General features: G+C 32.3%; 4 protein-coding genes and 2 long non-coding RNA genes across 10 annotated transcripts; all 6 read right to left on the bottom strand.

Annotated features, from left to right (window-relative positions):
- Positions 1-27,496: 27,496 nt before the first annotated feature.
- On the bottom strand, positions 27,497-58,462 carry LOC127716197 (uncharacterized). The gene is made up of 8 exons (XM_052222322.1): positions 58,419-58,462; positions 57,845-57,909; positions 50,727-50,907; positions 48,870-48,973; positions 46,929-47,093; positions 45,229-45,342; positions 29,981-30,086; positions 27,497-27,675 (listed from the first exon to the last, which is right to left on the bottom strand). Coding segments are annotated over exons 1-8 (807 nt in total). The 5' UTR covers positions 58,421-58,462; the 3' UTR covers positions 27,497-27,605.
- A 3,830-nt stretch (positions 58,463-62,292) lies between these two features.
- On the bottom strand, positions 62,293-174,591 carry LOC127716162 (sushi, von Willebrand factor type A, EGF and pentraxin domain-containing protein 1-like). 4 transcript variants are annotated; one of them, XM_052222277.1, is made up of 27 exons: positions 174,389-174,591; positions 163,984-164,093; positions 160,250-160,369; positions 157,749-157,814; positions 132,529-132,745; positions 131,105-131,214; positions 129,748-129,885; positions 128,625-128,690; positions 126,445-126,555; positions 123,905-124,078; positions 122,755-122,934; positions 95,176-95,392; positions 93,935-94,044; positions 92,579-92,713; positions 91,460-91,525; positions 87,991-88,164; positions 86,783-86,962; positions 82,719-82,935; positions 81,480-81,589; positions 80,150-80,284; positions 79,031-79,096; positions 74,433-74,612; positions 73,184-73,360; positions 70,349-70,528; positions 68,827-69,006; positions 66,288-66,461; positions 62,293-63,901 (listed from the first exon to the last, which is right to left on the bottom strand). In XM_052222277.1, exons 2-27 carry the CDS (start codon positions 164,063-164,065, stop codon positions 63,768-63,770), a joined length of 3,699 nt encoding a protein of 1,232 aa, XP_052078237.1. In that variant the 5' UTR covers positions 164,066-164,093; positions 174,389-174,591; the 3' UTR covers positions 62,293-63,767. The 4 variants fall into 4 exon arrangements, with proteins under 4 accessions (XP_052078237.1, XP_052078238.1, XP_052078239.1 ...); XM_052222278.1 differs by lacking the exons at positions 157,749-157,814; positions 160,250-160,369; positions 163,984-164,093; positions 174,389-174,591 and adding exons at positions 75,579-75,752; positions 137,417-137,690 and having other exon boundaries at positions 63,252-63,901; XM_052222279.1 differs by lacking the exons at positions 132,529-132,745; positions 157,749-157,814; positions 160,250-160,369; positions 163,984-164,093; positions 174,389-174,591 and adding exons at positions 75,579-75,752; positions 131,423-132,510 and having other exon boundaries at positions 63,252-63,901.
- Positions 174,592-176,334: 1,743 nt separating this feature from the next.
- On the bottom strand, positions 176,335-199,944 carry LOC127716163 (uncharacterized). The gene is made up of 8 exons (XM_052222281.1): positions 199,755-199,944; positions 195,457-195,676; positions 192,682-192,791; positions 189,418-189,555; positions 185,742-185,807; positions 182,005-182,484; positions 181,125-181,254; positions 176,335-176,899 (listed from the first exon to the last, which is right to left on the bottom strand). Exons 1-8 carry the CDS (start codon positions 199,828-199,830, stop codon positions 176,785-176,787), a joined length of 1,335 nt encoding a protein of 444 aa, XP_052078241.1. The 5' UTR covers positions 199,831-199,944; the 3' UTR covers positions 176,335-176,784.
- Positions 199,945-203,122: 3,178 nt separating this feature from the next.
- Positions 203,123-227,137, bottom strand: LOC127714532 (uncharacterized). Of its 2 annotated transcripts, XR_007987771.1 has the most exons (8): positions 226,892-227,137; positions 221,052-221,271; positions 213,635-213,744; positions 212,461-212,598; positions 207,619-208,828; positions 206,760-207,329; positions 205,903-206,034; positions 203,123-204,618 (listed from the first exon to the last, which is right to left on the bottom strand). It is a non-coding gene; the product is annotated as an uncharacterized LOC127714532 (long non-coding RNA). The 2 variants fall into 2 exon arrangements; XR_007987770.1 differs by having other exon boundaries at positions 206,760-208,828.
- A 759-nt stretch (positions 227,138-227,896) lies between these two features.
- LOC127714527 (hepatitis A virus cellular receptor 1-like) lies at positions 227,897-233,967 on the bottom strand. Its single transcript, XM_052220614.1, has 3 exons — positions 233,157-233,967; positions 230,186-230,315; positions 227,897-229,202 (listed from the first exon to the last, which is right to left on the bottom strand). The coding sequence occupies exons 1-3, from the start codon at positions 233,617-233,619 to the stop codon at positions 229,091-229,093; spliced, it is 705 nt and encodes a 234-aa protein (XP_052076574.1). The 5' UTR covers positions 233,620-233,967; the 3' UTR covers positions 227,897-229,090.
- Positions 233,968-234,565: 598 nt separating this feature from the next.
- Positions 234,566-238,420, bottom strand: LOC127714536 (uncharacterized). Its single transcript, XR_007987774.1, has 3 exons — positions 238,302-238,420; positions 236,598-236,735; positions 234,566-234,625 (listed from the first exon to the last, which is right to left on the bottom strand). It is a non-coding gene; the product is annotated as an uncharacterized LOC127714536 (long non-coding RNA).
- Positions 238,421-240,012: the final 1,592 nt, after the last annotated feature.

The following is a 240,012-nucleotide window of genomic DNA, read 5'->3' on the forward strand; positions in this document are numbered from 1 at the left end:
GTCCACACAAAAACACCCAAGATTACAACCAATAACAGGGTTTGAACTCAAGTGCTCACGAATGATAAGAAGTGTCTACATCATTTGAGTTACCCGTTGTGCAATCGATAAATCCTATTAGGTATTGCAATTAGCGAGTAATGAGGGGGTGATATTGTCAACGACAAGTGGAAGACAACGTGGTCATCTGTTATACTGATATTTTACTACAGTCAACCTATGCTTAATCCAATAGCTTCCTTACATGGAAATAATAATAACGATGTCAAAAAGTCATTTACACCAATTTCCTTCCATGGTCTGATTTCAAGACATTATTTAAAGAAGGTTATACTTTTATATCGGGAAACATTCCTATTTTCCACAACAACACTTTAAAAGGCCTAACGTCTCGACAGCTCCATCTTGTTTATTTTGAAAGTTACTTTTATTTTTACGCACATGCTCTTTTGAGATATTTCGTATAAAAATATCCAATTTTACCTGGCTCACCCAGCTGGCGTCATTATGAATATTTAAATGAGCAAAGTACCTGTGATTTAAGGCTACGGTTTAGAAAAGACCCTGTTCGGTAAATAGCCAAAATCCATACTCGGCTTATATTGCCTACTCAACAAGCATGCAATTCTTCCACAACAACTTCATTCCGGTAAAGGTGATTAATACTATTTTTAAGACAACGTGTATCAGTTTTTGGAGCAATATATTGGATTGCGCTGCAGACCTTGTACGACTTAGAATTTAAAAGGTGTATATGCAAGTTTCAACTATTGAAGTGTTTGAATGTCAATTATTTCAACCAGAGATCCTGAAAGCTGTGTAATAGATGGATATGAGGACGTTTCTTCGGAAAATGGCGGTGCCAAGTCGGGAATGTGGCAGTTGATATTCACTTGCTACGTTGATTGATAACGTTTGATTTTGTCGGTTTTTATGGACTTCCCCCTATTTGAATTTGTCCTGGAGTTCAGTATATTTGTTATACGTTTTTATATTGTACCAATATAATGCAAAAACTAAAGAAAACTTTGAATAAATCACTGTTATGATATATGTTAAATCAATTGTTCCTCAAAATTATATTTTACACTAAATATCAACATAGAACAATGTAGTATACTACAAATATCTGATGAAAAGTCATAAAAAGTCATGAAATTGAAACTGCATTTTTTAAAGTTTGTGTTCATAACTTCGTTTTATTTAACATTTCGTATTATATGAGATACAATCCGTAATATACAACAACCACGTGTACACTACTTGTAGAGACAGTATCGTTCTTCACATTGATAGAAATCTTTTGATGTCTGACAGGTATTACATAACTCTTTGTGTAGACGTTGTATATAGTCGCACTTCGTATCATGTGGTCGCGTTAAAAACGGGAGGGTATCATGGCATTGTAACATTACTCGCATCATTGCCCAATAGGAAAATGCTGAAAGATATGAAAGTCCTGAATATGTGCATCATATTTTAGCAAAAATACATATAACTATATACATTACTGAAACAAGAAACTTAAAGAGACATATATATGTCATGTTATTGAATGTTCGTAAACGAGGCTCTTATCAATATTACTTAATATATATAAATTATTAAGTTACTTTCGTAAATTTCATTTAAATATGTGTCTATTAATGCAAATTTAATTAGCTTAAGCGAATTTCTCTCAGACATCTGGATATTTTTCATATGAAATCCCCCTGAAACAAATATTACTATCAGACGCAATTACATGTAATATTGATGTTTCTGGATTACAGATTGGTCCTTTGGGACAATCAATATATATCAGCTTCATCGAAAATCTTGAAATTCACTGATAGAAATAGGTGAAAACTTGTGATTTAATTAAGACCTTGAGTTTACATATTATTTGTATTCCAAGATCGTTACATATGTTCCTTATAAACTTGTTATTACTAATTCTTTCAAAGATGTATGCAACAATCTGATACAAGTAATTTTTGTCATTATTTTTTAAAGTAACCATTTACAATACTTGCAACCTTAGATGTTACTAATTTATCGATCAGTCAGCGGTCATCGATCAGTCACCGATCAGTCAAGTCCGCCTCAAAGTCATGCCACCAATCCGCCACCCTGTAGTGAGAATTGTGACTGACTCTACTACATCACATATTGAACTCTTGAAAATTACGAAATCTTAGTTTCGTTTCATTCAATCAAAATGGTGCCACGGAATAATACAAAAAGTGAATGTACAGAAGCACGACAATTAACTTAAATCATTCAGCAAAGTTTTAACAGTTGAAAATTTTACGTTTAGTAGCAGAGAAGTGAAGTATGCAGATAAAAAAAAAAATCTTATACATGTTATTTGAGAATTACGATTGTCGTAAATATATAGGCATTTTTATTTATCAAACCTGATGAGTGCTATCAACGGCGTTTATCGCAATTGCTAAAATCAACTTAAATTGCCGAAAATGCTCTCAAAAATCAAAATCAATCAAATATTGTCAATTTTTGGTGAATAATTTTCAATACAATAGAGAAATATGGACATTGAAAAAGTTGTAAACAATTTAAAAGTATATTTTCTCTTAAATTTATCATATTATATGGAGAAAAACCCAGCCCGATCTACCAAAATAACAATATCTAATAATGGTAAATGATTTTCAGTTTAATTTGATGATTCAGAATTTTAATGAAATGAAGAAATAGTTGCAGTCTTTTGCAGCACAAAAAAGTTGAAGTATCTTTATCCTTCAGTTATATTGTTCACATTCTATGAAAAATAATTTAGCAAGAGGCATTTAAAATGTCTGATTGAAAAAAAACACCAGATCATTATTTTTTATGAAAAGAAGAAACATTGGTATATTCTGGGACTATCATACTAACTGTTAGTAAAATTGTCCCAGGTATTTTACACAATGCGAACAAAATTTAAGTATCTTTTCTTTGATATTCAGCATATCTCACAAAGAACAACTCATCCTAATTGTTAAAAAAAAAGTGCAAAACTGCAATGACGGTGTATGATTTCCATTTAAATGAAGAAATAATTTCATCAAACATTCTTTAGATTCCTTTCTCTTATTTTCGTCATATTTTATGAAAATACCCCATACTGATATTACAAAAGTACTAAAAACCAATGACGGTATTTGATATCCATTAAAGAGAAGAAGTTATTACACTCGTTATCAACACACACAAAGCTATAAGTATCGTTAGTGTTAAATTATTTACATTTTATGAAAACTAACTCAATTAGGGCATTAAAATACATGATTGCTAAACATAATACTGATTTCAAATGATAACATTTTGTCGCTTTTAAGTGATGCAGAAACATTATGAGCATGTCATTATTAAGCAGAAAAATAAAAGAATCTATAATGATATAACCACATTATGCGTTGAAAATAATTTATATATTTTTTTCATGTCATTGCAAACAAATTGAATACACAATTTCGGGTCAAGGTATCTTCGTCGATGTCTGCGTTTATCGCATGATTTTATTGGTATTTAAAGCAATTTTGAAAACTATTGTGCTATTTTGTGGCGGTCAGTTTTCATTGGTGGAGGGAAGCCGGGGGTGCCCGGAGAAAAAAAGTAAAGCAAATATACTGAACTCCAAAGGAAATTCAAAACGGAAAATCTTTTACAATATGGCAAAATCAAAAGCTCAAACACATCTAACGAACCATCGTCCTTTGGCAGGAAAATGATAATTCTAGTCAATTAAGATTGAAGTTGAGCGCACCTGCCACGACTCGAATTCACAACTTCAGTGTTGACAGACTAGTGATACAGTAATAGTAGTTGGACTACTTATACCACTCAGTCACCGAGGCCCCCGTAATGATCGAAGAACAACATGGATATACATTATCCTCTAAAATGATAGAATCTGCTCAAACTCTACATAAAATATATTGTTAAAGACGATGTTATAAGGAAATAAATAAAGGCAATGCTTTTTTAGAAGGTATATGACAGTGCACTATACTCTCCATAAGGCTAGTTAAACGAGTAAGATGAAATCAGATCTTCTCTGAAATTAAAATGCAAAGTGTTTTGTAACACTAAGGGTGACTTGGGAATAGAAATATGGTCACTCTTGGTCTTCTTTCGATCGGCAGTAAAACCCTTGTTAAAATTGGGCGTCCATTTGGTTGTATGAGATGTACAAGTAGGCAGCCAAGTCCTGTCAAAAGGGGGACTATAAATCCGTTCATCGTGTAAAGAGAGTGCCACACTCTTTTGCATGTTAAAAACCCTTGCAACAACTCTTTGGGGGGTGGCATGTTGCAAGGCAATATTTCTGCCCTTATCCAATATACCTTCATTTTCCAGTGGCAGTAAAAATTTCCCGACCTTTATCCCGAGTGGCCGCCTTACAGGACCTACGTATTGTAAATATTGTTAATTTGTTCTCGACCTGAACATGCATGAAATATTTGCCACTGGATGTTAAGCAACTAACAAATAAACAATCAATCAATGGATCAATGACAGGCCTGGACGGACAAGGGAGTTGCAGAAAGGAAATAGAACCAGAAGGAGAAAAAGGAAGCAGAGAGTCGACAATAAGAGACCCTAACTCCCTGCACATCCTTATGAGATAAAGCTACAAGTATATACACTTGGTATTTTGAATTTTTGGGTTTTCATAATCAATAGTGACGGACCTGTTAACTTAAAGAGAAATTATCGCAAGGTTAGATTTTTTCGAAGAGTTTCACACAATGTAGAAGCGTCTTATTATATACTCTGATGAAAGGCAGACTTACGGGCGCACAGTGGGCGGATGAGCTAGTAAGCTAGTGAGAAAAGAGGGTACCCATTTTGTGAAATAAGCTGCTCCCACAGTTATTAAGATAAGAGATTAAAAACTTTGCTCAATATAAGAATATACATAGTTTATATGCAACTCTTTTTATGATATCCATTAAAATGAATAAGTAATTCAACTCTTTATCAACACACACAAAGCTTTAAGTGTCTTTTTTTTATATGCAACACACTATTTCTGATATATTTGTCAGATTATGCGAAGATTGAACATTTGTTATTTTTAACAATATATTTTATGTAGAGTTTGAGCAGATTCTATCATTTTAGAGGATAATGTATATCCACGTTGTTCTTCGATCATTACGGGGGCCTCGGTGACTGAGTGGTATAAGTAGTCCAACTACTATTACTGTATCACTAGTCTGTCAACACTGGAGTTGTGAATTCGAATCGTGGCAGGTGCGCTCAACTTCAATCTTAATAGACTAGGATTATCATTTTTCCTACTGAAGGACGGTTGTTAGTTAGATGTGTTTGAGCTTTTGATTTTGCCATTTTATAAATGACTTTCCGTTTTGAATTTCCCGATGAAGTTTTCAGGCAACTAGTTTGCGTTAAGTATTGAATCTTTTACATTTGTTTTTGTACAGCAGTGGTTGAGGACTCAACACTAATTCTCAGCAAATTGAGACCATTTGCCAAAATTATACTTGGAAAATAAATTTGTGTAAACAAACTTTTATTCATGCCACAAAAGTGGTTGATCTTAGCTCTTACTGTGAAAATAATATCGATGGTCTAGACTATGGGTCACTTTTTCCCACATAACAGATACGTTACCGTCATGTTTTATTACCTTAGCAAACGAGCATTGGTTAAATGTTTTTCCTTCAAAACTATTATAGAGGTACCCGAGATTCTATTTATAGTCATAAATCTTGATGAAAGACTGAAAAGTTTATTATTTGTTCTTGAATTAATATCTTGATCCAATACAACTGTGAAGACAAAAAAAAAACATAACAATTAGTTGTTCTTAATAGAAAAAGTATCAAGATATTAATTCAAATATGTTAAAATATCAATTATCAACAACTGCTCTTATTAATTTCAAATCTGTTTTCAACTGTTTACATATCTCATCTTATTTTCAACTTGGAAATGAACAGATCACGTATCTGTTGAGGAAACGACTTTGCATATCCAACTAAGTAAGACATCACGTGACTTTAGTGACGTATGATGAGCGGCCATTTTGAATTAATTTGTCCCATTAAATTGCATAGGTGCTTCAATAAAGTTCAATTTTCTCATAAACTTGACCCGTTTTTTAACTTTTGCAAATCAATCCTTGGTATTCGAACATAATTCTATCTTATAATGTTGGTTCTGACAGTTTAATTTTTGATTAAATTAGGTCTCTGGAGATTCGTAAAAATCGTACTTTTTCTCGTTATTTCTCCGTTGACTTAATGTTAAAATCTAGTGACCCTATGTCTACTTGTACTTCAAATTCACAAATTCGGTAAATAAAAGTAACACTTTGCAAATTCGATTCAGAATATTAAAACATATATCGTGCGAAATATTCTACTTAAAACAGTTTAATTTTAGAGCAAATTCGATCTTTCATCGATTTAAAAAAAGGAATTTTCGGGATTTTTCAAAATGGCGGATGATGGAAATGTTGCATCAAATCAAGGATTTGTATAGTAAGACTTTCCTTGATTAAATTAAATTTTTCATGCAGAATCTCTGATGTTTCTGTTATTTTCTTTGGTGATATTTCGATATGATTGATTTCAAAATTTCTTGATAAAAAAATATTTCAAGTGTGACACGGGAACATTTACTTTGACAGATATCCAGGATAAACTGTTCCCAGTAATAGTTAACAATAAAATTTATAATAGATTTTTTCGCCTCTTTTTTTTTAAGGTGTTTTTCCTGTTTTCTGTATAATTTATCTTTATTTAGAAATATATTTATACATTCCTTTTAGAACAAAAAAATGTTTCGTCCCAAGAGAAAAAAAAACCAATGCCCAACAATTATTATAGATAAATATTCTATACCTTTAAAATCTCATGTCCCTTGACGAACAGGTGAACTCTGACTTGGGTTATAATGTTACATAACAATATATTGTCAGGTAGACGTGCAAACCAAAAGCAACCAGGTGACATTAACATCCTGTGTATACATGTATTACCAGAGTTTAAATTTTGTGATATACAAAAGTTTTCATAAATGTACAAATAAATATCTTCTCTTCCCCGTGTCAAATCAGAAGAAGTATGTATCATAATAAACTTTAACAAAAATATGAATATTATGAAAATTTCTTTAAAAAAATTATTTTTGCTTAAAAAGATAATAAAATATTTATGTTTCCATAATTATTTTAAAGAAATATTCTGATTCAAATTTTAATTTAAATGGATTTTTTTTTATTTCATAGAAAATTAAACGAGATTTCATTGCATATGATTTTATTATTTATTTTTTTAATTCAATATTGTAAGCAAAATCCAGGCATTCAATGAATCGATATTGAAAGTTTAACTTGTGTAAAAAAAAAATGTTATTGTATACATTTCAACAGAGACATATAATACATTTGCTCTGATTTCAACAACATTGTATACCCGACAATATTTATCGACAGAGTTATCGGTCCTGAATAGGACTGATATAGTTGGGTATGATATTAAAAACTCTGTTATATCGGTTCTGGAACTATTAACTATAAATAAACTTTAAATATAAAATATTTGGAAAAAAAGTAAGCGTATTGCTTAAAACTTGAACGAAACCAATAAAATATAAGATGTAACGTATCTGTTCAAGGCATGCAACAAATACGTTACCATAGGAAACACATACATGAACGTTACTCAATCTTTGCAACATAAATTACAATATTTTAACATTATTTTTATCCTGTATAGGTACCAAATTTAAATGTCTAATTCCTACAATGTATCTACGTGTTAAAATATCTAATTTGATATATTAGCACATAATATATTAGAATATCCAGTTAAAAGCAGTACAATCACCTAATTTGAAGTTGTCCTTTATATGTCTTCGAAAATTGGAGCTCATAACTTGTTGTATTGATGATATTATTAATTTTACAAAACAAAAACATATTCAAACAGATAGCTCATATGTCTGAATTCGGAAATGGTACCGGTATTTCATCGTTAATTGAAACATGGTAACGTATCTCTTGGTACCGTATCTGTTAATCAAAATATTCTTAGTCTTTTATTTCAAATATTTTTCTAATAACAGGACATTTTGTACTGTTGAGAAGGAAGATCAAATATGTAAAAACATATTAATGCAGTTAAATGGATCCCATGCAAATGGTTAATTTTTTATTCAAACGATTCCGTAGTAACGTTTATTTTCAAAATTAAGTAAAAAATCCATTTCCTAGATTAGTAGCTTATCAATTTTCTTATCGTTATAAATACATACAATAATTTGATTTTGGTAATAACTATGGACCTACATTTCAAAAGCAACATATTAACTATTCTTTCAATTGACCTTTAAATAAATGTAGAGTCTAATTAAAAGTTGGTAACGTATCTGGTCACAAAAATAGTGACATATCTCAAAACTGTGTTTTTTATGACACACTACTTAAAAGGACATAAATATGTAACGGCTGAATGATGATGGATCGGAAAAGGCAACATTAGTACATTTTTCAAGCTTCTTAAGTAGAACACTCAACAGAAATAATATCTACATCATCAGGGACATTCGTTTTATTCAAAATAATACGTTTTTGTGTAAGGCTAGAGTAATTTTGACATTCTTCTACGTAGCCATTATGTTTTTATTTCGGTAACATATCTCCCTGGAGTTACAAAAACTTTTTTGTTTAGACATTATAAAGCAGATAAGGATTAAAATATCTACAGGGACAATGAATCAAGTATTGGACCTGATTTCCTGAGAATGAGTGTCAAATCAGTATTCTATATCACAGCTTTGTGATTCATTGTGTCTTAAACTTCTATAAAGTACTGTTTGATATCAAATCGCCTCTTACTGACAGGATTATCTCCTGTGAAAACCTTTTTTTTTATGAATCTAACACAATATTTCCACAGAGTATGGTAAAGCATACTAATGATTTCGGGAGCAATATTACTTATTATTAGCTGTGCCGTGCATTTTAGGAGATTACTATTTAAATTTGTGGTCATTTCTTACAGAATTTTTTGAAAAAGATACAAAATCCCCAAAAATATCATGATTTTTTTTTATCGAAGTTGAAATAGATTGTTTCTTACGTGCTTGCTATGGTAATGTTGAAAACACCTTTGTTGAAATGAAGGAACAGGCATATGTCAAGACAAAAATGGCAGACTACGGTATGATATCCTCATATTTTTGCTTAAAATGATGGAACTGGCAACAATATTTTATCTCAACACTTAATTTCTAAACGAACACAGGCTGGATTTTTTTTTTCTCTCTCTCTTCGTTGATGGTAGAGTTAACAACTAAAATTTCATCAATTTGACCAAATATATCGGTGCTGCAATGGAAAGCTAATCAAACCAACGGCAGGAAGATTGCGTCTTCGAATCTCATAGCCGGATGTGAAAAAAATGATATTAAAAATTATTTAATGTAACTTAACTAAACTTTACTTTCAATTTCAAATAGAGTCCTCAATATAAGCAAAAGTCAGATAAAGCACGATTTAAGTTTGTTTTAAACTAAATTTGTGTACCTAAATGCAACCCCCCCCCCCTCCCCCCTCATTTTTTCATTGCTACAGTCCAGTACGGACCATAACACCAAGTTATCATTGGTAATTTATTGAATCTTAACTTGTAAGGGCTGAATTTTGTTTTCTGCTTGAATGAAAGCGATTAAGGCAGAAATGTGTGTCTGAAGTCCGTTATTTTTTATGTTAAGGGCATCAAGAATTTTGTATTTTTTCACATTTTTCCCGCAATCACGTGACTTTTGGAAAATCACCACGTGACTTAAAAAGATTATTTTTCATATGGATCCAAAAAGACCTTCATATAAACTTTGGTTTATTCTATTAAATTTGGATGGTGTCTTTTCCATAAGTTTAGATCCAATTTGGCGGAAAGTAAAAGGGTTAAACCTGTAGTTCTTAAAAGTTTCTTAATTTATGAGCAAACAATTTAAGAAAGGTTTGATGTAACGTATGTGAGGACAGAAACATTGACTACTGAGAGGATGACACCCTCGGGGTCTTCTTGTCCATTAGCATTGGTATCTACCCAATACTATTCATAATGAAAATGACACTTTATAAATATTAGGCGTCCAAAGCGCATGTCTGGATTTACCTTCACCTGGTACGCTCAAAGCAAAATATGTGGAACCAAGAATTTATAAGAACGGAAACACACGAAGAACTACATGACCAAAAGGGATCTAAAATAGTAGCCAAATCAATCTAATGTCAAATTTGTCTGAGGGCGTTAATTGTTATAGATAAAAGTAAACTGCATAAACATTTTAATTATTATATATTTTAGATTGATTGATTTATTGGTGTCTAACGCCACTTTCAACACTATTATGCTATTTCGTGGCGGTCAGTTTTTATTGGTTTGGGAAGCCGGAGTGCCCGGAGAGAACCACCAACCTTCGGTAGGAAAACTAACAATCCTAGTCAATTAAGATTGGAGTCGAGTGCACCTGCCCCGTGCGGGACTCGAACTAACAACCTGGCTAGTGATACAGTTAGTAGTTCGAGTCCTTAGACCACTCGGCCACCGAAATCAGTACACAAAGAAATTAGGAAATTACTGACGCCATAACAGCTAGTTCATATATTTATATAATTATATACTGTGCACAGGATATCCTTTTTCTGTACGTATGAGATGTAGTCTTTTCATATATGAGTGGCGTTAGTCACGAAGATATGAGACGACCACATCTGATTTACATAGAAGTAATAAATAATTATTTTATTTTTTATCTCGTTCTAAAAAGAACAATTAACTTTGATACAGGTTTTGAAAAGGAATAGTGTCATCTCAGATTTTACAGATGCAGCATCCTTTCAAAAGATGTTTTATTGTAATGGACTTGGATGAAATCTTTATTGCGTCTATTTTTCTGACATCAAATTGATACTGTATCACTGTTTTTGTATGGCAATACGAATTGCTGTACATGCTTGTCTTTTTCTTGTTTAATTGCAGAAACCTGAACTTTTGGCTGATAAATGATAAAACTTCTATGAAAGGTTGTGTATAGACTGATAATAATATAGTATAATTATATTTGCATAGTAAATCTATAGATTCTGTCATAGCATATAGTATGATACGATATTTCTCCACTAGAGACAGTTAAGCACCGAAAACTGTGAAGAGTGGATACATATCGTATTGCACGAGATTCAGTTATGGAATCTGTTTCTCTAACGATTTTTAGACGATTTGTGTAGGCAAACTTTGACTTTTTTCAATGATCTGCAAAGTATGTGTTCTTTCTATGTGACGTTGTGACGTCTTCGATATAAAAAATAAGTCGTGGTATAAATGCCAATGAGACAACTCTCAACCAGAGACCAAATGACGTAGATATTAACAACTTTAGGTCACCGTACGGCCTTCAACAATGAAAAGTAAATATTATATACACTGATACAGCAACACACGACATCTACTAAACTACAGGCTCCCAAATTGGGACATGCACATACAGAATGTGGTGAGGTTAAAATAGTTTGCTGGCCCAAAACCCTCCACTTTATCTGGGACATTGGTGTAACAGTTCACACAAGAACAAATTATAATAAAAATCAGTCAGTGAAAACTCATCACATCGATAAAAAGGACAAAATAACCTTAATAAAACACAAAAGACACAAAGTACAGATCTGAGACTACTCGTAGTTACTGTAAACTAGTTCAAAGACAATAACAACTAATAAAAAATCATGTATCTAAGATTTACACATCCAACATTTAATGGATTCAGTGTAGAGACGTCATTAACAGTCAGAGAAAACATGAACTTATGGACAACGTCAAAAGATCGATGTAGGATTAAAAAAACTTAATTCACAAATTTTGAGGTTGTTTTTTGTAGTTTTTTTTAGGGGAGGGGGGTCAAACTTGCTGCAAGTTTTGTTATCCTAGATTGATTTTTCGGGTTAAAGAAATACATGTGAAAGTTCGATTCTAAATGTAAAATTGAGAATGGAAATGGTAAATGTGCTTGGACCTTTCATGCAAATGAAAAGAAATAACTCGTAGAGGATAGTATTTTGGGGGCGAAATCCTAGTCAAAGATCCTAGGCTTATAATAAGATACCCAAGATGCGTGTTTGGTCTACATAAGACCAGTGACGTTCTAATCAAAACAGTTTGAAAGACAACTCAAAGATGAAATTATGAAAATGAAATTTAAACATTTAAAACGGAAAATTTTAAAAAGTGAACTAGCTGCAATTCCCCCACACCTGGTACAAAAAAGGCAGGTTCCACACTGACTGTAATGTATGTAAAAAAATAATTACTAGTATTAATGTTGATGCATCGGCATTTTCACATCAATATTTTTCCATTAAGGTATGCCTAACGCTAATACAAAAAGTATTCTAGACACCGGTCATTGTTGAAGAATCCTTAGGGTGACTGGGGAATAGAAATATGATCCCTCTAGGCCTTCTTCCGATCGTAAGTAAAACCCTTGCCAGATTTGCAGTCCAAACCTCTATCGACACTATTACAGGACCTACCTATTGTATGTATTGTTAATTTGTTTTCATCTTGAAAATGCGTTAAATATTTGCCACTGGACTTTGAGCAACTACCAACCAATACATAAATCATTGTTGAGGAAATAACGCTCATGATATTGCATGCTAACATGCATTTAAAAACATTCTTTATGGGCATATGTCTATACCAGTTACTCCAGATTAAGTTACAAAGGGTGGTGGGGGTCTTGGAAAAATATATGTGGATAAAGTTTCTTATCCTATATTTAACTTTTGATGTGGTCCCTTGTAATTTCAAACTAAAGGTATCGACAAGTTGTAGGACCATGAATGTACATATGTATATAACAATAATATTTAGTTTGGTGTCAATTTACTGATAACAAAATCTAAAGACATATCGATAAAAACTGTATTCAAAGATCTAATTATAGTGTTGAATTGGTAACCTTTTAGAATACGTTTATCTAAAGGATAGATGAGTATATCCGGATCGTAGCTAAATGTATGAGATCTGTAAAAAACATCACCGTAAAAATTAGGATAATTTTTTATGCTATCCTGCTTGTAATAATTTTTCTACAGGTTTAGCCAAACTTACAAACCAAATATTTGTATCTATTGGAGAATTAAGTAATGATTTTAAGTAATTTGTGGCAACAAAATTCTTGACTTACATGTAATAATTTACCAGTAATACATAGATAACATTTGTTGAAAGTCAAAAATTTACTACAGACTCGTGCAAAGCGAACGAGTTAGTCAGCTTTTTTTCCGAAATAATAGAAAAAAAAAATGATGATATAGCGTAAAACAATAATTTAACAAGATAAAAACCAGAAATGCAACAAAAAAATCTAAATTAAAAATGAAAGAAAAAATACATAAACGAAAAGAAAAATGAAAACAAAATTAAAGAAAACCCTACATGCAAATAATACATACCATAGCTTTCTACAGTCAGCATACAAAAAATGAACACCAGTAAAAATTGCATTGTAACTGCTTACTTTCAATTGAATGCATATAAGTATTCCATCCCCGTTTCATAATGTGTATTTATATAAAACATTTCTTTTGTTTCACGCTTCGTACAGTAGGCGGAGATAATGAAGGTTTGGCATTTTTCATTCATAAAATCATTATTTGAAATTTTACATGAATATAATTATGTTATTACTTATTTAAGGAAGCATACATTTGATATTTTATTGGAGTAGTGGGACATATCTGTCAAACGACGACCTCGTAATTTTATTAACAGTGCGTCCGTTAAGCATAGAACTTTACTGTTAATTTAAGTACATCTACAACAACGTGATATGAATATCTAATAATTGATAATAGATATATGACAGATCCCCCGGGAATCAGTTTGATATTCACTATTTAAATAAGATCATTCGATAAGTTGACTTTTCAATCATAAAATCTGCAATTAATAATTGAACAGATTTTAATTCAGCGATTTTACGTCAACGATATAACGTACTAGTATAGGATCGTATAGGCGCTTCGGATTTCAAATGTTAAAAAAGAAAAATGAACAGCCCGCCCAGGTTTTCCAGAAGTTTTTAGTGATATATGAGATGGTACCACGGACGATAAGTTAACTTTTCATTCATAAAATCTGTTATCAATAAGACTGAGACTTTCATTTAGCGATTTGACGTAAAGTAAAACGATACAGCGTACTACTAAATAGGAGGGTCTGCATATAGGCGTCGGAATTCAAATGTTAATAAAGAAAAATGAACAGCCTGCCCAAGTTTCCCAGAAGTTTTTAGTGATATATGAGACGGCATCAGGAATGAAACCAAATAGAAGAAGGGGCGTATTTTCCATTTTTCTCTTTGACGAAGTTAAGCAAAAAATAATTTAATGACGTTTTTCTGATCAGAAGGGGCAAATTAAGCCCTCTACACTCCATTGAATCCGCCACTAGTTATATTAAAATACGGGACCATCAGAAAAATACCACTAATGCTGGTTTAATTTTCTGTTGATCGCGGATACACGTTGACCTACCTGTGTTTTCTTAATTTACAGCTGGTAGCCTGCATATGAAACACATTTACGTGTAATACTGATTTCTGATTGCAAACGCAATATTGGTTTTTATTATCGTTTGATGTAAAATGCTCTTAATCATCCAATCAATCTTACTTAATTGCTTCTAGGAATAGACTATTTTCATAATACCAACATTTGTCTCCGGGTTTTACAATTTTTCGACAGCTTACCTATTCTGTGATAGGACATTCCGGTACCCGGTCAGGTAGGAGCAACCAAAAGAAGTAAAATAAAACATGTAATTTGCATTTTGGGGGGAAAGTAAATTGTTTTCCAATGACTTTGCCGTGTATAGAAAACATAAAACAGTTAATTATCCCCGTTAATTGTACCGATAGTAAGCTTGATTTACTTCTTTAGGTTGCTCTTACTTGACCGAGTACCAGGATGTCCTACCACAGTGAAGATAACGTGTCGAAAAAAATTAAACTCCGGTGTCAAAAGTCGGTAACATGAAAATAGTCTATTCTAGCTAATTTTCCTAAAAAACATTGTCTATGTTATATACACTTTGTACCAACATTAACGTCTTTCTATGAAATGTTAGTGACTAAATATTATTTATACTGCAAAAGAAAGGCAAAACATACCGAAGGGACATTCAAACTCATTAGTCGAAAATAAACTAACAACGCCATGTGCTCTGAAAAGGTAAGCAGATCCTGCTCCACATTTGGAATCCGCTGTGTTGCTCATGTAAGTACAAACCCGATGAGAAGTCTAATTCGGTAGGACACATTCGGGAAAAAAGAGGTCGAGATTGTGGTTACGATGATAGGAACATATCCGTCGTCATCTCTGAAACAGATATTCCATATGTATATATATACATGCATACCAAATATATTTTTAATACTTTCGATTTGTTATGATAAACGAAAAAACATGGGAGAAAACATATATACATACATAGATACATAAAACATGTGCACCTCCTTTTATAGATTTATTATGAATATATTGTGCAGATTTTCCAGAGGTTGAAACTTTGTGAGCCCTCATTAGACCTTGCAGGCGATCTAAAGTATATGTTTATACAGGAATGTATCTGCAATGTTTGTTTCTTTTCACTACACCTCATATGGTAAACATCCAACCAGGACTATATATATATGTATGTGCATCCAGTCTCAACTTGAAACATATTGGTTTGTAGTTTCAGAGAATCTGAGAATATCTGCTCCATTTTTTACAAAGACCGTTGATGTTTCTCATTGGTCATTAGCTTCAGGGTGGAGTTGTCCATTCTTTGTTTTTTTCTTTTCTGGTTTTATCTTAGTCTCTTAATTTTCCTTCTACTTGACTGATTCTTCGTTTTGTTTTTCTATCTTTTTCTCTGATCCATTTGACCCGGTGAGACCATCCCGAGACCTTACGGGAGCGTTCGAAAAGTACAAGAAACTATACCCTTTCATTTTAATGTTTTGTTTGCCTATAACCTCAAGTAAAATTTGAAGGCAAACGCAATTTCTTTTTTTTTATGTGAAATTAATAACATAGCGCTGAATCACAAGCAGATATAAGAAAATGTAAAAATAAAACTCAACTTGAGATTATCGGAGTGTCACTATTAGCTTAAGGTACTATAAAACTATCAAAGTATTCGGAAGCCAATGGAGTCATCCGTTAGAGAAAAAAATAACCAGACTGAAGAGCTTTGTGTGGGTTTAGTGTAGTGACATATTTCTTTTCGTTGTAACATGAATGGCAATTTTTCCTTTGATCTTCGAGTGAGTTAACTTCTGCTCTTTTTAGAGAAGTGCATTAACTGAATGATTTTTTTAGTTATTTCACTTTTCAATACCGCCGTTGACCGCTTCTCATGGAAATGCAAAGAATGAGAGGAGCTTAAACCAGTGCTCAAACTTCCATCTCAGAAGTTGTTATTGCACAGTCTGGCTCCGCCTCCTTGACCTAGTTAACAATGAAATCAATGACCTTAAAACTTCCAAATAAATTTGAATAAAATGCATACACAACAAAACATGAATTCGAGAAGGGGGAGTGGGTTTACCTTAACACTAGTCAAACTTGTAAACCTAGAACTAAATTTAAAATTGTTTCATAAACTTACTGTAAGTGAATGCCGAATGAGAACTACAAAAAGGAATAACGTGGTCTACAAGGCCGTAGCGCATGTCCAAATTAACTGAGGCAAATCGCCGAGCGAAGCGAGGCAAACATTTTTTTAGGGGGGTTCGGGTGCCTGAAACGGGAGAAGCTTATTTCAGCATTACTGAAGAGGTCAATGTATTTATAATAAAAAAACAAAAAAAATATAACAGAAATGCGGTTTTTTTTAAATTAGCTAGCCTAGTAAGTAACAAAACAAGTTTCAATATTAAAGTTAATCTCTGTTGGTCAACCAAAACTTTCCGATTCTCCTGTGACCTGTACTATCGAAAAGCTTCAACACACGTTCTTTGTCAACTGTATCATTCCTATGCACATGGAGCATGGCAAGCCCACAAAGCCTGTCACCACCCATTGTAGCCCGTTCCCATGTTTTCAAACGCCTTAAACTTGAAAACGATCTCTCACAACAGACTGATGTGACAGGCAGAGTTAAAAGTACTTGTAATATTATGAAAACATTTGGGTATAAGTCTTTGTTAGCTAGCTTAATTGCTGTCTGGAGGCTTCCTTCATCTAGCATTGCTACTGTCTTTCTTATCCACCTTTCAAGTTCACATGTTAACTCTTCCATGTTAGTTACGTCCGGAAATGCTTGGAAAAGGGGTTCAATTAATTCCAGTGTTAACTTGCCTACATTTTTTGGAATAAGGTAATATCCTAACATTTGATTTTGTACCTCATCAGGAAACCGGCGTTGCATTTCACTAATGACATGATCCAAAAATGGGAAAAATAAATTAATTCGCCAATGCTGCTCTGCAGTAGAGGCAGTTGCTGCGTTCTCCCTATGAACTTGACGCCCAACTCGCCTACGTGGCATTAAGTCTATTTCAATAGCATCTGCTATGACAGTACCTCGCCTGAAAAGTTCTGAAAAAATTTCCTCTGTTCTCTTTTCCTGCAATAATTCCAGAAGAATTTTTGATTCCTCAAAAGCATCCACCATGTTGCAGTCAGTCTTTTGAAGGAACAATGTTAGTGGCTTAAGAATGCTCAAGACAAATTGGGCCACTAACACGGTAACAATGCATTCGGGGTCTTCCAGGTAGCGCCGATAAACACTTGCATTTGTCCTAGCATAACTTGTGCTTACATTTTCAATTTTAGTCAGAGCAGCATGAACAGATTTGTAGTTTGCAAGAAGTGACGAAACCGTGTCTACTCTTGCTGTCCACCTTGTTTCGCATACACGCTTCACCGAAACATCTGTTCCCTTTTTCAAAAGTTTTATGTCGACATCTTCTTCCTCATTTTGTAAACCTTCAAGCATATCATCTACTAATTTTGTATTGCCTGTAAATGAGTTTAGAATGGTTTTACGCTTATGGGATGCACACAAGAACCATGTCATTTGGCCGACTGATGACATCAAATTCCGTATCTGGCGCACATCCTTGCACTTTGCGTCACCACAAGGTTAAGGTTGTGCGACTTGCAGTGAACGAAAGGTGCATCTGGACATTGTTCACGTATGCGCTGTTGTACACCTGATACATGTCCACTCATGACAGAGGCTCCATCGTACCCTTGTCCACGCAGTTTCTGCAATGGTAGTCCCCATTTTTCTAGGTTATTAACAATTGCATTAGCAATATGTTCAGCGTCAACTTCCTTAGGTTCAACAAATCCTAAAAAATCCTCTCGTGCCTCACAAGTGTCACTATCAACATATCTGATACAAAGCGATAGTTGCTCTGTCACGGAAACATCCGTAGTTTTATCGGCCATTATGGAATAAAAGCCTGATGCTTTACATTTTTGCACAATTCGTTCTCTTATTTCAAGTTCACAGCATTGTATCAATTCGTTCTGAATCTGTGGTGATAGATAGGTCATAGACTTGTGTGCTGTTTCGAGATGATCTTTTAAAACCGTATCAAAGTTAGATTTCCAATTGATGAAAAATTGAAAGTTTCCGTCTTCCTGGTAAGCTATTTTATCCCAATTTCCCCTTAATGCGATGTTCCTCTGCCCTAACACGATTATCACATCAATTATGGAAAGAAGTATATCATGATTTCTCTTGACCTTGTCTTCATATGCTTTGCTTAATGATAGAAATATACTAGGTTTCTTGCCTTCGCATACAGAGATAAAGTTTTTAGCCTTCTCAACTGCATTCTTATGATCAACTGAGTCGTCATGTGATTTTAAAGTTGATCTTTTATTACCCACTGCATTTTTCCAGTCCGTGAAACCTTTACTGCTAAAAAGTCCACCTTCATCCCGAAAAACAACACAATACTTGCAATATGCAGAATCTTCCTTACAGGAATACCTTAACCATGGAAACTGGGATTCCCAAGATGGCAGATATCGTCTCCCCCCTTTTTTAGGATAAACTTTAGATATTTCGTCAGCATCTTTTAGCATTGCCAATTTTTGAACATCTGTACTATGTTGGTTTTCAATAAGAAATATAGCTGGATCAAGCCCCTTTTGGCTACTAACTGACATTGGAGTGGACCTTTTACTAGTACTCGGCTCTTGTGTTTCACTTATTTCTAGATCTGGTTCACTTTTAATGGGTGAAGATATGTCTAGAGTTGTTTTTTCTGTATCAGAATGGTCATCTGCAAAGAAATTGAACAAATAACCAGATGCTAGCATTATGATAATGATAATGATGATGGATGCCTTTTTTTTTATAGATATAGGAAGATGTGGTATGAGTTCCAATGAGACAACTCTCCATTCAAGTTACAATTTATAAAAGTAAACCATTATAGGTCAAGGTACGGCCTTCAACACGGAGCATTGGCTCACACCGAACAGCAAGCTATAAAGGGCCCCAAAAAATTACTAGTGTAAAACCATTCAAACGGAAAAACCAACGGTCTAATCTATATAAAAACGAGAAACGAGAAACACGTATGAACTACATAAGCAGACGACAACTACTGTAAACAGATTCCTGACATAGGACAGGTGCAAACATTTGCAGCGGGATTAAACGTTTTAATGGTACCAAACCTTCTCCCTTTTCTGAAACAATAGTATAACATCACAACATAGAAAAACACACTATAAAATATCAATTGGAAGGCTTAACTCAATCAAAAAACGTAAATTAACACACAATGAACGAATAAATTTGACCTGTGACACCTGAATGCAAATACACAGTTAATAAAAAATTACAAGGGATAAATAATTAAAGTCAAAAGTAAATAAACAGGTTTAAACAAAGTTAAAGTATGATATCACTGTGATGTCCAGTAGCAAGTTATAAGCATATAAAGGATGAGAACATGTTAATGTGAATATGAATACGAACACAGTCACTGCTTTATTATATGTATATATATATATTTAGTATGTCCAACAGCAAGTTGTAAGCTGATAAAAGACGAGAACATGTTATAAGCATCAATTAGGATATATTTATTTTTAATACATAATCATTAACCATAAGAATAGGTACAGAGAAGACTAGACCAACATTGTTACTTAACCAGATTTTTGACGTGCTAATGTCACAAGTGATCACAAGTTACCTGTAAACATTCCGCTGGAAGACATGTCAACCTACCTGGACACATTATTCTACCAATTTTCAAGTCATTGGTTTGACCTACCGGGATTCGAACCCACGACCTACCGCACCAGAATCAATGGAACACGCTAGCATACAACCAGACAATGCTGATCATAATCAGAAAAAGAAACACGAAAAAAATATTTTCAAACAATACCAAAAATATATTTCATACTTTTATTAAAGATAAATAAAAATCATGAATTGCCTTATACATTAAAGACTTCCATAGAAAAGGTGCTTCATGATTTTGTTTAAATTAATTATAAATAATTATTATATTTTTGGTCAATGAATTATTTTATCGATTAGCATTTGTTGTTCAGTGAGTTGATAGTGTAAACATTGGTAACTATAGCGTTATCGATTCAAAAATAAACCAAGGAAAGTAATAAGCCAGCATACTTATAGGGGGTGTTTATACTCATGAGTTACCTTTTTCATCTTTTTTTCTCTTTAAAGAACCGTCTTCAACCAGTTTTGTAACGACATTAAGATTTGTTTCAATTTTTTTATTTTGATTTTTATTCGGAACACTTATTTTTTTACCGTCACCGATATGGTAAAAGCTGCAATCGCTGCTGCAGACTGGACACACTGTATGTAGTGTGCCGGTAGATAATTTGAAACTCGAAACTCGCATATTGATAATGTAAAATACATAATTGAAAAAAAAAATGACACTTCTGAAGTTTGGTCGTCGTTTCAAAAGTGAGGCATTTGCCTCAGTTGCCTCCATTACGCTACGGCCCTGGTCTATAAACGAAGAGGCGACATTGATAAATTGGTGGATACTACATGTAGCTTGTTTTTATCGTGTCAAAATAAATATTCGGCCAAGAATATGTCAAATAATGTTCAGCCGTTTCATTTCCATTTCATTTTTAAAGGTATATCTCCGTGAATTGAGCATGCTTACAATATTTGTCCCTGGAACTCACGAAATCATCAACCCATCAATTAATCGATCTTTTTTTTTATGTTTGGAAAGGAAGAATACTTTCGCAAAAAGTTAAAAAAAACGTATCCTTCTTATCACAACTTTTAACTCTTACAAAACTACACGTCCTATTGGTTTTAAAGGCAGGCAACATGGTATACACCGAACAAGATTTTGCATCTATCCCCTCAAGATTTTTTGTGGGAAACACTCCAATAACACTTAAATCGCTCCCTTTTCTTTAAACCTTGATGCCTAGATCCTATCGTGACAACAATTCACTTACATGTACATGTATCATAAAATCAAATCCTACTAAACAATCTGATCCATGAGTTCATTTTCTGAAAATAAGAGACGTTTTGACATAGAAAGCGCCCTATTTGATTGACATATTTTATTCATGAAAAGTACAGTTAAGTTTAACCTTTGGCATGTGTCATCGCCCATTAATGTTACAAATCATATAAAGCCACGCCTTACTCATTAACATATTTAATCCACTCAAAGCTATGCTTTTCGAGAATTAAATACGTTGATTCGTAAAAGGCGTGCTATATATATAACTTGGAATTTAGGGATTTCCCCTGTGTTTAATATAGTTATAATATTTATATGTTCAAAACTAATTAGTGCAGTTGTAAAACGGGTTCTTGTTTTTTTCAATTTAGATAAATAGGTAATATATGCACCTGATACATGTATCCTTTGGCGGTTTTAGGGGTAGGGTTCCGTTACCTATATAAAGAAATTATTGAGCTGCATGTCAGTTAATCGAATGTGCTCACAGTAACTACAACGTACAGGTAGCCGTTTATTTTCATATTATTAGTTACATGTTGTGTTAGTGACCTAATACGATATATATGGGGTCAATATATTTCATAAGGGGATTCGAGCGAATATGGGGTCAGTAAATTCCATATGGGGTGAGAGCGAAGCTCGAATCCCCATATGGAATTTACTGACCCCATATATATCATATTAGGTCACTAACACACCGTGTAACGAATTTATCTTACCGACTATCTTCACATGTGGTATTTAGACTAGCGGCCTATCAAAGTGATTAAGTCTTCAATACTTAGTATTAAGAACCTGCTTCCATTTGTCTATACAAAAAAACAAATGCCAACAATAACAACTTGTTAGCTTTAAATTTGTTTTATGAATTTATTTCAATCGTTCATTATCAATTTCTTCGTCTGTTGAAACCTTTCAGATTTCTTTTTTGTTTTGAAAGGGAAGTAACTCCTTACTAACCCTATATGGTAACTAACCTCATATTTTTTTAGGACACCCTATATCAAATATATGTAGTCACCACGTGTAGTCCTTTAACCAATCATATCTCCAGATATCTATAGGAGGTAAGATAAGTATGAATACAGACCATATAGTAAGAGTTTAAGTTCATTTACTTATAATGATGGTGCAAATGTCAGTTTGAATATGGTTACTAAATTAAATTAGATTATTATGTTATTAAACATTGTTTGCAAGAGAAAAGAAAAGTAACTGCGAGCAACCAAATCTACATTAGAGTTTTGTCGAATTTATTAATATACTGAATAATTTAGTAAAAAAATACTTTATGTTTGGAGTATGGCGAGGGGGAATTAAATGAACTTTTCCAAGAAATGTAATAAAAAAAATCAAACTGACTTTAGTCTGGGAAAACATGATTTATTGATTAGTTGTAATTGGCTTTGAACTAGCTTTCAATAACTGCGAGTACTCTTATTTCGTTGCTTTGTGTCAATTGTTTTTATGCTAGTTGTTTTTGTGCCTCGTACCAGTAGTTTGAGTTAAGCCATTTGATATTGATTTTTATAGTTTTTAACTGATGTTGTACTGTTACACCACTGTCACAGGTTAGGGGATGGTTGATCGCTCACCCAGTGGTTGTCGTTGGTTCATGTCTGTCATATTTGTTTTTCGTGAATTGTTTTGTCATAAATTAGGCCGTTAGTTTTCATATTTGAATTCATCAATTGTTTCACATGTTTTATGTCAGGGCATTCTAAAGTCGACTATACGGTATGGGTTTTTCTCATTGCTGAAGGCCGTACGTTTGCCTATAATTGAATACATCCACTTTATTTGAACTCTGGTGGATATATGTGTCTCATTGAAAATCGTTTCGAATCTCCTTATTCTTATATTGCTATATAAATTTAATCAATCTAGAAGTGCATACTTGCATTACCATCAATCCCCATTCCCCACCCCTGTTCACCCGCACAAACTTCCTATAATCACAATCTATATGGTATCAGAAAATGATTGAATTGTTTGGTGTTAGATCGTGTATAGGATAGCAAATCATCATCGCGCATGTGATTTTAACTTTACCGGTTTGAATAGATTATCAATGTTTTGACACAGTCCCCGCATTTAAAGTATAATTCTTAAACCTCAGCGTCATATACTGTAAACGCGGATATTTTTCTTCGCGTTAAGCCATTTGTAGTCCACTTTGCGGCGATTTAATTTCGCGATTTTCTAATTTACTTCAGTGAGGTTGTTATATCGAGGAGCGTTTAGTACTGTGATTTTGTCATAAATTAGTTAAGTTGGACATGATTGTGTTAAGTGTTTTTAATAGACAAAGAATGACAAAATATAAACATTCGGATGTTTTGCTAAAGGAACCTCTGAACATAAATTCAAGCTAGTAGGTATCTTTGTTTATGGCTAATATGCTAGTACATTAAAATTTTATCATATAGTTATAATTTGACACAGAATAATTCTTGCGTATGTCAAAATTTAAAAGTTGTTGTTCGTTTCTTACGCATAAAGAAAAGTGTTTTCTTTACCGTCCGTTACATCACATATTTCGTTATGATATAAACCTACCGTCACTTATTCCGAAAAAAAAAGCTACATTTGCACAAAATTTAAGATTACTGAAAATTCGGTGTCATGGTTTGGTTCAGTAGTGTCATGGTTTAGTTCATGTTCGACATGGTTCAGTTCTGTGATTCCTGGAGTGTATGATGGAAGTGTAACGATCAAAATAAACAGACATTATGTACAACTACTCGCAAAAATACATCGCTCGGGAAAATAAGTCGTCTACAGTAAATTTAAGATATTATCATTATAGCTATCATAGTTATAGAACACGCATGTATAAAGAGATCACGAGGGTAATATATTAATGCATTTCAATAGCAATTTTTCTTTAAAAGTAGTTTTATTCGGAATACAAAAGGACCTAAGAAAGCACATAGTAATGTACAATTAGTAAATGCAGTATGATTTCCAATGAGACAACTATCCACCTGAGACCAAATGACGTAAATGTTAGGTTGCCGTACAGCCTACAACAATTAACAAAACTTATACCTCTTAGAAAGCAATTAAAGGCTCCGACAAAATTAAAGGTAAAGCAATTCAAATGAGAAAACCAACGGCCCGATTTATGTTCAAAACAATAAGTGAAAAACAAATATGATATACAGTAACAAACGACAGCCACTGCATTACAGACTCTGAACTTAAGACAGGCACATACAGAATATGGCGTGGTTTAAATGTTTGCGGGCTACCAACCACCCCTTGTCTTTACCTGGGCAGTAATGTAACAGCACAACAAACCATAAAAATTAGTTGCAAAGGACTTGACTCATCAGATTGAAACACAACAAAATAATCAAGTCACAAAAACACCAAAGACACAAAGAACCGATCCGTGAGTATTTTCTTAGCCAATAACAACTAATAAAAAAATCATGAATCCAAGACAAAAGATTTTTTTTTTTTTTTCAGAATGGAATTATGCTGCCAATATTCATCTTATTCTCTGTGATTTCTCGTCTAGTCGGGTCTAAAATAAAATCCGCACACAGTACTACTTGTACTAAACACAATAAACGTGTATTTTGGAATTTTTCAATTATTTTTTTCGATCACATATAATAATGTACATTTTCTCATACTAAATACTAGACCGACAGAGCCTTTTCTGATATTATCGGAACTTTATTGTTTAAAAGAAAAAAATGCTTAAACGGGTTAAGTGATACTACACAATACACTTATACAATATGACAAAAACATAATCATTTTTATTCATTCGTAAAAATGGACATTATGGACCTATTTCTATTTCGAAATTGTGATCTTTCATATATTTAAATTCGACACTTTGAAAGTAATTTTCGTATTAATTTCACTTATAGTTGATTAAACAATAAGTTTAAACTGTTGTCCGTCTTAACATTTTGTTCCGTGGAGTCGGGGTTGAAGACTGTATGGTGCCCTCTCGATATTGTTTGGTTAGTTTTGTAGTTGGGTTACTGTATCATGGGCGTATACCCCCCAATCTCCTTTTATTCATCATAGACATAGTCTGGTTCAAATTAAAACAATAGATGTATAGTTTGCTAGAAAAAAATGTAAAACAAAGATTATTTTTTTACTAGCTGGTACGTTTTGCAACTCTAAGTAGACGTCTTTAATCGTTTGACTAGTGACGCCTCTCACGATAATTATCCCCGGCAGAGTCCATCATGGACATATGGAAAAAAGAGTCTAGGTGAAATAGAAGCAACGGTTTCTGTTTTTGTAATTTATTATATCGAATGCCAGTTGAAAAGAGCAGTGTTTATATAACAAATTATATCTTAGGAACACACCAAAAAAAATAAAAGAACAGAGTTCCAATGTCCCCCGCGTTGCACATATTTTATCTATCCAAGGTACAAGGGTAATAACTAAAAAAGCACTGTTTTTTTTTTGTTCTTAAAACAATGAATAATATCTTCAGAGAAATGAAAGCTTCAGAGCAAATGCAATGTGATTTCCATTATAATTTATATTTCCAAGGGGGACAAAAATATATAAATGTACAGTTTGCCGTTTACACCCACCAAATTTGGTCAAAAAGGCTTTTTTTCCCTCCTTAGTCAATAGTCAAATTTTATTACTTTGTTTTTTCACAAGCACCTTCAAACAAACTATCAATATTAAGGTGAACAAATATGCATGAATTTGGATATAAACCATGACAAATTTGTTCAAAACCATGACGAATTTCTTAACTCTTAACTAAACCATGTCAATCGCTTAACCAAACCATACCAATTCCGATATTTTGGACATCCTGCGTTAATTTCTTAAAATCAACAATTTCAATTTAGATCGTTTGACTTACAATATAGATTCAAACATGTAATTTGCTTTTTATTTGCTCATTTAAAAGAACTGAGGCAATCGTTCTGGGAAGTAACCTAACTAATCCATGAGCAACTTAACCAAACTATGACACAATCACTGTTCTAAACGCTCATCGATATGACGACCTTACTATCCATGATGCAGTTTTATAAGGAAAGATCCAAGTTTTACACAATTGCGACGATTTATATTAGCGTTATTTATACTACTCGCCAAAGTCGCGAAAATAAATCGCTCGCGAAAATTTATTGGTTTACAGTATATACCTTTTTGTAAAATGTATATTAAAAAATCATCCCAGTAAAATGAGAACAACAGGAAATAGAAACATTACTATTGTCGGCAATGGTAAAATATTCATTGGCTTTTTTTTTGCATTCTATATTGGGGTGGAATTTACTTCCACTTTGATTCTGGAAAAGTAAGTTGCTGAAACAAAAAGAGTACACAGACTGGCATATATGATTAAGTAAAGAATAAGCCACAATTATGCAAATATAAAAGTAAGAAGATATGGTATGATTGCCAATGAGACAACTCTCCACAATAGACCAAATGACACAGAAATTAACAACTATAGATCACCGTACGGCCTTCAACAATGAGCAAATCCGATACCACATAGTCAGTATAAAAGGCCCCGAAATGAAGACTTGATGAAAACAGCAATCGCAAAGAATGCAGTCACTTATGGCATAAGAAGACTTGTGTCACTACAGAGCATAGTATACTTGAGTCCCATGCTACTAACCAGGAACGTATTCATTGTTAAGAGCAACATTTATGAGTCAAATATCATGAACCACATTGTATTATATGGAAGTATGCTTTTAATTACAAATCAACACCTTTTTGTCACTACATTTCGTCGTTCTTTTGCATACGGATGGTCCTCGGCTTGAGTTGTCGTACGTGTTACTAGCTGCAAAAGCTTGTTCTCGGACGCACGCGCAGAGACCAAAAATGATAAAACTTCCCTACAACCATAGGCGGGGTGTAAATACGCAAAGTTTTTCGCCAGAAAAAAAATCTTCCACCAACAATTAATTTTGTTAAACTTAATTATCCCAGAAAAAAAAGAAGATTTTTCGATTTTCTTTTATTGTCATATCACTTTGCCTCCATCGAAAAATGATAATAAAAAGATTTAATATACAATTTTTATACAAGTTAATATTCGGTTTTAATGTACTTTAAGTAGCCCATCTTCCGTTAGCACCAGTCGTCGATGAAACTCCTTTTGCTGCAGCAACTTTTGCTCCACTGTAAATCAAACAAATTCATTAAATGAAAAGAAATGAAAATGTCAAGCAGAAATCATACACGTAACAGATAAGAATGTATAAAAATACCAAAAAAGAGGTAAAAGGTACTTGTATAACAGCCATTTGATAATAATAAATTTGCAAAAGTAGTAAAATTCCTAAATCCTTTCAATATCTAAATAATTTAAAAGATGCTAAATAAATGGTATTACGGAGACTAGTAATTTTAGTGTTACATGTAGCATCGAAATATGTGGTTCAAACAAGATCAATTCTGACCTGCGACCTTTGGGGAGTTAGCAGGCGACCTTACGACCTGCCGTTTTTTTTTTCATGTGACCTTTAAAAATGTTCAAAACCGAGAATCAGATCAGTTTTTATATTATAAATAATGTAGGATTCGGGAAAACTACCAACAGATGAAAATGAATATTCAATCCACATAAAAACTAATTTTTACAGTGATGCTGTTTATCGAGCTCGGAAATTTAGATACGATCTAGGTAAACTGATCCATCCTTTAAATAAACTTATTTTAAAAGATTACCAATCCAACACTGTAGTTACATCTTTAAATATTGTTTTTATTGGTATAGATGTTGATTTTATTATTAGTTGATTAAAGCCATACTTAATATCATTGTTATACACATATGCACTTTCACGGTCCTACAACCTTTCGGTACCTATATTTTGGCATTGCGTAAGTTCATGTTTTTCTCTGACTATTAATGACGTCTTTACACTAAATTCTTTGGATGTTGGATGTGTACTGATTGATATTTTTGTCTTAGATACATGATTTTTTTATAAGTAGTTATTGGCTCTGAACTAGCTATCAGTAACTGCGAATACTCTCAGATCTGTATTTTGTGTCTTCTTTTGTTATTAAGGATGTATAAAGACACTGCCATGTCTGGTCTGTATATTTGTTAGATGTTTTTCTGCTTTGTATCGATCTGACGAGTTAATCCCTTTTTCAACTGATTTTTATAGTTTGTTCTTATATTGTGTTGTAATACATGTAACTCTGTCCCATGTTAGGGGAGGGTTGAGCGCTCACAAACATGTTTAACCCCGCCACATTCTTTGTGTGCCTGTCCCAAGTCATGAGCCTGTAGTATAGTGGTGTTGTCGTTGGTTCATGTCTGGCATGTCTATTTTTCGTAAACTGTTGATAGTTTTTATAAATAAGTCCGTTAGTTTTATCAATTGAATTGTTTAATTTTTTCATGTCGGGACATTTTAAAGCCGACTTTACGGTATTTTTTCTCATTGTTGAAGGCCGTACGGTTTCCCATAATTGATTACAGCCACTTCATTTGAACTTTGGTGGATAGTTGTCTTATTGGCAATCATACTACATCTCCTTATTTTTGAAAGAGCAAATCTGAATAGTAGAGTTGCATAGTATATTTGCATGATCAAGGTTGTGTATCATTAGATGTTTCGTGACCACACCTATATCACAGAAGTGTAACATCATGTTCCGTGATCACGCCCATATCAATGACGCGTCACATCAGTTGTTCCGTGACCACACCCATATCAATGACGCGTCACATCAGTTGTTCTGGGTTGCGTTCAATAGTGTAGCTGCTACGTAGTGCTACGTAGATTTTTGTCTATTGAACGAGTAGCTAGCCTAGCTGCTTTCAATATCTATGTAGCAGCTAGGCTAGCTACACGTTCAATAGTCATAAATCTATGTAGCCCTATGTTGCTGCTACGATATTGAACGCAACCCCGTTACTACTTCCATATCAATGACGCGTCACATCAGTTGTTCCGTGACCACACCCATATCAATGACGCGTCACATCAGTTGTCCCGTTACTACTACCATATCAATGACGCGTCACATCAGTTGTTCCGTGACCACACCCATATCAATGACGCGTCACATCAGTTGTCCCGTTACTACTACCATATCAATGACGCGTCACATCAGTTGTTCCGTGACCATTCCAATATCAATGACGCGTCACATCAGTTGTTCCGTGACTACACCCATATCAATGACGCGTCACATCAGTTGTTCCGTGACCAAACCCATATCAATGACGCGTCACATCAGTTGTTCCGTTACTACTACCATATCAATGCCGTGTAACATTTAATTTAGATGTTCTGTGACCACACAACATTAATCGAATTACTGACATAATGACGAATCGGTTGATATTAATTTGCATGTAGCTATATGCGAAATTGATCCATTTACCGAGTACTATGTTAATGTATAGAGCTTTTTTTTCTATCTCCTCTTCTGATTCTTCCCTGAAGTGTTTTTTTATACTTACTTTAAAATAAGTGTTTTATACATAACTACAGCAATAATAGCCGAAACTCCAATGACAGCAACTACTCCAGTAGGTACGGCTACTCCAACAATCAAAGGAACATTAGCTGTAATAAAAATGTCATCAATTTTATTCAACGAAGCTGGGGCCTTTTTTCGAAGCAGTATCGTGTCCGTAGACCATCTCAGACCATCTTAGGACATATCTTTGTTCTAAGTGGGTTTATCAAACGTGTATCAAATTAGGATTATTCAATGTTAAGGACACCAATTTAGGTGTCTTAAGATGATCCTAACTTAAGGATATATTTTAGTACACGTAATTTTTATCTCAAACCCTCGATTAAGCACTACTGAATGTAAACTTTGCTTTCAAAACAGTCTGTTGTTCGGCATCTGTAAAGTTAAGATTCCTCCTTTTGTTCATATTCACTCGTATTTTTGGATGTACTGATATAGTTTCCCGCTCTGTATGCATATGAAATCTGCACGAGATTTCACTCTGAAGTATTTTCTGTATGAAACTGAGACTTTAAATTCAACTCACTCATAATAGTTCATTATTTTAACCGTTGTGGATATTTCACTTAAATTGGTCAATTTCTATAGAAATCGTATTTACTTTTGTTTTGTTTTGTGTTGTTTCGTAAAAGGTTAAATTTACAACACTATATAAGTTTTTATGGTCATTATGTTAAACCTGTTAATAAATTTTATCATTTTATCCTTATTTAGATATTATTATGAAATTCACTGATTAATTGTTATGAATTTTTATCTTAATATATAGTTTTCTTTTTTACTCCAACACTCAGGATAGCGGTTAGGATAGTGAAGATAATCCTAAGAGAGCTTCGATGCGCATGCTCACACATGTCCTACGTGAAGAACAGTCCTAAGTCCATCCTAAATCATGTATGTGTCTTAGGACAGATCATAGAATACCTTCGATTACCATGCCCTTGCAGTACAAGTCGTTCGATAATTTATTGACATTCCCCTTCAGCTAGGGTCTCAAATTCACAGAATGATGTGGTAAACTCTGGATGGGAATTACAAAATACAAAATGATGGGCAAAAGTACAGAATAAAAGGCATAAAAAAGAAAAGAGAAAAAAAAGGAAGAAAAAATAAAGAATAGAGAATAATGGGGTAGTAAATTATAAAGAAAAGAGAATGAAGGGCAAAATCAATTAAAGAATAGAGAAAATGACCTAGAAAAATAAAGAAATGACGTCCCCCCTCTCCTCTTGGCCATCCAGACCTTCATGTAGTATTGTCCACATCTAGCAAAAAATCCCACTTAGACTGGTGGTAGGGACCGTCTCGAACATGCCATGAGGTGAGACTCTTTGATCCATATCGAAATCCTTACTTGTACTAAAGACGAAGAGCAGCAATAAAAACACTTTTCTTTTGCATTTGTTAATTTTGTGCGTGTATTGATTTTTGTCAAGAATTGCTTCAACAAATTCTTCAATTCTTTCGTTTACAAGACGTACAACAATGGGCTGAGTTTTTCATAATTTCGATGGAAAACAACCTTCATATTTGAATGCTCTTAACTCGATCCTATCATGGAAGAAATTAAGGTATCATGAAATCAAACCAAATGAAGAAAGTCACCAAGATTTAATTAATGGGGAAGTATCGATCAAGCCGGTATGGAATCCGAAATCCGCGGAGTTATCCGAATCCCCGAGGAACAATTGCGCAAGACCGCAAACGGTTGGAAAGTAAAATCTGGATCCGATTCCCACGAAACATAATACTCAATTTTACTGCACCAGATACGCATTTTTACAATTAATGTTTAGTCAGTGATGCTCGAGGTAAATCATTTAAAAATCCGAAACCTAATATAATTAAACATTGAAGAGGGGATAATACTGAAAAGGACAAACAATATAGCAAAACCCCAGACAGGAAATTAGAGTTTAGCGTAATGGAAAAATACGTACATTCTTTATTTCAAATGATTTGCATCGTTTAAGGACTGCATAATTTATAAACACAACTTTCGTATAGTTATTCCAGTACTGAAGAATAAATGTAATTTTAATAAAAAAAAGTTAATTGTACGTTTCATTCTTAAATCATGTTTCAAATGAAAATCCGTTCTGGCTTGTCCTAGTATCCTTTTCTAACAACTTTTTGAAAATTTTATAAGTCTTATCGTTCTTAAACGACCGGACTGAAGTACGTTCACTATTCACTTTTCACTATTTAAAATTCACGAATAGTGAACTGTGTTTTTTTTGAACTATTTACTATTCAAGTTTATTCAAACTGAATATCTTTAATATCTACTTGTATATATAAAAAAGAAGATGTGGTATGATTGCCAATGAGACAACTCTCCACAAGAGACCAAATGACACAGAAATTAACGTACGGCTTTCAACAATGAGCAAAGCCCATACCGTATAGTCAGCGAAAAAAGGCTCCAAAATCACAAATGTAAAAACAATTCAAACTAGAAAACTAACGACCGTACTATTGTACAAAAAAATGAACGAAAAAAAAATATGTAACACAGCAAAAAACGACAACGACTTAATTTCAGGCTCTTGACTTGGGACAGGCATCTATCAAAAATGATGCATCTAAGACTAAATTATCAGTCAGTACACATCCAGCATGGATTTAGTGTAAAGACGTCATAAACAGTCAGAGAAAAACATGACCTTGTGCAATGCCAATACTAGTATACAGGAATCAACAGATTGTAGATCAATGGGAGTGTGTATTTATTTGACAATAATATTTAGTTTGCTTCTAATTTACTGATAACAAAATCAATATTAATACCAATAAAAACAATATTCAAAGATCTAATGACAGTGTTGAATTGGTAACCTTTTTGAATAAGCTTATTTGAAGGATCGATAAGTTTGTCTGTTTTGTGTAATAATTGTTATAATTCGTTTAAAATTCTTTCAGCGCAAAACGTTGAGGCCTAGTATTATAGTGTATAAAGTTATAAAGAGATAGGATATTTGTTAGCCCTGCCCCTTTTATCTAGATTTATTCTTTTTTTTTAAGTAATATTGCACTTGATCCCTATCAATTGCATCTTAAATCAACTTCGGTCAATGATATATATAATACATTTTATGCATATCTAGAAGCTTACGGTACAATTGTCGCACTTAATTTGTTACATATATTTCAAGGGGGTGGGGTCCAACTTTTATTCATAAAACATTAAAGTGAACATTCGTTTCCGCGCATCCTCTATCGGGATGTCCACACTAAATGAAATCCGCCGGCTAAACGGTACACCTTGTGTCAGGGGAGGGCATAAGAATTATTATGTCTCAAAGTGCCAATAATTCTTTTCAAAATCTCACATATTTAAACATTTATACATAAAGAAAAAATAAAAAAATATGAAAAGGCTATAAGAAGTAATATACACAAATAATGAAAGTTTCCTATAAAATACTAGGGGTGGTTTCCTTAAAAAAATACAACACCAATCACGTTATACGATCGAGTTTTGAACCCCTGAATCCCCTAATTACAGGTATATCCTACATATCATAAGAAAGCTTATAAAATGAGGAACAAAAGCTATATTATTTTTCCCATTTTATAAGCTTTTTTATGATATACATGATATACCTGTAATAAGGGGATTCAAGGGTTCAAAACTCGATCGTAACGTGCGTTGTGGTGTATCTTTTCTTAGGTTCGGCCGTTTTCGGTATTCGGGCTCTCCATTGCCCCTAGACCGGATCTGTGGACTATATTCACTATATAGCTTTTGTTTTCCCATTTTATAAGCTTTCTTATGATATATATTCTATATACCTGTAATTAGGGGATTCAAGGGTTCAAAACTCGACCGTAACGTGCGTTGTGGTGTATTTTTTCTTAGGTTCGGGCGTTTTCGGTTTTCGGGCGCTCCATAACACAGATCTCCTATTTGTTAGTTCTTTTATTAGATTTTTCTTGAGGAAAACACCCCTAGTAATTTATGCGAGACTTTCACTACTTGTGTATATTATTTCTTATAGCCATTGCATATTAATCTATGTTTTTGTTTTAATATGTTTACATGTGTAAATATATGATAAAAATGAGAATGGAAATGGGGAATACCGGTATGTTAAAGAGACAACAACCCGACCAAAGAGCAGAAGGCTACCAATGGGTCTTCAACACAGCGAGAAAACCCGCACCCGAAGTCGGGCTTTAGCTGACCCCTAAATAAAAATGTGTAATAGTCCAGTAAAATGGACGTTATACTAAACTTTAATCATATAAATGAACTATAATTAAAAAAACCATACAAGACTAACAAATTTAAGGCCAGAGGCTCCTGACTTGGGACAGGCGCAAAAATGTGGCGTATATTTAATTGGAATATGAGAGTTAGAAAAGAATTATTGGCACTTTTGGACATACTAATTCTTTTTGCCCTCCACTGACACAAGGTGTGCCGTTTAGCCGGCGGATTTCATTTAGTGTGGACATCCCGATAGAGGACCGGATTGCCGGCGGAAACAAATGCTCAGTTTAATGCCTTATGAATAATAGTTGGACCCCTCCCCTCCACCAAATTGAAATATATGCAACAAATTAAGTGTGACAATTATACGCTAAGCTTCTAGATATGCATAAAATGTATTATATGTATCATTGACTGAAGTTGATTTTAGATGCAATTGATAATGATCAAGTGCAATTTTAAGTCAAAAATAAATAATTCTAGATAAAAGGGACAGGGCTAACACATATCCTATCTCTTTATACCTTAATACACTATAATACTAGGCATCAACATTTTTAGCTGATGGAATTTGAATCGAATTAAAACAAGTTTACACAAAACAGACAAGGCAGATAATAAAGTTATTCAGTTTGAATAAACTTGAATAGTGAATAGTGCAAAAAAACACAGTTCACTATTTATGAATTTTGAATAGTGAAAAGTGAATAGTGAACGTACTACAGCCCGGTTCTTAAACGTTGTATAAACATTGCATTTCGTTGAAATGTAAGAAAATCGTCATGACTTGGGTTTTTTCCTACCTAGGTTTCTTTGAGATATTATTTTTTACCATGAACCTAAACTGGATTTTTTTATGCCTGAATTGCACATTGAGTTTTAAAATATATTTTAAAATAATTTGTAACTTACACTTATCGATCATATAATCAATAAGCTTCTTTCCCTTCCCTATATCTTGCATTTGGTATAAGTTATATATCCGACTTAGCAAGAGAAATTCAAGGAATTTGTTTCGGATCCAGGGAAAGACAGACAGACGGACAGACAGACAGAATTTTATAGGGAAGACATAGAGATGCCAGTTTCCTCATGTGAATCATATGAACTAATGATAAATAAGTCAGTGATCAAAATACAATTATAATATCAATATTGAATATTAGATATAATGACAATGTCGTGCAGTTTTACATCCTACATGTAACATGAACATTGGAAGATAAAAATTTGACAGCGTTATGACAAAATGAAAAAGGAAATTGCTTTTAAAAATTATAATGAATATTTCATCAAATTTTTAACCATGTTTTCCCCTTTGAAGTTATTATTCTTTCTAATTTCATGAATTGAATATACGAACCATATGTTGATCAAAGAAAAGTATTGATTAAAAGTTGCATATTTTCAGTGCATGCTATTAAATCATTAAAAAGCCTTTCATGTGTTTTTGTATTTTACACCTTTTTCAATACATACTGTACGTCTATCATTAATGTTAATGAGGGTCTGGACTGTGTTGACAGAAAAGAGAAAAATGGAGAAAAAAAATTTAGAATAAAGAAAAATCGGCAAAATAAAAACAAGAGCCCACCTCTTTTCCAAGAGCCTAAATCGCTCACCTGGTTAAAAAAATGCTACTTTGTTATTTGTTATTTTCCTTTATTGCAATTAGCTATGTTGGTTTATTTGTAGATCTTATATGTTGGCATTGTGTATGTCTTATAGCGATTTTTCTTTTACTGTTTACAGTTTATACCTATTTATTGAGGTTTTTAAAAAAGATACAAACAAACGTCATTTAAGGTGGTACATAACACTACAGGGAGATAACTCTGTAAAAATCAGCTGAACGTTTTAATCATGTTCTATTGTTCAGGAAATATTAAGCTTCTCAATGATCAACATTAGTGTTTGTCAAACTGCTATATAATCCAATAAATTTTTTCCGATAAAGTGTGTGGTTAAAGTTTTTTGAAATTTTTATATTTTTGTCAGAGGGTCAAAGTAAATATTTTTTTCAAAATTTTATGAAAATCAAACGAGCCAAATTAATTTTAGTCAAGGTGTTTGGTATCATCTTAATGACAATAAATCCTATAAATAGTGTGACACGTATCAACCGTGCAAGACCCTCATGGGTAGTCAAGGTCGTTAAAAACCCCCCTCGTCGTCGACATCGGCCATGTTGACCTCCTTGTAGTTCTTATTGTGCTGTGCAGTTTTGCTTATTAAAGATTCTCGCTATATCTTAGAGTTTGTTCAAAAACTGCAAAAATGAGAAAAAAAAATCATCTTTCAAGGGCAATAACTTCCAAAAGGAGTCACTCGATAATATACTGGTACTTAAAAATCTTAACACACTATTATACTTAAACTATGAATAAAGATTGCAGGTTAAAGTAACGGACTCACATGAACCCTTCAATTGGTAAGTTTTAATTTGACAAAAAAATTATTTTGTTATCATAAAATATTTCATATTTATCAATAAGTTTTCAATCATTTTGTCAATTTGAACATTATTATTAATTTAAGATAACTTTTAAAAAAACTAATATCTATGTTCATAAGGTGTAAACTTAGTTTGCTTTGCAATTTACAAACAATACTACGTCTCACAAATTACAAATCATCGCTTGCGCGCGCAACGGTCAAAGAAAGAAAGTAATGTACAGAAAAAACATGTTTTTGCTTTGAACGTTGGGACTAATTACATATTTTAGATTTTCATTTAGAATTCAAAGGAAAACACAAAATATGGTTACTCCTATTTAAAAGTTCGGTAATAATTACATACCAAAATATACATGGAACTTTAATTTAAATATGATATTTGCCAAATGAGAAATACATGTATGAATGAAATCATCGTAGGAATTTTAATAAAGCAAAAATTCAAAAGTGAATGCATGATGTAAACACTTTAAAAGGAGGTTTAAACCCTATAATTAAGAGCGAGACAAATAGGCTTAGCTTAGTATTTTATCCACTTGGAACCTCAATTAACATATTAATAGAGTATTATCATTTATGATAACAGTAAAAATATTGAGACATTTCATCAAATATGATAAATCAAGTTAAATCAGATAAGAAAAAAGATTCGCGATATATTTAGGAAAGACATTACCCGAAACATTCTGTGGTTATATTCTACTGCTCTACGATGTTCTCCATAAGGCGAGTTGGAGAGTCAATCACGGGGATGGACTGAATTATTCGGGATAGGGTAAATAGAAAATGATGGCAGCAGGTGATAAGGGAATGTGTTTCGGGTTTTGGCAAAATTTAGGAAGTGCTTTTTATTAGTAAACTAGAGCGAAGCAACATCAGGGGTCCAGTTTAGTGCTTTAGGTATTAAATTGCATTTTTTTTTTATAGTATCACAATTGGACATATTTTGGCAAATCTAATCTTTTGAATTTTTTGTAAACGGTTTCAGAGTAAAACATTTTTTATTTCTTTCTTATCTAATTGACTACCTTTTTCAACCTTCCTGATTATGTATGACATAATTGCCACTGGACGATGAATAATCAACAAATTAATTAAACCACTATATGTGCTTTGCCATATAAAACAAACGATTAGATTAAGTTACATAGAACATGTTTCCATAATGTGAACTTTTATTAGTTTGCCTTGAAATTTACAAACAGTAAGTATTACGTAGTACTCACAAAATGACAGATCATCGCATGCGCGCGCAACGGTCAAAGAAAGTAATGTACAGAAAATATCATGTTTTTACTTTGAACGTTGGCACTAATTACATATTTCAAATTCTCATTTAGAATTGAAAGGAAAACACAAAAATATGATTACTCCTATTTAAAAGTGTGGCAATAATTACATACCAAAATATACATGGAATTTTAATTTAAATATGATATTTGCCAAATGAGAAATACATGTATGAATGAAATCATCATAAGAATTTTAAAAAAGCAAATATTCAAAAATGAATTGATGGATGTTAACTTCAAAACGATGTTTAAACCCTATAATTAAGAGCGAGGCAAATAGGCTAGTATTTAATACAATTGGAACTTCGTCACAACAGAATATATATCATTTAAAAATAATTGAGACATTTCATCAAAAATGAAGAGTCAAGACAGATAAGGTTAATACTGTTCGCCAATCAATTCAATGTAGTGAAGATTCGCAATTTATTTAGGAAAGATATCAAACGACTAATTCAGTGGTTATATTCTGCTGCTGTACGATGTGCTCCATAACTCGAGTTGGAGAGTGAATCACGGGAATGGACTAAATTATTTGGGAAAGGGTCAATAAAAAATGATGGGAACAGTTGATAAGGGGCTAAGTGCCAGGTTTTGGCATTTATGAAGTGCGTTAGTTATATAGAGTTATTAAGCTTGCAACTGTTATAGGCTTACGATTAAAACGTTTTTGGCAAATTTAATTCATTGAATATTAACGGTTTTAAGAGAAATGTTTCTGCTTTTTGATTCCTTTCTCATCTATGTCATTACATTTCCATCAATTGTTTGTCCTGATTATGTATGAAATATTTGCTACTGGACGAGCAGAAAGTCAACAAGTGAAACAAACCACTACATGTACTTTTCAATTACATTACAATTAATTCAAATGTACATCTTTTATCCCTGATTTTACACACAAAAATAAAAAAAAACAAAAGAATTAATTAAAATTTGATACATTTTTATCAAATAAAAACATCATGTTCTCAGAGATGTTTTGCTAAGAATAATATAATATACATATAGAAAACTATGAATTGAAATGCACTATCAATAAAATTCACGACGAGTTAGTGAAACAATTGCATAATAATACAGTTTGAGGTTTAAATAGACATGCAGTAATTTATCTTTACAAAAAGAAGAAAAATAGAGAAAAGTTAAAAAAAAACACCCTAAAAAAGTCAATAAATCATACAATTTTAACATGAATAACATCTTATAAAAAATTAATGTTGAAGTTAATAAAACATGTATCAAATGAAGCCTATAAACGAAGAATATAAGATTTAAACATGTTTAAGGCTATTATCAAAATGCAATCGAAATGAAAATTAAAATGTACAACGTAATGAAATATGATATTTTGTATAATCGCAACATTACAGTTTCATATTTCTTCACGTACGTCCGCAAATAAAAGGAAACACCTATATTCAGCAGAGAGATAAACAATCTAGTATTTCATACATAAGGACACTCCATATAAAGAAGAAAAATGTTTACCAAATAAAAAAAGATAACAAATCTATCCAATACTAAAATACCAAACAATACACAAAACTAAACAAAACAAAACAAACACGACAACAATTATTGGGCTTCTGGTTTCCAGCATCTGGTTTCCAGCATCAGAATCCCTCAGGCAAAGTTGACCTTCGATAGAATTGGCTTTGATTTTGAGGTCATTTTGTTCGGCATACTGTAAAACATGGTATGGTATGATGGTATGGTATGTGTTGTGGTATGGTGGTATGGTACGAATACCACCATACCATGGTATGCATGAATGGTACCATGGTATGGTATGATGGTATGGTACAAATTACTATACCATGGTATAATTTGATGGTATGAAGCATGGTATGGTTTCTTGAAGTAGGAAGTTTTGAAAAGTTAATTAAGATAATTTGAAACATGATTTTTTTTAATTTGCAGACATTATGTATCTGATTTTTTTTTTAAAAGAAAATATTACTAACAAAAGAAAATGGATGTAGACAAACAGATCTCTTACATAAAGTTGTGAACAGAGAACAAGAGAAAACTCAATTTAAACATCTCATATAACCATAAAGTTAAGTATTATGTCCCGGTCTGACACATTGAAAATTTCTGACAATTAATCTTTGAAATTTTGGTAAGTGCTGCATATCTTATGATTATAATCTAGATAATGTAGTTAAAAGTTTTATTGCTTAGCCTTCTGTCAATGACCAACTTTTATTTTGTTTTGAAATATGACACTAAGTCTTTCAACAGTTGCATATTCTGTCTACATGTATGCCCAATAAATCACATTTAAAAAATGTGAATAAAAAGTGAATGCATCTCTGCATCAATTAGAAAACACCATACTTTCTTATTAAACTGTCACTCATATAATACTATGTAAGTTGATAGATACCACATGTTTTTATATGTGAAAATTGTTGCATGAAGGAATAGTTAATACACAATATCAATCAAGGAATGTGTCTTCTTTTATTATGTGCTAATTTTTTTTAACACTTTATTTCATTTTTTTTTTAATTAATCGCAAAACTGGAATATTTTGTATACCATATGTAACAATAGTAATAGATATCCAATTATATATTGAAACTCAGGATAAACAACAACAAAGAATATCGTCCAAAAAAAAATCAAACACAAAACATAAAAGGATGTCCATTACACATAAGTCTGTGAATTTTCTACAACTCTTAAAGTTTTTTAGTTTTAGTAATCTGTTTGATAAGCAATAATATCTGTCATCTTATCAGCATGGTAAGCTCTTCTTAAACATTTTATAATTGAGAGAAGATATGTAATTTCCATTCTAAATGTGGTTTCTTGGGCAAAGATGTAGGACTGTAGAAATGATTGTTTGCTTATGGAACTATAACATCAAATATACTATAGCGGAGGTATGCTGTTTTATAAAAAGGAAATTCATTTTTGTCTTGCCATGTAACATTAGTCATAGTGATCCTAATATTGTTGTGGCTAGAGCATTCTCTATTACTACATGTCAGGGCTATATTGCATTCAAATTGTCTGTATGTCAGTCTATTTGTCCATGTTTCCCCCCAAACGTTTCTCATATTGTCTGTGAACCAGAAAAATAATTGTTTTTGTTGGTCCCTTGTATGCCCCTTTACAATGATAACCCGCAACCTTCCTATTGTGGTATGGAACCTTGTGCTAAAATTTAATAGAGATTCATACACTTATACTCAAGTTATTGCCTGCAAACCAGAAAAATAGTTGTTTTTGGCCCCTTTTCGACCCCTAATTATTAAACGGTTTGGGCCATGACCCCCAAAAATCAATACGAACTTAACCTTTGAAGTATGTAACCTTGTAGTAAAATTTCATAGAAATCTATACTCTTATACACAAATTATTGTCCTGAAACATGAAAAATAATTGTTTTGTGCCCTTTTTGGTCCCTTATTACTAAACAGCTACGACAATAACCCCCAAAATAAATCCCAACCTTCCTATTGTGGTATGGAACTTTGTGCTAAAATTTAATAGAGATCCATACACTTATACTCAAGTCATTGTCTGTAAACCAATTTATTTTCTACGAACCAGTAAAACTGACCTTTTTTGCCCCTAATTACAAAAACGGCTAGGACAATACCCCCAAAAATAATCCCAACCATCCTTTAGTGGTATGGAATCTTGTGCTAAAATTTCATAGTGATCCAAAAAAAAGTATATACACTTATACTAAAGTTATTGTCTGCGAACCAAAATGTCTTCAGACGCAGACAAAGACATCGCCATAACATAATACGAACGGAAACAGTTTTGCGGTCGTATAAAAACATCTCTTCTCAATATTGTCTGAAATTTTGATTGTAAGTTCTTGTAGGTTACCATCTCATTACACAATTATCAAAATTAATAGAACCAATAAATGAAGCATGTAGCGCTTCTCTCTTAACTGAAATTCTGGATCTGCCTCTGACATACAAAAGAAAATGACTAAAATTATAAAAACTTTAGTTATGCACTTCTGGCTTCACAATTATTTTATGCATTGGACATATCATTGGTTGTCTGTTTTTCAGTTCAACAGACCCAAAGGGTTAAGTGAGCTTTTCTAATCATTTGGCTACCGTTGTAAGTCGTACTTTGCCGTCCGTTAACTTAAACTTCTCTGAAACTACTAGGCCAATGATTGGAACCAATTTGGCCACAATTACATTGGTTTATTTTTTTTTTTAAATGTAACCTTTGATCCTGCCAGTCAACCAACATAGCTGACATGGCTAAAATAAATGGATGTATGGATGGTTGTTTAACGTTCAGTGTCAAGTTAAATGCATATTCAGGACGAGCATAGATAAAGAGATATGAATGTTGACCCTGTTTTGTACTAAAGCTGGAAAATTTTAAGTGCTAAGTTATAGGAGTTAAAGCCCTTTATTGATGAGTTTTATCAATTTTTGACATTTTTGATCATTATCTTCAAAACTATAATATATATAGATAAAGTGAAACTTTTAATAGCAATAATGATCACAGGACAGGGTCTACAAATTTGTCACAATGACCAAAATTATTGGTTTCTTTCCTTTTCAGTTTGCCTATTAGCATGAACACTTTAATAGATTGACAAGTTGCTCACCAAATATAAGTTATTCAGTTTAGAAGCATATGAGAAACGTTTGGGGGAAACATGGACGAATAGACTGACATACAGAGAAGTTGAATGCAATATAGCCTCGACATGTAGTAACAGAGAATGCTCTAGCCACTACAATATTAGGATCAAAATGACCAAAGTTACCCGGCAAGACAAAAATGAATTTCGTTTTTATAAAACAGCATACCTCCGCTATATATATTTGCAAACAATCATTTCTACAGTCCTACATCTTTGCCCAAGACACCACATTTAAAGTGGAAATTACATATCTTCTCTCAATTATAAAATGTTTAAGAAGAGCTTACCATGCTGATAAGATGACAGATATTATAACTTATCAAACAGATTACTAAAACAAAAAAATGTTAAACTTTAAGAGTCGTAGAAAAATCACAGACACATGTGTAATGGACACCCTTTTATTTTTTGTGTTTGATTTTTTTTTTTTGACAATATTCTTTGTTGTTGTTTATCCTGAGTTTCAAGATATAATTTGATATCTAATTATTATTACACCAATTTATTAAATATGGACCACAACAAGGGTTGGTCAAGGGCCGACAGACTTGCTCGGGAAAGCTTTTGGATAAGAAAGTTAAAACAGTTTCCCCAGAGGGCATTAATGAAAAAACATAAAATGAGTTCCTACCATCACTTGTTTTCTGTAACTCAGGCTTCAGTACAGAACTCTCACAGTTTTAAGGAATGTTTTCCTCCTCTCAAACATCAATATTGAAAAATTTTTACCAGCGTATTTATTCGTGGTAATTTGTATAACGTTCAAGATTATTATTTCAGTTCGACTACCACATGTCAAAATAAGAATCATTTGACATCTTACTGATGAAGGATATTAGTTTATTTATTTAATATTTGTTCATGATTTTATTATTTTTTTGGTGATGTTGTACCCTTTGGACTTGCTTATTATATATTATATTTTGTAGTGTAGTGTATCATATTTATATGGTCCATCGCCTCGTAAGATTTATTGTTGGCTATTATTCTGCATTTAATTATTATTACATATAGTATAAAAAATATTCCAGTTTTGCAATTAATTAAAAAAATTGAAATAAAGTGTTTAAAAAAAAATAGCACATGATAAAAGAAGACACATTCCTTGATTGATATTGTGTATTAACTATTCCTTCATGCAACAATTTTCACATATAAAAACATGTGGTATCTATCAACTAAGTAAACATAGTATTATATAAGTGACAGTTTAATATGAAAGTATGGTGTTTTCCAATTGATGCAGAGATGCATTCACTTTTTATTCACATTTTTTAAATGTGATTTATTGGGCATACATGTAGACAGAATATGCAACTGTTGAAAGTGTCATTTTCAAAACAATATAAAAGTTGGTCATTAACAGAAGGTTGAGCAATAAAACTTTTTAACTACATTATCTAGATTATAATCATAATATATGCAGTACTTACCAAAATTTCAAAGAATAATTGACAGAAATTTTCAATGTGTCAGACCGGGACATAATATTTATCTTAATAATCTTAACTGTATGGTTAATATCTGAGATGTATAAATTGAGTTTTCTCTTGTTTTCTGTTCACAACTTTATGTAAGTGATCTGTTTTGTCTACATCCACTTTGTTAGTTTAGTAATATTTCCTTTTCAAAAATAAACCAGATACATAATGTCACCAAATTAAAATTTTCAAAATTTCCTACTTTAAAAAACCATACCATGCTTCATACCATCAAATTATACCATGGTATAGTAATTTGTACCATACCATCATACCATACCATGGTACCATTCATGCATACCATGGTATGGTGGTATTCGTACCATACCACCATACCATAACACATACCATACCATCGTACCGTACCATGTTTTACAGTATGCCATTTTGTTCATAGCGAGCTCTTCACATGTTTCGATTATTATACATCCTACCAGACTTTCGAATATTTGGCCTTAAGCGTTCCTGATGAAGGTAAATCTAGAAAAGCTCTTCGGATCTAAATTTATAGAGTGTTGTTTTCATTTTTAGACAGGCATAATTAAATGCTGTGCGAGTAACCCCAAAAGAACAATATAGGTAGATCGTAGTTAAGTATACGATGTTGTGTTGCTTAGTTACTCATTTTCAATTTACCTTAAAGTTAAGAAAAGGGACATTATAGGAGGAGCTATACAACCAAAACGGAATCGAAACATAATAACTTAGCCGTCTTATTTCAACTTCGCTCTAGTGAGCTGACACCTTTTTTTTTAAGTTTAAAAACGTATTCGGATGCGATCACATGACCTTTTGTGTAAAATGTTGACTGCGATTGATAAACACAAGCTGTTTAAATAAACCATTGAAAGTTTATCTTATTAAACTCAATAAATATCGCAAAGTGCATTGTGTACACTTAGTGTACTGTTTTAAAATTCATTCTAAAACTGATGATAAAATTTAATGAGGTTCTAATGCTGTTCAGCTCTTCTACCTGTTGTCACTAACGAGTAACGCGATTAATAAAAAATGATGGACAATAGAGACTCGTAGCAAACAGTGTTTTATACTCGGCAGATTAACAATGGTATACAAATACTGGTTGTATTATGTTGAAAAAATCTGAAGTACAAATTATCAAAATAGACTTACAATTAGAAGAATCTGTCTTAGAGGAGTTTTGCTGTGATGATGATGATTCTGAACAATCGGCCTCGCACGGTAGGCACAACGTCGCTTCACTTTGAGTGATGTTCTCTGCTGTCCCTAGAGATAAAACATAATGTTTTAGCTAGTAAGTATATTTTTGTAATAAGCTCACATCTAAGCGCATGACCATTTGATTTTCGGGAAGAGGGGTTTTGGGATGGAATATTTAATTTTCACATGTTACCAGATTTAGGAAAAGTATTTGACAGATGTTCAAACTTCATAAACTTATTAAGAAGACAAAGCAAACATTAAGAGAATAGGCTAAACAACTTAAGGAGCTCGACAGAGAAAACGTAGCCTACTTTGCATACATCACCCTCCCACTCAGTCAAAAGAACACAACGGGAAATGGGACACAGTTGAAAAAATTACAGATTAGATGACGATTGACTGTTTTCTGCTCTTTGGTCGAGTTGTTGTCTCTTTGACACATTCTCCGTTTCCATTCTCAATTTTATTAGTATCTAAAGATGTAAGACTGCAAACACACGTCGTTAATGTGTTGAGACACAGACGTATATCGTATCGATCAACCAATTCGTGATGGTGACCGTAAAACTTAGGTTGTGTATTATAAATGTCAGTCGTTCTTCAACATAAATCTGTTGGAGCATTTTTTGTGTAAGGAACACACCCCTCCTAATGGAGTCCGTATAGTGTGAACATGCACGAGCATAGCTTATCAACTGAGATACGCAAACGCCTAGGGTACACAAACAATAAATGCTGTCAAAAGTTGTCATCATCACGTTTGTCATAGATTTTAGTTTGAAGTCGTCCATCTGAAAATTGATTCTATCCAATAAAATGCAGACATAAATTAAATAAGCCGTATACTTACGACACAGATGTCTTTGCCAACGTTATTTTTCCGGTTGTTAACAGGCCAGACTATTCTTTTTCAAAAGATAATTTTTACAAGCTGGGTCGTTTGTTTAATGACATCCCCAGTCACAATATCAAAACAAAAGGAATGCCAAAATAAGTTGCTAAATAGATATTTACTAGGGGAATCTTAAAGCTATATATACAATAGCGATTAGAAAGTAAAAAATACATTACGAAATATATTGCTAAAATCTTGTCTCAAAAACCAACGTTTAATGACATATTATTTAAAGTGAAACAGATGGGTTTGTAGATAGAAATCGGTAGCTTAATTTTCAAGTTCAGAGCTCCAAAGTTCAACTTTAAGTTTGGAGATCTCATAAGATCAAGTAGTACTAATGTACTACATACATGTCAAATTGGCATACTAGCAAATAATTAATTTTGTTATTTAAGCGTTGAATGTGGATCAAGTATCTTTTTTTTATTTTTTCCAAAGAGAAACGACGACTCCTTTGGAATACAACATGTGCTCTTTGTCAACCAAAGTGACACGAACATGGTTTATTGTATGATATCGGAAAACAACTTGTACTTCGAAAATGTACAACATGATATCTTATAAAAAGGAGTAAACACATGACACCAATTAAAAAAAATCAAAGCAGCTTAATTCACCAACACTTGTTCCTTCTATAAGGTTTGCATTGCCAGGGAACCGTCCTACCTACATGTAAGATTTGTCTCCCTTGACCAAAATATTTCTAGAATTGGAAACAAAGCCGGTTGCTTAAAAATAGACATTTAATTACCTTGTCTTTGTATCGGCCGAAAGTCACTGTCGGAATGTGGTGTTGTAAATGAACAATAGTCACATGTAGGCGTAATTGCTGGGTCTGGACCAGTATCTCCGAATGAAGCAGCGGAAAAGTATATACGAAAATTGGGTGGAGTTGTGGTTCCGGTTCCATCTGGTTCTGAAAAAAAGTTGCAGGATAATATGCAGAAAGAGAATTAACACATATTTATAAGAACTAAGATTTTCCAATCTATTGCGGAAAAACCCTGAATATATTTTGGACTATCAATATATATATAAGAACATCAGTTGTTCGACCTGCTAGTCAAATGCGTTTTGTTACAATATACTTTTTCACTCATTTGGTCTTTTGGAAAATGTTGTTTGTGCTGTATTTAGACCCCTCTACCAAGAAATTTGTTGTGCATGCACACGTATAAAAATTGCGGTTTTTATCCAACGCAATCATAGGTTTGAACGTTGTTTTCAATTTAGACTTCAAGTTGTTTATATATATATATATATCTAATAAGCAAGTCACCAAAAAAAAAAAAAAAAAAATCATGAACAGTTGTTAAATATTTCGGATAACTAATATCCTTCATCAGTAAGATGTCAAATGGTTCTTATCTTGACATGTGGTAGTCACACTGTAATAGTAATCTTGATCGTTATACAAATTATCACGAATCAATACGCTGGTAAATTTTTTCAATATTGATGTTTGGGAGGAGGAAATTCTCTTCATTTTGGTGTACGCTAGTGTACGTAGAATAGCATTACCCAGTACCGTTTACATTTGACAACGGCCAATGTGTTTGCTTGTTAAACATAAGTCATATACTGTTCTCTTCTATAAAATAACATACTTGTTTATGCAATATTTGCAATATATGAATGGAATGGCCTATTTTTTTTTATTGATGACGTTGTTCATGATGCATGTGTTTGGGGCCTGACAATACTTACAAGACTACATACTTATATTAGTCATATATGGTAATTACGATTAAAAAATAGGGTGTTACATTGAAAATTCAGAACATCCTATATACACTAAAACACGCTTGTATAGGCAGCGGTACAGTTTGATCTACCAACTAGTAGGTGAAATTTTTCTATGCAAACGAGGTAAAATAAATAACTTAGCCAGAGTCGAGAAGATCAAAATAGAGGCACCTCATGGGGGTGTCCAAGTAATCACATAATCACAATTTTTTTGCCAATACATACATAGTCATTAATTATTTTTTTAACCAAGGTAATCAAATAATCAAAAATACAGTCCTAGATTATCAAATAATCAAATAATCATGAGATATTTGGTCTGGTAATCAAATAATCACTATAAAAACCGCCAAGTAATCACATAATCATAAACCCCATGAGGAAGCTCAAAATACTGTAATTTGTACTTACCATGAGTAACACGACGGTTGCCACCTATGGAACAGGACCTATTTACTCTTCCGTAGCAGCTTAGTTGGTGGGTAAATTGTCGCTCCGTTTTTAGTTTCTTATGTTGTGTTTTATAGACGGTTGTTTGTCTTTTCGTCGTTTTTGTCATGATTTTGTCGGTACCCTTCGACCTATGAATTTCGGTTCTCCCTTATAATATCTACCGCCTCTTGTTTACTGATTTATCAAAAATGTTTATGATGCCATTCATACTATACGCAGGGGCGGATCTAGCCACTTTTAAGGGGGGATCCAACCCAGGATAAAGGGGAGGGGGGGGGGTTCACCCATATGTCCCAATTCAAAAGCATTGATCTTCAAAAAAGGGGGGTTCCAACTCCCGGACCCCCCACCCCCACCCACCCCCGGATCCGCCGCTGATACGCATTCTATCTTTTACATTATTAAAATATTTTTCATAGATAATATGATATAGAGTTACTGTACGGAAGATATTTGTACTCACCAGTAACATGTATGCCAAGAAATGTCTTACCTGATAAGAGATGATAATAAAACAAATTATCAGACACTTTGACCATCTTCATGCAAAGAAATGAAGGCTGATTTGTAAAAATATTTAAAAACGTGGAATTACATCTAAAAAGACAAATATTAATTTGAAAATATTAATAATATACATATCTATATAAAATATATACAATATCATCTTATTATGAAAACTATCACAGATTTATTAACTTATAGAAAAAATAAAAATTCCTACAATGAACGTATCCCTTTTATTACTACCTGATATCATTGGTCAGCGACTGTATGGGAGTTCCTATTTATGTGCTTTTTCGAGCACACTTGTCTTTAAAACTCAATGTATGCTTCCGTGTCAGTACACAACTTTTTATGGCTAATTTCAAATTGTATGCATATTCGATAATTGTCTAATGGCTCATTACAAATATGTGTGCTTTGTGTCCATATACTCGTGTCTTAATAGCTGCTAGATACACTGTGCAAATCTATTGCATACATCTTTTTTTTTTAGTTATTGAAATTAGTCAAAATTTTGACACATCGTTTCTGAAGTCTTAAACATCAAATTCTGTGTAAATTATAATTTTCGTTATCTTTATTTTTGATGTCTCAAAATAACACATTTTTAAACAAATAAATATTGCAAAATTTGTAAAAACTAAAGTTGTGTGTTTCTTTTCAGCTGAAAACAACGAACATGACTTTAATATTGAGTTTCTTAATCAATTTCTTGTCTAATAACCAATTTGAAATTGACTTATCTCAGACTTTTTATTTTAGACTTTTGTGGTCGAAATTTCCATTCACGGTTACCACTAAAATGATTTTTTTTTGTAAAATCTGTATTAATTTCAAGGTACATGCATTGTTAAATTATAATTGACTTCCACAGATTTAAATCAACAACAAAAAATTGTGAAACTACTAGATATGGTAAGATGTGGTGCGCTATTTATGTTGTTAAGTATATTTTGTTGCAAATTAATCGCTTTGTTGTCATTTATACATGTATTTAACTTAACTAAAGGTTTATTGTTGGCAGCTCTACCATGTATATATAATATGTATGTCCCTTTTTGTCATATATAAAAATAAGAAGATGTGGTATGATTGCCAATGAGACAACTCTCCACAAGAGACCAAATGACACAGAAATTAACAACTATAGGTTACCGTACGGCCTTCAACAATGAGCAAAGCCTATACCGCATAGTCAGCTATAAACAGCCCCGAAATGACTAATGTATAACAATTCCAACGAGAAAACTAACGGCCTAATTTATGTACAAAATAATGAACGAAAAACAAATAAGTTACACAACAACAAACGACAACCACTAAATTACAGGCTCCTGACTTGGGACAGGCACATACAGAATGTGGCGGGGTTAAACTAGTTTGAAGGCGCCAACCCTCCCCCTAACATAGGACAGTGGTGTAACAATACAACATAAGAACAATCTTTAAACATCATTTGGAAAAGGCTTAACTCATCAGATGGATACAAATAGAAATACATCTATCAAAAACACATAGTGGATGTGGCAGGGTACTTATACATCCTTCTCTTTCAAATATTTGGCTTTGAGTGTTCAAATGAAGGTAAATCCATAAAAGAGCTTCTGACACATAACACTTTTTTTTTATCAACAGTAGTATTAAAAATTTCTTGCATCGTTTGATCGTTAAGCCTTGTTGCAATTTGTAAATTAGTGACCGACCATAGAATTTGAAAAATTGCAAAAATTAATGTCATTATTTTTTTTAACTCGCTATTCTGGTAATATTATTAGCTACACTTTCTTTCAACATGCTTAGATGTAAATATAATTTTCAACAAACAGTTTCATTTTACACATACTTAAATACATATACATTTCCTGTGTTTGAAATACAAGTAAACGCGTCAAATGTCTCTCCCGCCAGTGTGATTTCATATCCTGTCATTGTATTTGCTGTAAAGGTGAGAGTCCGTTGTAAAGCAATATCATTCCACGTGTCAGCGCTGTTATGCAATTCTGCTGGTAAGGTACATGTGCAACCTGCAAAAGTAAGAGAGAGGAAAAGCTGATGGTAAATTGAACGTGCAACCTGTATAACTATTATAGAGGAAAATAACAAATAATAGTTCGTTGTCGTTGTAAAGACAAACAACCATACACTTTGGATGTAAATATCTGTGTAAACAATTGTCTGATTCATCACGTAAAATATCGAGAACCAAATACACGTATATCATTGTAAACGCAGAGGGATTACCCGTGGAAGGAAACTCTTCCAGCAAACATTTCCCGACAAATGTAAAAAAAAAGTGATATCCAACAAAGAATCATTTTGATATCAAATAAGTGTAAAGACATGGATCTGCTGTCTAACAGTGAACCATGACACCGGGTTCGATAAAACTTTTGTCGATAGAAAATCGATCTGTGTCATTGCTGTGAAAAGTGACGAAGAGAACAACTAATCGAGCTGATCTGTTATCAGACAATGATCTTTAGACAGTATTTTTAAACATGGCGTAAGATCAACAAACATAATTGAATTAATAAGTCATTTCAGTTTCTTGTATTATCCTCAATTAATTGTGGGGCACTACGCTAGGGTGTTGTGTTGAAGAATATGTGCACCTGTTAAACATAAAAGTAACAATAAAAAAACCATACCAAATAAAATTGAGAATGGAAATGGGGAATATGTCAAAGAGACAACAACCCGACCAAAGAGCAGATTACAGCCGAAGGCCACCAATGGGTGTTCAACGCAGCGAGAAAATCCCACACCCGGAGGTGGTCCTCACCTGGCCCCTAAATAAAATTGTGTACTGGTTCAGTGAAAATGGACGTCACACTAAACTCCAAAACATATAAAGGAACTAAAATTAAAAAAACATACAAGACTAGCAGAGGCCAGAGGCTCCTGACTTAGGACAGGCGCAAAAATGCGGCGGGGTTAAACATGTTTTGTGAGATCTCAACCCTCCCCCTATACCTCTAGCCAATGTAGAATAAAGAAACACATAGCAATACGCACAGTAAAACTCAGTTTAAAATAAGTCCGAGTCCGATGTCAGAATAGGTAACAAAAGAAACTAAGCAAAATGACAATGATACATAAATTAACAAAGGACTACTAGCAATTACTGACATGCCAGTTCCAGACCTCAATTAAACTGATAGAAAGATTATGTCTTCATCATATGAAAATCAGGTACAATTCCTCCCGTTACGGGTTTAGTATCGTACCATCATAAAATATATGAGAAGAACATAACCCGTATCATGCCAACAACTGGTTTTAGAATAAATGTGTTTCTTTCCGATGCAAAGACCCTATGAGTGAATCAATATTAATACCTAAATATGCAATCCTTAATGATCTGACAACAGTATCGTAACTATATCCCTTCCGAATAAGTCTGTTTAATGGTTTGGTTAGCTCTTGAGGTGAATGCCGATATCTTTTGTGCTTTGTTAAGAATATTACCATAAAATATTGTATGTGAAATACCTGAACGTATAAGATGTCTGCATGTTGATTTGTTTTTACGAATGATGTCCTTGTACCGATGATAAAATTTAGTAAATGTTTTGACTAGCTTGTGATATCGAAAACCCTGGTGTAATAATTTTTCAGTAATGCAGAGACTTCTTTCGTTGAAATCAAATACGTTGTTACATACACGAGCGAATCGAACAAGTTGAGATATATTAACACCATAAGATAAACACCAAAATATACTTTAAAGTTCAGAATGTGTCTTATGTTACATAAATTTATATATTTAATCATTATGTGACTAAGACCTTTCTTTTCTGATGTTATAGATTGGTGAGCCTGGGTCGATGAACTCACAAACTGAATATAAGTCATCAAGTTTGTGAGTCAGCGGCCAACTTTACACATCAATAACCTTTAGAAAAAAATAGTTCATTGTATATCATAGTCCTTATATTTTCTTCCAAAACATAATTTATTTTTTCAACCTCAACTTTATTGAATCCCCGGGATTCAAGGCATGTGTATTGCACATTCAAATACATGTACATGTATCACAGTCAGTGCAATCGATCTAATGTTTTACATGTTTTACAACGAAAAAAAGTTTGGCTTCATGGTCTGTCGAAATGTAAACCAAAGAAAAAACGGACCAATCACAATCAAGTATTCATAGATATGCAAATCATATAAATAATATTACACAATGTTTATTTTAGATAATTAATTACTAGTTTGAAGCTAGCCGTCGATAACAACCGGCGTTAATAGTCATGAGGCCATCCTTCAATGATATTCATGAGTCGTCAGTAATATTCATGAGATGACTTGCGTTCGATGAAGTGTTGTAAGAAACTATGATCAATTATTATGATTAAATGACGTTTTTTGTTTATATTTGATATTGTTTCAAACAGGCAAGTCAATATGTGTCTTCTTTGAGGTCCGCGTAATAATCAATTATGGAAAGGAACTATTGGTCTTCTGCAAGGTCTGTGTCTTTTAACAACATTTAAAATGAAAGTAAGAAAAGGTTAATGCTTCCATAAACATAGAACCAAGAACCGATCTATTAAAAATTCTGTGATTAGTGAAATAATGTAAACTGAAACAACAATAAATAAAAGGATGATTAAATAAAGAAATTTAACGATTACTTTCAATAAAGAAATTGAACGAAAGAGATAAAATATGCTTATTTATAAATCTTGAAAACGGGACATTCCATCGGACAAATTAAATAGAACAGTTCTTATAAATATTTCTGACTTCTCGAAGTATTTAAATATTTACCAACTATACATTACAGGTGAACTGAAAGAAATGAAAAAGGAATTAATCGCATATGGGCATTCCATAATCTGTTCGTTGTCTACAAATTAGATCTCACCTCAATAGTACTACATACCGTAAATGCGATCGTTTATCTTCAATTTTAAACAGACCAGACAAACAAAAAGTTTTACAATCAAAGAAATAAAAACTGACTGTTACTTTATCAATGACCTTTCATTATTCAAAACTACGGAGACCAATCAGAGTCTTAACATAATCAGGTTATTGCAATTCAGATGTAGGCATTGTCTCTAAAATGGCCCAGAGCACTTATACCCTAGACCCGTACGAGTTAGTCAGCAAAGGGTAAGGGGAGTACCCTGGTATATCATAAAGTCAAAATTAACTATTGCCGGCTGGCCAAACTAATAGATTCTCCACGTGGGCCATGATACCAGAGGTAGAGGTATGTATTGTCTTTAAAATGGCCCATAGAGTTTATGCCCTAAACCCGTACGAGCTTGTCAGCAAAGAGTCATAGGAGGCAATAGAAGTCGAAATAAACTATTGCCTCCTGGCCAACTTAAGAAATTCTCCACGTGGGCCATTATACCTGAGGTTGAGTTAAGCATTGCCTCTAAAATGGCCTATAACACTTATTCCCTAGACCTGTACGTGTTTAACAGCAAAGAGTTTAAAGGGGGAGGGGGTACACCTGTATATCACGAAGTCGAAATAAACTATTGCCGACTGGCCAAACTAAGATGTGTATAATTTTTTTCATTATGTGTCATATATTGATTCCCTTTAATTCCTTAATTATATTTGTTAAATCACTAATGTCAAATATTTAAATACTTCGAGAAGTCAAAGATGAATTGATTATTGATAAGAACCGTATTTATATGGATTGTTTGAGTGTATGTCCCATTTTGAAGAAGCATATGCATATGTCATCGCTTTTGTTCAATTTCTTTGTTTACAGTAATCTCTAAATATCTATATTTAATCATCTTTTTATTCATTGTAGTTTCAGTTTACATTATTTCACTAATCACAGATTTTAATGTATCGTTTCTTGGTTTTATGTGTATTGAGGCATTAACCTTTTTATTTACTTTCATTTTAAATGGTGTTAAAAGACGCGGACCTTGCAGAAGACACCTAATGATTTAAGATTTTATATTGTTATAAACAGCAGAACCATATTGCCAATGGATATTTACAGCAAAAAGTAGTTCTATTGTCACAATCTATTAATTACCACACCTCTTCATCGAACGGTCTCATCTCATGAATATTATTACCGTCAATAACAGTCGACTATAAAAGGCCCCGACATGAAAAATGTGAAACAATTCAATTGAGAAAACTAACAGCCTAATATAGATCTATTATAAAACCATTTACTAAAAACAACATGCCATGACAAGCAGACATGAACCAACGACAATAATCGAACAGCAGACCCCTGACTTGAGACAGACACATAAAGCGGGGATAATAATGTTTGAGAGCAATGTATGCTTATCTTGACTGTGAAATATCTCGTGTTTCATTTGTAATCCCCGATTGAGTGAAACTATAATGACCTCAGAAGATGACTGAGGTAAAAATACTTCTATCGCCCGGCAGTAAAACCCATTTCAATGGGGCGTCTATTTTGGCATGCGAAATGAATAATTACATGGAGGAATCAACATCCTCTGCCTCGTATAGGGAGAGTTAACATCATAGCAAACAAACTTGAATCAGCCCTCGAAGGAGTCGGTACTATGTGACATGTTGCAGTATATTTTTCTTCCCTTCCTGCATGCATATTCAATGTAAACTACTTCCAAGTTACAGAAAAATATTTCTCACCTCGACTTCCATCCTGTTCGACCAATTTTAAAGAACCTTAATCTGCTTATTGCTTTTATTGTAAATTTTTTATCGTCCTGAATATGCATTTTATATTTGCTGCTGTACGATCAGCTAATAACAAGTAATTGTCCAATGCAGCCAAAACTTCAAATAGATATAAGAACATGTGGTATGAGTCCCAATGAGACAACTCTCAATCCAAGTCAAATTTATAAAAGAAAACCATTATAGGTCAAAGTACGGTCTTCAACACGGAGCCTTGGCTCACACCGAACTACAAGCTATAAAGGGACCCAAAATTACTAGTGTAAAACCATTCAAACGGGAAAACCAACGGTCTAATCTATATAAAAAACGAGAAACGAAAAAACACTTATGAACCACACATCAACAAACGACAACTACTGAACATCAGATTCCTGACTTAGGACAGGTGCAAACAATTGCAGCGGGTTTAAACGTAAAAGTTGGTATTTGCCGTTTTCTTGCTGCTTAGCATGCAGCATTTATGAATATTGGTAAAAGCAGCAGCTGGTCGGTTCGGTGTGCAAGGTATTATGTCTTCCTACATGTAGTATGTTAAACATCTGGGTTAATATGCATAATACTACTCAAGTTAAGATTTGTTCCGAACGGACGGATTTTTCTACATGTCCTACGATAAATTAGTACTACGATTGTATATCTTAACTTAAGTGGTTTTATGCATATCAGCCCAGATACAAAGTGTCGATATAAATCCGCCTCTAAATGCATGTAGTATTTGCCACTAGACGCTAAATATCTATATCTTATTAAATTATTTTTTTGTGTATAGTTCTCTAATTGTTTATTTAAAGCCATATATCATTGTCTTTTATCCTTGGTGAATAGTTGACGCATTGACAGTTATACCAAATCTCATTATTGTTATATAATTATAAAATATAATTATTACAATTATCGCACTGTCCAAAGTGACGGAACCAATTGTTTTGCTAAGAAACAATGTTTTGATTAATCATATATGGTCTTGTCCATAATTACAGTAATTGAAAACAATTTTTTACTCTGAACATTCTATGGTTATTACAAAGATTGAATATCATTTTTAAATTATTAAATATTTTTTGCTGGTAAAAATATATTTATGTTTTAAGGTTGGTTCCAATAATTTTTCGTTTTGGTAGATAGAATGGTAAAAAAAACAGTAATGAAAAAAAATGAATAATAATGAAACGTCTTTTTTGTATTAGTTTAGGTAGGATTTTTTTTTTGTAGCTATAGATAATCGGATTTTTGGCGGACGAAAAATAATCCCAACGGATTAAAAGATTGATTGTTGGTTGCTTAACGTCCAGTGGCAAATATTTCATGCATATTTAGGAACAGTATACTGTAAAAATTCCACACTTTTCTGTTATTATATAATATATAATTCAGGGGCGATTTGATAAAAAAATAGCATTGACTCTTAATGAGGTATTTGATTTTGGGGTAATTTGAAAAAAAACAAAAACAAAAAACATACCAACCCAATACATGTTAAATTATCATGATTATGAGAGTTTCCATTGAAAAAAAAAATAATTAAAATAAAACCAACTAGCGAAAGAGTCCAAATGTTGCCCAGTCTTTAATTTTATATGAGGGGCCTTGGTGGCCGAGTGGTCTAAGTAGCTACTACTGTATTCACTAGCCAGTCAACACTGACGTTGTGAGTTCGAACCCCGCTCGTGTGGGTGCACTCGACTCCAATCTTAATTGACTAGGATTGTCAGTTTTCCTATCGAAGGTCGTAGTTTTCTCCGGGCACTCCGGCTTCCTCCACCAATAAAAACTGGCCGCCACGAAATAGGCTAAAAGCGGTGCTTAAAAGTGGCGTTAAAACACCAAAATAATTTTCTATGTTGTGTTTTGTATATTGTTGTTCGTCTTTACACATTTGGTTGTTTTTTTCTTTTTTTTCCATGGCATTGTCAGTTAATTCGTTTTCGAATTATGAGTTTGGCTATCTCTTTGGTATTTTCCACCTCTCTTTTATGTCACAACGTTTTAACTTATCATAAATACACAGATGTAATAACTTCTTGAGGAAATTCCAATTCGAAAGTGAGCTATATAAGGCCTCGCCACGATAAATGTGAACCTATTCAAAAGAGAAAAACAACGCCCTGATTTATGTTCAGAAATTTAGCGAAAGTTGGTGCAACTTCCAAGTAAACTTACGAAGCTGCGATAATGTAAAATTTTAGAAGACATGAATAAAACTCTTCAAAAATGATGTATATGTGAAATAAATGGCCATCAATTCCTTTTAATATTATAATATGTTTAGCTACTAATAATTAATACACATACCTGATTTTTTGAAAATCATCCATGTTAATAGTACCACACGTTGAAAAGCCCAAAATATGTCCATCCTACATGTTTAGAATATATACATATTATACACAAGAAGTACGTTTTTGTCACGGATGATTCAAAATATGCAAAATATATTTTCGATACAATATATCATTAAGTATGTTTCACGAACCTAATCTAATGCAGGCGTGTGGATGTATCAAATTGCTTCCTTTTCATATACTTTACGTCGCACGTTGAATCTTAACATTGAACAATTATCAAACACCACTGATTTTATTTTACTTATTTCAAGTACTCCTACTGTGCTGGTATTTTGATGTATTCACAACATAAACTCGTGCAATAAATGCCGAAGTACTTTTTTAAATAGTTGCCAGCTTTTATACATCAAATAATAATTTGAAGATTAAATATACAAATCACTCAAGATGTTTATTGAAATTTCTAATGAATTAAATTTTCAGTTTTTAAATTATTCTATATCATGTTGTTACGCCAACTTTTAAATCTTATTTCTTAAAATGATAGACTGGATATATTAATGTATGTAAATAAAGCTTACATAACGTGAAGATCAAATGTCGATGAGGAAACCCTGTCATGAAAAGAATTTAGTAGGGTCTATTTTATTGAATTATGAATATATGACATCATCAATATTTACAATAAGTATACTTAACAGCGTAAGAAACGCACAAGTTCCATTAATCACTTTGAAGTAAAAATTTCTAATGCATATTACTTTTTAAAAATTTTTGAAATGAGTCAACAATTCTGTGAAAAAAGTGTCTTCAGTTTAATGTTTAGACTTGACATATAAAAAAACATTTTTTCAACCCCAAAAACGAAAACTGTAGCCACATTTTTGAAAACAATGAATACGGCATATATTTTCACCTGAACACAGAGGAAACTGATTTGATGCTTAGTGTCTTAAACGATTTTTTTTCTTTAGAGACCAATTTGAAATTGACTCATATGAGACTTTTGATTTTTGACTTTTCTGAGTGACATCAAACTCAAATTTCTGTGTAAGACGTGGATTATTTTTACTAGAGGTCTACATAATTTTTTTTAAAGAATTTGTAGAGGTGGTGCATTATCTAAGCTGTTGAGTATAAAAGCGTCCTGTTACCGGGACATTTTCAATGCTATTGTAATATTGAATTTACTTGTGTTATTGACGGGGCAAGAATGATGGTAGCACATAGTTAATGTATATTCACGACGAGGACATCATTATTAGAAATAAATCCAATCTGGAGGTTATGCGGAGGTGGATAAGAAAATACCATTTATACCGCTACAATGAAAGAAAAACAAATGAGGCAGGGGCCAACTAAGGACAACCACTGCATTAATTACATGTTCCTGGCCTAGGACAGGCACATGAAGAATGTGCCGGGTTTAAAGTATTTGTAAGTGTTCCTTTCTCATTTTAACTTGGGACAGTTATGTTACAGCAAGGAAAAGGAACACACTGCAATAAGTTGAAAAATGATTGACCCATTAGATCAGTATTTAAAAAATAAATACAAAAACCAAAAAGACGAAAGGCACATAGTACTCTCGGTTTCTGTAACTTAACGCAAAACCCAATTTCGACCAAAAAAATGCACCATGTTCTCTCATAAAGCAAACTTTCTAACCAATACAAAAATAGGAAGATGTGGTATAATGTCTGGTAGGTTAGATACTCAAGTAATTAAATTATACACTAAAAATAAATATAAGATGTGGTATGATTGCCAATGAGACAACTCTCCACAAGAGACCAAATGACACAAAAATTAACAACTATAGGCCACCGTACGTCCTGCAATAATGAGCAAATCCCATACCACATAGTCAGCTATAAAAGGCCCCGAAATGACAAATGTAAAACAATTCAAACGAGAAAACCAGCGGTCTGATTTATGTAAAAAACAAAGAACGAAATAGAATATGATGTACAGCAACAAACGACAACCACTGAATTACAGGCTCCTGACATTGGACCGGCACATACAGAATGTGGAACTTTATACAAAACACCTCGCGAAGAACATGCAAAGCATTAAATATGGTTCATTTGTTTTTGCATAAGGAACCATTATAACTTTTTGACTGAACTCGTTCAAGAGAAATCCCTGCTTTTTTTTAATTTATTATAATTTATTTGTTAGTTCATGGATCACATTTGTATTTGCGTAAAAACCAATACACTGTGTTCATACTACCCAGTCAAAAAATGTTTTGACTCGTAATTATCTAATTTCAGTACGAAAACACCAGCAAAAATTTAAGATCTCTGAGAAATTATTTGTTATTTGTATGATTCAGAAACTATAGAACTTAAATGCATGTTTAACTATTGTTGGCTGTGAGTGTAACATTTTCATCAATAGTTCAGAATTAATTGAGGAATAAATGACCATCCACTGCAAAACAATGACCAGAGTGACCCCTTTCCAAGTTTGGCCATTTTTTTTGTACATCTTACGTCTCTATTGTATGGAATGAACTAGATTGGTCACTTTTTGCACTGATATATTGATATCCATTTGCTGAAGGAAAGACATTGGAATTGTCAGAAATGAAAGACCCGGCTAAGTAAATGTTGTTTACAACATCGGTGCCCGGTATTGTAATTATACGGGACCCGGTTTTAGTTTCTCTTTAGAAATTCAAATATTCATTAGCATCGTCAAATCTGTTGTAATTTTAAAATGCCAGTAGGTTTTTACTGGATGATTGATTGTAATGAATGTTGTTTATTAAAAGTCTAGGAACAAATATGTCATGCGTATTCTGGACAAGAAATAGATAGTAGTCTATGCAATAGGTCAGTTCTGCAAAGGAGATCGACCGGAAAAAGGGCTAGAAAACGAGGGTCTGTTGGAAAGGGGAGATAAATCTTGCCTTGCAACAGGACACATAAGGACTCCTCAAAGAATTATTGTAATGGGTTCTTTAACACACACCCCTCTCTCTCTCTCTCTCTCTCTCTCTCTCTCTCTCTCTCTCTCTCTCTCTCTCTCTCTCTCTCTCTCTCTCTCTCTCTCTCTCTCTCTCTCTCTCTCTCTCTCTCTCTCTCCACGAGGCATCGGAAACAACGTTTTCGTTCCGCCCGGACGTTACATTCATCACAGCTAATCAGACACCTTTACTTAGCTGGACGGAAGAAGTCCAAGGGATGACCATATTTTCTTAGTCCACTTAACTCTTGGGGTTTGACTGTTTGTACAATATCATTGGGGAAGATCGAATAAACGGACTCAGGCCAAAATAAAATGTTTATGCGTTTACTGTCCCTGTACCTACTCTAGTAATACGTGCCATTAGTCAAATAGTCTCCACCCCCTTTTACCCCGAAAAAAATATGAAAATAAAAAAATACACGTAGCTACTAACCGTATTTGATTTTATCACGTGGCAGTGCATGAACACATGCATATTTTGCTTTGTATCATGACGAAAATATGATCAATGAAATTGTAGCAACATTGCAAAGTACATTTGTACTTGTTACATCATGTCAATACTTATATTTTGGCATTACACTGGGTTATGCTTTTCTCTGACTGCTTGGCCGTTATTATATTGAATCTGTTAGAGGTGTATTAATTGATAATAATTGTTTAATACTTGCTAACATATGATTTGTTTATTAGTTGAAATGGACTTTGAACTACCTTTCGGTAACTGCAAGTATTCTTAGATCGGTACTTAGTGTCTTTTGTTTCTCCTTTTCAATATATATAAGTTGCATTGGACACATACAATCTTGTGTTACCGTCAACAAAGTTATTGTCCATACAAATAAACGGTTACCACGCATAACAGTCGATTTGAATAAGTTAAGGAGGTTCTTGACCTAATGTTATTTGTGAAGACTCTGAGATTTTACACGCTATATAATTATTGACAAAGAAAATTGCTCTTCTTAATGAAAACATCTTTGTAAAGTTTTTAAAACCAAATATTGCTTTAAAAAAATATGTCGTACATGTATACTTCAAAGTACTCCCCTGTGCACTGAAACGTTGACGCTCCAAACTAAATATGAAAAACAAAAATTGTGAATTTTCAAACGATGTAAAAATTCCACGAATCTGTATATCAGCGTACTGTCATATATGAAACTATCTAATGGGGATAGTATTTCCCAGTTCAAATGCAACACCTATAACTGCACGTAATATCCATAACTACGACGCAACAATGCACATAAAGCAACTTTTATTCATCTCGAAATTTAGTTGTTATATCACACGGACTTGAAGGTTTATTTTTGAAATTTTATAAAGTGGTTAACTCCTTGATCTTTTTAAGGAAGATTTATAGCCGACTGTACGGTATTAGTTTTGCTCATTGTTGAAGCCGTACAGTGACCTATAAGTTGCTGAAATCCGTGATACTTAGTCTCTACAGGATATTTATATTTGCAATTGGCAATCATACCACATATTTTTATTTTATATTAATTGAAACATATTGTTCACGTTTATGCAGTGAATTATTACTGTATATCACATACGTTTTTACAATCAATACAATTACAGAGACTGCATAAATTGGGTTGTTGCAGTATAAATAAATTGCTTCGCCGAGCGCAGCTTGATACGACCGCAGAGGTCCAACCCTGAACATTTGGGGCAAAAATGGACACAATATTCGCGCTTGATACAGGTCTGAATTTGGATTGTAATACTATTTGACACATAATAGGTTTCTGACACAGAATAACTGTAGTCAAAGAACTTAGAATTGGTTATATGATTTGAATTTATATTCAATTTTTTGCTTTGTGCAATACACTATACTGTTGCGAATTGACCCCCTCCCCCTTTTTTAAAAAATGAATTGACAGTTATCACCTCAAGACAATACAAAAATTCTTTATACATAATTTAAAAGCAGTGTAAGGGAGATAATTCAAAGTTGTGTTTGAATTACCTCCCTTACACTGTAATGTGTACTTAAGTAATTGTCCATTAACCAGGACACCCTTGTTTTTTCTCACTTTTTTGCCTCTAATTCCTAAACGGTTTGAGCCATAACCCCCCAAAGCCAATCCTAACCATCCTTTTGTGGTATGGAAACTTGTGGTATAATTTCAGAGAGATCCATAAACTGTTTTACAAGTTATTGTCATGAAACTAGAAAAATAGATATAGGAAGATGCTTATTTGGGCCCCTTTTTGGCCCCTAATTCCTAAACTGTTGGGATCATAACCCCCAAAATCAATCCCAACCTTCCTCTTGTGGTTTTAAACCTTATGTTTAAATTTCATAGATTTCTATTTACTAATACTTAAGTTATTGTCCGTAAACCAAATGTCTTCGGACGACGACGACGACGACGTGAAACCAATATACGACCGCAAAGTATAAAAATTGAGTAATTGCAGTATAAACTTGAATTGAATTCTATTTGAGAATTAATCTGCTAGAAAATAATTTTAAACTGATTGTTTTACGATAAATTTAGTAAATATGTATTTCTTTATGAAACATTTGAAATGATAATGATAATAAACAACTATGAGAATAGGAAAAGCTATAAAAAGCACAATAATGCAGCAGCACTAAATTCAAGCACTATATGATAAGAGAAATGGCATTGGATGTACAATCTTCAACATAAGTATCATATTCCTTTACGTCTTTCACTTCTTTTCTTTCTCTTATCATTTATCCTGATATCTTTAATTTGTGGCGGATGAATAATCGTTCCATTTCATTTTTTTCCGCTCAACTTATTTTTTCGAACACAATTTTTTTCCCGAGTATCCTATTACCCTGGCTGCCCCTTGAATAAAGTTAAAGCAAATAGTAAACTTGTTTGTAGCGTTGATGATATATAGTGTATTGTCTCGAAAAGCTGTGCATCTCTTTCGGTAATTAATTCTTTCTGTTTTTCATTGTTTTACTTTTTCTGTTTTCGCACTATACAGCAACAATATAAGCAAATTACAATTATTGCAAGTATGAGAAATACTCCACTGATAGTTCCCGCAATAATAGAATTACTCTGTTCATTTGACATTGCTGGGTATGCTTCTGAAATAGATGAGAAATAGAAATTGTCAAACTACTAGCAAGTCACAGACACAAAAACAATGCGTTGAAGTATTACATTCTGGAAAGTGTAAAAGATCTTGTGATCACCAATTCCATTTAACGTTTTACAGTCCATAACTATATATTTATGTATACATGTAGTATGCAATACTATATATTTATTGTAACCAAGACTAGTATATAATTAGGCTTAAACTACTGCGAATCCGACTGTGCCGGTTCTAGCATTGTATGGAGTCACCCTGTGTTTTTGAGAATTTCAAATTATTAGACTTAGTGTTACTGTATTAAAACTGAATGTAACAACTCCTTCAGCAAAAGTTAAGCTTCGACGTTTTTAATCTGGTTATTCTAGAACCACGAGTCTTGTGCACTGAAAACTGTCTCTAGCGTATAATATGATAAAAAAACGTTCAGAGAGGCGGCGTTAGTAATATTACTTAAGTATCTAACCTACTTAAGTACTCATAATTTATGTGAGAGGAAATTTTATTTCTACAGTATGGACCTCGGTGACCGAGTAGTAGAAAGTCTACTGTATCACTGGCCTGTCAAAATTTAGGTTTTTAGTTCGAACCCCTGCACGTGGCAATTATGTTCGACTCAAATCTTAATTGGTCCGAGTACACAGTTATTTCGTAGTGCATTTCTTTTAGACAATGAATGAAAATTAAAAAAATCCCACCTGCGCTTTCTCAATAATATTTTTACAGTGTGTTGTACTACTTTTGGGACAAATTATATCAAAATTATAGAAAACTTCATCGGCTCTAACTCAAAATATGGGCAATTTCATGTTAAGGGGGTCTTCAAATCTTTTGACAGCTTCCGAAGTGCTAATTTTGAACATTTTTCAGCTGGACCAAATCACTACTTTACTTTAAAATTCATGACCCAAATTTTTTTTACAGTGTCATTTTCACCCCCCTACTTACTATTTGAGTCATAAAACATGGAGAAATAAATTTGGAAGGGGTATAAAAAAATCGACAAGTAACAGACTGTCCACACTAGGGACTATAATCAATCAATCAATCAATCAATCAATCAATCAATTACAATCAATTAATCACTTGTGAAAGGAAAATTGCTTGATTTTTCTTGTAAGCGGGCGATACCTCTATTTGAAAAATATTTAATGCAATGTTGTGTTTACGGACGTAGTAAGTTACAGCTACATATGTAAACAATAAGGAGATATATGATTAGTGAACACTGAGCCATCAAGCATTTTTTTTTAATTTTGTTTCGGGTCTTCCATCATGACAAGACCCCTACGTATTGTTCGAAATCCATTAAAACTTCAATGGTCGTTAAAGCATTACAAGAGATGGGGGTAGGTCAAATAAGTTTCATTGATTTGAGATATGCCGATAGTATGGTATTGCAACTGCCTACCAAATATTATTGGCTAACCATTAGTAGATCTCCTTCAATTGAAAATGTTAACGTCGCAGACGCTGGGAAAAATATATCTTTGTCGAAGCGAAAATTAGGTAGGTTGTAAAAAATGGGTTGACAAATATAAAAAAGGTTGATGGAACAAAATAATTTGCTTGCAATATGTCACCTAGATACCCGTTCCAAGTGTTATTGCAATGATGCTTTTATGAGGGTCTTGATGGGGGAACTCCAATTCTGTATTCTTTGATGTTTTAGGTCAATTTTCTCTTTTCTTTTTATCTTTTGCCCATTATTCTCTATTTTTTATACTTTAGCACTCCATTATTTTCTATTCTCATTTTTTTGGGGTCGATTTTTCTTTATTCTTTATATTTTTTGGCCTTCTTCCGCACTTTTTATCCATTATTCTCTGTTCTGTAAATCCCATCCAGACCCTATTTTATATATCCTGTCCCAAAAACAAGATATTCGGTTTATGGTTTCTAACTGAAATAAAATGTACCGCCAAGGTTGTCTCTTGGTAGCATGCATGCATGCCTCACGTGTGGTATGTTGTGGCTTCTATCAACGAAACTATTCCATCAATGTATTTAAAATTGGTATTTGCTGTTTCTCCGCTAAGCACGCAACATTTAGGGGTAAGAGCACAGACTGGTCGGCTCGGTGTAAGAATAACGTGTCCGGATAGGGAAACATTTCATCCTGCGTTAACAAGCACGTTAAAAATCTGATTCAGGGTGTCGGTCTAGTACATGTTACAAAAATTATTTATTGTCATATCACATTAACTTATTATAGTCCTGCATATGCAGTTAATTTGCAACTGGACGTTAAACAACAATGCATCATCACCTTCGCCATCATCAAAATAAACTGGAAAAACCCGTGAAATAATAATTTAATAATTAAGGAAACGCTCTGAAAGATGACTCTTCTTTTTAAATTCTTTTGGAACACTTACTGCATACTAGCTTTCCGCCAGACCATTGACCATTGTTCCCACATACTCTTGTTTCATCGCCAGAGAAATAATCGTATCCGGAATCACAGTTATACACTACGGTTTCAGTAGGATTATTTCCCTTCAATTGCCTTGTAACATGATCACTCACGCCAGGATCTGGGCATGTAATTGCTAAAAGTATTAATAACGAATCAGTGTTTGTATAAAATTACAAAAGAGAGGACTCAGAGGAAGATACAAAAGGGATATTCAAAATCATAAGTCGATTACAAACTGACAACGACATGGCAAAAAACGTAAAACGACCAAAACACAACATAGAAAACTATGACTGAGCAACACGTTCCATTATAACTTATCTTTTTAATAAATGTTTATTGATAGCATTTAAATTTTAGAAAAATTAACTGCACGGATGGACGACAAAAATTGAGATATGTAGTGAAATTAAAACAGAACTGATAAGGCGGAAATAGCTTAGATAGAATTTTCATTGATTTTAATGACAAATTTTACGAGGACACGTTGAATACTACCGTTAGGTGTTTTGAATTTCTTTTATTATCATGCATTTCTTATTGATGAAGATTCACCATAGACACAATGTACGAGGCTTATACATGTGGATTTCAAACGCGTGTTTCGTAGACATACATGTAAGACTCATCAATATTGCTCGAAGCAATTCAATATTCGCTCTTGATCAAAGGTTATTAGTTCAATATTGATGATAACTATGTATTTTATAATCGATCCATAATAGAAAGAGGTTCATGTATACACTTGTATTTTATGATTAAATTGTCAGACTCACTTACAGTACCATTTATTCAAATACAAAAAATAAACTCTTTTATTTGTTTTATGATATACTGTGAAGAATTGTATCAAGAAATGCGCTCCAAACAAAAATAAGGAGATGTGGTGTGATTGCCATTGAGACAACTATCCAACAAAGTTCAAATGAAGTGGATGTAAGCAACTATAGGCAACCGTACCGTATGGTCGGCTATAAAAGGCCCCGACACGAAAAATATGAAACTATTGAAATGAAAAAAAACTAACAACCTTATATATAGCAAAATAATGTACAAAATAAAACAAATATGACAGACATGCACTAACGACAACTACGTAACTACAATCTCCTGACTTGGGACAGGCACATAAATAATTTTGTGGGGTTAAACATGTTTAAAGGCGCCAACCCGACCTTAACCTGGGACAATGATGTAACACTACAACATGAGAACAAACCATAAAAATCAGTTTAAAAGGACTTAATTCCTCAGATCGATACAAAGCAGAAAAACATCTAACAAAAACCCAGACCGGACGTGGCAAGGTATTTATACTTCTATCATAACACAAAAGACACAAAGTATAGACCTGAGAGTACTCACAGCTATTTCAAAAACAACAACAACTAATAAAAAAATCATGCATTTAAGACTAAAACATCAACCAGTACTCGTCCAACATCCAATGGATTCAGTGAAAACACGTCATTAACAGATTGTACACTGTAGATTGAATGTGCATATGTGTATAACAATAGTTGTTTTTAAGGTCAGTTAATTTACTCGGATTATTTGTTCCCGAGAGAATAAAGGGTATAGCAGATATCATAGCATTGTTTATAGCAATGTTTCCAGAGAAAATTCTGTTAGAAGGAACAAATACTGTAAATCAGAAATTATTGCGAGGTGTTTAGTATTGCGAATAATGTGACTGGGTGAGAATCGCAATAATAAGAACTCGCATTCTGACATCTGATGCATACACCTGTATGCAGCTTTTCATGAATTCGCAATAAGTAATTCACATTTATGTCCATTCTTCAAAAATAAATGCACGCAATATTTTCTGAATCTACAGGATACGTTAACAAACATTTCATAAAGTGTAAAGAGATTGAAAAGTGCATTTATTTATCCAAAGGAATACTCCGAAATAAACAATATAATAAGTAATTTATTATTTTTGATAATTAATTGTGAAGATTTACTATATACGCTACACATTAATTACCGTTAAATACATTCAAAGCTTTAATTGAAAAAGAAGTTGGACGGATATCGTTGTGTACATGTATGATATGTCTCAAAGTTGACTATGCAGTGACCAATCTGCCGAATATAAATTCATCTTCATAAATCATTTATTACTTCAGAAGAAAGTAAATGCTTGTTTATCCTTATCGCTGCCATGGTCCTATTTTGGCAGCTTTGTCTGATCTGCTTTTAGATTAACCAACCTAAGAAATATTCAGTTCAATTAGAAGGTAAGTTACTCGGGAGTATAGAAATACATAGGTAATATAATAACGGCAACAGCGGAAAACTAAACCCGTATTATAGCAATTTGTGACATTTTGTTGTTTGCAATAAAATTGAATTGTTTGGTAATGTCAAGGGGGAAAAGTTATCAAAAAGAAATTTGAGACCAACATTCCAATGTAAATTCATACTGTAAATACTAATATTTTCTTGTTGCATGAAGTTGATTTTAATTGTAACCCACATTTTATACTTACTGCAAACTGGGGGCTTTCCACTCCAATTTTTATTTTCCTTACACGTGCGAACCAAATTACCAGATGTTAGTTCAAAGCCAGTGTTACATGTATATGTTAATGTATCCAGATACTTCGCACCAGTTTGTGAATATATCGTCGTAAAGACCACCGGTGCAAGACTTGGACAGGTAACTTTTGCTATATAAAATAAAAACAATTCCCCCATTAAGATTTTTAGAATGCATTATTCTATGTAATAAAATAATCCGGGCAGATAACTCCTAATTTTTCAAATAAAAACGTATAACATTGGATTTACCGCATGTGTATTTCATAGATATAAGAAGAGGTGGTATGAGTGCCAATGAGACAACTCTCCATCCAAGTCAAAATTTATAAAAGTAAACCATTATAGGTCAAAGTACGGTCTTCAACACGGAGCCTTGGCTCACACCGAACAGCAAGCTATAAAGGGCCTAAAAAATTACTAGTGTAAAACCATTCAAACGGGAAAACCAAAGGCCTTATCTATATAAAAAATGAGAAACGAGAAACACTTATGAACCACATCAACAAACGACAACTACTGAACATCAGATTCATGTTTTATATAAAGAAAATAAGTTCATAACCTTTATATATAATAGAACACACCCGCGACATCGCGGTTCCATGACTGAATCAAATTACCTCTACGTTTTGTTTTCAGACGGGATTTTTAGTATTCGTATTGTCATTTGATAAAGTCATGCTGATTATAAGGTGCACAGTTTTCTCTTCTTTTAAAGTCTTTCTGTTTTGTCATTTGATAAAGTCATGCTGATTATAAGGTGCACAGTTTTCTCTGCTTTCAAAATCTAAATCCGTCCGAGTTTTCTTACTACAACTGGAAACTACTTGTAGATATATTTTTTTGGTCAATGATTGAATTTAGCAGTGTCAATCCCTGTATAATGACGAAGTTCAACTCTGACTATGACCCGTGTATATAGCAAATCCAAAATACACCATTTGGTGGTGCGCCTGACAGAGGCGAAACATACAGATTACGTAACAGGTAACAGGTACTATTGGTATCGGTATCGGATTTGACCCGGAATTTGTTAATATCAATTATGTGGAAAACAAAAGGGCCTGCAATGGTGTAATTTTTGTTCAACACCATTGTCCTATATAAGTTAAATATAAAGTTGAATTCTTTGATTCGTCGTTTTACGTCATATGTCGGCTAACAAATTGGACCTCATTATTTTAGTAGTATAGATAAAGTTTATAATTGGTGTTCAGAGACCTCAATCGTGATGTGCCTAATTTTGTGTTAACAAGTGTTATACAGTGATAGATACGAGAATGGATTCATCATTATTTTTGAAACAATTTGGACTTCTAAATTGTTATTGACCAAACATTGTCATGCACAATAAAGCTAGTTGTTATAAATATGTTAATTATCCAAATCACCGAGGTTATAAAATTACCTGTTCAGATCATTAGAGATTCAGTATTGATTATTTAACTTAAAGATATATTGCATACTCACTACAAAGTGGAGGGCTTCCATCCCAATTTTTACCCTCCTTGCACTTCCGAACCAAATTACCAGATGCGAGTTCATAACCTGTGTTACATGTGTATGTTATCGTATCAAGATACTTTGAACCCGTCTGTACTGATACTGAGGCAAATGAAGCAGCAGAAGGATTTGGACAAGTAACTTTTGCTGCAATGATAAGAATGGTTATTTAATAACAATGATGTGTGTCTTTGTTAGACTGATCAAATCATGCCTAATGTCCAGTGGCAAATATTTCATTCGGGTTCAGGTCGCGAAAAACTTCACAACCAATACAACAGGTAGGTTCTGCAAAGTAAAGTCGACCGTATTGAAGGGCGGGAAATTTGGACATCCACTCGGAAATGATGATATGTTGGATAAGGGAAGACATTTTGACTTGCAAAAGGTAACAGGCAGCCTAGCGCTATGGAACCATAACAAATCTTTTGCAAAAGTTTTTTTCGTGGACAGTGTATTGCACTCAATTTACACAGGATATCGGATTTTACGTCCTAATTCTGAAAGGACTCTTATTTGTACATTTTTCATAGAGAAACGGGCATGTTTCTATTTAAGAAATTGTTTTACCGCAGTAAAAGAGAAGTCCAGGGAGGAACAAAATGCTATACTACCATTGGGTTCCATTTGAAGTATTTATATTAAGGAAATAAAATAAATAAGCGTCAAACTGATCATAAAAAATAATTAAAAGATATGTAACAAAATTAATTGATTGGCGTTTGGTAAGCATCACGTGACACATATCACATGCATATTCCGAAGGAACATGTGACAAGAAAAAAACATTGTATAGAGATTGTGAACAATCATTGGATATCATTTTTCACACTCCCTTCCTCTCAGAAAAATAGAACAATTTTCGATTTTGCCTGTAATTATACCTTTTTGATAAGAATTAACCTTATTTCAATGAGAAATGACAAAAATAACGGAGTTGCTAATGGAGCACAAATATTAACGTTGTATTTGTAGAAGTCCTTCCCCTAAGCAGTTTTTGTTGTCGAATGACACCAAACTTAACCAGGAAAAATCTATGTGAATTCAGTTTTTCATCCTACATTGAACTTTTGATGTGGTCCCTTACATCCAGGTAAATTGATCTCTAGTGGACATTGGATAGTTTGTTGTATCTTGTGCAATCACGCCACATCTCCTTATTATCAAATAAAACATATGTTTTCCTTCAATTTATACTAAAATTTAGAATGGAAATGGGGAATGTGTCAAAGACACAACAACCCAACCAAAGAGCAGAAAACAGCCCAAGGCCACCAATGGGTCTTCAAAACAGCGAGAAAATCACGCAACCGGAGGAGGGCTTCAGCTGGCCCCTAAAGAAAAATGTGTACTAGTTCAGCGAAAATGGACCTCACACTAAATTCAGAAACATATGAATGAACTAAAATTAAAAAAAAAACATACAAGACTAAAAAAGGCCAGAGGCTCCTGACTTGGGACAGGCGCAAAAATGCGGCGGGGTTAAACATGTTTTGTTAGATCTCAACCCTCCCCTATTCATCTAGCCAATGTAGAATAAGCAAACACACAGCAAAACGCACAGTAAAACTCAGTTAAAAAGAAGTACGAGTCCGATGTCAGAATAGGTAACAGAAGAAACTAAGCAAAATAACAATGATACATAAATTAACAAAGGACTACTAGCAGTTACTGACATGCCAGCTCCAGACCTGAATTAAACTAATTGAAAGATTATGTCTTCACCATATTAAATCAAGCACAATCCCTCCCGTTAGGGGTTTAGTATCATACCATCATAGAATATGAGAACATAACCCGTATCATGCCAACAACTGGTTTAATAAATGTGTTTATTTCCGATGCAAAAACCCTATGAGTGAATCAATATTAATTCCAAAATATGCCATCTTTAATGACCTGACAACAGTATCGTAACTATATCCCTTCTAAATAAGTCTGTTTAAAGTTTGGTTAGCTTTTGAGGTGAATGACGACATTTTTGTGATTTGTATAGAATATTACCATAAAAGATTGGAAGTGAAATACCTGAACGTATAAGATGCCCGCATGTTGATTTATATTTACGAATCATGTCCTTGTACCGATGATAAAATTTAGTAAATGTTTTGACTAGTTTGTGATATCAAAAACCCTGGTGAAATAATGTTAAGTAATACAGAGATTTCTTTCGTTAAAATCAAATACGTTGTTACATACACGAGCGAATCGAACAAGTTGAGATGTATAAACACCACAAGATGGTGACAAGGGAACGTCACCATCTAAAAATGGATAATTAACAATAGGAAATGAAAAATCATCTCTTTTATCGTAAATTTTGGTATTAAGCTTCCCGTTTTAGATATAGATATCAAGACCCAGGAAAAGGCAATGTTCATTGTTAGTATTAGCTTTATTTAAAGTCAGTTCAGCATGATAAATCTCTTTAGTGTACATACTGAAGTCGTCATTATTGAGAGCCAATACATCATTCAAATATTTAAAAGTGTTATCAAATTTTTGTATCAGATGTTGTTTGCAAAAAAGTAACTCCCGTGACATAGTGGAAACATCATGGCAAATTGGAATGTATTTAGTTAAAGGTAAGGATTTTAAGAGTGTTTGATAAATTAACAGTAAAAGGTCGGAACATGATTCCCAGGGACCCAAACTTTGGTATGCAGTCAAGGTCTGACATGTTCAAATAAATAAGATTCCACTTAATCCCATGCAGGTGTGTATATTTATGCTTCAAACTACGCGTAGGAGACGTTCTACATTCCCCGAGAACAAGCACTACAGTTCTATACAAATACTTACAGCAAACGGGACTATCATTCCAAATTTTATCTGCTTTACAGATTCGAACCAAATTACCAGATGCAAGTTCATAACCTGTGTTACATGTGTAGGTTATCGTATCCAGATACTTTGAACCTGTCTGTACAGATATTGTAGCAAAGGCAACTGCAGAAGGACTTGAACACGTGACTTTTGCTACAATGGGAACACTGAGTATTTTACAAAAACGATTAATATTTTTATTTTCGAATTTTTCCAGATTATCATATTAATTAAAGCGAATTTTCTATTATAGTACATTTGGTCCTTGTGTCTTTTTAGGTCATAAAGGTCCTAACGGTTCTACGTATTTATACATCGCTGGCTTTCAAATGTAAAAGTTTAGGAGTTGTTGATCAATGAAAATCCACAAAAGCGATGTGGACGCACGAATTTTATTTGCACTAATACCGTAGAATAAACACATCATAACTTTTTATAAGGGTAAACTGTCATTTTGAGAACATATAACTTATTGTTTAGATAAAAGTAAATGTTTTTTTTCATGCCTGATTTCTTTTTTAATTATCGAATTCTAAAAAAAATGTGGATAAGAAAAAAGCTAGATGATTTGACAAAATATGAAATCGAGTGAAATTAATATCATGTTAACAAACAGGTTTGACAGACGGATGGCCGTACGTTAGCTAACACGTTACACGTTTGATACATGTGATGTCCTCAGATATTTGTTTTGCTTTATAAGGTATAAAACCATACAATAAATGGTCGTCTTTTTGTGGTAATGCTCTTAACTGAAGTACTAGTATACATTGCAATATATACTCTGCAAACATTTCCTCAAATCAATATATATTAATAAAATGTTACACTTATTTAAGTTTAGAACGTTCCTTGACATTCAAAAGATATTCTATAAACAAACCAGATATGTCGAACTTAACCATAAATAGTAATAACATATAAAGGGTATCAATTGTATTGCACCAGATGCGCATTTCAAAAATAACTGTCTCTTCAGTGATGCTTGAGACCAAACTATTCTTTAGCCCAAAATCAAGTACAAACATTGAAGAGGGACTGATAAAACCAAAAACGAACCAAAGTAAAGCCAAACACAGACAAGAATTACAGCTCAAATATCTTATTTAAGATGCTGATTTACAAAAAAGTCCTAATTTAAAGAGACAAATGAATAAAGTGTGGTCTTATATAGAATATCAATGTCTTATATCACCAAAAAGAGTTCTAATATAAGAGAACTTACTACACACAGGAGGGTTTCCATCCCAGGTTTTACCCTCCTTACACGTCCGTACCAAATTACCAGAAGATAGTTCATAGCCAGTGTTGCACTTGTATGTTATTGTGTCAAGATAATTTGAACCAGTCTGTACCAATATTGTGGCAGAGACAACTGCAGAAGGATTCGGACATGTCACTGGCACTACAATAATTATTGTACTTATCTAATATCAAATAAATACATTTATTCTAACTATTAAGATCGATTTGATAAAAAGCATTCTCCACCAAGTTCCAAGAATATTTTCATCTTTTCTTTGCTTGGTTGAAAAGTTTGCTCTCAATTTCGATAAACTCCCAGTAATAGCTAGTTCAAGAATTTATGTCATGCGAACATTGAAACAACATGAATTTAACTTACTTAACTAACAAATTATAACGAAATTGATAAAAATTTTGTCTAACGTTTGCTTCTGGTGAAGAAGAAGTTTGAAAATATAATTTGGCTTTAATTTTGGATTACTTTACGTCAACAACATCTTTACACTTAAGTAGTAATAGTTTTTAAAGGATTTATTTTCATGGTAAACTTGTATCTACTCTTATATACACAATGCTAAACATTATTAACGACAGTATATCCGAATATTCTGCTTTTCTACGCGTAAAAAAATGATCACGTATGTTTTGCTGCGTACTAACCCCCCCCCCCCTCACCCCCCCCCCCCCCCCGAAAAAAAAAAATAAAAAAATAAAACTCATCAAAGGTCCATTTGTACCACATATAATTACAAAAAAGCTCATAAATCATTGAATGTCTCTTCTAGAAAATTCCCATTCCCTGCAGACTACAATTTACGTTTCTAATGTCATATTACAAAATAAACAATCATTTACTGCTATTGTACAATGTTGCTGATATTACAGGTTTTTACCAGCACATTTGGCCCAGGGGAGTACATGAGAAAGATAAATCTTCTTATATATAGGTAAATGTGTTGTAATCGTCAAAAAAGATTCACATAATCGATTAGAAACAGTCTTGTGTTTAAATGACCGTAAGAATAATTCTTGCAACATCAATGCGACGACCTTTGTATTTGCTCTAAAAACTTTTAAAACCACACAGACAAATGTACTATGTTCATTGGATTAATATGACACTCACAACAGATAATTGGAGATCCTTCCCAATTACCATCAGATTTACAAGTAAGCACTGCATCTCCAGAATTTTTGTTATATCCTACAGAACAAGACAACGTTATGGTATCATCTAGTCCGTTCCCGCTTGTTACATTCGTTGTATGGGGCACTGTGTCCGGGTAGTCACATGTCACCGCTAAAATAGAAGAGAGGCGAAAGATACCAGAGGGACATTGAAACTGGCATAAAAAACTAAAGACTGAGCAACACGAACCACACCAAAAACTGGGGTGATCTCAGGTGCTCCGGAAGGGTAAGCATATCCTTCTCCACATGTGGCACCCGTCGTGTTGCTCATGTTAGTACAAACTCGGTAATAAGTCTAATTCGATAGGTCACATTCGGGAAAAGGGGACGGGATTGTAGTTACAACATTAGGAACATAGCTGCTATCATCTGTGAAACAGGTATTCAATAACGGCCAACCCACTCTCTATGGCGTCCGTAAGACTTACGAAGGGATGATTTCAACTTCACCAATTGGAACTCTCGGTTTAATAGCTTCCTTGTAAGCAGCAACCATCTATCAAGGAAATCATGATAGGAAATACAAGCCCTGGAATATCGTATCAACTGGGAGATATATACTCCGTATGTAGGCGCTGCTGGAATGTAGCTACATATAAATGGAAAGTTCACAATTGGGAAGCTGAAATCATATTTTTTGTCGTAAAGTTTTATTTTCAACCGGCCCTCCTCATTGTTAATTTCTAGATGTAAGTCAAGATATGAGGCAGACGTAACTGTATCTGTTGTATCCTTTATATTAAATTCGATGGGATAGATGCGTTCATAGTCACCAAATTTTGAATTATTTAGTGAGAGAACATCGTCTACATAGCGGAAAGTAAAGTTAAAGAATACTGCTCACTTCTTTTCTTTCTTTCTAAGAAGTTCCTGTATGAAGTCAGCCTCATATGAATAAAGGAACAAGTCGGCAAAAAGAGGAGCACAGTTTGTTCCTATGGTAATGCCGATTGTTTGTTTAAAAACACGTCCTCCAAACGTAACAAATATGTTGTCAATCAAGAAAGCAAGCATCTTGATAATGTCAGTTTCAGAGAATTTTTCTTTGAATCAGAACGATGTTTTACAAAGTAGGATTTATCCCTCCCTAAGACAAGATACTTGTTTCTACGTTGACCTTTTTTTTTATAACCACGCAGGACCAACTCTTTCAATTTGTCTTTTAGTTTGGAAAGGGGAATACTTGTGTAAAGTGTAGAAAAGTCAAATGTTTAAATACTATTGCAAGATGAAAGAGTCTTAGATTGTGTATACTCTAAAAGATCTTTGGAATTTTTTAGTATTCATATCTGATTCACGCCACCTCTAGAATAGGTAGTTTCACAATTATCCCTCAGCCATCCAAGAGCACATGTGCAGTTAAAGCTGTCCGTCAAATCATTACAAGTGCCATTGTTCTGGCAAGGGTTTGGGTTGCATTTATCATTTAGTATTAACAAGACATAGCTTAGAGAAAATTTACGTGTTTTCTTTAACATACATGCACATATAAATTAAATACATCCAAAGAATAATCGATTGAGTTAATAACTCATAGCGTCTATTAATTTACTAAAAAGAAAATACAGTACTGTAATAGTTTACAGGATAGCCTTCTGGAGAAATCAGTGTGTTAAAAAAACAAAAAAAAAAAACACCGAAAATAACGCATGATTATCAAATAAACAAAGACTTCAACTCTTAAGCCTTTGGTTTGATAAGGCTAAGGATATAATGAACGACCTCCATCATTCGAGACTTGAACATTTATAAGAGACCACCAATGCGTTCTCACTAGAATTAGTCAAACAGACCATTAAAACCATTTTAATAAAAAACCATTCTTAATATACAAGCTATTGATCAATGTGATCAGTTAAAACGTTTTGCTGCTTTAAAGCATATTGCCGAAAGCTAATTCAACAAAGGCAATCAATTTCAACACAAGTTTTTATTTAAACATAGCTGCCCAGTATAAAGAAATAGTATGATTAGCAGACAATTTCAACCATGATTCAAAAATTTGTCGGAACAAACAATATAAACCAAACAATTTAAAGCATCAAAAATGTCTTTTAGGGCAATTTTCTTTTGTCTTAAAATTTAAAAATCTCTCGGACTACTGTTGCATAGTGTATGTTTATGAGAAAAATTAGTAAGGGTTTCGCGGAATCTAGTGTCTCGCCTACTTTTGCTGTTATTTATGTTTTCAGTGTTATAGGGGAATGCACATAATAGATTTACAGTTAATGAAATAAAACGTTTGAAATGTATGAAAAATAGTTATGCTTGTAAAAATGAATACAGTATGGAATCAAATCTATAGATTTATAAAAAAAAGGTGAAACATAAATTGATTGAATGAACAAATGATAAAGAAGATAATTTTTACATTGTTTGATGATTTATCCCTTAATTCAGACGACAACGGAATGTAGGATCGCTATGTCAACAAAAATGGGGAAAAAATTATTAAAACTTTTCCTCTAGATACTATACTGATTGTAAGAAGCTTCTGTCCAAGTTTGGTAAAAATCCAGGATGGTTTATGAATCTAATAAATGTTTTAAAAACTTTAACTGCAGACTGTATGCAACGTTAACTGGAAGAAAAACTAAGTCCATTTATAAGTAATATACGGAAAAACAGGAAATCAATGTTTACAAAATGTCCTTCTAGATACTAGCTTTTGATCATAAACAAGCTTCTGTTTAAGTTTTGTAAAATTCCTGGATAGTGTAAGAAAGTTATTTAAATTTTAAAAACTTTAACCACAGAGTGAATGTAATGTTAACTAGCAGAAAAACTAAGTCCATTTATAAGTAAAATACGGAAAAACAGGATTTTTGTTTTACAAAATTTACTTCTGGATACTATCTTATGATCATAAACAAGCTTCTGTCCAAGTTTGGTACAAATCCAGGATAGTTTAAGAAAGTTATTAAAATTTTAAAAACTTTAATCACAGAGTGAATGTAATGTTAACTGGCAGAAAAACTATGTCCATTTATAAGTAAAATACGGAAAAACTGGAATTTGCTTTTTACAAAATTTACTTCTGGATACTATCTTATGATCATAAACAAGCCTCTGTCCAAGTTTGGTAGAAATCCAGGATAGTTTAAGAAAGTTATTAAAATTTCAAAAACTTTAACCTCAGAGTGAATATTTGTGGACGCCGCCGACGACGACGACGACGCCGACGGAATGTAGTATCGCTATGTCTCGCTTTTTCGACAAAAGTCGAAGGCTCGACAAAAAGACGCTAAAATCTATAACTAAATATGCAGACAACGGACAAGTATAATTCATTATTATAGGGCATACGAAACCTAATTTTGAACGGCCCTTTTTATGGATTTTTAGACAACAATCACTACAAAAGGATTAGATAAATAAACAACATACCCACGTCACAGGCACTGCCACATGGTTCACACAAGGAAGCATCATTTGGCAATGCGTCATTGGTGCCTGAATAAAGATAAAAGATACATAACAATTATTTATGTTGTATTTGAAAAGGGAGTCCGAAACTCGTGTAGCGTTGCATGACAGTTAGATGTTTTATAATAGAAAATAAAAGTACTAAAAAATGACATTACAGTCATGTAATCTGCTATTTTGGTCGCCGTCTCTTCCTTCAAAGATTTTGTCTCAACATTCTCTGTTTTATTTGTTTACCGTTTGAAGTTTTCAGCTTAAACCAGGCTGTTTGTGTTCTATTTTAACACATATGTTAGAATTGTTTTGCATCATGTTATGCAAATCCATGTTATGACTTTCTATACGGTATTGAAATGGCCATTGATGAATGCTGTGACAAATAGTTATTTACATTCTGATCCGTTTGTCCTTGATGGATAAATGTCTCGTTGGCATTGATACCACGTGCACGCTTCTTCATTTTCATACTGCTCATTGATATGAATGTTTAATAATCAATCAACTGATTCTGTTCTTATACATTCTTGGCTTTTTGGGATGCAACAGCTAAACTGCCAGTATCGAATATGATGTGCATTTTTTTTTTGGTGGTCAATTTAGGAAAACGCTTTTAAATATTCGGCTCTAAGCGTTCCTGATGAAGGTTAATTCAGAAAAGCGCCTCGGAAGCATGAAATTTATAAAGTACAGATTTTAAAATCATAACAATTATTACAATATATTAAATGAAAACCGACATATTTAAAAAAAAAAGACGGATCGACGATGATTAAATCTTGTAATCGATTTTTAAAATCCAAAAATACAATTTACACGTTTCATTTTACAAATTTATCTATTTGCTTTTAACAACTTTTGACATTGATAACTTCGGATTGAATTCTATTTCTATATATATTTAAAACATTATTTCAAATTATTAGTAAAAAGTGTAAAGCTGATCTGACCACAACTTCATGATAAATTACCTTAGATCATAACGTTTAGACATACGGAAGGACGTACTGACTAGGAACATAATTTCCCTACTTTTAAAAGCAGGAAAAGAATTCGCAAAACAACCATTAGAAAATATATTACCTTGTCTTCTCAATGTGCGTATTTTCGGGGAGCCTGTGTATTGACAGAAATTGCTACACGTTGGTTCGTTATCATTTGGAGCACTATATTCTGGCGCAAACACTCTTTCGTTCGGATCAACACCAATGGAAACATCTTGAATTGAAAAACGTTAGTACAATAAAACAAGAACACATTCATATAATCGAGCAGTTTTTACTCGTTTTGCACTTTTTCTACATGTCTCCTTCTCTCTTTCTCTTTCTAATTTAGTGTTCCTATTCTACTGTGCATGATGTTTTTTTTTATTGTTTATTGTTATGTTTATACTAATTATGCTCTCTGTTGAATAGTATACAATCGTTTTTATCTAAATTGCTGTGCCATGAACAAATGGTCTTTAATCTGCACCAGTGAAGTACAACCAGATTGTTACAACATCAAATGATGAATTTGTATTGATGGCTTCATTTTAAATATTCCAACGCATTGTGTACATGCAACGTTCTCATGGTAGGTATGTTCACTGATATATGTTGCGTTTTATTGCTACACATAACATCACATGAAAGCACCATGTTGCTGTTGTATACAGATAGAATTTACGGAATCTTTTTTTTATATTATCGTTTTCTATAATAAATTATATTTGTGTACATACTGATTTCTAGAAATTTGCTCATTATAAAATGTATAATTATTTTGTTCTCTTTCCATATCCAGTTCTGTGTAATTGTATTTATCTAATTGATTGACTGACGTTTGCGAAACACCCAGGAACAAAGTCTGTCCTGGATTCTCAGATCTAATACTTTAAATGTGTATGCATGAATAATTTTTAAAGGAATTTACATAAAACGCCGACACACTGAAACAGATGACAACGAATATTCAGAATACTCAAGCACAAACAATAACTCATTGAACATGTTGAAAAGTGAAAAACAGTTTTTAATTTGAGTAAAACAAATATATAATACTAATTATTTATAACATGTTTTCTTGCCAGTATTATGTATGGCCGAATATTATTTTCAAATACAAGTTTTATGAAAAAAAAATTCTTAAAATACATTAAAAAGATCTAATAATTAATGCATAAAATACATGTAATTGATAACTGTCGCATTTGCATATAGGTAATTCTATACGTGTACCATGTATTTTTGCTGTCGATACCACTTGATTCCGGTGGCACCTGTGTGTATGGGTGTCATCAAATAACATTGTCTTGGATTGTGTGCACTTTACATCTAACAAGTTGTCTGCACTCGACTTCATTTTCTTTTGTTTGTCGAATTTGTTTCAATTTTTTCTTTTAATTGATATATATATTTAGAAATGCACATACCTGACAAAAGATAAAAGTAAAATAAATCGGCGGATACTTTTGTTAATTTCATACAAAGGTAAAGCCAGCTGATTCCTCCGTAAAGTTCACTAGTAAAACTTTTGTCACTTCTGAAATATACCATACAAACTAAACATGTAGGAATTGCCTTCATATAGATATATAACAACTGGTCTTTATAGTAATTGCTTACGAGAAGAGTTTCCATTTTAATCAAAAACTTTGCAAAAAGAAATTACGAATGATCTTAATATCTATAAAATGAAGTTTTTATGTATAGTTTTATATTTTAGATAATATGTTTTATTCCTTGTCTTTGGGTCCATTTTTACTCAGTAATACTATCTTCTTCTTTCTTTAAGTCGATTTGTCTCCATTATTTAATTGGGCCTATTTGACTATTTACAAGATGCGTTTAAGTTGATAAATATCTTATAATGTGAAGATGTTTATTTTCGCAGTGTTTAATTTCGCAAAATCCAGGACAAAACATGCTCATTTTCTATTTTCGTGATAACCTTGACATTCAATCTAATTTTGCATGAGTTGAACGATGGCACATTTTCGTGATGCATTTTAATCGTGCAGTAAGAGGAATAAACCAATCGAATAGTAATTATTCACTGTGGGCTGATGCGAGTAATTTGGCAAATATCTAAGCGATGTTTTTTTTTTTATTATTTTGTCAAACGTTCCTTCGTTATAACAATTTGAATTTGGTTACAATGTTCCATGACCTTTGACACAAGTGTTTAAATAAGAATATTCATAAGATAATAGAACAGAGGGGAAGACATTTTACTTCGTTTTTTTCCCACGTCTTTAACATATTAATCCGCTTACGAAACTTACTTTGTGTTGAAACCAACTGCATTTTATTCTCCAAAAATTGATAACTGGATCGTGTCATTGATAACTATTTGAATACGTTTATTTCTAAAGCATTCATTTTTTTTTATTATTATCTTTTTTCAAATTATATTAAAATAGGACTACTTTTCCGGATCCGGAACTATTACAATAAAAGCGCTCAAATCGATAAAAATTTTGGACATACACAACGCATTCTATTTATATACATTTATATAGTCATTGACGTGTATGTTGTCCTTTGGTTGTACATTGTTTGTTTTTGTCGTTGGGTTGCTTCTCATTGACGTATATCCCACAACCCAATTTTTTCATACATTCTTGTAGAAAAAGGTTATTCACTAAAATTAATCCTAAATTATTTGTTACTTGAAAACCACAACATCCTGCGCGTTAGAGATGTTTAAACTATTGATGCAAGTCCAACGGTCTATTTTTGTCCCATAAATGTCTAAACTGATGGAAGTTTGCATCGTTGTAGTTGCGATGTTGAGAGTTGTTGATTGTTCTGATTTGTCTGAAACTTTTGTATAATTATATTCCCACAATGTTCCCTGCAGTTCTTCAGGCAAAGAACAAGCGGCATCTGAAAATACAGAAGGTAGAGATTGGACCATATAAAATTTAAACACTTTGGACAATAGTAGATCACGTGATCGCTGAAAAGGACCAGACTTGATGTCAACTACAATTAAAGGCTGTATGTTGTATTTTTTTGTTATATGCATATATGTAATAGGGAGGCGAAAGATATCAAAGGGAAATTCAAACTCATAAGTCTAATATAAAATTAAAACGCCATGTCAAAGAGAGGCGAGAGATACCAAAGGGACATTCAAACTCATAAGTCGAAAATTAACTAAAATTATAAAGACCAAATACAAACAACAGTATACAAAACACAACAAACATGACATAGAAAACTAAAGACTGAGCAACACGAACTTCCCAACAATCAAGGTGATCACAGGTGTTTCAGAATGGTAAGCAGATCCTGCTCCATACTCAGCACCCGTCATAATGTAAGTGACTGTCTCGTCGATATCTAACTCACTCCTTTTATTTATATTGCCTGAATATGTATCATAATACGGGAAAAGACGGGATGAACTTTAACTTCTATAAGGTTCTCTAGACAATTGAGACTTACAAATTGTCTTATATTTATGTCACGTTTTCTATACCAAATAATTAATAAACATTACGACATCAAGCACGGGTGCAAGAATTTCAACACACTCAATTTATCTAGAACATGCACAGGATGCGGAAAGTAAAAATGAACGAATACTTTATGAGAAACACGAAGACAAACGACGACAATAACCTCTTTTTCCCGAAACTGACTTATAAAAATCTGTATAAACTAAAAATAATATGTTACGCATTAGAAAAAAATGAATTAGGAAAATGGAGAGGGAGAATATACGCCAAATCTAAATCAATCCAATGCAAAATAAAAAAAAAGGAAAATCAAAATAAAGCTTGATGAAAATACATGAAATATACGGGTTTACAATGAACAGGTTTGAATGCTTTTGCCGAGCTGTTTTTCGCCCCGAGGTAAAAAAAAGTAGATAACTCAATCAGTACGCATGATTATACTTTTCTTCGCGTGCTGAAATGATTAGAGAGCGGAACCTTCTAGTGCCAATACCTGTTTACAGGTGTTCTATTGGATAGTGTACTTCATGAATAAAAGTTTAGCTTGTTGTTATGTTAAAGGTAAACCTTCATCTTTTTATAAATAATATAAACACAGTAACAAACTGGCCAAGCTGGTTTTTTAAGTCACTAATTTGGTACCTGTTTCCCGGGTTTGATTGGCTGGAAATAACGACCAATCAATACTACATAGTAAACCTAAGAGATGACTTTGGTTTGAAATATTGTCAAATCCTGACTTTTTCTCGTGCGAAAAACTAGACGTCCTTTTGGCTTTGCTGAATGTACAATGTTTTGGATTTTCAAACTTTTTGGCCAATTTAATATTTTTTCAGCAAAATTGATTTAAAAAAAATAACCACCCCGATACAATGGAAATTACGAATTGTTCCTTTATATACAAAATGCATATAGAAACACATTTTGCTTTACTGCTTTACAGAAAGTTGTCAGCCGCGAGTTTAAGATGAATATTACTATACAGTTTGGAAGAAAATCTGTAGATACGTGTATCCGTACTATTCTCCCTTTTCATATTTTTCCTATTGATTTTATTTCCGTTAATCCTATTTCCTTTGTTATTTTGTTATTTTTGGAATGGAAATGGAACCTTCTTTTTGTTTTATTTGTTTTTCATATTTCTTTTATTTTGTTGTTGGATTTCACTATCGGAATTTCATTTGCATTAATATATTATCTTTTCATATGCATATTCGTATGTTGCCATATGTGTAATCGGAGGTGTGGCTTAAACCATGTGTCTTTTTTGAAATTGATAACATATTTATCTAATAATACTTGATAATTTGATGAATTTGTAAGAATATGCCTTATGTTATTACTTATAAATAAATTTCTGAATCATAATTATTTAGCGATTTCGCGGGTGTGTTCTTGTGATATTGAAAGTTTTACAAACACGATTATGACTGGTGTGATAAACGTAAATTTCTTTCACACATGACTGATGATATTTTCCATTGTTCGGAACGTATAACCCCATTCCGGCCTCTCAGGGTCATGTTGCTCTTAATGTTTGTGGACTGTAAAGTATGTTTAGACATATCAACTAGATTTTCTCACTTTCAAAACTAAATTGCAAATTTGTTTTTAATTAATTCCCATCTGCAATAAACATACAAAATGTCTATTCAAATTGTATTATACCCTTTGTTTACGGTTGCTTTAAATATCATAAATGCATCCACTTTCTCATTTTTGTTTCATTTTTTTATCTGGTTGCCTGTGCTCGGTCAAAGAGCACAACAACCAAAGTAGTAAAAATCACAAAGCCTGTTAAGAACTGAGTTATGCCGCTTTGTCCAAAGATTGTGACTTTTAACAACTTAAAATAATTGTTGATTTATGTATCATTGTCATTTTGCATAGTTTCTTTTGTTATCTATTCTGACATCGGAATCGGACTTTTTTTAAACTGAGTTTTACTGTGCGTATTGCTGTGTGTGTGTTTTTTTTAAATTGGCTAGAGGTATAGGGGGAGGGTTGAGATATCACAAAACATGTTTAACACCGCCGCATTTTTGCGCCTGTCCCAAGCCAGGAGCCTCTGGCCTTTGTTAGTCTTGTATAATTTATAATTTTAGTTCATCTATATGTTTTGGAGTTTAGTATTACGTCCGTTTTCACTGAACTAGTACATATTTCTGTTTAGGGGCCAGGTGAAGCCCGCCTCCGGGTGCAAGATTTTCTCGCTGTGTTGAAGACCCATTGGTGGCCTTCGGCTATTTTTTTTTTGCTCTTTGGTCGGATTGTTGTCTCTTTGACACATTCCCCATTTCCATTCTCCATTTCAATTAAAAATGAAATATCAAGCAGTGTTAACGTCGCGTCAAACCGTCTTAACGTATGTGTACAAATTATAAAACACTCATATTACACGCTACAACAGTTACATGCTTGGTTTTGCGGGCAACATGGGAAAACTATCAAATTCAACATCAAACTCACACATTTTATTCAATTTTTCTATATGAATACTTAAACTGTTGGCCAGTCTTTTATTTTATACCTATAGCAGCGCATATACATGACTAGGATGAAATTTGAAAAACGGCAGGTCAGGAGTTTTGAGTAAAAAAAAAAAAGGCAGGATGAGCAACTTGGCAAAATGGCAGGATGACAATTTATGTAAAAAATGTCAGGATAAACTAATGAAACAAAAAAGGCAGGACCAAATACATGTTTGATACATGTGATGTCCTCAGATATTTGTTTTGCTTTATAAGGTATAAAACCATACAATAAATGGTCGTCTTTTTGTGGTAATGCTCTTAACTGAAGTACTAGTATACATTGCAATATATACTCTGCAAACATTTCCTCAAATCAATATATATTAATAAAATGTTACACTTATTTAAGTTTAGAACGTTCCTTGACATTCTAAAGATATTCTATAAACAAACCAGATATGTCTAACTTAACCATAAATAGTAATAACATATAAAGGGTATCAATTGTATTGCACCAGATGCGCATTTCAAAAATAACTGTCTCTTCAGTGATGCTTGGGACCAAACTATTCTTTAGCCCAAAATCAAGTACAAACATTGAAGAGGGACTGATAAAACCAAAAACGAACCAAAGTAAAGCCAAACACAGACAAGAATTACAGCTCAAATATCTTATTTTAGATGCTGATTTACAAAAAAGTCTTAATTTAACGAGACAAATGAATAAAGTGTGGTCTTATATAGAATATCAATGTCTTATATCACAAAAAAAATTTCTAATATAAGAGAACTTACTACACACAGGAGGGTTTCCATCCCAGGTTTTATCCTCCTTACACGTCCGTACCAAATTACCAGAAGATATTTCATAGCCAGTGTTGCACTTGTATGTTATTGTGTCAAGATAATTTGAACCAGTCTGTACCAATATTGTGGCAGAGACAACTGCAGAAGGATTCGGACATGTCACTGGCACTACAATGATTATTGTACTTATTTAATATCAAATAAATACATTTATTCTAACTATTAAGATCGATTTGATAAAAAGCATTCTTCACCAAGTTCCAAGAATATTTTCATCTTTTCTTTGCTTGGTTGAAAAGTTTGCTCTCAATTTCGATAAACTCCCAGTAATAGCTAGTTCAAGAATTTATGTCATGCGAACATTGAAACAACATGAATTTAACTTACTTAACTAACAAATTAGAACGAAATTGATAAAAATTTTGTCTAACGTTTGCTTCTGGTGAAGAAGAAGTTTGAAAGTATAATTTGGCTTTAATTTTGGATTACTTTACGTCAACAACATCTTTACACTTCAGTAGTAATAGTTTTTAAAGGATTTATTTTCATGGTAAACTTGTATCTACTCTTATATACACAATGCTAAACATTATTAACGACAGTATATCCGAATATTCTGCCTTTCTACGGGTAAAAAAATGATCACATATGTTTTGCTGCGTACTTACCCCCCCCCCCTCACCCCCCCCCCCCCCCCCCCAAACCCCAAAAAAAAAAAAATAAAAAAAAATAAAACTCATCAAAGGTCCATTTGTACCACATATAATTACACAAAAGCTCATAAATCATTGAATGTCTCTTCTAGAAAATTCCCATTCCCTGCAGACTACAATTTACGTTTCTAATGTCATATTACAAAATAAACAATCATTTACTGCTTATTGTACAATGTTGCTGATATTACAGGTTTTTACCAGCACATTTGGCCCAGGCGAGTACATGAGAAAGATAAATCTTCTTATATATAGGTAAATGTGTTGTAATCGTCAAAAAGATTCACATAATCGATTAGAAACCTTTGTGTGTTTAACTGTATACATTTGACTAAGGAATCGACACCGACACCAGTCTTGTGTTTAAATGACTGTAAGAATAATTCTTGCAACATCAATGCGACGACCTTTGTATTTGCTCTAAAAACTTTTAAAACCACACAGACAAATGTACTATGTTCATTGGATTTATATGACACTCACAACAGATAATTGGAGATCCTTCCCAATTACCATCAGATTTACAAGTAAGCACTGCATCTCCAGAATTTTTGTTATATCCTACAGAACAAGACAACGTTATGGTATCATCTAGTTCGTTCCCGCTTGTTACATTCGTTGTATGAGGCACTGTGTCCGGGTAGTCACATGTCACCGCTAAAATAGAAGAAAGGCGAAAGATACCAGAGGGACATTGAAACTGGCATAAAAAACTAAAGACTGAGCAACACGAACCATACCAAAAACTGGGGTGATCTCAGGTGCAGATCTCAGATCTCCGGAAGGGTAAGCATATCCTTCTCCACATGTGGCACCCGTCGTGTTGCTCATGTTAGTACAAACTCGGTAATAAGTCTAATTCGATAGGTCACATTCGGGAAAAGGGGACGGGATTGTAGTTACAATATTAGGAACATAGCCGCTATCATCTGTGAAACGGGTATTCAATAACAGCCAACCCACTCTTTATGGCGTCCGTAAGACTTACGAAGGGATGATTTCAACTTCACCCAATGGAACTCTCGGTTTAATAGCTTCCTTGTAAGCAGCAACCATCTATCAAGGAAATCATGATAGGAAATACAAGCCCTGGAATATCGTATCAACTGGGAGATATATACTCCGTATGTAGACGCTGCTGGAATGTAGCTACATAGAAATGGAAAGTTCACAATTGGGAAGCTGAAATCATATTTTTTGTCGTAAAGTTTTATTTTCAACCGGCCCTCCTCATTGTTAATTTCTAGATGTAAGTCAAGATATGAGGCAGACTTAACTGTATCTGTTGTATCCTGTATATTAAATTCGATGGGATAAATGCGTTCACCATAGTCACCAAATTTTGAATTATTTAGTGAGAGAGCATCGTCTACATAGCGGAAAGTAAAGTTAAAGGATACTGCTCACTTCTTTTCTTTCTTTCTAAGAAGTTCCTGTATGAAGTCAGCCTCATATGAATAAAGGAACAAGTCGGCAAAAAGAGGGGCACAGTTTGTTTTTATGGTAATGCCGATTGTTTGTTTAAAAACACGTCCTCCAAACGTAACAAATATGTTGTCAATCAAGAAAGCAAGCATCTTGATAATGTCAGTTTCAGAGAATTTTTTCTTTGAATCAGAACGATGTTTTACAAAGTAGGATTTATCCCTTCCTAAGACAAGATACTTGTTTCTACGTTGACATTGTTTTTTATAACCACGCAGGACCAACTCTTTCAATTTGTCTTTTAGTTTGGAAAGGGGAATACTTGTGTAAAGTGTAGAAAAGTCAAATGTTTAAATACTATTGCAAGATGAAAGAGTCTTAGATTGTATATACTCTACAAGATCTTTGGAATTTTTTAGTATCCATATCTGATTCACGACACCTCTCGAATAGGTAGTTTCACAATTATCCCTCAGCCATCCAAGAGCACATGTGCAGTTAAAGCTGTCCTTCAAATCATTACAAGTGCCATTATTCTGGCAAGGGTTTGGGTTGCATTTATCATTTAGTATTAACAAGACATAGCTTAGAAAAAATTTACGTGTTTTCTTTAACATACATGCACATATAAATTAAATACATACAAAGAATAATCGATTGATTTAATAACTCATAGCGTCTATTAATTTACTAAAAAGAAAATACAGTACTGTAATAGTTTACAGGATAGCCTTCTGGAGAAACAAGTGTGTTAAAAAAAAAAACAAAAAAAAAACACCGAAAATAACGCATGATTATCGAATAAGCAAAGACTTCAACTCTTAAGCCTTTGTTTTGATAAGGCTAAGGATATAATGAACGACCTCCATCATTCGAGACTTGAACATTTATAAGAGACCACCAATGCGTTCTCACTAGAATTAGTCAAACAGACCATTACAACCATTTTAATAAAAAACCATTCTTAATATACAAGCTATTGATCAATGTGATCAGTTAAAACGTTTTGCTGCTTTAAAGCATATTGCCGAAATCTAATTCAACAAAAGCAATCAATTTCAACACAAGTTTTTATTTAAACATAGCTGCCCAGTATATAGAAATAGTATGATTAGCAGACAATTTCAACCATGATTCAAAAATTTGTCGGAACAAAAAATATAAACAAAACAATTTAAAGCATCAAAAATATCTTTTAGGGCAATTTTCTTTTGTCTTAAAATTTAAAAATCTCTCGGACTACTGTTGCATAGTGTATGTATATGAGAAAAATTCGTAAGGGTTCCGCGGAATCTAGTGTCTCGCCTACTTTTGCTGTTATCTATGTTTTCAGTGTGATAGGGGAATGCACATAATAGATTTACAGTTAATGAAATAAAACGTTTGAAATGTATGAAAAAATTTATGCTTGTAAAAATGAATACAGTATGGAATCAAATCTATAGATTTATAAAAAAAAGTTGAAACATAAATTGATTGAATGAACAAATGATAAAGAAGATAATTTTTACATTGTTTGATGATTTATCCCTTAATTCAGACGACAACGGAATGTAGGATCGCTATGTCAACAAAAATGGGGAAAAAATTATTAAACCTTTTCCTCTAGATACTATACTGATTGCAAGAAGCTTCTGTCCAAGTTTGGTAAAAATCCAGGATGGTTTATGAATCTAATAAATGTTTTAAAAACTTTAACTGCAAACTGAATGTAACGTTAACTGGAAGAAAAACTAAGTCCATTTATAAGTACTATACAGAAAAACAGGAAATCATTTTTTACAAAATTTCCTTCTAGATATTAGGTTTTGATCATAAATAAGCTTCTGTTTAAGTTTTGTAAAATTCCTGGATAGTTTAAGAAAGTTATTTAAATTTTAAAAACTTTAACCACACAGTGAATGTAATGTTAACTGGCAGAAAAACTAAGTCCATTTATAAGTAAAATACGGAAAAACAGGATTTTTGTTTTACAAAATTTACTTCTGGATACTATCTTATGATCATAAACAAGCTTCTGTCCAAGTTTGGTACAAATCCAGGATAGTTTAAGAAAGTTATTAAAATTTTAAAAACTTTAATCACAGAGTGAATGTATTGTTAACTGGCAGAAAAACTATGTCCATTTATAAGTAAAATACGGAAAAACTGGAATTTGCTTTTTACAAAATTTACTTCTGGATACTATCTTATGATCATAAACAAGCCTCTGTCCAAGTTTGGTAGAAATCCAGGATAGTTTAAGAAAGTTATTAAAATTTCAAAAACTTTAACCACAGAGTGAATATTTGTGGACGCCGCCGACGACGACGACGACGCCGACGGAATGTAGGATCGCTATGTCTCGCTTTTTCGACAAAAGTCGAAGGCTCGACAAAAAGATGCTAAAATCTAGAATTAAATATGCAGACAACGGACAAGTATAATTCATTATTATAGGGCATACGAAACCTAATTTTGAACGGCTCTTTTTATGGATCTTTAGACAACAATCACTACAAAAGGATTAAATAAATAAACAACATACCCACGTCACAGGCACTGCCACATGGTTCACACAAGGAAGCATCATTTGGCAATGCGTCATTGGTACCTGAATAAAGATAAAAGATACATAACAATTATTTGAGTTGTATTTGAAAAGGGAGTCCGAAACTCGTGTAGCGTTGCATGACAGTTAGATGTTTTATAATAGAAAATAAAAGTACTAAAAAATGACATTAAAGTCATGTAATCTGTTATTTTGGTCGTCGTCTCTTCCTTCAAAGATTTTGTCTCAACATTCTCTGTTTGATTTGTTTACCGTTTGAGGTTTTCAGCTTAAACCAGGCTGTTTGTGTTCTATTTTAACACATATGTTAGAATTGTTTTGCATCATGTTATGCAAATCCATGTTATGACTTTCTATACGGTATTGAATTTGGCCATTGATGAATGCTGTGACAAATAGTTATTAACATCCTGATCCGTTTGTCCTTGATGGATAAATGTCTCGTTGGCATTGATACCACGTGCACGCTTCTTCATTTTCATACTGCTCATTGATATGAATGTTTAATAATCAATGAACTGATTCTGTTCTTATACATTCTTGGCTTTTTGGGATGCAACAGGTAAACTGCCAGTATCGAATATGATGTGCATTTTTTTTTTGGTGGTCAATTTAGGAAAACGCTTTTAAATATTCGGCTCTAAGCGTTCCTGATGAAAGTTAATTCAGAAAAGCGCCTCGGAAGCATGAAATTTATAAAGTACAGATTTTAAAATCATAACAATTATTACAATATATTAAATGAAAACCGACATATTTAAAAAAAAAGACGGATCGACGATGATTAAATCTTGTAATCGATTTTTAAAATCCAAAAATACAATTTACACGTTTCATTTTACAAATTTATCTATTTGCTTTTAACAACTTTTGACATTGATAACTTCGGATTGAATTCTATTTCTATATATATTTAAAACATTATTTCAAATTATTAGTAAAAAGTGTAAAGTTGATCTGACCACAACTTCATGATAAATTACCTTAGATCATACCGTTTAGACATACGGAAGGACGTACTGACTAGGAACATAATTTCCCTACTTTCAAAAGCAGGAAAAGAATTCGCAAAACAACCATTAGAAAATATATTACCTTGTCTTCTCAATGTGCGTATTTTCGGGGAGCCTGTGTATTGACAGAAGGTGCTACACGTTGGTTCGTTATCATTTGGAGTACCATATTCTGGCGCAAACACTCTTTCGTTCGGATCAACACCAATGAAAACATCTTGAATTGAAAAACGTTAGTACAATAAAACAAGAACACATTCATATAATCGAGCAGTTTTTAGAGCTCAGGAAAGGAGACATTTTACTCGTTTTGCACTTTTTCTACATGTCTCCTTTTCTCTTTCTCTTTCTAAGTTAGTGTTCCTATTCTACTGTGCATGATGTTTTTTTTTATTGTTTATTGTTATGTTTATACTGATTATGCTCTCTGTTGAATAGTATACAATCGTTTTTATTTAAATTGCTGTGCCATGAACAAATGGTCTTTAATCTGCACCAGTGAAGTACAATCAGATTGTTACAACAGCAAATGATGAATTTGTATTGAAGGCTTCATTTTGAATATTCCTACGCATTGTGTACATGTAACGTTCTCATGGTAGGTATGTTCACTGATATATGTTGCGTTTTATTGCTACACATAACATCACCTGAAAGCACCATGTGGCTGTTGTATACAGATAGAATTTACGGAATCTTTTTTTTTATATTATCGTTTTCTATAATAAATTATATTTGTGTACATACTGATTTCTAGAAATTTGCTCATTATAAAATGTATAATTATTTTGTTCTCTTTCCATATCCAGTTCTGTGTAATTGTATTTATCTAATTGATTGACTGACGTTTGCGAAACACCCAGGAACAAAGTCTGTCCTGGATTCTCAGATCTAATACTTTAAATGTGTATGCATGAATAATTTTTAAAGGAATTTACATAAAACGCCGACACACTGAAATAGATGACAACGAATATTCAGAATACTTAAGCACAAACAATAACTCATTGAACATGTTGAAAAGTGAAAAACAGTTTTTAATTTGAGTAAAACAAATATATAATACTAATTATTTATAACATGTTTTCTTGCCAGTATTATGTATGGCCGAATATTATTTTCAAATACAAGTTTTATGAAAAAAAATATTCTTAAAATACATTAAAAAGATCTAATAATTAATGCATACAATACATGTAATTGATAACTGTCGCATTTGCATATAGGTAATTCTATACGTGTACCATGTATTTTTGCTGTCGATACCACTTGATTCCGGTGGCACCTGTGTGTATGGGTGTCATCAAATAACATTGTCTTGGATTGTGTGCACTTTACATATAACAAGTTGTCTGCACTCGACTTTATTTCCTTTTGTTTGTCGAATTTGTTTCAATGTTTTCTTTTAATTGATATATATATTTAGAAATGCACATACCTGACAAAAGATAAAAGTAAAATAAATCAGCGGATACTTTTGTTAATTTCATACAAAGGTAAAGCCATCTGATTGCTCCGAAAATTTCACTAATAAAACTTTTGTCACTTCTGAAATATACCATACAAACTAAACATGTAGGAATTGCCTTCATATAGATATGTAACAACTGGTCTTTATAGTAATTGCTTACGAGAAGAGTTTCCATTTTAATCAAAAACTTTGCAAAAAGAAATTACGAATGATCTTAATATCTATAAAATGAAGTTTTTATGTATAGTTTTATATTTTAGATAATATGTTTTATTCCTTGTCTTTGGGTCCATTTTTACTCAGTAATACTATCTTCTTCTTTCTTTAAGTCGATTTGTCTCCATTATTTAATTGGGCCTATTTGACTATTTACAAGATGCGTTTAAGTTGATAAATATCTTATAATGTGAAGATGTTTATTTTCGCAGTGCTTAATTTCGCAAAATCCAGGACAAAACATGCTCATTTTCTATTTTCGTGATAACCTTGACATTCAATCTAATTTTGCATGAGTTGAACGATGGCACATTTTCGTGATGATGCATTTTAATCGTGCAGTAAGTGGAATAAACCAATCGAATAGTAATTATTCACTGTGGGCTGATGCGAGTAATTTGGCAAATATCTAAGCGATGTTTTTTTTTATTATTTTGTCAAACGTTCCTTCGTTATAACAATTTAAATTAGCTTACAATGTTCCATGACCTTTGACACAAGTGTTTAAATAAGAATATTCATAAGATAATAGAACAGAGGGGAAGACATTTTACTTCGTTTTTTTCCCACGTCTTTAACATATTAATCCGCTTACGAAACTTACTTTGTGTTGAAACCAACTGCATTTTATTCTCCAAAAATTGATAACTGGATCGTGTCATTGATAACTATTTGAATACGTTTATTTCTAAAGCATTCATTTTTTTTTATTATTATCTTTTTTCAAATTATATTAAAATAGTACTACTTTTCCGGATCCGGAACTATTACAATAAAAGCGCTCAAATCGATAAAAATTTTGGACATACACAACGCATTCTATTTATATACATTTATATAGTCATTGACGTGTATGTTGTCATTTGGTTGTACATTGTTTGTTTTTGTCGTTGGGTTGCTGTCTCATTGACGTATATACCACAACCCAATTTTTTTATACATTCTTGTAGAAAAAGGTTATTCACTAAAATTAATCCTAAATTATTTGTTACTTGAAAACCACAACATCATGCGCGTTAGAGATGTTTAAACTATTGATGCAAGTCCAACGGTCTATTTTTGTCCCATAAATGTCTAAACTGATGGAAGTTTGCATCGTTGTAGTTGCGATGTTGAGAGTTGTTGATTGTTCTGATTTGTCTGAAACTTTTGTGTAATTATATTCCCACAATGTTCCCTGCAGTTCTTCAGGCAAAGAACAAGCGGCATCTGAAAATACAGAATGTAGAGATTGGACCATATAAAATTTAAACACTTTGGACAATAGTAGATCACGTGATCGCTGAAAGGGACCAGACTTGATGTCAACTACAATTAAAGGCTGTATGTTGTTTTTTTTTGTTATATGCATATATGTAATAGGGAGGCGAAAGATATTAAAGGGAAATTCAAACTCATAAGTCTAATATAAAATTAAAACGCCATGTCAAAGAGAGGCGAGAGATACCAAAGGGACATTCAAACTCATAAGTCGAAAATTAACTAAAACTATAAAGACCAAATACAAACAACAGTATACAAAACACAACAAACATGACATAGAAAACTAAAGACTGAGCAACACGAACCTCCCAGCAATCAATGTGATCACAGGTGTTTCAGAATGGTAAGCAGATCCTGCTCCATACTCAGCACCCGTCACAATGTAAGTTACTGTCTCGTCGATATCTAACTCACTCCTTTTATTTATATTGCCTGTATATGTATCATAATACGGGAAAAGAAGGGATGAACTTTAACTTCTATAAGGTTCTCTAGACAATTGAGACTTACAAATTGTCTTATATTTATGTCACGTTTTCTATACCAAATAATTAATAAACATTACGACATCAAGCACGGGTATAAAAAAAAAGTAGATAAATCAATCAGTACGCATGATTATACTTTTCTTCGCGTGCTGAAATGATTAGAGAGCGGAACCTTCTAGTGCCAATACCTGATTACAGGTGTTCTATTGGATAGTGTACTTCATGAATAAAAGTTTAGCTTGTTGCTATGTTAAAGGTAAACCTTCATCTTTTTATAAATAATATAAACACAGTAACAAACTGGCCTAGCTGGTTTTTAAGTCACTAATTTGGTACCTGTTTCCCGGGTTTGATTGGCTAGAAATAACGACCAATCAATACTACATAGTAAACCTAAGAGATGACTTTGGTTTGAAATATTGTCAAATCTTGACTTTTTCTCGTGCGAAAAACTAGACGTCCTTTTGGCTTTGCTGAATGTAAAATGTTTTGGATTTTCAAACTTTTTGGCCAATTTAATATTCTTTCAGCAAAATTGATTTTAAAAAAATAACCAACCCGATACAATGGAAATATACGAATTGTTCCTTTATATACAAAATGCATATAGAAACACATTTTGCTCTACTGCTTTACAGAAAGTTGTCAGCCATGAGTTTAAGATGAATATTACTATACAGTTTGGAAGAAAATCTGTAGATACGTGTATCCGTACTATTCTCCCTTTTCATATTTTTCCTATTGATTTTATTTCCGTTAATCCTATTTCGTGTGTTATTTTGTTATTTTGGGAATGGAAATGGAACCTTATTTTTTGTTTATTTGTTTTTCATATTTCTTTTATTTTGTTGTTGGATTTCACTATCGGAATTTTATTTGCATTAATATATTTTCTTTTCTTATGCATATTCGTATGTTGCCATATATGTAATCGGAGGTGTGGCTTAAACCATGTGTCTTTTTTGAAATTGATAACATATTTATCTAATAATACTTGATAATTTGATGAATTTGTAAGAATATGCCTTATGTTATTACTTATAAATAAATTTCTGAATCATAATTATTTAGCGATTTCGCGGGTGTGTTTTAGTGATATTGAAAGTTTTACAAACACGATTATGACTGGTGTGATAAACGTAAATTTCTTTCACAGATGACTGATGATATTTTCCATTGTTCGGAACGTATAACCTCATTCCGGCGTCTCAGGGTCATTTTGCTCTTAATGTTTGTGGACTGTAAAATATGTTTAGACATATCAACTAGATTTTCTCACTTTCAAAACTAAATTGCAAATGTGTTTTGATTAATTCCCATCTGCAATAAACATACAAAATGACTATTCAAATTGTATTATACCCTTTGTTTACGGTTGCTTTAAATATAATAAATGCATCCACTTTCTCATTTTTGTTTCATTTTTTTATCTGGTTACCTGTGCTCGGTCAAAGAGCACAACAACCAAAGTAGTAAAAATCACAAAGCCTGTTAAGAACTGAGTTATGCCGCTTTGTCCAAAGATTGTGACTTTTAACAACTTAAAATAATTGTTGATTTATGTATCATTGTCATTTTGCTTAGTTTCTTTTGTTATCTATTCTGACATCGGAATCGGACTTTTTTTAAACTGAGTTTTACTGTGCGTATTGCTGTGTGTTTTTTTTTTACATTGGCTAGAGGTATAGTGGGGAGGGTTGAGATATCACAAAACATGTTTAACACCGCCGCATTTTTGCGCCTGTCCCAATTTTTAATTTGAGTTCATCTATATGTTTTGGGGTTTAGTATTACATCCGTTTTCACTGAACTAGTACATATTTCTGTGTAGGGGCCAGCTTAAGCCCGCCTCCGGGTGCAAGATTTTCTCGCTGTGTTGAAGACCCATTGGTGGCCTTCGGCTGTTTTTTTTTTTGCTCTTTGGTCGGGTTGTTGTCTCTTTGACACATTCCCCATTTCCATTCTCCATTTTAATAGAAAAATGAAATATCAAGCAGTGTTAACGTCGCGTCAAACCGTCTTAACGTATGTGTACAAATTATAAAACACTCATATTACACGCTACAACAGTTAAATGGTTGGTTTTGCGGGCAACATGGGAAAACTCTCAAATTCAACATCAAACTCACACATTTTATTCAATTTGTCTATATGAATACTTAAACTGTTGGCCAGTCTTTTATTTTATACCTATAGCAGCGCATATACATGACTTTTTGTGTGCTTCTTCCACATATGATCAGATGAACAAAATTTAATTATCTGATGGAGGGGGAGTACAATTTTATAAATTAATATCCTGATCTAGCAAGAACTGAAAGAAAAATAAAAATGCTTAAGGGAGCTACCAGTTGATTTTTATGGGGGGGGGGGGGGGGGGGGGGGAATTGAAAATAATATAAATTTGAAAAAAGGCAGAACAGGAGTTTTGAGTAAAAAAAAAGGCAGGATGAGCAACTTGGCAAAATGGCAGGATGACAATTTATGTAAAAAATGTCAGGATAAACTAATAAAAAATAGGCAGGACCAAATAGAGTGAAAAATAAAAAGGCATGACAGAGATTACAACTAAAAAAAATAAAAATGCAGGACAAAATTTTTCATCTTAGCCCCCATAAAAATCAAATGGTAGCTCCCTAAGATAGGATGAAAATGAATATTCGACCACATAAAATGCAGAAAATATATTTTTATAAAATCATGAAAACGGTAAAGAACTTTATGTGCGAAAGGAATACGATGACATTAAATTTCTTTTTCGAAATACTAAGGATTTTCTTCCCCAGGAATAGATTACTTAGCTATAATTGGCAAAACCTTTCGGAATTTTGGGTCCTCAATGGTCTTCAACTTCGAACTTTATTCAGGCCTTGGTAACTTTTTGGATTCGAGCGTCACTGGTTAGTCTTTTGTTGACGAAACGCGTGTCAAGCGTATACAATTGTTCTACTGGTATCTATGATGAGTTTATAGCAATTTCCGGTGAAAATGAATTTTTATTTTGAGAAAAATGACTATAGTTCTGCCCCCCTTCCCCCCTTAAATTTGATCAAATTAATGTGAAAGTCGAAAGTTTGATTGCAATCAGTGTTAACTATACAAGATGAAATTCGAAAATCTTATGTAATATTACCTGACGTTGATGAATACATTAAACATATAATCACTGAAAGAAGGGCGGTGTAAAAATTCTCATTTAGTGTCTCCATTTTCACTTTACACATTTATAAAGAATAATTTCTCACTATTTTTCAAATATCATTGCATTGTCCTGAATTATTCTCCAAACAGTATATCACAAATTGGAAACAGCGCACAACACAAACACTTATTTTTATCTATAAAATTACATGACACACGTTTTTAAAGTTGTTTATGACAGTTCAATGGTTAACATGTATAAAAAATGAATTCAAGATAAATATAAATATCAAATATTTTAATAAGCAATTTATTTACTACAGAGATTTAATAAATCATACCTTATGTTAAATTATGCATGCATGTAAATGTTTTGAAGTATGACAATATAAAACTTATTCTGTTCAAGATGAGATGTTTATATTCAATTATCTAAACTGTCAATGACCATCTAGCTGAATACGATTGCTATTAAGTGAGGTCAAAGAAATTTACACAAGAGTGACTTTTAAATCAGTGGCCTGATCACACTCGATGTAGATTATTAGGCATACTTGATTAACAAAATGTAAAGGCTGATGAAAAATTGGGTCAAACTACAGTTATAAATTGGAAATAAAGACATGCAGAACTTGTCTGTCAGTATTGTACACCAATTAAACAATACAAAAAGAACGGAAAGGTTTGAGACCTGACAAAAAACCTTATCTCGTAACCTTCTATGTGGCTATCCGAAATCAAGCCAGGAACCACTTCAGCAAGAGCTATATTATCATATGTTTATTTCCCATCTTAACTAAATATGGTCACTTGCAAGCGAGTTCTTCTATTTGTCTTAAAAAAATCTAAATCAATGTTGAAAAAGACCGTTTTATTGCCTTTGTTTAAATGTTTTACTGCACAGTAACGTCGAAGTGGCGTTAAATCCTAATGGTATCTCCCTTATCGTACATTATTTGTTTTATTTGACGGTAAAAATCAAACAGTTGGTGAACAGAATATATTTGTTCTTTATTCAAAATAACATCATCGAATGTAAATTATCAATAAGTTTTGACTTGTCATCAGCAACAGGACAGGTAACATGAGTGATGCAGCAATATTTCCAATTCGGAACACCCGATTTTAAGCCCTGTTTTTATTTGAGTTCGTAGTGCTCAGTGTTTAGTTTTCTGTGTTTTACCTTGTGCAAGCAAAATAATTACTTGGAAAATTGCCATTATAGCCTATCTTTTTTAAACTTGCCTTTATTCACACAGAACTAAACACACAAACAGCCCCCAAATATGGTTTATATTTGATCTAAAAAGAAAATTGTTTTACTATTTTTGTAGTAAAGACGAAAGAAAAATTTCTATTTTATGTTAAATTGTTTAATATAAATTGTCACATGTTATGAAAGGCAAAGTTTTTCTCAAGATGAAAATATGTGTGACACAGCGATTCATTGAAACAAATCGTCTAGACCATGACAATAATGATGTTTTGAATAATACTTAAAAAGAAATAAATTCATAAAAACTTATTTTTAATATTTGAATATATAACATGAAAATGTGAGATTTAAATCTGATGAAATACTTTTGCAAAATCGAAATATTAATAGAGTTTATGGTATATATGCACATATGTTTGAAATATTGAAAATTAGCTGTTGATCCATATTTCATACACATGTTAATTTTAAACCTTATTTGTTTGAAGCAAGAATGTCACTTTATATCTCAAAAGGAATATATATATTCTTGGTTGCGTGATTTAAGAATACTGTGTCCTTGTGACAGTGCGTATAGTTTGCAAAACTAGGATTCCTTCATAGTCACATATCTTATGTATTTAACATCAAATAATCCAGCACATGAAAGTAATATGTGCGCCGGAAATTTAGCAGTCAGCTATCAATCAATTAGTTAATAAATAGATAAATTCAGGTCTTAGGTAATTAACATGTTTTTCTCTGACTGTTAATGACGTCTTTATACTAAATCAATTGAATGTTGGATGTGTACTGATTGATATTTTAGTCTTAGATACATGATTTTTTTTCATCAGTTGTTATTGGCTTCGAACTAGCTGTCAGTAACTGCGAGTACTTGCAGATCTGTACTTAGTGTCCTTTTGGTTTTGTAATGTATAAGTACCCGTGCACGTCCACTCTGTGTTTCTGTTAGATGTATTTCTATTTGTATCCATCTGATGAGTTAAGCTTTTTTCAACTGATTTTTAAAGTTTGTTCTTAAGTTGTACTGTTACACAACTCTCCCAGGTTAGGGGGAGGGTTGAGCGCTCACAAAAATGTTTAACCCCGCCACATCCTTTATGTGCCTGTCCCAAGCCAGGAGCCTGTAGTTCAGTGGTTGTCGCTGTTTCATGCCTGTCATGTTTGTTTTTCGTAAATTGTTTTGGTATAGATTAGGCCGTTAGTTTTCTCAATTGAATTGTTTCATATTTCTCATGTCGGGGCCTTTTAAAGCCGACCATACGGTATGGGTTTTTCTCATTGTTGAAGGCCGTACGGTTGTCTATAATTGTTTACATCCACTTCATTTGAACTTTGGTGGATAGGTGTCTCATTGGCAATCAAACTACATCTCCATATTTTTATATGTTATAGTCCAGCATATGCATGCGATATTTGCGCAGTACGTTTAGCAGTCAGCAGTCAATTGATAAGTGAATTAATTGATAAAGACTTTGACTTTTATTCTGGTTGACTGTAATGGTATAGTAGTATAGACACGTACAGTGAACCATCTTATAGATCCAGATACCTCGTCGAATTATTTTGAATTCGTGATATTTTAAGCTTAAACTATTTTGGTTTTTAATTTTAAATTAATTTTCTACTCAAATAATTTGCGCGCGAATACCAACCAAATAATATTTCGTTTGCCTTAAGTCAATATAAACTTTTTTAAAGTCCGATTTATTTTGCATCTTTGTAAATGCAAAAACACACAAAACACGAGAAACTAGGACCAGCTTCAGCACCAGAGTAAGCGTTCCCTGATATTTATTTATCATCAAGATCATACGAATTCAGACAAGAGTTTGTTCAATATGGTTTTTTTTGGTGTATTTATTTCTCAAACATGTCAAATCAAGACATTATTTTATTGATAGTATTAGCAGTCCGTATGTACTGCTACACCTGATTATTCTATATTCTTGATTCCAGTTTGTTCATTTTTCTATATTTTGTATTTTGGTCCATTATTCTTTATTCTGCAAAATCTATCGAAACACTCTGTTATATATAATAAATCAATATTCTTTTCAACCTCTTTGATCAGTTTTTGACTGTATGTGTTAAGATCGAGAAATACACTTATAAAAAAAAAGTGAAATAACAACAGTAACGAACTCCAAGGAAAATTCAAAACGTAAAGTCCCTTATCAAATGGCAATATCAAAAGTTCAAACACATCAGACAAATGAAAAACAACTTTCATATTCCTGACTTGGTACAGGCATGTCTTATGTAGAAAATGGTGGATTTAACCTGTTTTATAGCTAGCTTAACTATCTATAGAGAATAGATATCCTACTTTTAAATCATATTCTACAAATTACGCGTAAAGATAATTAACGCTATTTATATTCTCGATCAAGGTTTGAATTATTCAGAATGATAGTATTTGTTTTGAAAAATATGAAAAATCGAACGTATAATTCCTATTCACAGAAGGGCGTTGTGACAATTTATCTTATGTGTCTCCATTTGCATTTTACACCTTTATGAAGTATAATGTCACACTATTTTTCTTCAATAATCATTAAATAGTCCAGAATTAATGTCCACAAAAAAAAAAGTCAATGGTTTATACATGTAATAAAATATGAATACAACATAAATCTAAACAAAATTCAAAAAGACAATTTTAATAGTACAGAAATTTACAAATATCCACCTTATGTTAAATCATGTACTTATTTAACTATTTTGAAGTATGACAAAATAAAACTTAATCTGTTTAAAGTGAAATGTTAATATTCAATTATTTAAACCATCAATGACCATTTAGCTGAATACGATTGCTTAAAGTGGGGTCAATGAAATTAACACAAGAGTGACTTTTAAATCAGTGGCCTGATCACAATCGATGTAGATTATAAGGTATGCTTGATTGACGAGGCCCCTCATGGGGCTGTCCAAGTAATCACATAATAACAAATTGTTTGCCAATATAATCACATAGTCATTAATTATTTGGTTTAAACAATATAATCAAAGAATTAAAAATATAGTCCTAGAATATCAAATAATGAAATAATCATGAAATATTTGGTCTGGTAATCAAATAATCACTATAAAAACGGTCAAGTAATCACATAATGAAAAACCCCACGAGGAGGCTCATTGACAAAAGGTAAAGGTCGATGAAAAAATTGGCTCACACTACAGTATAAATGGGATATAAATACATTTAGAGCTATAAGTATTGTACGTCAAGTAACCAATAAAAAACGAACATAATGGTTTGCAATCTGAATAAAAACAATCACGCCAACGTCCATATGACTATCACCAGGTAATTCAGGAACAACGTCAGCAAAACCTAATTTTTCATGTATATTTCTGATCTTAATATGTTTTTTTCTTTCTTATTGATTGCAGATCAAGGAAATGTAGAGTTTAACATATTCATAGCCATCCTTCTATTGTTAAAGACTGTATGTTTCCCTCTAAATGGTTTCGGTTAATATACGTATAGGTTTGCTTTCTTTTTTACCTTTACTCTTCATTTTTACTCATTTATATTTTTTAGATGACAATAAGTATTTAAAAGCCATTTGAATCTAATTGAAACTGAAACACTTCTTATATGATAACCGTTTCATTATGGCTGATACATATTTTAGAAGAAATAACAACACATTACTTCAAAGCTATGTGTATCGACATTGACAAAAATTGGCATTAGAGTAAAATTTTAATATGCTTATATCATACATACTTGTTCTATGGATCACGTCAATATTTTAAAGAACAGCGTGAATTAAACGCATTAACTTTGTAAAATCAAGTGAGAATTCGCCGTTTCGTAATCTAAAGGATTGCATTTTTTCATAAATTGACGAATTAATTCGAATCCTGTTCTTCATTAGTTTGCGTTACAACAAATGTAGCAGATACGGAAACAAAATAGTTGGTCTTCGACTTGTTTTAAAAACCCATTCTGAAAAGGAGCGTTCGTTTTGCTTTTTGAAATTGTATTAATACACATCTTAACGGTGATATTCAAGGGAAAATATCTGTCAATATCCAATGTACCATTTTCTATAACGGCTGTTTAAATTAACTGTTCTTCATTACAGTCGACACACTCTGCTGAACTTAGGCATTGCATATACATGACAATCAGGGACCAACTGATTTGCATGTACAATGTACATGTATATCATTTATAATTTTCTCTAATGTTTTTCCCTAAGGGTTGACCGAGATTTGGAAATGTGGTAAATTAAAGATGATTTCTTCCATTTGTTTTTAAAACATATTCTTAAGAGAAGTGTTCTTTTGTTCTTTTTGAAATTGTATTAATATAAATTCTTACGCTGATATCCAAAGCCTTCGATAAGAAGAATGTCACTATCTTTTTACGCTGAAGAACCATTGCATCTAATCTGTCACGGGCTCGTATGGGGTATGTTACAAGGGAAAATATCTGACAATATCCAATGTACATTTTTCTCTAACGGCTGTCTAAATTAACTGTCCTTCATTACAGTCGACACACTCTGCTGAACTTACGCATTACATCTATTGATAATGTTTGCCCGTCCTGAATTCATATGCATGAATTATAAAACACTGGACGTTATGCAAATCAACAATCAATCAACTCATCTTTAGTAAATGTTTGTTATAGATACAAAGATAAAACATTTTCTTTTTCATATCCGATCGTTTGAACAGTGTGTGTTTCTTTTTTGGAAACATAATAGCCCTCTTTCATTTTGTTTTCGATTGTGTCCTCATTGCCTTTTAAATCTTTTATATTACTTAATAGGTAACTGATTTAATACGTTGTATTGTACTACAGAAATTTATTGATACAGTCTAATAAAGAATAGAAGCATTCAAAATAAGAAAACAAGTTTCTAATTCTGACATTGTACTAGAGAAAGACATTGACATGTTAACTCTTGTTTTTGATACCTTTCTTTATAACCCAGGACCAAGTACCTATAAGTTCATAAATATACTTCTTTTTTATTTATTAAAATGTTACTTATGAATCTATTTCTACAGGGAAGATGAAGGAAAACAAAAATTGTTAAGCCCTCTTGTTTAATTTGAACTGTCACAGGTCACAAAATGTCAAGTTAATCCACAGATGAATAGTAACATAGTGACTCCTATATGCTCTGTAAATGCAGTGAAAAATAATCTAGACCATGACATTAATATTGTACCGTTCCGGGGTTTTCTTGTCAGGATATACCTGTCGTAACTTATGTGGGCCTCTGGTGAAGGAAGTAATAATAAAGATCACATTGGAAGTTCATGAATTGTATTAATACTGTTATGTCTGTTTAAGCAATACAACAAATTCAGTTAAACAAAACCAAATACGTTAATACTATATACAATAAGTAATTCGGCAAGGTGCATTACTTGCACCAAGTTAATAAAATAATTCTTCTAGCGCTCGGTGCAAGAAAATCTACTTGGGAACGGCATTCTAATACTCTGCATACTTGGTACAGGAAAATCTACTTGGGACATTGCATTCTAAAACTCTGCAAACTTGGTGCAAGAAAATCTACTTGGTGCACTGCTTTCTAATACTCAGCATACTCGGTGCATGGTTAGCGATTTACCCGAGCAAACAGTACGTCAGCATTTTTATATGAAGACTTGGTTAATTATCAAGTCTGTTAAATATTATCACCAAGCACTTTTACTTGGTGCAGCAAGTTATAGTTTTAGATATACTGTTAACCGCATGGAGGTTCTTGGAGAGAAGCTCTCAGTAGGAACATGCGTTCCGTATTTTATACAAAATCGTCGTTACGTGTGACGTAATACACAAGTTATTCATAAACAAGAACAGGAACACCTAACGTTACATTTGGCGCGTTCTACTGAAACTAAGTAAAAACAAATACAAAATGAACAATTACACACATAAATAAAGTCGATATATAGATTTAAAGATGTCAGTATATAATGTAAGGTCCAGGTAGGCTGTTTCTTCTGTAAAATACGAATCAGAACACAACAACGGACATCTGCATGTATCAAGTGTAGAACGGAGACCACAGTGATAATATAAACACATCTATCTTATCTACACAAGTTAAACCACAGTAAAATTATCAGCTTTCAAATCACCGGGGCGTAACAATATTACAAAAAAATGAATTCATAAACAAATTTATTTATATTAATCACATATATAATGATTGACATTTGATACTGATGTATAATCAAAATAATAGATCTTATGCTATATTCACATAATTATACTTAAGAATTGTAAAGTTATATGAAACGAGTTTTATGTAATTGTAATGTTCAGATAATAATTGAACGTTTGCATGCATATATAATAAACTAAGTTCTCTATGCATTTTTTAACATTTATTACGAATTCATAACGTACTACGTCAAATAGCTTAATATTCTATTTAATGATTGTTGATTGCAAGCTAAACAACTTTTCTGTTTTTAGCCAAGGTTAACCAGGTGGTGCCATTGGTAAACAATCAACACAGAATCATGAAGCACATGAAAAAAAGAGGGAATCGATTGAGCGATGTATTTATTTGTTGGATATTTTTCATGCATGCCCATTCGTCATAACCATTGTTCAATGTATTGGTGTATCTTAATTGTTTTTTTAGGAATCAGTTATTACTTTTAACACGCCAGTGTTCGTTTATTAACCTTCTTTAATCACGAGTTTCCTCCGAACTTGCGCTGTGCAGTGGCCAAAGTTTTAACGCGAGGTATCGTTGTTACAGTCACTGAGTACAGGTAAGACAATAATTCAAAAGCAGTATTTTTCTGAAGATTTTGATCTGAAAAAGGATTTCCCTTTACAAGAAAGACCACTTTCACTTCTTTTATAGTACAACTTAGCCATTCAAGTATATGTATATAAAACATATTCAACTTTTTTTTTCAATTTGAAGTATCATATGGCTTTAAACAGTAGTTGATCTAGGTAGATCAGGACCATATACACCTGTTGAGTTTAATCCTAATTTGTTTGAACACCAGCAGGTTGCGAAATTTCAAAACGTATTGGGTCATTTGAGAAATGCTTCCAGTGTTCGAAACTAAGATTCCTTCATAAGTCATAGATCATAGCCAATTCACATCAACACCAGATTCAACGTTCCCTAATATTCATAGATCATTCAGATCATACAAATTCAGATGAGTTTGTTAAGCTCGGGTTTCGTTTAGTGTATTTACATCTCAATCGGGCCTACGTAAACTGTTTGATTGATACCATCAAACGAAACAATGCTTGAAATCATTTGGATATATGACTATGAAGGATCTAAATGGTGGATCATGCATTTATTTGTTTTATTCCCTGAATGCATTTACTCCTTAGTCTGTCGACAAATTCTATGTACATGTTTGTAGACATTCATAGAATATTGTTTCATCGTTTAAAGTCATATATGTCCTCGCGTAATCAAATATTTATTTACTCCTTGCTTTCAAATTTTTAGGATTTAGAGGTCAATATGAAGGTGTTATACAAGTGACGAATACATTCGTCATTGGAGTTTGTTGTCATTATATATTTTATGTGGTCGATAAAACGTTCAACGTACTACGGCAAGTGTACAGTTTAACTCAGAAGAATATGAAAACTATAAAATTAAATTCAATGTATTATACATATCATAAACATTTTTACTATATAAAATAATATGTAAGACAAAGCTATAATGTGTAAAATCTGATTGTTGATGAGATAGATTGAGGATACGATGCTGATGATTTGTCATCCTGGCACCTAAATGGCCAGTTTTTGAGAATAAAATGGCATGAAAGGTATAGCGAATTTCAACAAATGGTAAACGTTATTAAACCATTAAAAATAATCTGAATGTTTTATTAAACATTTAGATGGATGGGAGTATACGTATTTACGTCTTCTTTTATCGTTTGGTTGCTGTTTGGTGAACATCTAACAGATTCCAGGTCTTGTGTTGTAATCTTTTAGCATAGAAATAAGTTGATCGCATTTCAATGCAAGTCTCCTTACTGCTTAAACAAGAGTTGCAGATTATATATAATAATAGGAGATATTTGTTTAATTACAATGAACATTTACAAACAGAAAGATAATGTTATTTTCTACTGAATAAATATTTGCTTTCATTTTGATTATATGAAAATATTATTCATGATTGGTTCTTATTCCAATTTCATTGCTGAATTGTTGTCTCTTCATATCCATATTGCTTGCCTCTGTATATTTGATATGTTTCTGGAGGCTTGCTATATACATGATAATCTTCCTTCTCTTTACTGTTTCTGAAATGGAAAATCTTATAGGGCTTAGTGTACTTTAATCAAATATGTTTTAACCCTGGAGGCACGTTCGATCTTGTATAAATTCAATACAACAGTTGTATTCTGATCAGCTATCATTGATAAAACGAACCCGTTATAAATGTATCTGTGATTGACACTAAAGATATTGCTTGCAAGCATTTTTATTCAGATCTAATATCCTTGAAGCCACCCATTGTGTACTGTCAAATCCTACTGGTGGTATAACCACAATCTGGATCAGTTTTATAATCCCGAATACAATACTGTTATTGAACACTTCTACGTTTGGACTGCTCACGTTCTTTTGAGTGCAGAAAGCCTTGTATAAAACCAGCAAATATTATGGTAGTTATTACCCATAAGGTTATGCACTTACATTAACATATACTGTCATGCATGTTTCAACCATTATGCATTGTCAATGAAATATAGAGAAGCAATTATATATCTTCATTACACGACTGCTTACAAAGTCAGACTACGGATTAAAGTCACATGGGATAAATTCTTTTAAAAAGAGTAAATACGATTTAAGAATTTGAGACATCTAAACAACAGAACAATCAAAATACCAATATATAATAATAATAGGTATTATACAGAATCAATAATACATGTATTCTTATTGGAAGACGTCAATGTAGAAATTATGTGCCCGCTTTACCTTAGCTAAATAGTATGGATTGGATTGTCAGAAAAAAAATTTCTAAATAGTACAGTGAATAGATTTTCTAATAAAAATGACAGCCGTACTGCATGCCTAATGATTACCAATTGATCAAGTATCCATCCGAGATAAAAGGCCACGGATAAAGCAATTATAAGGCAACATACGGCTTTCAAAAACGAGAAAAAATTATATCGTCAAATAAATAAGTTTTAAAAAATCCTTGCATGCCAAAATGAAGAAACCGTTAAAAACAATAAGTACGCTTCTTCCCTCTTTGCAGAAAAGTATAGGTAGGGAAAAAGAAACACTTTTTTTTTAATAAACTACTTACATAACGTCAATTGTTGATGTATCTATATATGTATCCTTAGATCGTCCTTTTAGTAGGTAACACAATGCAATAGGAACCAGCAAAAATCCAGAACTTATTAATCCTCCTGCTATAATTGGTCCACTGTTTTGTTTCAGTATTTTTGTAATTGTATTTTTTACACCTAATAATATTGAAGTCTTATACTTTGACTATAAACATTGAATGGTATTAAACTGTGCAAATCTTAAATAAAAATATTGAAAAACATCATGTGTGACATCTATTTTCCTGTAAATTCTTTTTTTAATTATCATATTTGACCAGGTTTAAAATAATTACAAGGTATGTAGTATGTAAAATTAAAGCATACCATTTGGCCATTAGAACTCAATTTATCAGAAGATGCCGTTCGACACAATACATGTAATAACAGGCCTTTGGTTATAGAATGATTAAAAACCGAGAAAACTTATATCGTTTAAAAGACGAAGTCTCACATGCGCACTGTCTTAAATCTTTTTCTGTGACTAAAAAAATATGAATACCTTCAAAGAACCTAGACATAGTTATAATTTGAGGCAAAATTTAGCCATGCTAAATCAAAAATAGATACCTTTCACATACTGATAGAAGATCGAATGAATTGTTTATCTTAGGACAACCGTCGTATTCAAAGTAAACAAAACACAAAAATCAATTCAACAGTATAGGGAATAAGAAATTCGTATGAAAAAATGCTTATATGTTATATGCAGGTCATTCACCAGATTCTTTTATATCAAGAGAGTATTTTTATTTTCATTTTAGAAAGATAGGACCGTAAATGATACTTTAATCTGTATAACCTATTGACTGATTATGAGGGTAATAGCAAGTTTGTTGTGTCCGGTATTGTAATTATACGGGACCTGGTTTTAGTTTCTCTTTAGAAATTCAAATATTCATTAGCATCGTCAAATCTGTTATAATTTTAAAATGCCAGTAGGTTTTTACTGTGTGATTGATTGTAACGAATGTTGTTTATTAAAAGTCTAGGAACAAATACCGGTATGTCATGCGTATTCTGGACGAGAAATAGATAGTAGTAAATGGGGAATGTGTCAAAGAGACAACAACCCGACCATAGAGCAGACAACAGCCGATGGAACAGGTCAGTTCTGCAAAGGAGATCGACCGGAAAAAAGGCTAGAAAACTAGGATCTGTTGGAAAGGGGAGAGAAATATTGCCTTGCAACAGGACACCTACGGACTCTTCAAAGAATTATTGTAATGGGTTCTTTAACACACACACTCTCTCTCTCTCCACGAGGCATCGGAAACAACGATTTCGTTCCAACCGGACGTTACATTCATCACAGCTAAACAAACACCTTTACTTAGCTGGACGGAAGACGTCCAAGGGATGACCATATTTTCTTAGTCCACTTAACTCTTGGGGTTTGACTGTTTGATATTTGTACAATATCATTGGGGAAGATCGAATAAACGGACTCAGGCCAAAATAAAATGGTTATGCGTTTACTGTCCCCGTACCTACTCTAGTAACATAGTCTCCACACCCTTTTAACCCGAAAAAAATATGAAAATAAAAAATACCCGTAGCTACTAACCGTATTTGATTTCATCACGTGGCAGTGCATGAACACATGCATATTTTTCTTTGAATCATGGCGAAAATATGATCAATGAAATTGTAGCAACATTGCAAAGTACATTTGTACTTGTTACATCATGTCGATACTTATATTTTGGCATTGCACTGGGTTATGCTTTTCTCTGACTGCTTGGCCGTTATTACATTGAATCTGTTAGAGGTGTATTAATTGTTATTAATTGTTTAATATTTGCTGACATTTGATTTGTTTATTAGTTGAAATGGACTTTGAACTACCATTCGGTAACTGAAAGTATTCTTAGATCGGTACTTGGTGTCTTTTGTTTCTCCTTTTCAATATTTATAAGTTGCATTGGACACATACAATCTGGTATTACCGTCAAGAAAGTTATTGTCCATACAAATAAACGGTTACCACGCATAACAGCGATTTGAATAAGTTAAGGAGGTTCTTGACCTAATGTTATTTGTGAAGACTCTGAGATTTTGCACCCTATATAATTATTGACAAAGATAATTGCGCTTCTTAATGAAAACATCTTTGTAAAGTTTTTTAAACCAAATATTGCTTTAAATAAAATATATCGTATACTTCAAAGTACTCCCCTGTGCACTGAAACGTTGACGCTCCAAACTAAATATGAAAGACAAAATTTTAGAATTTTCAAATGATGTAAAAATTCCACGAATCTGTATACCAGCGTACTGTCATACATGAAACCATCTAATGGGGATAGTATTTCCCAGTTAAAATGCAACACCTTTGACTGCGCGTACTCTCCATGACTACGTCGCAACAATGCACAGAAAGCAACTTTTATTCATCTCGAAATTTCATTGTTATATCATACGCATTTGAAAGTTTATTTTTGAAATTTTATAAAGTGGTTAACTCCTTGATCTTTTTAAGGAAGATTTATAGCCGACTGTACGGTATTAGTTTTGCTCATTGTTGAAGCCGTACAGTGACCTAAAAGTAGCTAAAATCTACGATATTTGGTCTCTACAGGATATTTCTATTTGTAATTGGCAATCATACCACATCTTTTTATTTTATATCAATTGAAACATATTGTTCACTTTTATGCCGTGAATTATTACTGTATATCACATACGTTTTTACAATCAATACGGTCAGAGTGACTGCATACATTGGGTTGTTGCAGTATAAATAAATGAGTAATTGCAGTATAAACTTGAATTGAATTCTATTTGAGAATTAATCTGCTAGAAAATAATTTTAAACTAATTGTTTTACGATAAATTTAGTAAATATGTATTTCTTTATGAAACATTTGAAATGATAATGATAATAAACAACTATGAGAATAGGAAAAGCTATAAAAAGCACAATAATGCAGCAGCACTAAATTCAAGCACTATATGATAAGAGAAATGGCATTGGATGTACAATCTCCAACATAAGTATCATATTCCTTTACGTCTTTCACTTCTTTTCTTTCTCTTATCATTTATCCTGATATCTTCAATTTGTGGCGGATGAATAATCGTTCTTTTTCCTTTTTTTCCGCTCACTTTATTTTTTTTCGAACACAATTTTTTTCCGAGTATCCTATTACCCTGGCTGCCCCTTGAATAAAGTTAAAGCAAATAGTAAACTTGTTTGTAGCGTTGATGATATATATTGTATTATCTCGAAAAGCTGAGCATTTCTTTCGGTAATTAATTCTTTCTGTTTTTCATTGTTTTACTTTTTCTGTTTTCGCACTATACAGCAACAATATAAGCAAATTACAATTATTGCAAGTATGAGAAATACTCCACTGATAGTTCCCGCAATAATAGAATTACTCTGTTCATTTGACACTGCTGGGTATGCTTCTGAAATAGACGAGAAATAGAAATTGTCAAACTACTAGCAAGTCACAGACACAAAAACAATGCGTTGAAGTATTACATTCTGGAAAGTGTAAAAGATCTTGTGATCACCCATTCCATTTAAAGTTTTACAGCCAATATCTATATATTAATGTATACATGTATACATGTAGTATGCAATACTATATATTTATTGTAACTAAGACTAGTATCTAATTAGGCTTAAACTACTGCGAATCCGACTGTGCCGGTTCTAGCATTGTATTGATGTCACCATGTGTCTTTGAGAATTACAAATTATTAGACTTACTAATAGTGTTACTGTACTAAAACTCTGTTATCTGCTCTTTGGCCGGGTTGTTGTCTCTTTGACATAATCCCCATTTCCATTCTCAATTTTATTAAAACTGAATATAATAACTCCTTCAGCAAAAGTTAAGCTTCGGCGTTTTTAATCAGGTTATTCTAGAATCACGAGTCTTGTGCACTGAAAACTGTCTCTAGTGTATAATATGATAAAAAACGTCCAGAGAGGCAGCGTTAGTAATATTACTTAAGTATTTAACCTACTTTAGTACTCATAATTTAATGCGTTTTTAAATGTGAGAGAATATTTTTATTTTTAAAGTGTAGTCCTCGGTAGCCGAGTAGTAGAACGTCGACTGTATCACTGGCCTGTCAAAATTTAGGTTTCGAGTTCGAACACCGCACGTGGTTAGTGTGTTCGATTCAAATCTTAATTGCCAGTTTTGGTACCGAAGGATGAGTGATTTTCTCTGGGTTTCCTCCGCCCCGTAATATTCAATAATATTGAAAGTGGCATTAAACACGAACAATCAATCAATCAATCAATCAATCAATCAATCAATCAATCAATCAATCAATCAAGCAATCAATCAATCAATCAATCAATCAATCAATCAATTACAATCAATTAATCACTTGTGATAGGAAAATTGCTAGATTTTTCTGGTGAGCGGGCGATAACTCTATTTGATAAATATTTTATGCAATGTTGCGTTTACGGACGTAGTAAGTTACAGCTACATGTGAACAATAAGGAGATACATGATTAGTAAACACTGTGCCACCAAACATTTTGATTCTGGTCTTCAATCATGACAAGACCCCTACGTATTTTTCGAGATCCATTAAAACTTCAATGGTTGTTAAAGCATTACAAGATATGGGGGCGAGGTCAAACAAGTTTCATTGATTTGAGATATGCCAATAGTATGGTATTGCAATTGCCTACCAAATATTATTGGCTAACCATTAGTGGATCTCATTTAACTGAAAATGTTGACGTCGCCGACGCTGGGAAAAATTTATCTTTGTCCTAGCGAAAATTAGGTAGGTTGTAAAAAATGGGTTGACCAATATAAAAAAAGGTTGATGGAACCAGATAATTTGCTTGCAATATGTCACCTAGGTACCCATTTCAAGTGTAATTGCAATGATGCATTTATGAGGGTCTGGATGGTGGTACTTCAATTCTGTGTTCTTTGATGTTTTAGGTCAATTTTCTATTTTCTTTATATCTTTTGCCCATTATTCTCTATTCTTTATACTTTAGCACTCCATTATTTTCTATTCTCATTTTTTTGGGTCGATTTTTCTTTATTCTTTATATTTTTATGCCTTCTTCCGCACTTTTTATCCATTATTCTCTATTCTGTAAACCCCATCCAGACCCTCTTTTTTATATCCTGTCCCAAAAACAAGATAATCGGTTTATGGTTTCTAACTGAAATAAAATGTACCGCCAAGGTTGTCTCGTTGTAGCATGCATGCATGCCTCACGTGTGGTAGGTTGTGGCTTCTATCAACGAAACTGTTCCATCAATGTCTTTAAGATTGGTATTTGCTGTTTCTCCGCTAAGCACACAACATTTAGGGATAAGAGCACAGACTGGTCGGCGTGGAGTAAGAATAACGTGTCCGGACAGGGTAACATTTCGTCCTGCGTCAACTAGCGCGTTTTAAAATCCACCTCTGGGTGTCAGTGTTGTACATTTTACAAAAATTGTTTATTGTCATGTCACATTAACTTATTCTAGTCCTGCATATGCAGTTAATTTGCAACTGGACGTAAAACAACAATGCATCATCACCTTCACCATCATCTAATAAAACAAGAAAAACCCTTCGAATAATAATTATGAAACCCTTTGAAAGATGGCTCTTCCTTATTTATTCTTTTAAAAATACTTACTACAAACTAGCTTTTCACCAGACCATTGACCATTGTTCCCACATACTCTTGTTTCATCACCAGAGAAATAATCGTATCCGGAATCACACTTATACACTACGGTTTCAGTGGGATTATTTCCCTTTAATTGCCTTGTAACATGATCACTTTCGCCAGGATCTGGGCATGTTATTGCTAAAAGTATGAATTATAAATCAGTGTTTGTATAAAATTACAAAAGAGAGGACTCAGAGGAAGATACAAAAGGGATATTCAAACTTATAAGTCGATTACAAACTGACAACGCCATGGCAAAAAACGTAAAACGACCAAAACACAACATAGAAAACTATGACTGAGCAACACGTTCAATTATAACTGATCTTTTAAACAAATGTTTATTGATTTCTTTTAAATTTTAGAAAATTACTTGCTCGGGTTAACAAAAACTGAGACATATAGTGGAATTAAACCAGAACTGATAAAGACGGAAATATATTTGATGGAATTTCCTTTGATTCAATGACAAAATTTACGAGGAAACGTTGATTACTTTTGACTTTCTTTTATTATTATGCATTTGATATTGGTGAAAATTCACCCTAGATACAAGGTTTCTAAATTTGGATTTAAGACGCGTGTTTCTTCGACGTACATGTAAGACTCATCAGTATCGCTCGATCGCTCGAATCAATTTAATATTCACTCTTGTTCTAAGACAATTCATTCAATATTGATAATAAATCAGTATCTTATAATCAATTCATAATAGAAAGAGGTTCAGGTTTACACTTGCATTTTATGATTCAATTGTAACTAACAGTACCATTTATTGAAATAAAAAAAAAAATAAACTCCTCTTTTATTTGTTTTTAAATAAACTGTAAAATAACGGTATTATGAACTGCGATCCATATAAAAATAAGGAGATGTGGTGTGATTGCCAATGAGACAACTATCCACCAAGTATTAGATACAATACAATAGAGGCCGGTAACAAAACAACCATGACAAGTAAAAGATGAAGGTCGTACACATTTGAGACTTTTTAAAATGCAATTTCGCAAGCAAGTAATGTATGAAAAACATTTCAGAGGTAAGCAAGCTAACATTTGATTTTTATTTTGGGGAAAACGGAAAAGGGGGTGGGGGTTGAAATAAATTTAAAATAAACAGGCTTGATCCTTTCTTTGTTGAAAAAATGCAGGATGTGCCATTCCATTCCCTCTTAAAAAATAATAAAAATAGTACGTTTGCTCCAAAATATATGAATTCATTATATATGAATTCAATAACAATATAAATGTATAAAAAGAATGGATTTCCTTTTTCATTAGTGCATGAAATGTTATTCAAAAATGGATTTTGTCTTGTTATTAGATATATATTATAATATAAGCATATATTTCGGATTTTTAAAATTTGTTTCATGCTTATAGGTTTTTATATGTCTTTAATAGTGTTGATCAGAATTAGACACGTGTCACAATATGATCCAATCGCAGCTTACCGTCCCTCAATTGGTGAAATAAGTTGAATGATTTTCTTCAAGATTCGCTACCTATTTGAACATGTATTACACGGACACTTTTTATTTATAGGATCAATCGTGCATTGGTGAGTTGATAGGGATTTTATATTTTGATTCGATTAGATTTTTTTATATATATTTCCTGTCTTTTTTATTGAAATATAAACGTCGGTACCAGCAGCTCTTTACGTTCGGCATTGTCCAGAATAGTATTCATGTTCATATATTGAAAAAAAAAACATTTATGGACCGACCATTTAGCTTCAAAAGGGGGTATGCTTTTTTCTGAGTAAGAAAATTATTTAGTTTTTCAACGCTATAACCCAAATATTTGTTTTCGAAATTAGCACTATTATATAAGTTATTCGGAAAATCAGAAATCAGAACATTATTTTGTCATCTGCTTGACCACAATATATTTTTCTCATAAAATTGGGGATCAGAATATTTTTTTAGGAAAAAACCATAACACCCCTTTTGAAGTTAAATTGTCAATCCCTTAGTGTACTGATATGAATAGTAATATACTGGAATTGTTTGAAAAAAAATATTATAGTTATTGATGCCAACGTAAATATTTTAATAAAAAAGACAGGAAATATGTCGGTGAAACAAAAAGTTCAAATCTAATTGAAATTTAAAGTGCCCATGAACTCACTGATCATGCACGAGTGATTCTATTCCTAAAAAGTGTCCGTGTAACAACTTTAAAGTGTCCGTGTAACACCCGTTAATGTACTGTTTTTCTATAGCTCTGCTGGGGGCAAAATCGTACAAAGTTCAAATGAAGTGGATGTAAACACATTTTATACTTACTGCAAACTGGGGGGTTTCCATTCCAATTTTTATTTTCCTTACACGTGCGAACCAAATTACCAGATGTTAGTTCATAGTCAGTGTTACATGTGTATGTTAATGTGTCCAGATACATCGTACCCGTTTGTGAAGATATAGTTGTAAAGGCCACCGGTGATAGATTTGGACAGGTAACTTTTGCTGCATAAAATAAAAACAATAACCCCTTAATGATTTTAAGAATGCATTATGAATAAAAGAATCTGGGCAGACAGCTTATGATTTTTCATATAAAAAAGTAGAACATAGGGTTTATCGCATTTGTATTTCATGTTTTATAATATAACATAGTATATAAATATATATATATAAAAGTTTATTATGGCTGTTCAGAGATTTCAATCGGGATGTGCCGAATTTTGTGTTAACCAAGTGTCATAGAGTGATAAATACGAGAACGGTTTGCATTCTTTAAGGTCAGGATGTGCCACTATAGCGGCTAATTCAGGTGTTAATGATAGGTGTTTGAAAAGACACGAAGGGTGGAAGAGTGATTCCAGTAAAGATGGTTATATAGCAGATTCTGTTGCTAACCGATTACAAGTTTCAGAGAATTTGGGTTTATAAACTTCATTTTGTTCAAGTTTTTGTCCGCTGTTTAGCTGTCATTTACTTGTAGTTTGTTTCATACATTACTGTGATTAAACAATTTGTCAGATTTTTCTTTATACTCTATCTTTGTTGTTCTACATGTATATAAGCAGCGAACTAGTCAAAAAACTTGAGTTTGTAGTTGAGTTATTTTTTCTTAGATGCTAAGGTACATAAGTAAAGAGAAGACTAGATAATTCCCGCGGTACGCAGTAAAACGGGAATTTATTGTCTTCTCGGTAAGGTATTTTCGAGGCGTATGAACTTTTGGCGCCAAAAATTGTCGTGGTAAATAGATAGTTATATGAGTATTACTTCTAGCCTTGCTTTCGTACTGTGTACATCAAATTTTTCATAAGCATAAAGAATGCTAAATTTGACAATTTTTTTAAGGTCTTTTATATATATTTTTTATATATATGGTATGACTATATAACCGTAATTTGATTTGGATTATATAATTTGTCTTCAAAATTTTTTATAGCCGTAGTTTTCAGATTAAAACTCCCTTTATTTAGTAAGATTGAGCATTTTTTGTACATGCACATTTTTGTTTTAAAAGTGCAGTCCTACAATTGAGTTTCGCATGGCATTGACACAAGGACGCAGGTTTCCAAATTTGGTTTTTCCTGATCGGCCACAAAATAGTATTTTGTGTGTTTTGAGTATTGTTTAATTTGAAAGATGATGGCAAATAGTATTTTGTATATATGTTATGTTGTTATAATATTGCTGTGTTGTAATAAAAGAGGCAGCTCAGAAAAGATATAAGCAGCGAGCTAGTCAACAAACTCGTTATTTTTGAAACAATTTGAACTTTTAAATTATAATTGACCGTATATGATAAACAGTATCATGCGCAATAAAGCTAGTTGTTATATGTTAATTATTCAAATCACCGAGCGTTATAAATTACCTGTTCAGATCTTTAGAGAATCTATTGATTGTTTAAGATATATTGCATACTCACTACAAACTGGAGGGCTCCCATCCCAATTTTTACCTTCCTTGCACTTCCGAACCAAATTACCAGATGAGAGTTCATAACCTGTGTTACATGTGTATCTTATGGTATCCAGATACTTTGAACCAGTCTGTGCTACTAATGAGGCAAATGAAGCTGCAGATGGATTTGGACAAGTAACTTTTGCTATAATGATAAGAATAGTTATTTAATAACAGTTTGTCTTTGTTTGGTTAATTAAAGCGTGTTTTACGTCCAGTGGCAAATATTTCAGTCGTGTTCAGGTCGCGAACAACTTAACAATCAATACAACGGGTCGGTTCTGCAAAATACTGTCGACTGTAATAAAGGGCGGGAAATTTGAAAATCCATTCGGAAATGATGCTATGTAGGATAAGAGTAGACATTTTGATTGCAACAGGCAGCAATACGAGTTCTTTTGCAAATGTTCTTTTTCGTGGACAGTGCATGGTACACAAATTACATGGGCTATTAGATTTTACGTCCAAAATCTGAAAGGACACGTATTTATACATTTTTTTCAAAGAGAAACGGACATGTTTCTATTTTAGAAATTAATTATTTTACCGCAGTAAAAGAGAAGTCCAGGGAGGAACAACATGCTATACTACCATTGAGTTCCATTTGAAGTAATTATATTAAGTAGATACAATGGATAAGCGTCAAACTGATCATAAAAAAACAATTTAAAGATATGTAACACAATTAATTGATTGGTGTTTGGTTAGCATCACGAAGCACATATCACATGCACATTCCGAAGGAACATGTGACAAGAAAATACATTATATAGAGAATGTGAACAACCATGGGATATCATTTTCACACTCCCTTCCTCTCAGAAAAATAGAACAATTTTTTATTTTGCCTGTCATTATACCTTTTTGATAAGAATTAACCTTATTTGCATGAGAAATGACAAAAATATCGGAGTTGCTAATGGAGCACAAATATTTATGTTGTATTTGTAGAAGTCCCTTCCCCTAAGCAGTTTTTGCTGTCGAATGACACCAAATTTAACCAGAAAAAATCTGTGTGATTTAAGTTTTTCATCCTACATTGAACTTTTGATGTGGTCTCTTACATACAGGTAAATTGGTCTCTAGTGGATAGTGGATAGTTTGTTGTCTCTTTTGCAATCACACCACATCTCTTTATTATGATATAAAACATATGTTTTCCTTCAATCTATACTAGTATGCATAAAAGTAACTCCCGTGAAATAGTGGATACATCATGGCAAATTGGAATGTATTTCGTTAAAGATAAGGATTTTAAGAGTGTTTGATAAGTTAACAGTTAAAGGTCGGAAAATGATTCCCAGGGACTCGAACTTTGGTATGCAGTCAAGGTCTGACATGTTCAAATAAATTAGATTCCACTTATTTCCATGCAGGTGTGTATATTTAGGCTTCAAACTACGCGTGGGGGAGACGTATTAAATTCCCCTTGTACATGCAAGCACTACAGTTCCATACAAATACTTACAGCAAACGGGACTATCATCCCAACTTTTATCCGCTTTACAGATTCGAACCAAATTACCAGATGCGAGTTCATAACCTGTGTTACATGTGTATGTTATCGTATCCAGATATTTTGAACCTGTCTGTACAGATATTGTAGCAAAGGCAACTGCAGAAGGACTTGAACACGTGACTTTTGCTACAATGGGAAGACTGAGTATTTTACAAAAACGATTAATAATTTTTTTTCGAATTTTTCCAGATTATCATATTAATTAAAGCGAATTTTCTGTTTCAGTGCATATGGTCCTTATGTTTTTTTTGGTCATAAAGGTCCTAACGGTTCTACATATTTATACATCGCTGGCTTTCAAATGTAAAAGTTTAAGAGTTATTGATCAATGAAAATCTACAAAAGCGATGTGGACGCACGAACTTTATTTGCACTAATGCCGTAGAATTAACACATTATAACTTTTTATAAGCCTTCATTTTGAGAACATATAACTTATTGTTGAGATAAAAGTAAATGTTTTTTTTCATGCCTGATTTCTTTTTTAATTATCGAATTCTAAAAAAAATGTGGATAAGAAAAAAACTAGATGATTTGACAAAATATGAAGTCGAGTGAAATTAATATCATGTTAACAAACAGGTCTGACAGACGGACGGCCGTACGTAAGCTAACACGTTACAAGTTTGATACATGTATGTCCTCAGATATTTGTTTTGCTTTATAAGGTATAAAACCATACAATAAATGGTCGTCTTTTTGTGGTAATGCTCTTAACTGAAGTACTAGTATGCATTGCAATATATACTCTGCAAACATTTCCTCGAATCAATATATTAATAAAATGTTACACTTATTTAAGTTTAGAACGTTCCTTGGCATTCAACAGATATTCTATAAACAAATCAGATATGTCGAACTAAACCAAAAACAGTAATAACATAAAGGGTATCAATTGTATTGCACCAGATGCGCATTTCAAAAATAACTGTCTTTTCAGTGATGCTTGAGACCAAACTATTCTTTAGCCCAAAATCAAGTACAAACATCGAAGAGGGACTGATAAAACAAAAAACGAACAAAAGTAAGGCCAAACCCATACAAGGAATTACAGCTCAAATATCTTATTTAATATGCTGATTTACAATAAAGTCGCCCCTTTTTTAGCGTTGATCTCTTTGGCTAACTCGGCTGTGAATTTTTACGTGCTGGTTTATGTTGTTTTATGTATCCGTTTTTATTCTGTAGATAGTCACCACTTCGGTTAACATATAATACGTTGTTCGTCTGTGCCTCTTTTATGTGCTGATTTAGGTTGTTTTACGTATTCGTTTTTATCGGTGTTAACATGTATATCTATTATATAGTCATTTTTATAAATTTACTGTTTGCAAAAGTATGAATTATTCTAAATACTAAGGATTTTCTTATCCCAGACAAATAACCTTAGCCGTATTTGGCACAACGTTTTGGAACTTTTGGTCCTCAACGCTCTTCAACTTTGTACTTGTTTTGGCTTTCGTACTTTTTTGATCCGATCGTCACTGGTTAGTCTTGTGTGGACGAATCGCGCGTCTTGCGTATTAAATTCTAAACTTGGTACCTTTTGTTAGCTACTTTTCGTATGTTTCTCTGTCCTATATGTTCTCCCATTTATTTGTATTGTAGTCCTGTCATGTAATGTTGTCATTTTAATGTTATGTTTAACATTGCCATAAAAGCGGGAGGTTTGGCTAGCCAAAAAACCAGGTTCAACCCACCATTTTTTTTCTTAAAATGTCCTGTACAAAGTCAGGAAAATGGCTATTGTTATATTATAGTTCGTTTCTGTGTGTGTTACATTTTAATGTTGTGTTTCTGTTGTGTCGTAGTTCTCCTCTTATATTTGATGTGTTTCCCTCAGTTTTAGTTTGTAACCCGGATTTGTTTTTTTCTCAATCGATTTATGAATTTCGAACAGCGGTTTACTACTGTTGCCTTTATTTAATTTAACGAGACAAATGAATACAGTGTGGTCTTATGTAGAATATCAATGTCTTATATCACCAAAAGAGTTCTAATATAAGAGAACTTACTACACACAGGAGGTTTTCCATCCCAGTGTTTACCCTCCTTACACGTCCGTACCAAATTACCAGAAGATAGTTCATAGCCAGTGTTGCACTTGTATTCTATTGTGTCAAGATAATTTGAACCAGTCTGTACCAATATTGTGGCAGAGACAACTGCTGAAGGATTCGGACATGTCACTGGCACTACAATGATTATAGGACTTATTTAATATCAAATAAATACATTAATTCTAACTATAAAGATTGATTTGATAAAAAGCATTCTTCACCAAGTTCCAAGAATATTTTCATCTTTTCTTTGCTTTGTTGAAAAGTTTTCTCTCAATTCTCGATAAACTCCCAGTAAAAGCTAGTTCAAGAATTTATGACATGCTCACATTGAAACGATATGAATTTAACTTACTTAACTAACAAATTATAACGAAATTGATAACAATTTTGTCTAACGTTTGCTTCTGGTGAAGAAGTTTGAAAGTATACTTTGGCTTTAATTTTGGATTACGTTACGTGAACACCACCTTTACCCTTAAGGAGTAATAGTTTTTAAAGCATTTTTTCCATGGTAAACTTGTATCTACTCTTATATACACAAGCTAAACATTAATAACGACAGTATATCCGAATATTCGGCCTTTCTACGCGAAAAAATGATCACATATGTTTTGCTGCGTACTTACCAAAAAAAAAAAAAACATTTGTACCACATATAATTACAAAAAAGCTCATAGAATCATTGAATGTCTCTTCCAGAAAATTCCCATTCCCTGCAGACTACAATTCACGTTTCTAATATCATATTACAAAATAAACAATTATTTATTGCTTATTGTACAATGTTGCTGATATTACAGGTTTTTACCAGCACATTTGGCCCAGGCGAGTACACGAGAAAGACAAATCTTCTTATACACATGTAAATGTGTTGTAATCTTCAAACAGATTCCCATAATTGATTAGAAACCTTTGTGTGTTTAACTGTAAACATTTGACTTAGGAATCGACACAGACACCAGTCTTGTGTTTAAATGACTGTAAGAATAATTCTTGGAACATCAATGCGACGACCTTTGTATTTGCTCTAAAAACTTTTAAAACCGCACAGACAATTGTACTATGTTCATTGGATTTATATAGATAATAATTTGACACTCACAACAGATAATTGGAGATCCTTCCCAATTACTATCAGATTTACAAGTAAGCACTGCATCTCCAGAATTTTTGTTATATCCTACAGAACAAGACAACGTTATGGTATCATCTAGTCCGTTCCCGCTTGTTACATTCGTGGTATGAGGCACTGTGTCCGGGTAGTCGCATGTCACCGCTAAAATAGAAGAGAGGCGAAAGATACCAGAGAGACATTGAAACTCATAAGTCGAAAATAAACTGACAACGCCATGGCTAAAAAAGAAAAAAAAACCAAACAATAGTACACAAAACACAACATAGAAAACTAAAGACTGAGCAACACGAACACCACCAAAAACTGGGAGTGTTCTCAGGTGCTCCCGAATGGTAAGCATATCCTTCTCTACATGTGGCAACCGTCGTGTTGCTCATGTTAGTACCAACCCGGTAGTAAGTCTAATTCGATAGGTCACATTTGGTAAAATGGGACGGGATTGTAGTTACGACATAAGGATCATAGCCGCTATCATCTGTGAAACGAATATTCCATAACGGTCAACCAACTCTTTGTGGCGTCCGTAAGACTTACGAAGGAATGATTTCAACGTCACCACTTGGAACTCTTGGTTCAATAGCTTCCTTGTGAGCAGCAACCCTCTATCAAGGAAATCATGATAGGAAATACAAGCCCTTGAATATCGTAGCAACTGGGAGATATATACTCCGTATGCAGGCGCTGCTGGAATGTTGCTACATAGAAATGGAAAGTTCACAATTGGGAAGCTGAAATCATCTTTTTTGTCGTAAAGTTTTATTTATCAACCGGCCCTCCTCATTGTTAATTTCTAGATGTAAGTCAAGTTATGAGGCATACTTAACGGTATCTATTGTATCCTTTATATCAAGTTCGATGGGATAGATGCATTCAACATAGTCACCAAATTTTGAATTATTTAGTGAGAGAACATCATCTATAAAGCGGAAAGTAAAGTTAAAGGATACTGCTTACTTCTTTTCTTTCTTCCTAAGAATTTTCTGTATGAAGACAGCTCATATGAATAAAGGAACAAGTCGACAAGAAGAGGGGCACAGTTTGTTCCTATGGTAATGCCGATTGTTTGTTGAAAAACAAGTCCTCCAAACGTAACAAATATGTTGTCAATCAAGAAATCAGGCATATTGATAACGCAGTTTCAGAGAATTTTTTGTTTGAATCAGAACGATGTTTTACAAAGTAGGATTTATCCCTCCCTAAGACAAGATACTTGTATCTACGTTGGCCATTCTTTTTTATGAAACAACGCAGGACCAACTCTTTCAATTTGTCTTTTAGTCTGGAATAGGGAATACTTGTGTAAAGTGTAGAAAAGTCAAATGTTTTAATACTATTGCAAGATGAAAGAGTCTTAGATTGTATGTACTCTGAAAGATCTTTGGAATTTTTTTAGTATCCACATCTGATTCACGCCACCTCTAGAAAAGGTAGTTTCACAACAACTTTGAAGCACGGCTTTGATTCCTGATAAACTTGATGTTAATAATTTAAAAAGAGGTTTCGTGGAGCACTTGGAAGACCCAGCAATATACCGTTGTTTGTAAGGACACTTATGTAGTTTAGGTATCCAATGCAGTGATGGAAGATGTAGTTCGTCATCTTTGAAATTCTAAAGGAACATAGAACAGACCTATGAGTGTCCAGGATTTCCTCTTTAATAAGTGTCGTGGGGTTATATATTGAGGTTTAAAGTAAACTGTCAGTACCTAATTCATTTATCAAGCAGTTTATGTAATGTGATTTACACACAAAAACGATCATGTTGTTGGGGATTTTATCTGCGGGGACAACAACATATTTGTCGTGGAGGTAGGACAAGTGTTTTGCATCATTAGGGTCTTTAAAGATTGATGTAGCATGGGTATTAATAGACCCATTCAGTTTCTCTTAATTCTGACTTGTATCAACGACCTCACATTCTTAATCCATTCGCAAAGAGTATATACGTCTTCTTTCTCGCGTTAAACCCATTGCCTGGCATAATCCTCGACTGAATCCATCAGTACTTTGAGGTTGTGTTTCAACAGATGCAAGTTATATTGCTTTTCATGAAATGTGTTTCGACTATGAGTTTGAATGTTCCATTGGTATCTTTTGCCTCTCTTTCAATATACAATCTAAAATTCAAAGTTTAAATATGAATACAATTTTTCAAAAGTATCTTGTCTAATTCCAATTGCAAATACATTAGTCTCTTTTGAAGACAATTATTCTTTTTCGAAATGAATTATTTGTATACCAAACAGATAGAAAAAAGTAAACACATGAATATGATTCAGCCCAGTGGTTGTCTGGGGTTGCAGCCTTTCTTACATGTCATTTGATTTCGTTTAGTGTTAAAGTTTAAAACAGGAATATGTTTTTTTTGTAGGGATATATTATTAACTTACACACATAATACTTGGATGAATCATATCTCCTTTAAAATAAAAAAGATAACTAAAATGCCCTTTATCTACGTGTATATTAAATATCGTACTTCGAGGACATTTTGTTATTATTCTTACCTGTCGTACAATTATCCCCCAACCATCCAAGAGCACATGTGCAGTTAAAGCTGTCCGTCAAATCATTACAAGTGCCATTGTTCTGGCAAGGGTTTGGGTTGCATTTATCAGCTAGTATTAACAAGACATAGCTTAGAGAAAACCTATGTGTTTTCTTTAACATACATGCACATATAAATTAAATCCATACAAAGAATAATCGATTGAGTTAATAACTCATAGCGTCTATTAATTTACTAAAAAGAAAATACAGTACTGTAATAGTTTACAGGGTAGCCTTATAAAAAAACAGGTGTCTTAAAAACTAATACGACATCGAAAATAACGCATGATTATCGAATATGCAAAAACTTCAACTCACTAGCCTTTGGTTTGATAAGGCTAAGGATATAATGAACGACCTCCATCATTCGATACTTGAACATTTACAAGAGACCACCAATGCGTTCTCACTAGAATTAGTCAAACACACCATTAAATAAAGGCAACAGTAGTATACCACATTCGTAATTCATAAATCGATTGAGGAAAAAACAAATCCGGGTTGCAAACTAAAACTGAGGGAAACACATCAAATATAAGAGGAGAACAACGACATAACAGAAACTCAACACTAAAATGCAACACACAGAAAGGAACTATAATATAACAATGGCCATTTTCCTGACTTGGTACAGGACATTTTAAGAAAAAATGGTGGGTTGAACCTAGTTTTGTGGCTAGCCAAACCTCGCACTTTTATGGCAATGTTAAATATAACGCTAAAATGATACCATTACATGACAGGAATGCAGTACAAATAAATGCAAGAACATTCGGGACAGAGAATTACGCAAATATACAATACAATATTATAGTACATTTCGACAACTTAACAGAAACACGAAGTGAACAAAACACAAACGACAATGCAACAGACACAGAAACTAACTATACGATAACAATTGCCATTTTCTTGACTTGGTACAGGACATTGTTTAGAAAAACATGGTGGGTTGAACCTGGTTTTGTGGCTAGCCAAACCTCCCGCTTTTATGGCAATGTTCAGTATAACATTAAAATGACAATATTACATGACAGGACTACAATACAAATAAATGGGAGAACATACAGGACAGAGACACACACTAAATTTAGCTATCATAAGGTACCAGGCTTATAATTTACTACACCAGACGCGCGCCTCGTCCACATAAGATCCATCAGTGACGCTCAGATAAAAAAAGTTCGAAAGCCAAAACAAGTACAAAGTTGAAGAGCATTGAGGACCAAAAGTTCCAAAAAGTTGTGCCAAATACGGCTAAGGTTATATGCCTGGGATAGAAAAATCCTTAGTATTTAGAATAATTCATACTTTTGCAAACAGTAAATTTAAAAAAAATGACTATATAATAGATATACATGTTAACACCGATAAAAACGAATACGTAAAACAACCTAAATCAGCACATAAAAAAGGCACAGCCGAACAACGTATTATATGTTAGCCGAAGAAATCGACGCACAATGTGACGTCATATTTAAATTTCTATAAATTTCCAAAAAATAGGATAGAGCTCAAGATTAGATTTGTAATACTGATATAACATGTATTATAACAATGAAAATTACAATACTTATTAATATAAAATTGTAGTAGTAATTAGATAATTAATTGTATTATCAAGCTATGTCGGTATTTCTTCTAAAACCATTTTAAGAATAAACCATTCTTAATATACAAGCTATTGATCAATGTGATCAGTTTAAACGTTTTGTTGCTTTAAAGCATATTGCCGAAAGCATATTAAACAAAAACAATCAATTTTAACACAAGTTTTTTTAAACATAGCTGTCCAGTATAAAGAAATAGTATGACTAGCAGACAATTTCAACCATGATGCAGACATTTTTCGGAACAAAAAATATAAACAAAACAATTTAAAGCATCAGAAATGTCTTTAAGAGCAATTTTTTTTCTGTCTTAAAATTTAAAAATCTCTCGAACTACTGTTGCATAGTGTATGCTTACTAGAAAAAGACACTAAAATCATTCTTCTTAGTACTATAACTAAATATGCAAACAACGGGCAAGTATAATTCATTATTATAGGGCATACGAAACCTAATTTTGAACGGCCCTTTTAATGAATCTTTAGACAACAATCACTGCAAAAGGATTAAACAAATAAACAACATACCCACGTCACAGGCACTGCCACATGGTTCACACAAGGAAGCATCATTTGGCAATGCGTCATTGGTGCCTGAATAAAGATAAAAGATACATAACAATTATTTGAGTTGTATTTGAAAAGGGAGTCCAAAACTATTGTAGCCTTGCATGACAGTTAGATGCTTTATAATAGAAAATAAAAGTACTAAAAAATGACATTACAGTCATGTAATATGCTAGTTTGGTCGTCGTCTCTTCCTTCAAAGATTTTGTCTCAACATTCTCTGTTTTATTTGTTTACCGCTTGAAGTTTTCAGCATAAACCAGGCATTTTGCATTCTATTTTAACACCTATTTTAGAATTGTTTTGCATCATGTTATGCCAATCCATGTTATGACTTTCTATACGGTATTGAATTTGGTCATTGATGAATGCTGTACCGTGACAAATAGTTATGAACATCCTGATCCGTATGTCATTGATGGATAAATGTCTCGTTGACATTGATACCACGTGCACGCTTCTTCATTTTTATACTGTTCATTGATATGAATGTGTAATATTCAATCAACTGATTCTGTTCTTATACACTCTTGGCTTTTTGGGATGCAACAGGTAGACTGCCAGTATCGAATATGATGTGCACTTTTTTTGGTGGTCAATTTAAGAAAGCGCTTTCATATATTCTGCTTTAAGCGTTCTTGATGAAGGTTAATCCACAAAAGCGCCTCGGAAGCATGAAATTTATAAAGTATAGATTTTAAAATCATAACAATTATTACAATATATTAAATGAAAACCGACATATTTTTAAAAAAAAAGACGGATCGACGATGATTAAATCTTATAATCGATTTTTAAAATCCAAAAATACAATTAACACGTTTCATTTTACAAATTTATCTATTTGCTTTTAACAACTTTTGACATTGATAACTTCGGATTGAATTCTAGTTCTATATATATTTAAAACATTATTTCAAATTATTAGTAAAAAGTGTAAAGTTGATCTGACCACAACTTCATGATAAATTACCTTAGATCATACCGTTTAGACATACGGAAGGACGTACTGACTAGGAACATAATTTCCCTACTTTCAAAAGCAGGAAAAAATTCGCAAAACAACCATTAGAAAATATATTACCTTGTCTTCTCAATGTGCGTATTTTCGGGGAGCCTGTGTATTGACAGAAGGTGCTACACGTTGGTTCGTTATCATTTGGAGCACTACTATCTTCTGGCGCAAACACTCTTTCGTCCGGATCAACATCAGTGAAAACATCTTGAATTGAAAATGTTAGTATAATAAAACAAGAACACATTCATATAATCGAGCAGTTTTTAGAGCTCAGGAAAGGAGACATTTTACTCGTTTTGCAGTTTTTCTACATGTCTCCTTTTCTCTTTCTCTTTCTAAGTTAGTGTTCCTATTCTACTGTGGATGATGTTTTTTTTTATTGTTTATTGTTATGTTTATACTGATTATGCTCTCTGTTGAATAGTATACAATCGTTTTTATTTAAATTGCGGTGCCATGAACAAATGGTCTTTAATCTGCACCAGTGAAGTACAATCAGATTGTTACAACAGCAAAGGATGAATTTGTATTGATGGCTTCATTTTAAATATTCCTACGCATTTTGTACATGTAACGTTCTCATGGTAGGTATGTTCACTGATATATATTGCGTTTTATTGCTACACATAACATCACCTGAAAGCACCATGTGGCTGTTGTATACAAATAGAATTTACGGAATCTTTTTTTTATATTATCGTTTTCTATAATAAATTATATTTGTGTACATACTGATTTGGAGAAAATTGCTCATTATGAAATGTATGACTTTTTTTGTTTTCTTTCCATATGCAGTGCTGTGTAATTGTATTTATCTAATTGATTAACTGACGTTTGCGAAACACACAGGAACAAAGTCTGTCCTGGATTCTCAGATCTAATACTTTAAATGTGTATACATGAATAATTTTTAAAGGAATTTACATAAAACGCCGACACACTGAAATAGATGACAAAGAATATTCAGAATACTTAAGCACAAACAATAACTCATTGAACATGTTGAAAAGTGAAAAACAGTTTTTAATTGGAGTAAAACAAATATATAATACTAATTATTTATAACATGTTTTCTTGCCAGTATTATGTATGGCCGAATATTATTTTCAAATACAAGTTTTATGAAAAAAAAATTCTTAAAATACATTTAAAAGATCTAATAATTAATGCATACAATACATGTAATTGATAACGGTCGCATTTGCATATAGGTAATTTTATACGTGTACCATGTATTTTTGCTGTCGATACCACTTGATTCCGGTGGCACCTGTGTGTATGGGTGTCATCAAATAACATTGTCTTGGATTGTGTGCACTTTACATATAACAAGTTGTCTGCACTCGACTGTATTTCCTTTTGTTTGTCAAATTTGATTCAATGTTTTCTTTTAGTTGATATATATATTTAGAAATGCACATACCTGACAAAAGATAAAAGTAAAATAAATCGGCAGTTACTTTTGTTAATTTCATACAAAGATATAGCCGTCTGCTTCCTCCGAAAGGATTACTAGTAAAGCTTGTGTCACTTCTGAAATATATCATAAAAACTATACATGTAGGAATTACATTCATACAGATATGTTACAACCGTTCTTTATAGTAATTGCTTACGAGAAGTTCATAAGATTTTCAATTTTATTTTATTAATTTTGCAAAAAGGAAATTACAAATGATTTAAATATTTTTAAGTTGAATTTGTTAATGTTTACTTTTATGTTTTAAGTATTTTTTTATACCTTGTTTTTGTGTCTATCCTTATCTCAGTAATGCTCTCTTCCTCGTTGTTTCAGCCGACATTTCTCTATTATTTTGTTTTGGTCCATATGACTAGTAACAACATCCAGACCCTTGCAATATAACAGTTGAGTGCTCGCAAAAAACATACAATCAGCCTTGCCACTGCCCGAGCCAGGATACGAATGACGACGTCATTTGTTGTTAAATGATGCATTATCATTGCTTATTATGAAATGTTTTAGAGTGTATGATGTAAAATGCAGACTCAACAATGTAGTCACACTTGCCGCATACGAATAAGTTGTTTCATATCTTATAATTTGAAGATGTTTATTTTCGCAGTGCTAACTTTCGCAATATCCAGGACAAAACATCTTCAGATTCTTTTTTCGTGAATTTCATTCTGATTTTTTATAAGTTACACGACGGGATTTTCGTGATTTATCCTTATCGTGCAGTAATCGAAATAAACCCTATGGTAAGTAGTAATTTAGTTGGAGCTGATGCAAGTCATTTGTCAAATATCTTAAGGATATTTTTATTTTGTCAAACTTTAGGTTCATACGTTCTCTATAACAATTAACATTTGGATAAAATTTACCATTACCTTTGACACAAATGTTTGTCTAATAAATACTCATAAGATATTTGCACAGATGGGAAGACATTTCATTTGTTTTTGCTTCATTAAAATACCAGTCTGCTTATGAAACTTTCTTTGTTTTAAAACCAAATGCATTTTTGTCTTGAAATAAATTACAAAAGTGTATTGGATTGTGTCATGGATGACTATTTGAATACTTAATTTATTTTTATAACAATAATTTCTTTTATTATTAACATTTTAAAACAATATTACAATAGGACTACTGTTCCAGATCCGGAACTATTACGAAAAAAACGCTCAATCGATAAAAAGTTTTGACATACACAACGCATGTATTTACACACATATAACCATAATCGTGTATGTTGACTGGTTGTTTACTGTTTTTTTCTGTCATTTGGTTGCTGTCTCATTGACGTATATCCTACAACCCAATTTATTCGTACATTCTTGCAAAATAAGGTTCTTTACTAAAATGAGTCCTAAATTATTGTTTACTTGAAAACCAAAACAGTCTGTGCGTTAGAGATGTTTAAACTATTGATGCAAGTCCAATCGTCCAATGTTGTCCCAAAAGCATTTAAACTGATGGAATCTTGTATCGTTGTAGTTACAATGTTGAGAGTTGTTGATTGTTCTGAATTGTCTGATATTTTTGTGTAATTATATTCCCACAATGTTCCCTGCAGTTCTTCAGGCAAAGAACAAGCGGCATCTGAAAATACAGAATGTAGAAATTAGACCATATGAAATTCAAAGACTTTGGACAATAGTAGATTACGTGGTCCCTGATAAGGACCAGGCCTGATGTCAAAAAGAATAAATCAACTACAATTTAAGGCGGTATAATGATCTCTATTTTGTTTTTTGATATATGCTTACACGTAAAAGAGACGCGAAAGATACCAAAGGGACATTCAAGTTCATAAGTCTAATATAAAATGAAAACGCCATGACAAAGACAGGCAAAAGATACCAAAGGGACATTCAAACTCATAGGTCGGAATTAACTAAAAAAAAAAAACCAAAGACAAACAACAGTATACAAAACACAACAAACTTGACATAGAAAACTAAAGACTGAGCAACACGAACCTCCCAACAATCGGGTGATCACAGGTGTTTCAGAATGGTAAGCAGATCCTCACAATATAAGTGACTGTCTTGTTGATATCTAACTCACGCCTTTTATTTATATTGCCTGAATATGTATCATAATACGGGATAAGAAGGGATGTACTTTAACTTCTATAAAGTTTTCTTGACAATTGAGACTTACAGATTGTCTTATATTTGTTTCACATTTTCTATAACAAATAGTTAATGAACATTACGACATCGAGCACGGGTTCAAGAATTTCAGCAAACTCAATTTATCTAGAACATGCAGATGACGCGGAAAGTAAAAATGAACGAATACTTTATGAGTAACACGAAGGCAATCGACGATTATAACCTTTTTTCCCGAAACTGACTAATGAAAATCTGAACTAAACTAAAAATAATATGTTACGTTAGAAAAAAATAAATTAGGAAATAGAGAGGGTGGATATACGCCAATTTTAAATCAATCCAATGGAAAAAAAAAAAAAAAAAAATTCAAAATAAAGCTTGATGCCAATATACGGGTTTACAATGAAAAGGTTTGAATGCTTTTGCCGAGCTGTTTTTCGCCCCTAGATAAAAAAAAGTAGATAAATCAATCATTACGCATGATTATATTTTTCATCGCGTGCTGAAATGATTAGATAGCAGAACCTTCTAGTGCCAATACCTGATTACAGGTGTTCTATTGGATATTGTACTTCAGGAATAAAAGTTTAGCTTGTTGCTATGTTAAAGGTAAACCTTCATTTTTTTATAAATAGTATAAACACAGTAACAAACTGGCCTAGCTGGTTTTTTAAGTCACTATTTTGGTACCTGATTTCCGGGTTTGATTGGCTGGAAATAACGATCAATCAATACGTACGTAGTAAACCTAAGAGATGACTTTAGTTAGAAATATTGTCAAATCTTGACTTTTTCTCGTGCGAAAAACTTGACGTCCTTTTGGCTTTGCTGAATGTAAAATGTTTTGGATTTTCAAACTTCTTGGCCAATTTAATATTTTTTCAGCAAAAATGATTTTAAAAAAATAACCACCCCGATACAATGGAAATATACGAATTGTTCCTTTATATACAAAATGCATAAAAAAAACAAAATGTGCTTTACTGCTTTACTGAAAGTTGTTAGCAGCGAGTTTAAGATGAATATGACTATACAGTTTGGAAGAAAATCTGTAGATTTATGTATCCGTACTATTCTTCCTTTCCATATTTTTCCTATTGATTTTATTTCCGTTAATCCTATTTGGTGTGTTATTTTGTTATATTTGGAATGGAAATGGAACCTTCTCTTTTGTTTATTTGTTTTTCATATTTTTTTTTTTGCTATTTAACGTTTTTCAAAACCGTTGTTGGATTTCACTATCGGAATTTCATTTGCATTCAGGCCTGGGGTAATGGTAATTTGTATTTGTAACGCATTGTAATATTACATTTTTTTGATGTAATGCAAAGTAATTTGTTATGCACATTTTCTGCATTACAATTACATGTAATGAAATGATCACTTTAGTTAAAAATCAATGTAATGCCTCCATTACTGTACATTACTTTCCATTACAAATTGGTAAAATACATAAAATTGAAAAATATAGTAAAATAAAAATAAACTATTAACAAAAACAAAAGAAAGTATTGAATAAAATTATTGTCACAGTTAATTACTGTATTAAATCATTACAATTGTTTGCCCTACAAAAATCTTCTAAAAATAATTATTAAACAAAACTATATAGATGAATGGAAAAAATATGAAGATGAAATTTTCATAATTCTGTACACACCTTACATGTATTTCAATGAAATATTGAATATGTCAATCAACATTTTTACACCAAACTGTGTTCATGGTGGTTGTTATTTCACCTAATTAATATCAAAATGTTTTTATTGCAATCAAATCTTCTCAACTTATGTTTGTCCTCACAGAGCCCTTAGGCATTTAACAAGATAATCCTTTAATGGCACATTTATTATATCCCTTTGAAATCCCTTTATGATGTCTTAATGAGTAAGTGATCAATGTTAGAAACAAAATTATATGAAAATTTATTTATTTTTCAAGTATTTGAAGTCTATGTCACTAACACTGTATATATATGTACATATACCCTGGTAATATTTATATATTTCTTATAAAAATCTGTTTTTTAAATGTTTTTAGTTTTTATATTGAAAAAGTAATGTGTGATGTAATGCATTACACAGGCAAAGTAATTGTAATGTAATGCATTACATGTGAGAAAAATGTAATTGTAATTGTAATTGTAATGGAAGAATCACAATTACATTGTAATGTAATGCATTACATTGCAATGTAATGGCCCCAGGCCTGTTTGCATTAATATATTATCTTTTCATATGCAAATTCGTATGTTGCCAAATGTGTAATCGGACGTGTGGCTTAAACCATGTGTCTTTTTTGAAATTGATAACATATTTGATGAATTTGTAAGAATATGCCTTCTGTTATTACTTATAAATAAATTTCTGAATCATAATTATTAAGCGATTTCGCGGGTGTGTTCTTGTGATATTGAAAGTTTTACAAACACGATTATGACTGGTGTAATAAACGTAGATTTCTTTCACAGATGACCGATGATATTTTCCATTATTCGTAACGTATAACTCCAATCGGTCTCAGGGCCATGTTGCTCTAAATGTTTGTAAACTGTAAAGTATGTTTAGACATATCAACTAAATTTTCTGACTTTCAAAACTGAATTGCAAATTTGTTTTGATTAATTCCCATCTGCAATAAACATACAAAATGACTATTCAAATTGTATTATACCCTTTGTTTACGGTTGCTTTAAATATCATAAATGCATCCACTTCCTCATTTCTGTTTCATTTTTTATTTGGTTACCTGTATCAAAGAGCACAACAACCAAAGTAGTAAAAATCACAAAGCCTGTTAGGATCTGAGTTATGCCGCTTTGACCAAAGAATGTGACTTTTAACAACTTAAACTAATTGTTAATTTATATATCATTGTCATTTTGCTAAGTTTCTTTTGTTATCTATTCTGATTTCGGACTTGGACTTTTTTTAAACTGAGTTTTACTATGCGTATTGCTGTGTGTTTGGTTTTTTTACATTGGCTAGAGGTATAGGGGGAGGGTTGAGATCTCACAAAACATGTTTAACCCCGCCGCATTTTTGCGCCTGTCCCAAGTCAGGAGCCTCTGGCATTTGTTAGTCTTGTATGATTTTTAATTTTAGTTCATTTGTATGTTTTGGAGTTTAGTATGACGTCCATTTTCACTAAACTAGTACATATTTCTGTTTAGGGGCCAGCTGAAGCCCGCCTCCGGATGTGGGATTTTCTCGCTGTGTTGAAGACCCATTGGTGGTCTTGGGCTGTTTCTGCTCTTTGGTCGTGTTGTTGTCTCTTTGACACATTTCCAATTTCCATTCTCAATTCAAATTAAAAATGAAATATCAAGCAGTGTTAACACTTTCGTCGCGTCAAACCGTCTTAACGTATGTGTACAAATTATAAAACATTCATATTACACGCTACAACCTTTCAATGCTTGGTTTGCGGGCAACATTGGAAAACTCTCAAGTTAGACAGCAAACTCACTTACACATTTTATTCAATTTTTCTATATTAAAACTTAAACTGTTGGCCAGTCTTTTATACCTATAGCAGCGCATATACATTTGTGCTTTTTCTACATATGATCAGATGAACAAAATTTAATTATCAGTTGGAGGGGGAGTACAATTTTATAAATTAATATCCTCATCTAGCAAGAACTGAAAGAAAAATAAAAATGCTTGAGATAGGATGAAAATGATTATTCGACCACATAAAATGCAGAAAATATATTTTTATAAAATCATTAAAATGGTAAAGAGCTTTTTGCGCGAAATGAATAAGATGACAACGATTTTTTTCGAAATACTAAGGATTTTCTTCCTCAGGAATAGATTGCTTAGCTATATTTGGCAAAACCTTTCGGAATTTTAGGTCCTCAATGCTCTTCAACTTCGTACTTTATTCGCCCTTTGTAACTTTTTGGATTCGAGCGTCACTGGTTAGTCTTTTGTTGACGAAATTCGTGTAAGGCGTATACAATTGCTATTCTGGTATTTATGATGAGTTGATAGCAATTTCCGGTGAAAAATGAATATTCATTTTGAGAAAAATGGCTATAGTTCTTCCCCCTTCCCCCTTAAGTTTAAACAAATGTGAAAGTCGAAAGTTTGATTGCAATCAGTGTTAACTATACAAGATGAAATTTGAAAATTTTATTAAATATTACCTGACGTCGATGAATACATTAAACATATAATCACTGAAAGAAGGGCGTTGTAAAATTTCTCCTTTAGTGTCTCCATTTTCTCTTTACACATTGAAAAAGAATATTTTTCTCACTTTTTTCCTCAAATGATCATTGCATTGTCCTAATTTAAACAAACAAAATATCACAAATTGGAAAAACAGCTCACTACACAACACTTTTTTGTATCTATAAAATTACATGACACACGTTTTTAAAAGTTGTTTATGACAGTTCAATGGTTTACATGTATAACAAATGAATTCAAAATGAATACAAATAACAAATATTTTAAAAGGCAATTTATTGTACTACAAAGATTTAAAAATACACACCTTATGTTAAATTATGCATGCATTTAGCTGTTTTGAATTATGACAATATACAACTAAATCGGTTTAAAATGAAATGTTTATTTTCAAGTATCTAAACTGTCAATAACCATCTAGCTGAATAAGATTGCTTTAAAGTGGGGTCAATGAAATTAACACTAGAGTGATTTGAAAATCAGTGGCTTCATCACACTCGATGTAGACTTTTTGCTATGCTTGAGTGACAAAATGTAAAGGTTGATGAAAAATGGGATGATAACAAAATTGCAAGTTGTACAGAATAAGGTGGTGAGATCCATCCTTGGTCCCGGTGCAAGGAGTAGAATTACATTTGATATTTTAGACAAAGTCAATATGCTATGTGTAAAAGATAGAGTTAGTCAACTTAGATTAAACCATGTATTCAATATATATCATGGACATGCTCCAGAGTATTTGTGTGAAAATTTTGATTTGAATAATCATAATACCAGAAGTGCTGCACATAATAATTTTTTTGTACCAAATATTTAAAACTGTAATACAAACAGCTTTGTCTATAATGCTATTAAAGACTGGATCAATCTACAGTTTAATAAAAAAATAATATATTAAATAGATTTGTTTTTCAGACGCTAAAGAACAATTAAAAATAACAGCAAGAAATATAGAAACTGGAAATTTTTTTTATGTTTTTTAAGAAAGATTTGTTTTCAAATTTTTGTTGTTGATGAAATCAAATTTAAACAATAAATTGAAATATTATTGTCATATATTTTCAAACAAAGGACCCCATTGGAAATAAGCTATACTTTGTAAGCTTTAATGGGATATCCTAGGCTTTTTCTAAATAGATATAGGAAGATGTGGTATGAGTGCCAATGAGACAACTCTCTATCCAAGTAACAATTTATAAAAGTAAACCAGTATAGGTCAAGGTACGGCCTTCAACATGGAGCATTGGCTCACACCGAACAGAAAGCTATAAAGGGCCCCAAAAATTACTAGTGTAAAACCATTCAAACGGGAAAACCAACGGTCTAATCTATATAAAAACGAGAAAAGCACTGTTTTTAAAATATATTATGATACCATTTTAAAAGTATATTTATATATATATATATTATTGTCTTGTCTTGTTAATTTTTGTATATGTGCTTGAATTTGCCTGAAAAAACTATACTATACTACACTACAATTATAAGTGGAATATAAATACATCTAGAACTTGTCTATCAGTTTTGTACACCGATTAGACAATACAAAAGGGACGAAAGGATTTGAGATTTGACGAAAAAACCTATTCTCGCCACCTTCTATAATGCAATCCCAAGTTAAGCAAGGAACCACGTCCGTAAGAGCTATATTAGCATACGTTTATTTCCTATCTTAACTTAATATTGTCACTTGGAGGTGAGTTCTCCTATTTGCCTTGAAAAGACCAATGTCGAAGAAGAGCGTTCTTTTGTCTTTGTTTAATTGTACTACTACACAGTAACATCGTACTTGTGGCGTTAAATCCAATACCTTGAGTAAGAAGAATGAAAAGATCTCTTGACGTTGAGACAAAAACTGAATCTACTCTTTAAGGGGTCCATTATGGGCATGATAAATATATTTCTGCTCATATTCAATGTACCATTTTCCAAGTGGCTGTCTAAATAAACCGTCTTTGGTCGACACAACTTGCAGAACGTACATATTGTAAATCCCTCTTTTGAGTAAATGTTCGTTCTTTTTGACGAATAATCAAATTCATTATTTTAAGTAGGATTTAGCTGTTTTAATTCTTAAAAAGGTCATCAAGGATTCCTCTCGCTGTGTTGAGGCCCATTGGTGGCCTTGGGCTGTTTTCTGCTCTTTGGTCGGGTTGTTGTCTCTTTGACACATTCCCCATTTCCATACTCAATTTTACCATAATTTTAAATTGGATTTGTTTTCCCGTTTTAGCGTAAACATTAATGTTATTAACATCTCGTTTAACCCTTGTATAAGGTAATGGAATTATCAAAAAAAGAAGTAGGAACTTACCCTACAGTGTCACTACTGAGTATGTATTTTGTGTTCTCGTTTTGTGCGTGTGTCATTTACTTGCTGTATTTGAGTATATCTCACCCCTCAGTTTGCCAATAGGATCAACTAGTTCCATTTTTGATTGTGTGACCAATTTGATTAAATTCTCAAATATGTCCTCAAGTTGCAAATGTGGGGAATTAGATTGATGGTAATAATATATAATTTGTTTTATTTGACGATCAAAATCAAACAGTTGGTGAACAGAATAGATTTGTGTTTTATGGATAATAAAATTGAGAATGGAAATGGGGAATATGTCAAAGAGACAAAAACCCGACCAAAGAGCAGACAACAGCCGAAGGCCACCAATGGGTCTTCAACTCAGCGAGAAAATCCCGCACCCGGAGGTGGTCCTCAGCTGGCCCCTAAATAAAATTGTGTACTAGTTCAGTGAAAATGGACGTCACACTAAACTCCAAAACATATAAATGAACTGAAATTAAAAATGATACAAGACTAACAAAGGCCAGAGGCTCCTGACTTGGGACAGGCGCAAAAAATGCGGCGGGGTTAAACATGTTTTGGGAGATCTCAACCCTCCCCCTATACCTCTAGCCAATGTAGAATAACATCACCGAATGTAAACTATCAACGAGTTTTGACTTGTCATCAGCAACAGGATAGGTATCATGATTGATGTAGAAATACTTACTATTCGGAACACCTGAATTTAAGCCCTGGTTTTAGTTGAGTTCGTAGTGCTCAGTGTTTAGTCTTCTGTGTTATACACTGTGCAAGCAAAAAAATTACTCGAAAAATTGCCATTATTGCCTCTCTTCTTTAAACTTGTCTTTATTTACACAGGACTTAATATATAAAAAGTCTCAAAATATGGCTTATGTTTGATCTAAAAAAAAGAAGAAAATTGTTTTACTATTTTTATTATAAAGATAAAAGAAAAATTTCTATTTTGTGTTAAATTGTTTAATTTAAACTGTCACAGGTTATGAAAGGTTAAGTTTTTCTAAAGATGAAAATATGTGTGACACAGCGGCTCATAGAAACAAATCATCTAGACCATGACAGTAACGATGTTTTGAATAATATTTAAAAAGAAATAAATTCATAAAAACTTTATTTTTAATATTTAAATATATCACATGGAAATGTGAGACTTAAATCTGATGAAATACTTTTGTAAAATCAAAATATTAATAGAGTTTATGGTATATATGCACATATGTTTGAACAAAATGAAAATTAGCTGTTGATCCATATTTCATACACAGGTTAATTTTAAACCTTATTTGTTTGATGCAAGAATATCACTTTATACCTCAAAAGGAATATTTATATTCCAGGTTGCGTGATTTAAAAATATTGTGTCCTTGTGACAGTGCATATAGTTTGCAAAACTAGGATTCCTTCATAGTCACATATCTTACATACTTAACATCAAATAATCCAGCATATGAAATTAATATTTGCGTCGGAAATTTAGCAGTCAGCTATCAATCAATTAGTTAATCAATATATAAACTCAGGTCTTAGGTAATTAACATGTTTTTCTCTGACTGTTAATGACGTCTTTATACTAAATCCATTGAATGTTGGACGTGTACTGATTCATATTTTAGTCTTAGATACATGATTGTTTTCATTAGTTGTTATTGGCTTTGAACTAGCTGTCAGTAACTTCGAGTACTCTCAGATTTGTTCTTGGAGTCTTTTTGTTTTTGGGATGTATAAGTACCCGTCCACGTCTTCTCTGTGTGTCTGTTAGATGTATTTCTATCTGTATCCATCTGATGAGTTAAGCCTTTATTAACTGATTTTTATAGTTTGTTCTTATGTTGTACTGTTACACAACTGTCCCAGGTTAGGGGAGGGTTGACCGCTCACAAACATGTTTAACACCGCCACATCCGTTATGTGCCTGTCCCAAGTCAGGAGCCTGTAGTTCAGTGGTTGTGACTGGTTCCAGTCTTTCATTTTGTTTTTCGTAAACTGTTTTGTAATAGATAAGGCCGTTAGTTTTCTCAATTGAATTGTTTCTCATGTCGGGGCCATTTATAGCCGACCATACGGTATGGGTTTTTCTCATTGTTGAAGGCCGTACGGTTGCCTATAATTGCTTACATCCACTTCATTTGAACTTTTGTGGATAGTTGTCTCATTGGCAATCATACCACATCTCCTTATTTTTATATGTTATAGTCAAGCATATGCATGCAATATTTGCCCAGCACGTTTAGCAGTCAGCAGTTGACTGTAATGGTATAGTAGTTTTTGATAAGACACTTCCAGTGAACCATCTTATTGTTCCAGATACCTCGTCGAATTATTTTGAATTCGTGATATTTTTATTAGCTTACACTATTTTGGTTTTTAATTTGAAATTAATTTTCTACTCGAATTATTTGAGCGCGAATACCAACCAAACAATATTTCGTTGACCTTAAGTCAATATAAACTGTTTTAAGGTCCGATTTATTTTGCATCTTTGTAAATGTAAATGTAAAAACACACAAAACACGAGAAACTAGGACCAGCTGCAGCACCAGAGTAAGCGTTCCCTGATATTTATTTATCATCAAGATCATACGAATTCAGCCAAGTGTTTGTTCAATATGTTTTTGTTTGTTTGTGTATTTATTTCTCAAACGTGTCAAATCAAGACATTACTTTATTCATAGTTTTAGCAGTCCGTATGTACTGCTACACCTGATTATTCTATATACTCTTGATTTAAGTTTGTCCATTTTTCTATATTTTGTATTTTGGTCCATTTTTCTTTATTCTGTAAAATCTATCGAGACACTCTGTTATATATAATAAATCAATATTCTTTTCAACCGCTTTGATCTTTGATCTTTTTTTTTACTGTATGTTTTAAGATACAAAAAAGACACTAAATGTCTTATAAAAATAATTGAAATAACAACAGTACCGAACTCCAAGGAAAATTCAAAACGGAAAGTCCCTTATCAAATGGCAATATCAAAAGTTCAAACACATCACACAAATGAAAAACAACTTTCATATTCATGACTTGGGACAGGCATGTCTTATGTAGAAAATGGTGGATTAAACCTGGTATTATAGCTAGCTTAACTATCTATATAAAATAGATATCCTACTGTAAAATCATATTCTACAAATTACGCGTAAAGATAATTAACGCTATTTATATTCTCGATCAAGGTTTAAATTATTCAGAATGATAGTATTTGTTTTGAAAAATATACAAAATCGAACGTATAATTCCTATTCACAGAAGGGCGTTGTAACAATTTATCTTATGTGTCTCCATTTACATTTTACACCTTTATGAAGTATAATGTCAAACTATTTTTCTGAAATAATCATTGAATAGTCCAGAATTAATGTCCACAAAAAAGTCAATGGTTTATACATGTTATGAAATATGAATACAACATAAATCTAAACAAAATTCAAAAGGACAATTTTAATTGTACAGAAATTTACAAATATCCACCTTATGTTAAATCATGTACACATTTAACTATTTTGAAGTATGACAAAATAAAACTAAATCTGTTTAAAGTGAAATGTTTATATTCAATTATTTAAGCTGTCAATGACCATTTAGCTGAATACGATTGCTTAAAGTGGGGTCAATGATATTCACACAAGAGTGACTTTTAAATCAGTGGCCTGATCACAATCGATGTAGATAATAAGGTATGCTTGATTGACTAGGCCCCTCATGGGGTTGTCCAAGTAATCACATAATCACAAATTTTTTGCCAATATAATCACATAGTCATAAATTATTTGTTTAAACAATATACTCAAATAATCAAAAATATAGTCCTAGATTTTCAATTAATCAAATAATCATGAAATATTTTGTCTGGTAATCAAATAATAACTATAAAAACGGCCAAGTAATCACATAATCAAACACCCCATGAGGAGGCTAATTGACCAAAGGTTAAGGTCGATGAAAAATATGGCTCACACTACAGTATAAATGGGATATAAATACATTTAGAGCTATCAGTATTGTACGTCAAGTAACAAACAAAAAACGAACATAATGGTTTGCGATCTGAATAAAAATAATCACGCCAACGTCCATATGACTATCACCAGGTAATTCAGGAACAATGTCAGCAAGACCTATTTTATCATGTATATTTCTGATCTTAATATGTTTTTTTTCTTTCTTATTGATTGCAGATATATGAAAGCAATTTATTATAAATACGAATTGAATTTGATCAAGGAAATGTAGAGTTTAAAATATTCATAGCCATCCTTCTATTGTTAAATATTGTAAGGTTCTCTCTAAATGGTTTCGGTTAATATATGTATAGGATTGCTCTCTTTTTTACCTTTACTCTTCATTTTTACTCAGTTATATTTTTAGATGACAATAAGTATTTTAAAGCCATTTGATACTAAATGAAACTGAAACACTTCTTATATTATAACCGTTTCATTATGGCTGATACATATTTTAGAAGAAATAACAACACATTACTTCAAAGCTATGTGTATCGACATTGACAAAAATTGGCATTTGAGTAAAATTATAATATGCTTATATCATACATATTTGTTCTATGGATCACGTCAATCTTTTAAAGAACAGCGTGAATTAGATGCATTAACTTTGTAAAATCAAGTGGGAATTTGCCGTTTCGTAATCTAAAGGAGTATTTGTAATTAATTGTTTGTATCCCAAACTAAAAAAAATAAGGTCAATTTATTGTTTGAATTTCCATCGTTTAGGCTGTTTTACAACAATCATCCATTAAGTGTATACTTTTAATTTTTTTATTACCCAAAAGCATTTATCATAAATCGACGAATTAATTCGCAACCTGTTCTTGATCCGTTTGCGTTACAACAAATGTAGCAGATACAGAAACAAAATAGTCGGTCTTCGATTTGTTTTTAAAACCCATTCTGAATAGGAGCGTTCTTTTTGCTTTTTGAAATTGTACGGTGATATTCAATACCTTAGATAAGAAGAATGTCACTATCGTTTAAATTTGAAGAACTATTGCATCTGGTCTGTCATGGGTTCGTACGGGGTATGTTACAAGAGAAAATATCTGTCAATATCAAATAACCATTTTCTATAATGGTTGTCTAAATAAACTGTCCTTTATTACAGTCGACACAATCTGCTGAACTTACGCTTTGCATATACATGAAAATCAGGGACCAACTGATTTGCATATACAATGTACATGTATATCATTTATAATTTTTCTAAATTTTTTCCCTAAGGGTTGACCGAGATAGGGAAAAGTGGTAAATTAAAGATGAGTTCTTCCATTTGTTTTTAAAACCATTTCTTAAGAGAGGCGTTCTTTTTTACTTTTTGAAATTGTATTAATATAAATCTTAACGCTGATATCCAAAACCTTCGATAAGAAGAATGTCACTATCTTTTTACGTTGAAGAACCATTGCATCTAATCTGTCACGGGTTCGTATGGGGTATGTTACAAGGGAAAATATCTGACAATATCAAATATACCTTTTTCTCTAACGGCTGTCTAAACTAACTGTCCTTCATTACAGTAGACACACTCTGCTGAACTTACGCATTGCATCTATTGATAATGTTTGCCCGTTCTGAATTCATATGCATGAATTATAAAACACTGGACGTTATGCAAATCAACAATCAATCAACTCATTTTTAGTAAATGTTCGTTATAGGTACAAAGATAAAACATTTTCTTTTTCATATCCGATCGTTTGAACAGTGTGTGTTTCTTTTTTTGAAACAGAATAGCCCTTTTGTATTTGGTTTTCGATTGTGTCCTCATTGTCTTTTGAATCTTTTATATTACTTAATAGATATCTGATTTGATACGTTGTATTATACTACTGAAATTTATTTATACAGTCTGATAAGTATAGAAGCATTCAAAATAAGAAAACAAGTTTCTAATTCTGACATTGTACAAGAAAAAGACATTGGCATGTTAACCCTTGTTTTTGATACCTTTCTTTATAACCCAGGACCAAGTACTTATAAGTTCATAAATATACTTCTTTTAAAAAAAAAAAATGTTACTTATGAATCTATTTCTACAGGGAAGATGAGGGAAAACACAAATTGTTAAGCCCTCTTGTTTAATTTGAGCTGTCACAGGTCACAAAATGTCAAGTTAATCCACAGATGAATAGTGACATAGTGACTCCTATATGCTCTGTAAGTCAGTGAAAAATCATCTAGATCATGACATTAATATTACCCCCAAAAAAATGAACTCATAAACAAACTTTATTGATATTATTCACATATATAATGATTGACATTTGATACTGTTGTATAATCAGAATAATAGATCTTCCGCTATATGCACATAATTATACTTAATAATTGTAAAGTTATATGAAACGAGTTTTATGTAATTTTAATGTTCAGAAAATAATTGAACCATTGCATGCATATATAATAAACTAAGTTCTCTATGCACTTTTTAACATTTATTACAAATTTATAACGTACTACGTCAAATAATTTAATATTCTATTCAATGATTGTTTATCGCAAGCTAAACAACTTTTCGGTTTGTTGCCGAAGTTTACCGGGTCGTGCCATTGATAAACAATCAACACAGAATCATGAAGCACATAAAAAGAGGGAATTTAGCGATGTATTTATATTTTAATATTTTTCATGCATGCCTATTTGTCATAACAGTTGATAAATGTATTGGTGTGTATTAATTGATTTTTAAGAGTGAGTTATTACTTTTACTTGCCAGTGTACGTTTATTCACCTTCTTTCATCACGAGTTCATCCGAACTTGCGCTGTGCAGTGGCCGAAGTTTTAACGCGAGGTATCGTAGTTACAGTCACTGAGGACGGGGAAGACAATAATTCAAAAGCAGTATATTTCTGATCTGAAAAAGGATTTTCCTTTACAAGAAAGACCACTTTCACTTCTTTTATAGTACAACTTAGCCATTCAAGTAAATGTATATAAAACAAATTCAACTTTTTTTCAATTTGAAGTATCATATGGCTTTAAAACAGTAGTTGATCTAGGTAGGTCAGGACCATATACACCTGTTGAGTGTAATCCTAATTTGTATGAAACACCAGCAGGTTGCGAAATTTCAAAACATACTAGGTCCTTTGAGAAATGCTTCAAGTGTTCGAAACTAAGATTCCTTCATAAGTCATAAATAATAGCCAATTAGCATCAGCACCAGATTCAACGTTCCCTGATATTCATAGATCATTCAGATCATACAAATTTATATGAGTTTGTTTGTTAAGCTCGGGTTTCGTTTAGTGAATTTACATCTCAATTGGGCCTACGTAAACTGTTTGATTGGTACCATCAAACGGAACAATGCTTGAAATCATTTGGATATATGACTATGAAGGATCTAAATGGTGGAACATGCATTAATTTGTTTTATTCCCTGAATGCCTTTACTCCTTAATCTGTCGACAAATTCCAGGTACATGTTTGTTGGCATTCATAGAATATTGTTTTATAATTTTTGGTCATATATGTCCTCGCGTAATCAAGTATTTCTTTACTCATGGCTTTCACATTTTTAGGATATAGAGGTCAATATAAAGGTGTTATACAAGTGACGAATACATTCGTCATTGGAGTTTTTTGTCAATATATTTATTGTAGTCGATAACACGTTCAGCGTACTACGGCATGTGTATGGTTTAACTCAGAAGAATATGAAAAGTATAAAATTAAATTCAATTTATTATACATCATTGTACATGTTATAAAAATATTTACTATATAAAATAATAGGTAAGACCAATACTGTAATGTGTAAAATCTAATTGTTGATGAGATAGATTGAGGATACGATGCTGATGATTTGTCATCCTGGTACCGAAATGGCTAGTTTTTGAGAACAAAATGGCATGAAAGGTTTAGCGAATTTCAACAAATGGTAAACGTTATTAAACCATTAAAGTTTATCTGATTTTTTTATTAAACTTTTAGATGGATGGGAGTATACGTATTTACGTCTTCTTTTTTCATTTAGTTGCTGTATGGTGAACATCTAACAGATTCCAGGTCTTGTGTTGTAATCTTTTAGCGTAGAAATAAGTTGATCGAATTTTAATGTAAGTCTCCTTACTACTTAAACAAGAGTTGCAGATATATATATATATATATATATAATAGGAGATATTTGTTTAATTAAAATGAACATTTACAAACAGAAAGATAATGTTATTTTCTACTGAATAAACATTTGTTTTCATTTTGATTATATGAAAATATTATTCATGATTGGTTCTTATTCTAATTTCATTGCTGAATTGTTTTCTCTTCATATCCATATTTACTGCCTCTGTATATTTGATATGTTTCTGAAGGTTTGCTATATATATGATAATCTTCTTCCCCTTTACTGTTTCTGAAATGGAAAATCTTATAAGACTTAGTGTACTTTTATCAAACATGTCTTAACCCTGGAGGTACGTTCGATCTTGTATAAATACAATACAAGAGTTTTATTCTGATCAGCTATCATTGATAAAACGAACCCGTTATAAATGTATCTGTGATTGACACTAAGGATATTGCTTGCAAGCATTTTTATTTAAATCTAATATCTTTGAAGCCAACCATTGTGTACTGTCAAATCCTACTGGTGGTATAGTTTGGTCAACCACAATCTGGATCAGTTTTATAATCCCCAACACAATACATTTATTGACAGTTCTATGTTGGAACTGCTCGCGTCCTTTTGAGTGCAGAAAGCCTTGTATAAAACCAGCAAATATTATGGTATTAATTACCCATAAGGTTATGCACTTACATTTAAACATATACTGTCATGCATGTTTCAATCATTATGCATTTTCAATGAAATGTCAAGAAGCAATTATATATCTTCCTTACACGACTGCTTACCAAGTCAGACTACGAATTAAAGTCACATAGGATAAATACTGAGTACAAAGAGTAAATACGAGTTTAAGAATTTGAGACATCCAAACAACAGAACAATCAGAATACCAATATATAATAATAATAGGCATTATACAGAATGAATAATACAAGTATTCTTATTGGAAGACGTTGTAGAAATTATGTGCCCGCTTTACCTTAGCTAAATAGTATGGATTGGATTGTCCGAAAATTGTTTTCTAAATAGTACAGTGCATAGATTTACTAATAAAAATGACAGCCGTACTGCATGCCTAATGATTACCAATTTATCAACTATCCATCCGAGATAAATGGACGCGGATAAAGCAATTATAAGTCAACACACGGCTTTCAAAAACGAGAAAAAATTATATCGTCAAATAAATAAGTTTAAAAAAATCCTTGCATGCCATAATGAAGAAACCGTTAAAAAACAACAAGTACGCTTCTTCCCTTTTTGCAGAAAAGTATAGGTAGGGAAAAAGAAACACTTTTTTTTTAATAAACTACTTACATAACGTCAATTTTTGATGTATCTATATATGTATCCTTAGATCGTCCTTTTAGTAGGCAACAAAATGCAATAGGAACCAGCAAAAATCCAAAACTTATTAATCCTCCTGCTATAATTGGTCCACTGTTTTGTTTCAGTATTTTTGTAATTTTTACACCTAGTAATATTGAAGTCTTATACTTTAATTATAGACATTGAATAATTTTAAATTATGCAAATATTAGATCAAAATATTAAAAAAACATCATTTGTAACAGCCATTGTCATGTAAATTCATTTTTGAATTAACATATTTGAGCAGGTTTAAAATAATTATAATGTATTTGAAATGTATAATTTAAGCATGCCATTAGGCCGTTAGAATCCAATATATCAGAAGAGGCCGTTCGACAAAAATACATGTAATTACCAGCCTTTGATTAAAGAATAAATTTAAAACCAAGAAAACATATATCTTTTAAAAGACGAAGTCTCAAATGCATATTGTCTTAAATCTTTTTCTGTGATTAAACAAAGCATGAAAACCTTAAAAAAACCTACTTTGTTATAATTTGAGGCAAAATGTAGCCATGACAAGTCAAATATAGATAACTTTCGCATTCACTGATAGGAGATATAATGAACTGTTTCTCTTAAGACAACCGTCTTATTCAGAGTAAAAAAAACTAACAATATAGGGGATAAGAAATTTGCCCATCGTATGCAGGTCATTTAACAGATCCTTTTATTTCAAGAGTTTTTTGCTCGTGTTTTAAAAATATAGGACCATAAATGATACTACAATGTGTAATAGTAACATTATATTTATGAAATATTCTCTATGGGTATCAATTAACTATGAAATAGGGAACTTTCGCCCAATGCTCTTAGGTAAGTACACATCATATTTTGAATTAAAGATTATCTATTTTTGATAAAAAAATTATCAGAGAATATATGATATCATAATACAGAGAGTGAATTTTCATTGCTGCGACGTTAGCACAATGGAAGACATAGGGATTACTATCCGGCAGCTGTGGCAGAGGTTGTGGAGAAGTGAACCATTGGTATAAAACTATATAGTTCAGGGAGTAGAAACCCTAAATGCGTCATACATGTAACTTGTATACAGATTCGTTATGTCATTTATCCCCATCTTTCCATTGTCCTTGCCCTCGTTCAGCGACTGTTTAAAAAACTGTATAGCTTTTGTCATGCGATGTTTTTACTTATTATCAGTAGTAGGATAACTTATTTGTATATGGGATCTCTGCAAGGACTGCATATCTGTCACAAAAAGTTCATTTAAACTATTTTCATGAATCAGTTATCAAGTTAAAGTTTTCGAGGTCATATTTGTTAGGTACTATTAACAGTGGGTCAGTTGTATTTAGTGTATGGAATGATTTTGAGGCCGACATGTTAATCCATGACGGAGAAATGTGAAAGTAAGCCGGCAAATGTTGAATACCAATACTGTAGAGCTTTTATACGAATGGCTACACTGTAAACAAATACTTACTACACAGAGGAGGGATTCCATTCCAATTTTTATCCTCCTTACACGTCCGAACCAGATTACCACCTGTGCTTTCATAACTAGTACTGCAAGTGTATCTTATCGTATCATTATATTTGGAACCAGTTTGTGATGATATTGTTGCAAATGACACAACTGGAGGATTCGGACACGAAACTATTGCTTAAATAAAAACATTTGTAACACTATATACACATAAACACACTTGTTAAACATATATATGTGCTTACAAATTTAATTTACATAAGTGTTACCGCTTTTTTTTTTGCTATTCACCTTAAGCAAAAGGGTTTATGTTTCTAACTGATAGGTACAAAATTACACGACTTTTCTATCTTCGATGTGATTTCTCACAAAAAGGAGTGTCTTTTTAATAGAAATTCGAAATTAACGATTTTAAGATTTATGTAGCATTAGTTTACGAATGTTAAAATCTCATCTATCGATTAGAAAGATACACATTAAAGAAGCAAACACACTTTGAGGAAATCGCATCATCTTCAAAATGAGCGAGATCGGATACGTTAACCGATGCGATGCAATGCGAATCTACACTCATTCAAAAGGTCACATTGGGAAATAAGTCACAATGAAATATCAGATGAGTTTTTGGTATATAGAGATGTAAAACCCCGAAATGTGTCGCTAGTAAGTTGAGACACGCGGGCACATACAATTGATATAAGTGTTCAAATTAGGGCTGGTGAACGTAAAACGTATGAAGTATTAAAAACTGAAAAGTATCTTGCTTCAAAATGGGAATTTTCGAAAAAATTCAGACAAAGAAAGGACCGGTTGACAATAATTAATTATCAATTTCAGATATCTTTAAAATTCTGCAGGAAGAGTAAAGGACAATTTCTTACTGCAAACAGGAGGAATTCCATCCCAAAGTTTGTCCTCCTTACACGTCCGATCCAAATTACCAACTGTATTCTCGTATCCAATATTGCATGTGTATGTTATGGTATCACTATAATTTGATCCTGTCTGTGCAGATATTGTGGCAAAGGACACAACTGGAGGATTTGGACATGAAACTATTGCTACAACGTTAAAGGTTATCTTTGAACAAGAACAGAAATCAAAATAATTTTTAACAATATTACAAGTACAAGCATTTGTGAAAAACACGCGTTTGCATTGCAATAGACAGTCACCTCTTTAGGTGCAGCTCAGCAACAATTGTAATTTTTGATAAAATTTGTATTTAAGCATTAACAAAATATTCTTTTTTAAAACAAAGACAAGTAATGAGATATTATTTCCTCGATAACTTTACGTTTAGAAAAGGAAGGGATATTCATTTATTAGTTGTGCTTGTGATTCAACAAATACGTGTACAATGGTGTATTAGAATAATGTTTTATTTTCAGAGAATATGACAATAAAGTAAAACGGTGTTAAGAGATGTTTATTCATCCTCTATTACTTTGTTTTCGAATGTTAGAAAGGTTCTGATATGAGTGAACCTTTATTATTTCCTGGAGGTGAACATACACATGGTGAATTGTAAAGGGCACACATTTTTTACATTCAAACGAAGAAAACAAAATAAAAAGCAAAAGTAGAACGCCCTTATTAATGTTTTTTGTCTGAAAGTCACAGAGACATCTCCAAATTTGGACTACTAATTCTCACCGCCATGCAATTTCATACAGACTACAAAATTAATGACAGACGGACATGACAAAATAATTTGTCTCAAAAAGAATATTTTATTTTTTTTTTCTAGGATTTAAGGACATCATAAAATTTATGTTCGCCTCTATTCATGATAAAACTATTAGTATGCATTCATGTACCAAAGTCTTTTTTAAATCAGTTTTAAACTGTATCTGAATCAATAGAGAAGAAAACAATTTTACATTATCTTAAACCCACATACAAAACATTACGTAGCATTCAAAACACGTTTATACAGTTAACTGTGTCTGTCACAAAACTGTTGGAGTTTAATTTTTTTTTGACGGCATTCAAATATATCAATCAATTAATTTGAGAATGCATTATTTCATCTGCACTTTTTTAATTACCGAGAAAAGAGAATAAACTACCGAAAAGTCTTTAGCCTTGAATACAATTGCCGTAGATTTTTCGTACGAATGATTATACTGTAAACGAGTACTTACTGCAAACAGGAGGAGTTCCGTTCCATTGTTTATCCTCCTTACACGTCCGAACCAAATTACCCCTTATTCTTTCATATCCCGTGTCACACTTGTACGTTGTCTTTTCAAGATAATTTGAACCAGCCTGTGAAGATATTACGGCAAAAGAAACAAAAGACGGATTTGGACATTTCACTGGTGCTAAAATGATAAGAGTGCTTATTTTATCGTCAACATTAAGAATGTGTTTAAAAAAAATCCTTGACATGATTTGCATGATTAAACAATAAAAGTTGCTGACAAGGACGACGTTTTTCATTAATAGTTGGTTCTAACTCTTCATATACTTAACGGTTAAACATCAATAATTCACGTTTTATTCACATTAAGACAATATGTTAGCACAATTCTCAAAAGATGGGAATGTTGTTCCGTGTAAACCCATTCGAAAGTGCCAAATGAAACATTTATCATATACAAATTGATACGCCCACATTATAATAAGAAGAAACAACTTTTTATTATGGGATATAATATGATATTAAATTTTTCACCCCTGAATCAATGTTACCTACACTTCATATAAAACAAATGACGAATGACCAGTCAGTTAATGTAAAATAGTAATAGCCAATGTTTCAGGTTTTTCTGGACATGTACTGATATAAACAATCGTATAAAAAAGTTAAAGTTATATAAATTCTGATCTGATCAAATCAGAGTTCCATAATGTTTATAAAAAAAAGTTAATGTACTTTGCAAAAGAACAAAGAATGTTTTCGATTCGTTATCATGAGAAATAATATGATATATAATAATTAAATATTTAAAAAATTATTTAGCAAAGCTAAATTTTAGATGCAGTTACCGTGTAGAAAAACTGTTCGTGTATGTTATATGAGACGTGTGGTTAAATCACCAATGAAACCATCGAGTATAAAACTTGGGTTTCAAATAGGCGATTGTCACTGTTTCTATGTACTGTTTCGACTCTGCTAAACGGCACAATATAATCGACCGTCTAAAGGCTGGATAAACCCAAAACTTATGTCGCCCGACAGTTTAACGTTTCACCAGAGCACAATGTCCAGCCTTGATCAACTATATGCAATGCTATTGACCTAAAGAGCTTTTTTTCTTGTTCAGCAGAGAAATGCCAGGCTCCATATAGCAAGGGTAATCATTTATTTCCTAACTCAATAAAACATTAAATTATTGACATGATCCTCAAAGTCGCTGGACTTGAACCCCATATAACTTATTGGGACGAGTGTCGTAGAAGCGGCGTCAACCTTTAACCATTGGACCAGAATTTGCAACATGAATGGCAAAGGATATTGCGGATCCAAATACAAAGTTTTGTTTGATCAATGCCCTACAGATGAAATGCATGATTATTTTGTTCGTCCTTTTTGCATTTCGTTTTATATATTTCTTTTTTGTTTTGGAATAGTTTATTTTACTTGTTGTAACTTCAGTAAAATGTGTTTGGAAATCCGTACCAAAACTAGTTATCTGATTGCTGAAAAATTAAAAGTAAGAATAAACTTGATAGCAAGACAATGCATTTATTCTTGGTATTTCTTTGGCAAACTGCAAGATATGCATTTGACACTCACCACATTTAATAGGAAATCCTTCCCAATAACCATCAGATCGACAAGTTAACAATGTATCCCCAGAAATAATTTCATATCCTACAGCACAAGAAAACGTTATGGTATCATCTAGTTCATTCCCTGTTGCAATGATTGTTGTATGAGGCACTATGTTCGGGAAGTCACATGTCATCACTTTTGAATAGAAGATGTAGTAATAGTTCTTTACTTGATTCAAATATACTAAACAACAGAAGAAAAACACCACCTCCATTCATTTCTTTGGAGTAAACATTTCGATTGATTATAACATAAAAAAAATGATTGAAATGAGTCAAAATTCTGACACAATGTTTATAAAGCCATAAACATTAAATTCTATGAAAATGAGATTTGTTTTAATCTTAAATTTTGACATCTCAAAAAACATATTTTCAACCAAAAACCAAAAAAATAATGCCAAGTGTGTGAAAAATTAAGTCATGTGTACTTTTTCAACCGAAAACAACGAAATTAATTTGATTTTCAGTTTCTTAATCAAATTCTTGTCTTTTGACAAATTTTAAATGTAATTATCTCAAAATTTTTTTGATATTTGACTTTTGAACTTGAAATCTTCATTATCGCCACTAAAATAAAATTGTCTATGTAAAGTCTGCATTAATTTCAAGATTATGATTAAAATGTAATAGATTTCTACAATTTGAAGCAAAAAAAAAGAAATTTTGAAACTGCTATATATGGTTATATGTGGTGCGTTATTTGTGTCGTTAAGTATAATCATTTGTTTCATATAACAGATAACTAACAACACATATTATAGATATTTCAAGTAAATTCTCCTAATTCCAATTTCCAAAAAACAAATGAATTAGTCCTATTGAAAGTATATCAGTTTGAATACAAAGGCATTATGTCTACAACCAAAGTCATTGGATAAAAGATGTAACAAGTGCTGAAACATGTGAAATATGATTTGGTTCTTCTGTTCTATTAGTTTTGTCCAATCTTTTAGCTTAAATGGGGAATAATCCATTTTGATTTTATCAACTTATTGCTGATATTTCAAAAAAGAAGAATTAGCCTTACCCGTCGTGCAATTGTCATCCTCCCATCCAGGAGCACACGTGCAGTTAAAGCTGTCTGTCAAATCAACACACGTGCCGTTGTTCTGACACGGGTTTGGATTGCACATGTCATCTAAAGATAAATTACAGAGTAAATTCAATTCTTCACTTTAACATATATATATATATATATATATATAAGAAAATCTGTCATAAATTTGTCACATGTTTAGACGTGTATAATAAAATAATTTGAGGTGGCGGCATGGTAATTAACATCTTCCTTTACGACAGACAAAATAACTGATGTGAAAGGTACACCATCTACTTACCACTATACAACATGTACTGTGTTACCATCCTAGATGAAGCCGACGAGGAAAGGCATTACATCAACCACCAAAAGCTATATTTTTGTATGGCCTAGGTGGTCGAGTGGTCAAGGGCGCTTGACACGGCGCAGGAGGTGTTGCTACGATGTCACAGAAGCAAGGGTTCATATCCAGCTAAGGGAAAAACAACAATTTGCTAACGAAAATTTGAAGATCTAACATTGTTGGGCTACATTTGAGACGAATTATATATATATATATAAAATATACTTTTTCACTTTTTTGGTCTTTTGGAAAATGTTGTTGGTGCTGTATTTAGACCCCTTTACCAAGAACTTTGTTTTGCATGCACACGTATACAAATTGCGGTTTTTATCCAACGCAATCATAGGTTTGAACGTTGTTTTTAATTTAGACTTGTATATTTTTTCGTTTGGGCTTGTATTATATTTGCCTTCGGGTTTATATGATCCGTTCATCCTATTTTGACTCCTCCAAATTCAAGAGTCTATCCTAAAATGAGGTGATTTTTTAAATACCGTTTCGATTCCTAACATCACTGAAGAGACATTAATTGTCGGAATCCGGATATGGTGTACGAAAACCTTTGCACCTTTTGTTTGCGGTACACCATTTTTTCCGCAAGTTTATTGTTTTCTGTTTAGTATTAAATTTATAATTAAGATCCATTTATTACATCGGTGATCCGTTTATTTGGCAATCGCCAATAGCAGTCAGCAGGGTTTGAAAATATATATATAAACAAGTCTTAATTGAAAACAACGTTCAAACTTATGATTGCGTTGGATAAAAACCGCAATTTTTATACGTGTGCATGCAAAACAAATGTTTTGGTAGAGGGGTCTAAATACAGCACAAACAACATTTTTCAAAAGACCAAAAAGTGAAAAAGTATATTTTAACAAAGCACATTATATATATATATAGATTCAACAGGAAAAACGTTATCTCGAATTTACCACCAGAACCGTTTAGAATTCTACTAACATGATGGCCCGAAGTACTTTTAACTAAAAAAAAAGGTAGTAAAATTGTGTTTACCAAGGTTTACTGCTTTATATTACACATTAAAAGATACCACAGACAATTGTTATTTAATTGACAAAAAAAAAGGAGCAAATTACAAAGATCAAACATAATAGTCTAGCAAAGGATAGGAAACACCGTCACAGCACCGTCACCAGACGAGGAAGAGCAGTTTACAAAGAACATAGAACACTAATGATTAATATATACTAAATTGATATTGTAGATAATTGTGGATTAAACATGATTTTATAGATAAATAAGCCTCTCTGTTGTATGACAGTTGCATAGAAGCTATGGCAAACACGAAAAGCAACGAAAAAAGGGACAACTACACAAGGAATTGCATAGAAAATTAAACAATACTAGCTAAGATATGTTTCTTTGAAGAAAGTTAGAGTTGAAAATCGTTTAGTTAAAGTCGTTTGGACTGGACTTGTATAATTTATTATAATATGAGTTAAGACACGTCACTGTACCCAACCACTGGGTCAATGGCACTACTGGTGGAGGTTATCTCCCGGATGGTTTTACCAGCCCAGCACTTGTGTGTTGAAATAAAGAATCATTGATAAATATAAATGAACTGTTTACAAAACTTTAATTTTTTTGAAATATATAGGATTTCCATCCCCTGGAAGATATTACCGAAGCTTTTTTTTGGAAAAACCTATCGGAATTTTGGGTCCTCAATGCTCTACAACTTCGTTCTTTATTTGAAATTAGAAATTGTTTGATCCAAGCGTCATTGATGAGTCTGCTCTACAAAATTTTAATCCTGGTATGTATGTTGAGTTTATATACCGTCCTTATCACAACGTTTGAAAAAAATTATAGTTAACTCATTGTGAAAAGGAATGAAAAATCATAACATACCCACGTCACAGGCACTGTCCCATGGTTCACACAAGGATGCATCATTTGGCAAAACGTCACTGGTGCCTGACATGAAAGTATAAGACACATAACAATTATTGACGTTTCATTTAACCTGTGAGTTTTAAGTTGACATTTTGAGGTTTTTGCGTAAAAACGAATGTACAAATAATTACATTACAGATTATGTGCCATTATGACCAACTAATAATTTTTCTTAGAAGTTGTCACTTTCCATGGACATGGAATTTAAGTATTACATAGATATTGTTATCTTTCATTTGTCTTTTTTCTTTGCACCAGAATTGCATTTTTTTGAAGATGTTCTGCATAGAAGTAACACAGGTTAGATACATTATTCTTTATACAATCACAGAGACAAAGCAAAAAACTCAACCTTTATTCAATACAAGATTCACAGTTGTATTCCTGACGCTCTTGAGTTTATACTTATAAGATTTATATAGTTATACAGCCTAGAAAGTATCGCAACTGTTTAATGTAATTGCTTAATGCATATTAGAAAAGCAATTTTTCATGTCTATAAAGTTAGACCTTAATTATAGTGTGTTAAATTGACTACCAACTACGATGTCGATCAAATATCGTACGCAGTTGAGTTTTGAAAGTCGAAATAAATGACAAAGCCATAGCAATACACAAAAAAAGTCGAACAGGCATGCAAGGCAAAACACACTGCAAAGAAAACTCAAGACTGAGCAACAATGACTCTACCAACAACCGGGGGAGATCTTTGACGCTCTGAAATGGTAAAATTGATAAGAAAATAACATATAACTCTATAATTTGCTATATCAAAAACTCATTGTATGGACGTTTTAATATTTAAATTGTATTCTGAGGTCGTTTGACTTTTTTAGGTAGTTTAAATTTGCAGGATTCATTTATGCTGAACTACCTATTGTAAATTAAATGTTGGATTAATCCCGACTTGAACGTGCATGAAATTATTTCCGCTTTAGCTTAACCAAGCAACAATCTACAATTCAATCATTTAGTTCATAAATAAAAAATTGGATTGTCTGTAAAGCATATGCAAATGTCTGAAAATACTGAGTTTAATTGGCTATTGATTTTTAAAATGTCATCTCTCATGGTACATGTTCAGATTGCGAATTAATATACTTCCTTAATCAATGAGGTTAAACATCGGCATACGTCTTTTTTAATCTTCTTTCCATATTCAGTTCGTTTAATGGTATGCTTTGAGAGGTATACGAAAATACATATTTTTTTTCAATTAGCAATATTAATTATTAAAAAAGAAAGGCGAAATATATCAAAGAGATACATAAACTTTTAAGTCGAAAACAAACTGACAATGCCATGGCAAGAAATGAAAAACTATCAAAAGAGGAACAGTAAACGAAACACAAGATAGAAAACTAAAGACTGAGCAATAGTAACCCTTACAAAATACAAGTCAAAATACTAGCAATCAATCTTTCTTTTGAAAATTCTCCCTCCTTTGTTATTTAAATAACACACAATACACTAGATAGCAACTCAATTTATAATGGAAACAGCCAGGTTGATCTTAACACCTCATTCAAGCTGAACAATAATAAGTACGGAATATTTAGTTTTAGTTTAGAAATTGCAGAATTATCCAGTGCAGTATAATTAGTTCTGTTCAGACAATCCGCTTGCAGTCAATGAAATCCGCAAATTCTAGATTCATACTGTTCAGTACATGCTAGATACCTGTTCAAAACAACAACCATCTGATAAGTCTGAACAGTTTCTTAACGCTACTGGATTGAATGCAAGCAAAACTTATGAATAGTACTCAAGTTACAACAATAACATATCTGAAAATTATTTTCATTCTTAACAAATCTTATCATTCCAGTTTCAAAACTATCTGATGATGTGAAGATAAACATAACCATTTGAGATCAAATTTAGTTTGACTAGACTAAGTATAACGAGTTTATCTTTTTTTCCGAAAACAATACTGTCATTTAGAATTTTTAAATGAACATATCGCTGCGAATAATGACAGAAATTACTGTACAACTGACAGCATGCACCATGAACTCCCAAAACTCCTCCTAAAACGTACATAGAAAAAAAACTGTTTCGTATGATTGCAGATGTATGAATAGATCGGTTTGGAGATGAGCCAATTTTTGTGCACAAAAATACCTAATTTGCATATACTATATCATGTATAGTAAATATGTAGCATAAGAAATATTCAATAAAAAAGCATATGATCTTAATTCATTATGCTCAAAATGTATTGAACCGAAAAATATGGGTCAAAATCTGTCTTAATTCTACACATATTTCATATAGTTCACATCAAGCAAACATCTTTATTAAGACTTTGTGTCCAGGTGATGTGATCTTACATTCATGGTACTAGTATACTACCTTGAACATACGGGACGAACTAAATAACGAATGGAAGCGCACACTAGAAACATAATTCCCGTTACTCATATAAACTGTCAGAGGATATATATCTATAGTACCTTGTCTTCTTAAGGTGCGAATTTTCGGTGAATCTGTGTATTGACACACAGTACTACTCATTGGGTCATTATCAGTTGACATAAATGCTCTCTCATTTGGAAATATGCTAGTGTTTATATCTGTAAAAGGAAGATATTGAACTTGATATTTAAATGTAAACATATACAACATATACTTTCTTATAATCGAACAGTCATAATAATTCTCTCTCTCTCTCTCTCTCTCTCTCTCTGTCTCTCTCCATCTCTCTCTCTCTCTCTCTCTCTCTTTGACCTAAGTAACAAGCGATACGTATTCATTGTTTATTTTAAATGAAAATACCACCTTATTAATTTCGTGAGTCCGAATTGCATTTCTGGATTTACCTTCACCAGAAACGCTGAAATCTAAACATTTGAGAGCCGATGATGTATATAACCTAAACACGTGAAGACATTCATCTAAGATCTACTTTGCCTACGGAAGTTGAAACCTTAGTTTGCTCGAGGATGTCACCAACTCAGTAGTCAGTATTTGGTACTGACATGATTTATGACAAACCTTTCTAAAATTGTCAGTTAATACATTTTGAAATTATAAAGAAACTAAAAGTTTCAACTCCCTCAGGCAAAGTTGACCTTAGATGGATTTGGCTTTTTTTTAAGTCCTGTTTGGTAATATTCTTTCGAAAAAAAAAGTTTTTTTTTACATGTGTACAATAATTAAATTATACGTTACACGCCGAGACACTGAAATAGCTGATCGAAAATATAAAGAACACAATATCACAAGCAAAAATTTGATCAGACATTAAAACCAATTTTTGAATATTAGAAAAAAAAAACGTGTGTTTTTCCTCTTGGTTCTGAAATAGACAAACATTATTGCAGGATCAAAGTTATCAAACAAATTAATAAAATTCATTTAAAAAATCTATTTTTATCACCTCTGGCATGGGCGAGTGAGGGAGTTAATGGTTCGAGGTTAGAATGAGGTGTCCGGGTAGGTTGACATGTCTTCCAGCGAACTGTTTCCTTATGATTAGAACATTAATCCAGCTCAGCGTTTCAGTCTAATACAAAACAGGATCTATATAATCACAATATCACATTATTACGTTCTCCTCCTGAATATTCATTTAATTTGCCACTGGACGTTGAACAGCCGTCTCTTATCGTCATTATTTTCTTTGATGTCTGAATTCAAAAGTGTAAACTTTCATAATGGACGATAATCATTGCTAATCTATTTAGTACTGAACGGTTCTATTTTTGCACGTACAATTGTTCAGGTCCATGAGCTTACTATCTGAATGCGTACACTCGGAACTGGTTACTATCGTGCAGACAGTTTTCCGAATGACAGAGATAATTGGATGGTCAAACTAGATGAATTTCTTTATGGTTTTCATTACTGACTTTAGCAATGTTTCTTTGTATTTTGATAATACTGTCTTGATATAAAGCACACTTGTCTAAACTATTTGAAGTTAAAAACAATCAATAATAGTTTATGGTTTCGAGCGATTTCAGGTAATATTCTTTGTAAAGCACAAAAATGTTGTCATTCACTTCAAAAGCTAACCAAACCTTTAAAAAGACTTATTCGGAAGGGATATAGTTACGTTACTGTTGTAAGGTCATTAAGGATTGCATATTTTGGTATTAATATTGATTCACTCGTAGGGTCTTTGCATCGGAAATAAACACATTTATTCTAAAACCAGTTGTTGGCATGATACGGGTTATGTTTTTCTCATATATTTTATGATGGTATGATACTAAACCCTTAACAGGAGGGATTGTACTTGATTTTCATATGATGAAGACATAATATTTCAATCAGTTTAAAAGAGGGACGAATGATACCAGAGGGACAGTCAAACTCATAGATCGAAAACAAACTGACAACGCCATGGCCAAACATAAAAAGACAAACAGACAAATGATAGAACAGATGACACAACATAGAAAACTAAAGACTAAGCAGCACGAACCCCACCAAAAACTGGGGGTGATCTCAGGTGCTCCGGAAGGGTGAGCAGATCCTGCTCCACATGTTGCACCCGTCGTGTTGCTTATTTGAGGTCTGGAGCTTGCATGTCAGTAACTGCTAGTAGTCCTTTGTTAATTTATGTATCATTGTCGTTTTGCTTTTTTTCTTTTGTTACCTATTCTTACATCGGACTCAGACTTCTTTTGAACTGAGTTTTACTGTGCGTATTGCTATGTGTTTCTTTTTTCTACATTGGCTAGATGTATAGGGGGAGGGTTGAGATCTCACAAAACATGTTTAACCCCGCTGCATATTTGCGCCTGTCCCAAGTCAGGAGCCTCTGGCCTTTGTTAGTCTTGTATGTGTTTTTAATTTTAGTTCATTTATATGTTTTGGAGTTTAGTGTGACGTCCAATTTTACTGAACTACATGTAATACACAATTTTTGTTAGGGGCCGGATGAGGACCACCTCCGGGTGCGGGATTTTCCCGCTGCGTTGAAGACCCATTGATGGCCTTCGGTTGTTGTCTGCTCTTTGGTCGGGTTGTTGTCTCTTTGACATATTCCCCATTTCAATTCTCAATTTTAGGTCTATTTGGGTTCGTAAATTACAAGATTTAGGCTAATTAGTTGTTTTTCCTTAAGATAAAGGGATAAATTTTAAAAATATATTAAGAAAAGTAAGCATTCGAAGGATTTATATGAATATTTGAGAGTTTGACAATAATCAAAACGAATGACAAATCGTTTGGATGCAAATGTGAAAATCAAGTTTTTTGGCTTAAGGTAAATCCCTCAGTAAAAATCTAAAATTTATACAAAAATTGAAGAGCTGATATAACCAAAAAGGACAAACAGTATAGTCAAATAGGGCAAGATATCAGAGCTTTGTATGAAGGGGATATAATCCTTAATAAAGAATAGTGTCCAAAATTTAGTAATATCTAATTTCAATGATACAATATCTGTATTTGCATGCCAGTACCGAAGTACTGGCTTCTGGGCTAGTGTAAACCCCGGAGACCAACGGTTCATTAGCAGATATATCGACCTAGTGGTAGAAATAACATAAACGGTTCCAATTTTACTGCACCAGATGCGGATCTCAGCAGAGCTGTTTAAATCAAAAAGGACAAAAAGTATATCCAAAGCTGGGTAATCGTTGATGTGCATTTAAACAGATGCAGTGAAAATGATTACTATGTGATAACTGACAAAAAAGGGTAAAAAAAAAAATTAAAAGGAAACATTTAGCCTGTTGCAGGTAAGATTTAATAGTTATGGTTCTCATATTGTTTGCTTGAACATGTTTAAAAAGCATGTAAATTAAATTAAAAAAAAAAGGATTTTTTTTATAGCTTTGGTTTTAGAAATTAAGACATGTAAGAATAAAACTTAATATATAAATAATATTGGCATAAATTCAATTTCTAAACATACACCTGCTGTTTGTTATATAATATATGTGCATGTTGTATTTGAACATAATGGACATAGACCAGTATTGTGTCAGTATTCTATTTATACTGACAATTTACTTTCATACAAGCTTATTTACTATACATTTTTCTGTCGATATATTTGATTTCGGCACATGTGTTTGTATGTATTTATGAGTATATATTATGTATTTGTAACTAAATACTTGATGTCGCACATCTGATTTTTGTTTCCTTTCTAATTGGATGGTCTCTGGTTTCCGAAATTAAATGTAAGGTTTCGGTTTATTCTAATATATATGGGAGTGAAATCACTAACCTGACAAAAGATGAAAGTAATATAAATTGGCTGTAATTTTTGTCAATTTCATACAAAGGTATAGCCTAAAACTTCCGGACATCGGTCCACTTGTAAAGCTTTTGTCACTTCTGAAACATTTAATCATCAAAACTATACATGTGAGAATGACATTCTAAAAGCTATTCAATTATAGATTATACAATAGTTATTCATATTTATGAACATTTATAGCCCAAAGCGAAGTCTGACCAATTTAGAACATATACTTCAAGTGGCTATACAGATTAATCCTGTCCCATTGTTCATCAAACCTTAATATGAGACCACTTAACAGTGTTTTTAAAAGAAATGTAAGTCATCTTTAATGGTCATTTCAACAGAAGCAATAAAATTGAAAAACTTTGTGCGTGTTGTATGTAAGATTCAATACTTAGGCTTTTCAAATTGTTTGTTTTAAAAAGCATGAAAATCAACTTTTCAAAACTGATTTGTTTTTCTACATTTAATGTTTGGTTCAAGTAAATAACAATGAAACTTAATTTATATATTATAGATAAAAAAAAAGACGAATCGTCCCGATGTGACAAGGTTACTTTCATTTTTTTTATATTTTTAAAAATAGCCAATGATATATTGTAACAGCTATGCACTATAAACAATAGAAAAGAAAATTACATTTTTTTTAATTGGACGAGACGACGTGAGTATGTTCTGACAGCCAATTACTACAGTAATTCCATACTAGACACAAGGGCCGAGTGTTCTAAATAGTCGAACTAGGTTGTGAGTTCGAATCCAGCACGTGACAGGTGCGCTCGACTCCAATATTAATTGACTAGGATTGTTTCCTACCAAAGGTTGTAAGTTCTCTCCGGTCACTCCGGTTTCCTCCAACAATAAAAACTTATCGCCACGAAATAGCTCAATAGCGCTGAAAGTGCCGTTAAAGACCAGGCAATCAATCAAACAAGCATTTGAAATGTTCTTTCCTTTTTAACTAACCTGGGGCTAGTATCATGAAGTAGTCTTAGTGCTTAAAATAATCTTACATTTTCATATCTGCAATGAGTTTATCCAGAAGTGATCATATGATTGATAGCCCTTGAAATTACAGTCGCACGCGAAACCCTTAAGTGTGATCTTTTCCTTCTTGGATCGCTCTTTTAGTCAAATAGGTATCTCAATAGAGTTTAGAAATTGACACATGCTGACTTCTTTTTAAGTCATATATTCGATGCCAAGTTGAAGTTGAAGTTGAAGCTAATCATAATACAATTTAAAAATAAATCAAAATTCGAATCTCGTGTCTTAATTTTTCCATCTCCTATGTCGAGTAAGGCATGAGTCCAAGCTTGATTTTGAGTTCGCGCTGATACAATAGCTTGATACTCATTTTAGTTGGATATATATTTTTGTTTCATTGACAATCATGCAATATCTTATGTTTTTGTGTATACTAAAGTTTCACTTCGATAACGTATTTGCCATGTTTCAAGCACATTCGCAGAAACACTATGCCGACTGCCCGACTTCTTATACGTATACGAGAAGAGTGTCTTAAAGTTGTATCAAGAAAAAGAAGATCAAGGAAGTCAGTTCGTTTAATTTCACGTACATATATATATATCATTATTAGGGATTGGTAATTGTAATTTGTAATTGTAATCGATTGTAATTGATATCATTTATTCAAGTAATCGACAGTAGTCATCTGTAATAGTCAAGATTTTCAATTACAGGTAATCGTAATTTAATCGACCACGTCAAAAACTATGATCACTTTTAAATTAGTAAAACATGTAATAAAATAGAATCTAGATTAAATGAAATTCTACTTCAAGTTATGTTAGCTCTTTTCATAGGTACAAACACAATAGATTGTATCAATTATTTCTTGAAATTGTATAAAATTGCCTTATTTAGATCTATTGTTGTCCCCAAGCTGTCTTTCTTCAACCAGATTTTCTGACAATTTTTTTTCTATATTTCCAGGCATTTTACATAGAATTAACTGTCTTATTTAAAAATAATAATACAATGCACTTTGTTTAAGGTTTATTTTAAATGCTAGAAAATGCTATTTAAAATACAGTTTTTCTCTCTGTAGGATTTGATTTAGGCAAGTGTTGCAAATTCATTTTTCAAAACAGCTTAGAAAAAAGTTAAATATTCGAATCGTCATTATCTTAGGATTTAAAGTCTTTCTGGCAATAGACCAATGCATTCAACTTCCTTTTAGGTAATATATACATTGTACATGTATCCAAGTTGACTTTGACATTAAAACATATATTGTTTAAAATTTTAGATAGAGAATAAAGAGTTTTCTTCCGCCTTAATTATGTTTATTTATTTAGAGTCCACTCAATATTATACGTGTATCGTCCTATAATTAGAAGCTTTAGTATCTGTAATGATGGAGATTATCTGAAAACAATAGAGATTATCCAAACAAAAACATGAACCCATACCTGTAATAAATTTTAAATTTCCAGCTTATAAATTAGCTGCATGGACAAACTATTCAACTTTTATATTTTTTCTAATTATAACATCGTAATGATTAGAATAGATATTTGACAATAATGTGTAAAAAACGAATACTTTTCACACTAAATGTCTATATATAGAACTTCAATCATACGAATTTTGTTCAGAAATATTATGTTAATGCTGAGAATATTTCAACGACTAAATGCATATTTAGCGTCATTAACACATACAGGATTTATATATTGAATTATTTCTACTAAAACCAATATTGAAAAATCCTTTGACTCCGTGTAAATGTGATTTATGTGGTTTAACTACAATCCTATAAATCGGTTAAACTTTAACTCAAATTCTATACAAATCGAACATAACTTATTCAAAGTTTAAAGATATTTCGCAAAACATATGTGTCAAGCCTTCTTTTAAACATCTAAACTACATGACTTAGACTATGGGTTTTTGTACGAGTTTGATAGTCTGATACAAGTTAAAATGTTATCTCCAGAAAAGTCAATAGTAACGTTTTTTTACTTTCAGTCGTATGTTAATGCTAAGAGTGAGATACACATAGTTCAGAGAAGCGTACAAGGCTTCGGGAACGTTCTTACACTATCTTAACGTTCTCGTAAAGCGTTCGTAGGTTTTATGTAATATGAAACTTTAGAATGATATGTTTTCATGATACAAGCTCTAACCTTCTTTTCTGATACAATCAACCAATTTCAACCAAGCTTTGAATTTAATACTGAATAATAAGTTTGTCAATGAAATTCAACAGCAATCGCAGCTAGGATTAAAATATAAAATATGGTCAAAATTTGTAATTGTTTTATTTCTTGAAAACCATAACGGATGGAATAAATCCGATAGTGTCAAAATGGTCACAATATCAAGATCTAACCATTTCCTATTACCACCATAATTATCAAAAAACTTTTAAATGAATTATAGCCCTATCAATCCGATTTTTTACTTTTTTCGTGCTTTTGTCTGTAATTGATAGACAGAAACTGTTAATAGCAAAATTGATGCAAGATCTAAAAGCTTTGCCTTATTATGCAATTTTTAGACGAACTCTTATGAAAGATATTGTCAATGAATTGACATTGTTTCGTGGGTTTGCCTTTTATCTCGAAAACCTTAAAAAACACTTTAATAGAAATTGTTAACAGCAATATTTATCAGAAATATCAGATCTACAAAAAATACAATATTACAAAAGATTAAACAGCCATTATAGAGTTATACTACTTCAATGATAGTATTTGTGACATGTTTTCATGTTTTGACTGTTATCTCGAAAACTGATAGATAGGCAAAATCTGTTCACAGCGAAAATGATCAGACGTAAAAGTTCTGAAATATTCTATGACCAAATCCTTTAGAAGATTTCTTCTAGAAGTCGTTGGCCTGAGGACTTGTACTGAGTAATTTTAATACAATTTTGGGTTTTCATATATTTTTAATAGACATAAACTGTACGCATCTAAAATTATCAGCAACGAAGGTGAACAAAAATGTAAATGACTGAAATCATCACTGATCTCTTCTAAGAGTAATGTCCTTAAATCTTCAATCCATGTTTGCGTATTCTATTGAAACGTATAATAGATAGAACGAATCTGTAACAAAAAAAAAATATTTGAATACAAGGTGTTCAAAAATGATGATCATGATTTTTTTGTTTAGAACTTAAACATGATCCTGGTACTGAAGAGACAATAATTAGTTCCCCTTGATTTAACTTGACTACTATAAAGCTGCATATTTGAAAATACACAATTCATTTTCTATTTTTTTTTTTTTTAATTTCTTAGAATAAAACATAATATATGTCTTCTTACTTGAAAACTACAACAGCCTTTGTGTTAGAGATATGTAAACTATTAAAACAAGTCCAATAATTAAGTGTTGACCCGAAAGCATTGAAGTTGAAGACAGAATTTTGTAGCGTTGTAGTTTTGATGTTGAGATTGGTTGATTGTTCAGAATTGCCTGATACCGTTGTAAAATTATATTCCCACACTGTATTCTTCAGATCATCAGGCAAAGAACAGATTGCATCTGAAAGTATAGATGTATAAATCAGATCTGATGAGAATCAAGGCCTTTGTACGATAGTAGACCTAGTGATAGCTAAGTCTGACTACGGAGGATAAACAACTGAATATTTCTTTATGCTTTCGGTTTTAGGATTATATCGATATAATGTTGAAAGATTAGTAATAACAAAAACGTTACAATTCTAATGCAACAGATGCACATTTCGACAATTAATGTCTTCTCAGTGATGCTCGAGGCCAAAATATTTTAATATCCAAAATCAAATACAAATGTTGAAGAGCGAATGAAACTAAAAATAACCCAAAGTATAGCCGAATCCGGATAAGGAATCATAGCTTTGCATGAGGGAGATATATTTCTTAATTTCAAAAATTTCAAAAATTTTATAATTGCAAATTTTAATCAATTAATATCTGTATTTGCATGCCAGTTCCGAAGTACAAGCTACGTAGCTGGTGATAACATCAGAAACAAACAGTTTATCAGAAGATATCTCATCCCAGTGGTAGTATTAACATAAACGGTACCAATTTTAATGCACCAGATGTTCATTTCGACAATTAATGACTTCTCAGTGATGTTCCAGGCCAAATACTTGAATATCCAAAACAAATGTTAAAGAGCGGATTAAATCAAAAAGACCAAAAGTATAGCCAAATCCGGACGAGGAATCAAAGCTTTGCATGACGGATATATATTCCTTAATTTGAATTAATTTGAAATATTTCATAACAGCAAATTTTGATCAATGCTATACTGGTGATACCCTCCGAGTCTATCAGTCCACTCGCAGATGTACAAACCCAGTAGTAGTAATAACATTAACGGAACCAATGTGAGTTTGACAATGTATGTCTCTTCAGTGATTCTTCAGGCTATATTTTTTGAATGTCCAAATCCTAATACAAACGTTCAGCTAAAATAACCAACAAAAGGACCAAAAGTAAAGTGAAACCAGAACATTATTACAAAAAAAAAAATTGTTTTCCTGGGAAATGAACTCAGGAAAAATTAACAAAATTTGGAACGATGATATAATGACGGCGAAATATAACACTAATTCAGCTTAGTTGTCGTTTTAAAGAACCTAGTTAATATGACAGTTTGTGTGTAAATTACGAATGTGACCTACCAAATTAGACTATTTACCGGATTTGTAATAACATAAGCAACACGACGGGTGCCATATGTGGAGCAGGCACATGTGGAGCCGAATCTGCTTAACCTTCCGGAGCACCTGAGATCACCCCCAGTTTTTGGTGGGGTTCGTGTTGCTTAGTCTTTAGTTTTCTATGTTGTGTTATCTGTACTATTATTTGTCTATTTGTCTTTTTATTTTTGGCCATGGCATTGTCAGTTTGTTTTCGATCTATGAGTTTGACTGTCCCTCTGGTATCGTTCGTCCCTCTTTTACACAGAAACTTCCGCCGTTTGCATTTTACATTCACCACTGCAAACACTTCTTAAAACACACCAATACTTCAAAAACCTTCTATAGGTAATTATACGGTTCTGACTATCGTCGTACGGTGACATATTATTGCCTAAATTTGCGTCATTGGATGCTATACTACATCTCCTTGTATTTAAATCATTCATAGATATGACTGAGACCTTTTATTGTGTTTGTATAAATTTCACAATGCTGTTGCGAATGATAGCAACTTAAATCAATAAGAATAAACATAAATACATGCTTCTAAATTCAAATATGATTAAAATAGGAAGGACAAATATTTTATACCAGACTTAGGATGGATTGCAATAGTTTTATGTAAAACAAACTATTAATAGAAATCACAAGAAAAGAAAAAATTGTTTTTGTGGTAGAATAGAAAAATGTACGCATTTATTGATTCAGTATAATAATTATACTCATGCCTGACATCGCACAATATGAACTGTCCCGTGTCAATATAACATAGTCCTTGAAACACACGTACATTGTTGTACAAAACAATTCTGACAAAAATTATTGTTTAAACTTTTCCATTGACAAACAGACGGATTATTTTGTTTCCGAATCCCATTGTATAACACTGCACACGTATTTTGTATTTCATGTATCCAACACTGTTCTAAGATGAACAAGGTATCATGATGACAGTAAAGTAAAATTACATTCTTTAAATATAAGATAATTTTCATTAGAACTTACGATTATTTAAAAACGCAAACACTCTTCACAGATTTTCAATTGTACATGTCTTTTTGAAAATCAGGGAGATACATAACAAGAATAACAAGATATAGCAAATATATACAGAATGATAAATGGTGCGATGTATAATAATTTGGATGATAGAGCGATGTTTATTTGTTTTTGTTTTTATATTTGCCATTTGTTCCGATTAAAAAAAAAAGTTAATAAATGAGTTACTGTATTAATTTTGATTCACTTTTCACCTTTTCACTTTTCACCAATCAACTAATTTTGATCTTAAATGGTCATTTTAATCCTTTAAAGCTCGAAAAATACAGAAAAATAAATAATTTAAAAGTATTTTGCAGTCTTTCAGTACATTTATTAGACTTATTCACTGCGGAAAATTCAGAAATTGTCTGACGATTTGCTTGCAATCAATTAAGATCTATTCAGTCTGTGAAGCACTAGTATTTATATGTACACATCAGCAACATACTGAATTGCCTGAAAAGCTACCGAACAGAACTGAATTGACTGCAATCAAATTGTCTGAACAGAACTGATTTCACCGCAAAAGAAACGTATTGCAGTTTGAATAAAAGACTGAACAAGACATAACAATTTATTGTTTAGACTTTTCAGATGATGTTAAGATCAAAATGACCGTTTTTAACTGAAATGTGCCGGCAACCAATTCAAAACAGTTAAAACTTACCCAAAATTAAGAAAAAAAAACAAATAAAGCTAGGGTAAAGACATACGTTATTTCGTTAGGAATGTAAAGATTTGCGCAAAACCATTCTGGAATAATGTCAAGGATCGAGTTTCATATATTTAACTCCGATTATCCAATCTGTCCGATATTTGTAAAACATCCATCATTAGACCACATAATTTGAAGAAGTAGAATATTTGTTTATAAATACCATATTATCTTACCTCCTATACAATTTTAGGAATATGATTGGTTAAAAGCAACCGCGTGGAGACCGTGTATATTCCATATTAGGTTAGTAGGTGGGCGGGGCTTATTTCAATACACGGTTAGTAGTGGTGTTACGTCCCTTCATAAAAACAAAACGGTACTGAGAAAGAATCTTAAAGGTTTCAACAGACGATGAAAGATTGAAATAAATTCATAAAACACGTTTAAAGCTAACAAGTTTTTATTGTTGGTATTTTTTTGAATGATCAATGGAAGTATAGTTTCTTAGTGCTAACGGTATTGAAGACTTGCTCACTATGATAGGTCATTGGTCTAAGGCCACATGTTAAGATAATCGGTAAGATAAATTCGTTACATAGTGTACTAGAGACGTAATACGGTATATATGGGGTCAGTAAATTCCATATGGGGATTCGAGCTTCGCTCTCAGTCCATATGGAATTTACTGACCCCATATATACCGTATTAGGTCACTAGCACACTATGTAACTGATAATATTAAATCCGTTGGTTTGGAGGATGTGTTAAATACTAGACAGTCGGCATTTGAATTAAATCCGACTATGTTCCACTGCTCACTAGCATTTTCCTTGTTTGTGTGACACAGTGTTAAATTAGGGTTCCTTAAGAAGACAATAACAAGATATCAATATGCGTTGACTTCATCATCCATTGTGTGGAAGATTTCCTCTCACTGAAACATTCTACGTGACTATTTTAGCCGCACCTATTCTCTTTTACCTGATTAGATGAATCAGCAGATCCAGACAGGTCTGTTTTCTACCTTGAATAACTTAAAAACATTGCCAGAAAGAGTCCTATGAGAACAAACCTCAAAGACAAAAGAAATAATTTTGATTTCGTCTTTGTTTGTTATTTTTCATATTTGTTTAGCAGAAGTAGCATCATATAAACCATATATTCATAGGTCATACGATGTCTTTACATGCACCTTGCTATGGATTGAATTATCGAAAATGTGTGTCAAAGATGACAAAGGATATGTTCTGTTTGACATAAACCCAGTCCTGCTTTATTTTCCTCATTGATGACGAATATCCTGTAGATTTAAAATTCATCTTGTCATGATAACACAACATGTGTTACTATTGGCAATGAATCTGTGTACAGTTCTAGAGCTGCCCAGTGTTTCGTGGGTATCATATAGCTTTATATCTTAGTTTCTGTGCATTGGTTGCAGAAATGTGATATATGTTGTCTTTAATTCTTGGAACTGTATTGCATTTTCTGCTTCGACTAATTATAACGACTGCAACTCAGTATATTCTTAATTAAAAATAAGGAGTGTGATATGATTGCAAATGAAACATCTGTCCACCAAATGGCATGAATGTAAGCAACTATATGCCTCAGAGCGGAATTCAACATTAAGCAAACACTAATACCGTATACTAGTAGTCAGCTATAAAGACCCGTGTATGAAAAAATATGGGAAACCTAACGATGGCCTGTTTTATAACAACATAATTAACGAAAGAAGATTTTCACAGAAATGAACCAACGACAACACTTGATTACAGGCGTCTGACTAAAAAAAGGCACACACAGAATGTGGCGGGCTTATGCATGTTTCCCTGCACTCAATCCTCCCTTACCTGGGACAGTAGCAGTGTTGTAACAGCGCACATTGTAGAAATATGTTGAACATGATTTGAATTAACAGAAGAACAAAGCCAACTGGTAAGTAAATCATAAGCCACATAGAATCGATCTTAAGATACTAGCAGTTGCTGAAAATAAGTTAATATCAAATAACAACTAAAAAAAATAACACATCAATTAGTACACATCCATAAGTGTTAACACGTCATAAAAAGAGGGAAAAGTATGACCTTGTCCAATTCCAAAATATAAGTGAATAGTATCAACTGAATGTGTGCTCATAATTATTTACAATTAATTTATTAGCATATATTTTTAGTACTGTCAAATTTTTTATGAAATAATAAAATCAATGCGAGTATTGATAAAAGCCATAATTAAAGATTTCACTACAATGTTAAAATTGATATCATTTACGAATAAGTTTATTCAAAAGATAAATGAGTTTAGATGGATCGTATCTAAATTTACACCTCTGTTAACACCACAACCTAAAAACGAGGATGTTATAACCAGTTTTTTATTAAATTTATACAGTCATTCATTTTCAAAAATCAGTAAATTGGCAACAAAATGCTTCACTCAATACTATACCAAAAATATATGGATTGCGTAAATTTAAAAAAAGAAAAGAAAAACAGAATGGCTTATCGAACAAGTTGGAAAATACACGAACGATGAAAAAGGGTCAAGGGAACATCAACGTCCAAAAAAAGGGGAAAAATAACAATAAGGAACGATTTTCTATGTAAGGTTTTGTATAGCGTTTCCCATGTGAAATTGAAATACCCAAACCTCGAAAAGACAATAATAGCATACTGTGTGAATTTTATGTCTATTTAACGTACGTTCAATTCGGTGAATGTCCGCATTTATTAACATTGTTTCATGTTAAATGAAAACAATGTTTCTCGTCCTCTTATCATTCAATTTCATGAGTATATACACATGTATCCACACAATATGACTGTAATTCTATTTACATATGTGAAGTCAATAAATGTAGCAGGTAAACAATACCTTTGAAATCATGTAGATAAAACAAGTTGAAGTTGTTGATGTACCAAAATTGATCAATCTGATAAGAAAAAATAAAAGATTGATGGCAATCAATGTAAACTGTGTAAGTTGAAATTAAAAATTATAATTACCTGACATTGGCGCATACATTAAAAATATAGTGACTAAAATTATGAAGTTGTAACAAAGCTTTTTAGGTGTGTCCATTTTCATGGACACTTATTACAACACATTTCCAATTATTTTAGTAGTAATTCTTTTCTGTCCAGAGTATACTCCTGAATTAATGTCCAAAAACTATCATGATTGTAATATAGTCCACAACATGCACAATACAATATAATGAAATTGGATGACACTCGTTTTAAAAACTGTATTACATTTCAGTGAATAACAATGATTTAAAAAGAAAATCATTGAACTAAAGAGATAACAAATGCACACCTAATAATAATAAATTATGAATGCTTTTCACTATTTTGAGGTGTGACACAAAACTCACCAAAGATGCCAAGGTTATGATTTGGTATGACATAGTCCCAAGTCTGATGTTTTGTAACTTCAATCATTTAGTCATTCACTTCTCAGTCCAAACATATGCAGTTAGAATATTAACTGTATTTATTTAACTGCACCTGATGCGCTTTCCGACACTTAATGTCTCTCTAATGATTAGTCCGTGATATTTAAAAAATAGGAAAATATAACATCATGGATGAGCTGATAAAACCAAGAGGAACACAAAGTTAAAGTCAAACCTAAAAAAGGAATCAGAACTAAGCATAATTGATATAATTCCTTAATTATTATGATTTCCAAAACTCTAAACAGAAAATTATAATACAAACAATATCCGTATCTTTGCAAGAGCCGAAAAATTCTTAAACAGTTAAATTTTATTACCACTAGAGTATCTGTTAAAAAATCAATGATGTGCTCTAAGTCGGTGTATATTCCTAAGTATGCTTGATCCACCAGATGTGACAGGCGGTCTTAAAACTGATTACACTATTGTATAAATGGGGCATGTACAGATCTATCAGCTACCCAATTCAGACAATCAGAAAAGAAGATGATTGAAATCTGATTTTTGTTTATTAATGTGCATGTCCAAAGCCAATAACAGCAGTTTTGTTTTATTGAGTGGGTAAAAGTATTTTTAGTTTTTGATGACCATTTGAAAATTGTTCTGTTGATGATCGATCTATAAACATTTCTGATTTATCTTATCATACATTTTGATAGACTTGAAACAATTTAAAACCTGGTATATTACATATGTATATAGATATTGATCGACCGTTGGACCGTAAATCATAAACCTCTAAATAATAATACTAGACAAAAATAAAGATTCTGAATCCTTTTCGTCATTAGTTTATCCTTTCACAATATAATTTACTACCTTTTCTTTATGTATGTCTAAGAAACAAATTACGAAATTTTGTACATAACTACAAAAAAGGTTTACAACAATCATTATTTCGCTAGAAATAACACTGACAATAAAGAGACCAATGATGGCATGGTGCTACAATAGTTCAGCATAAATTTAAAAATAGAACAATATGCATTGATCTACTTTTACTTGCATTTATTAAATATATCCTTTAGATTAAAGCTTTTTTCTTGTCGGCATTAATTTTGTCTGAAGAAATATTGGTGACTCGAACTGGTTGACTTGGATAAAGAATTATGCTGACCTGGAATTTTCCCATCTGACAGTAAAATGTAAAAACTCATAAAAGATACCAGGGTTATAATGTGTTACGCCAGTTTTGTCTTCATATGAGTCATCAGTAACGCTCGAATCAAAACTTGGAAGGCTAAAATCTAAAACGAAGTTGAGGAGAATGTAAAACCCATGGTAAAGATTGGCATCCGTTTAGCTTTACGGAATTGATTCATACGTGAATCTATTTTCAAATGTAACATAATTCCAGACGTTTTCTTATTCATTCTTATGATGTTGCCCGTTCAAAACTGTTTTTTATTCAAAACTAGAAAGCAGAAGAATATAGCTCAACTTTGACAATTTTCTTCTATATCGTCTTATGAATGTTTATAACATATGATATAAAACAAAATTTAGCTTTATTTATATGGTATGTTCACATTGTTGAACAATTTTTAAATCCATACAAGGTCCAGCTTTACATTATTTTTAATAATACTCGTATAAAGTTGAATGAAAGACCATTTATTTATTGCAATACATTGTACATTGTAAACATTTATAAAACACACCAATGTCCTATATATTTACAATTAGTTGAACATTCACATTATGCATGTAACAATATATATAGAGGTATATCATAAGTGATCTGACATTCTATTCATCATTAAGGCACCTTCTTATCAAATATACGATTCAGTCATCATACAAGCCTGAAATAGTTTGTTGTGACATTGGCCATCAAGCCACAAACTTCATGGCTTTAAACAATGCAAAGTAAGTGTTATAATGTCATAACACTGAATTATCAGATTATTCATGGGTTGTAAATCTCATTACAAAGCTAACTTAGTGATAGTCCCAATGCTGAATTGCAATCTTCTGAAATCCAAATTGTTTGCCTGTATATAAAGTATAGCATGTGTCTGGTGTAGAGCCATATGTTTCTTCTGATTTTGTGTGTCTGAAGAGGAAAATTGTACATATTAAGACAACAGAAAGGACAAGACACGATAAGTATCAGAGAACAACCCAAATTTTCGTTCAAATTAAAAATGACGTGCCATACATTATAATACCACATTTTTAAAGTTTAAAACCTATATTTTTGTAAACATCAATAGATTTGTCAACTTTCGCTGATTTGATTCATGTGTTGTTGCAGTAAAGACCTCAAGATTTGCGAAAAGAGTAGAAAAATGGCAGTTTCTATACGTTTGTCTGCATTTAAAACTATGAGCATACCTACGGCCCACAATCGTATTCATACCTGACATTCCTTGAATATGAATGTTGATGCAGTTCAAATATTTAAGTGGGCCGTAGATCCGCTTATAGTTAAAAATGTAATAAAAAGGTGAAAAAAAATCGTCGTAGTTTTCATTGAATCAATGAAATATTCATACGAACTGCGGATCGGAGATGATTTCCGGTGGGCACATATTCACTTGATCCGACGACAAACTTTTCTTCGTGCTTTAATGGCTAGTTTTTTATAGCTCAATTTTCAAATCTATGAAAAAGGAACACAGGATTATCCGGTATTTATAATTTCATGAATTTAAAGTGAGATTATAATATTTTTATATTTCAACCTTTGAAAATAATACTATACATTTCATCACTTTTATTCTTAAGTTAGCTGTATGTTTATGTGCATTTAATTTGTAGTCTTCTTAAGAATTAAATACTTCTTTTTGTAATTGGGGTGTTTAAGCGATGACAGAAGCACATTTTTTATGAAGCACGGATGTTACAAAAGAAACATTCAGAGCATTATTAACATTGAATGCTAAAACCATAAAATTATGAAGTTTATCAAATATTTCGTTTGCTTTCCTATGCATTCTTGTAACATTGTAATGAATGTTGCATTTCTTTTAGAAATAACATCTTATCTTGGAATTTACTTGCGATTGTTGACATCCAATCAAAAGTATGGCTTCTTATGAGACATACATGTGATGTAATTATTGATAATAAAAAGTTGAGATAACCAAATTCTTATTTTTAAAATTTTAAAATTTGATAAAACGCTAAATGTGCAGTCCGTTTTCACAAGATTTTGTATAGTTTTAATTAATCTATTATATTTATTCAATTGTACAATAATTTAAATGAAGGGTGCAAATAGTAAGAATACTTATAATATAAATGCTTGCTTAAACATACGCATCCACCCTAAGAATTGACTTCTGCAATCATATACTCTTGTCAGTATTTGTATGTTGAATGTTAAATATCTTTAAAAAATATTCAGACCCACAACTAATTAGTAAATCCTTATATTCCTGTTTTCACGGAAAGACCTCCATATTGAATCATAGGTTTTGTACATTTGTAGTTGGCTTTAATTTTGGAAAAAAATGTTTGCTGTTGCTAAGTAACATGTGTGTTTCTATGATCGATATGTAATTCAAACATCATAATTAATAATCTAGATGTTTATATTATAATAATTACATTAGATGTATGTTTCATTGTAATACGTTATGTTGATTGGCTGACATCAATCTCGAGTCATTCTGAAATTGACATTCATTTCAAAATGAATTGTACCATTCATGATGACACGCGTTTCCACAATAAAGTACACAGGTAAATACAAGAAAAACTGTATTGTAATCGTGTTTTCATGATCATAGCGAAAAAATGTATTTATAAGTATTGAATGCTTCTTTTAGTAATTTCATAGGGTTGTAAAAGCGTTGACCGTGCGCACATTTTTAGAATGTACTTCGGCTAACGCTTTTACACCCCAATGAATTTACAAAAAGAAGCTTTCAATTCTTAAGTGTAACACCATATGAGAAAGTATATTCATTCTTAAAAAAATATTAAATTCATACTTTAGGTGATATAATGAACCCATTATTGAACGGTTGCTATGCACTTGGTATGTACCTTAGTTGTTAATAAGCATTAAGTGAACTAAAATTGAAATGGCTTCATTTCTAACTAAAAGTTGTTCATAAACAGACAATCTGCATTGCATTTAATCTAATTTGTACAAAAAATTGACTAATTGATTTGTTGTTGTCTTTAAATCAAATATTTTTTTGCTTTTGCTATGCTCAATACGGAGTTTGTTAAAAAGAATAATGATGATTAAGATAGTATATTGGAATGCAACACCATATGAAAAAGAAAAAATCTTCAAGCAACTGCCAAATTCATATTTCAGATGGGGGAAACACATTTCTGTTGCTAGGTTGTTTTATACATATAGTAAACGAAATCAAAGGGACTATACATTTGTGACTTCAAGTTCTTCTTACACAAACAATATTATTTGGAATTGTTCAAATTTGTACTGATAAAGCAATTAATATGTGATAATTTTGATAGTTTATAAAAACCGTTGCTTGGCAACCTTCCTATTCACCGGAACACAATAAAATCATTGTATTTTCAAGTTTCTATACTTAGACCATCAATGATATTACTATAAACTGAATTGGTGAGGGGGCCAACAACGCCCCTTATCGTACCCTGTCCTTTAACAATTGCTCAAATCTCATTAATCGATTTAGAAAGGGCAAAACAAGGTTACATACAAATACTGAGGAAATGCAATGTAGGAGTTTTTTAGCTGACAAAACTGACATTGAAAGAATACACGAAAACCTGTGTGTACAACATATGAATTTGATTGCTATATGGTACATGTATTGATACCGACCTTGAATCATTAATTTTTATTAAATGATAACGTTAACTTTATAAAATTGTAACAGTTTCAAAAATGTAGAATAGGTTTCAAACAAATAATGAATCAGATGTATACCGCATTATCGCTATACAGTATTATACTCATATATACCTGTACCAACAGACTTTATACAGATTGTGTTTCTGATTGGTATATTAAAGAGATGATCCCCTAAGGACCTTATAAAATAAAATGAAAAAGAGGCTTCTAATGTTACGGATGTCATTGCCATATCCTATTTTGAGTTTTGTTCAAACATACTAAATAATAGAATTACAAATAAACCGAGCTCAAAGGAAAATACAAAACGGAAAGTCATTTATCAAATGGCAAAATCAAAAGCTCAACCACATTAATCAAATGGAAAACAACGGTCATATATCTGACTAGGTACAGGCATGTCCTAATGTAAAAAATGGAAGATTAAACCTGTTTTTATAGCTCGCTAAGCCTCTCCCTTGTATGACAGTCGCATAAAATTCGTATATAAGCAGTGATATGGATTGAGCGAATAATATGTCGATGAACTCGTCACGTTTTCTTCACGTGCCTGCCAGCATGAGGGATTAAATTATCATTTAAACGTCCAAAACCTACTACTTCTGAAATTATCAGACCAATAACATGTTAATTAAAAACAAACACAACCCAATTTGAAATCGATCGACGTATAGATGTTCCATATGCATGTTTGGCATTCCAGCGTTTTATACATGCGGCAGTGATGAGTCTTATGTAGACGAAACTCGTGGCTGGCGTGTCAGATAATAATGATAAGCCTTATATCTTTGATGGGGGTTTCAGCTGACCAGTCTTTGGTTTTATTCCTAGATGCCGTCAAATTGAATCAAAACGGATAACAGATGAAACTCCTGCGTTATGCTAAACCTCTCATATTTGTCTCGACGTATTTTTTTAGTTGTATACTACCGTTTGCTGTAAACTGTAAAACAATGACAGATATATTGGGCGTAACTTTAACACCGCAAACTATTGGAAGCTTCAGGATGTGAATACAGATACAGTAAGTTGGGGTTTCGATATATGTGCAGTCGGGTTAGTGTCTAATTAACGTATACACTTTGAATCTCTTTTTCATACCATTTAATAAACTGCAACATCATTACTCGTCATGAAGTCCTTGCCATCAAAGCAAAGATTATATTATCACATAAAGATCAAGAAAAAATTTTGGCAGTATAGTAAAGTCAATACTTTACGATCATGCTGACAAATAGTCGTGATTAATATAGTGTTTTACATTATGTTACAACATAAGTCCAATACATCATGCATAGATCATCCTAGAGATAATATAAGCAGCTACCTACATATGATGATAAAGTACTAACAAGCAGTGAATGGTAACCGACATAACAAAGCCATGATAACCCCAGATATTTAAAATATTAGTTTTTTGGCTACTGTATGTATGCAATTCTTTCTTTTAGATATTTATTAAAAAATAAATACTCACGTGATCCGTTCTGTATTAATCATCGAACGTCCGTTGAGCAAACAGAAAACAATTATCACAAGTACAAAACCAATTAATGATATCCCTGCTAGTATAATAGGTCCACTATATCGCTTCAGGTTTTCTGTATCTGTGAAATTTAAATAAATTGTTTGCATGGAATGATTATACTATCCGTGTTCACTAGTACATTTGATATGCATCAATGCTAGTAAATGAATTGTTATCTTAAACGGTCATAGGAATCCTAAGATTATCTGAAATCTCTTAACTTAAAACCATAAGGTCTTCTGAGAGAAAGAATATTTTTCAGAATTTTTCTTGTTGTTAATTCAATTATTTGGCTTGCAGTCAATTCAGTAGCTTTTCATATAATTTACCATGTTGTTCTTTTGTACAAGTCAGTAGAAAACTACTGCCCTGTCTAAAAACAGACTGAACATTCCAAGAGCGAATTGTCGGAATTGTTCTGAACTTCCCGCATACGATAAATTTTAGAATTGACTGAAAGATTGAACATGGTTTTTTTAATTAACTGGACAGTTTAACCACTTCCAGATGGAACCACTTAAAGATAAATTTCCAGATCTTTCATTATTTGGGATATCATTCATGGATGAGAAACAGCACTTTTTATCATTTTTCTATAATCAGTAGCAAAGGGCTTGTTTAAAGATGGATATATATATATTTTTTTATTGCATTGTTACTTTAGTTTCCCTTTATTTCTAATAAATGAACTAATTTGTATGAACGTCCTGAATAATTTACTTTTTTTTCTGACAGTAGGGTGTTGTAGTCTGATGAATAATGCATTGATTTACATAATACGTTCTAATTTCGAGACATTATATTAAGGTGAAATGGCTGATGAATTTACCTGTTGATTTAGTTTCCAATGTCGTTTTGTCTTTCAAATCTGTAGTTGTTAATTTCATGTTGGTAGTGCTTTCAGTGTCTTTAGAAGTGGAATGTATTGTTGTTTGTGGTGTTGTTTCCAAATCAATAACAGTATAATGAACGGCAGATGTTTGTGTTGTCTCCTTTAATGTTATTTCTGTCGTAGTTTCCATTTGATTAGGGGTGGATGGTAGCTTTGTTTCGGGTCTTGTTGTCGTTGATATAATTTCTGTCGTAGTTTCTATTTCAGAAGAAGTAGACGTTGTTTGTAAAGTTATTTCGGATGTTGTTGTCGGTATTTGCATTTCTGACGTAGTGACAATTTCAGTAGAAGTGGATGGTATCGTTGTTTTCTGTGTTGTCTCTGTTGATGTTATGTCTGTCGTAATGTCAATTTCAGTAGAAGGGAAAGGCAGCGTGGTTTTCTGTGTTGTCTCTAATAATGTGTTTTTTGTAGTTGCTGCAAAAAATGTAATAAAACGTTTTTAACAAACGATGATCATGTTGTCAAAGATGTAGACAGGTGTAAACTTGGTGTTGATTGAGTCTGCATGCTGTATACTGTTGTGTTATTGGTTGTTTAAGTTTTTAAACAACAATCCCCTTGAATAAAACAAATAATTTAAACATTTCAAGAAAAACCTTATAACAATAAAACAAAAACAAGTATATGATATAAATGCATGACGCAACGCTGCAGATGTTCTTATTTTATTTAACAGTACCCATCACAATATAATTTATTCGTAAAGAAATCTTTATCAATTTGGGTTTAGAACCCTCTAAAATGGAGTAATTACTATCAATGAACAGAGATGAACAAATACAATCAAAGGAATATATATTAGAGAAAAAACGAATAGATTATCGTTAGAAGACAAAAAGGATGGTAAAACAGGGACATGAACTTAAACAATGAGGTTACCGACTGTTTGCTGAATTATTAAACAACCAAACGTGATACATAGGTCATCGATGGCGTCTCTGGTGTATTTGATGTATCAGCGTGAAACTTCCCAAAATTAATTTATTCCTTAATCTAAACATTAAATAAGAGTTAAAAGTAAATGGACCAGCACGAAACAACACAGTTATGATGAATAAATGAGAAAGTTTGTAGGTGTCTCCTGAGGTCAAAATTTTGTCTGCGTAATTCAGATGCTTTAATTAGTGAAACGAATGTTGAATTTCAAATATGTCTTAATTCCTAATGCTTATTGGAAAGCACCTGCATAATACTCTAAGAATTTTCTGAAACGCTACAATTTGAAAAATAGAAATATCTGAACTCACTGTATATCGAACAAGTACAATTACTACAACAACAAAAAACAACAAAAAACAAAGAAAACTACATTGAAATATTGAAAATTAAACGACAGTGACAAAATTATATATCTGAACATTAGATAACTTCAGAATACACGATCTGTTATTGAAGATTTAATTATGTGTGACTTTCATAGCACAATATATGTTGATAGTATTTCATTGCATTCAACGTCTACTTAAATGATTTATCATGTATAAACCTTTCAAAGATACGGAAGGCTCTATTTAGTTTTCAACACATGCATGTAGTGATAAATTTGTTGTTGGTTGTGTGCAAGTAGTTCTACGCGCATCTACAACTATAAACGTTTGAAGAGCACTGAAGTAAATCCTAAGTTGTCGATGGGATGCGTGTTACTGAATAAACTTAATACTAGTGTGTTTGTCTGTTTGCTTGCATTGTTTTGCTTGAAGAGTGGAATTAACTATTTTTGGAGTGTAAAAAATTCTTTGGATGTTTCTAGATAAATTACGTGCTTTTGATGGTCCTTTTGATTCTGTTGACAGTTTTGACTTTTCTACTCTTTACACTACACTTCCACACAATCTTATCAAACAAAAATTTGAATATTTAATTATATGGTCGTTTGGTAAATCTGAATGCAAATATATTTGCTGCAACTCATTTAAAGCCTTCTTCTCTAATGAGAAAGGTAAATAAACTAGATATACTTACTGGGAGTGTGATGAGATGATTGAAGCTGTTAATTTTCTCCTTGATAATATTTATGTACGTTTCGGCAGCAAAGTTTATTGACGGGTTATAGGTATTCCTATGGGAACTTATTGAGCCCCTTTAATAGCAGACTTGTTTTTGTACTGTTATGAATCACAGTTTATGACCAAAATCAGTGAAGACATGTCTAAATTGCATTTAATTGATAAATTCAACAACACTTACCGTTATCTTGATGATATTTTTTCGTTAAATAATCGAGAATTTTCTCAATATACTGCCGAAATTTACCCAAAGGAACTTATTTTAAATAAATCAAATTTAAACGGTAACAACCTTCCTTTCCTTGATTTAGATATTTCGGTTTCACACGGGAAACTCCACACTAAAATGTACGACAAAAGGGACGAGTTTTCGTTCCCTATTGTTAATTTTCCCTTTTTGGATGGTGATGTTCCTTTGGCACCATCTTACGGTGTTTATATTTCACAACTCGTTCGCTATGCCCGTGTCTGTTGTGACGTTTTTAATTTTAACGAATATAATCTAGATATTACTGGTAAATTATTAAGCCAGGGATTTCGTTACCACAAATTACTTAAAACCTTTACTAAATTCTTCCACAGATAAAAAGATTTGGTTTTGAAGTTTGTTTGTACCTTTAGAAAACTTATTTCAAACGGGATTGCACATCCTCATTTTTACGGCAATATTGTTTACCTTGCCCGGAAATTTATAAACGATCCTGGTAAACTTATCGATCCTTTAAATAAACTTATTCTAAAAGGTTACCAATTCAACACTGTAATTAGATCATTAAATATTGTTTTTATTGGTCCTAATATTGATTTTGTTATCAGTAAATTAAAAGCAAACTAGATATTATTGTTATATACATACACACTTTTATGGATCTACAATCTGTCGATACCTATATCTTGGCATTGCACAAGGCCATGTTTTTCTCTGACTGTTTATGACGTGTTTACACTAAATCCATTTGATGTTGGATGTGAACGGATTGATAATTTAGTCTTAGATGCATGATTTTTTTATTAGTTGTTAGTGGTTTTAAACTAGCTGTCAGTAACTGCGAGTACTCTCAGATCTGTACTTAGTGTCTTTTTGTTGCTTGTATGTACAAGTACCCGGCCATGTCCACTTGTATTTGTAGTATTTTTATTTTTTTCTGATGAGGTAAGCCTCTTTTAATTGATTTTTATAGTTCGTTCTTATGTTGTACTTTCACACCACTGTCCCAGGTTAGGGGGGGGGGGTCCCGCTAACATGTTTAACCCCGCCACATTCTGTATGTATGTGCCTGTCCCAAGTCAGGAGCCTGTAATTCAGTGGTTGTTATTTGTTTATGTGTTACATATTTGTTATTCATTCATTTTTTGTACATAAATTAGGCCGTTAGTTTTCTCGTTTGAATTGTTTTACATTGTCATTTCGGGGCTTTTTATAGCTGGCTGTGTGGTATGGACTTTGCTCATTGTTGAAGGCCGTACGGTGACCTATAGTTGTTGATTTCTGTGTCATTTGGTCTCTTGTGGAGAGTTGTCTGAATGGCAATCATACCACATCTTCTTTTTTATATTCAATAAATGCTCTACGTAAGAATATTTCATTGTAGGCTTGCTACATCTGGAAAGCATATAGCATGTATATTAAAATAAAATTTAAATGATTGGAAAACAATTGCAAACCTTCTTCACAAGCACTGTCACAGGGTTCACACAAAGAAACGTTGCTAGGTAAAGTGGCACTGCTACCTGAAACATTAACCTATACAGTTTGTAAATGAACAATAAGGAAATAAAAAGAATTTTAATAGACATTTATATGTGTGTAGTCAGTAAATATTTCCTTACTAATTATTCTAGCAATTTTATGTACATATTTCTTCTTTTAATTTGCTACATTTAATTTTCTGGCAAGCTGCTCTTTTTTTGTTATAAATGTTGGTTATATATGGTCACCGCTTTATAACATTACAAAGAGCTTTAAAATTGCAGCAACATGAGCTCAATTACGTTTTTGATAAACGAAAGTAGAACAACAACATTCAACAGATACAGATAAATGTATGTATAATCTCATCAGCAGACCGTTAAAAAATGAGCAAATGGAAGGAATTGTACATTTTAATATGACGTTCTTCAAACGCTTTGAGTACACACCCATGGTAAAATATGAATATGTTGATATGTCAGCTGATCGTCAACGTCATGGATTGTGTGGGCTGTTCCAATCTTACTTCCACGTAGTTTGCTTACTTTGAATGAGTTACCCGAGGTCAAACGGTGTAAATGACGTCATTGAATGATGACGTAAGAATACAAGCATACTACGGGAAAATGCATGAATTTAAAACTGGAAGTCGTCAAAACATGAAAACATAAACAAACGATGATACGAATTTGTTGAAAGCCCATTCTCTTATTCTAAAGGAAAATAATAAATCAACTTCGTCCCAACCTGTATTCGTATGCTATTGTAAATCATTTCAGAATGTTAGTTAATCAGTTCTTCGTATTTTACGTTACTATTAATAGTTTGTTCAACTACAAGAACAGCAAACGTCTCCCTTCACCTACAGCCTTTCGAAACAAAAAAACTGCTGTTTTTGTACTACTAAATTAGAAATAATTCGTGGGAGCTTGCATTTTGCCACGGGTTGGTCAATTTTACAAATATATTACCCCTCGCTGTCGCTCGTGGTAAAATATCTAGCATAAAGGGCCAACCCGTGATAATATCACAATCAATTCAAGCCCCCATGCATCATTTAAAAAAAAAAAATTATTATGCTTATTGAGCATATGTAACTGAAAATATGTATGATGACGATATATCCCCATCACTCATTCGAAAGAAAATGTCAATTTCAATATCATATACCATTTGTTCTGTTCAGATATGATATTTTTCAAACATGCAGAGAGAAGCTTTAATACAGTTAGAATAAATGTAATAACATATGTTTTTCTCTTTAAAATTGATGACAACCTTTGGAAATTCATACAATATCAACATTATGTAAAGTAATACGCCGAAAAAATAAACAGTGTCCGATGAATTCCATTGGATTGCAAACTCCTCTCTCCATTGTCATTGAAATGACACACAATACACTAATAGAACAAATTATAATTGAAGCAGCCAGGTGGATCTAAACACCTCATCAAATTCTTTACAGTAAGTAGTACGTCTCTCAGAGAAATTTCAGAATTATCCACTGCGATAAATTTGGTACTGTTACGACAATCCGGTACAGTCCTTGGATGGTGTAAACTTCCCACTAACACCATAGATATAAGAAGATGTGGTATGAGTGCCAATGAGACAACTCTCCATAACAAAGATATAATAAACATGTGAAAGCTCTCTCACAGGCAAACAACCCATAATTGAAAAATATAGCGTACGACTACAAAATTATTTATTATTTTAAAAAACGAATTTAAATTACAATATTGTAAATTAATGTATAAAATTAAAAACCATACACCATTACACCATTCACCATACAGCATTACACCATACACCCTGTGCCATTACACCATACAAGTTACACCTTTGCACCATACACTTTACACATTACACCATAATGCAATTTAATTTCAAAGAAAGGGTACAACTACAAATTTATTTATTTATTTTAAAAAACTAATTTTAATCACAATATTGTAAATCAATGTATAAAATTAAAAATACGTTCTTATATTTTGCATAGTTTTAAATGTCGTACACCATTCATTCACACCATTCCCGATCGCACGTTACTCCATTACACCATTCCCCTTACATCATACATCATAGCACCATACACCGTCTACCATTGCACCATATGCCATACACCATTACACCATACACGTTTTTTTGGGAAGTTTACACCATCCAAGGGCTGTAGCAGTTGTCAAAATCTGTTCATTCTGGATTCAAACTGTTCAGTACTTGTTATAAACATGATCAGAACAACAACTATATGAACTTTGTGAGCAATTACTTAGTAGTTTACATTACTAAATTGTCTAAAAGGAAAATATCTGAACAGTACTGGAGTTACAACAAGAACATATCTGTAAATAGCTGACACTCTTTACAATACTCAATATTTTAGTTTCATAAATGATGTTAAGATCAACATAGCCGTTTTAGATCAAATTTAGTTGTTCTAGTCTGTGTAACAAATTAATATCTTCTATTAACAATACTGCCATTTAGAACTTTAAAATAAACATATCACCGCGAAGAATAACAGGAATTACAAAATTAATTGGACTTTTCATAACACCACACCAACCATGAACTCCCGACATTTCACAAAATGTTCGTAGACAAACAAAACAATTGGATAAGCCAATTTGTGTGCGCCAAAAATACCTCATTTGCAAATATATCAGTTATAGATCATATGGCTGTCGCTTAAGAAAAATGCAATAAATAATAATATGGTTATAAGTCATCCTACCCAAATCGCAAGATAACATTCTAAGGTTCATCGAACCAAATATGGATCAAAATCTTAATTCTGCATATATTTCAAATAGTTCAAATATGAAACCATTTTTAATAATACTTAGTGTCACGTTGATGTCGAGTGCAAATACAGCTGATCGAAAATCTATACACAGGGCCAATACAAAAACATCCAGTTCATAACACTTTTATTAAATGATTTCAATTTTTCGATTGAAATAGGACAGTTATCATGAAGAAGATACAGAAATTCACATTTGAACTTGTCTTTTCGCTGTCACGATGCGTTTTTTTGTCAACATTGACGAAATTTCTGATTTCTAGTCAAAGTACCTTATCTATTCTAAATCAATAAATTTTATCTAAGAAATATAGAGTAGCTCGAAAGAAAAGATTAGAAATTTCAACAATTCTTATCTTTAATCGTCTGCATTCTTATTATTGATCAGCGGAAATGAAATCGTGATGACAATCAAAAGTTTTTTTTATCGTTTCAAATTGTTACAAAACACAGAACATCATTTAATTTATTTTATGTTATTATAAAATATGATAAAATGTATTTTATACACAATGATACGTCCAAAGTTAGGTAAGAAGTGAACGTCCCGTTTAAACCCAAGTGCTAATACAGCTTTTTAATTATTGGACCAGGCCGGAAATCAATATAAGTTCATGATTTAAATCAACAGGGCGACATCATCTATATTGCAAATGTTGATTTATCCGTAAAAAGGGCTGATTTGCTCATATAATTAAATAAAATCTTAACCATACGTGACAAACTAACGAATGGAAGCATACTCCAGGAACATAATGCTAGCTCCTTATACTATCAAAGTCCATAATAAAAACCTGTTCTTACAAGCCACATGTACAATTAGGATATATTTATATTACCTTGTCTTCTTAAGGTTCTAATTTTCAGTGATTCTGTGTATTGACAGAAGGTGCTACATATCGATGCATTATCAGCTGGAGCGTTATTCGCTTCTGACATGAACACTCTTTCGTTTGGAAATAAGGCAGTTTCAATATCTACATGTATAAGTAAAAAAAATGAAATATGTAGTACAAAATGTACACTTGAGCTTTCTTACAATCATGGTAACTCTCTCTCCCTATTATGTATAAGACCTAATCACGTAAATTGGACCAAAAAGGACCAAAAGTATAGTCAATTTCATCAAAGATCGTACTGCCTGAGGGAATTGGAACCTCAGTTTGTAAATAATTTATCAATTTATCAAGAGTGAATTAAAGAAAAGTTTGTTAAAAATCATGTCAGTAACGAAACACTTTTGAGTTTATGATACCCACGGGGAATAATATTTCAACAGCAGTGGTATTGACCCAGTGCTTGTAAATACAATTCATTTTTTACAAATGTAGTGCATCGGGAGAACTTTTCTGAATTGATCTCCATCAGGAACGCTAAAACCTTAAATTTTTAAAATAAACGATCTGTAATATCTAAACAAGCGAAGAGCTATATGACCAAAGAGACCTTCAACAATAGTAAAGTTCTTTGCTTCACGGAATTGGCACCTTGATTTAGAAATATTTTTTTGTATTTATCAACAGAGAATTTTGAAAGTTAAGGATATATAAAACATAAACACATGAAGAGCTATAGTATAAAGTTGATAATGTTTCGGTTCTTCCGTAATAGGATTAAATTGACTGTATTTTAACTTTCAATACAAAAACCATGAAATGAACAGTATCTTTTGCTCTGAGTTTTACATCATAATTCCATATTCCTTTAAAGTATGGTTGTTGTCTGATTAATTGACTTGTTTGCTAATCGTCCAGTGGCAACTATGACATGCATTTTCAAGACATATGTTTTACGATTTATACTCGCGTATTGTCTCTATTTACTCAATCGAATTTAAATATCACTAAGAAATTCATAACAGTATTATTCTATATTTCTCCCAAAAATTGACGAGTCTTTTGAAATGTACACAATGATAACATTATACCTTACACGCCGATAAACAAAAATAGCTGGTCGAAAATATTTAGAAAACAAAATCATAACCAAATCTTTATTAAACATGAAAATCAGTTGTTAAATAAGAAAAGTAAAATAGAAAGAAAAAAAAACCAACACGCGTGTCTCTCCTCACAATATTAATATAGCCCAAAGTTAGCAAGAAGTTCATAAAATTCTGTTCAAACATCGCTCTATATTATTTGTATCTTCAATATAGGGAAATGATTATTCAGTATCAAAAAGTATAATTCATTAGTAATAATCGATATGTACGTCATCGTATACTTATTATTTAACAAATGTTACTTCTGATGGGTTACCTAATTATGTGATAAGATTCATTTTTTAAGACATGAAATACATCTATTGAAAAACACCTGAATATAATTTACCTTGTATAACCTAGGGAGGTAAAAATAAGGGGCCCTGTGTTAACAATGTTCTATCGTCTAGGGATAAACGCTGGACTCCAATATAAAAAAAAATCAATGTTTAATACATAAATTACATTCTTATTCATTACACAGACAAAAACTGCGATCATACAGTATAGCATTCTAAATCAGATAAAATGCATTAAAAGACCCACTACAATCGTATACACTTTAGCTTTACTTCTGGTTGACATTTAAATGTGTACTTTTACAATTCATTACACAGACAAAAACTGCGATCATACAGTATAACATTCTAAATCAGATAAAATGCATTAAAAGACCCACTACAATCCACTACAATCGTATACACTTTAACTTTACTTTACTTCTGGTTGACATTTAAATGTGTACTTTTAATACCTGGTTTTCATTGTAATGTATCAGTCAGTGATTTGTGGCTAAGAACCTATAATCTTGAATGAGTTATAGAATCGGGAATCTGTTAGGTAGACAAATAATACAATAGGAGAAATTATAAACGAAAGATCATAATCTGTATAAGTATAAGTATTCCTGACCCGATCGATGAATATATTTCTTTAGCCAAGGATCGTTTTGGAAACACGTTGTTGGATAAGCGCCGGTACCCTATTTAATTTTTTTATATTTATATGTTATTAGTAATCATATTAAATAATTAAAAAAGTATGGGTATAGATCGTAAAATTGACTTTTTAAAAACATATTAAAACAACATGCAAGAATAAAACGCCGGCCATCTATGTATGTGTAACCCTTGGTATGTTGTGAATTTAAATTTATAGCATCCATTTGTGTGTAACTCTTGCTATATACAGTAACTGTCTACTGTGGATTCATTACTATTCATTTGATACCAATTTTCGTGCATTTCGTGGTTACAGGGGAACCACGAATTTAAATATTCAACGAATTACTAATTTTCTATAGGAAGATATGTAGACTTTTGCAAAACCACGAAATTAAATGTCCACGAAAATGTTAGTTTTCCTCAATCCACGAACATTGGTACCCACAAAAATAAATTAATCCACAGTATTTGACAATGAATTTGAGGATATGGGTAGATTTCAACACAAAGTAATTTTATTCATCACAAAAAGTAAAAAGTATTTCTGAATTTAAAGTATAAATCAAGAGGATCTAAATAGATCCCTTTTGGACACATTCATTATTTTGATTTTAAAGTCCCTTGATCACGACTCTCAGAACGGATGACGCTAGTTTTTTCTCCATTGGTCTGATGCTTGTTAGGTCGTACAGTGTGCCATTTTAGTAAAAAAAAATGGAACCCTCAATAAATGTATAAATGAAAAAAAAAAACTTATAAATGCTGAATTATTTCTGAGATAAGAGTTTCCCTCTATACATCACGCTTACTTACAGAAGGTAACTTAAATATTTATGATACAACAAAGACCTCATATATTTAAAAAAGGTAACACTTGTATTAATCTAATTTCATGTTGTTTTTTAACATGGACTAACATTGTTTCAGTACTTCAAAAAAACTTATTTATTAACCTATATTATTACTTGCCATGCTTTTTCTGTCGATATGTTTTAATTTGGCACACATGTGTGTATGTATGTATGAGTTTATATGTGTTTTTCACAAAAAACTTGTTTTCGTTTATTGTGTGCACTATTACAGATCATGAGATCTTTTCTTGATTTGTTCTTGCTTTCTTAATTATTTTTGAGGTTTTCTTTTATTGTTAAGTATGTTGAATTGATTCCACATACCTGATAAGAGATGAAAGTAATATAAATCAGGGTCAACTTTTGTTAATTTCATGCAAAGATACAGCCATACTTTGTGTCCACCTGGTACTCTTGTAAAGCTTTCGTCACCTCTGAAACATATAATCATAAACATATACATGTAAGAAATACGTCCAAAAGGGCATATGATTAAGATAAGACAACAATTATTCATATCTTATGAATATTCATAGCTTGATGCGGAGTTTTGCTATATTCATATCTTCTGGTGATAAAACAAAACAATCCTGTCCCATTGTTATTTATCAAACCATTAAACGAGTTCATGTTAAAGTGTCTATACGAAAAATGTATATCATCTTTGCTGGTCATTTCAAAAGATGCAATGAAATTGATAACTGACAAAAAGATAAAAACAGATAAAAAGAAATGAAACTTTTGAGTCTGCTGCAGCTTAGATTCAAAACTTTACTTTAATAACCATGTAAATAACATAAAAAAACTGGGGTTTCATTCTGTGTTTCTTATTTTAAATAAATAAAGATATAACTCAGCATACACATAATAAATGAATAGAAAGACACATCATTGCGACGTGACATGTTAATTTACATTTTTTTTCAAATTTCTTAAATAGCCTTTGATTTATATAAACAAAGCTATGCATAATGAAAATACAAAAAAAAATAATGATTTGCCATTTGAAGAGAAGGCGTGAGAATGTTTTAACAGCTAGTTATTTCAAAATGTCATACAGGCTAAACCGTTGATAGTTTTTTTCCTAATCAGGGTAATATGACCTTCTCTAATACCCCTGGACCAATATCAATCAAACTTGGGATTGCATACCGTATGGTATCTGATATAAGTTGTGATCTTGTTCATTGAACTTCACCCTTATAAGCGGTTGGTTGAAAAAGATGACACTTGGAAGATGAGTTTTTTAACAGCTTGGCCCTTCGATCTTGTGTGTGTTTAGACGAGTATGATATGGGCAACAAAGCCAAACATGTTTCAGGATCTAAATGATGGCTCCTTCGTTTCTGTATTGTTTAATTTTTTCCGTATTCTTTATGTTTTAGCACCCTCTTATTTTGTACTTTTATGTTTTTGTCTAAATTTTCTCTATTCCTTATTTTTTTGGCCAATTTTTCTGGAGTATTGATCCACTATCCTCTAATCTGTAAACCCCATCCAGACCTTTATGGTGATGCTCCTATTAAACTTGTGCTTTGTAGGCCGTTTGTTTAGGTTTTATTCGTTTTTGTCGTAGCAATATCATTTTGACTAGTTCGATAGCCGTCTGGTATCTTCCATCTCTCTTTTGTTTTACAAGTCTCAAAGACGAATGACTTGGCCTATGAAAAAGACATATACACTAGTACATATGTCTCTGAACTTTGATCATCATGATATTATTCATTATTCAATTCGTCAAAACAATTCACAGAACAAAACCTGTTAACTTGTTCAGAATATCACTTCATTTTAAACAGTAAAAACACTTATTATCGTTATTGTATAGTAATAACTTACTAAAGCATGATTACAAAATTATTCTATATATAACATTGAAAAAGTGTGCGAACATGTGTGTGCAAACAGACCCATGGTGCGAACGTGAAATATTTTATATGAATTTCTTAAGTTTCTTTTTGTCGTCTTACTTTTTTAAGTGTTACTTCTAACTAAGATAAGAACTCACATTGGATTTCTATTTTTTTTCTATTTTCTTGAAAACCATTACCGATACAAAAAATCCCATATCGTAAAAATGATCAGATTGCCAAGAATTAACCATTTTCAATTTCGACCGTAATTATCAGAACACTCGTATATAGTTATAGCCCTATAATTCCGATTTTTGACTTGTTTCCGTGTTTTTGCCTAATATTCTAAAACCTGTAATTGATAAGCAGAAACTAGTACTAAATTGATACAAGATCTCAAACTTCTTTATAATGAAATGTTCAAAAAAACTTTTATGAAAGATATTGCCAGTTTCGCTGGTTTGCATATTATCTCGAAAACTATGATAGATGCGCTAAATTTTTTGACAGCAAACATGATCAGCAATACAAGATCTACAAAAATTACAATAATGCGAACCATTAGATAATTCCTTATAGGAGTTATCCCCCTTAAATGACATTTTTTACATATTTTTGTGTTTCTTTCTTTCAATTTTGAATTTTGCTTGGAGTAAGGTATTTTTGTTATTCAACTTTTTTCTACTATCCCGAAAACTATAACTAATAGACAGAAACTGTTCAGAGCGAAATTATGAGGAACAAAGGCGCCAACATTTCTATAAGCAAAATCTTCAGACTATTTTTTCTAGAAGTTGTTGTCTTCAATCAGGATTTTTAATATTATGTATGGTTTTTACACATTATCTTGCAAACTGTTATAAATAGACAAAGAGTGTAAACAGCAAAAATGATCAGCAACAAGTAAATAACAATGTTATATGGCTGAAACCACCAACTGATCCCTCCTATGAGATCTTGCCCTTAAATGATTGTTTTTCCAATATTTCAATTTTTGCTTGTTGTCATGAAAAGTATACAAAAGAGAAACTGTAAACAGAAAAAGTGATCTGCGAAGATTTTCAAAATAATGAATCTAATGGTTTTCGTTCAAAATGAAGGTTGAATTGATATTAAAAAAAAGATACTGTGACCCCTTGATTGAACTTGAACATTCTCATAAAGATGTACATTTGAAAATAAGCAATATGCTTCTAATATCATTACATTAGTTTTAAGAAAAAATCATAAGTTAGTTTTTTCTTACTTGAAGACAACAACTGCAGTTGTGCCAGATATTTCTAAACTATTGATACAAGTCCAATTATTTACTGTAGTCCCGAGAGCATTCAAGTTGATGACGGAATTTGGTAGCGTTGTATTTGCAATGTTGAGATTGGTTGATTGTTCTGAATTGTGTGATACTACTGTGTAATTATATTCCCACACTGTGTTCTTCAAATCGTCAGGCAAATCACAGCTAGCATCTGTGAGTATAGAGTAAACATCTTATAAGGATATTTTACGATAGCAGACATAGTGATAGCTAAAACAGACCAGGAAGTATGTTGATCTGAAGTGCATCACAGTAGAGAGCGAATACAACAATTTGACAAAATGGCGTTTATCTCAAAATTTCATCTTTATTACTGAAGAATTTATTAAGTATCAAATTCATGTTCTTTCCTCACATTCCTGACTTTGTAAAGGCATTGTCCACAGAAAATGGTGTGTTAAACCAAGTTTTATACCTAGCTTAACCTCCCGCTTGTACGACGAATATGTTATAGATAATGCATATTTTAAGGTTTTTCTTGTCGTAAAACACACCGAAGGGTGTCAGGATTGATCAAATGAAAGATCGACCTACGACAAGAAAAACCTTAAAATATGCATTATCTGACTTATATACCGTAAAAAAAAATATTACTTTCTGCAGGAATTTGCAGAATTTGCATCCTATTTTACCGACCACACTAAGTTGGACATTCTTTTCTGATGTGGTCAGGTTTTAATACGCCCTTCGGCTCATTTATAATGTGAAATAAAACTCCCTAACTAATCTAGATATAAACTTTATAAATCATTATCCAGACACAATAAAAGTATTACAGTAACTGCATGAATCAAAACACAAATGAATTGTGACCACCCGATAACGGTGTATGAAAAATACAAGTCACTTTGTAAGTAATTTATTATACCAACTCAGTTTATGAAAGGGGGTGCTATGTTTTTTTTTTCTATTTGTAATGACATATTTATCGCGGAAAAGCAGATTCATTTTTCAACAATTTTTAACGAATGAATTATTCAGAATAAATTTTTTTTGAATGGCAATATATTTTTTTTTCAAACAGAGAGCCAGGATTTCATTCGTTACTCCCCCGACCCCATTGTGAGGTATGTAGCTGTTATGCTATAGAATATAAGAATATTTGATCAGTTGCTCATTTGATTGAGTAAAAGATATATATAGGTGTAGAAAGTTAAGAACTGACACGGAGAGAGCACGATCTCGTGATACATGTACATGTAACACGAAAACGAATACTGTGAATTCATTATTTTTCGTGGGAAACCAATTTTCGTGGATTTCGTTGATACAGGTGAACCACGAATGTAAATGTTCAACGAAGTACAAATCTGCTTTTGAGTTGTATGCAGAATTTGACAAAACCACAAAATCAAATATCCACGAAGATGGAGATTTCCGCAATCCACGAAATTGATTCCCACGAAAATAAATGAACCCACAGTATCCATACATGTTGGTCAAAGTATGATGTCCAATTCAGTGTGAATCTATAAGATTTTCCAAATCTCACACACGAGTGTGTTAAATCTGGCTTGTTTTGCATTTCTAAATTAATCTCACATATATGATAATGTCCATTTATTGAAGCGATAAATTAACAAAACTTCATATTATTTGTTTCGAAAGTTATAATGCACGTCAATGACGATTTTTTGTATTTCAGTCTAATATATGGAGGAAAGGAGTGTTTTCTGCCTTAAGCCTATCAAAGATGGAACATTAAAAAATAGATTCTCCAATTTACCACAACAAACTATTAAACGAATTAAATGTTTAAATAAATTAAAGGTTGCATTTTATGAAGGAAAATAATGACCTTACACAGGTCATTATTTTATGCCTTGAAACATATTTCATTGAAACTTGGTATCGTCCGGGTTGATTCTTCGAAAGAATGACCTATCGTTCTGAAAGAAATTAACTCCAAATAGGTACATTAATCCATATAATATTACATGATCAGTTATATTACAGTATTAGCATGAATCAATTCGAGAAAAGCTTTATACCCAAAGGTTCCTTCATTTCTTTCTTTACTGATGACAGATGTCATCTATCATTAGAGCTTGTATTTTCATGAACAACGTGACGGGTGTCCCAATTGGAACAGAAAGTTCATGCAGCACCAGGGCAGCTTGATGTTTCGTTGGTATCACATTGCTAAATACTTAGTATGTAGTGTTTTGTACATATTTTTTTCCATTTTATTCATGGAACTATATTGCCTTTCCTTTAACAAATGATTACGCCTGCCCCTCGATATATACTTTAAAAAATAATGAGATATGGTATGATTGTAAATGAGCCAGCTATCCACCAAATGACGAAGATGTAAGCAACTTTAATATATTATGTCAGAGTATAGCCTCCATTAACAAGCAAACACCCATACCGTAAGTCAACTATACAAAAAAAAAAGAGAAACAATTCCATCGGAAAAACTATCGGCTTAATTTAGAATAAAACAATTAGTGAAACAGATATAACAGACAGATACCAACAACAACACTCAACTACTGGCTCCGGACTAGGGTAGTCACATACAGAATGTTCCGGTGTTAGAAATGTTTCCGAGCACCAAATCCAACCTAAATCTCGGATAGTATTTTAACAGCATGTCATAAGAACAAACGAAAAACTCTATTTGGGAACATAATTATTACAAAAATGCAGAATAATACACATTTAGTTATGTCTAAATTATAAAGAAAAGTCAATGGGAGTACCGGTAACAACGACATAGATAATTTTTCTGCGATGTTAAACTACATTATCTTCAAAAATAAGTCTATGCAAATGATCAATGAGTTTAAATGGATCGTATATAAACTGACGGCCTTTGTAAACATCTTTACCGCACAATGGTAATTTAATATCTCGTTTGTTTGTAGAATTTAAAAAATACAAACAAATCTACAGCCACAATCAAACATTCAAAACAATTTTTTGAAATCTATGAAATAAGTTAGTGATTTTTTTAGTAATTTGTCAACAAAATATCTGATACCAGTTATAAGTACACAAGTATTCCCTATTCCAAACTAAAACAAAAATTGAAAAGAGTTGTTCCTGCTTTGTTTTATAAAAAAAAAATGGCAAACGTGGATACAAGTATCTTGTCTTAAGGAGGGATGAATCCTAATTTGTAAAAAATCACTCTGATTCAAACAACAAATTTTCTGAAACTGATATTATCAAGCTGTTTTTGATTTCTTGATTGACAACGTATTTGTTACGTTTGGAGGACGTGGTTTTCAACAAACAATTGGCATTCCCATGGGTTAAAACTGTGTCCGTCTTCTTGCCGACTTTATCCTTTATTCCTATGAGGATGACATTATACATGAACTTCTTAGGAAGAAAGAACAGTAGTTAGCAGTATCCTTTAACTTTACTTTCCGCTATATAGATGGTGTTCTCTAACTAAATAATTCAACATTTGGTGACTATGTTGAACACATCTATCCCATAGGAACTTGAGATAAAAGATACAACAGATACAGATAAGTTTACCTCATATCTTGACTTTCATCTAAAAATTGACAATGAGGGTCGGCTGAAAACAAAACTTTACGACAAAAGAGGTGATTTCAGCTTCCCAATTGTGAATTATCCATTTCTATGTAGCAAAATTCCAGCAGTGCCCGTATATGGAGTATATATCTCCAATTTGATACGATATTTCCTATCAAGATTTGAGGGTTGCTGCTTACAAGGAAGCTTTTAAACAAACAGTTCTAAGTGGTGAAGTTGAAATCATCCCTTCGTTAGATTTACGGACGCCATCACGAGTTGGTTGACCGTTATTAAAGATCCGTTTCACAGATGATAACGGATACGTTCTTATGTCGTCTCCTTTTTCCGAATGTGACCTACCGAATTAGACTTATTACTGGCTGTGTACTAACATAAGAAATTCGACGGGTGCCACATGTGGAGCAGGATCTGCTTTCCCATTTGGAGCACCTGTGATCATCCCCGGTTTTTTGAAGGGGTTCGTGTTGCTGAGTCTTCAGTTTTCTACGTTGTGTTTTGTGTGCTATTATTTATCTGTTTGTCTTTTTCTTTTTAAGCCATGGCGTTGTCAGTTTATTTTACGAATTATGAGTTTGAATGTCCCTCTTGTTCTTTCGCCTCTCTGATATACATTGAATACGTTTATTGAAATTGTGTTGATGTACCAATTACATTGTCCAAATGTTTGCAAAAATCGAGAGTAGATTGGTGACATTAAAAACTATATTTACCTGACATAGACGAATACATTAAACATATAAAAAATGAAAGCACGATGTTGTTATGAATCTTTTTAGGTGTGACCATTTTCCATTTGCACACTTAATAACACATGTTTTCTAAGAATTTAGTCGTATGTTTTCCTTTTAAAGCATTCTCATAAATTAACATCCGAAATACAACATATATTTGATGCAGCTGTCAACATGAACAATACAAATTTACGAAATTTGATAACACTCGTTAACAAAGAGGTTATTACAGATCGCTGATTTTAAAAAACGAACAAAAATACATTTAAAATAATAAGTATTTAAAAGGAAATCGTTGATCTATAGAAATACAAGTACATACCTATTATTACAGTTTACAATAGGTGTATGACTACTACTTGATCCGACTATAATGCAGAAAAAATTCGTGGGCGATCCCAAATTAATATAATTTGGGTGGCGTCACGTTAATCGTTCTTGAGTTATGTCCCTTTATAAATAAAAAAAATGCCACATTTGACGTTTCCGCACTCTAACTTTAGTTTACCTCAACAAAATGTTATGACACTTACACACAATGCTTATTTCCACTTCAACAATGAGCAAACACCATACCGCATAGCAAGGCATAAAAAGCCCCGATGTCAATATCTGAAAAAAGAGCTGCTTCAAATGCCATCATTACTGCTTAACCAAAATGTACATATAATACATATCACTACAAACCAGTAAGAGTCTGAAATGGCCAATATCTGTAATCGATATAACTCGACCCCAATCTTAACCATACTCGACTGCACTGATTTGTAGTTGACCCTTATCTTTGCCATTGAAAATAGTCTGAACTATTACTCGGCCAGTCTGAAACAGTCTTACCCCATTCTCGACCTGAACTCGACCAATACTTGACCAGTTCTTGACCTATTTTTTTCAGTCTAAACCATACTCGACCAAAGGTCTGAACATTACTCGACCAGTCTGAACCATACTCAACAAAAGGTCTAAACAATACTCGACCAGTTTAAACTATACTTGATCAAATAACCCTTACTTTTTTGAATTTTAATTGTTTAGATAACTTTCTTTTTTCACTGACATGACAACAGCTCCAATAAAGTAATGATATCTAAAACAGATTTTCACATTCTGGCATGATTATCAGATTTATCAAATCGAGATAGTTATATTATCTAATTTCTAGATTTGTTGAAAGTCGTACGGTGACCTATAATTTCTGTTTCATGTGATCTCTTGTGGAGAGTTGTCTTATTGACAATCATACCACACCATTTCGATGATTCTCAAGTAATGACCTGAAAAAAAAAATGACACATTTGTAAAAGGATTGAAGTGACACTTGGTATCCCCCCTCTCCCGGAGTATAAATGATAACAAGACATGTTTCACTTCTCGGACAAAATGTAGGCACATATCTTTTCAAAAGTTTCATTGTTTGTTTGTGCACACTTATATTTTTAATCTACGGTATATATACATGTAGGATCAAGTTAAAAGATTAAGATAATATTTATTGTGTTGGATTTCAACTGCAATAAAACAGGATTATCTCTCCTGATTTGCGAGTTCTGAATTTTGAGTTTTGAATTTTGAATTTTGAATTTTGAATTTTGAATTCTGAATTATGAATGAAACATTCAATAAAAAAGACTAAACAGTACCAACTCTAATTTAAACCAGAGATGATATCAAGGGCTGCAGGGTGGTAAGCATATCTACTCCACATTGGGCGCCCAACGGTGTTTTTCTCAGGCAGTATTGTCACAAAATATATAGATCTTCCAACGTTAGTCGTAAAACTGGTTCGAGAACCGATTTCTTTGGCATAATCGGCCTTCAAAGACTAATAATCTAACTGCAAGTAACAATTAAAACGACTTCGTATTTGATTATTTGATACCAAATCAATCAAAACTATGATAATCGCTATTTTAAGTTTAAACGTCGTATTCATGCTTATTTCTTACAATTTATCTACTAGTATTAATATTCATTTTGGGATGATATGCCTATCGGAAATTTCAGAGATCATGACGAGAATCGATCAGATTGCGTACAATCCTATATTATTGATAATATGTATAACGATTTCATGCATTGTTCATCGTTTTCTTCATTGGTTCCTAAGGAAAACATATTCATCTGATATTTTTTTGGATGTTATCAATCAGATTTAAAATTTTGAGTCGTTTCAGACACGAATTTGACTGAAATTTCCTCATTAACCAACAAAAAACTAAATATGAAAAAAAAAAAAATGAGTGATCAATTGGGAGATATTTACGTTTTGATGATGCACTATTGTTGCAAAGAAATCAAATATTCAGAATTGGAACGCTTAAATTTTCCCGTTTGTCTTAAAGATTTGTTCGTAACCAACCCTCATAATCAATTTTTAGATGTAAGTCAAGATATGGTGAAGACTTAACTGTATCTATGGTGTCTTTTATTGCAAGTTTGATTAGAAAGATACGTTAAATGTAGTCGTTGAAATTTTATTTAGCGACGGGACATCATCTATAAGCGAAATGTGAAGTAAAACGATAAATATAGCTCTGTTACTTATTCCCGAGAAGCTTCTGTATGACACATGTATGATGTGAATAAATTCAAAGGGAACAGGTCGGCAAGAAGAGGAGCACAGTCAGCTGTAAGATACGATAATGATATGTGAATCCAACAGCGCCACCGGAATCATGTTTCCTGAGAATAATCACTCGAGACTATGCGATGCTTAACACTTTGAAACATAAACGCTGACTTGGTATACATCCGCTATGTAACGTTTAGATGATAAATGTCGAATCTGAATCAACCTAAGTTTGAAGAAATATTCAATTTTAAATATAAATATAATTCAAGAGATCTGATGATAACGAATATGTTCCGATTGTCAGTACCGCAATCCCGTCCTCCTTTCCCCAAATGTGACCTACCGAATTAACTCGATTTACACTTATCACCAGATGTGTACTTGAGCAAAACGAAAAATGCAATATGTGGATCAGGATCTGCTAAGCCTGGTTTTTAAAGGGTTCGTGTTGCTAAGTCTGTTGTTTTCTATGCTGTGTATTGTATACTATTGTTTGTCTTCTGGTAATTGTTTGCCATTGGAATGTCCGTTTACTTTCGACTTGAGTTTAAATGTCCCTTTTGGTATCTTTCGATTCACATCTTTTTATACATTCTTATGATGTTGCTTATTCAAATCGAAGGTTAATATAAAAAGCAGAAGTATTATAATCTCAGATTAGAAAAAAGTATATTTTACATATTTTTTCACGAATAATGAATATAAAATGTGAAATGAAAGACTTATTTTTATCAATATGTTTAAACTTTATGACATTTTTAAATCACTAAAAGAATCAATATATTAATTTTATTACTACATATATAAAGTAGCACGAAAGATTACTAATTTATATAACAAATATACTAGTGCTGCTCTACTTAAATAAGTTTAACAAAAACAATGTACATCTTACATAATACATAGAAGTATAGTAATTGTGATTTGCCTTCTTTCAATCATTATAACACCTTTTTATTGTACATACAAAAACAGTCACTCTCAAACCTAAACTTGATAGTTGGCTCATTTGCAATCAAACCTCACCTTCTTCTATGCAATTTCAAGACATTAAATAATCAACGTACATTTGTAAGTGTTATAATACGATTTCACTGAATGTTTTCATTAAAACGTTTAAAGTAACTGGAAAATGCTAAATGAAGGTGTATTCAGGTCTTTTCGCGATTAAAATTTTCTCAATAATTTTATTAGTTGACTTGTTAATCGTAGAACAATAATCGTACCCAAAACTTTAATGACGGTAAGGCTAGACGTCTTATTCTTTCAATGGGTTGCTTTTTGAAAGGCTCCCATTTCTTTTTGTGATTTTATAGATAAGTTTGCACAATTCAAATAAGCAGTCTATTTAGATACAAATATAGCAAACAAAAAGTATCGGGCAGTTATCTAAAATCATTTTGAAAGGATCATCGGTTCACACATCCAATTTTTCCCAGTTTTGTTAGCCTCGGTTATTTTTAAGATCTTAAATTTATTAACATGACTTACTCAGTTTTTTCAGGTTATGTGGATAATTTCTCATCCTATATATGCGTATATATTTTCTAACAAAATTCATTTTTGTTATTCTTCCATTTTTTTCCTTGACATATTTTTCCAATACAAATTATTATTTAAAGAGCTATATTGTAGCACATCAAACAACAAAAAAATGGATCAGTTTTCATTATTATGCAATCACTTTGATATATTCAATACGAGAGTATGGATAATTTGTTTGACTCTTATTATTGTATTCTTCAATTCTGTATATTCTATTTCTCTGTTCTTGATTTTTTGTGCGTTTAACTGTTCATTTTATTTTAGCACTTCATTATCCTTTAGTGTTTGCCAGTGTTTTCAAGTCATTATCTCTCTGGGTCTCATATTTCTCTATTATGAAAACATATCCAGACCCTATGGTTCTACTATTGACATGTTTGAAAAAGATTTCAACATGAACATGTTGTTGTGAATATCTGTTTCGAATATTTCAAATTTAAAGAAACATGATTATACAAATCAATTAAAAAAGTATTATCATTTTCAGATTATTCGTATGGATAAATATCATTACAAAGCTTTCTTATTAATTATAAATCTTAATGAGTGTTCCAGTGCTGATTTGCAATCTTCTGAAATCCAAATTGCTTCCCTTTATATATATAGCATGTTTCCGGTGTCAAGCCATATGCTTCTTTTCCTTATTTGTTTCTGCAATGCAAATGTTAATGTAAATTAAGGCAACAGAAATTTCCTGCTCCATACGCGTCTTGTTCTTTATTGTTTCTGCAATAGAAAACTGTAAATTAAGACAACACAAATTTAACGATGTTCAAGTCTCGTGGATCGATTAGGAAGAGACGAAACAAGACAACCATGAGAACATACAAAAACATACAAAAGCTGAGGAAATCTCATGTATGTGTATTTAGTAAAAAAAACCGGAAAGTGAAGGAATATATCATAAAATATATCATATGTGAATTTACATACAACATATGAATTTGTGTGCTATGAGGTAACAATAATGATGTATACCGCCGTATAGTTTTACAGTTTTTATGTACCAATAGACTTTATGCATATCGTGTTTTAAATCGTTTAGTAGAGAGCTGATCCGATAGGTACCTTATACATTTATATGTAGAACAGGATTCAAATGTTATTGATTTCGTTTGCCTTATTCTATTTTGAGTTTTGTTTAAATATACAAAGTGAACATTGATACGGTAAGAGTGGATAATAGGTCAATGTACTTGTCGAATATCGCTTTTTTCTCGTTTCTGTCAGAGTGAGATCTTTAAATATCCTTCAAACGTTCAGAAGCAGCACCGACGTATAAATTTTTAATATGTTGTCCTTCATGTAGACATTTCAAGCTTTGAATACACATAAATCTGTCTTTGACCTTCCAGCTTTTGATTCGAGTGCCACTGATTAGTCTGATATAGATAAACTACGTTGCTGGAGTAACAAATTATAAACCCGATATCTTTTATGAGGTTTGAGGAAAACCAGACTTTCATTTTACTTCTTGGTGCAACGAAATTGACTGACAATAAGTTACCAAATTAAACTCCTTTGTTTGACACAAATGTTTGACCCAACCGCTACAATTTGTCCTGCATTATTTTGTAGCTGTCTCATTGACGTACATACTTTAAATCTCTTTTTCGTATCATTGAATTAGCTGCTACATTATAATCCGTCATAAAGTCATTGCCACCAAATCAAAGACTATATAATCAAACATAGATACTTAAAGAATCTTGACAGTAATGTAATGTCAACAGCTTATGATCTTGACGAGAAATTGATTAAAATGGTGTTTGACATTATGCTACAACAGTGACAACATTATCTTGCAGACAGTCTTAAGGCCATTACCTCAAGCATAGAAAATCATAATGATGATTTAAGCCGCGACTACACATGATGATAAATAACTAACAAGTAGCAAATGTTAACCTACATAACAAAGTCGATGAGAATCCCAGATAATCAAAATAATAGTTTTTGGCTACTGTTTGTAAGATATTATTTTTTTCAGGCATTAAAAAAAATACTCACGTGATTCGTTCTGTATTGATCATCAAACGTCCTTTCAGGAAAAGGAAAACAATAATTACAAATACCAAACCAAAACATGTTAATCAAGCTAGTTTAATAGGCCCACTTTATTATGTCAGGTTTTCTATATCTCTAAAATAAAAATAATAGAATTTCGTTTGCGTTGAAGGATAAAACTAACCGTTTTGATTTGCATTACAGTGCTCATTCACACTAGTAAATGAGTTGTAATTTCAAACGGTTATATTAATATAAACATTATCTGAAAGATCAAAACCTAAAGGAAAGTTGTTTTCAGATATTTTCTTGTTGTAATTCAATAATGTTCAGGCATTCAGCTTGCCGTCAATCCAGCAATGTTCGTTAGCTTTCCAGACAATTTACAATGTTGTTCTTTTGTACAAAGTCCGTAAAATAACGACTGAGCATTCTGAAGATAGACTGAACAAACTTAGAACGAATTGTCTGGATTATTCTGAACTTTCCGCATACGATAAATATTAAAAGTGATTGAAAGACTGGACAGGTCAACCACTTTCATTTCAAACCGCATAAAGATAGAATTTCCAGATATGTCCTTACTTGGATACATAGATGTGCAATACGAGAATTGGATCGCATTGGGCATGTTTACATATATATATAAATATATAAACATATTTTTTGAATGCATTGTTACTTAATCTTCACTATATGTCTAATAAGTGTACTACCTCGTATCAACTTAAAGAACAGTTTATTTTTATTTCCTGATAGTATTGCTTTATATCTGTGAATAAAACACCGGCTTTAATAATAATAACTTCTTACTTCTAGATATAATGATAAGTTAGAAGTGCTGATATTCAGCAATTTACCTGTTGATTGAGTTTCAAATGTCGTTTAGTCTTTCAATATTGTAGTTGTTACTTTCAAATCGGTAGTGATTTCCGTATCTTTAGAACTGTATGGAATTGTTGTTTGTAGTGTTATTTATTAATCGGTTCAAGTTGAACATGTTGAATGAACGGAGATTTTCTGTGTTGACTGGTGGTATTTCTGTAGTAGTTTCCATTTCTGTAGAAGTAGACGGTAGCGTTGTTTGGATGTTATTGTCGTTGATATAATTTCTGTTGTACTTTCCATTTCAAAAGAAGTAGAAGTTGTTTCTAACGTTTTTTTGTTGTTGTTTTTTTTCGGATGTTGACGTCGTGTTTGTCATTTCTGTTGTAGTGTTCATTTCAGTAGCAGTAGATAGTACCGTTATTTTTGTGCTGTTTCTGTTGATATCACGTCTGTCGTAATGTCAATTAGAGGAGAAGAGGATTATATTGATGTTTGCTGTGTGGTGTCTGTTAATAGCCCGTCTGTCGTAGTGTCAGTTTCGGTGGAAAAATATGTTATCGTTTTTTTCCGTAATGAATATATTGCTGTCATTTCTGTAGTTGCTTCAAAAAATATAAACAGGTTCCTAAAATAAACTTATCATAACATCAAAACTGTAGACGTATATGACCTGGGTGTTTATTGAATTTTTATGTGCATTATGTTTCATCATTGTTATTTAAAGGTTTTGAAAAACCCGTTTAAAGGGATATAAAAATTATCAATGGAAAGAAAATGTAAAGAAATCCGATCAAAACAAAGTATACTAGATAAAAAATAAATTGACAAGGGAAAAAAAAGCTAGAAAGAAAAAAAAGTAATCCATACAAAGCTACACAGAACGACACTAACCTCATTGAAAATCGGAAGTTAACACACGTAATCAAAACGAGTCAGCAACTCCTGCTCCACTAGACATGATAGATGCATTTGTTGTGTTACACATATTGAAATCCTTGATCAGATAAATATATACATAGTTTATGCAGGCATGTGTTAATATTAGCATTTAAATCTGCCTCATTCTTATTTTCTCATTCACAATTGTGAATGCATTAATAAAATTGATAAAACAAATACTTGACGACCTTATTTGGAGAGACATATATCCAATGTTGACAAATAATACTTGAAATGCATGTATATTAGTATGAATGATCAAGAGAAGCTCATTTTGAAACCTATTTTGATATAAAAAAAGAAATCATTACGCTTATTGATAAAGGTCGTGTAGGCTTTAGATATGTATTTTTTACTTGGGTTTTATTTTCAGATATGGTTCATATGCTTTTTATTGTCCACATATTTCTTTAAATAACTTCGAATTTCTTTATTTTGTCATGTGTTTTAAAAGATCACTATAACTGAATGTTTTAGAAATTTGTTTTTTTTCACAAAATAACAACATCTATGGTTTATTAAATACTTACTGTTTTCTATGAATCTTGTTTCAAAATCGTCTTATGTTATCCTTCAACACTTATGTGATGCATGACTACATAATTTATTTATTTTTTTTTCAATTTAAAGCACTTTACTACTGTAAAGAATGTATATGCTTTCTTTTACTGTAAGCGTATTTAGTAAAAGCAAGCATTATTGAGTCAAACTCTTTTGAATATAGTTGATAGTCATATAAAAGTCATAAATACTGATTAAACATGGTAAAAGCATTCCATCGACAAGTATTGATATATGTTGTGGCACAAGAGCAATATATTATACAACATTATAATGTTTTAAGCATAGTTACTTTTCTTAGAAAGTTCTGTTCCAATGAATGAAGCTTTAGCATCTTCATGATTTATATTACAAAAGTAATTATTATTCACAAATATACTGACTGAACACTATTTGCAAAAATAACCACATTAAACTTTTATAATATATTATATTATGGCTTGAGACAAAACATTCAAAACAGTAACTTTCATTACGTTTGCCGGAAAAAAATTGTCAACGAAACAAGGGATTACCAAAAAATATTGTGTCATACCTTCGAAACATGAACTATTACAGGGTTCACACAAAGAAGCTTCATTTGGTAAAGTATCATTGGTGCCTAACGTAAAAGAAAAACAACCACAAAACAATATAAATTGGAGTTAAGGTTAATAAAGGAGTCTTGAGTTTACGTAGTCTTGAAAGAGAGATAGAAGTTTATGCATAAACAATCGAATTTACGAAATATTGACATAACAGGTTAATCTTTCATGGTTTTGGTTCTTATACATCCTTGTCATTCAAATAGTTGGATTTTAGCGTTACTGATGAAGGTTAATCCAGCAAAACACTTCGGACGCATAAAATTTACAGCTACAGATGTTTAGATTTCATGTTTTACTAGTATGCAAAACTGACAGCCACATTTGTTTCCAGTTTATTAGATTGATGATCAAAACGGCTGTTCGTTTTTTCTTTGAAATTGATATTTGTTTTGTCATGCAAAGGCCTTGAAAGGCTTACTAAACGTTATTGATTTTTCACATTGTTGGAGGCGTTGGGAACTGTTCTGTCATCTGTAGTCATTTCGATTCATGTCCATTTGTCATATCTGATAAATATCTCATTTTTAGGTATTTATACAATTCTTATATATGATTTCTTAATATGGGTAATGTGTTTCTTCTTTCGGTTGTATCATTCTTTGTAACAGAACGAAGGAGAGAACAATAAGTAATATATTTCTTATTGAAGTTCCTGGTGACGTTTGATGAATTGTTTTATATATATATATATATATATATATGTATAAAAATACGGATAAAGCATTCGGCATATTCAAGGCAACGTTCAAAACGTCCATTTTAATGTAATTGGAGTAATTTTGCTGTATAATCACATATTATTAACTAAACAAAAGTATTAAAATGGTGGACAATACTTAAGACCACAACAACAAGCAACAACCGATCACTTGAAAACCAATTGTGATCTGAAGCAGTCATTTTGATCTGGACAGCTTTAAAAAGTCTGAAGTCTGAACAATAAATGTGCCAGTCATATAAAAAATACGAAGATTTGGTATGATTGCCACTGAGACAACTCTCCACAAGATAAAATAGAGAGTGGAAATCGGGAATTTGTCAAAGACACAAAAACCTGACCAAAGAGCAGAAAGCAGCACAAAGCCTTCAATGGGTTTTCAACACAGCGAGAAAATCCAGTACCCGGAGGCGAGCTTCAGCTTGCCTCTAAAAAAATGTGTTCTCGTTCGGTGAAAATGGACGTCACACTAAGCTCCGAAAAATATAAATGAACAAAAATAAAAATAAAAAAACATACAAAACTTACAAAGGCCAGAGGCTCCTGAATTGGGACAAGCGAGAAAATGCGACGGGGTTAAACATGTTTTGTAACTTTATCCCTCTGAATAAGTTTGTTTAAAGGTTTGGTTATCTTTTGAGGTTAATGACGAAATGTTTGTGCTTTGTATAGAATATTACCACAAAAGATTGGATGTGAAATACCTGAATGTATAAGATGTCTGCATGTTGATTTATATTTATGAATGATATCCCTGTACCATGTTTAGTAAATGTTTTGACTAGTTTGTGATCGAAAACCCTGTTTAATTTTTCAATAATACAGAGGTTTCTTTCGTTGAAATCAAATACGTTGTTGCATACACGAGCGAATCGAACACATTGAGATATATGAACACAATAAGATAGTGACATGGGAACGTCACCATCTCAAAATGTATAATTAACAATAAATATTGAAAAATCATCTTTTTATCGTAAATTTTGGTATTGAGCTCCCAGTTTAAGATATAGATATCAAGATCTAGGAAAAAGCAGAGACCAAAATGACACAGAAATTAACAACTATTGGTTACCGTACGCCCTTCAACAATGAGTAAAACCCATAACGAGGTAAGCTATAAAATGACAAATTAATGTAAAACTATTCAAACTAGAAAACTAACTGCCTGATTTATATACAAAATAATGAACGAAAAACAAATATGATACACAGCAACAAACGACAACCAATGAATTACAGGCTCATGACTTGGACATGCACATCACTAAAGTATGTTTAGTCTTTCAGTAAATATCAGACGTATCCCCAGCGGTAAATTCAGTACTGTTCGGACAAATCGCGTGCAGTCAATTAATATCTGCTCAGTCTTTGTTGAGACTGTACTGTAGCTGTTTCTACCTGTACACATCAACATCATACTGTATTGCATGAAAAGCTACTTAATAGTACCAAATTAACTGCTAGCAAATTGCCTGATCAGTACTGAATTAACCACATTTAGATAATTTACACCAAACATGACTGTAAACTTATTGATCAGAATTTTCAGATGATGATAAGGTCAAATTGACCGTTGAAGAATATAATTCATTTCCCAGTTTATTCCTTCGGGAAAATTAATGAACAAAAAAAAAAAATAGACGAAAAAACCCAAATGCTAAACTAGATAAAACGACCTGATTTAGCATTTACATTTTAAGCAATATGCTGGGTTGAATCAGTTTTGCGGGCATTCATTATACATGTATAACATATGGGCTCATAAATGTATATATGTGTAAAAACCATACCTCGTAAAAAATATATCACAAGATTATGTGCCTTTAACAAACCATTTCCAAATCGCACTATCACATTGTTCTGTAAACTCGAGGTCAGACCCTGATTCTGGATCTATGTAAAATACTTTCGTATCATAATACATAAATGTAGTAAATTTCAGTTTGATGGGACCACAATTGCATAGTAAACTATCTTAACCGAACAAATATGGACGGATGCATATTTCTGGACCATAGTGTCTTTCACTGGTAGACTAGGTTTGATCTCAAATGATCGTTCTAATCTAAACAGTTCTTAAATTACTTAACAGTATATTATTCAGTCATTTTTAGATTTTTAGTCTATTTCAAGACTTATTCCATGCTGTAAATTAAGTACTGTTCAGACACTTCAATTGCAGTCAATTAAGGTATGTTCAGTCTATGTTCAAACTGTTCAGAAGTTCTTTTTACCTGTTGAAAAAAACAACATACTTAATTGTCTGACAAATCACTGAATGGGACTTAATTGACTGCAAGCGAATTGTCCGAATAGAAGTCGATTAGCCTGCACATTGACAGAAAGATTGAAAATGACTGAAAAACAATTAGGTCAAACTTTTCAGATGATGTAAACACCAAACGACCGTTTATAACTAAAATCAATTTACTAGTGAATGCATCCAAGAAAAAAAAAAACCAGAGAAACAAACGAAAAAGAAACAATCTGTAAAAACTAGACAAAGATGACTTAAATTTACACACGTATAAACAATATGCGGGGTTGAGCCAGTTTTTTGTGCACAAATATTACATGTACTCTTTTGCATATACATGTATGAGACCACACGTCGTTAAAATATCTAACAAGAGCATGTGCCGATAACACATCATTTCTTGTTCTCACTATCACGTTTCATTGTTATTGTACTGAAAATTTTGGGTCAAACTCAGATTCTGCATTTTTGTAAAAGAGTTCCCATCAGAATAAATATCTGTAGTAAATGTCAAGTTGAGGTGACCAAATATTCATGGTAAGCTATCTTAACCATACGAGATAGACTAACGGATGGACGTCCATTCCGGGCACATTACGTCCTTGCTGTTATATGCGGGCACAGTTACTTTATCAATCAAGTAATATCAGGATATGTATATATTTTACCTTGTCTTCTTAATGTTCGAATTTTCGGTGATTCAGTATATTGACAGAAAGTACTACACACGGGATCATTATTATTGGGTGGGTTACCATCTACTGACGCGAACACTCGCTCGTTCGGAAATCCATCATTGAAAATATCTATGAAATGAAAAATGATAAATATAATATACACAGATACAAGCGAACATTCTTTAATTTGATAAGTCTGTAGAAGTGAAGATAAGAGAACATTTCAACTCTCTCTGTCTCTCTCATTGTATTGTTCTTACTAATAAGCAAAATTATTTATTCATTATTGTAAATAAAAATAACATCTTATTAATTTTGTGCGTCCGAAAACTTTCCCGGATTTTTCTTCACCTGAAATGCTTAAACCCAAACATTGGAAAGCCAAGGATGTATCAGAAGCAAACAATTGAAGTGATATCTAACCAACACAAAAGGGTATACAAATAGTAAAATTTATCTAAGATCTTCTTTGCCTAATAACCTTAGTGTCTAAATAATTTCTTGATTTAACAACGGAGAAAATCAGAAAAGTTTGTTAAAAATTATTATGTCAGTAACGAAACACTGACTACTGAAATAATACATTTTCGGACCTAACAGTTCACTAACAGTGGTATCGACAATTGCTAGTGAATAAACATGACGCTATAGTAATTTCGTGCGTCCAAAGAGCTTTTCCCGATTTACATTCATATCGTGTACATCATGTTGTACATGTTAATCAAATTCATATCATTATAAATCTATTTTTTTTAACATATGACGAGCCATTTGAAATTTATACAATCATAACATTATACGTTTCACGTCTACACACGTAAAATATGCCAACAGAAGAAAATGCATGGTTCGTATGAAGGTTTGTTAGCAAGTAAGTAAATTTAGTGAAGCTGTATTTCAATAAATTGACTTACTAACCTAATACTCACCATGCATTTTTTCTGTTAATATATTTTAATTAGGCACATGTGTATATATGTATGAGTATATATGTGTTTGTAACTAAATACGTGTTGTCGTAGATTGTGTGCACCATTAATAGATTTATTAGAGATAACAGAGCATCTTAGCTTTGTTCCCTTTCTAATCGGATGGGCTTTTGTTTCACTTAATTATGTGTAAGGTTGCCTTACACTGTTCTTTATTTGGGAGTGCAATCACATACCTGACAAAAAGTGAAAGTAATATAAATCTGCGGTAACTTTTGTTAATTTCATACAAAGATAAAGCCATCGGCTTCCTGAAAAAGGTCCACTGGTAAAGCTTGTGTCACTTCTGAAACATATAATAATGAAAACTGAACATGTAAGACATTTCATTCAAAACGGAATTGAATAAAAATATTTAGTTAGAAAAACTTATGAAAATAAGGAAATGTCGTATGATTGCCAATGACTAATCTATAACAAAACAATTTACTGAAAACCAATGTGACAGACACGAACCAACGACAACCACTGAACTACAGGCTCCTGACTTGGGACAGGCACATAAAGAAGGTGACGGGGTTAAACATGTTTGTGAGCGCCCAAGCCTCCCCTAACCTGGGACAGTGGTGTAGCAGCACAAAATAAGAACAAACTTTAAAAATCAACTGAAAAAAGGCATAATTCATCAGATCGATTCAAAGCAGAATATCATCAAACAAAAACACAGATCGGACGCGGCAGAGTATTTATCATCCGCCATTCCTTACAACAAAAAGACACTTAAAACAGATCTATGAGTACTCGCAGTTACTGACAGCTAATTCAAAGCCTATAACAACTAATAAAACATCATGTATCTAATACTAGAATATCAATCAGTACACATCCAACATCCAATGGATTTAGGATAAAGACGTCATTAACAGTCAGAGAAAACATAACCTTGTGCAATGCCAAAATATAGATATCGACAGCTTGTTGTATCGTAAAAGTACATATGTATATAACAATAATATTTAGCATGGTTTTAATTTACTGAAAACAAAATCAATATTTTTACCAATAAAAAAGAATATTCAAAGATTAAATTACAGTGTTGAAATGGTAACAATTTAGAATTATTTAAAGGATTGGCAAGTTTAAATATTACATATTTTACAAACACTTATAGTCCGATGCGTAGTCTGACCAATCAAGATTATGTAATATAGATACAATCAATAAGCGTTGATTCTTGAATCAACGCTTATCCATTGTATCTATAACTTAAACTATTGTGTTGATGTCTTTTCAAAATTAAAGCCTTTTCTTAATTAGAAGGTATTGTAAGCGAGTTTAAATAACCATGGTATCATGTTCAACGATGCATTACTAAATATAAGATCACAACTAATTGGTAAGAAAATTACAAATATAACATAACACGTCTGTCTTAAAATTATCAGGCATCTGAATATTATCTGTGTTTACAAAATGAGACATATTCGAACTTATTTCTAATAAAGTTGAGAATGGAAATGGGGAATGTGTCAAAGAGACAACAACCTGACCAAAGAGCACATATAAAGTATATATAATAAGTATGTTACCGACTTTTCTAGCAAGAAGCCTAATTCTAGGCACATCACGATTTACTCGCATAGGAATTTGCGAATAAACATTTGTAACATTCTGTAGTAAAACAGATAAAATCTTACTATATTTATAAAACAAAAATGGACAAATTGAATGTAATCATTTTTGAATCAAATATGTGAAATAGCCAATAATAATCCCAAAATAAACGGTTAAACTCACTATTATTACAAAAATATCCACAATTACATACACAATAAGAAAAAACAGAAAAACCAAAGAATAGGGACAACAAAGAGAATACAGGGATTCGAATCTAAACCGACAAGTCCCTACCTTTAACTTGACTCTTTAACTCATTGATCTTAACCATGCTAACCTCGCGGCTACGAACTTATACTATACGATTGCCTATTATGTATATATAAAGGTACAAGCCCTGTGTGTCCGTTGTACCGATGTATATCATATGTTCAGTTCATTTATATATATATATATATATAAAATAGACATTTAAACTTTAACTAATTGGTAACCGAGAGGTTTCGTCGATATGTTGATGTCAGTCACACATAACAGATTTCAAAGACGGGTTCGATCCCCAGTGAAGGCATATGAAAATTACAAAAATTAAAGGTAAGTTTTTAAATCAATTCCATTAGTAAACAGAAATCAGTAAATTAGCTATTCAAACTTAATGAAATTAGGCACACAAAGGAAACAATTGAATATAATTTGATGAATCCATTTCAGCGACAGATTTAGTAAGCGTTGATTCTAGAAAAGAATCCACGGTAAATAAATAGGCTGACGTCACGGCAATGGTTTAAATTCACATCTTTATTGAAAGATACAAATCAATCCTGTTCCACTCTTATTAATCAAATCTTAATAGGAGTTCACTTAAAAGTGTTTTGAAGAAAAATGTTAATCAGCTCAGATGGTCATTTCAACATATTCAATGCAATTGATAATTGACAAAAAAAGGTTAAAAAAAAAACTAAAAGGGAAATTTGTGAATGTTGCTGGTAGGCTTCAATACTTATGCTTTTCAATTGTTTTACTGTAAAAAGTATGTAAATCAACTTTTAAAAAAGCATGCGGTTTTTCTTTACATCTTTTTAGTAAAAGTCAAACATAAAACTTAATATATATTAATAATGAATAAATAGAAAGACGAATCCTTCCGAAGTGACATGGTTACTATGTTTTTTTTTAATTTCAAATATAGCCTTTGGTTTAATAAACAAAGCCTGTTTTATGAAAAATAGAAAAATAAAATAATACTTTTTAAGAGGACGAGTATGTCCTAACGGCAAATCACTACTACTAACAGTGATTTCATGCAAGACATTTGTATTTGTCCCTTTTCAGCTAATCTGGGACCAGTGTCACGAAGCAATCTTAGTGCTTAAGATAATCTTCTATCTTCTTAATTTCCCTAACCTTTCACCCAGAAGTGGTCTTAGAATGATTGACAATCCTTGGAATTCCAGTTGCACACCGCGAAACCCTTAAGGGTACTGTTATTATTAAATGAGCGCTTTCTTAGCTTTCATCTACTCGACTGAGTATCTGAGTATACTAGTCTTAGTGAATTAACAAATCTTTAATACTCAATATTTACGATAAAGTCTAAAAGTAGTCATGGGCACCCTATGTGTTCTTTAAGTTAAGGAATTGACACTTACTTTCTTCTCTAAAAGTCTAAAATTCATTTTGATGTCATGTTCGAGTTGATATTCGAATTACACATTTCACAATTTTTTTGTCAAGTTAAAGTTCTGGCACCCTCTATGTTGAGTAAGAGCATGGACACAGGATCAATTTTGAGTTTGCCCTGATACTTTTAAATGATACTCACTTTTTGCGAATCGTTGTTTTATTAGCAAACATAGCACATCTTTTATATGCTAGGGGTTTACTTCGAAAAGATATTTGCCATATTCAAAGCAAAATTGCAGTCAGTTCATTTAATTTCACATAATTATATTTTAATGAATATCATTTTGTTCTCTCAATCAACAATCCAAAATTATCAAAATTAAACAAACAAAAGTTTGTAAAGCAGCTTCCCTGTCTCATAAGGCACTTCAGTAAATGAACATGTGACAAACTAGTATAACAAATCATGAATTTTCTTTCCACAAGCACTACCTCTATTAACTACTGTTTATGGAGTATATATTCCTCAGCTGATACGATATGCAAATCAGATCGTGTATTGTTATGCTAAAAAATTGTGCTTCGCTATCGTTAGATTTATTAACAGTGTATGAGTCAATGATTTTTCCAAATAGAATTGTAATAAAATAGAATCCTCGGATGGCACTAGCTTAGGATGAAAAAGAAATTAGTTTTACTTTTGCAATAATATAAAAAAAAGATTAGCTTTTTTTTTCTTTTTAAATTCTAAGTGTTACTCTAATGCTCTAATGTTCCTTCATGAAGTGAAACGACATTTCCTTGTCTATTTGATCGACGATTGATGTTTTTTTGTTGTTGTTACATTCCTTCAAATTGAAGATTATTCAATGCTGGCTAAAATATGATCATTTGTTCTTAATTCCCTTATAATATTTAAACGTAAGGTGATATTTATGATTTTCATGAAATCTTCTTTTTTTCAGAATTCGTTGAATCCAATCTGTCGAAGTATCGAATAACACATTCATGTACGTATATCAACATTATATAAATTTCTGTAAAAACCGTCAATTAGTAGTTATGTATGTAATTCAGTTGAAAGTTTTGATAAAAAGAATATTTTTCACACTAAATTTTTATATCTAGCATGTCTAGAAATTCAATCCTACGCTTTTTTCAGATTTTTTTTTACCGCTGAGAATATTTCAACGACTCAATATCAGAGTAAGATAATGCATGTGAGTGATTGCCAATTTAACAACTCTCCACTAGAGACCAAAATGACAAGGAAATGAACAACCATAGGTCATCGTACGGCCTTCGACAATGAGCAAAACCCATACTGCATATTCAGCTGTACAAGGCCCCGAAATAATAAATGTAAAACAACTCAAACGGGAAAACTAATTGCCTGATTTATATGTTAAACAAGGAACAAAAACAAATATGATATTCGGCTACAAATAACAACCACTGAATTACAGGCTACTGACTTTGGACAGGCATATACAGAATGCGGCGTGTTAAACATGTTTGCTGGCACGCTAAATCCTAAAGAACTTCTCGAAATAAAATAAAAAAAGTTTATGACATGATGTAAGTAAACCACCAAAGATGACTTTGAACTGTTCATAACATTTAACAGGGTTTAACTACAACACCATACATGGAAAATCAAAGACTAAACAACACGAACACCATAAACTAGAGGCTATAAAGAGACTGTGTCGGTGGCCTGCATTTTCAACAATTAACACGCTTTGAAAAAAAAAAATCATCATTAAAGGAGAGTAACGTTATAAAGAGTTAACTGACAATTTCAATTATGTTGACATATTTGTAGATCTGATCTTGCTGATAATTTTCCCACTTTTAAGTATCTATTCATCTATTTTAATTTTCAAGATACTAGGCAAAAGATGCAAACGAATGTTTTTGTTAAAGGACAATAATTCTAATAAGGAGTCGTCTGACGATTTTTGTCGTGATGACATGTTTATAGATCTTGTCTTGTCTAATTTTTGCAGTTAAAAGTTTCTGTCTATCAATTATAATTTTCGAGATGATAGGCAAACATTTTTGAAAATAGTAAAATTTGTCATTTAAGCGCAATAACTCATATACGAAGTCGTCTGCCAGTTTTGACGTAAATGAACAACAAGTAGTGATCAACATTCATTGTTACCTCGTCAGATTTTCTCTAATCATAGCGGGTTTCGAAATAATAAATTTCCTACTATGTATTGATTACTTAAACTACACAAAAAACCAGTAAAACATCGTTTCATCTCGGCCTCTGGTGAGTGATCTACGACTTATCTTTCAGTGCTTTTAACTAGTTACTTAACTACTATCAAAGAACTTATCATTCACTTTTGTAATAAGATATATGAAAATAGTGGAATTAACTATTTTTGGAGTGTAAAAAATTCTTTGGATGTTTTAGATACATTACGTGCTTTTGATGATCCTTTTGATTCTATTGATTGTTTTGACTTTTCAACTCTTTACACTACACTTTCACACAATCTTATCAAACAAAAGTTTTCCTATTAAATTAAATGGTCGTTTGGTAAATCTGAATATCTACAATATGTCGATACCTGTATCTTAGCATTGCACAAGGTGATGTTTTTCTCTGACTGTATGACGCCTTTACACTAAATCCATTGGATGTTGGATGTGTACTGATTGATAATTTAGTCTTAGATGCATGTTTTTTATTAGTTATTTTGGCTTAACTGCAAGTACTCTCAGATCTGTACCGTACCTGTTCCGAGTCAGGCGCCTGTAATTCAGTGGTTGTCGTTTGTTGCTGTGTTACATATTTGTTTTTCGTTCATTATTTTGTACATAAATTAGGCCGTTAGTTTCCTCCTTTGAATTGTTTTACATTTGTAATTTCGGGGCTTTTTATAGATGACTATGCGGTATGGGCTTTGCTCCTTGTTGAAGGCTGTACGGTGACCTATAGTTTGTGATTTCTAAGTCATTTGGTATCTTGTAGAGAGTTGTCTCAATGGCAATCATACCACATCTTCTGTTTCATAGATACCCTTATAATGATTGTAGCCACATTTGGTTAAGGAAGGGATAAATGTGTATCTTAATCCTTGGAGTATTTCACAAAACATGTTTTCAATCTTTTTTTCTAACACCCACATGACTTACGATATCGGTTTTTTTCTGCGAAAGTAGTCGACAAGAATGTTACCTGAGACCCAGTCGAAAGTTAATTCTAAGAGTGACGTTCTCGTTAACCGTTTGCACATTTTCTCTTAAATGAAAATTGAAATATGTTTTCATGATACAATACAGAGGCCTATTTCTCTGATACAACTGAACCAATGTTTTTTTTTTGGATTACCTTCCGAATAGTATCTAGTATAAGTTTGTGTTTTTTGTTAATGTAAATCAACCACTATGGCCGCTCGGTTGAAAATGGAAAATATGCGCAAAAATACTCAGATTTGCAAGATCTAACTATTTCCAATTAACACCAAAATTATAAAAAAAACCCTTATATATGTTATATTAGTTACAGGTCTAACATCAACTATCCGATTGTTTACCTTTTTCGTGTTTTTGCCTAATATATCGAAACATTTAATTCATATGTAAGTACTGTTTACAAAAAAATTGATACAAGATCTAAAAAATTGTCTTAAAACGAAATTTTCAGACGAACTCATATGAAAGATATTGCCAATAAATTGACATTGTTTCGTGGTTTTGACTGTTATCTCGAAAACTATACCAGATATGCAGAAATTGTTAACAGCAAAATTAATCAGCAATACAAGATCTATTAATGACCATAATACGAAACATCAGACGACCGCTATAGGCGTTATACTCCTTTCAGGACATTATTTGACATATACTGGTTCCGCCTTCCTTCTCGAAATATTTAATAGATAGGCACTGCGAAAATGATCTGAAGAAAAAGATCTAAGAAATGCTATGACCGAAACCTTAAGATGATTTCTTATTTCCAAACGGAGATTTTTAATACAACTTAGGGTTTTCGCATATTTTAAAGAGATAGGAACAGAAAACAGCAAAAAGGACCAGCAACACCTGGTTAAAAAAATGTAAATGACAGAAAACATCAACTGATGCCTTCTTACAGATATTGATTTTAAATGACTATTTCTTCCAACTTTTTCTTGTTTCTTCATTGTCTTGAAAAATATAATTGATAGAGCATGCAGAGTAAAACAGCAAAAGTTATCAGCAATACAAGGTGTTCACAAATGATGATCCTGATTTTCTTTGCATAACTTAAAAATGATCCTGTTACTGGGAAAACAAATAATGTGTTCCCCTTTATTCTAATATACAGCAAGCTGTATATTTCAAAATAAGCCATTTGCTTTTAAAATCATTGTTTTTATATTTAAAATCAATCTTTATATATTTCTCACTTACTTGAAAACAACAACTGACGTTGAATTAGATATATGTAAACTATTGATACAAGTCCAATCGTCTATTGAAGTCCCAAAAACATTTAAACTGATAACAGAATTACTCAGCGATTTATTTGCGATGTTGAGATTGGTTGATTGTTCTGAATTGCTTGCAACTTTAGTGTAAGTATATTCCCAAACCGTATTTCTAAGATCTTCAGGCAAAGAACAGTTGGCATCTGAAAGAATATTTGTAAAGAACAGATGTAATGCAAAATAGTGACGTTGTACGATAGTAGAACTAATGATTGCTAACGCAGACCTAAAAGGATGTAAAACTGAATTAAGCGTAATGATTTCGATAAATCTTGGATGAAATTGGATGGATCTGTCGTAGAGTTGTCACTTGTTTAGATGCACATATCTATATATACATGCATTACTTGCCTTTGAAAAGCTTTTTTTTTGCAATTATGCCTAGTTGGTAGATAAGAGTGGTCTAGGAGACACAGTGCAGGCGTGGTTACCACGATGTCTCAGATTCAGTGGTTCAATCCCGCTTCAAGAAGAACAAAAAATTCCTAACGCAAATTTGCAGATTAAAAAATTGTTTGGCTAAATTTGAGACGAAATATAAATAAATTATGGAGTTAGTCCTGTATAACCACAAAAGGGGGCGAAAGATACCAAAGGGACATTCAAACTCATAAATCGAAAATAAACTGACAACGCCATGGCTAAAAAAAAAAAGAAGACAAACAGACAAACAATAGTACACAAAACACAACATAGAAAACTAAAAACTAAGCAACACGAACCCCACCAAAAACTGGGGTGGATCTCAGGTGCTCCGGAAGGGTAAGCAGATCCTGCTCCACATGTGGCACCCGTCGTGTTGCTCATGTTAGTACAAACTTGGTAAATTGTCTAATTCGGTAGGTCACATTCGTGAAAAGGGAACAGGTGTAGTTACAACATTTGGCACATATCCGCTATCATCAGTGAAACGATTATTCAATAACGGTCAACCAACTCGTGATGGCGTCCGTAAAATTTACGAAGGGATGCTTTAATCTTCACCATTTGGAACTCTATGTGTAATAGCTTCCTTGTGAGCAGCAACTCTCTATCAAGGAAATCATGATAGGAAATACAAGCCCTGGAATATCGTATCGTATGGGAAATATATACTCCGTATGCAGGCGCTGCTGGAATGTTGCTACATAGAAATGGAATGTTCACAATTTGGAAGCTGAAATTATCTCTTTTTTTGTAAAGTTTTGTTTTTAACCGACCCTCATTGTCAATTTCTAGATGTAAGTCAAGATATGAAGCAAACTTAACTGTATCTGTTGTATCCTTTATCTCTAGTTCGATGGGATAGATGCGTTCAACATAGTCACCAAATTTTGAATTATTTAGTAAGAGGATATCGTCTTTATAGCTGAAAGTAAAGTAAAGATACTGCTACCTTCTTTTCTTTCTTCCTAAGAAGTTCCTGTATGAAGTCGGCCTCATAAGTATAAAGGAACAAGTCGGCAAGAAGAGGGGCACAGTTGGTTACCATGGGAAAGCCGATAGTTTGTTGAAAAACACGTCCTCCAAACGTAACACATATGTTGTCAATCAAGAAATCAAGCATCTTGATAATGTCAGTTGCAGAGAATTTTTTGTTTGAATCAGAGTGATGTTTTACAAAGTAGGATTTATTCCTCCCTGAGACAAGATACTTGTATCTACGTTGGCCATTCTTTTTTTTATGAAACAAAGCAATATCAACTCTTTCAATTTGTCTTTAAGTTTGGAATGGGGAATACTTGTGTAAAGTGTAGAAAAGTCAATTTCTTTAATACTGTTGCCAGATGGAAAAGTCTCAGATTGTATGTACTCTAAAAGATCTTTGGAATTTTTTAGTATCCACATCTGATTCACGCCACCTTTAGAATAGGCAGTTTCACAGTAACTTTGAGGCCCGGCTTTGATTGCTCATAAAATTGATTTTAATAATTTAGAAAGAGGTTTCGTGGAGCACATGGAAGACCCAGCAATATACCGTTGTTTGTTAGGACACTTAGTAGTTAAGGTATCCAATACAGTGATGGAAGATCCAGTTCTTCATCTTTGGTTGAAATTCCAAAGGCACATAAAACAGACCTATGATTATCCAGGATTTCCTCTTTAGTAAGTGTCGTGGGGTTATATAGTGGATTTCCAAGTTAATTGTCAATACCTAATTCGTTTATCAAGCAGTTTATGTAATGTGTTTTATACACAAAATCGATGTTGTTAGGGGCTTTATCTGCGGGGACAACAAAATAGTTGTCATGGATGTAGGACAAGTGGTTTGCAACATTTGGATCTTTAAAAAGAAAGTCATCCGATGAAAAACGTATGTCGTGAAGTAGTCACATATTTAGACGTTTATAATAAAATTAAAAAAATGATTCGACGGCATGGTAAGATGCTGTTAATAATTTTTTGCAGCTTATCGTACATGTCCTTTAAATATAATGTTGCAGCTTGTTGTACATAGCGTTTAATAAATCAAAACAATAATTGTTTTGATTTATTTAATGCAATGTACAACAAGCTGCAAAAATTTCCTAACAACATCAGATTTTACGCGCACGCGCCTGATAAAGCTAATTTGTTTAGCGAAATATTGCGTGAATTATAAGATATAACAACTATTTTAAAACACTCATTAGCGTGTTAAGGTTACAATCGTAGACATATTTATATATAAACATATATAAGGTGCTTAGAAAATAAACCTTACAATGTTAGAGTAGATCTGATTTTTTACTTCCTTTCCAAACTGGGCTGGAACCTGTATTTTAGCCTCCTCTGACTGTACACGTAGCTCATCAAAATCAGTTTTTCGTTTCGGAAGATGTTACCTTTTTGTAAGTATTACGCAAGGACGTCTAATCACAATGCACGAAGTATTTTTAAGTGTACAGACATGTTAATTTACCCATCTCTTCAGTATAATAACAGGATGCTTTTCTATCTTTAGAGGTTTACGATCACTATTAATTTATAATTAGATATGTCTGCCTATGTTTAGTAACAACTGCAAATCACACATCAATCGGATTTCTAATGATTAAGAAATACCAAGCTTTAGAATATTTTCAGAGTGCCAATAAAATCAAATTAACAATATAAGAGTAGATCTGTTTCTTTACTTCTCTCTCCGAATGGGGCTGGCCTATACTTTTCACCTTTCACTTCTACGACAACACCGCCTAGTACTGCACAGACGCCTTATCCCCTCCTCTAAATATAGATATAATTCAGCTTTTGTTTTGCGAGGTGTTACTCTCTCGTAGGATACATAAATAGTGACTAGGAAAAATAAAGAAAATTCTAGATTTCAAGAAAGTTCTGTTTTGGGAGAGACCTTAAAAATTCTTATATGACGTAATAAATTAATGTAATAACGAAGCGTGGCAATATTTTTACTGTAATTAAAATAGGTGGTGCGTTACAATTACATTGTTACTCATTGAATAGTTACCGTCACACATAATTCATAAATTTGACACGAAAAGATACATGACAGTATATAATTGTATTTTTATATGTTATGGATTCCATAAACAAAACAACTTGCAAATCCATAGCTTATACATCATCTTGTCATCGAGTGCAGCTAGCAGATATCACTTCAATTGAATGTTGTATGCTTATCTTCGGATTGTGTTTCAGACAATACTGTGTGGTCGATATTTACCCGTTATCTTCATAGAATGATGTTGCCAACATATATCAACATAGCGTTTACTGTTTGTTACGGCAGCAGAAACCATACATGTATTGTACGTGTTCCTGAACTTCCATGAAATTTTATATGTTTGAATAAAGGTCTCTTGTATTCAACCATTTAACATTTAAAAAAAGAAGTTTGAAATAAAATAATCATGACATTGATACACAACGAAATAAAATTTTAGTGTGATTTTTCTTAGGAATGCACTCAAGGAAAACGAACCAAATGAGAAACGAAGATGTAATGACGACGTGATATTACACTCTGTTTACCTGTCTGCTGTACGATCGTAGTATATCTATGTGTTTTAGGTTCTTTCTTCATCAAAATACGTTAATATAAAATTTAAAGCAGTCTATTTTAGTATTTTTATCATCCGATGAAAGCTTTTGAAGCCAGGATTTTTATTGATATAGACGATGTGATCAGTTTGAAGGTGTTACAGGCATCATTCTGAGATGATTGATTTCCTGAAAATTTTTGTAACAGATAACTATGTATTTTGTGTTTTGTTTGCCATTTGTCATAGAAACAAGCCTTCCTTTCCTTATTGATGACACATATCATTCACCATAAGAGTTAGTCCTGTCATGAATATTACGACGGATGTAAGTTTTGACACAAAAATTCACACAGTTCCAACATAGTCTGGTGTTTTGTATGGTACCATATTAGTCAATATTTGGGGTCCGTGTATGTAGTTGATATTTGATAGTTTAATATTTTAATCATGGAACTGTGTTGCTTTCTATGTAGTCTGATGATAACAACTATTCTTCGGTATAAGTATCATAAAAAAATAATGTCAAATGGATATTAGCAACCACATGTCACAGTACGACCGTCAACAATAAACAAACACGCATACTGTTCACTAATATTCAGCTATAAAAGACCCATCTATGAAAAAATTGAAACAACTCTAACCAGAATAACAACGGCCTAATTTATACAATTATAAAAAAAAAACAATTAACAAAACAAAAACATGCAAACATGAACTAAGGACATCTCTTTCTAATAGGTCTCTGAGTAGTTACAGGCACAAACAGAATGAAGCGAGTAAGATATTTTACCGAACACTCAACCCTCCCTTAACCTGGAACAGTAACAATGTTGTAATAGCACATCATACGAACAAACGTAAAAGTATGTTTGAAGTGGCTAAACTCAAAAGAAAATCAAAACACTTGTATGTAAACAAAAGACACCGATAGTAGAGTACTCTCGGTTATTCGAATTAAGTTAAAAGCCCATCACAACTGAAAAACTCGTCAATAAGTAAATCGATATTAGATGTTAAATTGATTACCTTTAAGAATAAGTTTAATCGAATGATCAATGAGTTTAGATTTACCGTATCTTAATTTTCGCCCTCTATAAACAACATCATTGAAACATGAGGCTGTGATCGCCCGTTTTGATAATAATTCAACATGCATAATCAGACATCAGACTTCTAAATATTTGTATCTGTTACATAATCTTGTAATCATTTTTTGTGATTTTGCAACGAAATGCCTTTCTTAATAATATACTAATAAAACATGGATTACGTTCATTTAAATCGTCTACATGACTACAGAAATATGCATATATAATGAGTTGATCAAAAGGGAACAAGGGAACATTGTCGTCTAAAATGGAAAAGTAACAATCATGACAAGAGGAAACGATTTTTTTCGCAGCGTTTTTTAAAGAGTTTCCAATGTTAAACTGAAATATCAAAACCTAGAAAAGGACTATTATTGTAGTGTTCTTTACATCTATTAAAAGTGCGTTCTATTTGGGTACATTTCCGCATTTATCAGTATTGACCTATGTTAAAAAAACAAAATTTATCTCGTCCTGTATCGTTCAATTTCATTAGTATATATACATTCATCCACCCAATGTGACTGTAATATTATATACATGGGTGAAGTCAATAAATGTAACAGTTAAACATACCTTTAAAATCATTTCGATAAATCAAGTTTAAGGTGTTAATGAATACATCAAATTTGCCAAACTGATGAGACAATCGAGTAGATTGACGGCAATCAACTTAAATAGTATAAGTTGAAATTAAAAACTATAGTTACCTGACATAGACGAATACATAAAACATATAATGGCTAAAAGCACGATGTTGTAACAAAGCTTTTTAGGTGTGTCCATTTCTAATGTGAACATTTAAAAAACAAATTTCCGGTTATTTTAGTAGTAGTTTCTTCAGTTCATAACATTCTCTTAAATTAATGTCCAAAAAACGATCATACATTCGATGCAGTTCACAACATGCACAACACAAAATAATGAAATTTGATGACACTCGTTTTAAAATATGTGTACTATATACTTCCGTGTTGAAGGCTGTACTTAGACCTATAATTATTAACTTTTTATACATTGAGATTTGGATGGAGAGTTGTCTCATTGCCACTCATACCACATCTTCTTATTTATACTACAGTTCAGTGAATAATATTAAAAATAGCTATTTAAAAAGAAACTCATTGAACGTCATATGCACACATATGTTATATTATGAATGCATTAAACTATATTGAGGTATGACAAAAAACTCACTAGATAAAACACGATTAAGATCGTATGCAAGAGGCGCAAGTTCGAATTTTGGTATCTTCAATTATTTAAACAGTCATTTACCACTCAGTCCAAACAATTGAAAGAATATCATTAACGGAATTAATTTTAATGCACCAGATGCGTTTTTCGACAATGGATGTCCTTTCAATGATGTTTTACTCAAAAATCAATATTAAAAAATAAAAAACCTTCTACGTTTAAAGATTAGCTGTTGCAAGTATCAAGTTTTACACTGTGACATGTATAATAGTTGTGAAGTATATGCTTTCAAGGTTAATCCTAATATGTTTTAATGAGTTTAAATTGACAGGGTTGTACACACGTTGAATGGCTACTACAACCCTGGAGTCTAGACTCTTGACAACAATTATAATTCCCAATATGAAATAAAATAAACATAACTCTTCTTACATGAAACATTTATTGTCTCGCAAGCAACAGCAATCTTAAGTACACCTTTACAGAGAAGATGCGAAGTATTGTAATACCCTTCGAGTTCATGGTCAAAGTAAGTTCGCAGAAACAGATAACTCCATGGTATTTAGTATGTAGGTGGATCAAGTACCAATTAACATGATCCAAACCTCATGGTCGATAAATGTTTGGTTAAGATTAAAGTCTGTTCAAATGTTCGTCAAGTTTATATATCAAATACTTTGTTGCCTAAAATCATGTAATTTGTGTGAAATTAGCATCTTAAGAAGTCGGAAAGCATCCAACCATATAAATAGGTTGCTTTGTCTTTCCTTTCGTGTTTCGCTGGACCTGGTTAAGTTTTATGTCCAAGTTTATTTTGTCAAATTCTATGTAACCTAGTTTCATGTGACTTAATATGAAAGTGAATCTTGCAGAGTTCGACAATATCCAATCCTAAATTAAACACGTCAACCTACATTTCATATAATATATAGAAATAATATTAAAACATGAATTACAGCAAAAAATACATCACTGTACATAATAATATAATGAATACAGGTGGGAAAACATTAAAAAACCGTCGTTATTTTGATATTTAAGTGTCTAGTTCATAGTCACGAAGCGGTAAACAATGTCACAATGTTTAGGACTATAGCACACAGATAGAGGTCAAATGTGGGTAGTTGATCATTTATTGTTTCTGAATTAAGCACCTCTTTTAATGGAACAAATTCACTAAATGCAAACCTAATTTTTCCTTGACCAACTTTTATCCTAATGGTTGTAAAGGTGGCATTCATGATCTTCAAACACATTTTATCTTTTCTATACTCTGTCTTAAATCAATTTTTTTTTCAGCCCGAATATTTGGTGCGTGCACCAATAAGGTACTTGTATGTTTGTGATGTATGTTAAACCAGTTTGGGCTGCTAGATCCCAATCATTTTTACATTAACCTATTTTGTCTGTTTAGGTTCACTCGTTCCTTTGGATGATAAAGTTTAATTTTGTCAGTTTTTATGGACTTCCCTTTATTAAATTTACCTTGGAGTTTTTTGATTTACATTTTAACTTTATTATATAAATCCATTCATACTACCCTTGACCATGTTGACATGTTTGACAAAGACTTCATTAAGAAAATGTTGCCGTTTTGAATATAATTGTCTTTTTTCAAATCTAAAGCAACGTTTACAAATGAAAAGTGAACACATTTTCAGATTATTCGTATTGTAAATATAGTAACAAATTTAGCTAATTCATGATTTATCTTAATGATTGTCCCAATGCTGAATTGCAATCTTCTGAAATCCGAATTGTTTGCCTTTATATATATAGCATGTTTCCGCGGTAAAGTCATATGATTCTTGTTCTTTATTGTTTCTGAAAAGGAAAATTGTATAGATAAAGGCTACATCAAATCAATATGAAGTAGAAAAATCAAGGTAACAAACAAAACCTGAGGAAATCGAATGCTATGAATGTGTATTAAGTAGATAAAACCGAAACTGAAAGAAAATAAGAGATACCATATGTAGAAAATAGGAATTAGTTTGCTTTAAGGTTACATAACTACATGCATAACCGACAGATGATTAAATGGTGACGTGTATGCTGTTGTAGGAATACGTTTTCACAAAGTTTGAATATATTTAAAGGCGTGAGCAAACAATGGGTCAAGGAACTACCAAATTATCACTTCTAGTAAATTGTCTGACATTAATTGTGCGATTAAATTATCCTTTAAACGTTCAGAGAGTTGACTTAGAAAATCAATTGGAGATATTTAGCGCATAATAACCTTGGAAAGCTATTGATAGTATATTGTGTTCACAACCAGGATGTGAAAAATCATACATGTAGCTATCTTCTTCTTTTATTTGTAGGTGAGTTGATGTCTCATTGACGTACGCCAAAAAAATCACTTTTACGTATATCAGCAAACTAGCTGTGTCGTTAATTTCAGTCATGAAATCCTATCAAAAGTAATCAAAAAGTCCACATATTTCTGAAAAAAGTTCAATACCTCACAAAAAAATTAAATCTTAATGCTGATAAACAAACATGACAAACAGATATCACCAATTAGCAAATATAAACCTACATAACAAGTATGTGATAAACTAAGGCGAAAGTGAATTTAGTTTACTGTTTTCTCGTAAATCGATTAGGTAGAGACAAATCAAGGCAACAAATAAAATCTGAGTAAATCACTCCAACCCAAAAAAGGAGCGAAATCGAGTGTTTTAACAGAGTGAGGGTCTCCTTGTATACATGCATAACCTCAAAGTTTTCAAAAGGGAGCCATGAGCTATTGCAGATACTCGATAATCTATCAGATATAAATGTTAAAGATAAACACTCACGTCATTTGTTCTGTATTATTCATCGAACGTCCTTTGAGATACACAAAAGCAATTATAACAATCAAACAACCAAAACATGCAGATACTGCTAATATTATAGGTCCACTGTATTGCTTTATGTTTTCTGTATCTGAGAGAGAGAGAAAAAGAATAAAATAACAATTCGTTTGCTTTAAGTGATTGATCATTAGCGTTTTGTCTTACACATTTGAATCTTCAGTAACACTACCAAATGAGAGACGAAAGTGATATTCAAACTCGTGTGTCTAGAACAAACTGGCAATGACATTGCAAACAACGAAACGACCAAAAGGCAGATACAAGTATACAAAACACAATATCGAAAATAAAAGACTGAGAAACCTGAATCCCATCAAAACCCTGGGATGATCTGAAGTGCTCCAGAAATATAAGCAAGTCCTGTTTCACATGTGGCACCCGTCGTATTGGATGAGAACCAGATGGAGTTTTGGTTATGAAAATTGTAACATATTTGTCGTCATCTGTAAATCTGTGAAACAGATAACGTTCAAAACACTCGTGCAGGCGTCCGTAAAATTTGCAAAGGGATGATTTCAACTTCACTACTTTGAATTTTGATTTAACAGCTTCCTTATAAGCAGCATCCCTTTATCAAGGAAATCATGAAAGGAAAATCAAGCTCTGTAATATCGCTTCAACTTGGGGATAAGCACTCCAAATGATGGACCTGTTGAATGTTGCTGGATAAAAACAGAAAGTTCACAATTGTGAAACTGGAATCACCTCTTTTGTCGTTAATTTTTGTTATAGACCAAACTCATTGTTAATTTAAAGATGCAAGTCAAGCTATAAAACAGACAAATTTGTATGTGTTGTATCTTTCATATCAAGTTTGATTGGATAGATGTGCTCGACATAATTACATATAAAAATAAGGAGATATGGTATGATTGCCAATGAGACAACTATCCACTAAAGTTCAAATGAAGTGGATGCAAGCAAATATAGCCAATATGGCCTTCACCAATGAGGAAATCCCATACCGTATGGTCAGCTATAAGAAGCCCTGACATAAAAAATATGAAAAAATTTGATTGAGGAAACTAACGGCCTAATTTATAACAAAACAGTTTACGAAAAACAAATATGACAAACATGAACCAACGACAACCACTGAACTACAGGCTCTTGACTTAGGACAGGCACATAAAGAATGTGGCGAGGTAAAACATGTTTGTGAGCCCTCAACCATCACCCTAACCTGGGACAGTGGTGTAACAGTACAACAAAGGAACAAACTATAAAAATCAGTTGAAAAATGCTTAACTCATCAGATGGATACAAATAGAAATACATCTAACAAAACCACAAAGTAGACGTGAACGGGTATTTATACATTCCAAAAACAAAAAAGACATTGAGTACAGCTCTGAGAGTACTCGCAGTTACTGACAGCTAGTTCAAAGCCAATAAAAACTACTGTGGATTCATTTATTTTCGTGGATTCAGAAAAACTTGCATTTTCGTGGATATTTGATTTCGTGGTTTTGCTAAAGTCTGCATACATTCTAATAGAAAATTTGTAATTGGTTGTACATTAGATTCGTGGTTCCCGGGTAACCACGAAATCCACGAAAATTGGTATTCAACGAATAATAATGAATCCACAGTTATAAAAAAAATCATGTATCTAAGGCTAAAATATCAATCAGTACACATCCAACATCCAACGGAATTAGTGTAAAGACATGACAGTATATCTCCTATAGAGCGGAAGTTAAAAGAGAATGCTAACTTCGTTCATTCTTCTGAGGAAGCTCCAGTATGAAGTCAGTCTCATATAAATAAAGAAACAAGTCAACAAGAAGAGGAGCACGGTTAGTTTCCTTTGAAATGCCAATTGTTTGCTGAAAAATGATTTCTTCCAAACGTTACAAATATGATGTCACTCAAGACATCAATCATCTTGATAATGATGTGTTAGGTTGAATCAGTGATTTTGTACGATTAATCCTTCCCTAAAATAAGATAATGGTATTCACGTTGGCCATTCTTTTGGCAAAAAAAAAAACAAGACCAATTATTTCATGTTTTCTATTAGTTTGTCCTCTATCAAACTATTTTTAGTCTTAAACTGTCGTGTAAACTGAACATTGTCTGAAAAGTCTGAATCTTAAAAAGTTAAGTCTTGTTAAGATTTGTAAGTTATTTTTCAGATATGTGTTTGTTGTAAATTTAATACTGTTAATACATTTGGCTTGAAGTAAATACAGAATTGTTCCAGTCGTTATGTTCTAATTCGTTGTTTAGCACTAGTAAATAACAATGACTGGCCAGTCTGAACAAAGACTGAACCAAGACGAATTGTCTGAACTGTTCCATTTTTTCATAACAGATAAGTCTGCAAGTGGACTTAAAGACTAAACATAATTTACTGTTTTATTTACAAACGTTAAAAGCTGTCCTGATCAAAATTTCATTTCAAAATATGTTTAAACGTTTCGTTAAATGAAATTGATTAAACGTCAATATAAGATTATACATTGCAATCAACCGTATGTACAAAAGTTAATGAAAAAAGTCCTGGTGTCTTGGACTTTAAAAAAGTTCTTCCATGCTGACATGACATTTATATTTTCAGCTGAATTTCATTGAACAGGTTTATCATTTTAAGATGACACATTATTAGGATAGAATGGCCAGGTCTTTATCAAATTTGAAATATAAACAAGAAAAGTGGTATCTTATTTTCACGAGTTCGTTATTTTTTAAAGTTTTTTTTATAGTTGCAACATGTATGTTTGAAGATTGGAAAGATCAACTGTATATGAAACATATTTTGCAAATCAAAGTTCAATTATCTTTTAAATCTTATTTTATTTTGACACAATGTTGTATTGTAGCCGGATGAACAATGCATCAATTTACATAATAATTTATAATTTCCAGATATTATTTTAATATATAAGGGAGATATTTAGAAATTTACCTGTCGAATGAATTTCCAATGTTGTTAAGTCTTTCACATCTGTAGTTGTAACTTTCAACTCCGTAGTGGTTTCCGTATCTTTAGAAGTGGATGGAATTGTTGTTTGTAGTGTTGTTTCCAAATCAGTAGCAGTAGAAAGGACGGCTGTTGTTTGTGTTGTCTCCTTTGATGTTATTTCTATCGCGGTGTCCATTTCAGTAGACGTAGATGGCAGTATTGTTTCGTGTGTTGTTGTCGTTGATACCATTTCTGTCGTAGTTTCGATTTTAGTAGAAGAAGGTGGAAGCGTAGTTTTCTGTGTTGATGTCATTTCTGTCGAAGTTTCAATGTCAGCAGAAGTGAATGGACGCTCGGTTGTCTGTGTCGATGTCATTTCTATCGTAGTGTCCATTTCAGTAGAAGTGGATGGTACCGTTGTTTTCTGTGTTGTCTGTAATGAAATTACGTCTGTCGTGGTATCCATTTCAGTAGAAAGGGATTGTAACGTGGTCCTCTGTGTTGACTCAGTTGTGGCTTCGGAAATGTAGAAAAATAAATATTCGCTGTACAAGTTCTTATATAAACCGGATAAATGATATGCTCATTGTTGAAGGTTATATATGCTTCAATGATGTGCTTGTTTTTCCTGATTTTTTTTTTAGATTTGCTTTCAGTACAACCAACTTACAACTGTCTTTTTCAGTTGATATGAACAACCTTCAGGTAATGGGTGAAATTTTGTAATTCGGTTATGTGTTCAAGAAGTTCACAATAACCGAATTCTCTTGGAGAATTATTTTTTAACAAATTAACCACAACCGTGGTTCGTGAAATACATCCCTTTTTTTATGAATTTTGTTTCATAATTTTCTAATTCGATCTTTCCTATATCTGATATGTGATGCAGAAACTGGTTCAATTTTTAAAGAATGCACCAAATTTAATTTGTTAATTTAAAACACTTTGCTACTGGAAAGCATTTATATGATATTATTATCGAAAGCGTATCTAGTAAAAACAACTGTTTTTAAGTCAAGCTCCTTTAAATATATTTGATAGTATAAGATTATAGTACAAAATACTGATTATAACCATTCAATTTTACAAGTAGTAATATATTTTGTGGCACAAGGTTATATATTACACAAAATTATAATGATGTAAGTATAGTTACTTTTCTCTGAAAGTCCTGTTCCAATGAATGAAGCTCTAACATCTTCATAATAACTATCACGAAGTAGAAGTTAATTTCCGAGTATACTGACTGAATTCTATTTCCAAAAATTATATTACATAATACTTGTACATTATATTGTTTCATGGCTTGAGACAAACAATTTAAAACGGTAACTTTCAGGACGCTTGAGGTAAAATTAAAGCTTTTCAATGAATAAAGGGATTTCCAAATACAATGTACAACATACCAACGCCACATGAACCATCACAGGGTTCACACAAGAAAGCATCATTTGGCAAAGCGTCATTGGTGCCTGACGTAAAAGAAAAAAAAGCACAAAACAATTATAACTGGAGCTAAGGTAAATAAAGGAGTGTGAAGTTTACAAAGTCTTGAATGACAGGTAGAAGTCTTTGCATAAACAATCGAATTTACTACAAAAGAGGGACGAAAAAATCGAATTTACTACAAAATGACATAACGGGTTATTCTTTAACAGTTTTGGTTCTTATACATACTGGGCATTCAAATATTTGGATTTAAGCGTTCAAGATGAAAGTAAATCCAGAAAAGCTCATCGGATGCATGAAATTTATAGCGTGTTGTTTTCATTTTTTACTAGTATGTAAAACTGACAGCCACCATTGTTTTTCGTTTATTGCATTTGTGATAAATAAGGACGTTGGTCTTTTCTTTTTAATTGCTATTTGTTTTGTGATGCCAAGCTCTTTAAAGGCTAACTAAACTTTATAGATTTTTCTCATTGTTGAAGGCTGTTCTGTCATCTATAGTCATTTAAACTTTTCACCTTTGGTCAATGTCTGATAAATATCTCATTTCTTTGTTTATTCACTATTCTTACATATGGTTTCTTAATATTGCGGATATTCTTTCAGTTTCTAACATTCTTTGTAACAGAACAAAAGTTACCTACCGAACGTGAACTACCGAATTAGACTGATCACAGGCTTTGTTCTAACATAAGCAACACGACATGTGTCACATAAGAAGCAGGATCTGCTTACCCTTCCGGACCACCTGAGATCACCCCTAGTTTTTGGTGGGGTTCGTGTTGCTCAGTCTTTTGTTTTCTATGTTGTGTTTTGTGTACTGTTGTTTGACTGTTTAACTTATGAGTTACAATGTCCCTTTAGTATTCTTCGCCTCTCTTTTAAAGGAGTAATATATATATATATATATATTACTGAAGTTCTTGAGTGAAGTTTGATGAATTGTTTTGTATCGATAAATACGAATACAGCATTCAAGGCGACTAGCTAAAAGTCCATTTCTTTACAAGTACAAGAATCAACAGCTATTTAATCTGGAGTAGTCTTTCTGCATAATCGCATAATCAAACAAAAATAATTAAAAAAAGGACAATACTAAAGACCACAATAACCAACAACAACCGATCACTTGTAAGCCAATTTTAATCTTCAACGGTAGTTTTGATCTTGACAGCTCTTAAAAGTCTGAACAATAAAATTGTCAGTCATGTGTAGTCTTTCAGTTACTTTTCATACTTATCACCAGCGGTAAATTCAATACAGTTTAGAAAAATCACTTGCAGTCAATTAAGATCTTCTAAATCTTTATTGAGACAGTCCTGTAGTTAACCTTTTCACACCAACAATATACTGAATTGTATGAAAAGCTACTTACCAGTACCAAATTAACTGCAAGCGATTGCCTGAACAGTACTGAATTAACCGCACTGGAGAAGTCTGAAAATTTACTTAAAGAACAAACATGACTGAAAAATGAATTGTTAATATTTTTAAGATGATGATGAGGTCTACAATGACCGTTTAAGATTAAAATCTATATACTAGTCGTTTAATAAAAGCTACAGTAGTATACATCTGTTCAATAGTCATAAATCGATTAAGCGAAAACAAATCCGAGTTACAAACTAAAACCTTCAAGAAAATAAACGAACAAAGAAAAAAACCCAACTGCTAAACAAGATAAAATGACCTGACTTTGCATTCACATGTATAAGCAATATGCGGGGTTGAGCCAATTTCTGACTATCACATTTCATTGTTAATTGTACAGTAAATTAGGGGTCAAACCCGGATTCTTTATCTGTAAAATATTTCACATCGTAATAAATGTCTTTAGTTAATGTCAAGTTGATGTGAACACAACTTCATGGTAAACTATCTTAACCATACGAGATGGACTAACGGACGTCCGCATATTCCTGGAACACAACACCTTTGCTATTATAGGCGGGTACAATGACTTGACCAATCAAGTAATATTAGGATATGTATTACCTTGTCTTCTTAATGTGCGAATGTTCGGTGAGTCAGTATATTGACAGAATGTACTACACACTGGATCATTATCATTTGGTGGGTTTCCATCTGCTGACGCGAACACTCTCTCGTGCGGATTTACGTCGTCGAAAATATCTTTTAAAGACAAAATTATAAAATATAATATACACATATACAAGTGTACATTTTCAATTTCGAAACATTCTAAAAAGTGTAATATGTAAGTTTTTGTCATATATTATAATGTATCTTCGTTTAATATTTTTTTCTGAATAAAATAAATTGTGTTTTTGATACACAATGCTATGACTAAATGATTATTACAGACTAATTTAATTCAAATGCAAAACCAAGAAATTGCGATCATTTGATGGTGTTTGTGTTGCCTAATCTTGAATTGTATGTGAATTTTATTGTTATTAATATTTTTCTTTTCGTTGTGTTTCTTTATAGCTATGTTGTTGTGCGTTTGATTTATGATTATTGAATGCACACTTGGTATCTGTTTCTCCTTTTTAAAGTTCAGTGTTGGTATTTTCCGCCATGCAATCAAAATTAGTAAACTCTATGTATTCTATCTTTCTTTGAATACATTTAACAAATTGTGTATACAAAGTGGAAAAAATGTCTCACCATTAAATGTTTAACTGTTTTCGTTTTCGTTCCATAGGGTGATTTTCTAATTGATAGACTATTGTTTGCCGAATGTCCAGTGTCAAATGATAAATGCGTATTTAGGATTAATGTTTAATAATGTATGCGCAAATATGTTTTCAATATAATCTAAAAGAATTTAAATATCATTTTCATGTTAATTCAATTCATATGAATATAACATTTTACCTATCATGAGTCTGTCGACAATTGTTATACTATATCAAATAATTGGCTGACATATTGAAATAGCCGGGTCGCGTATTTAGATAACAAAAACACAAATAAGAAAATTCTAAACATGGAAAACAGTTTTACAATAAAATAAAATAAAAACAATAACAACATAAATAATAATGTTTGTTTCCGCTTTTTGTATTCTTATAGCCAAAAAGACATTTCAAACATCGGTTCTTATCACATATACATGTAAATTATGTAGGCAATCTTTATAAAATAAATAACCTTAACGACGGCTATCAAAATTGGTGCAATACATGTCTTCAAACATTTGATGTATCAGCAGTGATGCTCAATGTCAACATATTTGAAAATCCAAAACCTAATTCAAAGTTGAAAAGGTGAAAAAACCAGACAGGGCATAAATTTTAGACAAATACGGCCAAGCAATCAGAGCTTTGCATACACAATTCAACTTAATTTAATGATTCCAAAATTTTATAACATCAATTTTCAATCAAGCAATATACGTATGTTCATGCTTGTACTGAAGCTCTAGCTACTGGACTTGTTATACCTTTGGGGACTAATAGTCCACCAGAAGAGGTATAAAGTTAACGCACACAATTTATGCACAAATAATTTATTGCACTTGAACTTGTGTAAAAGTTATTTGTCCACATGTTCAATTCATTATTGCTGTCGATACGCATTGTGTGCATATATATGTGTGTACCCGTGTGCCAATACATAGTTGTAGTCAGGACTTGTGTGCCCCATAACATAGCATTTAAACTCTGACCATTTTAAATCTTAATGTCTCTTGTATGCCGAAATTGTTTCACTATTATTTATCAAACTGCTTACCTGACAAAAGGTAAAAGTAATATAAATCGGCGGTTACTTTTGTTAATTTCATACAAAGATATAGCCAACGGGATCCCGAAAAAGGTCCATTTGTAAAGCTGTTGTCACTTCTGAAACACACCATACAAAAAGAATACTTGTAGTAATTGCATTCAAGATGAGTTATATGAAATGAGTTTTTGGTGATTATAATATTAAGGAGATTATTCAACCAGTGCATGCGTATGTACAAAACTAATTCCTTTGTACTTGTGGTTTTACCTATATCATTTCGAATTCCATTACGTATAATCGACACAACACTTAAATTCGGTGATTAAAACTTTTTCTACTTTATGACTTTCATGTTTTTAGACCGATGTTCAACCTTCTTAATAATCAATTCAGAATCAAATATATTGAGCAAATATGATTATATTAAATAGTAACATGATAAACTAATGCAGATTGAACACTGTTCACCACAGTTTGAATGACGTGAATATAAGAACTCTATCACAGCCTTGATTGTTTTTTTTTTATTTTTTCATTCGTCCCCATTCGTTAATTAAACTTGTTCCTTACAGTTGTTAAATAATTAGGTCTTTCCACTTTTCCGTGGAAAGACCTATTGGTTTTGTTCTGATTATTATTTTTTTTCTTCCGCCTTATTTTTTTACTTCGCTGTTTTTTGTTTCGCAAGATGTCGCTTAGACATATGGTATATTATATCGAACAGTTAATACGCTTTTGAAACTGACACCCCGTAACCGAATACTTTCCCTTGTAAGAGTTATCTCCCTGAACACTATTTTTCTTGTTATTACTTATACGTCGCAACCGCATAAGAAACCTACTAATTCATTTTACCAAATTGCTCGTTATATCCTCAGGATGATTTGATTAATTTTGACCGAAGCTATCCGGAGACTCCATATGAGAGTTATTTCTCCTTATATATTTGATATAAGTGATGTGCATTTGTAACTGAAAAACCATAACTTATAGAGACCTGATGTCTTTTGATTTGAGGTCCTCGGTCCAAAAAAAAAGAAAATAACAGAATTGTTAGTCGTAACACGTAAATTTTAGTTGAAAGGGTACGTAGACATTTAATGAGAGTTTTCGCCCCTTTTATGTCTAATATTAGCTGTATAGTAATATAACTCATTAACAATATATAGTAGAGACCTAGAGTGTTTTGATTTGAGGCCCTTGTTTCATGACCTTGACATTGGGTCAAGGTCAAAGTTTGATTTGACGTTCTAGATTTGGACCTTTGCTTTAACTTTTAATCCATGCCTGATAAAGCTATGGTACTTTGTGCATTAAGTTGCAAGCCATATGACCTTGAAAAAATCAACCGGAAATGACCTTTTATAAACCGGAAGTAGCTATTTCTTGTCCATATTTAAAATAAAAGTACATAGAACCATATATTTTTGGAATCAGTGTCAAGTAAACTATCATATGATACCGGAAGTGACCTTTTTCAAACCGGAAGTAAATTATCTCCCTTATTTAAAAAAAAATGTATAGAAACCATATATTTTTAAATTCAGCGTATAATGAGCTATTATTTGGCGCTGAAAATTACATTTCTAACCGAGTTTTCATATTTTTCACATCAAAATACATCGTTTCGGGTGGAAAGACCTTCAATTGTTATCTGAACAATTGGTTTTTAATTTATTTTGTTTTTGTTTGAGAATCGGTTTGTATTATCGTCTTT

Source organism: Mytilus californianus, unplaced genomic scaffold (assembly GCF_021869535.1).
Source record: "Mytilus californianus isolate M0D057914Y unplaced genomic scaffold, xbMytCali1.0.p SCAF_9, whole genome shotgun sequence".
NCBI lineage: Eukaryota > Metazoa > Mollusca > Bivalvia > Mytilida > Mytilidae > Mytilus > Mytilus californianus.

What these genes read in the sequence shown, in the direction of transcription:
- LOC127716197 (XM_052222322.1), bottom strand. An exon ending in GGAAATGTATATGTATTTAA is followed by an intron (nt 48,974 to 50,726) that starts GTATGTGTAAAA and finishes TTGTCTTTTTAG; the next exon opens with ATGTAATTCCACGTTTTTAA. An exon ending in TTATTATCATCTCTTATCAG is followed by an intron (nt 47,094 to 48,869) that starts GTAAGACATTTC and finishes ACTTTTTTTCAG; the next exon opens with AACCAGATGGAACCGGAACC.
- LOC127714527 (XM_052220614.1), bottom strand. Translation starts at nt 233,619, where the DNA reads ATGGATACCACGACAGACGTAATTTCATTACAGACAACACAGAAAACA. An exon ending in ATTGGAAATTCATTCGACAG is followed by an intron (nt 230,316 to 233,156) that starts GTAAATTTCTAA and finishes TCTCTCTCTCAG; the next exon opens with ATACAGAAAACATAAAGCAA. An exon ending in AATAATACAGAACAAATGAC is followed by an intron (nt 229,203 to 230,185) that starts GTGAGTGTTTAT and finishes TTTCCTTTTCAG; the next exon opens with AAACAATAAAGAACAAGAAT.
- LOC127716163 (XM_052222281.1), bottom strand. Translation starts at nt 199,830, where the DNA reads ATGGTCACACCTAAAAAGATTCATAACAACATCGTGCTTTCATTTTTT. An exon ending in ACTGCAGTTGTTGTCTTCAA is followed by an intron (nt 192,792 to 195,456) that starts GTAAGAAAAAAC and finishes TATATGTTTCAG; the next exon opens with AGGTGACGAAAGCTTTACAA. An exon ending in TGACAGTGCTTGTGAAGAAG is followed by an intron (nt 182,485 to 185,741) that starts GTTTGCAATTGT and finishes CATTTTTTGCAG; the next exon opens with CAACTACAAAAAACACATTA.
- LOC127716162 (XM_052222277.1), bottom strand. Translation starts at nt 164,065, where the DNA reads ATGTCCGGAAGTTTTAGGCTATACCTTTGTATGAAATTGACAAAAATT. An exon ending in TTACTTTTATCTTTTGTCAG is followed by an intron (nt 92,714 to 93,934) that starts GTATGTGCATTT and finishes TTTCAATTCAAG; the next exon opens with ATGTTTTCATTGGTGTTGAT. An exon ending in TGGAAAGCCCCCAGTTTGCA is followed by an intron (nt 66,462 to 68,826) that starts GTAAGTATAAAA and finishes TAATACTTTTAG; the next exon opens with CAATTACATGCCCAGATCCT.